General features: G+C 36.3%; 18 protein-coding genes across 32 annotated transcripts; 6 read left to right on the forward strand and 12 right to left on the reverse strand.

Moving 5' to 3' along the window:
• The first annotated feature begins 16,928 nt into the window (after nucleotides 1-16,928).
• On the forward strand, nucleotides 16,929-23,444 carry LOC128231785 (putative amine oxidase [copper-containing]). The gene is made up of 4 exons (XM_052944980.1): nucleotides 16,929-17,044; nucleotides 17,306-19,486; nucleotides 22,704-22,911; nucleotides 23,024-23,444. The coding sequence occupies exons 2-4, from the start codon at nucleotides 17,625-17,627 to the stop codon at nucleotides 23,321-23,323; spliced, it is 2,370 nt and encodes a 789-aa protein (XP_052800940.1). The 5' UTR covers nucleotides 16,929-17,044; nucleotides 17,306-17,624; the 3' UTR covers nucleotides 23,324-23,444.
• Nucleotides 23,445-23,597: 153 nt separating this feature from the next.
• LOC128231786 (cytochrome P450 2J4-like) lies at nucleotides 23,598-28,106 on the reverse strand. Its single transcript, XM_052944981.1, has 9 exons — nucleotides 27,897-28,106; nucleotides 27,277-27,413; nucleotides 26,251-26,476; nucleotides 25,678-25,804; nucleotides 25,296-25,455; nucleotides 24,875-25,011; nucleotides 24,575-24,671; nucleotides 24,092-24,298; nucleotides 23,598-23,900 (listed from the first exon to the last, which is right to left on the reverse strand). Exons 1-9 carry the CDS (start codon nucleotides 28,088-28,090, stop codon nucleotides 23,725-23,727), a joined length of 1,461 nt encoding a protein of 486 aa, XP_052800941.1. The 5' UTR covers nucleotides 28,091-28,106; the 3' UTR covers nucleotides 23,598-23,724.
• On the reverse strand, nucleotides 28,078-48,301 carry LOC128231784 (protocadherin Fat 4-like). Of its 2 annotated transcripts, none has more exons than XM_052944979.1 (23): nucleotides 48,164-48,301; nucleotides 47,855-47,926; nucleotides 42,934-43,089; nucleotides 42,659-42,728; nucleotides 42,357-42,502; nucleotides 41,967-42,146; nucleotides 41,522-41,643; nucleotides 37,118-37,316; nucleotides 36,631-36,792; nucleotides 35,925-36,071; nucleotides 34,920-35,045; nucleotides 34,590-34,766; nucleotides 34,184-34,383; nucleotides 33,441-33,666; nucleotides 33,145-33,263; nucleotides 32,297-32,438; nucleotides 31,854-31,985; nucleotides 31,446-31,584; nucleotides 31,092-31,159; nucleotides 30,187-30,299; nucleotides 29,845-29,920; nucleotides 29,337-29,544; nucleotides 28,078-28,761 (listed from the first exon to the last, which is right to left on the reverse strand). In XM_052944979.1, the coding sequence occupies exons 1-23, from the start codon at nucleotides 48,210-48,212 to the stop codon at nucleotides 28,620-28,622; spliced, it is 3,171 nt and encodes a 1,056-aa protein (XP_052800939.1). In that variant the 5' UTR covers nucleotides 48,213-48,301; the 3' UTR covers nucleotides 28,078-28,619. The 2 variants fall into 2 exon arrangements, with proteins under 2 accessions (XP_052800939.1, XP_052800937.1); XM_052944977.1 differs by having other exon boundaries at nucleotides 28,078-28,764.
• A 1,552-nt stretch (nucleotides 48,302-49,853) lies between these two features.
• On the forward strand, nucleotides 49,854-73,135 carry LOC128232442 (tectonic-like complex member MKS1). The gene is made up of 19 exons (XM_052945989.1): nucleotides 49,854-49,942; nucleotides 55,167-55,362; nucleotides 55,853-55,935; nucleotides 57,559-57,628; nucleotides 57,885-57,997; nucleotides 61,278-61,412; nucleotides 61,821-61,954; nucleotides 62,104-62,149; nucleotides 62,468-62,561; nucleotides 62,971-63,013; nucleotides 67,462-67,524; nucleotides 67,866-67,936; nucleotides 70,022-70,100; nucleotides 70,574-70,684; nucleotides 70,992-71,125; nucleotides 71,361-71,443; nucleotides 71,986-72,045; nucleotides 72,320-72,357; nucleotides 72,756-73,135. The coding sequence occupies exons 1-19, from the start codon at nucleotides 49,866-49,868 to the stop codon at nucleotides 72,848-72,850; spliced, it is 1,725 nt and encodes a 574-aa protein (XP_052801949.1). The 5' UTR covers nucleotides 49,854-49,865; the 3' UTR covers nucleotides 72,851-73,135.
• Nucleotides 73,136-73,832: 697 nt separating this feature from the next.
• Nucleotides 73,833-81,555, reverse strand: LOC128232443 (2-(3-amino-3-carboxypropyl)histidine synthase subunit 1-like). Its single transcript, XM_052945991.1, has 12 exons — nucleotides 81,457-81,555; nucleotides 79,404-79,477; nucleotides 79,106-79,175; nucleotides 78,583-78,646; nucleotides 78,086-78,207; nucleotides 77,621-77,775; nucleotides 77,217-77,335; nucleotides 76,812-76,880; nucleotides 76,412-76,568; nucleotides 75,887-75,987; nucleotides 74,793-74,871; nucleotides 73,833-74,346 (listed from the first exon to the last, which is right to left on the reverse strand). The coding sequence occupies exons 1-12, from the start codon at nucleotides 81,515-81,517 to the stop codon at nucleotides 74,035-74,037; spliced, it is 1,383 nt and encodes a 460-aa protein (XP_052801951.1). The 5' UTR covers nucleotides 81,518-81,555; the 3' UTR covers nucleotides 73,833-74,034.
• Nucleotides 81,556-94,412: 12,857 nt separating this feature from the next.
• LOC128231781 (uncharacterized) lies at nucleotides 94,413-97,986 on the reverse strand. Of its 4 annotated transcripts, none has more exons than XM_052944971.1 (2): nucleotides 97,863-97,986; nucleotides 94,413-97,415 (listed from the first exon to the last, which is right to left on the reverse strand). In XM_052944971.1, the coding sequence occupies exon 2, from the start codon at nucleotides 96,624-96,626 to the stop codon at nucleotides 94,710-94,712; it is 1,917 nt and encodes a 638-aa protein (XP_052800931.1). In that variant the 5' UTR covers nucleotides 96,627-97,415; nucleotides 97,863-97,986; the 3' UTR covers nucleotides 94,413-94,709. The 4 variants fall into 4 exon arrangements, with proteins under 4 accessions (XP_052800931.1, XP_052800934.1, XP_052800932.1 ...); XM_052944974.1 differs by lacking the exon at nucleotides 97,863-97,986 and adding an exon at nucleotides 97,772-97,790; XM_052944972.1 differs by lacking the exon at nucleotides 97,863-97,986 and adding an exon at nucleotides 97,588-97,724.
• Nucleotides 97,987-101,425: 3,439 nt separating this feature from the next.
• Nucleotides 101,426-106,796, reverse strand: LOC128232071 (mitochondrial import inner membrane translocase subunit Tim22-like). Its single transcript, XM_052945414.1, has 4 exons — nucleotides 106,555-106,796; nucleotides 102,656-102,852; nucleotides 102,396-102,468; nucleotides 101,426-102,208 (listed from the first exon to the last, which is right to left on the reverse strand). The coding sequence occupies exons 1-4, from the start codon at nucleotides 106,790-106,792 to the stop codon at nucleotides 102,126-102,128; spliced, it is 591 nt and encodes a 196-aa protein (XP_052801374.1). The 5' UTR covers nucleotides 106,793-106,796; the 3' UTR covers nucleotides 101,426-102,125.
• A 61-nt stretch (nucleotides 106,797-106,857) lies between these two features.
• LOC128231969 (ankyrin-1-like) lies at nucleotides 106,858-129,769 on the forward strand. 5 transcript variants are annotated; one of them, XM_052945272.1, is made up of 24 exons: nucleotides 106,858-106,985; nucleotides 110,470-111,680; nucleotides 114,573-114,695; nucleotides 115,046-115,239; nucleotides 116,607-116,679; nucleotides 117,186-117,313; nucleotides 118,966-119,069; nucleotides 119,251-119,401; nucleotides 119,829-119,923; nucleotides 120,191-120,254; nucleotides 120,692-120,759; nucleotides 121,189-121,309; nucleotides 122,192-122,262; nucleotides 125,183-125,288; nucleotides 125,960-126,037; nucleotides 126,280-126,511; nucleotides 126,668-126,873; nucleotides 127,104-127,240; nucleotides 127,433-127,509; nucleotides 127,746-127,818; nucleotides 128,083-128,195; nucleotides 128,436-128,644; nucleotides 128,799-128,914; nucleotides 129,106-129,769. In XM_052945272.1, exons 2-24 carry the CDS (start codon nucleotides 110,837-110,839, stop codon nucleotides 129,278-129,280), a joined length of 3,558 nt encoding a protein of 1,185 aa, XP_052801232.1. In that variant the 5' UTR covers nucleotides 106,858-106,985; nucleotides 110,470-110,836; the 3' UTR covers nucleotides 129,281-129,769. The 5 variants fall into 5 exon arrangements, with proteins under 5 accessions (XP_052801232.1, XP_052801231.1, XP_052801234.1 ...); XM_052945271.1 differs by lacking the exon at nucleotides 106,858-106,985 and adding an exon at nucleotides 107,050-107,165; XM_052945274.1 differs by lacking the exon at nucleotides 106,858-106,985 and adding an exon at nucleotides 107,051-107,165 and having other exon boundaries at nucleotides 127,433-127,503.
• Nucleotides 129,770-131,612: 1,843 nt separating this feature from the next.
• Nucleotides 131,613-145,000, reverse strand: LOC128232201 (39S ribosomal protein L44, mitochondrial-like). The gene is made up of 10 exons (XM_052945614.1): nucleotides 144,852-145,000; nucleotides 142,941-143,079; nucleotides 142,483-142,569; nucleotides 142,122-142,213; nucleotides 141,309-141,384; nucleotides 138,663-138,747; nucleotides 137,814-137,895; nucleotides 135,249-135,298; nucleotides 133,716-133,947; nucleotides 131,613-132,924 (listed from the first exon to the last, which is right to left on the reverse strand). The coding sequence occupies exons 1-10, from the start codon at nucleotides 144,940-144,942 to the stop codon at nucleotides 132,749-132,751; spliced, it is 1,110 nt and encodes a 369-aa protein (XP_052801574.1). The 5' UTR covers nucleotides 144,943-145,000; the 3' UTR covers nucleotides 131,613-132,748.
• Nucleotides 145,001-145,092: 92 nt separating this feature from the next.
• Nucleotides 145,093-160,613, forward strand: LOC128232202 (uncharacterized). The gene is made up of 3 exons (XM_052945615.1): nucleotides 145,093-145,234; nucleotides 156,646-156,757; nucleotides 159,910-160,613. The coding sequence occupies exons 1-3, from the start codon at nucleotides 145,161-145,163 to the stop codon at nucleotides 160,057-160,059; spliced, it is 336 nt and encodes a 111-aa protein (XP_052801575.1). The 5' UTR covers nucleotides 145,093-145,160; the 3' UTR covers nucleotides 160,060-160,613.
• Nucleotides 160,614-162,552: 1,939 nt separating this feature from the next.
• Nucleotides 162,553-167,170, reverse strand: LOC128231917 (peptidyl-tRNA hydrolase 2, mitochondrial-like). The gene is made up of 5 exons (XM_052945167.1): nucleotides 167,030-167,170; nucleotides 165,567-165,674; nucleotides 164,337-164,458; nucleotides 164,104-164,216; nucleotides 162,553-163,481 (listed from the first exon to the last, which is right to left on the reverse strand). Exons 1-5 carry the CDS (start codon nucleotides 167,153-167,155, stop codon nucleotides 163,432-163,434), a joined length of 519 nt encoding a protein of 172 aa, XP_052801127.1. The 5' UTR covers nucleotides 167,156-167,170; the 3' UTR covers nucleotides 162,553-163,431.
• A 1,446-nt stretch (nucleotides 167,171-168,616) lies between these two features.
• Nucleotides 168,617-174,262, reverse strand: LOC128232822 (phytanoyl-CoA dioxygenase domain-containing protein 1 homolog). The gene is made up of 10 exons (XM_052946573.1): nucleotides 174,063-174,262; nucleotides 172,873-172,973; nucleotides 172,528-172,645; nucleotides 172,244-172,344; nucleotides 171,463-171,604; nucleotides 171,213-171,307; nucleotides 170,646-170,745; nucleotides 170,323-170,407; nucleotides 169,418-169,616; nucleotides 168,617-168,973 (listed from the first exon to the last, which is right to left on the reverse strand). Exons 1-10 carry the CDS (start codon nucleotides 174,109-174,111, stop codon nucleotides 168,824-168,826), a joined length of 1,140 nt encoding a protein of 379 aa, XP_052802533.1. The 5' UTR covers nucleotides 174,112-174,262; the 3' UTR covers nucleotides 168,617-168,823.
• Nucleotides 174,263-178,625: 4,363 nt separating this feature from the next.
• On the reverse strand, nucleotides 178,626-183,626 carry LOC128230187 (cytochrome P450 4F2-like). Its single transcript, XM_052942248.1, has 11 exons — nucleotides 183,330-183,626; nucleotides 182,552-182,699; nucleotides 182,035-182,207; nucleotides 181,597-181,721; nucleotides 181,332-181,394; nucleotides 181,081-181,204; nucleotides 180,646-180,781; nucleotides 180,182-180,311; nucleotides 179,862-180,057; nucleotides 179,317-179,465; nucleotides 178,626-179,062 (listed from the first exon to the last, which is right to left on the reverse strand). The coding sequence occupies exons 1-11, from the start codon at nucleotides 183,492-183,494 to the stop codon at nucleotides 178,954-178,956; spliced, it is 1,518 nt and encodes a 505-aa protein (XP_052798208.1). The 5' UTR covers nucleotides 183,495-183,626; the 3' UTR covers nucleotides 178,626-178,953.
• Nucleotides 183,627-183,769: 143 nt separating this feature from the next.
• On the reverse strand, nucleotides 183,770-215,498 carry LOC128230185 (membrane-associated protein Hem-like). Of its 5 annotated transcripts, none has more exons than XM_052942242.1 (34): nucleotides 215,316-215,498; nucleotides 211,106-211,216; nucleotides 210,533-210,619; nucleotides 210,103-210,159; nucleotides 209,785-209,927; nucleotides 209,060-209,150; nucleotides 208,630-208,767; nucleotides 208,395-208,443; nucleotides 207,934-208,093; nucleotides 207,538-207,600; nucleotides 206,104-206,325; nucleotides 205,266-205,306; nucleotides 204,952-205,043; nucleotides 204,514-204,595; nucleotides 203,870-203,928; nucleotides 203,403-203,548; nucleotides 203,019-203,151; nucleotides 202,248-202,367; nucleotides 201,868-202,001; nucleotides 200,836-200,967; nucleotides 200,096-200,128; nucleotides 197,920-198,035; nucleotides 197,533-197,638; nucleotides 197,174-197,313; nucleotides 196,782-196,879; nucleotides 196,370-196,463; nucleotides 194,709-194,732; nucleotides 192,377-192,459; nucleotides 192,084-192,164; nucleotides 188,910-188,994; nucleotides 186,296-186,406; nucleotides 185,741-185,853; nucleotides 185,400-185,489; nucleotides 183,770-184,795 (listed from the first exon to the last, which is right to left on the reverse strand). In XM_052942242.1, exons 1-34 carry the CDS (start codon nucleotides 215,418-215,420, stop codon nucleotides 184,682-184,684), a joined length of 3,453 nt encoding a protein of 1,150 aa, XP_052798202.1. In that variant the 5' UTR covers nucleotides 215,421-215,498; the 3' UTR covers nucleotides 183,770-184,681. The 5 variants fall into 5 exon arrangements, with proteins under 5 accessions (XP_052798202.1, XP_052798203.1, XP_052798205.1 ...); XM_052942243.1 differs by lacking the exon at nucleotides 194,709-194,732 and adding an exon at nucleotides 195,816-195,839; XM_052942245.1 differs by lacking the exon at nucleotides 200,096-200,128.
• Nucleotides 215,499-224,770: 9,272 nt separating this feature from the next.
• Nucleotides 224,771-230,721, forward strand: LOC128231920 (nuclear receptor ROR-gamma-like). 3 transcript variants are annotated; one of them, XM_052945173.1, is made up of 8 exons: nucleotides 224,771-224,847; nucleotides 226,404-226,657; nucleotides 227,177-227,324; nucleotides 227,574-227,885; nucleotides 228,061-228,272; nucleotides 228,654-228,894; nucleotides 229,451-229,678; nucleotides 230,328-230,721. In XM_052945173.1, the coding sequence occupies exons 1-8, from the start codon at nucleotides 224,835-224,837 to the stop codon at nucleotides 230,579-230,581; spliced, it is 1,662 nt and encodes a 553-aa protein (XP_052801133.1). In that variant the 5' UTR covers nucleotides 224,771-224,834; the 3' UTR covers nucleotides 230,582-230,721. The 3 variants fall into 3 exon arrangements, with proteins under 3 accessions (XP_052801133.1, XP_052801134.1, XP_052801132.1); XM_052945174.1 differs by having other exon boundaries at nucleotides 226,404-226,652; XM_052945172.1 differs by lacking the exon at nucleotides 224,771-224,847 and adding an exon at nucleotides 224,915-225,094 and having other exon boundaries at nucleotides 226,404-226,652.
• A 5,323-nt stretch (nucleotides 230,722-236,044) lies between these two features.
• Nucleotides 236,045-246,566, reverse strand: LOC128230978 (putative ammonium transporter 1). The gene is made up of 11 exons (XM_052943403.1): nucleotides 246,515-246,566; nucleotides 242,813-242,902; nucleotides 242,224-242,451; nucleotides 241,779-241,885; nucleotides 241,222-241,359; nucleotides 239,938-240,171; nucleotides 237,962-238,100; nucleotides 237,472-237,566; nucleotides 236,971-237,097; nucleotides 236,482-236,619; nucleotides 236,045-236,187 (listed from the first exon to the last, which is right to left on the reverse strand). The coding sequence occupies exons 1-11, from the start codon at nucleotides 246,555-246,557 to the stop codon at nucleotides 236,045-236,047; spliced, it is 1,482 nt and encodes a 493-aa protein (XP_052799363.1). The 5' UTR covers nucleotides 246,558-246,566.
• A 1,712-nt stretch (nucleotides 246,567-248,278) lies between these two features.
• On the reverse strand, nucleotides 248,279-254,528 carry LOC128230979 (putative ammonium transporter 1). Its single transcript, XM_052943404.1, has 10 exons — nucleotides 254,423-254,528; nucleotides 253,514-253,603; nucleotides 253,146-253,373; nucleotides 252,719-252,825; nucleotides 252,204-252,341; nucleotides 251,400-251,633; nucleotides 250,067-250,205; nucleotides 249,565-249,659; nucleotides 248,733-248,859; nucleotides 248,279-248,379 (listed from the first exon to the last, which is right to left on the reverse strand). The coding sequence occupies exons 1-10, from the start codon at nucleotides 254,526-254,528 to the stop codon at nucleotides 248,279-248,281; spliced, it is 1,365 nt and encodes a 454-aa protein (XP_052799364.1).
• Nucleotides 254,529-280,028: 25,500 nt separating this feature from the next.
• LOC128232145 (lysozyme-like) lies at nucleotides 280,029-283,952 on the forward strand. Its single transcript, XM_052945539.1, has 5 exons — nucleotides 280,029-280,210; nucleotides 280,326-280,447; nucleotides 280,698-280,826; nucleotides 281,231-281,342; nucleotides 283,646-283,952. Exons 1-5 carry the CDS (start codon nucleotides 280,102-280,104, stop codon nucleotides 283,852-283,854), a joined length of 681 nt encoding a protein of 226 aa, XP_052801499.1. The 5' UTR covers nucleotides 280,029-280,101; the 3' UTR covers nucleotides 283,855-283,952.
• Nucleotides 283,953-288,358: the final 4,406 nt, after the last annotated feature.

The following is a 288,358-nucleotide window of genomic DNA, read 5'->3' on the forward strand; positions in this document are numbered from 1 at the left end:
AACTAAGGTGACAACATAGCATCTCGACAACCCCTTCATTCATAGATCATGGCTACCACAAAAAGAGCCAAATACAAACTAAGGTTACAACATAGTTGCTCAAAAGATACTTAATACATAGATCATGACTGCCACAAAAAGAGTCAAATGTTAAATATGGTAACAACAAAGCAGCTCAACAATACTTTTATACATAGATCATGGCTGTCCCAAAAGGAGACAAATGCTAACTTAGGTAACAACATAACAGCTCAACAACACCTTAATATATAGATCATGGCTGCCACAAAAAGAACCAAATACAAACCAAGGTTACAACATAGTTGCTCAAAAATACTAATATATAGATCATGGCTGCCACAAAAGGAGCCAAATACAAACTAAGGTAACACCATAACATCTCAACAACACCTTTATACATAGATCATGGCTGCCACAAAAAGATACAAAAACAAACTAAGGTTACAATATAATTGCTCAAAAACAACTTAATACATAAATAATGGCTGCCACAAAAAGAGCCAAATACAAACTAAGGTTACAACATAGTAGCTCAACAAATACTTAATACATAGATCATGGCTGCCACAAAAGGAGCCAAATACAAACTAAGGTAACAACATAGCATTTCGACAACCCCTTCATACATAGATCATGGCTGCCACAAAAAGAGCCAAATACAAACTAAGGTTTCAACATAGTTGTTCAAAAGATTATTAATACATAGATCATGACTGCCACAAAAAGAGTCAAATGCTAACTAAGGTACCAACATAGCAGCTCAACAATAACATAATACATACATCATGGCTGCCTAAAAAGGAGCCAAATACAACCTGAGGTTACAGCATCGTTGTTCAAAATTAACATAATATATGCATGGCTGCCACAAAAAGAGTCAAATAAAAACTAAGATAACAACAAAGCAGCTCAACAACACCTTCATACATAGATCATAGCTGCCACAAAAAGAGCCAAATATAAACTAAGGTTACAACATAGTTACTCAAAAATAACTTAATTCATAGAACATGGCTGACACGAAAAGAGCCAAATACAATCCAAGGTTATAACATAGTGGCTCAAAAATAACTTAATACATAGATCTTGGCTACCACAAAAACTGCCAAATACAAAATAAGCTTACTACATAGTTGCTCAAAAAGTACTTAATACATAGATCATGGCTGCCACAAAAAGAGACAAATACAAGCTAAGGTAACAACATAGGGGTTCAATAATAACTCAATACATATATCATGGATGCTGCAAAAACAGCCAAACACAAGCTAAGGTTCAATAATAACTTAATACATAGATCATGGATGCTGCAAAATAAGCCAAATTCAAACTGATATAAAAACAAAGTGGTTGAATAATTACTCAAAACATAGATCATGGGTGTAACAAAAAGAGCCATATACAATCTAAGTTAGCAGCAATGTGGTTTAATACAATGTAATAACCAAATACTTAGATCATGGCTGCTGCCAAAATCAGAGCCAAATACAAAATAAGATAACAACACAGTGACTCAACAATAACTTAATACATATATCATGGTAGCCAAAAAAATAGCAATTTACATTCTAAGGTTACAACAAAGTTCTTCTATAATAACTTAAAGGGGATGTTTCACGTATGATAAAATAGCGAAAAAAAATGTCAAAAACTGACATCAACTTGGCATCGATGAGTACAATGCATTGAAACTTACTAACTGAAGTACCACATAGTTTACAATTGATATAAGTTTAGCAGTTATTTCGTATTTTTCCATTAAAAAAGATTACTGGGTATGTCTACAAGGTAGAATTCATTCCTTATGCGTGATTGGCTAGTCGGTGTTATCACGTGATATCACCAAGGTAGGTGTATAGCTGAATTATGACACCCGATTAGAGTAAGCCTTTGTAGCTCAGTGAGTACGATGCTGAACTGCAATTTTGGCGACACGGGTTCGAACCAGGTCTCCGACACAATTTTTTTTTACATTTTGGTACTTTTTTTACAATTATGATATCAAAGCGTAACACAGAAAAAAACTTTTTTGGTGCCAATACGTGAAACAGCCCCTTTAATACATATATCACGAGTGCAACAAATAGCCATATCCAAACTAAGTTAACAACAATTTGGTCACATTATAACTAAATACTTACATCATGATGGCTGCCACAAAAAAAGAGCCAAATACAAACGCAGATAATGACATTCAGTTAAAAAATAAAACTTGATACATAAATCATGGCTATCCCAAAAAGAGCCAAATACATACAAAGGATACAATGCAGCAGTTTATTAAAATCGTAATACATAGATCAGGAATGCCGCAAAAGAGATCAAATAAAAACTAAGTTAAAGACATTGCAGTTCAAAATACCTTACATGCTCATTACTGCCTCAAAAATACAAAAGCTGCCTAAAAAGAGCCAAATACAAACTAAGTTAACAACATAAAAGTACACCAATAACTTAACAAATTGATAATGACTGCTGCAAATGAGCCATATACAAACCCAAGTAACAACAAAGTGATTAAATAATATCTTAATACATGTATCGTTGCTGCCACAAAAAGAGTCAAAAACAACATAGTGATTCAATAATGACTTAGTACATAAATTATGGCTGCTATATAAGGAGCTAAATACAAACTAAGGTAACGAGATAGTAGTTCACTAACAAGAGCCGTCGTAAGACAGCGTGCTCGACTACGCCGCTTTGACTTAGAATACAATAACGATGTAATAATAGGCTTTGGTCTCTTTATGTCAAACCTAACTAAAATTATTTGATACATAAGGTGACTTTGATGCTGCCCTCCCACCAGCCCGCCCAAACAATGACGCAAGTCATTCAAATAACTTGATTTCCCATTATGAAAATGCGGTTAAGAATATACAAATATGCCTTTCAAAGGGATTTTTTTTTTAAATTCAAGGGCCATAACTTGTATCTAGGCTTAAAAGGGAGTTATGTTTCTTGTTGTAAGATGGTCTTAAATAATTTTGAATTTTATTAAGTGCATTTAATGAACGGTATAGTTTTTTTTATTAAAATCCCAACTTGCCCTTAACTTTTACTTGCCTAAAACTTTAACCTAAGTCAATCAGTGGCCATAACTTGTATTAAGGATATGGAGTTATGGAACCTCATTGGGTGATGGTCCTGAACAATTGTGTGAAGTATTAAGTCAATTGAATGAAGGGTATAGAAGTTATTAAACAATATCCCAACCTGCCCTAAGGTTAAAGTTCCATAGTCAATCAGGGGCCATAATTTGTATAAAAGATAATATGGAGTTATCTAACCTCATTATGTGATGGCTCTGAACATCTGTGTGAAGTATTAAGTCAATTGAATGAATGGTATTGGAGTTTTAAGTGAAAATCCCAACTTGCCCTAAAACTTTAACCTGCCCTAAAACTTTAACCTAAGTCAATCAGCCATAACTTGTATTTAGGATAATATGGAGTTATGTAACCTCATTGTGGGATGGTCCTGAACAGCTGTGTGAAGTATTAAGTCAATTGAACAAAGGATATAGAAGTTATTAATAAATATTCCAACTTGCCCTAAAACTTTAACCCAAGTTCCATAGTCAATCAGGGGCCATAATCTGTGTAAAGAATAATATGGTTATCTAACCTCATCATGTGATGGCCCTGAACAACTGTGTGAAGTATTATTAATTAAGTCAATTGAATGTAAGGTATTGGAATTATAAGTGAAAATCCCGACTTGCCCTAAAACTTTAACCGGACGCCGACGCTGGGGCGAGTAGTATAGCCCACCTATTCTTCGAATAGTTGAGCTAAAAACTCAAACCATTGATCATGGCTCCCTCAAAACTCAAATACAAACTAACATTAAACATTGCAGTTTAATAAAAACTTGGCTGCCGCAGAAATGGCCAAATACAAACTAAGGTAACATTACATTGGTAAAAAATCATTCAATACATAGATAATGACTGCCACAAAATAAATGAAAAACAATCTAAGGTAACAACATACTTAGGGACATTTCAATAATAAGTTATTAAAAAGATCATGGCTGCAGCAGAAAGGGCCAAATATAAACTAAAACATAGCGCTTAAATATTAACTTGATACATAGATTATTGCAACCACAAAAATAGCCAAATACAAAGGTAACATGACACTGGTTAAAAGCCACTTATAACATAATTATGGCGGCCAGCAATTAGCTAAAAACAAATTCACTTAACATAATACTGGTTAGAAGTCACTTCATACATAGCTCATGCCAGCTAGCAATTTTTTTTTAAATCAGTCAACATTTTACTGGTTAGAAGTCGCCTTATACATGTATAGCAAACAGCTTAAACAAACTCAGGTCACAGCAACATGTTAAAAAATAATTTTATGTAACTATATAACAGCTGCTTGGAAGTACAATTAGTTCAGAAAAAGAAAGAAAGAAACAAACAATAATCATCACAATAAAATGTTGTTTTACAATAAATAAATAAATATAACAAGAGTGACACTCACAAAATACGCCCATCAATAATTTCTTGGATTCTAAGACAACTTACTGTCACATTGGCCCTTTGAGAAGCAAGCTTTTCAAGAAGCAAATGATTTGGCACAATATGGCATTAACAGTAGAAAAAAATTATTTTAATTCGAGGGTTTCGAGTCAAAAGGTGCTAAAATGTCTATAATTTTCATAGGCACTTAGAACCTTTGGGGACCAAGCCCTTGATATTTACTGAGGGTTTCATGCAAAATTGTATTTACCAAGTACTTCTGTATTTAATCTGTCAAAGTCAGAAAAGGCTCCTGAAAATCGTGTCTATAGATATAGACGATTAATCCCAAATCATGCCCAAAGACGATCAACGTGTTCGGGATTTGAAAAACAACATTCATGTAAAAATCGTCTCAAAGAGATGATTCATCCTTAATCGTACCCAAGAGACAATCAGTGTGTACTTGGCAAAGCATTTATACCGGCAAACATTCTTGGTAAAGATTTTATAGCTTCAAACATTTTCAGCAAGTTTGGTGAAGGTCAGATGAGAATTGTTCAAGTTAGAGAGTAGACAAAGCTTAAATGGCAAGGGCAGTAATCCTGAAGTGCTTCGGGGCATTTGGCTGATTATCATACTTGACCGATTTATTTAACCAACAAATATTTTCAGCAAGTTTGGTGAAGATCAGATGATAACTGTTCAAATTAGACAGTGGACAAAGCAAAAATGGCAAATTTTGACCAATTCAAGGGCCATAATCATGAAGAGCCTGGCTGGTTATAGAACTTTGCCAAGAATATATACCAACAAACATTTATAGTAGCAAGTTTGGTGAAATTCGGATAAAAACTGTTCAAGTTTGAGAGTAGACAAAGCTAAAATGGCCAATTTTGATAAATTCAGGGGGCCATAACTCTGGAGTGCCTAAAGCGATTAGGCTGGTTATCGAACTTGACCTAGATATTTCAACAACAAACACTTTCATGAAGTTTGGTGGAAATTGGATGAGAAATGTTCAAGTAAGAGAGCGGACAAAGCTAAAATGGCCAATTTTGACAAATTCAGGGGGCCATAACTCTGGAGTGCCTAAAGCGATTTGGCTGGTTATTGAACTTGACCGAGATATTTTACCAACAAACACTTTCATGACGTTTGGTGGAAATTGGATGAGAAATGATCAAGTTAGAGAGCGGACAAAGCTAAAATGGCCAATTTTGACAAATTCAGGGGGCCATAACTCTGGAGTGCCTAAAGCGATTTGGCTGGTTATCGAACTTGACCTAGATATTTCACCAACAAACACTTTCATGAAGTTTGGTGGAAATTGGATGAGAAATGTTCAAGTTAGAGAGCGGACAACATTGTGGAGCCGCCCCGCCGCCCGCCGCCCGCCCGCCGTGGGTGTTCGCATAATACGGCCATCGTAAGATGGGCGTATAAAAAGAACAAATAACAAATATTTTAAATATACACACAACAATAAGTAACCAAAGACATATCGAAGCACTAAGAGGTCTCTACGGCGTTAAACACTGTCATCCCCCAGTGGCATGTGCGTCCTCACAAGTTGACATGGCTTCATTTAACCCACGTCCTGAGCCTTTTCCTCCATTAAGGACTTTTCCTCCATTATGTGTCGTTGTATCATGCTCTTTCAAATATGCAAACAATATTCTGTGATGCTTTCTGTAAATATTTGGCCCTCGTAAAACATTCTTGATTCTGTAGCTCAAATCCATGCAGACCTATCATTGGCTGGGTTGACCTTGCTTAGTCCGCTGTTACGTTGTCATGATGTAAACTAACACTGTCTGTATCCATTAACAGGCCTCTTCTTCCTATAGCGCCATTGTCAGTCCTAAACAAATTCTATGCTATTAGCTTTCAGATAAATAATATCCAAGTTTTCCAACTATGAAAAATTAGCTAACATTTCAGACCAGATAACTTTATGCTGTTTAAATTTTTAGGAAATGATATTATAAAGTTGAACTAATGTCAGAGTAAGAGCTGCTATTGGTCATTAAAAATCATGCAATGATATGTCCTTCTATTTTTGGAGTGTCCCAGATATGTAACATATGATTTCTATGGATAATGATATTTGCTAGCAAAAGAAAAAATGTTCTTTCATTGGTAAAGTAGGGAAAAAATGCACAAAATTCACTATCACCCCTAGTGTGTCGCAGCTGCAAACAAATTTAGCTGAAAAAACTAAGGTTTGAAGAAAAAGGTGCAAAAACACTTAAATACATAGACCATAGCCTTCATCAAATCAATACAGAAACAAACTAATTACAAAATGGTTTAAAATTGCTAAACAGAGGACAATGCTATCAGAAAAAGAGCTGTATAAAGGGCCACAATTAAACTTATGTTACAAATAAATGGTTAATAAATATCTTTAAACATAACCCAATAATTCTAACAAAGAGAGCAACAAATACCATAGTTCAAAAACCAAAATAGAAAATTGTATAGTAAGACAGTGTCTGGCAGCAAAAAGAATTAAAAAAAACAAAAGCCTTAAAATGGAAACAAAAATCTTAATAATATTATACCAAAAGCACTGTGGAGATAATGTCAAGGCTTATCCTGTTTTAATCAATAAGGGGAATAATTCAACATTTCTTACATGTAATATCAATACAATGTTTCATGTATATACCTAAAATGGTTAAAAGGTTATACCTAAAACAAAAAAAAATCACTTTTTGCATGATTTTTTTCAAACTATTAAGGAGCATTACTTGACAATTGTTAAAGACAGAGATATGGGCCTTGCTACACATACGCATTTTGTAACTGGTAACATGGGGTCAAATGACAATGTTTCCTATGTATATCATTAATGAATTTTAGGTCATGATATTGTACAGGTTTTTGCATCACTATTTCAAACTATCAAGGGGGATAACTCAACAATTATTAAATCCAGAGTAATGGGCCTTGCTACACATGTGTGTTTTGTATCAATTAAAAAGTGCACATAGATTCACTTTAATATAATGAATGGTTATAAAGTTGTGGCTGAAATAAAGTTTGTGCATGACTTTGTACAGAATATGAAGAGACACAACTAAACAATTTTTTAAAGCTCTAGTTATGGAGTTTTCTGTACATATGTGTATTTTATCTTACAACATGTGTACAAATTTTCATTTGAATATCTTACGCATTTTTTGAGAGTTGCTAAGGTAAAAGACTTTGCACAACCATATGATGACCACACCAAAGTTGTGACAATAATTGTATTTTTTTTTGTTTAATAAAACAGGCAGGGAAAATGTGGATACAACAGAATAAAAAAAAAACAATAGACAAGCTTTAATGTGGATGCAACAGAATGGTTTTTATGATCTTGAAGGAGTGAGTAATTGTTATTTTGGGGATCAGGTTCCTATGGTTATATCTTGAAGGACTGTGTGAATGGTTGTTGGGGGATCAGGTTTCTATGGACTTTTCTTTAATCTTAAATGTAATATTTGGGGGGTCGGGGACTGAAGGATTGAGAAATTTGTTTGTTAGTGGGCAGCAGATTCATAGGGTTATATCTCAAAGGACTGAGTAAACTGTTGTTGGAGTGGTCAGGTTCCTATGCTTTTTATGATCTTAAAGGACTGAGTAAAATGTTGTTGGGGGGAATCAGGTTTTTATGGTTATGATGATTTTTAAGAACTGAGTAAATTGTTGTTTCGGGGAAGTAGCTTCCTATGGTTTTAATGATCTTAAAAGACTCAGGGTAAATTGTTGTTTTGGGGATCAGGATCCTGTGGGGTTTTTTTATCTTGAAGGACTGAGTAAATTGTTGTTAGCAGGCATCATGTTCCTATGGTTATATCTTGAAGGACCCAGTTAATTGTACTTAGGCTTGAACCAGTTCCAATGGTTATTAGGGTATTGAGGGACTGAGTAAATTGTTGTTAGCAGGCATCATGTTCCTATGGTTATATCTTGAAGGACCCAGTTAATTGTACTTAGGTTTGAACCAGTTCCAATGGTTATTAGGGTATTGAGGGACTGAGTAAATTGTTGTTAGCAGGCATCAGAATTCTATGGTTATTTGGATCTTGAAGGACTGAGTAAATTGTTGTTGGCAGTTATCAGGCTCATTTGGTTATATCTGTGAAGGACTAAGTAAATTGTTGTTGGAGAGCATCAGGCTCTGGCTATAATCTTGAAGGTCTGAGTAAATTGCTGTGTAGGGAATCAGGTTTCCATGGTTATATCTTGAAGGACTGCATGAGTAAATTGCTGTTAGGGTGCATCATGTTCATGTGTTTATTATTTTGAAGGACAGACTAATACAGAGTAAATTGCATTTAATGAGCATCATGATCCGATGGCTTTCATAATCTTGAAGGACTGAGTAATAGTTGTTAGGGGGCATAAGGCTCATATGATTATGTCTTGAAGGCCCCAGTAAATTGTAGTTTGGGTGAACGGTTTCCTATGGTTATAATGGTATTGAAGGATTGAGTATATTATTGCTTGCAGGCATCAGGTTTCCATGGTCATTTGGATCTTGAAGGACTGAGTAAATGGTTGTTGGTTCATTTGGTTATATCTTTGAAGGACTAATTTAAGTGTTCTTTGGAGGGCATCAGGCTCTGGTTGTATCTTAAAGGACTGAGAAAATTGCTGTTTAGGGGATCAGGTTGATATGTTTATATCTTGAAGGAATGTGTAAATTGCATTTGGGAGGATCAAGTTCATAATTGGCAACTATAATATTGAAGGACTGAGTAAATTGTTATTGATGGGTTCAGGTTCCTATGATTATTATGATCTTGAAGGCCTGGGTAAATTGTTATTGATGGGTTCAGGTTCCTATGATTATTATGATCTTGAATGCCTGGGTAAATTGTTATTGATGGGTTCAGGTTCCTATGCTTATTATGATCTTGAAGGCCTGGGTAAATTGTTATTGATGGATTCAGGTTCCTATGATTATTATGATCTTGAAGGCCTGGGTAAATTGTTGTTTACAGGCATCAGGCTCCCACGGTTAAATATTGAAGGAATGAGTCCATTTTTGTTGGGACAATCAGGTTCCTGTATTTCATGATCTTGAACTGAGTAAATTGTTGTTCAAGGGGGATCAGGTTCCTATGGATTTTTATGACCTTGAAGGACCAAGTCTCGTATCATCATATCTTAAAGGACTGAGTAAATTGATATTAGGGGGCATCAAACTCCTATATCTTGACGAAATGAGTAAACTGCAGTTGGGGAGGATGGTTGCTATGGATATTATTGTCTTGAAAGTCTAATAAAATTGTTGCTTGTGGGTGTCGGGTTTCTATGGTTAATTATGAGGATCCTGAAGGACAGAGTAAATTGCTGTTTGGATGTGATCAGGCTCTGATTATATCTTGAAGGACTGAGTAAATTGCTGTTTGAGGGCATTGGTTCTTGTTATATATTGAAAGACTGAGTGAATTGATGTTATGGGGATCAGGTTCATATGGTTACATCTTGAAGGAATTAGTAAATTGGGGAATAAGGTTCCTATGGTTACTATGATCTTAAATGACTGAGTGATTTGTTGTTTGGGATCTGGTTTGTATGGTAATTAAATGATCTTGGAGGACTGAATTAATTGTTGCTGGGGGTTCAGGTTTCTATGGTTTTTATGATTTTCAAGGACTGTGTAAATTGTTTTTGGAGGGATCAGTTCTTATGGTTATATATTAAAGGATTGAGTAAATTCTTGTTGGGAGGATCAGGTTTCTATGGGTTCTTAAGGACCTTGAAGGACAGAGTAAAGAGTAAATTGTGTGTGTGGGGGGGGGGGGGGGCAAGTTCCTATGGTTATTATGATCTTGGGAGGATTGAGTTGTTTGGGGGATCAGGTTCCTATGTTTTTCATATTCTTGAAGTTTGGTGATCAGTGCTTTTATGTCAAGCCAAATTTAGAAAGGGAACACTTTAAAGACTTTTTGCCAATTCAAGGGTCATAACTCTAGAGTGACTGAGGCAACATGGCTGGTTATCCAACCTGCCCAAGATATTCTTCCCATGCAAATTCTGGCAATTGATTTGACAAGACCAATTTTAGGTAATTTATAAAATTAAAGGTTTACTCTTGAATGAGTCGGGCAAAATGGCTGGTATTGGCTGGTATTCAAACTTGTCTTGTCTGACCAAATTTGGTGGTGAATGGACAAAGGCTCCTAAATTGGTTCAAACATATTTGATTTAACATGTATAATTTAAGGTACATTTAGGAGGTGGAGTCTCCAAGAAGGGTGGTGGTGGTGGTGATGGTGGGTTGGAGGAGGGGGAGGAGGAGGAGGAGGGTGGTGGTGGCTTTAAGGAGGAGGAGGGTGGTGGTTGTCATGGTGGTGGGAGGAGGAGATTGGTGGTGGTGGTGATGGTGGTGGGAGGAGGAGGAGAAGGCGGATGATGGTAGTGGTGGTGGTGGTAAGATAGGGGGAGGAGGGTGGTGGTGGTGGTTGCGGAAGGAGGAGGAGGGTGTTGGTGGTGGTGGTGATGGTGGGTTGGAAGAGGAGGAGGAGGGTGGTGGTCAGTGGCTTTTAGAAGGTGGAGGGTGGTGGTTGTGGTCTTGGTGATGGTGGTAGTGGTTGGAGGAGGAGGAGATGGTGGAGGAGGAGGAGGAGGAGAGTGGCACAGTGAAAATAACATTTATTTGTTGTTGTTTTTTCACTCACATGACAGAGACACTTGTGGTTGCACTGTGATTATTTGATTATAATATTAAACATTATTTTTTAAGTACTATTTACTTACTTCTGTTTCACAAGTCAGAGCAAATGTTCATGTTGACCAGGGCTCTGTGCTCAGGAGTGATCCACATTGTTCCCATATTCATGTTGAGCAGATCATGTTAAGGATTCATGTTGACCAGATCATGTTGTGATTATGTGTCACCCTTGGTAACAACAGTTCTTCCAGACCCCTGAAATTGAATTATAAATGAATTTATAAACTGGTAAGTCCAATTCACATCTTCTCTCTTATTGTCTTTGATAAGATGGGGGCCTGTAACTTTACAATGAAGTCAAAAGTGTTTCATTTAAATTAATTATGATAATCAATATAACAAACAGTTCGCCTAGTTTGAATTTGTATCTGCTGGTTCATGATGACCTTCTCATGAGCAGAGTTCATGTTGATATCATTGTGTTGTTTTCTTCAGTTTATGTTGACAAGTTCATGTTAAGCAGTTAAGGTAGTGTCCTCACAGATCGAGAATTTGGGTACCCCCAAACCCCACTCCAGACACTTTAAACCTAGTCAAAAGGGTACAACCCCTCCGTAATGTTGAATCCTGACCACGCCCCTAACAACCTAAAAAATTGGATTTTCCAAAGCGTTTTGTTGAGTTAAGGTCATTCAATGTTCAGTGGTTCAAATTACATTCTTATATGCACTTTGATGAGGTATAAATATATTTACCTGTAAAAAATGTATCAAACCATTGATTGAGTCCTGAAAATGTGTTTTAAGCAACATGATTTAAAAAAGAAATCTGCACAAACCTCCAAGACCCTTCCCTATCTCCAAAATAAAAATTACCTTCCGGCGCCGGTGGTCAATTATCATGTCGATGTTCTTATTTTGTTTACTTATATATATTCTTTAGAATGCACGAGTATTTGGTTTTGAACTTAAAAATCTAACTAAGGTAAATAAAAATGTATCTTTATTGCAGCATTCATTCATTCATTCATTCGTTTCCAATTAGGAGTTTTACCTTTTGAGCAAAGACTTTCTTTAATTATTTAATTAAAACGTTATTTTATTTTTTATTTCTGCCACCATTCGGTTTGTTTACTTACGAAACAGCATAGTTCTGAATTTTATTTACCGAATCGATTGTTCGTCATATTGGTCGTCTCGTTCCGTTCGTCCTGAAGAAAACGTTTCGTCCTGTTGGGTCATCATCATCATCATCATTATCATCATCATCGTGCTTCATCATTAACCGAGTATCTTCTTTACCGAATATAAAACGGCCGAAAATTGCACACGCTCGAGCTCTAGTCTAAACTTCGGAGACGTACGTGTGGCCGAAGCAGAAACTTTTAAAGGTGATCCACAATGATCTGGTGTACTGTGCTAGCTTTACAGTTTTTTATAGAAAAAACATGCGCAAATTCGAACCGTTTTCCTTTTGTTACATTCTTTAGCCAAGAGAAAAGTTCGTTTAATGCCCCTACCAACAGTTGTAGAAATAATTTTAATTCAGTATAAGCGTCTGCTCGTACGATGAAACTAAAACAAAAGTTTATTTATCGCGTCTGTTTTGAAATTGCCACCATAAACTTTTATTTCAACTCAAAGGCGTTACTTATATCAACATGTTTATAATACCTAATTGGACCGAAATGCTAACTGGGTCGAAGTGGTCACTGGGCTGAATTGACAACAAGTGTGTCCATACAAGGGGTGGAAAACAATTGCTACGGAGGAAGCAGGTAGGATGCCTGGTCACTGGACCTTTTAAGTTACCATATATATAGAAGCATTTGTTTTATTTAAAACCGGGTATAAAGAAAAAAAATACAGTAAAGTTGGGAGGAAGCTGGTAGTTGGGAAAATACACAACTCCTAAAAGTGGAAATGTCATTCTTTTAATGAAATAACGAATTGATTTGTTCAAAAAAGTAAACAAACGAGAAAATGAATTACACACATAGGTGGTGAACAAAATAACACAAAGAAAAACATGCAAGATAAAATGATTACAAACATTGACGGGGAACAGCAAAACGCCATCAGTATAACAACAGTGTTACTGACAGAAGACACAACAAGCTAGTGAATGATTATGAATCAAGCCAGGGGGGCACACGTATTCCGAATCTGCAAGGGTTTAAGTGCGGTTTTGGAGCTTGATATGAAAGATGGCGGCGAAACCATGACGAAATGGGATTTTTAGAGCCTGTTTTTGCCTGGTAAGTAGTATAAAGTATATATTTCAAAAATATCATGACGCGCATTCGGCTCTACAATTACCATGCCTCACTCGGCTTCTTATTTCATGCGTCTAGGTTACGGAATTAAAAAGTTATTGAAGGAAAACCTTCGGCCAGTCTGTTGCTTACAAATGTGGGAAGCGAGAATTTGATACTTTTTAGGACGTTTAAGTTCCAAAAACACATATTTTTGCAATGGTTTCTGCTTTAACATTATTTAAATGTGGTATTTTAATTTCCTGACAATTCCTTTGCTGTACAAGAGCCTTCATGGTAATTTTTTTTGGTTAAACCACCTTAATGTGTGCTGAAAATAGTTCAACCACCTTTTGGCATCTGCACTGAAAGACACTTTAATAAATGAAAGCAAACTGTGTGACAAACGTTCCATAATATTATGACAAACTTTCCATTATATTATGCAGATTCGGAATACGTGTTCCCCCCTGCAAGCTATACAACAATATCAAGACAGGAAGAGGTGGTAATAAATAGTTGTTTCTCTTCGCTCCGATTCCTTAGCTAAACAAATCACTGCTGCGCGATGAAGTGATGTCAACGCGTCACGCTCAGATTACAATCAAGTGGATTTACAATATACTAATATAAGAGGCGACCAAACTATTTCATAAAATATTTTTAATCGTACCCGTCCTCAACCATCACCTATTCCGTAAATGGTAAGTGCTCGCCATATTCAAGTATGAATTCTGGTTTGAGGTTTATATGTGTGAAATTAGGATAATCCAACCTCTACCGTGTCCATTTTGTATTTGTCATTCGTTCTGTTTATGTAATCTTCATGTATGTATAATGTATGTATGGGGTGATATCTCATACTGGTTTTATTTCATATTTAAATTTAAATTCCATTCATCGATGGTTTTTACCTCCATCGTTCTGGACTTACTTTCTATATTTCCTAACGCCTTGCTTTCCTAAACGGCGCACTGCAATGTTTGACTGCTCTATATTAATTTATAATTTGTTCTTCGACGAACACATTGTTAATGAATTCGTATTTATATAGTCGTAATTCTGTAGCTCAGCCTTGTTTCATATATATACTGGACACATACAATATGCTGGAACCCTTATATGAGCGTCGTCTCTTACTTGTACTTCCTGAAGAAATGAAATGTTCAATATAATATAAAAAGATGTACGTGAAGTTAACGGCCTAGCGCCCTAGCGGCGTGAAGTTAGCGGCCTGGCTGCCTAGCGGCCAAGCGGCGTGAAGTTAGCGGTCTAGCGGCCTAGCGGCCTAGGGGCGTGAAGTTGGCGGCCTAGCGCATTTTTATGCGTTTTCTTTTAAAACAATGATAAATTAACTGTTTGAATGCACAAATTATCAATCTCAAGCAATTATCAACATTATTTCCAAAAAAATCGTTCAAGCAGTTCAGCGGCCTAGCGGCCTAGCGGCGTGAAGTTAGCGGCCTGGCGGCCTAGCGGCCTAGCGGCCTAAAATGGTATCCTATTTCAAAGCATGTATACATGTATACATGCATTTTCTTCTCTGAATAGAAAACAATTTATGGCCCCTGTGTTAATATATGAATAAATAACATTGATTTATCATTGTTTTCCAAACGAATAAATGCATGAACAATTGCTTTGAAATAGGGAAAAGTTAGGCCTCTAGGCTAGGCCGCTAGGCCGCTATAACTTCACGTACATTATAAACAGATTGTATTGAATAATAAAGAATGTAAACATATAAGAACACAAGTGGATAATATGATTATTTTGTGCAAATAAGTAACAATAACATCTTTTTTTATAATTCTCAACTCAAGAGATCAACCTAGGGACCGAATTGCTCGAATCGAATAGCACGACTGGCCAAAACTGCAGTCCAAAATCAGGTGACACACAGTGAGTAATGAAATTCTTGTGCTTCATTAAAAGAACATACAGTTAGCTTGAATTGCTAGGAGAACAATCTTTATTAGATGTTTTTATTGTAATCAGTTCTGGTACTACTTTGATTATTCAAATTCGCTAACGGCAATCCAATCAAAATACAGCATATGAATACATTACGTCAGTGAAACCCAGATGCGGCTTGAGAATGCAGATAGCGCGTTTATGACTATGAACTAGGCCCTAGTCCAAAAATGGCATGCAGCTTTTGATGCAAAAAAAAATAAACAGAAATATTTTGCACGTTATATTTATTCTACGGTTACTTTAGTGGATTATTTATGGTCTAGATTATGTTATTTGCAACATATATTGTATCAATACGTACACTACAAAAGTACTAACTAACGACCAAATATTATAAAATTTGCAATAAAACCTAAAACTAATTCGACAGTTCCGTTTCTTTTGTGGCTAGTTTGGATCGTAGGAATTTCATTCGAATTCCACTGGAATTGATAGGTTTATATTTGGAAATCATTAAAGTATAGTTTTGACCGAAAATCAAGGCATATTTAAATAACGTGGTAAAATATTGGCCACTATCTTGAAGGTATTTTTTCATCAAAGTTGTCGCGAGGCAATAAATCGGATTCCCGTATCAGAAGATCTAGGCTACCAAAATATGCAATTAAAATATACACCTCATTGCAACATTAGCTAAAACATTCGGAACTCATCGGCCATTTTTATCGAAAACAACCTCGGCTGTATATTCCTCAGTTGAAGTAGTTCGTAAATTTTTGAATTATATCAATAATTAAAAGTAGTGTTTTAGATTTATATTCATTGCTCTAAGTTTAAATTGATTGCCAGTGAAGTTTTTTATTGCAAACATAATTAAGATATTAACAGGAGTAAAGTCATAATGTTTAGCTGCTGAACAAAATTACTACGCGATCTACTTGCAGCGGACTTAAACGTACCACTTTTTTAGTATGTAAACCGTCCAAATACATCCGAGGTTGTTTTCGATAAAAATGGCTGAGGAGCTCCGAATGTAGCTAAAAAAACCTATTCGGATGCCGGACTTGAAGGCTATATCGCATTTCAAAATACAACTGTTTATTTAGGTTACAGCCTACTTATTAATTTCATTATGTTTTAATGTTTATAAGCAGACTCCAGACAACAAAAAGTTTCACGTATATGGCAATCATACTTTTCCTTAAAATTCAGTTCAAATTCAATTGATTTAAGCAATACAAAGGGTATGCATTGTCAATAGATGGACCTTATTCGACTCCATCACATCGTTAATTCTTTCGTAACGGCGTCGGCGGGAATCGTTGGTCTTTTGGGTGATCCTGCCGACTCGGGAAAGCCATCACTGTGTTTAACTTTTCAAAAGTGTCGTTATGCTTCTGTGATATATTCAAAACGTAGCGCATGTTTAGTGTAGTCGATTGGGCGTGGTCTTACGGGCATCAGGTATGCTATCGTGGCCTTCCATAGCAAATCGTTGATGATCGCAGTCGATCGTGACTTGAATTTTATGACGATTCGAATGTACAGGACTGTTCTACAATCCAAAACGATTTGTCTGGTGGCATATTACTATATGCATGTTATAGGTAGATAACCTGATAACGTTCGCGAATTGTTGTGAAAGATTATCACAACTCAGGTATTTACTTTCAAAAATAAACCGAATGGAAAATAGCATCAAGTAAGATGACCAATATATATTAGTGAAATTTGCATTTTGCATTTTGGTAGTCTAGAATATTACTAAAGAATCTAGTTTGATAGAATGTTCTGTATATACTAACAAGAATGAAGAATAACGTCTCAACATAGTATCACAATATTAAACCTATAATATAAACCAGATTTATTTGCACATCCTGTTCCAGGACACACCGAGAAAAACATTTTATTGGATGCATGTATTGAGCATACTACGCACATTTCCATTTTCCATTTTTAGGCTTATCTCGATAAATGTCACAAGGTCATGTCAAGGACAATCGCGATAACATGATAAGAAGTATTGGAGACTCAAACATTTACGACGTATATATTAGCTTATAAGTTATACAGCTTTGTAAATCAGCGATTATATGTGTAGCAACCGTAGTCGAGCAAAGTCGGGTATCAGCTAAATAACCCATGCATAACCCGATAAGCGCACATTTCAAAGTGTTTACAAGCGTTTACAAGTTTATGATTTGTGCTTTATTGCCGTACCAGAAGATGCAATACAGGAGTATACCGTGCAACTATTAGTGTCAAATAACGTATGCAAGATGGCTAATATTAACCGCGGTCTGTTAGTATCAACGTGCGGTTTACTTGTATTAAGTATAGGACTGCTTATAGCTTTAATAGTGGTGGCTACGTCTGACAACAAGGAGGTTGGAACCCCTGAAACACTGCCTGACCAGTGTGAGGTTGTTGATCATTCATTCACAGACACTGAGCCTAAAGTGCCAGGCGTATTCCATGATCTGACCAAAACTGAGATCGCTGGACTACAAAAGTACCTCTACGAGCAAAGTAACCTTGATCTTGTGCGACCGTCAAAAAGCAAGACTAATGCAAACTACGTGTTCGTTGCAGAATTACATCTTCCAAACAAATCCGAAGTACTCGCGCATCTTGACAACGGAACTCATCAGCCCATACGAGAAGCAAAGGTCATTATCATTCGTGGAAAAGCACCGGACCGCGAGATCAACGAACTCATAGTGGGACCTTTACCATCACCTTTAAACCACAGACCTTTGCCAGGAATCAACGCTTCTATACCATATTTCTACCGCCCAATGACGGAAGAAGATTATGGCTCGGTTATAAACAGTATTACCGATGAAGTAGAAGATGGCTTTGGAAATATTACCGAAAAATGTTTTGGGGCCCGTTTGAAGAATTGCGGAAATGAATGCTTGTCGTTTCTATATGCATCCTCTTTTTCGCCCGGATCGAGTGGCGTGGATCAGCGAAAGACATGGTATTGGCTAACATACGATATAGAATATTACACACTGCATCCAGTTGATTTCGCAATTTTGGCAGGCGTCAATGAAACTGGTGTCCACATAGACAAAGTTTGGTTTTCAGGCACACAGTTTAATTCTTTAGATGCCGCTTCTGTGGCTTACAAGAGCAATACATCAATTTGTCAACCTCAACGGAATTTTCCACCAAACAAGAGAACACTGTTTTCAACGTTAAACAAAAGGGGGGACGCACCGGCAGCCGCAAAAAAACGAGGCCCCAAAATGGTAGAACCAGACGGCAAACGATACACAGTTAACGGACGTCACGTGGAGTACATGAAATGGGCCTTTGATTTCCGGATGTCAACAGCATACGGTCCCCAAGTATATGACGTGCGGTTTGACGGGGAACGAATTGTATATGAGATGGGCCTGCAAGAAGTTTCTGTTTTCTATTCCGGTCACAGCCCTCAACAAAGATTCTCAGACTACATGGACTCTGCTGAACTTATCGGACCCGCTGCACAGGGCCTTATTCCCGGTGTTGACTGCCCGGATCATGCCACATTTTTCGACACTATGCATGTCACCGAGAGTTCGGAAACACCGGACGTCATAAGGAACGTGTTTTGTTTGTTTGAACTTAACACGGGCGAACCACTAAGACGGCATTTCTCCTATTTTGATTCCGAAGGACGATTTTTCGAAGGAATGGAAAATAATATCTTAGTCTTAAGAACTGTCGTTACAGTTGTAAATTACGATTATGTATTTGACTTTCGGTTCTTTCAAAACGGAGTTATTGAAACAAAAGGCATTTCTACAGGATACGTTCTCGGAAACGCTTTCACGGAAATGGAGAAAAAGTACGGTTTCAGGATTCAAGAATTCATAACGGCTAATTATCATACACATCTTTTCAATTTTAAAGTTGATTTAGATGTCAAAGGGACAACAAACCGATATGAAGTAGTGCATATTGACGTAGAAACGGAGCCAAACGAATTTTCCTTCGTTCCGGGTGCAACGTACAGCCAAGGAAAACTCAGACGAGAGGTGAAATTGGACGAAACCTCTGCTGCATATAAGTTTGATTTTGAGAAACCAAAGTATCATATTTTCTACAATGATGCCCATAAGGATAAGTATGGAAACCAGAGAGCATACAGGTAATATATATCTAAATTTAAGTTGCTTCAGTCATTTTTATAATTGAAGTACATATCTAAATACATTAATGTTTTAAGTGTTATGTACATACATTTAATACTTATAATGATGCTTTGAGAATCGGCAGATTAAAAACAAGAGGCCCATGAGGGCCTGTGCTCTACTGGCATGGCTATTGTGTGTCATTTTCAAACCAGATCATGTATGTATGGGTAATAGGCAACAAACATATAGTACACTTGGAACGTTTTGTGTTTGGGTAAGCCGAAAACGGTTGTAAGCTAATTAGTTTCATTACTATTTTAATATGTGATAATGACAGTAGTTCATATTCAAATTATGTACATACTAGTTACAACACACATTCAAAGAGAACCACACGTTTTAAAGAGATGCAAACATTAGTTTTCCAGGTAAAACATATAGAAACACTTATTTTTTATCATTATTTTACTCAATGATACCGAATTTGCAGGAAAAAAATACAATTGAAGTATAAAAAATATTTTGGTTTTAGTGTGTTGCGAACCGACGCCGATTAACTCAAGGAAACATTTGAAAACCGACGCCTACTGGTCCACAAGGACATATACAACAGTCCATGGTATTTCTATGATAACATCATGTGAAATTTTTCAATCAACCAATCATGCTACATCGAAACGCTGATTATCCAAAATAAGAAAGTAGGTCAAAAGGTTACAATCAAGAGAATCGCAGCACAACATTGATATTTGTTATCAAAACTGTACACATGGTCCAAATTTCATGTAGCTTTAAAAATAAGAATGAAGGTCAAAAGTGGTGGGGCCAGCTTTGCCCCCAGGGGCATAATTTCAACTGTCTTGGTAGAGGGTCATCATATGATGCTCCACACAAAATATCAAAGGTATTAGCACCCCAGGGGCATAATTTGAACCATCTTGGACCAGTAAATGGTGCCTTATTCAAAATAGCAAGGGTCTGTGCCTAGCGGTTTCAGACAAAAATATTTTCAAACATTTCCCTATATATATATATAAGTATATCAAAACTTTGAACCCCGGGGCGTGGTCAGTAATGACCCCAGGGGTATAATTTAAACAAACGTTCACAAGCAATTGTGTTCAGATGGATGCACGAACAACAGACACTTCCGGTCTTTGGCCAATAGAGCTAATCAAAGCGTGAAGGCGCTGAAAGACTATCTGCAGGCAAATATGTGAGAGTTGCAAATTTTATTTGAACAATTGGAATTGGTGAAGGGCATATGGATAAAAGTGAAATCTGTGCCGAGGGTCAAGAGAGCTTGTGCCCAGATTGGGCGAGGAAACAAGCATATCTATATCTATTTTATGGCGTCTGGTGTCATTTTGAATATGTAAACGTCACTTGTTCACTTGTTAAACGTCGTAAACCCCCACCCCCATCCCCATGTATTTCATGTTACAATGTGTTCCCTTTTCAGTCGTTTCTAAAGGTTTTTCGTTGCTTTGATTAGATATGATATGAAAGTATAATAAATCATATATACCATTTCCTTTTATGAACATACACGTTTTGTTTAAGGAAATCATTTGTTTAAAACCAACTTCAGCAATAATGCACAGCTTATCACTTCAGTCGACGTATCCCCCATCACCATGTATTTGAAGTTATAATGCATGCCCCTTTCAATCGCTTCTAAAGGGTTTTCGGTGTTTTGATTAGATATCATACGTTAGACAAGTTTTATGAACATACACGTTTTAATTGTTTAAGGAAAAAGATTTTATTTTACGAACAACTTAAGCAATAATTCCTTTCAAAAAGCAGAGCTTATCAGATGGTCGTTTTCCAGCGGTGAGGACAAACATGTGGTCAGTTAATGTATGTAGAAACTATGTTTAGAATATCGGTCATTTAATGTATTTGAAAGTATTTTTATATTTTCGGAACTTGTCTGTTTAAGAATGAGAATATGATTGTGCTTTTTAAAGCTTATTGATAAATTTAATGTTATTTATGTTGTATGTAAGTATCTGTGTAGAAATAGTACTAGTGCTGTTATGAATGCTTCGTACTCTTTGGATGTTTTACAGGTTTAATCTGAACTACTTTTCTTCACCAAACGTGTGCATGACTCACTGTCGTATCAGGGCCTGCGTGCTTATATAAATTGAAAGCCTAATGTCTAAATCTATGCCAAGAATACACCGGAACGAAGCTTTTATGCTAAAAAAATGAAAACATCTCATTAGAAATATAAACGGCTAAAATCAAAGAATGAATAGTATCTTGTTATTATGTAGCAGGTAAATTATAGTATTTGAAGCATTAGCAACGCGAAACCTGAGATACAACTATTTTGACACTCAGACAATCATTTTTGTTTCTTATCTCTTAAAAGTAAAATAAAAAATGCACCATTACAAATAAGCGTGCTTCAGGGTCACGTCATGTTATAATAACAAACCCTGCAGGCGATGGGACACTTGCGGTCGGTAATAATTTCTGGAACATCATGGGCTAAACTCAAAGTGAATATCATTATGTTACCTTCCAACCAGAGCCTCCGTTATTTTGATCCACATTAATCTGATAAATATAGCAATCTAAAAATAATTATATTCTGCTAAAAATAAAACGCCGGGATACAGAATTACAGCGCGGAAATAGCCGAACAAGCAAAAACTCATACTCGGACTGTAATACAACCAATCTATTTTTATGGTTTCGACGTCATTCTGCAACTAAACATAGAGCGCATTGAGACAAAAAAAATGGGTTAAAACGACATGAATAGAAGTAGTTCTTTGGAGTTTGCGGTCTTAAGACTACCTTTGCGCATGCGCAGATAGTCTAAAAATGAATCAACCTCAACTGTAATTTTTATCCCGTTTTAGCAAAAGCAAGGGGGAGTACAACCTAAAACTAACTTCACAATCAAAAAACAAGTTGTCTCCCTTTAATTCTAGGTCTTTGAAAGGAACCGAGCTCTGATGGATAATCTAAATACTGTACAAGTTTCATCGATATATATTCAAAACTGAAGACTGTATCGTGTTTACAAGCAATTGTTTACAGACGCATAGACGCACGCACGGACGCACTTACGACGTACACATTACCATAGCATAAGCTCTTCTGGCCTTTGGCCAGTAGAGCTAAAAACACACAAAGAACAAACAATCTATCACATTTGATTCAATGTTCTATGTATTTTTTTCTTTTACAATCATGTCTCTCCTTTCCCAGGTTATTACATAAGGGCATGGTGAAGCAGATCATCCCGGCGGGGCATAACAAGGAGCCGGCCATCAATTGGGCCCGCTACCAATTCGCGGTGACACGCCAGAAGGATCACGAGGCCCACAGCAGTTCGATGTATTCCATGTTCGATATCAACGATCAAGTGGTCAACTTTGAGTCGTACATCAACGATAACGAGACCATTATAGACCAGGTATGTTGTGTAACCTTTCTAACCGAATCGGGGTGATATACTTCTGCTAGTTTGTAATTATTACTTTTAGCGTTAGTTGATGCTAATCCATATACGTTGCGACTCCTTTTAGGATTTGGTATTATGGATAACATCTGGAGTGCACCACATACCACACAAAGAAGATTTACCGGTCACCACTACGCCAGGGATGGGCCTAAGCTTCTACCTGCAACCCTTCAACTACTTCGACGAAGACCCGTCCATGTATTCACCGAACGCTATTAGAATGGAACCACGAGATGGCGCTGTATTCGTAGAACGTTATGACGAACTAACAGAAACAGAAATGAAATGCGTCCCAGAGAAGACTAACTATCTGGAGAAAATAGAATCTGACACGTCGCTCATCTTTGAAAGCGTAGATGACTGAATGTTATTGCATGTAGTTGCATTTTGGTAGTCTAGAATATTACTAAAGAATCTAGTTTGATAGAATGTTCTGTATATACTAACAAGAATGAAGAATAACGTCTCAACATAGTATCACAATATTAAACATATAATATAAACCAGATTTATTTGCACATCCTGTTCCAGGACACACCGAGAAAAACATTTTATTGGATGCATGTATTGAGCATACTACGCACATTTCCATTTATTAATACAGGCTGCGTGTATCAGTGTAACAAAGTATTTTAAACCTCATTCAGTATGGAAGTTTATTAAAAGTCTGCATATAATCATTGCATAATATACATTTTTGAACATTGGAAATTCACCACATCCAACACTGCTGTGATACATAGTTTTGGTGGTGATCCGCTCCTCTCACCGCGATTTAACAACAATGTCATAGGGCAATGCGGTGAATGTTAAAGCTTGGGTTCCTTCAAGGGTATACTCTGTATCTGGTGAAGGACAAAATCGGAAAGACTGAAGCAGGTTGGTGAATATCAGAAACAGTTCCATTCTTGCAAGCGGTTCACCAATACACAGTCGAGGCCCTATAATAAAAATAGAATTAAAGACATGACTAAGTATGATAAGACAGGATCGCTGATAAGCGTACTGCCAAAAAACAGTACATCCGTTATGACTTCTGTATTTATCAAACATCACATTCATATTTCTTTGGTTAACCAGGACATTGCATATCTTAACCATGATTTCACTTCTATATCGATTTAAAACACACCATTTCCAAAGGGGACCATTCCGTCTTTTCGTGCGACTTTTCCATCACTATTCAGAAACCTCTCCGGTCTAAATGAATCCGGATCAGGCCAATATTTTGGGTCTTGATGTGCAGAGTACAAATTGGCAATTACTATGGAACCCTTTGGAATCGTGTAACCAAACAAGGTGGAGTCTGAGTTCGCAACGTGTGGAAGAGAAAAGGTTACTGAAATGTGGAGGAAAATAAAATTACGTCCTGGTAAAGACATTCTTCAAAAGTTTATAAGTATAATTAAATAGCAATTGCAGTTTACACAAGTTTATATGTTATAGAACCCATATCTTTTTTATGTATTTAGAAACTGAATCTTATAAACGTGCAAGAAATTCTAATAATTTGAAAATAATCCACATGCTACAGTTTGCTGAAAAATATTCATCTTCGAATATATTTTACAAGTAAAGCGTATGACAATAAATAAATAAACTGTTGATATCTTACAAGTGTTTGCAATTCTTTGGATCTCCAACAAAGTGGCCTGTGTATACGGGAGAGCATTCTTGTCTGCGACACAAACCGGTCTGCCAGTACCAACAACCTGCACTCAAATAAACATTGTATTTATATTTAAAGAGACAATGGTACATACGTAGTGCTGCACATACGCTTGTGTTTGTTGCATATTCATTAAAACACCAAGATTGCATACACCATGAAACTATGTCTATCCACGGTATACAAGCAGTTCCAACTGAACATTTTAGCCATTAAAGTCCAATAATTATTATGCTCTACGCTTACCATGCTGATCTCCTCGAAGCAGCGTTCCTGGACGCGTGGATGTACTACCATGTAGAGCAGGGCCCAGTCCAAACTGGTTCCCGTCGTCTCACCACCCGCCAAGAAGAGGTCCACTATGATCTTGTACACGTTCGCCTCTGTAACGTATATATGTGTTAAGATAAGCATTTCCAAAATGGTTCATGTGACTGAAATTAAGGTAAAATAATTCGATAAGATCGACAGAATTAAGGAGAACGAATGTTCTTTAAATGCTTAGACGTAATATCAGATGCCGACACATACTTGTGTAAAGTAAGTGTCTGTGTGTGTCCATGTTTAATTGTAAATTATTATTCAATCCTACCAGTCTAAAAACAACAACAACAAGACAAGCAATATGAGTATACTTTCAGATGAACACCACAAATTCAAGCCGTACCTGTAAACAGTTGTTGCTCAGAATCTTCACGCGATGCCTTAAGGTAAAGGTCTATGAAGTCTCTAATGTTGTCTTTGTCAAACGATGCCTTGTGGTCTCCAATCGTCTCCGAGAGGTACCTCTTCACACGTTCTATCGCCGCTGTCCTCTTTGATATCAGCTGCAAGTTTATGTTTTGATACTTAGATGTTTCACATTTCAGAAGAAAAACAACCATTTGTTATATGTAAATATTGTGTATGCAATTTTGCTTTGCGATCTTTAGCCTTGCAGTAAGTAGGCGAAGAGTCAATCCAATTGTAATGAAACTAGAGCTTGCGTGAAACAACCTTACTCACTAAAAGCCAGTATAACCATATATAGATCAGATGAAAATCAGTACTTCTCTCCCCGACTTCCATGTTCTGGTGAACGGGAAGAAGTTTTCCTTGGCAAAAGGTGCATTCAGTTTAAAGATGCCATCTAGAACTTCTGTCAGCTCAATGAACCTTTGATCGTTGTAGTCAAACCTGTTATGTTTCGAAAAGAAATGACTGCAACAAATGTTTGAACGGAATCTAGATTTTTATTCTCTTTCAAAAGAATAGTATTTGCCTACCTTTGTATTCATTTTTGAAACACAGTTATTGCCACCCCATTCAAGAGTCGAATTTGTTTTGGCGCCATGCTGTATAGTTCAAGAGAAAGCGCAGACGATGCAGTATTATTGTTTACGAACATACTCTGTTTATGAACATTATATTTGACATCAACATATTAAAAAGCTGCACTCCAACAAATTAAACGTTTTGAGAAAAAAATTCTGCGATCTGATCCTTTGGCAGCAGTCTTTTATCACTGGCTTTGGGAGATATTTACGCACAAATTCGCACATTTCAAGACAAAAAAAGTTTTAAAAAAAGTTGTAAAAACAATAAACTGTGAGAGTGCAACTTTGATCTTAATTCGCACAAACCTCGCTCCAAACATGACGCTGCATATGATATTAGTCGCCGCTGATAGAAGGTACGGTTTCACACGGATGGGATTACCATTCGCCTCTTTCATTATGTTCGATAGAACCTCGATCTCCTCCCGAATTCGTTCTTCCAGGGTCATCCTTCCCACACCAAAATCTCTGAGAGCTTGTAACGTGAATCTGCGCAGTGTCTTCCATGCGTCCCCGCTGTTGTACGTCAACCCTTTAATTACAATGTGGAATATTGCATGTGTCTTCAAGCATGCCAAATGCAACGCAATAATTAGGAAAGCAGAAGTAACAGGGTGTGCAGTAATTAGTTAAATCGTTTAAACATATGTCAGGGTGTATCAAATGGGAACTATGGTGGCATATTACTGTCATAAGATAACCTGATAACGTTCGCGAATTGTTTCGTGTTTACCACTTAATGTTCGTGATTATTATCTAGCTATCTAGTAAAAAAAAAATCGCGTTAACGCGAATCTTGTGTAGTTGACCAGTTATTATGTTACTTATTATGTTAAGTGAAATTCGCAAACCATAAATAGATAACCTGTTAGTGTTGAACAGCATAAAAAAGGTAATAGCTAGGTGGCAGTTATGGGCACTTTCAAGCCTGTTTATTGTTTTGCGTTATTGCGTGTTACATGTATGAAGACATAATTCCATTCTTTACATTTAGGAAAATGACAGTTGGGAAGGATGATATCTCTGCTGTGAAAAAATTAACGTCATAGCGAACGCTATCAGGTTATCTTACGGCAGTAATATACCACCATAGGAAATAACACGCGTTTAATGAGGCTGAGATATTATCCCCACTAGATTTGCTGTAGTGCATGAGTTTTGACATATATATATATCAACACAAGTAGGGACGTTGGGTGCTAAGAACATAGATTTAAACAGTAACATGATTTCCGTAACAAGCACATTTCAGGTCGGCGTTTATTATTCATCTCCAACGTGATCATGGCTTATTGGATAATCAAGTCTGCATTTAAATAAGTAGCATTGTACCGGTTCCCTTGGAAACGCCAATAAGGGGCGCAAATAATTGTGGTCTGTCCGTGAACACGTCTGCCTGGCGCGTGAACGCCTCGTGGATAGCGTCGTATCCGTTTAGCATAACTATCATCGTCGAACCGCAGTACAACCTGGTCAGTAAATGAATTAAGACATTATCAATATATATTTTGCACACTTAATGCAACATATGCGGAAAACGGTCAATCTGTGAGAGTGCAGCTTTAATAACCATTCGCCATATTTGTTAGTAAATGTATTCATCAGCAGTATTATCGAAATCATCATCGTCGTATTCGTCGTAGTCGCATTTATTGTCTTATTCGTATTAAAGCGTATGTATAATATAACAAATCATTTTTTTTATTTACAATTCTGTAATCTTTAGTTTTGATTATAATAAGTAAAATTACAGTTAAAAGCTGTCACTGCATAACATTTAGTTTCACAACTGTTTTGTTTACATCCATCCGAGCTGTGCCATTATAACCATTTTTCGGTCAATAGATCATATCAGCTGAGTTTTGATACACGTAGTTTTGGAATTAACGAAAAAAACAGCGTAACATAGCTATCCATAAACATACATATTGGCCTTTATACACGTTACACACCTGTACACGTTCCCATAAGTGTGGGCGAGAGCAGTAAACTTCTTGTATCCCTGCGGATCCTTCTGAAACATCCGTACATTTCCCACCACCGGCAAGGCGAACGGACCCGGGGGATAGTTCCGGTGTTTTCCTAAGTATTTAACTATCAACATGACCAGTAATGTCAAAAGAAACAGCCATGCGTATTCCAACATTTTATTTCATTTAATCGTAACAGTCTGGTCGTTGTAACACAGCTTAACAAGTAAAATCATTTGACGAACGCATGCAGAAGAACCAGGTCAAAGATACATGCACTACAACAAAGGCCGACAATTCCTATGACTCAATCCAGTTTATTCTAGATAAGAACAATGATAGAATTTAACAACATGATAAAAGTCATATACATGTTTGAGCTCTGAGCTCTGAGAACATTGCCGAGGCTAAATTAATAAACAATTTAGTGAGCGTTGTAAAGTTAGATCCGATACATGTATATCATATTTGTTAATATCATATCACCATTTCAGATTTTCCTAATTTAAGTATTTTGAGATCTATAATGGAAAAACTGAAGCGTTTTAAGATAAGCATACGCAATTTTCAATCAGCAGCATAATAATAAAAATGTATGTATTGGCGTACTCTCTGAAAAAGAACGCCACGCAATTTTGTCAGATGTAATTTTTTAAAACCCAAATTAGTCTCTGATTGAAATGTTGTTGTTTTCAATTTTAAATATCAGTGGCGTTTTTGGACTTCGTCGGCACTTGGGGACGTCATGGAAAGGCGCTTTGACCGGAAGTCGTTGTCGTCGTTAAGGTCCATTGTGTGGTCAAGGGGCCCCGGGGACGGAGATACACGCACCCGTGACTTCATCAGGCTGCTTAAACGACAAAATACATTAAAATAACATTTTGCGTTAAGTATTAAGTTATGCAATTAAGGAAACTCAATTAATCTCTAGAAGAAGAACAGAGCAAAGAAGGATAGGTAGTTATCGTTTATGCACAAGTCGATTGTAACCACGCCCCCCTCCCTCTCCAGGACCGGGGGTATACCGGGGATGGCGGGGGAAATGGGCCGTGCTTTTCCTTCCAAATGCCCCGCAGTGCCGAGTGATAGCGGTGGTATTGTTTTTGCGCCGAAAAAAGCGGGGAATGGGCCTTACCTAGGTATCCAGGGGTGCGGAGGCATTTGGCGGGGAATTTACCAGCAGTTTGTCCCCGCAGGACAGGGATTTTACCCGGGATTGGCTGGACCGAAAGTCCAAGTCCCCGCTATTCTCCGAACCTTGAGGGACGTGGTTACAATTGACTGGTGCATGACGAATAGGTTAAAAAGAAATTGCATAAGTGGGCACTTACCATTTAGACGAATGCAATTTCAAACAAAGATGAAAAATGTCAAAATCAGCATTCATTAACTGGTGGATAACCCCTTCCATATGCAACATACCTTTTCTTTCCATTGCTGTTCCCCTCCCCTGTGGTCGGCTTGGTACCTCCATTACCTGCATTTTTGGAGGAGGCGATGTACTCGGAGGGCGTGTATGGGACGCTCGTATTGCCCGGCTTTGTCGACCGATGGGGGTTGAGATACTCCCAGTCTTCCAAACGCGCATGCGCAATCGATTTCACCGGCGCCTTGGCGGCCGAAGGTGTAGCTAAACGTACCAGTAATTTATTAAGTATTGTTTAAACAAATACATTTAATTTATGTAGTTTGTCACGGTGCCGTTGAATGTTCGTTAAACACCAAATCAATTTGAAGTGCTTTTAAAACATTTTAACATCAATATTTAGAATACACAATTGAAAGTTAAAAAAATTAGTGTTATCATCAAATAGTCCTACCGTCAAACGAGTATTTACGTATGGGCTTGTGTAATATATACACATGTCTATAAAACAATCAGCGTTTATAGAGGAATTGAAGATTGCTTTAAAAGTTTATAATCACTTACATGTCCCATCCATCCATGATGGTTCAGTCTTTACTTTCTTTTTTGTCTTATCTTCTTTGACTTTAACATCAGATACCTGCAATATAATGAATAAAACAAACACAATAACAATGTTAACAAGATAGGAAGCCACCCCCTCCCCTCCCCACCGTTTGTGGCACCATCCATGAAAGGTTGACAGTAATGACATACATGTACTTTCTTGGTGTGTTTATAAGTGGACTTATTTAGATATTCAATATTAGATGCAAAACTGTGACTACAAGTTCTCGCATTTATCATATTTTAAGGAATCACCATGTTAATAATATATAGCTATGCAACAAAAATGTCTGCACTAACGGAAATCCGCCCGCTCTGAGCGCTGTTGACCCGCATTGACAGGTTGTCGGTTGTTTCGACGGGGGTCGGGGACGCAACCAGTATCTCGTTGCTGTGTATGTGGCGGTATGTGGCTACAAAGATATATGGTTGTGCTATTTATATATTGCTCATTTATAATGTTATAAAGGCGGCCGCAAGCCGGTTGAACTAGTAACGTATGTAGGAAAAATACAAGAAACGCACTGCGTTCATTGATAATGGGCATTTATTCAAAAATGCCATAAAATAAAATTAAAGTCAACAAGAATAGGTTGACAAGTGTTACGTTATGTTTCCCGTAATACAATATCTGGGTGGGTAAACCGCCAAAAGGCAAAGCCGCCGCCACCCGATATTTCGTTACTCTGTCAGCTTTTTATAGCATGCTAACTTTTGCTTTGTCGGGGTGCAGAACTGAGCCAGTTGCAGATCAGGTTCGAGGCCCAAAGTGCGCTATTCCATTTGTTTTAATGTTATCGACTCTGCTCTACGCACATGCGTGTCTACACTGGTAACATAGGTAGAGTTTCGCAAAGTCTTTTGCTTATGTTTAGACATCCAAATACCACTTGATCCCACCTTCCTCATGTTCAAGTTGCCATATTAATACTCAAATATATAGTGGAAAAACTGTTGTTTTTTGTTATTTCCTGTATAACAATGCAATTCTGTTTTCTCGGTTTAAGCCTCAAAACTCGTTAAGTGTGTATTAGTGAGCTTATATAGTTCCAGTTACCAACTAACCATCCGCTGTAATGCGACTATAGCAGTGTTTGCACCGCCGGCACCGCCAACGACGACACTCGCGTATTCTTTGAGCGAAAACAGCTGTAGAAAGAACGGTTACTGAGAAATACAAACACAATTTTGAGTGCAAGTCTTACGCTGTTTTTGTCCTCCGTATTTCTTCTTCTTGAATGTTTCGGGTTCTGGCTTCCGCTCGCGTTTAAATCTGTAAAAATACCTTTTCGTGGTAACTCGTAGTAAATTAAGTGCTTTAAAAACAACGGTAATAAAACCAGAACAAGAAATCTCGAGCAAATTTAACAAAGATTACAACTGTAAGGACCGTCACGCATTTCATACATAGTGAAAATGAGAACTAATAAGGTGCCCTCAAAACAGCAAAAACATGCTTTAATACCACACACGTTACCAATATAAACAACGGCTCGGTATTGTAACGATAAATGCAACAAATGAAACGATATAACACTAATGTTTTGTTTAATGCTTACTTGATGAAGAACTTGTTGATGTCTATGAGCGGCTGTGTGCGCCTGAGGTACCGGCGGGCGGCCATACACAGGAGGAGGAAGACGCATCCAGTAAGAGTCACGACACACAGGGACACCCACCACACGTTTCGGTAATCCTCTGTAGACAGGGTACATACATAGAGAAGTTGTAGCACACACCTTGTAAGTCAGTTCATAAACAATCGATACGATTCATATTTCCCTACCCTTTCTCCATATTCGTTATATTGTGAATTTTTTCTGCTAAACGGAAGAAGATTATGTATAGAACCTGTGCATTTCAATTAAACGAATATTTAAACATATTATTTTCACACGTTGTTCATTAACTTGGTCGAAAATGAGTGTAACAGAAGTATAGTTGTGTTATGCTATTGAATAGCGTACCTATAAACGTCCTGTCTCTGTCGTCGACGACCACGGGGGTAACAGAGGCGTCCACGAACGTCATTATGATGTCAGCCGTTGCAGTGTTCCCACCCGGGTCCTCCGCCTGTACTTCTATCGTCTTTGTGCCCACTTTGAATATAAATCCAAATAATAAATGGAAGAGATTTGAGAATAGGATAATATAAGGTGACAAATGCTACGTTACCATGAATTGTTTTCTACATTCAAGGGATCAAACCATGGACATGAATAAACGTATACTAGTAATTATGAAGGTTACAATTTATTGCAAAACAGAACATAATACATGCTGTCGAATATATGTCATGCCTTTATTGGCATGTATCTTTGAGAGGTTTGCTAACAAGCGAAAACGATTGTATCAAACATAGTGTGCACTGCATAATTGTATAGCAGTTTTATTTGGTTAATACTCTTACATTCCTTCGTATCCGTAAGATTTTGGTTGGCGTGTATGGACCCATCCGTGTCAATGACGAAATACGTGCCGCCCAGATGAGACTGGTCCAACGTCATCTTCAATGGGATATCATCACCGCGGTCAGCATCTGTCGCCGTTACCTGAATCGCACATATTATCCTGGGATTAAACAAACTTTAATTTTAATATGTATATTTAATACACGCATGGCGCACTAAACGAACAATAACATGAGCTGTGATAGCCACGGGAGGGATAACCGTTATTAAAGCACAATCTATCTTTTGTAATTTAACTAGGCCCTCTTAAGGCACAGTCATTTCGCATTAAATATAACGTCATCTGCAGATCATTACCAACCTCCCTACTGAGTTTGAGGATCGTAGGAACATGCATTCTGTAGCTATCTACAAGATTTTTGTGTCCATTGTCATCGCGACCATGACCTTTGACCTACTAACCTATAAACAAATAGGGATCATCTGTTGGTCATGACAAACCTCATGACTCTGACATGACATTTGATCTACTGACCTTTAGGTAAATAGGGGTCATCAAATGGACAAGGTTTGGTCTACCAACCGACAAAACTGACGGACCGACATGTGCAAAGCAATTTACTCCAGCTTCTTTGAAGAAGGAGATAACAAAATGATGACATGAATGGGTGAAGTTGTTTAGCGCTACAAGTGGCAGCATTTCTTGTTTAGAGTCCCCAGTCACTCTGTCATGGCATCCAACATAGGCTCATAGTATTTATGGACTCGAGTAAAATTCATTTAAGCTTGTGTTTTTTTATATGTAGCTGAAACATCCGTGTTGCAGCAGCTCAATAAATGAATTTACCATAAGGACCATGAATCCTAGCGGTGTGTCGGAGCGCACTGTGATCTGGTAGGAGGCAGGGTCAAACACTGGCGAGTTGTCGTTGTCATATTCGATGGTGATGTAGATACTAGCCGTGTCTGTAAGACAGACAATTAAACATCAGTGAAAATATTTACTATTATCGACAGCATACGTAGTTTGTTCAACGTGTTTGAGCTGAAAACGCCCTACCAGGTGTCTTGTTGGTCTTGGGCATATACGCTTCTTACACAAAATATCATAATTATATCAGTCAAGACGACATTACGCTGTACCGTTGTAATCTGAAGCGTCTTTAACCACGAGGGAGCACACGAGGAGCGTGGGCAGGTTGGCGGCGGCGTCGTCTAGGTCGTACTCCGACAGGAAACTAACCGTCGTCGCATCAGCGGCGATAGTGAGGTAGCTGCTGTATGATCCACAGTCCATGCTGTAGGTCAATGTGTCGCTGTCGTCGGGATCAACTGCTGATACAACCGGAGCCTCAGAAAACGTACCAGCCTTTAGGGGCAACAAAATAAAGGAAATTGCATTTAATTTAAAGCTTATCATTTGCAATTTTATTCATGATATTATAAGGTGACCTGATACGGGATATACGGGGCAAAGGAAACCATATCATGCACCCCGTATATCCCATATTGGGTCACGTACTAACCCCGTAACGTATATATCACGTCGACGACCTGTTAACATGTTTAAATGTTTCATTTATTCATCGGAATCGGAAAATAGACGCCATTTTGGTACGATATAAAGTTGGTGACCCTATATTGAAAAATATGGGGTCACCACGTGACCAATCCTGGACCAATGGAGTTGCGTCATTTATGTTGGAAACGTGATATGATTGCATACCAAGTAAACGGAAGTATAGCTTAATAAGGAACATATATAATTGCCACTAAATTACCATACGCTAAACATGTGTTCCATCATAGAATTGACGTGATTTGAGTGTGAAATGAGTTCGACTATAGTTCGAAATCACGCAATATACCGAACATTTTGTACTTACGGCGCCTTCTTTTCCCGTCAGCATGTAGTATTTCTGGATAAACGTTGGTGCCTCGTTGACGTTCACGATGTTGATAGTTAAAGTGTCCGTTGCTTGTTCCTTTGTGTCATACACAATTATCTCAACGTTCAATAGCAATGTGGTTGAAGTGAGAACATCGAAGTCGATATTGTTAGAGGAGTGTGTGGTAATTTCTCCGCCTGAAAAATAAAGCTGCAATTGAAAGTGTTCAAGCAATAGTAAAGGCCATTCAATCAAACTATTTAAAAAGGCAAACATTTCGTTTAATGATTGACGGTCCTAGTGATTGATGACCACACAGATGCGGACTACGGATGCGGACTACGTGCACGTGCAATACCAGCCAATCCATCGCCCATAAGCCAATCAATAATATGTGACTTACTTGAAGAGATTTCAAACAACTGGTATCCGACTGACTGTTGTATGGACCAGTAATAAGATAACGTGTCGCCGTCGTCGTCGGTTGCCGACAGCTGGTAGACGGACTTGCCCAACGCGCTGTTTTCATTCACGTCAATCATAACTCCGGCATTGGAGAATTTGGGCTTCGTATTATTGTCTAAAAACAAATACAAGAAACTGGTCACTGCTTCTGTAGCTGCATTTTTTATTTACAAAAGCTTAATATTGTTTTAATTTATGGTAAAGCTGTTGTTATACTGCTACATATCTATTGAAAGGCCGATTAATCACAGATGTTTTGATTTTTTACTCTTGATGTATATCTTAAGTTTGCGCTCGGTGATCGTGGCACGGCGGTCGGTGGCGGCGATGGTTAGTGTGTACGGAGAATCGACCAAAAAGGTTAGCAGCCGATCCGTCACCCGCACCTCACCCGCTGTGAAATATAACAAAACTCTAATAAATAATTATGATTGTCATAACAACTTAGTATGCAGATGTAAATTAATTTCGCGTGTTTTACCCTTCTTCAGTTATTATTGGAATAACCATTGAAATGATTTGTGTTATACCGACGTCAGTCTATGAAAAATACATGAATGCAAAGAACAGAAAAAATGACCAGCCACTTAATTCCAGTATCTATATATTTAAATCAAAAACCTTTACAACAAGTATTTCCTTTAAAGCTATATAAAATATAGTATAAAGTACGGAAGTTCAAACTCTAACTCAATCCTTTGGCTTTGGCCATTTCACCGCAACTAGTTCCAGTGTGTGTATGCCACGTGATAAATTGCGTGATAAATGCTACGTCGGAAGGCAATAGTTTGATTTGGAAAAAAAATGAACAAAGATAACTTCACTATTTCTTTACCATTTTAAATGAAACATAGCGCAGTCTACGCCGCTTACGGGCCCCACCTTCGGTCTTTTACCAGAATTTGATTAGGAGTTTAGTTTCCTAAAACTCTTCGACAAACCCTTTCACAATACGGCCGTCTGACGGAGCACTGTCAAAACATTATTTTGGAAACAGGTTGTCGAAGTGTTTGATGAAACTAATGACCTCAACAAATTTCGGAAATAATACAAATGCGGGGCGCTTTAAGCGGCATAGACTGATCCTTGTTTCATTTAAAATGGTGTTGTAAATTAAAAGTTATCTTTGATAAGTCTTCATTTTAAGCAAATGCCTTCCGTCGTAGCAAATATGACGTAATTTATCACGTGGAATACACACACTGAGTTCTTACAAAGAATTAATAAAGTACATATGTATGTAAATATCCATGTAAATCATCATGAGGATTACAGTCAAATATGGCGAAGGGACAAGACGATTTGTCGCATGATGGAGAAACGCTGCCAAACGTTCTTTGGTCGTTTTCGTCGTCCGTGGTGGAGATGGTGAATATGGTGTCTCCGATGATCGACAGTGTAGCGTCTATTTCAACCATGTCTTAAAACGAAAGACAATTAGATATGATAAAAGGCTCGGGGATCGCAATCATCGCCATTGAATGCCATCGAATTTAGGTACGAATACCATGCATCTATAACAAACATCAATTTTGTCTGATAAACGTTTAACTACTAACTAAAGCATGCATTTATGGAAAATATTGATTACTGATAACAAGATTGTAACCGTGTATTTAAAAGCAGAAAGCGCAAAAATATTAAATGATTGGTGAATGCTAAAAGATTAACTGTGATCTCCTTTAGTCTCATAAGGTAGAAATAACGTGTTTTGTGCTCATATCTTACAAATTTAACTCGGCATCCTTCATAAGAACCATTGTTTCCGTCATTTATTTATCCTGATTGGAGTATTAAAACAATATTATTAATTGTGGTAAACCTGATCTGGGAGTAAGAGTGCATCTTTTACGCCGAAATATGGAATTATCGTATTCCTACACATGTATTTTTATGATGTTTACCTACAAATAGTCATTATTTATATTTTATTTGTACTTTTTATATTTGCAGGTGGGATTAGACATATTAATACATACTATCTAGGTTGGTGAATATCGGTTCCCTGTTTTCCAGCACGTTAACGTAAAATGTCCCGGTCGCCTCGTTTTTATTCGTGTCGTAACACTTAATGGTGAGTGTGTAGGTGGATTTCTCGGTAAAGTCCAGTTTCGGGTCTTCAATAAGGTAAATCCCAGCCCCTGATGATAAATAATTCAAGGTTGAAGACGAAGGGTGATAAAAAAGATCATGAGGACTGTTTTTATTTCGTTTAAATGCGTGTTTGGCACGTTGTTTGTGAACGTTGTTGGACCATTACGGTCAGGTTGGAAAATGTGACGCTGTGGGTCACAGGGTGCCAACTTTGTTAGTCCATATTATTAATAATTATACATGTATCACCATGTGATAAGCACTTGTTCAGTGATAAGTAAAATTATACTATTGTTATACAATGTGTTTCATAATTTCCTAACAGCTCTTCTTTGCGAAGTAACGAGTAACAAAAATAGTTATATACTGTACTTGAGTAGCCAGCTGCGGTTGATATCATCTTGACGATAAAGGGCGTGTCGGAGGGGGGCTGACCAATATTGCTCCAGTCTCCCTTGCACCACATGGGCTGGTCGGTGGGGTCGGACATTGTTACTGTGTACAGAAGCGTCTCGTCCTCGGCGTCCTCATGCAACGTCGTCCATGACGGCAGGTTCGTAATATACGGCACCTGTCAACACATGTGTCACCTCTGAATGTTAAAATAATAGTTTAAAATGGGGTGTAAAGGTGTGTGTTTTTTCATAAACATGTGATATCATGGTTTTAATTAGGAATTAAGTTAAGGTTCATGATCACATTCCATGGCAAAGGTAGACCCGCCCAAAGTCGTGGTGAGAACGCATGAGGCTATACATGGTGGAGTTACGTACATTGTCAGAGACGGTAAGAGTGCATGAGGCGGGTACAGGTGGAATTATGCACGCTGTCAATCACGGTGAAGGTAAGAAGTGCACGAGGCGGGTACAGGTGGAATTATGCAAGCTGTTAATCACGGTGAAGGTAAGAAGTGCACGAGGCGGGTACAGGTGGCAGTATGCACGCTGTCAATCACGGTGGAGGTAAGAAGTGCACGAGGCGGGCACAGTTGGAATTATGCACGCTGTCAATCACGGTGAAGGTAAGAAGTGCACGAGGCGGGTACAGGTGGAATTATGCACGCTGTCAATCACGTTGAAGGTAAGAAGTACATGAGGCGGGTACAGGTGGAATTATGCACGCTGTCAAACACGGTGAAGGTAATAGTGCATAAGGCAGGTACAGGTGGAATTATGCACGCTGTCAAACACGGTGTAGGTAAGAGTGCATGAGGCAGGTTCAGGTGGAATTATGCACGCTGTCAATCACGGTGAAGGTAAGAGTGCATGAGGCGGGTACAGGTGGAATTATGCACGCTGTCAAACACGGTGAAGGTAAGAGTGCATAAGGCGGGTACAGGTGGGATTATGCACGCTGTCAAGTTCACGGTGAAGGTAAGAGTGCATAAGGCGGGTCAAGGTGGAATTATGCACGCTGTCAAGCTCACGGTAGAGGTAAGAGTGCATAAGGCGGGTAAAGGTGGAATTATGCACGCTGTCAAGCTCACGGTGTAGGTAAGAGTACATAAGGCGAGTAAAGGTGGAATTATGCACGCTGTCAAGCTCACGGTGTAGGTTAGAGTGCATAAGGCGGGTAAAGGTGGGATTATGCACGCTGTCAAACTCACGGTGTAGGTAAGAGTGCATGAGGCGGGTAAAGGTGGAATTATGTACGCTGTCAAGCTCACGGTGTAGGTAAGAGTGCATAAGGCGGGTAAAGGTGGAATTATGCACGCTGTCAAGCTCACGGTGTAGGTAAGAGTGCATAAGGCGGGTAAAGGTGGAATTATGCACGCTGTCAAACACACGGTGTAGGTAAGAGTGCATGAGACGGGAAAAGGTGGAATTATGCACGCTGTCAAGCTCACGGTGTAGGTTAGAGTGCATAAGGCGGGTAAAGGTGGAATAATGCACGCTGTCAAGCTCACGGTGTAGGTAAGAGTGCATAAGGCGGGTAAAGGTGGAATTATGCACGCTGTCAAGCTCACGGTGTAGGTAAGAGTGCATAAGGCGGGTAAAGGTGGAATTATGCACGCTGTCAATCACGGTGTAGGTAAGAGTGCATAAGGCGGGTCAAGGTGAAATTATGCACGCTGTCAATCACGGGTGTAGGTAAGAGTGCAAAAGGCAGGTACAGGTAGAATTATGCACGCTTCCAACCACGGTGTAGGTTAGAGTGCATGAGGCGGGTACAGATGGAATTATGCACGCTGTCAAGCTCACGGTGTAGGTAAGAGTGCATAAGGCGAGTAAAGGTGGAATTATGCACGCTGTCAAGCTCACGGTGTAGGTAAGAGTGCATAAGGCGGGTAAAGGTGGAATTATGCACGCTGTCAAGCTCACGGTGTAGGTTAGAGTGCATAAGGCGGGTAAAGGTGGAATTATGCACGCTGTCAAGCTCACGGTGTAGGTTAGAGTGCATAAGGCGAGTAAAGGTGGAATTATGCACGCTGTCAAGCTCACGGTGTAGGTAAGAGTGCATAGGGCGAGTAAATGTGGAATCATGCACGCTGTCAATCGCGGTGAAGGTTAGAGTGCATAAGACGGGTCAATGTGAAATTATGCACGCTTCCTATCACGGTGTAGGTTAGAGTGCATAAGGCGGGTAATGATGAAATTATGCACGCTGTCGAGATCAAGGTGTAGGTAAGAGTGCATGAGGCGGGTAAAGATGAAATTATTCACGCTGTCGAGATCACGGTGTAGGTAAGAGTGCATAAGGCGGGTAAAGGTGGAATTATGCACGCTGTCAATCACGGTGGATGTAAGAGTGCACGCTCAACACAAACGTCAGGACGTTATAAAACACCATTCAATAAAAGAAAGACTTTCGCCGATAGGAGTTTCAGTACCGTTGGTCCGAAACTCTGGAACGAGCTTCCAAGTAACATCAGAAACTCGGTATCTTCAGACTGCTTTAAGAAAAACTTGAAAACGCATTACTTCAGGGACTACTATGCATTATTCTAAATGAACACAGTGTTGGTGGGCGGACTGTTTTGACCCAAATCATTTTCTGTTTTGTTCAGCATTTATTTATTTTTATATTATTTAATTCCTTCATGTATATTTTAAAAATATATTCTACTATAATCTTAAATATGGGCCACACAGTACTCACGTAGTGGTATATGACGCTTTTGAGTATGACGATTTCATGTTTTATAGTAGACACAATATTTGTTTACATTACTGTGTACAACGCCTTTGAGTATATTTATAAAATTAGGCGTTTAAACAAATAAACAAGTTTCAAGTTTCAAGGGAGGTACATGTGGAATTATGCACGCTGTCAATCACGGTGAAGGTTAGAGTGCATAAGGCAGGTACAGGTGGAATTATGCAAGCTGTCAATCACAGTGAAGGTTAGAGTGCATAAGGCAGGTACAGGTGGAATTATGCAAGCTGTCAATCACAGTGAAGGTTAGAGTGCATAAGGCAGGTACAGGTGGAATTATGCACGCTGTCAATCACGGTGAAGGTTAGAGTGCATAAGGCAGGTACAGGTGGAATTATGCAAGCTGTCAATCACAGTGAAGGTTAGAGTGCATAAGGCAGGTACAGGTGGAATTATGCAAGCTGTCAATCACGGTGTATGTAAGAAGTGCATAAGGTGGGTACAGGTGGAATTATGCACGCTGTCAAGTTCACGGTGAAGGTAAGAGTGTATAAGGCGGGTCAAGGTGAAATTATGCACGCTGTCAATCACGGTGTAGATAAGTGTGCATAAGGCAGGTACAGGTGGAATTATGCACGCTGTCAATCACGGTGTAGGTAAGAGTGCATAAGGCGGGTAAATGTGAAATTATGCACGCTGTCAAGATCACGGTGTAGGTAAGAGTGTATAAGGCGGGAAAAGGTGGAATTATGCACGCTGTCAACCACGGTGAAGATAAGAGTGCATAAGGCGAGTAAAGGTGGAATTATGCACGCTGTGAAGATAACGGTGTAGGTAAGAGTGCATAAGGCGGGTACAGGTGGAATTATGGACGCTGTGAAGATCACGGTCTAGGTAAGAGTGCATAAGGCGGGTAAAGGTGGAATTATGCACGCTGTCAATCACGGTGTAGGTAAGAGTGCATAAGGCGGGTAAATGTGGAATTATGCACGCTGTGAAGATCACGGTGTAGGTAAGAGTGCATAAGGCGGGTACAGGTGGAATTATGCACGCTGTCAATCACGGTGAAGGTTAGAGTGCATAAGGCGGGTACAGGTGGAATTATGCAAGCTGTCAATCACGGTGTATGTGCATAGGGCGGGTACAGGTGGAATTATGCACGCTGTCAATCACGGTGTAGGTTAGAGTGCATGAGGCGGGTAAAGGTGGAATTATGCACGCTGTCAAGATCACGGTGTAGGTAAGTGTGCATAAGGCGGGTACAGGTGGAATTATGCACGCTGTCAATCACGGTGAAGGTCATAGTGCATGAGGCTGGACATGGTGACGGTACGTATGAGGTCAGTTACGGTTACAATGAGAATACATGGAACGGTGCATGGTTGTGTTACGTACGTTGTCAGTGATTGTGACTGTAAAGTTACATATTTGGTCCCGTTATGTATGTTGTCATTGACGGTACCGGTTAGAGAACTCGAATCCTTGCTTGACATTGTGACGTTACTTTAATTGTCAGCGACGATGGTATTTGGTGACGTTACATACGCTCCCCGTGACGCTGTCGAGCAGGGTTCTGGAGAATGGTTACGATGTATGTGGCCGGTAGATGTTATTGCAGGCGGTGCATGACATGGTGACATCCTGTATGTTGCAATGAACTATTGTGGTCATATTACGTACGCTGTCTGTAACGATGACGGTCAGTGTACTGGAAGCGGTCAGACCGCAATGCGCCTCCTCCACCCGAAACACGACCAGATACTCTGTGTCTACCGCCAGGCTAGCTTTTGTCTGAACTACGTCTGCGATGGATAAATATAATATGAAACGCGATTTTTTAATGATATGTTTGGAAATGCTTAAGAAGTGCATGGGCCAAAAAAAACCCGCTTTCATATAAAAATTTAATTAACTGACATAAATGTTAATTCGGTGATCACATGAATATTTGTTTATCACTTTTATGTATTGCTCAACGTCAAGGTACTAAGTCACAGGCCGGGTCGAACTCGTATGGATGAAGGGAAAACGTAACACAAGCTTTGAATGAAAATAGGGCATTGTTTATCACTTAAGTAGCACTGTATTTCGGCTTGTTAATCCCGCTGGTGCTCGTACGACTTACCGGAAGCGGTCAATTCAAACAGGTCACTCCATTCAGGCGCCATTGTAACGGTTATTCCATCGTTATCATCCGGGTCAAGGTCATTGAAAGACAGGGTCATCAGGGTCACCCCTCCTGTTTGAACCTCGGTGTCTCTCAGTTGAAGTTTCGTTGGTAGATTTCTAAAGTATGGTATCGTCGCTGAAAACCATTGGTTGTATAAGCATATTGCATGAATGACTATTGATTTTCATAAACAGACATTGTAACCAAGCAAACCCAATGTGTTTTAATAACAGTAGTGCAGCAGTTAGTTTAGTCAAGCATTGCTTATATTACGAATTCGTAAAATTATATTTGCGGTACAAGCATCTATCCCTAAACAAAACCGCTTGCATCAAACATCCTTACATTGCTCAGCAGTGACCTTGACCTGAAATAGTCGGTTGGGCTCAACATCCTCGCCATACCAGGCGTGAGTAGTGCTGACGGCGCTTCCGGAGTACCAGTTTAAGTATACAGTCGTGTCGGTGACGTACTCGACACCAGATCCCGACCTGTGGAGGGGTTGACTCGGGATAATGTTTTCGTTTTTTTTATTGCGAAAGAATAAGTATTGCACACACAAGCAAGAATATCAATTAATGGTGATATTAGATTCAGTTCAGACATATATAAATATATGATATTGGCTGCCCCTCTTTGCAACTTACCATCCGATCAGGTCCCCTTCGCGAAATGACACTTTTTTATCATCATCGGGAGTCACTGGACTGGGAGTCGCTGTAATTTTATCATTTAACGTTTAGAAAATGTTATATTGTAACCGTTTTACTGAGATTTTTTTCCCACTATGATCGAAGAAAGATCGAAGATAGTAAAAAGCGCTGTATCAACATTTACATGCACAAAATAGGGTTAACGGAGCAGCAATAGTTCATGTTCTTTCGAATTATGTTGTCCAAACGATTTATAAACATAAAAGTACTGTATATGTTTGAGCTAATGAGCTGGAATTCTGCAGAGCCGTTCTGCCGCCATATCTGGAGATTGAGCCCAGCAGTGGGATTTCCCATAAACACAACCTCCTTGAGGACCCCGCAGCACGTGAACTGGAACAACGCGTCCTGCATCAGGTAACTCTCTGCATGGGAAAGGGTATACACTAATATATATATATATATCAAAATAACACAGTTATTTCAGGATTGACTAACATCCATGCAACTATATCAGTTTACAACTACAAATTAAAAAAATCGACTTTCAATCAAATCTTTCGGAGTGCCTACTACATTTCATTTCATTTTACTGTTGGAAAATTACTATAAGCAGTGAACAGTATTCCCTTTGTATGGTCATACAATTTCCGCTCCCAAAGTTAAGAGGCCAATATTGGCGTGCTCTACAACACTTTACTGCCAGTTCAGAGGCCAATATTTGCGTGCACTACAACACGTTACTACCAGTCCAGAAGCCAATATTTGCGTGCCCTACCACACTTTACTACCAGTCCAGAAGCCAATATTTGCGTGCCCTACAACACTTTACTACCACTTCAGACGCCAATATTTGCGTGCCCTACCACACTTTACTACCAGTTCAGAGGCCAATATTTGCGTGCCCTACCACACTTTACTACCAGTTCAGAGGCCAATATTTGCGTGCCCTACCACACTTTACTACCAGTTCAGAGGCCAATATTTGCGTGCCCTACCGCACTTTACTACCAGTTCAGAGGCCAATATTGAGGGCCAATATTGGCGTGTCCTACCACTCTTTACTACCAGTTCAGAAGGCAATATTGGCATGCCCTACCACTCTTTACTACCAGTTCAGAAGGCAATATTGGCGTGTCCTACCACTCTTTACTACCAGTTCAGAAGGCAATATTGGCATGCCCTACCACTCTTTACTACCAGTTCAGAAGGCAATATTGGCATGCCCTACCACTCTTTACTACCAGTTCAGAAGGCAATATTGGCGTGCCCTACCACTCTTTACTACCAGTTCAGAGGCAATATTGGCATGCCCTACCACACTTTACTACCAGTTCAGATGGCAATATTGGCATGCCCTACCACTCTTTAATACCAGTTCAGAGGCAATATTGGCGTGTCCTACCACTCTTTACTACCAGTTCAGAAGGCAATATTGGCATGCCCTACCACACTTTACTACCAGTTCAGATGGCAATATTGGCGTGTCCTACCACTCTTCACTACCAGTTCAGAAGGCAATATTGGCATGCCCTACCACACTTTACTACCAGTTCAGATGGCAATATTGGCGTGTCCTACCACTCTTCACTACCAGTTCAGAAGGCAATATTGGCATGCCCTACCACACTTTACTACCAGTTCAGAGGCAATATTGGCATGCCCTACCACTCTTTAATACCAGTTCAGAGGCAATATTGGCGTGTCCTACCACACTTTACTACCAGTTCAGAGGCAATATTGGCATGCCCTACCACATTTTACTACCAGTTCAGAAGGCAATATTGGCATGCCCTATCACTCTTTACTACCAGTTCAGAAGGCAATATTCGCATGCCCTACCACACTTAACTACCAGTTCAGATGGCAATATTGGCATGCCCTACCACTCTTTACTACCAATTCAGATGGCAATATTGGCTTGTCCTACCACTCTTCACTACCAGTTCAGAAGGCAATATTGGCATGCCCTACCACACTTTACTACCAGTTCAGAGGCAATATTGGCATGCCCTACCACTCTTTACTACCAGTTCAGAGGCAATATTGGCATGCCCTACCACTCTTTACTACCAGTTCAGATGGCAATATTGGCATGCCCTACCACACTTTACTACCAGTTCAGAGGCAATATTGGCATGCCCTACCACTCTTTAATACCAGTTCAGAGGCAATATTGGCATGCCCTATCACATTTTACTACCAGTTCAGAAGGCAATATTCGCATGCCCTACCACTCTTTACTACCAGTTCAGAAGGCAATATTCGCATGCCCTACCACACTTTACTACCAGTTCAGATGGCAATATTCGCATGCCCTACCACACTTTACTACCAATTCAGATGGCAATATTGGCATGCCCTACCACTCTTTACTACCAATTCAGATGGCAATATTGGCTTGTCCTACCACTGTTCACTACCAGTTCAGAAGGCAATATTGGCATGCCCTACCACACTTTACTGCCAGTTCAGAGGCAATATTGGCATGCCCTACCACTCTTAGCTACCAATTCAGAGGCAATATTGGCATGCCCTACCACACTTTACTACCAGTTCAGAAGGCAATATTGGCGTGCCCTACCACTCTTTACTACCAGTTCAGAAGGCAATATTGACATGCCCTACCACTCTTTACTTCCAGTTCAGAGGCAATATTGGCATGCCCTACCACTCTTTACTACCAGTTCAGAAGGCAATATTGGCATGCCCTACCACACTTTACTACCAGTTCAGAAGGCAATATTGGCATGCCCTACCACCCTTTACTACCAGTTCAGAAGGCAATATTGGCATGCCCTACCACTCTTTAATACCAGTTCAGAGGCAATATTGGCATGCCCTAACACTCTTTACTTCCAGTTCAGAGGCAATATTGACATGCCCTACCACTCTTTACTTCCAGTTCAGAGGCAATATTGGCATGCCCTACCACACTTTACTACCAGTTCAGAAGGCAATATTGGCGTGTCCTACCACTCTTTACTACCAGTTCAGATGGCAATATTCGCATGCCCTACCACACTTTACTACCAGTTCAGATGGCAATATTGGCATGCCCTACCACACTTTACTACCAGTTCAGAAGGCAATATTGGCTTGTCCTACCTCTCTTCACTACCAGTTCAGAAGGCAATATTGGCATGCCCTACCACACTTTACTACCAATTCAGAAGGCAATATTGGCGTGCCCTACCACTCTTTACTACCAGTTCAGAAGGCAATATTGGCATGCCCTACCACACTTTACTACCAGTTCAGAAGGCAATATTGGCATGCCCTACCACCCTTTACTACCAGTTCAGAAGGCAATATTGGCGTGCCCTACCACTCTTTACTACCAGTTCAGAAGGCAATATTGGCATGCCCTACCACACTTTACTACCAGTTCAGAAGGCAATATTGGCATGCCCTACCACCCTTTACTACCAGTTCAGAAGGCAATATTGGCATGCCCTACCACCCTTTACTACCAGTTCAGAAGGCAATATTGGCATGCCCTACCACACTTTACTACCAGTTCAGAAGGCAATATTGGCGTGCCCTACCACACTTTACTACCAGTTCAGAAGGCAATATTGGCGTGCCCTACCACTCTTTACTACCAGTTCAGAAGGCAATATTGGCATGCCCTACCACACTTTACTACCAGTTCAGAAGGCAATATTGGCATGCCCTACCACCCTTTACTACCAGTTCAGAAGGCAATATTGGCATGCCCTACCACCCTTTACTACCAGTTCAGAAGGCAATATTGGCATGCCCTACCACACTTTACTACCAGTTCAGAAGGCAATATTGGCGTGCCCTACCACACTTTACTACCAGTTCAGAAGGCAATATTGGCATGCCCTACCACACTTTACTACCAGTTCAGAAGGCAATATTGGCATGCCCTACCGCACTTTACTACCAGTTCAGAGGCCAATATTGAGGGCCAATATTGGCGTGTCCTACCACTCTTTACTACCAGTTCAGAAGGCAATATTGGCATGCCCTACAACACTTTACTACCAGTTCAGAAGGCAATATTGGCGTGCCCTACCACTCTTAACTACCAATTCAGAGGCAATATTGGCGTGCCCTACAACACTTTACTACCAGTTCAGAAGGCAATATTGGCGTGCCCTACAACACTTTACTACCAGTTCAGAAGGCAATATTGGCGTGCCCTACAACACTTTACTACCAGTTCAGAAGGTAATATTGGCATGCCCTACCACTCTTAACTACCAATTCAGAGGCAATATTGGCGTGCCCTACCACTCTTTACTACCAGTTCAGAGGCAATATTGGCATGCCCTACCACCCTTTCCTATCAGTGCTGGGGGCAATATTGGCGTGTCCTACCACTCTTTACTACCAGTTCAGAAGGCAATATTGGCATGCCCTACCATTCTTTACTACCAGTTCAGAGGCAATATTGGCGTGTCCTACCACTCTTTAATACCAGTTCAGAGGCAATATTGGCGTGTCCTACCACTCTTTACTACCACTTCAGAAGGCAATATTCGCATGCCCTACCACACTTTACTACCAGTTCAGATGGCAATATTGGCATGCCCTACCACTCTTTACTACCAATTCAGAAGGCAATATTGGCGTGTCCTACCACTCTTTACTACCACTTCAGAAGGCAATATTCGCATGCCCTACCACACTTTACTACCAGTTCAGAAGGCAATATTGGCGTGTCCTACCACTCTTCACTACCAGTTCAGAAGGCAATATTGGCATGCCCTACCACACTTTACTACCAGTTCAGAGGCAATATTGGCATGCCCTACAACACTTTACTACCAGTTTAGAAGGCAATATTGGCGTGCCCTACCACTCTTTACTACCAGTTCAGAAGGCAATATTGGCATGCCCTACCACACTTTACTACCAGTTCAGAAGGCAATATTGGCGTGCCCTACCACACTTTACTACCAGTTCAGAAGGCAATATTGGCATGCCCTACCACACTTTACTACCAGTTCAGATGGCAATATTGGCATGCCTTACCACTCTTCACTACCAGTTCAGACGGCAATATTGGCATGCCCTACCACACTTTACTACCAGTGCAGAAGGCAATATTTGCGTTGTTTAAAGAACAAGTTTTATGCTGGAAAAGTTTACTCACTTTAAGTCCTTCGCAATGCCAGAAAATAGCAAAGGACTTCCGAAATATGTTTTCGCACTCACCATTTGTTGAAGCCGTGCCTCCAGATGATGGTCCGCTGGGTCCGAAAACTTCAGATGAACATTGCTGAATTCCTGGGAAAAAGCCAACATGATATATTATGACAGCTATCACCAGGCTTAAAAAGCATACTCTATGAAAATGCTAACCTAAATTTAATTATTTTTTCTGATATTGAGCGAATATCAAAAGAATATCCAAAACGTGAAGATAAAACATTGAACTATTTGGCAAACGAATGGTATCCTAGTCCTTCCCTGCACGTCATCGAGGCTTTGGTATAAAAAATCCGATGTTGGGTGTCAAAGTACCTGCTCTTTCTGCACGAGTAAAGGATAGAAGTAACAAAGTCCACAACATTCTGGAAATCAAGCATTATTTATTATAAATAAGCGATTGCATGATTCTGACTTTGACTGTAAATGTATTTTGAAATAAAAAAACTACTATCAATCAAAGTCCATTGTTATGTTACAATAGAGTTAAACGCTTTATGATTCTGTTAGAAAAATCTACTTACTATTGGGCGAAAGAGTGAAAATTGAAACAAAGCTATATGAAACACTACACCATAATCACAATCTACAAAACAAATACTAGCACAGCTCAAAAGGGACCAGACACCAGATGATTCAATTGAAAGTAAAAAAAGAAAATTGTCCAAAACTTATATAAAATTGATATCGTTGTGTACGACGCATTGAATCTTACTCACAGATGTATCACATCGCTTGTAACGACACATGTATCTTTCGCAGTTTTTGCATATTTTCCTTTTCGAAATTTTCAGGGTTTGTCTACCACGCAATCCCAGTTAAACGCGCTATTTTTAAACGGGTTATCTCAGCTAAGACAGCGACAAAGTAATATCTTGATCATGGAAAATTATATATATACGCCTCATACTAGCTCTTATTGACAATTCTAGACTTGTTTTTGTGGGAATAATGTATTTGCCGATTTTTGGACCACCTGGTGTCTAGCCCCTTTAAATAAAACTATAAGTGAAAATAATGTTACAGGCCTATAAGTCCTTTACTCGGAACAGTGCAAAAGCTGTTAAAGGTCTACTTGATGGAGAAGGTTTGGGTAATATTTAGTTAATTTACAACAATGAAACAAATTATTTATGTTCAAATAAAGCTTGTCATTGTGGAATATCAAAGTTTAGACTTTTACGTTAAATTCTGAAATGCAATTTAAATTTGAAAAATACATTGAAATCGTTAAAAAATAATATCATCGAATTGATTGTCAAGTTTAAGAACGAGTGGAGAATCAATAGAAATAAAAACTGGAATTTAACATATAAGATGCCAATACGGTAGAATTTAAAGTATTAATTTTTGTACATTTGTCATGAGAGCTGAATATAACCTACATGTAAATCGAGTAAATGCTATGACAAAACTAACTGATACCTTTGCGCTCAATGCTCAATGTAACTTGCTGCATTTATACAATATATGGATATAGCTAATAGCGTTATGTCCATCACCCTCACGGTAGGGACGTGAGGTAAGCACCCACTGTATTTGCTTTGTCCAATGGACTCCATGCCCAACCTTAGCATTTGGCCAACCAATGACAGGAGCGCTCCGTTCTATTTTAAAGGGTGAATGCTTTTTTGCTCATCTCTGCATGTATAAGACCCTTCCGCCGTGGAATCTGAGGTTTAAGGAATAAACACAGCACAGCTATAAAGTTTATTTCCTCGGTCTAATATCTGCATCTAAAAAAATCACCAACGACCCGTAACCTACATGTAAACGTCCCCGACTATAGCGTATGGGAAGTCAATGCTGTGCGAAGGTTTTCTTTTTTCCTCCCTTGAGAAAGTCCATCAACCTTCATTTAGATTGGTACCCTACGTTACTTTTTTAGTAAAAAATCTAATTTTTAAAGAAAAGAGAATGAGGGAACCAGACTACCTTCGTTAGTTGCATGGTACAATGTAACCCAATATTGTACAATACGGCTAGGCCTTTACAGTTTGTTTTGGTTAGAGGCAAAATGGCCGACCTGTTCGAACCTGATGTCGGAACTGCATATTACAGGTCTTCTGACCCTGTAAAGAATCTCAAAATATGGTAAGGATAAAATAGTTTGTCAATATTCGGTTTTAGTATTTCGAAAGCGGCGTTTTGGTATTAAATACATGCATTTACATTGAATTTGCACCTGTATAGTGCTTAACTTCGACGTATTTTTCGGACATTTTTATTGCGAAGTGTTAAATGTTGTCTTCACAGTTTAGTGTTGTCACCTGTATGACATCAGATATGATGGACCTAGAAAACAGAATGAAGAATTCTGCTTTGATACTGTCAGTTGTCACCAGTAAATACTAAACAGAGACGGGTACAGGAGATTTACTGTAACTGTTTTGGACACTTGAAAGTGTGTATTTTATTCTTAAGAGAGATGGATAACAAGTATTATAACTATTTAGTAAAGAAATTGCTACAACCCCAGCTGTGTAAAGCTATCAATATGTTAAGCTAGGAGCCACATGAAATGCTTACAGAAATACTGAATGTACATTACTTTTTATATCTGATAAAACATAAAGCATACTATTAAAGGAATTACGGACATTACTGATCATGGACATAGCAGACCGGACATAGCATACCAGACATTACTGACCATAATTGGGTACATTACGGACCATATTCAGGGTTTCCGCCAGCCCTTTATGTATGGCTTGTCGGGCCCGACGTGCCTTCCGCTGGCAAACAATCATCAGTTTTGACAATACACAGTTTTGTTGCGATTGCAACGGTTGACTGACAGCCAGAAGGCGTGTCGGGACTATTACGGCATTTGTATCAGCCATTCAGGATCGACAACAGCATGAAGGCGTGTCGGTGAGGTTCAACAGTGCAATTAACCTAACTCCTCCTATTCTTTATCAAAATGGGAATGTGTGAAAAACACCACTGTTGTAATTGCGACCTTCATCCCTTTAATCATCTATGAACGCAAAGTAAACAATAAGTGTTAATTGTTTTCGGTAACATAAATCATGTGTCGTTTTATTTTGTATCTTAATCCTGAGTCCGTTTGTTAACCAATTATTAAATTATAATTGAGAACCGTGTTAAGATATCTGTGTTATTATAAACAAGGGTTATGCTATGTTGTCGTATGTAATTGAGTCGCGTTCCCATCTTTAGTTTAAAAGTGTAAAGTTATATTTTGTGTTGCTTATTATTAAACTTTGATTATTTTATCGTTCTTTTAATTTATTTAGAAAAAAGATAAATAAATCTGAAAATACACATTACATTCCCTTTAAGTTATTATTTAGCCGACCCGGCTTTGAAAATATTAGCTGTTACAGCTTTAAATACGAATACACCCACGAGCAGTCGCTTTGCTCCGGGCTCTTTTGTGTTCCAGCATGCAGCGTGATTTACACGTTTTGCTGTGACATCAACGGTGTCAATATAAATAATACCCGCACTAAACGAAACATGAGTCGATCGATATCGCCGATATTGTATTGTCGGAAAACTTCAGAAATACGAATAATTAATGAAGAGAAACCATTAAACCTTTTCACAAATATTTTTAATGTTAATTGGACTTGAGTTGGTAATTCTAAATCATAGGAACATAACTGTAAACTTGTTTAAAATGCAGGAAATTGCACCATTTTGGATACGAAAATAAAAAAAAATCAACGTCAGGAGGGGACACCCCTCCCAAACCCTCTCCTTCCAACATGCCCTATGAAATTCCTGGCGGAAACCCTGATATTTTCTGAACAAAACTGAGCATCTAGAGAAATATAATGGACCATGATTTATAATGCTTTTTACATTTTTATGCCCCGTTCGAAGTAGTCTAAAATTATAGACGTGTTGTACGGGATTCTACCAATCCCTAACGTCTAAACGAGTTTGTGCAAAAAATGGGGGTGTTTTGAAAAATATTGAATTTGTATAAAGTGAAGTATTTTATGGTCTAAATTGATCATAAAGGTTAATATTCATATTTTACCAAGTAAGTGAAAAGTTATTTTGCACAAAACAAGCATTTAATGCATTAAAACACATTATTTACCTTTCCAATAAATTGAAAGTTGACTGACACAGACAACAATTATGCCAAGCAGAACAACTCGACCCTATCGTAATAACTCGGCCACCTCCGACAAGCTTCGAGATAGACCTCGTAAATACAATCTTAATAACTCGGCAATGGCCAAAATGTTCCGATTGTTTAAAAATTGTGCCCTGAAGCCTTGCAGGTGCTCTTCATGTATATATCGCTATGACAGCAAGAAAAGAAAAAACATGTCAAACTCATAAATTTTCGTAGGATATGACATTTTTATGTATGGAACTGATATTAAATAACATAATCTGGTAATATTTCTTGTTTTTATGATATTTTTTAGATGTTAAATGCTTTAACCCGGAATCCCGATCGGAATAACTACCCACTTTTGATACTAAACAATTTGTACGTGAAGGATTTGCCATATAAAAAAATGTAAAAAAATCCGTAAACGTACTATTATTTGGACTACCTTCGAAGAAGAGGGGTATATTGCTTTGCACATGTCGGTCGGTCGGTCCGTCGGTAGACCAAAGCTTGTCCGAGTGATAACTCAACAATTCCTTGACGTATGGTCATCAAACTTGACATGAAGGTTGGGCCTGACCAGTAGATGACCCCTATTGATTTTAGGGCTCATCGGGTCAAAGGTCAAGGTCCCAGTGACCTTTAATGGTAAAATATTTTTAAAGCTTGTCCGAGTGATAACTCAACAATCCTAGACCTATGGTCATCGTACTTCACTTGGAGGTTTGGCCTGACCAGTAGATGACCCCTATTGTTTTGGGGGGTCATTGGGTCAAAGGTCAAGGTCACAGTGAACATGAATGGTAAAAGGTTGTCCGAGTGATAACTCAACAATGCCTACACCCATGGCCCTCAAACTTAACTTGGAGGATTGGCCTGACCAGGAGATGACAAGGACACAGTGACCTGGAATGGTAAAATGTTGTCCGAGTGATAACTCAATACTGCCTGCACCCATGACCCTCATACTTCACTTGGAGGTTGTGCCTGACCAGTAGATGACCCCTATCATTTTGGGGTGTCATCGGGCCAAAGGTCAAGGTCACAGTGACCTTGAATGGTAAAATGTTGTCTGAGTGAAAACTCGACAATGCCTGCACCCATGGCCCTCATACTTCACATGGAGGTTGGGCCTGACTAGTAGATGACGTCTATTATTTTGGGACGTCATCGGGCCAAAGGTCAAGGTTACAGTGACCTTGAATGGTAAAAGGTTGTCCGAGTGATAACTCGACAATGCCTGCATCCATGGCCCTCAACCTTGACTTGGAGGATTGGCCTGGCCAGTAGATGGTCCCTATTGATTTTAGGGTCATTGGGCCAAAGGTCAAGGTCACAGTGACCTTGAATGATAAAAGGTTGTCCGAGTGATAACTCAACAATGCCTGCACCCATAGCCCTCAAACTTGACTTGGAGGTTGGGCCTGACCAGTAGATGACCCCTATTGGTTTTAGGGGTCAAAGGTCAAGGTCACAGTGACCTTGAAAGCAAACTCAACAATTCCTGGACCTATGGTCATCAAACTTAACATGAAGGTTGGGCCTATCTACTTTGGGGGTCATCAGGCCAAGGTCAAAGTCACAGTAACCTTAAACACATAAAAGGCCACAAAACTTCTCCCAGTGATATCTCAACAATGCCTGAACCTATGATCATTAAACTTGACATGGATGTTAAGCCTGACCAGAAGATCACCCTTATTGATTTTAGGATTCATAGGGACAAAGGTCAAGGTCACAGTGACCTTGAATGGTAAAAGGTCCGAGTGAGATAACTCGACAATGCCTGCACCCATGGCCCTCAAACTTGACTTGGAGTTGCATCTGACTTGTAGATGACCCCTTATGATTTAAGGGGTCATTAGGTCAAAGGTCAAGGTCACAGTGACCTTGAACGAGAAAAGCTTGTTTGTGTGATAACATGACAATGCCTGCACCCATGGCCCTCAAACTTGACATTTAGGTTTCTGGTGACCAGCTGATGACTCCTATGGATTTTGAGGTCATAGAGTCAAAGGTTATGGTCATAACACACTCCATCCACACACTTGAATGATCATAATCTTAAAACTGCCTTAACGGCATCCAATGTCAGTGACAAATCAGCTGTCATTTCGGTCCATGCATATTTCATTCAATTGTCCATATAATCCTGACAACATGGCGCTCGGGGGGGGGGGGGCATAATGTTTGACAAACATCTCTTGTTGAAACTTAAATCTCCCCAAGTCTTCTTACTTTAATAAATTATTTGATATGCCACCTGCAAAATGTCTTCCAACTAACTGTGAAAAATTCCTGTGAAATTCTAATTGATTTATGTTTTTGATGTGACCATTGTAAATTCCAGTAAAATTCCATTAGGTTTTAGAGACCTACAGTAAAAAAAAGCCTATAGAAAATTTATTTTTGATAAAATAATATGTAAAATAATTATGTGGTATAAACTTTTTCAGTAAATATTTGTTTGTTTTCTAACATCTGTTTTAAGTCAGGTAAAGCAGATATAAAAAAACGAACAAATATTTACTGAAAAAGTTTATGTCACAAAGCAATTGAGCACATATAATAATATATTATGTACGAGATGCACAAATATACAACAGCTTCAACAACAATATATAGCACATCAAAAAATGTAAACATTTAATCATACTTGGCAGTAAAGTCTAGCACATGCCTTCAGGAGACTGCTAGTTGATATTTCGTCCTTGTGTTAATGTAGCAGCTCATTGCTGGTGGAGGCGATTCTTAAAACAGGTAGTTTTGGTTGCATTGAATAAGTAATAATTAGTTGTGGCCCGTTATTAGTGGCAATATATCATCAAAGAAATAAACATAATTCTAACAACCTTTATTTGGCAATCATAAAAGTGTGAAAACCCATCTTGATGGCGCACTTTCACTGAACCATTCATCGATTTTAAACAGATGTAAGAAAACAAAGAAATATGATCAAATATATCATAGTCCGCCACTCAAATTAAATTGAATTGAATGCTGCCAAATATGGAAAGTTATTTAAGTTAAAACAAACTGTAAGTAAAAATGTTAATCATGGTCCATAATATGGTCCGTGATGTCCCAAAATATGGTCCATTATGTCTGGTCCATAATGTCCATGGTCCGTAATGTCCGTGACCAATAATGTCGAAACCTATGATTCAGCATTGCATACATGTAGGCATATTTTTCTAAAGCACAAAGTAATATATTCAGTGTGAAGTTGGACAGAATCACATCCACAAGCCTGGTCCCAACTGCAGCAACAGGTGTGGGTACAGCTCCAGCTGGTGGGGGCGATGTGGCCAGCCACACCTCTGGGGATGAGATGGAGATGCAGGACCGGAACAAACCTGGCCTAAAGGACAAGGAGGAGACAGTCATCAGCTGGCAGCAGAAAATATTTAGTCAAGTAATTAAGGATCGGTTTTTGTTTTAAGGAGTCGCATGTTATATTAGGAAGTGAGGTTAATTGCTTATTCCTTGCTCAATAAATTTTGATCTACAACTTTTTTTACTACCAGTATATCAAAATTCTTTGTTTAAATTGAATTGCTATACACTTGGGACAATTAATATAGTACCTATGATTATTTCCTTCAAGTGTTTTTTCACCATTTTGGAAATGAATCATGGTCTTTCTGATTGTGTCATTTTTACTAATATTACAAATCCCAATTTTACCTAGAAATAAAAAGATAAAAATAATGCTCTAAAAATGAATGTGATAAATATTTACCATTTAAAATGGCACAGCGGGGGAAAATATTTCCAGACCAGCCAAACCTGTGACTGTATTAATCTGCTTCTATTTATTTTACCATGTTGATTGTGAACACTTGTATAAATTGTAACATTTTTTCATTGAATTAAGCTTATTTATCATATATCCTGTATTGCAGAGAGAAATCGACTATTATAAACAAGACATTGATTGGATGAATCCTGTTGATAAGAATTATCACATAGAAGTTACAAAACTGTTGTAAGTAATTATATGGGTCTTACTGACTCTTTTGATTTCTACTGTAGGATTCCTGGGACCTCATAAAACTGAGTTCTCCGATGAAGAAACCATGATTCAAGCTTCAAATTCTTGTCCTGGGGGAAAACCCTGGACATGACATTTTTTTATTGATTTAGAATTAATATTTTTGTATGTGAATCCTTTGACTATATTTTACATGTGACCTATTGTAATTACATACTAAAAATGTATATGATCCAAATTTTGATAGCATTTATTATGCCCCCTTCAAAGAAGACGTGTATATTGCTTTGCACATGTCAGTCGGTAGGTCGGTCGGTCGGTCCGTTGGTAGACCAAAGCTTGTCTGAGTGATAACTCAACAATCCCTGGGCGTATGGCCACCAAACTTGACATGAAGGTTGGGTCTGACCTGTAGATGACCCCTATTGATTTTAGCGCTAATCGGGTCAAAGGTCAAGATCACAGTGACCTTGAATGGTAAAAGAATTTTAAAGCATGTCCCAGTGATAACTCAACAATGCCTAGATCTATGATCATCAAACTTGATATGGAAGTTGTGCCTGACCGGTAAATGACCCCTATTGTTATTGGGGGTCGTCAGGCTTAAGGTCAAGGTCACAGTGACCTTGAACGGTAAAAGGTTGTCCATGTGATAACTTTACAATGCCTGCATCCATGGCCCTCAAACTTTACTTGGATGTTGGGCCTGACCAGTTGATGACCCCTATTGTTTTTGGGGGTCATTGGGCCAAAGGTCAAGGTCACAGTGACCTTGAATGGTAAAAGGTTGTCCTTGTGATAACTCAACAATGCCTGCACCCATGGCGCTCAAACTGGACATGAAGGTCGGGCCTGACCAGTAGATGACTCCTATTGATTTGAGGGGTCAAAGGTCAAGGTCACAGTGACCTTGAAAGCAAACTCAACAATTCCTGGACCTATGGTCATCAAACATGACATGAAGGTCGGGCCAAGGTCAAGGTCACAGTAACCTTTAACGCAAAAAAGGCAACAAATCTTCTTCCAGTGATATCTCAACAATGCCTGAACCTATGATCATCAAACTTGACATGGAAGTTGGGCCTGACCAGTAGGTGACCCGTATTGACTTAAGGAGTCATCGGGTCAAAAGTCAAGTTTACAGTGACCTTGAATGCAAAAATGTTTTGATTGATAACTCAACAATGCGTGTACCCATGGCCCTCAAACTTGAATTGGAGGTGCATCTGACCTGTAGATGACCTCTTATAATTTTAGGGGTCATTGGGTCAAAGGCCATGGTCACAGTGACCTTGAACGAAAAAAGCTTGTCTGTGTGATAACTTGTCAATGCCTGCACCCATGACCCTCAAACATGACATTTAGGTTTTTGGTGACCAGCTGATGACTCCTATGGATTTTGAGGTCATAGAGTCAAAGGTCATGGTCATAACACACTCTATCCTCACACTTTAAATGGTCCTAATCTTAAAACTGCCTCAACGGCATCCAATGTCAGTGACAAATCAGCTGTCATTTCGGTCCATGCATATTTCATTCAATTGTCCATATAATCCTGACAACATGGCGCTCAGGGGGGGCATAATGTTTGACAAACATCTCTTGTTTATATTTCAGGAGCAAAGGTAGACCAAGAAACAGATTGTTCACATATGTTGACCATGATTCATTTTCACAGGAAGATAAGGTAGGCATTTCTTTATGGTTCATGAAAACTGTTTTGTAGGATCAGATTAATCTTCCAACATAAGTGAAATATGCAGTACTTTACTTAAACTTACATGTCGTTATTGGTGGAATATATAAACAAATATTCTGTCATTGTTTGAGTTCTTGTAATTATTTGTTCTTTATCTGAACTTCAATTGTAGAAAATATCTTGTTTAAAATAAGTTCTTTACAAGCTCAAGGTAATCATTGTTTTTATCTTAATTTTCTGTTAGGCCACAGAATATCTCACAACCTCACCAAATGAACATCCGACATTTCTCTCAGAAAAGATGGCTCATGTGCGGAAGAGAAGGGTTGGCACAGGAAACAAGCAGAAAAGAGAGAGGTATGCTCATGGGTCAGATATGTTCACAATTATCACTTGTTTTGCTACAAATATGGTACTTTGTACTTGTATGAGGTACAACCAAACATATCAGGGTAAAAGCAAGTAGAGTGTTATAAATAGGGATGGTAGTGTATCAGTAATAGACAGACGCAATAATAGGAGACATTTTGGTCATTCATCAGAGACAGCAGCAGTAGAGGTACATGTAGTGGTAGCTAAATGCCGGCTTCTGTAAGCTTTAATTGGGATTTTTTTTTATTTGTGTCCTCATTGCTTTAAGCTTGTTTAGGTTTATGTATTTCTTCATTTAGATCTGTTTTTAATTCAATTCAGAAAGTTTGACCACCCTTAGCTTCCAACTTATTCCTATTTTTATGACAACATGTCATTACAGCTTTATTGTAAAAGAATTGAAGAAATTTGAACATTAGAATCCATTGTTTGATGCAAATTCTCATTCACAATGTGTTTGTTTTCAGGCAGTATAGGTAACACAATTGTTCACTTATCATTGATTGTTGTTGATTTCTTAATTTGTTCACCATTTCCTGATGTTCCTCATTTTAGCACAAAAGTTAACATAAGTCTTCTGACCCTACATCCTTCAAAGATCAGTCCCCATTGTTTTAAAACATGTTTGATGTGGAAGCTGTGAAAGTTTTCCCATTTTCAATGAACTGATAGGAAAATAAATAAATGGCAGAGACTTTTGTTACAGATAATTGTAAGAATATCAATAGCTTGGTTTATGATATGTATATTCTGTTCAATCTATTTAAGAAATACAAATAAACTGTAGAAGTACATTATGGCAATCTCTGTATGATACAGAAGAGTTGTTATTATGCCCCCAAAGGTGGGCATATTAAAATCGCACCGTCTGTCTGTCCGTCCTTCCTTCCGTCCGTCCATCCGTTCGTGTGCAAAACCCGTGTCCCTACCTCTAAGATCAAGGTCACACTTAGTGTTATTCACATTGGTATGCTGTATATAAGGACATAGAGGATAGGTTGTTGTCTCCGGGCGGTAACTTTCTCTTATACAGACATATTTTAAAATGGCTTGCCACATTGTTTGACATACCAAGATGACGTGTCGTGTGCAAGACCCTTGTCCCTACCTCTAAGGTCAAGGTCACACTTATGTGTCTATTTACAATGGAAGGTGTCTATTCACAATGGAATGCTGCATATAAGGACATAGAGTATAGGTTGTCGTGTGCAGGCTGTAACTTTCTCTTATATGGACATATTTTAAAATAACTTGCCACATGTGTTCGACATATGAAGACGACGTGTTGCGTGCAAGACCCATGTCCCAACCTCTAAGATCAAGTTCACAATTAGTGTTATTCACAATGGAATGCTGCATATAAGGACATAGAGTATAGGTTGTCGTGTCTGGGCTGTTACTTTCTCTTATACGGACATTTTTTTAAATGACTTGCCACATGTGTTCGACATACCAAGACGATGTGTCGCATGCAAGACCTGGGTCCCTACCTCTTAGGTCAAGGTCACACTTATGTGTCTTTTCACAATGAAAGGTGTCTTTTCACAATGGAATGCTGCACATAGAGTATAGGTTGTAAAAAATAACTTGCCTCATGTGTTTGACATACCAAGACAACACGTCACATGCAAGTCCCATGTCTCTACCTCTAAGTTGAGTAAGGCGTTTATTCACAATGGAATGCTGAATATCACAATGGAATGCTGAATATGAGGACATTAGAGTGTAGGTTGTCAAGTATGGATGGTATTTTTTAGCTCACCTGAGCACAAAGTGCTCAAGGTGAGCTATTGTGATCGCCCTCTGTCCTTCGTCCGTCGTAGTCGTCCGTCGTCGTCTGTCATCAACAATTTGACTGTTAACACTCTAGAGGTCACAATTTAGGCACAATCTTAATGAAACTTGGTCAGAATGTTACCCTCAATAAAATCTTGGACGAGTTCGATATTGGGTCATCTGGGGTTAAAAACTAGGTCACCCAGTCAAATTAAAGGAAAAGCTTGTTAACACTATAGAGGTCACATTTATGATGTATCTTCAGGAAACTTGGTCAGAATGTAATATAAATAATCTTTAAGGTCAAGTTTAAATCTGGGTCATGTGCGGTCAAAAATTAGGTCACCAGGTCAACTCATAGGAAAAGCTTGTTAACACTTTAAAGGTCACATTTATCACTGTATGTTCATGAAACTAAGTCAGAATGTTGATCTTGATGATCTTTAGGTAGAGTTTTAAACTGGGTAATCAGAGGTCAAAAACCAGGCCACTAGGTCAAATCATAGAAAAACTTTGTAAACACTTTAGAGGTTACATTCTCTCTTTGATCACCATGAAACTATGTCAGAATGTTTGTGTTTATGAAGTCTATGTCAAGTTTGAAACTGGGTAACCTGAGTTCAAAAACTAGGTCACGAAGTCAAATCATAGAAAACATTGTTTTAACACTGTTGAGGCCATATTTTCTGCTGTATCTTCCCCTGTCACAATTGCCCTCGCCCTGAAAACACTTATTTCACACTTGAATTGGATCAGGTGAGCGATACAGGGCTTTCAGGGCCCTCTTGTTTATGTTCAGAGTTAATTTAAAATAACTTGACATATGTATTTGACACGTAAAGGCAAGATTAACTTTTCATGTACTGACTTTGTTCATAGGTCAATGTCACATTCCGGGGCATTCGTCACATACTGTGACAGCTCTTGTCTTACAATTGTCGAAGGAAATATTATTGAGTTTGCATGTAAGGTGAGATGACCCATTGCTTATTTCTAAAGTGTGAAGTACAAACTCGTACACTCATCCTCCTGTGGTGCATTTTAAGTAATATTACTCTAATTTACATAGCCTCCAATGCAAAAAATAGAATTTGTTCAGGTATTTGCTTGGTCATTGACAAAACCGATAATAGTTCTCCAAGTTCATTTATAGCCTTTAAATACAGCCTGTAGAAAAATGTCTTTGTCTTTAAAAAAATGGGTTTTTTTTAGCTAAAAATCTACACCCTAAAAAAACAAAAATAAGTGGTTAAACTCATGCGCATGCAAACTACCTGAAAGAGCATCCCCCTTTCTGAATATAGATGTGAAAAGGCAACAAAAATAGTCCTCAATATTTCAGCGCTGTATTTAACATTTGACATTGGCATGATATTTGTCTATACTGTTTCCGACTATTCAGCAGAAAGACATAGTGCAGTTTGGAATCAATTGCTCAGTATACAGAAAATTGTCATTTGTAGAAAAAATGTTGTTTGTAATTTTTCAGGGACCATACATTTGTGCCAAAACTTAACATAATAGAGGATGACCCAAATGAGGAATTGATCTTGCGGAACCATTTAGGGTCGACTCCAATACAGGTCATGCACATTATGGCTGACCTCAGTCCTGGAAAAGGAGCGTAAGTAAAAACACAAATATTACCATATGTTTATTATGATTGTGAAATATGGCCATTTCTGTGTCATCTGAAATTGATACATAATTAACATGGCTATTTGAGTTTGTGTTTGAGGTAGTGTCAGTTGAATCTTGTCCAGACAAAATAACTAAAATACGGTAGTTATTATACAGTCATCATGAAGCTTTGTGACAGTGTTTGTGGGCATAATATTAATCATCAGACAAATCACCCAAGTAACACAAGGCTATGCCCCTTATACATTAAAATAGTTTTTCGTTAATATCTTGATCATTAGCTGAAGAAATTTTAAGAAATGAACACAAATACTGACTTCAATTATTAGTGGTTATGATTGTTGCAATGCGGAACTATACATGAAATTGAACAACTATTTTCCTGTGTCAGACCTGCCCTGGATGAGGAGGAGGTGGTGTTGTGTACTATACAGATCAAGGGTGACGGGGTGCTCTCCATACACCCGGACTTCAACAGGGGACGCAAGGCTTACGTCAAGGAATCTCAGAAACAGTTTGGCAAGGGTGAGAGAAGATTACTTTTGTTTCCCTAGCAACACTTGCATGATTCAATATTCATGTTATAGCAATACATTTTACATGCACTTCTTTGATACCATGGACAAAATATTGCTTTATACCAATAAATTGTGTTGTTTTTATCCCTGTTTCAGAGGTGTTTGAATACATACTAGATCATGCTTCCAAAGAGATGAACAGGTACAAAATGCTCCACATTCGGATTTAGTATTCAAACTGCACAATACATGGTCTCACTTGTAGACACATATCTGATGCATTATAACTGATATAATCATGAAATATTCAGTATTACTTCCTGAAATGATATTTAATTCAAATACCCAATAAAATAATAAAAGCAAATGTATGTTAGAAGGCCTAAAATCGCATGATGCGGCTCATATAGCAACATGCACTTTGTATAGTAGGAATGGTGAATAAAACTGCTACTTAGGTTCCTTGACAAGTCAGTTGACAATATCGGGTAGATTCTTCGAGTTGTGTTGTGTGTTGCAGACAGGAGGCGGACCGCGAGTTGAAGATGTTCCGGGAGGTGTATTCTCGACACAAAGATTTCCTCCAGGCCTGTGTTGGTGGAGACTTTGACATGGTAAATCATCAAGCTTGCACACAATCTCTTTATTATTGTCTACATCTGCAGTCCTCCCCAAGTAAATTATGTGTCCACTGTTCAAATGCTTTAATAGTATGTTAAAAAAAAACTGTTGGCAATTTTTGCTAAGTACAGAAAGTCTTATAGATCATAGATGTAATTTAAAGCTGATATTCACTTCAACTTAGAAGTAAAAGCATGTATTCAAAAGTTGTTTCTGTATCCTTGCTAAATTGTATACTCCTGACATGCTCTTGCATTCACAAAGAAACATGTACATGTACAAATTGTATATTATTCAGAATGTACACTTGTAACTGGATAACAGCCTAATACATTTTTCTCTCGAAATGTATGTCAAGATCTGTTATTGAAATGTTTGTTATTGAAACGTTTGTTATTTCAGCCAGGACCAGATGTCTTGCGCATGCTGGTGTATGGGGAAATAGGTAACTGTTTTTGTAGATCTATATATTATTGTATGTTATATATATATGTACATTACAATTGCTTCATTAAAGGGGCTGTACTCAGTATGATGAAACAGCGAAAAAAATAAAAAAATGGCGAAAACTGACATAAACTTGGTTTCAATGTGTCCAATGCATTGAAACTTAATAACTGAAGTACCACATAATCTATTATGATTAATTAATTTTTCTCAGTTTTTTTAGCTCACCTGTCACGTAGTGACAAGGTGAGCTTTTGTGATCACTCTTCGTCCGTCGTCCGTCCGTCCGTCCGTCCGTCCGTCCGTTCACAATTGCTTGTGAACACAATAGAGGTCACAATTTTGACCGAATCTTTATGAAACTTGGTCAGACTGATCATCTCTATAAAATCTAGGTCAAGTTCGATATTGGGTCATCTGGGGTCAAAAACTAGGTCACTAGGTCAATTAGTAGAAAAACCTTGTGAACACAATAGAGGTCACAATTTTAGCCTAATCTCAATGCAACTTGGTCAGAATGGTCATCTCTATAAAATCTAGGTCAAGTTCGATATTGGGTCATCCGCGGTCAATAATTAGGTCACTAGGTCAATTAGTAGAAAAACCTTGTGAACACAATAGAGGTCACAATTTTAGCCTAATCTCAATGCAACTTGGTCAGAATGATCATCTCTATAAAATGTAGGTCAAGTTCGATATTGGGTCATCCGCGGTCAACAACTAGGTCACTAGGTCAATTAGTACAATAACCTTGTGAACACAATAGAGGTCACAATTTTAGCCTAATCTCAATGCAACTTGGTCAGAATAATCATCTCTATAAAATATAGGTTAAGTTCGATATTGGGTCATCCGCAGTCAATAACTAGGTCACTAGGTCAATTATTAGAAAAACCTTGTGAACACAACAGAGGTCACAATTTTGACCTAATCTTTATGAAACTTGGTCAGACTGATCATCTCTATGAAATCTAGGTCAAGTTCGATATTGGGTCATCTGGGGTCAAAAACTAGGTCAGTAGGTCAATTAGTAGAAATACCTTGTGAACACATTAGAGGTCACAATTTTAGCCTAATCTCAATGCAACTTGGTCAGAATGATCATCTCTATAAAATCTAGGTCAAGTTCGATATTGGGTCATCCGCGGTCAATAACTAGGTCACTAGGTCAATTAGTAGAAAAACCTTGTGAACACAATAGAGGTCACAATTTTAGCCTAATCTCAATGCAAATTGGTCAGAATGATCATCGCTGTAAAATGTAGGTCAAGTTTGATATTGGGTCATTCACGGTCAATAACTAGGTCACTAGGTCAATTAGTACAAAAACCTTGTGAACACAATAGAGGTCACAATTTTAGCCTAATCTCAATGCAACTTGGTCAGAATGATCATCTCTATAAAATCTAGGTCAAGTTCAATATTGGGTCATCCGCGGTCAATAACTAGGTCACTAGGTCAATTAGTACAAAAACCTTGTGAACACAATAGAGGTCACAATTTTAGGCTAATCTTAATGCAACTTGGTCAGAATGATCATCTCTATAAAATCTGGGTCAAGTTCGATATTGGGTCATACGCAGTCAATAACTAGGTCACTAGGTCAATTATTAGAAAAACCTTGTGAACAAAATAGAGGTCACAATTTTAGCCTTATCTTAATGAAACTTGGTCAGAATGATCATCTTAACATAAGCTAGGTCAAGTTCCATATTGGGTCAACCCAGGTCAAAAACTAGGTCACTAGGTCAATTAGTAGAAAAACCTTGTGAACACAATAGAGGTCACAATTTTAGCCTAATCTCAATGCAACTTGGTCAGAATGATCATCTCTATAAAATGTAGGTCAAGTTCGATATTGGGTCATCCGCGGTCAACAACTAGGTCACTAGGTCAATTAGTACAAAAACCTTGTGAACACAATAGAGGTCACAATTTTAGCCTAATCTCAATGCAAGTTGGTCAGAATAATCATCTCTATAAAATCTAGGTCAAGTTCGATATTGGGTCATCCGCAGTCTATTAATAACTAGGTCACTAGGTCAATTATTAGAAAAACCTTGTGAACACAACAGAGGTCACAATTTTGACCTAATCTTTATGAAACTTGGTCAGACTGATCATCTCTATGAAATCTAAGTCAAGTTCGATATTGGGTCATCTGGGGTCAAAAACTAGGTCAGTAGGTCAATTAGTAGAAATACCTTGTGAACACATTAGAGGTCACAATTTTAGCCTAATCTCAATGCAACTTGGTCAGAATGATCATCTCTATAAAATTTAGGTCAAGTTCGATATTGGGTCATCCGCGGTCAATAACTAGGTCACTAGGTCAATTAGTAGAAAAACCTTGTGAACACAATAGAGGTCACAATTTTAGCCTAATCTCAATGCAACTTGGTCAGAATGATCATCGCTATAACATGTAGGTCAAGTTTGATATTGGGTCATTCACGGTCAATAACTAGGTCACTAGGTCAATTAGTACAAAAACCTTGTGAACACAATAGAGGTCACAATTTTAGCCTAATCTCAATGCAACTTGGTCAGAATGATCATCTCTATAAAATCTAGGTCAAGTTCGATATTGGGTCATCTGCAGTCAATAACTAGGTCACTAGGTCAATTAGTACAAATACCTTGTGAACACAATAGAGGTCACAATTTTAGGCTAATCTTAATGCAACTTGGTCAGAATGATCATCTCTATAAAATCTGGGTCAGGTTCGATATTGGGTCATACGCAGTCAATAACTAGGTCACTAGGTCAATTATTAAAAAAACCTTGTGAACAAAATAGAGGTCACAATTTTAGCCTTATCTTAATGAAACTTGGTCAGAATGATCATCTTAACATAAGCTAGGTCAAGTTCCATATTGGGTCAACCCAGGTCAAAAACTAGGTCATTAGGTCAATTAGTAGAAAAACCTTGTGAACACAATAGAGGTCACAATTTTAGGCTTAACTCAATTCAACTTGGTCAGAATGATCATCTCTAGAAAAATATAGGTCAAGTTCGATATTGGGTCATTCGCGGTCAATAACTAGGTCACTAGGTCAATTAGTATAAAAACCTTGTGAACACAATAGAGGTCACAACTTAAGCCTAATCTAAATGTAACTTGGTCAGAATGATCATCTCTATAAAATCTAGGTCAAGTTCGATATTGGGTCATTTACCGTCAATAACTAGGTCAATAGGTCAATTAGTAGAAAAACCTTGTGAACACAATTGAGGTCACAATTTTAGCCTAATGTTAATGCAACTTGGTCAGAATGATCATCTCTATAAAATCTGGGTCATGTTCGATATTGGGTCATCCGCAGTCAATAACTAGGTCACTAGGTCAGATATTAGAAAAACCTTATGAACACAATAGAGGTCACAATTTTAGCCTAATCTTTATGAAACTTGGTCAGACTGATCATCTTTATAAAATCTAGGTCAAGTTCCACATTGGGTCATCCGCGGTCAATAACTAGGTCACTAGGTCAGATAGTAAAAAAACCTTGTGAACACAATAGAGGTCACAATTTTAGCCTAATCTTAATGAAACTTGGTCAGAATGATCATCTTAACATAAGCTAGGTCAAGTTCCATATTGGGTCAACCCAGGTCAAAAACTAGGTCACTAGGTAAATTAGTAGAAAAACCCTGTGAACACAATAGAGGTCACAATTTTAGGCTTATCTCAATTCAACTTGGTCAGAATGATCATCTCTAGAACAATATAGGTCAAGTTTGATATTGGGTCATTCGCGGTCAATAACTAGGTCACTAGGTCAATTAGTAGAAAAACCTTGTGAACACAACAGAGGTCACAACTTAAGCCTAATCTTAATGTTACTTGGTCAGAATGATCATCTCTATAAAATCTAGGTCAAGTTCGATATTGGGTCAATTACCGTCAATAACTAGGTCACTAGGTCAATTAGTAGAAAAACCTTGTGAACACAATAGAGAGCTACAGGTGAGCGATATAGGGCCATCATGGCCCTCTTGTTGTATTTTTCCATTAAAAAAGATTGCTAGGTATGTCTAGCTAGTAGAATTCATTCCTTATGCATGATTGGCTAGTCGATGTTATCACGTGATATGACCATGTTTGGTATATAGCTAAAATATTCCAACTGCTTAGGGTAAGCCTTCATAGCACAGTGGATTCAACACTTGACTTTAATTTTTGCGACACCGGTTCTAACCAGGTCTCCGACTTGATTTTTTTTTACATTTTGGTATGGGTTTTTTCACTTATGATATCAAAGAGTAAAACATTTTAGTAAATAATTGTCCTGAGATTCGTTTCAGAAAAAAAACATTTTTTTGGTGCCAATCTGGTGTTCAGTTCTTTTAATCTGACTTTGGCAATCAGAATGTGGTTGTTTCATTTGTATGTGACGTATTTTGTATTGCTTTGTACTTAACTAAATATTCATGATTTCAGAGTCGGCAAAGAACTTTGAGTATGATGACCTTTATCTTCACTTCTTTGTCGATCTCCCAAAGTGTAAGTAATATACATATACAAGAACTAGCAGCAGTTAAAACGAAATGTGTAAATCTAAAACACTTCTAAAGATATTTCTGTCTTCTCATAAATTCATTATTAAACCTTCAGGCATATTTGATAGTGAGTTGTTCAGCTAACCCCACTGGTGTCCTTTGTATCAAACCAGAGTCTCTTAGCTGAGAATTGTAGCATATCAAAAGAGGGAGCATATAAGATTGTTGAAACATTCATCTGCTTAATTTTGATTTTAATTGTTTGCCTGATAATTTCCTGTTTGATAAGAAAGCCTATGAATATCGCTGTGTGAGACATGCATGGATAGTGTTATCGTGTTACAGACTGGACGGTGGAGAGACAACAGCCCATGTCCTGGATCACACAGACCTGCTCCACCAAGGTCCTCGGACGGGTAAGCTTAGTCTGAGATCTCATCTGCCATCTAACTGTTAAGCATTGTTACAACATGTGTTCGGCAGTAAGTAAATGAGCATGAATTAAGAAGTTAGTAGATTATGATAAGGTTCATTGAAAGTCAGGTGATGGAGTGGTATAGTTGTATGACTAGAGGCACTCTTTCAAGACCTTATAAAATGGGCACTGGTGCTTGACTGTTGCTGTGTACATGTATTCATTTTTGTATAACAACTCAACTGAAAACATTTTTATTTTATCTTTCATATCACTTATGTACATGTAACGTCTGTTATGAAGCAGAAAAGTACCTGAAACAATGTCTTATTAAAACATGCTATTTTCATGCCCCCGAAAGGTCACATTGAGGGTCAATGTTGTACTATATTAATTTCATATCAAAAGTTCATGTCTTATCCATAACTTTTTATTTATTAATGTGAATTCAATCTTTTTTTCCTGATAAATTGTAGTGCACTATGGGAAGATGTGTCCAACATAAAATGCAAGCTGTGAACTCAAAAGAGTCGCATTCTTTACCTTTTAAGTTATGTCTCATGTCACAGCCATTTCTTTGTTTTTATTAATTGGAAATCAATCGAACTCCAACGAAAGGTGTGCCATGAATATGATTTATGATCTCATCTCAAAGGTCAAGGTCATGTTGCATACTATAGATTTCATGGAAAAGAATTGTGTCACAGCTATAACTTTTAAAACATTAATGAAAATCCACAGAATTGTTGAGCACCTTTGAAAGGTGTGTCACATGGAGGAAAGGACAAGGTTAAACTTGGAGGTGGTGGGGGGATATAGATCTGTTCTTGGCCATCCTTTCATCTGTTACGTGTACTGAGTATCTCAGAAAGTTTCTTAGCCAGAGTGTTGAGGAATGTTAAGCAGCATGTGAAGTTGTGCACCTGGGGTTTATAATGTGTGACTGCACCCAATATGTGCAGAGTTATGGAAACTAAGACCTGTTTCAATTTTAATCTGCAATCATGGTTATAATATGATTGTGTTATTCAGTTATACCATTATTTATCATTCTGGTTGATGTAAGTAAAATACAGAGGCAACAGCAGTGTCATAGTGAGTGTGATTTAAGAAAACAACAGCAATAAAACCCAAACAAGCTGATATTTTGTTATTCAATTCTTATACTTAAATATTTTACTTGTGGCTGGGTGAAATGTAGCCTTTGGTTCTCATTCAGTGAAATATATTACGATCTTACACTGAAACAAACAATTATCCATTATTTAATATAAATTTATCTGTTTTGCACACTTAATTTGGTCCAACAATGTTAGTGGTGTAACACATGTTGCATGTTACCTGAATGTAAGAAAAATGATGCAAAAGCACTACAAAGACGAGGGATAAGAAAAATACATCAAATTTATCAAATAAATAAATAAATATTTCAGATCAAGTTTCATCTTCAGTTTGTTAAACTACTTTCATCAAGGATCAATGAGAATTTTTCCACAAACCAGGGACAAGTTTCCATCAAGTCATGATTTATTCTGTTTTAGCTATATACAAACTTTTTAGCTATAAATAGTCTTAGCAAGAATCCTTCCTTTCCCCAAGTCTACCTCCAGCTTAATCCCATTTCTGTTCTTTCTCCCAATAAGGGGCATACAGGTTTGCGCTTTTCCATGTGGCCCATGACTTTGTTAATATTACTAGTATAGAGTATGCAATCTCGTGTGGTATCTCCAAAAGTCAGCCTATAAAGGCATGCATCTGGGTTGTTTTTGTGGGTGTGGAGAGCAGAGTTACGACCCTTGACATAATTCAAATAAAGCATAAAGAGAAGGTTATTAGTTGTAACAATTACCAGAAAGAGTATTTGAGTTAGAGTCATAAACTTTTTCCAAGATGTTTGTCTGCATGTGATGTTAGTTGTGCACCTTGCGGCAAGGTCAAAGTCATTGTTACCAAAAGAAGGTTTTCAATTAATATCTTTACTTAATTAAATTAAAGTGATAAAATGTGGAATGTCGGTATATGTTGCATCTGGTAATTTTGATGCACTTACATCCACGTTCTATTACAGCTCTTGTTGCATTTTCAGGACGATGTTGCCTACTTCAGTTTTCCATTCCATTTTGAGGCATTCTACCATAATGATAATCTGGATGAGGAGGAAAAGGGTACACTTATTTAAGTTATTTATGTTATTAACATTTCAATAAAAACTGCAAAATAACATGTAATTTTGAAGTTGTTCGGAAACTTCAAGCATTTTTTTATCACTATCAAGACCTTCCAGAATTTATTTAATAATAGGGTTTCATTGGGTACAATTGGGTATTTGGTGCAAGCACACTGCAAAGCTTTCCTAAAATTCTAAACATTGCATATTCACTTTATGTTGTTTAAATTGAAAATAAAATCTGATAAGGTCTGTGCCCATGGTAAAAGAGTTTGTTAAACAAAAAGACACATTACATCCAGGTCCACATATAATTGTTTATCAGGAATTTTGAATGTACTAAATTTCTTTGGTTTAACAGTAATGGATATTAAGCAAATCAGGGTGGTGGGTTGCCATGTCAACTGGGTATGATATCAAGCCATAATGTGAAAGATGCTCTTTATAGATGTGTTTTTATCCCCTGTATAGAGTTGGAAATACCTCGTTTCCCCACCATCATGGTTGAAGTATTGTCACTGGACTCATGGCAGCGGTACAGGACAGAGGGATACAGCTACCTCACAGTGCCTGGACAGCCAGGTAAGGGCTAAAATCAATATACTTATTCCTATACTCTGATTGATGTCCTCGGATTCAAATTGAACTACCTGTAATAACATATATGACATAGCTTGTGAATTTATGTGCTAGGAAAATGTTATTGTCTAATCTCTCTTACAACCATTGTATTAACAATTCATATATGTTCTAACCTTTACCAATAATCAATAATTTTGTTTGTGTACAAACAATTTCTGATGTTAATTTAATTGGAAAGCAATATGTCAACAATGTCTAATTTTATTCTGACATGCCTCAATAAACGGCCATTGTTCCTCACCACTAGGTCGTCACCAGGAGACGATTCAGTGCTGGCGGCCCATGGGCTCCAGTGTCACCTCCCAGCTACGCAGGTTCTTCATTGGTGGCTCCCCAGAGCTGGAGGATCCCACATACCAGGCCATACCATCCACATTCCAGGTACAATACACAATTATATGCAAGCTTGAAAATAGCACAATACACTATTCAGATATGTTTCATGGAAGTTTTAAGTAAGTACTGGTATTTGAATAGTTTCTGTTTATTAGTTATTTTTGTGTCCGGCAATAGTGCAGCCAATCCGCAGTCAGACCTTTGTAAAAACAACATGTCTAAAATTTTAAACTTAGATTGCATCATCAATAATCAATTTGTGTCTTATTCTTACTTCTAGGGGAAGTATTTAAGCAAGTATGGATTCAAGACAGAGTCTACAGGCAGTGTTGATATCAGCCTCAATGTCATTATGCAGTCCAGGTAAGCCTTAATGTCATTATGCAGTCCAGGTAAGCTTCAATGTCATAATGCAGTCGAGGTAGGCCTCAATGTCATTATGCAGTCCAGGTAAGCTTCAATGTCATAATGCAGTCGAAGTAGGCCTCAATGTCATTATGCAGTCAAGGTAGGCCTCAATGTCATTATGCAGTCCAGGTAAGCTTCAATGTCATTATGCAGTCCAGGTAAGCTTCAATGTCATTATGCAGTCCAGGTTAGCCTCAATGACATTATGCAGTTGAGGTAGGCCTCAATATCATTATGCAGTCCAGGTAAGCTTCAATGTCATTATGCAGTAGGTAAGCTTCAATGTCATTATGCAGTCGAGGTAAGCTTCAATGTCATTATGCAGTCCAGGTAGACTAATTTTCATAAGTTACTTTACAATGTAAACTGTTCTGTTTTTTTAAATCTGCAATAAAGATCTAAAAGTAAAGACTTGAAAATGAATTGGCAGGATGAAAGAGGTAGAAGATGCACTTCTATTGACTGATTTACATGTGTCGTACTGTGCTATATTTTAGGGCATTCCGAGACAAGAAAGCCAACAGACAGTCCCTGAGTTCACTGCTGGAGGCTCTTGGGTAAGCATGAGTGATAATTTGATTGGTATATCCAAATCTCTCGCCAATGAGTGGCATTAGTATAAAAGGTCGTAAAGGAAACAATAGAAATCATATGATGGAAAAATGTATGTTAATGTCAAGAGTAATTTTCTCTTATACAAACTAATCCTTGATTATATATTTACAGAAACGTTCATTTTAACTGTATAAGTATTACATGCATATATATCCAATATATAACACTTTTATAACTTTTTCTTAGTGTGATTCACAGGTTTATTTTTTATTTCAGCATAAATGCAGTACAGCAGAACATCTCCAATGTCCTAGGTAAGATAGCTGATATAGATAGTGTAACATAACATGTTGCTTTCCTTAATACAGATAATCTCACATAGATTATTCCAAAATGAGTATCTTTTGCTTTTCGGTGTTAATTTTTTAGGGAAGGCAATGAGTAGTAAAGTTAGTACTTGAGTACTCGGTTTCTCTTCCAATCAAGTACTCGGAAATACTTGACTTGGTTATCAGAAGAGACATGTTCATGTACCCGGTATGTGGGTCAACATAAATTTATTCAAACTCCTTTTTAACTAAATATTTTTTTTTTAAATAGCCTTGTTGCTAACATACGGTACGTTCATTCCCTTTCTATTATCTCTGCTAAATGTAGTAAAATGTTTTTCCACACTACATGCTACATGAGCCGATTTTGTTTATTTTTTCAGATGCCTTCAAGAAAGCTCGCCAGAGAATGTTACAGACGAGAGAAAATGTTTCGCAAGGCATGTTAAAGACTGGTTCAAAAACTACAACTGCCTAGTGTAGATGTTTGGTGACATATTATTTCCGTCCATATTACCAACCTTGTTAGAAATCATGTGTGAGGATTATCATTCAAATAACAGTGGTTACTGAATGACTGTGATACAGAAATGCTAGTAGTGATATTGGAGAGACATTGATGAACTTGTAGTCAAGAAGATAAGGAGTGTTGTATTAACATATTAGTCACATCTTTGAAAATAGTGTATATTTGAATTATTGTTTGTATATATTTTTTTTATTTATTAGAGGCTAAAATCATGAATAAATTTTCAAAGCTGTATTACATTGAATTTTTTAAGTATCTTTATAATGAATACAGACATCAGCGTATCTTTGTTTCAAAGTTGTTGAGATATATGTCTACAGAAACAAGTATAAATCAATTGCAGTCTGATTAGAATAATCTCAGGTATGTATTATATTTTCAAGAAGATGAATAAACACAGACTATAATTGCACCTAAGGTATTAGTTTTTGTGTCTCTAAGAGGAAGCATGTGCTGAAAAACACAGTTCGTCCGGCAAGTAACTCATCAATAAACATCAGGTCTTGGCTAGAATTACATGTACGTCATATAAGCTTTGGGTTTTCAGCCAAAATTTATAGAAGTCAGGAGCACCAAGGGCAGACAAAACAATCATGCACTTGGTTCTTTGTCGGTTGTAGATGCAACATAAAAGCAACTATGTGACCTTTTGTTTTTGTCTTGGCCAGAACTGGAATCTCCACAGATTAGTCGAGTTGTGTAGCATACAAATTTGCACTCTCAGCTCAAAGGTCAAGGTCATACCAGTTTTCACAAAATCATAAAAGGCTTGTTATGCCAGGGAGGTAAATCATAAATGTATTGATCCCAGGTTATGCATAACATTCTTGTATGGCAGCAAAGATGCAGCCAGTGATTTATGTATTTTCGGACAATACCTTCCATCTCAAGCTCTGAAGTTCAATGAATAATAAATGTGATTTTATCACATAATTATGCAACTAAATACAATTTAATAGCCACCAAAAGCAAATTGCCTTTAAATACTATGATAGGTATGATATTACTACACATGTATATGTATGAAATGAAGGTATTTATCTTCTTTCAACGTCCAATGACGAGCATTTGTCATGTTTTTGTGATATCATAACAAAGATATTATGTTCATGCTAAGTATTTATTAGCAAACATCAAGATTTATCACAGTGAATATTTACTTTACAACATGAAACATTTGCACTATTACAACAATTATTTACACCCGACATCTTCACATTCTCATCAGCAATTATCTCTGAGTTAGTTGTAACTTCATTGCCAGGAACAACATGGTCAGTTGCTGATTTATCTACAGTAGAGGATATCTTCATGGGTCTGGCCTTCCTCACCCTAACTGGTCTGTGAGCCTCATTGTTGTTAGTCCACGCTCCGAGACTGTCATTAGCATAAAAGTCCATCGGATAAACACTCTGCCATTCAACGTTCTTCAGTGCCACAGACATCTACAAATACAAAATAGGAGAGTAGTACTTTGGTCAAATTAGGCTACCAGGGTATATAGTCAAATGAGTTAGAATTCTAGGGCTGTATTCATCTTAAGCCACTTTCCTAATTTTACTATCTCTTAAGTCATAAGAAATAAAAAAAATAAAAAATACATTAAATTGACCTTATTGAAAAAGCATACTTTCATGTTAAAAGCACTTATACATTTCTTTTACTTTCACTATATTATTTTTTAAGCAATCAACTTAAGTTATGAAATGACTTAAAATGCTTTATAAATACGACGCCTCTTCATATTGCACATTTGGATTATTCTGAAAATATTTCTCAGACTGAAATTGATTCAATCTACTACACATGTATTTGTGAAATACTAGTGGCTAAATTGTAAAATTTCCCTGCAACATTCTTGCTGTATTTAAAGAGCAAAAATGATACAAACCTCATACGGTGAAAGGAGAGGTTTGGAGAAAGCCATTCCCCAGTCAATGGAGAGCCTTGGACATGCTATCTGGACCCACCTGAAAACACCACATAAATTAATAATCAATATTATATAACAGTCATTGAAATTAGACTTTTGGATAAACAAGCCCGAATTCCTATACTATTACTAGGCATCAATTTTTTTTTCTTCAGAATTTGAACAAGCCCGGAAGACATTTTACCAGTGCAGGGCTTGCGGGCTTGTGTTTATTTCGACCACTGATATAAAAACTGCTGCTAACGCAGTCTTATTCACAATTCATGTACATGTGGCAGCACAAAACCAACGATGCCTTAAACATAGCTAAAACAACAAAATGGCTTCTTTTTTTAACAATGCTCCAAAAATATTATGGTACCTTTAAAACACAAATTATTCACTGGTATTTATCGAGTTAAGCATTCCAAGTGCAGATCAAATTACATTTTTAGTATTTCATAACGTGGTATTTATTTTATAACAATGCCTCTGGTCCAAAATACAATTATTACAGAATAACACAATAGTGGTAACAAGTAGTTCATGTACAATTCATATAAAATATATATACACATGTTTAATATGTAGCAGCCGATTTGTCATCTATCAGTCACACATGTACCGGGTACTCATTTTGAATAACAATAGCCTTACAGATAAAGTTTACAATAGATATGACATTTCGTCTAGTGTTATCTGACAATCATGTTATAACTTTCTATTCTTTGTTGCCCATGTAAGTATGTCATACAACTGACAAAGTAATAAAAATGATATTCAACTTCTATAACATAGACATCAGGCGTAAAACAATAGGATGTGAACCTTAAGTCTCTATCAATCTTTTAATGTCTGCAAAACATGGCTAGAACAACAAAAATTAGACAGTGACTTTTTCAGCATGAATGGCCTATTGATAAATATTTCTCTGGGTTTAAAAGACTTTAAAACAAAAACAGTGCCAGGCTTTTGATGAAGATTTACATATAACTTTCACAGTATAACAACAGAAGCCTTGAAAATTAGCATACATTATTTTAGGTCATCTTCAGTGTGGACAAGAAACTTACGCATCCACATCGTTGAAGAGAGCAAGTTTATCTGGGAAAATTTCTGACAGCAGGACTGTGATACAGCTGCGACCTGACTTCTCTATTTCCTCTTTCAGGTGCTGAAAAAAATCAAAAAAAGAAAGATATAATGTATGATATAAAACAATCAAAACATAAATCTTTATTGTTTGCCTTACTTGCACACTGAATTAAAGAGATTTGCAATCAAACCTTCATAATATTAGCATATATGTATCCTTAATGTATGATCAAAATATACACCTACAGCATCCATGTACATTTATATATATTTATGTAAATATGAGATAAATACTGTAAATCAAAGAATTATTTTTATTTTTTAATAACTTATGATTGATTTTTTTTCAATGCATCTTTTAAAACATGCTTTTTCAACTGATCACTATTCTGCATGTGACAAATACATGTGCATTCATTACTGTGTATGAACTACAACAGCAAAGCATGAGAAACAGCCTTATGATGACTACAAAGTGAGCAAGATTGATTTTTAAAATTTACCTGGAGTATTTTGGGATTGCCTTGCCTGCCAAGTGTACCCAGGATGATGCCTATCTTCTGGGCAGTGGAGGCACGGGCGATGGCTGTACGACGGATCTCATGCATTTTCTCTGTTTCGTAGTACTCTCGGGAAAACACTTTACTGTAGGGGTCATACCTGGGGCATGAAGAATTCGAATTTAAAATCTCTGCTTTACTTCACTAATCAAAAGCTTCTGTTTATTTACGCTAAAAATGTGAACTAAAATGTGAACAATCCTACAGTATTCTACAGTATTAGTATGAGTATATGTACATGTATATGCTTCCAACATTTATAACAAATTATATATTTGTTAATTATACCAGTTACAAAGTCACACCATAGTGTAACAAGTCAATATTACAGTAAGTGTTTTACCTATATGCAGCAATGTCTGGGTTGTGTATCATAATAGACTCCAGGTGAAATCTTCCATCTCCAAGATATCTGAAAATAATTGTGTTCGTAATGAAAGCAAATGAAAATGAAATAAACATTAAAAAACAATTTTGCAGGCTGTTGGCTGAAGGTAATTTCTACCTGGAATGTTGAATGATTTATAGTATGACTTAAATACAGAGGTATTTCCTTGAACTTTGCAGTCAATAAACTTTAATACAAGATTTTAGTATTGTTCATAAATTAAAAAAAATGAATATGTAATGGGCTGTTGGTCTCTATGTACAATAAAATGATTCACAACAAATATCTTTTAAAGTCATCTAAATACTGCATGGGGTAGTATAATGAAATTTGGAATTAAATTCTTATGACTGTACTTACATGATGGCGTCAGCCTTATCTAGCCTGGGTGAGGTACAGCCTAGTATTTCCCCTGGTGAGAGGGGTTTGCTCTGGGGCAGGATGATCCGGTACTCATCTTTAAGGTGCTCACTCACAGACTGCAATATTTAAAAAAATAAATTATTTTCCATCAGAAACAACTTATATTTCATTCAATTTAAAATTGGTGTTATGCCTACAAATAGTGCACTTCTTTTATGCTCAGCTCTTTTGTAATCATGAGATAGCTGATATGCACTGCCAGTGGCACAGGCAGTTATTTTGCAATGTTTAATATCATCATGGTATCTTTTATGATCATAGTTAGTTGATGAATGATTGTCAAATCAACCTTTAGAAGTTTACATTCAAGAATTTTGCATAGTAATAAGTTCATTTAGTACCTGCAGAGCCGTAACAAACTGAATGGTGCTGACAAGAGCGAGGGACATTCCTGGTGTGAAGTTGTGCCGTAATGTCTCCAGGAAGTGTACTGTGTCAATCTTGATGTCTACAAATACATACAGCATCTGTATACCCTCTGTACGGTCTATAGGAACTGCAACAGCAAAAGGAGTCTGGTACATGTATATACATATGCAGTGGTGCATAGGATGTATTATTTTGTAAAATCAAGGTAACAAATGCACATATTATTCACTTTAAAACCGCACAGTGGAATTTCCTTGAAAATTAAATTGCCACTTTGACAAAGAAAAAGTATATTAAACAATCAAAATTGACAGAATTTTATTCTTAACATGCTAAAAATTTCTCCCAAACAGCTGAAATATTTCTTCCAAACAGCTGAAATTTTATAGAGACAGTGTGAGTGACCTCTTTTTTATAAACTAGTTACATTAACTCACCCAGGCAGCTGTGACCGTAATGGATCATGATGTCAGACCCAAGCGCTCGTGCTGAGAAATCGTCCACACAGCATGCGCCATATGTAACATCACCCATTATCAGTGTGTCCGCTGTTGTGAACCTATTTTAAGAAATTGTAAGTCCAAATACAATTGTAATCAGTAAAAACCTATTATATTTGGTAAAAAAAAACCACTCTGGTGCTTTATCTATTAAAAATGAGAACACCAACACCCTGGTCTTGCACCATCTACATATAATATGTCATTTTGTTAGGTGATGTTATATATAGCTATGTGACATCATTTTCTGACTGTTGTGGGAACATTTGAGAGATGGCCATGATTGTTAGTTAAATTGGCCATGTTGGAAGGATTGGCTACATCTCATTCAGACGAAACAATTTTCAATGTAGATCTAGGGTAACTTAATTGCATTTAAACTTTTCATATTTCTTTTTAAATTACATATTTGCTTTGTATTTTATCAAACTTACTGCTCTATGATGTCTGCTATGGTGCATGCATATAACAACAACCCCTCAGGAAACTGTAAGGCAACTGAAAACATTCATTTGCATTTTAAACCATATTGAATCATATCAAATCTTATCTTATGGTACAACTCATTAAAAATAAAGCAAATAAAATCTCTTAGCAGTTATGAAAACACAATGAAAATATATTTTTACAATAAAACAGTTTTTAAACCAAATATTCGTCCTTAATTGGTTGTCTGGTTAGCACAGTGACAAACACATCCGCATCACACAAAGGAGTTTCAGGTTTGATTCTTGGCCTGGGCATTTGTGAGTTTGGTCTGTCTTCAGCATCACAAAAGTGGTTTGCCTCTGGATACTCTTGTTATAACCATATTATATGACATGAGAAGCGATTGATTAGTAATTATATTGTTGTAATACTTGTTTCACAATCATTATAAAATAAATAAGTTTAAACTGAAACTGTAAGCGAAAACACACACACACACACACACACACACATAAAAGGCAAAATAACCTCTTTTTGCAGCAGCATGTTTTATCCTCCAAATTGTTTTTGGAATCTCAAAGTTGTAGTTAGATGGCAGCTGTAGGAAGGACAAAACATTATTTTATTTTCCATATAACAAACAGCTCAAAGAAGGAACCAACGTTACAAAGGGGAAGAAACAATTGAGTAATGTTCAAAAACATTACTCTAGGTATAATAATGTAGTCAAATATGTAAACAAGTTAAAAAAAGTTATACAATAGCCAGGTCCTTCCCTTTAAATTATTTTACTGATACTGATAAGTATTTAAAGTAAATCTACTACCTGCTCAATAGCTGCTTTCAACCTGGTATCATTGAGGATGTCATCTGGAATTTGGTGTGCTGTTCGCTTTGTTGCTGTAAAATTGTATTTAGGTACTGTCTAATCTTGCTTGTAACATTTCATAAATGGTTATGACATATATTCTGCAAAAGAGATTATCCTTTTATCTTTGGTAATGTTTAACTAGTATTTTTTTCACTGCCTTCCAAATTGGGTTTATTTTCAACTTTCGGAAATAAAATATTATGCCAAAATAGCTAATTCATTAGGAAATATACATGTTTTAGAGCTGGCCTTGTAAATTCCTGTTCTTTTTCAAAAATACATTGCATGTTTACATTGCGTAAGCAAAAATCACATGTTTAAAAATTTAAGCATATACCTCATATTAATAATTTGACAATGGATCACCATTCAGAGTTGTGGTGTTACAGGAAACATAGAAAGTATGTCCAAATGATTCTTGTGGTAAAATGAGACCTTCTTATCCTTCAAAAGCTTGATCATAATAACCATATTCTTATTTATGGCATATATTAAAATGGAATGATCACCCATAACCAACTTTTTTCACAGATTGTACATGTAAAGGAGACTAGACACCTGATGATACAATTGCAAGAAGAAAGGAAACTTGTCTAAAACTTACATAAAATTGATATTATCTTTGTGTCAATGCATTGTATCTTACTAACTGATGTATCACATTGACTGGTGCATTAATGATGTATAGAAATTGGAAGAGATTAATGCTCTGAAAATGATGGCGAGTTGCCTAGTTCTGGCTTCCTTAACTTGATTGCAGATAAAAAAAATTGATGTTTACTTCTACTGTAATTGATGTTTACTTCTACTGTAATTCTTTTTTATAACATGTTTGCTGATTCGAAGTTCTTGAGCTTAAACACTTATTGGTAGGGAGTTGCATGAAACACTTTTAATTCTAGCTTCCTTAACTTTAATGTAGATGAACCAAAATTTATGTTTACAACTAATGTAGTACTTATTTATTATGTATATATGCTAAAGTTTTTGAGCTAAAACACTTATTAACAGGGGTGTATAAGATCAAGTGACTTTCAAGGTGTTGGGAATAAACATTCCACTCTATTTTCAATTGGAAAACCAACTGTGCCTCCTTAATACTTGGAAACTCAGCTGATACAGCGCTGAATAACATGATGATAATTGTTAATGGGTTTATTCTTTAAACCATGTATTATCAGCCACTACTCCATATAAACAGCTGCTTTTAAGTCTGACAAGTTTTTATTTGGCGACTCTTAGCATCCATATCCCACTTGTTCTCCTAGCCAAGAATGACAGATCCCAGCACTAAGTATATTGAGCCAAAAGATAACCGGCACTCACTCGATAGTGCTAAAATGGCAATGCTTTATTGACAGAGAAGTCGATCTGAATTAGTGTTTCATGAAACACTTAAGTGTAATAAGAGAAAGGTATTGGCTAAAATAATTAATGTGTAAATTTTGTGTTTTTATTTATCAATGAAGTGTGAAGTTTTGTGGAGTTACAGTTGAAGAATATATTTTATATTCCTATGAATCAGTCGACTTTGGGCGTTTTGGGAACAAAATTAATAGCCAAAAGTTAAAAAATAGTTCCCTAAACTTGCATTATTATTGTGGCAACATCAGCCACATACTAGTCCAAATAATTGTACGTTGACAGATTTTTTTTTAGATTTTTGATATGGCAAATTCTTCACGTACGACGTTAGGGATTGGAAGAATCCCGTATAACACATCTATTATTTTAGACTAAGCCACATACTAGCTTCTATTGACAATTCTTGGGTTGTTTTGAAGGAGTACTGTTTGTGCCAATTTGGGACCATGTGGTGTCTAGTTTCTTTAAAAAAAAATGAACCTGACTATGGGTACCGCCTAAAGATCTGCACTGCAATATCCGAATACACATTATCCGAAAATATAATAACAATCGAACACAAGCTATACGGAAAAAGGAGAGAAATGTTTATAAACCCATGCCATATAAAAGTAAAGCAATAATAACTTTTTCATATACAAACCTTTAGAGTTGCTAAAGACTTTTCTTTCTTTACTGGCAGAAACAACAACTGCATCTGTCATTTTTAACGGTGATAACAGGTATGACTAAAATACGAAAATAACCTATTTTCGCGAAAATAGGTTATTTTCCTGAAAATAGCTTTTTTGACTAAAATACGAAAATAAGTTTATTTTTGATGAAAATAAAGTTATTTTCGCGAAAATAAGATTTTAAAAGAAATATGAAATTAGAGTTAGTTTTGGCGAAAATAACATTTTTGACCAAAATATAGTATGTTTTGGTCAAAAGTAAAATTATTTTGGCGAAAATAAGATTTTGAAAGAATTATGAAAATAGTTAGTTTTTGCGAAAAAAACATTTTTGACCAAAATATAGTAGGTTTTGGTCAAAAGTAAAGTTATTTTCGCGAAAATAAGATTTTGAAAGAAATATGAAAATAGAGTTAGTTTTTGGCGAAAATAACATTTTTTACCAAAATATAGTATTTTTTTGGCAAAAATAAAGTTATTTTCGCGAAAATAAGATTCTGATATAAATATGAAAATAGGGGTAGTTTTGGCGAAAATAACCTTTTGACAATAATGTATTTAGTTATTACTAAAATAAAGTTTTTTTTCGCGAAAATAAGATTCTGATATAATATAAAAATAGGGTTAGTTTTGGCGAAAATAACACTTTTTGACAATAATGTATTTAGTTTTGACTAAAATAAAGTTATTTTTGCGAAAATCAGATTTTGAAAAAATCTGAAGTGGGGTTAGTTTGGTGAAAATAACATTTTTGACAAATATGTGGTTAGTTTTTGGATAAAATAAAGTTATTTTCGCGAAAATAAGATTTTTAAAAACATGGGAAAAATACCTTCTTCTGTTGCCGTAAATGACAATTTTTAATCCAAAATATTAAATAAAAATTGGTCTACATAACACATGACAGGTGCATTAGTGTTTCGAAACAATTGTGTTTTTAAGAAAATAAAACAATGATTATTGAAAGTATTTTGACATGTTTCTGTTGATCACACCTCCATCCGCAATGTGCAACATCAAAGCGGTTATACACACTTGTTTGTCATTAAGATGACAATGACCCATAATTATAGACCGTTATTGCTACTGCAGCAGGTACACGATAAAACTAAAGTGAACACTCAAAGATATGTCCTACAACTTAAAGGAGATGCCGACATGTATGCCCACGGCGGGGAATCCACGTGACCAAATGGTAGGTTTCAGTGCAAGATGGCGTCACCAAAACGCTCGACTCGAGCCGAAAATCAAGGCAATACATATAATTATAAAACTTTCTTTATTTTTTAACATAGCTTATCATATGCCCACCTATCTAGTGTGTATTAGCATATCCATGTTTTCCTTGAAACTTTAACCGTTCTCGAGAACACTTCTGCAATGATTCCAAAATGTACGAAATCCGACTGGTAGGTTACAGTTCCATTTATCATTTTGGCTCGGATTTAGCAGAAAATGAGGTTATAATTTGGGAAAATCGCATAAAACACTTAAGTTTTGTTTAAACATAACAGGCACATGCATTTGGGAACGAATATTTTAATGATTTTAAAAGATATGAGAACGAAAAGAAAATGATAGGTTGCAGCTCCGATTTTTGAAGAGATAGGTTGCAGTTCCATATTTAGGTTGCCGTCTGGACTGCAGATTCTTTGACTTAGTTTTAGTGTTCAAGCCAAACATATAGGTTCCCATAAAACTCAACTAATATTTTTCTATACCATGTTCTTTTTACATAGTTATAACATCATCTAAAATTATAAAATCATTGAAGATCACATCGAGACTGCTGTTTTTATACTTTTGATTTTTCTGCTTACAAATTTATAAGGTTACCATCATTAATGATTTGTTTTCTGTGACAAATTGATATATTACACGTTTATCAAGTGCCTATCAAGTGTGTGGTCCGTCGCGAGAGCTCGTCCCGAGAACCTCTCCCTCATGAAGCTGCAAGCATGTCTTTGCTGCCAGCGTCCCCCAGACCAGCCGATTGCCGTTTATGCCATCGACAATGCAGCCATGAGCTCGAGCACTTGATGTTCGAGTGTTGCTCAAATAACACTAGCTATTCGCGACTTTTATTCCTGGTGGCGATTAAAAGTTTGAGTGGACCGATGTATGACTTACTTAGTACGATATCGAGACAGTCCTTCATTATATACACACTTGGCAAAATCGACGAACATTTGATAAAGGTACTCGATGTACAATTATACCCGGACTTCCTTATGAACTGTGCTAAATTATACAATGATGTGTTAAACTAAGACGCATTTAGATGAGAGCACTTCACCAATGACAATGCCACTCGACAAAATGAGCTAATCCTTAAACAGCTATTTCTATTTCGCTTTCGAAGAAATATTGCTTAAATTAATAGGAAACAGTCTATTGATTTTAGCCGATGCATTATCATTGTTCTTAATCGTTTGTAAGATCAGACTTGTATGCAGATTATAAATTATAAACGAGACCAACTTAATGCGTATAAAACAAACTTGTCGCAATTTATGTTACTGTGACTTTCTTTCATTACTATGTACTATCAAATTTGTATTGTGTTTGTAAATATTCATGCTTATGTATGCATTACCATATACCATGTACATCTCCAGAAAATGGGGGAAATAAAGCTATATATATTTATTACCCATTTACGTTTGAACTTTTAAATCGCTCCTTACATATTACATGTAATACATATTTGGTCACCAGTTCATGTAAGCAGAACTCATGAAAGGCAATGTTTGTCATTTTAGTTAAGTATAACGTTTAACTTTGTTGCTTGCGTTTGAACAAGATCAACGAATTAAACTCGACTGGTTTTCAATGGCAACATGCATTTTATATGTAAAAATATTGTTTAATCGCAGGATGATGTGGTTCAAACCTAGCTTATTCCTTCATTGTTTAATTATAAAACTACATTCGTCGCTGTTATAATCCTTCAGTGTCATGAACATGCATTACCTGACTTAATATCAGTACTAGAAAAAATATGATGTAAGATATTGAAGAGTTAGCTTTCGAGTAATGCGCCGTGTTGAACAACTTCGGACCAATTGAGACCACCTTTGTTTAAATGAACAAATACCAACCAAGTGATTGGTATTTTTTATTTATTAAACCTTGTGTTAACCTAAAGGTAACTTCAACTAAAGAAATCTTTAACACTTGATCAGGATAAAGATTATAAGTTTCTTCCATGGCCGAGAGTGTAAGATAGGTTCATAAGTCATTCCGACCCGAGCGTAGGGTGTTTTGTGGAAATGAGGACTACCCTTTCATCCGCGAGTGGCTATGGTAGATGCTTTTTCTCCCACCTCAGTTAAAAATAATTAAGTAAAAATGAGTTTTTTGCTGGAACTCTTTTGTGCATAGTGAAAATAATTGCGTATGAATATGAGATAATTCGTGGTTGCCATGGATATGCGCGCAGTGATTCAGATTAAATCAATAGTAAAATCGGTCTTTAAATAGTTCTAAGGAGAGTGAACCATTACTTCTTGAATGGTGCGTGAAAACTGTTTTATGGTGACATTCGAAGCGAGAAATAATTAACTAGCATTCTAAATATTGCCACAAGACAAGGTTTCCATGATGCTACAGACGACAGTCTTCAACAAGGGAGGTAATTACAATGTGGTGACCATTAAAAAGGAGTTCCATACGGGCATTTTATCTTTGCCCGTGGGCAAGATAAGAATATCTAGCATGGTTAAATTATTGGATGTACTTATCTGAGGTGGTAGAAAAGTTGTATCCATAATACTTCACATAATAATATATCGGCAGTAAATAAATAAAAATGTTAAACATCCTGATTTTATATACACGACGTGTATATAATATCAGGATGTTTAACATTTATTTATATATTAAACGTGATATTATTCAATAATCCTATATATATATATATCTTTAATTCTTAAAAATTAAAACAGTTTGTCACATTTCAATTCCTCCATGCTTGTATACAATATCAGTGATTCAATCACATTACATAATTTGCAGTCCAGACGACAACCTTTATATGGAACCGCAACCTACCTCTTCAAAAATCGGAGCTGCAGCCTATCATTTTCTTTTCGTTCTCATATCTTTTAAAATCATTAAAATATTCGTTGCCAAATGCATGTGCCTGTTATGTTTAAACAAAACTTAAGTGTTTTATGCGATTTTCCCAAATTACAACCTCATTTTCTGCTAAATCCGAGCCAAAATGATAAATGGAACTGTAACCTACCAGTCGGATTTCGTACATTTTGGAATCATTGCAGAAGTGTTCTCGAGAACGGTTAAAGTTTCAAGGAAAACATGGATATGCTAATACACACTAGATAGGTGGGCATATGATAAGCTATGTTAAAAAATAAAGAAAGTTTTATAATTATATGTATTGCCTTGATTTTCGGCTCGAGTCGAGCGTTTTGGTGACGCCATCTTGCACTGAAACCTACCATTTGGTCACGTGGATTCCCCGCCGTGATGCCTATGACAGGCTGAGCCTAAAATGTAAATCGTGGTGTGCTCGCCGAATGAGTATAACTTGTAACTAGTAAAACCCGATGGCGAGGGTTTAAAAGCTCACCCAACCACCCATGCCAATGGGTCGAATAGAAGAAAGTTCTGTGTGTTTGGATAGTTTTTCCCCCAAAATAATCAATTTTTAATCAAAATCTTATTTTCGCGAAAATAATTTTATTTTAGCCAAAAATTAACTACATTTTTGTAAAAAAAAGATATTTTCGCCAAAACTAACCCTATTTTCAGATTTTTATCAAAATGTTATTTTCGCAAAAACAACTTTATTTTATTCAAAACTAACTACATTTTTGTCAAAAATGTTATTTTCGCCAACACTCCAGATTTTTACCAAAATCTTATTTTCGCGAAAATACCTTTATTTTAGTCATAAACTTACTACATGTTTGTCAAAAATGTTATTTTCGCCAAAATTTACCAAAACATATTTCCGCAACTTTATTTTATCCAAAAACTAAGTACATTTTTGTCGAAAATGTTATTTTCGCCAAAACTTACCCTATTTTCAGATTTTTACCAAAACTTATTTCAAAAAAAATATTTCATCCCAAAAATAACTACTTTTTTGTCAAAAATGTTATTTTCGCCAAAATTTACCAGATTTTTATCAAAATCTTATTTTCGCCAAAGTATCTTTATTTTAGCCCAAACTAAGTACATAATTGTCAAAAAAAGTTATTTTCGCACAAACTAACCTTATTTTCAGATTTTTATCAAAAGCTTACTTTCGCCAAAATAACTTTATTTTGATAAAAAATAACCTTATTTTCGCATCTTAGTCAAAAAAGCAATTTTCGCGGAAATAACCTATTTTCGCGAAAATAGCCTATTTTGGGTGCGGGGTGATACAGGAATCCAGTGGATTTCACGTGAAATCCACTCAAAACGTGAAATCCACTCAGAACTCAGTTATTTTAATTAATAATTTAATTTTTTTATATAAATATTAGAAAGTGCCTCATGAAGGGTTTATATTTCAAATTTTATTGAAATTGGTAAAAAAATAAAGAAGTTAGAGCAATTTTTCATTTTTTTCCCCAAAATAGATCGGAAATCGAGGTGAAATCCAGATTCCGATAAGTGAAATCCACTCATAACTCATTAATTTTAATAAATAATTTTCTGTTTTTGTATATTTATTAGAAAATGCCTCATCAAGGGTTTATATTTCAAATTTTATTGAAATTGGTCAAAAAATAAAGAAGTTAGAGCAATTTTTCATTTTTTTTCAAAAATAGATCGGAAATCGAGGTGAAATCCAGTTTTCGAGAAGTGAAATCCACTCTTAACTCAGTTTTATAAATTAGTTATTTTTATTTTTTGTATACATTTTGGAAAGTGCCTAATGAAGGGTTTATATTTCAAATTTTATTGAAATATATCAAGAAATGAAGAAGTTAGAGCAATTTTTCGGAAATCGAAGTGAAATCCACATTTTGACAAGTGAAATCCACTTTTTCAGACGTGAAATCCACTCATAACTCATTTATTTTTAACAAATTAATTTTTCTGTAGAACAGATAATTGAAAGGGCTTCATAATGGGTTTATATTTCAAATTTTATTCAAATTGATCCAAAAATAAGAAAGTTGTAGACCTATTTTGAAAAAAGATCGGAAATCGAAGTGAAATCCACATTTTGACAAGTGAAATCCACTTTTTGAGACGTGAAATCCACTCATAACTCATTTATTGTTAACAAATTATTTTTTTTGTTGAACAAATAATTGAAAAGGCATTATCATCGGTTTATATTTAAAATTTAAATGGAATTGGTCCAAAAATGAAGAAGTTTGATAAATATATTTAAAACTGATCTGAAAGCGTAGTGAAATCCACATTTTGACAAGTGAAATCCACTTTTCCAGACGTGAAATCCACTCATAACTCATTTTTTTTTTTTTTTTTTAACAATTTTTTTTTGTTGAACAAATAATTGAAAAGGCATTATCATCGGTTTATATTTAAAATTTAAATGGAACTACAACAATAAGCATATTTATATCTAACAGCACAATAATTGCTTTTAGCTCGTATTAATCTGTGAAATTACGTAATATGTTTCCTGATGGCGTGAAAGTATTTAATGTGTCCTTTGTTTTTGTAGTGCACCATGTCACTGTGATAGTCCTTATGAAATCTTATGTCCTTCATTTCAATGCATTGTACACTTTTTCGAACAAGATTATTGATGCGTTTTCTCTGTGCGTTGAAACTTTTTTTGCTTAGAAATTTGTCTTTGAAGTTTCCCCTTTCTGTTTACCTGTGTATATTTTTATCATATTTTGCTATTGTTTATTTTGTGTAATTATTTTCCTTAACTGTTGTGAACATACCTTTTCATTATCTCTCATCATTGTAAACCAAGTTAAACATATGATTTCACTTGGTGTAACTTTGTTCTGTTGTATTTGTTTGTTTATTTTTTTATTTTTTTTATGATAACGTACATGTATATCAACCAATGTACATGTATAAATAACCATAAATAAATGTCTGGCATAAACAAATAATACAAAACAATTCTCGGATTATTTATTAAATTTTTAATATTTTCAAAATTCGAAAGTAAAAAAGGGCCATGATTGAGGGCGCCTCCACGTGGTATGGCCTGGATGTGTATGGATATTGTGTTTATCATGAAAAAAATTAAACAATTATGCATACACAACAAAACGCCCTCACAATATAACTTCAACTTTCTTATTTTTGGATCAATTTGAATAAAATTTGAAATATAAACCCATTATGTAGCCTTTTCAATTATTTGTTCAACAAAAAAAATAATTTGTTAACAATAAATGAGTTATGAGTGGATTTCACGTCTCAAAAAGTGGATTTCACTTGTCAAAATGTGGATTTCACTTCGATTTCCGATCTTTTTTCAAAATAGGTCTACAACTTTCTTATTTTTGGATCAATTTGGATAAAATTTGAAATATAAACCCATTATGAAGCCCTTTCAATTATTTGTTCTACAGAAAAATTAATTTGTTAAAAATAAATGAGTTGTGGGTGGATTTCACGTCTGAAAAAGTGGATTTCACTTGTCAAAATGTGGATTTCACTTCGATTTCCGAAAAATTGCTCTAACTTCTTCATTTCTTGATATATTTCAATAAAATTTGAAATATAAACCCTTCATTAGGCACTTTCCAAAATGTATACAAAAAATAAAAATTACTAACTAATAAAACTGAGTTAAGAGTGGATTTCACTTCTCGAAAACTGGATTTCACCTCGATTTCCGATCTATTTTCGAAAAATTGCTCTTACTTCTTCATTTTTTGACCAATTTCAATAAAATTTGAAATATAAACCCTTTATGAGACACTCTCTAATAAATATACAAAAACAGAAAATTATTTATTAAAATTAATGAGTTATGAGTGGATTTCACTTCTCGAAAACTGGATTTCACCTCGATTTCCGATCTATTTTTGAAAAAAAATGAAAAAATGCTCTAACTTCTTTATTTTTTGACCAATTTCAATAAAATTTGAAATATAAACCCTTGATGAGGCATTTTCTAATAAATATACAAAAACAGAAAATTATTTATTAAAATTAATGAGTTATGAGTGGATTTCACTTCTCGAAAACTGGATTTCACCTCGATTTCCGATCTATTTTTGAAAAAAAAATGAAAAATTGCTCTAACTTCTTAATTTTTTGACCAATTTCAATAAAATTTGAAATATAAACCCTTGATGAGGCATTTTCTAATAAATATACAAAAACAGAAAATTATTTATTAAAATTAATGAGTTATGAGTGGATTTCACTTATCGGAATCTGGATTTCACCTCGATTTCCGATCTATTTTTGGAAAAAAATGAAAATTTGCTCTAACTTCTTTATTTTTTGACCAATTTCAATAAAATTTGAAATATAAACCCTTCATGAGGCACTTTCTAATATGTATATAAAAAAAAATAAATTATTAATTAAAATAACTGAGTTCTGAGTGGATTTCACGTTTTGAGTGGATTTCACGTGAAATCCACTGGATTCCTGTATCACCCCGCACCGGCCTATTTTCGTATTTTAGTCATACACGATATAAACTACTATTTCTACTTTCGGTTTTGAGAACTATTTATGTGCATAAAATTCGGTTAGCATTTTACCCTACTAAATTGACAAGAAATAAAGTCTAAAATTATGTTTTGTAACCAATTTTTACGTAAGATATAGAAGAAAGGTATATATACTTTCAGCACCATGCATATTATGCACATTATAGGAAGACATTTAAGCACTATTTTGTGTAAATGAGTTAATGTCGCAAGTCACTTCCGGTTAAAACTCATGTTGACAAAAAAATAACAAAATGAACAGCGTTGGGGAGGAATGTAATTCTTTAAAGAAAGCATACGATGAATGTTTTAACCTTTGGTTCGCAAATGACTTCTTGAAGGGCGAAAGAAACCAACCATGTCCGCAATTATTTGAGAAATATCAAGAATGTGTGAAGGTGAATATAATAAATTTGTATTTCATCACATCAGATTTATCATTGTACATAGTAAAGTAAACATGGTGCGCCCAAAGACTGCCATATCACTAGCTCTGAGCTTACCTACTGCTGGGTCTTACGTACACACACTACACTCCTCCCTCCAATGAACCTTTTAGGCTGACAGAGGCTCTGGTTAACTGTAGTCCAAATAATTGTACGTTGACGGATTTTTTTTAGATTTTTGATATGGCAAATCCTTCACGTACAAATTGTTTAGTATCAAAAGTGGGTAGTTGTTCCGATCAGGATTCCGGGTTAAAGCATATAGCGTCTATAAAATATCATAACAACAAGAAATATTACCAGATAATGTTATTTTATATTAGTTCCGTACGCAAAAAAATAAATATCCAACTTATAATTATGAGTTTGACGGCTTTTTTTCATTTCATTCTGTCAAAACATAACGATATATACATGAAGGGCACCTGCAAGGCTTTTTAGGGCACAGTTTTAAATCGCTCGGAACATTTCGGCCATGGCCGAGTTGTTACGATTGTATAACGAGGTCTATCTCGAAGCTTTGTCGGAGAAGGCCGAGCTTTTACGATTGTATCGAGTTGTTCCCCTTCGCATAATTGTTGTCTGTGTCAGTCAGCTTTCGTTTTATTGGAAAGGTAAACAACTTGTTTTAATGCACTAAATGCTTGTTTAGTGCAAAATAACATTTCACTTACATGGTAAAATATGAATATAACTCTTTATGATCAATTTCAACCATAAAATACTTCACTTAAAACAATTTCAATATTTTTAAAACACCCCCGTTTTTTGCACATTCCCGTTTAGACGTTAGGGATTGGAAGAATCCCGTATAACACGTCTATTATTTTAGACTATGGTTAACTGCTGCCACCAAAAATAGTAAACCGGGGAAGAAAAGTGTGCCCTTTGAGGCGCTCGAACCCACGGCCACCTAAACACTGGCTCTAACTTAGGGAGCGGTTGGTTCTTACACACACACACACACTACACAATGTCATTCCCTATATTTATGTCAATCACTACCATATTGTATCTAATTTGAGATTCTCATCTGTATTTTAATCACAGGGTGTCAGGGAATTTTATATCTTTTCGACCACATTTTCATATTGAAAAAGTGGAATGTTTGAATTGTAAAATGCCCATGCTTGTTTTCCAATTATTGAACCAGCTTTTATAGATGAGATTTTTTTGGAAAAAAATAAATATTTTTTTAATTTATATATTGCAAAAATAATATCCTATTTTCATGCTAAAAATTTATTTACAGCGACCAATATTTCAATCATCTACTATCTGTATATTAATACAGACCTTTGCCTTAGCAACACTTTTCATCTTGTTTTGTTGAGTATATTTACCTTAAAATCCATTCATTGTCTTAAACTTCTAAAAAGTCAAAACGTATAGCATTGGGAATGACATCACAGGGCCCATGCACATCTTTGAGGCATCTCAGTTATATTGACCATTAAAGGCACACAACAAAGGTTGATGCAACACATTAATTATCATATTTTACTCATTTGACCGGATCAAAATAAAACAAAATCATTTGATATTGTATAGATAAAATTTTTGGTGCTTTTGTTTTAAATGTGGAATTCATGGCCACATAGATGTATGAATTCAAAAAAACAAACATTGATAGAGGCTTTTTTTATCTGTACAGAAATCATATCGTTTTTTGTCAAAAAACATCATTAATGCACCAGTCAATTGTAACCACGGCCCCCCCAGGTCTGGGGGATAGCGGGGACTTTGACTTTCGGTCCAGCCAACCCCGGGTAGAATCCCAGCCCTGCAGGGACGAACAGTTGGTAAAATCCCCACCAAATGCCCCCACACCCAGGGACCCTAGGTAAGGCCCATTCGCGGCTATATTTTGCTATCCCCGGTATACCCCCAGACCTGGGGGGGGGGGGGGGGGGGGGCGTGGTTACAATTGACTGGTGCATAAAGTCAAATGAGTTAACATGATAATGCATTAATATTAAAAACTTTTTTTTTATCAACCTATGTTATGCGCCTTTTAAACTAATATTATAACCATCCAGTGAAGATGTTAATCAAGATAGTATTATTATTAATCATAATTTCATGTACATGTATTTTCACGGGGTTGACTTTTGACAGGTTATTACCTATCAAGGTTTGATGTTAGTTTATTTTTAGTATTACAGTTTAAAACTGCACTATCACAGATTTACCGTTTTTCCAACTTTTTAATTTTTTGTCTTGGAATTAGCAAATTTGTGCATAAATATCTGCAAACCAGTGATGCAAGACTGCTGACAGAAGATCAGATCACAAATATTCATATTTCCATTCCAAATTTAATGTTTTATGGCTTAACCATTACTAACTCAAATAATGAGTCAAATGCAATATACACCCATGCTATACTAAATCTCCCATAATTTGAAGTGTATTCAGGGGTAGATGAACGAGTGATAGGAAAGAGCAGTAAGAAGCTACATCCCATAATGTTAATAACGAGGAAATGCTTACTCTTAATTGACACACTTTATCTATTATGGAATGTAAGAATCAAATTTTCAAAGTGACATGTTAAAGTATGAAATTATCCCTTCCAACTGCTAAGTTTGTTTTTATAATATTTTCATTTCCTTTATTTACAGAAAGCCATTAAAGAAAAGAACATCGAGCTTTGGGAACTGGACAGAAATGTGCTAGGAACAGAAGATGAGAAAAAAGCTCCTTCATAATGATTCTGTTGGAAGAGAGGAATTCAGAACATTAAGCCTCTCACTTGAAAACTTTCAACAGTATAATAGCTATCGCAGTAATCCAGTCAGCCTGGGATTTGTTAAGACTGGTCACTGATATTGACAAACTATTGCTGTGACAAGAAGTAAATGTTGCATGATTTTGACCCTGAAATTTGTATATTCACAACCTTGTTCTGTGTGCTCAACACATCAAATACAGTTCAGTGTATCATGAAGGAATAGTGCTGTAAAACTGTTTTAGTGTGCACCAATAATGCGTCAATATCAACATTTTGTTGTGTACATTAAATTTAATAGTAATTATGGTTATGCAGGCTTTCAAGCGGGCCCTTCTTTTCCCTACTTTTTTTAGGCTCTTACTTTTTCTTGAAAAAGTCCTACTTTCCCTACTTTTTTGGTGAAATTGTTAGAGAAATAATATAATTTTTTTAACTGAAATACATTGATTGAAATAATCTAAATCTTGATTTGAGTAAGAACCTTTCTAGTATTTTTGGAGGATTAGTTTGATGCAGTAAATGAGTGGTGCATGTTTATAAGTCAAAGACACAAGATTCATCTCATCCTGTGGCTTAATCCCTCTTGAAGCACTGGTGTCTAAGCATGAAATAACTACATGAACATCACAATTGATGAACAGATTAAGTAGTCATTTATTTGCATCCATTAAAAAGGTATTAAAGTAAAGAGCCCTACTATCCCTTCTTTTTGCCCTATTTTCCCCTCCTACTTTTATCCCTTCTTTCTTGTTATTGATCACTTGAAAGCCTGGTTATGTTTTTCTTATTTAATATTAATTAGATTATACCCTCCTAACATGGAACAAAAAAAAACCCTGACAAATAATTCATTTTACATTTTGTTTTGTATGATTTTAAATTATTAAAACTTATACTAAGAAATGGTGTTCTTTCTCATCAAGATTTCTGTCAATATTCACCCAATAGTATTGTTTCATTATTATATCATGTGAAAAGGTTTGTGGGCAAGGCATGGAAGATAAAGTCAGATCAATAGTATTCATGTACATGTAGTTAAACTTCCTTTTGTGATTGTGTCAGAGCAGGTTTTACAAATATTAGTTCAAAAGTCATTGTCTCTCAAATAATACCAGATACAAAGTTCCTTTTTTATTGTATTACAGTACAGTTGTAAGAAGTGGCAACATAATAATATTGGTATACATGTAGCTATATAAACATAAATACTATTCAAATAAGGAAACATGCATGAAGTTGTGTGCTTAGCATAAATGTGCCTTTTATGAAAAATATTTGAATACGTATTTAAGTCCATTATATATTTGATGGCTTATTGCACATTTAAGAATATATAAAATAATAACTATAATATACGATGTTATTAATATTTATATATAAATATGCAAATAACATCCTTAATGTGTAAACAGCTTTCAGCATAGTTTGTATACAGTCATTTTGTCGGACATCCACGAGGTGATGACCAGCCTGTCGTCCGACGGCCGGTGGCAGATATTCAGTGGCTGTTTTACTCCATCGCGCTCACGTAAGATAATTTGACGTAGAACGCCGTCGGGCGATATCTGATGGACGGTGTTTGAGTCTCGGCCACACACGTAAATGTTCCCTTCCGGGTCGTGGGTGACACCTAGCGGACCGACAAGGTAGCTGTTACGGTAGCTGTTAGTGAGTGCGCCACCGCGCGTCATGGTCTGCACGTTAAACGTACCCCAATCGGATACGTAGAGCATGTCCTGGAAGCGGTCTATGAACCACGGAGTATGAAAGGTCATTCCGTATATTCTACGCTGCAACACACCGTCATGGTTTAGCACTACTACTTCTGATGTTTCCGGGGAGTAATTGGTGACAAATATAGAGTCTGCATCACAAGATACTCCCCAACAGTTCTGATCCAGACTTGTTGCATGTTTCAGTGAAATTTTCCTATGTATCACAGTCAAAAATTGAAGTTGCTTGCGGTCGGGTATGGTCACAACCGCTCGCTCGTCATCTATAACAGCTATATCCCACGGCTGGCTGGGTAAACTCTGCGCAGAAATACACTTTAACTTTTTGTTAAACAGTTTGATTTTTTTGTTGGCATTGTCACACGTAAGAAGTTTTCCATTGTCCATAAACTCACACCCTGTAATACAGCACCGCTCACGGTCAAACGACCATCCAGACAGACGGGCGGACACTTCCTTTTCTTTCTCCGCATATTTATTGGCGTAGGGCTTATCACAAGAACACGGCATGGGAAATTTGCAGATCTCTACTTCTGTCTGGGAAACGCTGAAGAGTGAATTGAAGTCTGCTAATATGTCGGTTAGTTTTTTAAGTGGCTCGAAATGGAATTGCACTTTCCCCACCATTTTGTGGTGATCTCTTATGATATTTTCGTCGCTTTGAACTCGACTAATTGCTTCCTGCACTTCAAATACCACTGAATTTTCCACAGAAGTCTCGCTGCCTTCCAGAAACTTTAAGTAGCTATTTAGATTGGTTATTTCCATTTCCATTTTAGTCATAGTCCCTTCTAATTTCGCAATTTCAGATTTATACAAAACGTCCATTTCTTGTAAGGCTTCTTTTTCCATTTTGTCAATTACAACTATGATGTGTGACTTGTATTTCATAACCGATCTAATAAAGTCTTTCTTAGAGGCTTTTAGTTGCACTTGAAGTTCTTCATTTTCTTGTTTGATTTTCAAATATCGGTCTCGCATAACATTGAGTTGGTTTACAGCGTCCTCGCAGTATTTTTGACGTAATTCTGGTGGGATCTCTGGTATGAACTTGACCTGTTCCTTACAATGGTAATTGTGAACCTTCACGCAAATGCCACAATATATTTCATTGTCCTTCATGCATATAAAACAAGGATCTTCCACGTGCTCCTTACCGCATACGTGCACTGGGATGAGCGAATCGGCACGGTATTTAGAATGACCCTTTATACTTTTATCGTCATTTTCCTCAAAAGACTGGTTCAGGTCTGAAGAATCGCCGGTTTTGTTTAGTACATCATTACTTGAACCGCCTATATCACACAGATTGTCAATGTCCAGAATATCTGGAAGCGAACAAGAGTGACGATTGGATAGTTGCCGGGAGGTCAGAAGTCGGCCAAAGTCCCGAGGAATATGATGGCTTGCATCTATAGATATCCGCCCCTTGGGTCTCGCCTGCAGCATATTTACGGTCATGACGTCGTAGGCCCTCAATTCGTCATTATTTGAACTGACACCACTGTCCGACGTTTCTGTTAACGTTGAAATTTTTCGTTCAGCTGTGGTAATATCCGAGGCGGAGTTATATTCCATCATATATAAACCTAAACTCATAAAGGAAATCTGCTGTGTGACAACGAAAGCACCGAAAACTTGAAGTGTCCGAATATTTATTTAAATCACAGTTTCTCAACATTTATGTGACGTTCTCGACCCTCTTGAAAGTTTTAAGGATTGATACGCACCCATTGTAGTTTAAAGTTTGTTTCATGAATCATAATTGTGTTTTCTTCCTGATCGTTTTTATCCACACTGAGCTATAAGTGTTCAGTTACAAGTATATGTTTTGTAATTCACATTACTGTTAAAGAATGATACTGTTTCACAATCCTATATAAGTTGATGACACACATGTGTAAACATACATTATCATCGAAGTATTTCACAAAATTAACATTCCACAATAACGTAATGAAGAATGGTATTTGGTATCACTTTGTGTGTGCACTCGATTTGTTTCATATTCGTCAAGATACATGTATGTCAGTGTTCACAATCAGTGTTGCTCAGATAACAAGAGCACTGATGACGAATACTAGTATGACATTCTATTCACTGACAATCTAATTTTGAATCATTCCCAAATTCTATAAATGCTCCAGCACGATTCTCCAAGTCACAACATTGTTCAAAGTAGTTCTCCGAAAACATATGAATAGAGACGAGTTTAATCTCTTGGCAACATTTCGTGAGGTCTTTATCTGATCTATAAGCATCATTTAGACGATGTTCGTCACTCATCGTCGGCATATCGAGCACTTTGATCCAGTTTTGCTTGTTTACACGAGAAGTCGCGTGCCAGTGTAACTCTGTGACTGTATCATACTGCTCTGTTGCAGAAATCTGAAATTCAAAACACGTGTTCAGTGCAACTTCATAATAAATTGTGGCATTTGATTTACGTGCAATAAGAATAGTTCTGCTAAACTTATGTATAATCTATCTGTTCGTAATTGCATTTTACATAATTTTAAATGCATCTGATTATGAACGAAGTTATACAAACTGATCATACGCCTCGCATGCCGTAGAAAATGTTTTTCTATTTACGTCGTTATGTTACTTCGTCCGACTAACAGCAATCATTTAAGAGCGTCACTGTGACCTCTGTGCGTGTAAAAAATGTACGAAATGAAAAATGAGGCTGGTCATTTGGACATTATCTGCCCTATGCTATCCCGGTCATGAATTTAATTTACCACTTCACTAACATACGGCTGTAAATTCCCGGTCATAAATAAACCATTCAATTATATATTCCATTTACATGTATTTTTCTCCTTTAATTACCTGAATATGTCCAATTTGATAAAAACATGTCAACACTACAATCTTAAGAGGTTTTTACATCGTCGAGTGGTAAATGAATGGTTGAAAATAGTTTCATCTATCTCAACACGTTAGCTGTGCTATGGAGTGGAGCAGTAGACCATGTAATGCATTTATTTTTTAAATTAACCACAGAGCGTATTAGTAACAAACGTAAGCTTTAAACATCGTCTGTCATTAAACACCAGTTTCTTATTCTGTTATGAATATATACATTAGTTTACAAGTATATACCCTTAAAGTGGCCATGGTCAAAAACCGAATGAGCCATTATGTTTATTTAACGATACAGTTGGTCCATCCAAAGGCTATTACTGCTTAATACCACTGTAACTAAGAAATTATAAGAAAAATGGTTTTGTTCTTGAATGAGTAAAAACTTCGTCAAAGGAATGGATTTTTTTGCGTAAATCATTTGTGTTGTGTTTACAATACTCGACATTCAGTGAAAGGACTATATCTAACACATGAGAAACACTAATTGAATGTAAAGCGTTTCAAGATAAAAATGAAGTAAAACAACAACACAACCTAGTAATGTCTAATCTTCGAAAACGAAAACGTCGGAAGTTAAGAGGCTTTAGAAGCCTCGAGCATGATATGCGGTTGGCTCATTCAAGCTCTTTTAATTGCCGTAATTCTCTTTTTCCTGACTGCAAGTGACCGAATGTAGGCGTATTTAGTCTAACTGTTCCCACGACACTGCGTCCAATTAGGGTTAAGACAAGCTGGTATTCATATGTCACAATACGTTTTTAGCTCGATATTCAAAAACTAAGGAGTGCTAGTGCAGTGACCCTTGAGTCAGCATCGCCGTTACACCTTGGTTCCGTCGAAGTGTTGCATGCAAGCACATATCTCATTAACCACTTGTGTGGTGAACTTGAAAAGCTTAGTTATATGTATCTTATTTAATGTGAAAAATGTAATGGTAATCAAACAAGAACAAAATGTTTTGTAAAGAAATAATCTATTGGATTACCATGTATACTGGGTGCTATAACATGACTCATTTGATGCGAAGACACGCGAATGATATTCAACGTAATAAAATGCGCCTCATTTGTTCATCTAACGCTGCGTGGCGCACTGCCTGGTCTTTGATATTAAATTCGTCAAACACGAGGCCCAAGAGGGCCTATGCTCTACTGGCATGGCGCTTGTGGTCATTTTCAATACAGAGCATGAACGTACAAGTTATAGGCAACAAATATATAGTTTACTTTTTGTGTTTGGGTTAGTTAAACAACGCTGCATGTTCAACATCTGAGGACAGAAAGTGTTGTAAGCAGATTAGTTGCATGAACTATTTTAATATGTGCCAAGTAAAGGTAATCTGAGGGTAAAAAATATTTGCTTTCAAAACTGTTTAAAGGTCAAAATTTCATTTCAATAGCTTTAAAAATAAAAAAAAGTTGGTCAAAAGGTCAAAGTCAATGACATCCGAGGACAACATTGATGCTCGTTTGCAAAACTGTGCACATGGTCAAAATTTCATTGCTGTAGCTTTAAAAATTAAAAGTAAGTCAAAAAAGATGGGGCTAGCTTTTGCCCAAAGGGCATAATTTCAAATGTTTTGCTAGACGGCCATCATATGATGCTCCACAACAAATATCAAAGGTATGGGCCTTGTGGTTTGAAACAAGAAGATTTTGAAAGTATTTCTTAAACAAGTCTCTAGGAAACTTGTGACCACGGGGCAGTGCCAGTTTTGACCCAAGGGGCATAATTTGAACAACCATGGTAGTGGACCACTAAATAAAGGCTTGTTCAAAATAGCAAGGATCTGCATAGCTGTTTCAGCCAAAAAGGTTTTTAACATTTCCCAATTAAAGTATACCAAACCTTTGAACCCTGGGAGTGGCCAGTTATGACCCCAGAGGCATAATTTGAATAAACATTTACAATCAATTGTGACTTTACATGTAAACTTGGCTAAATATAGACTTCGCTCATGTAGACTTGGCTAGACACTGTATCGTGTTCACAAGCAATTGTGCCAGTAGAGCTAAAAATAGGTCATCAAGAAAAGCATCCCGACCAATCACATGAATATAAGAAGAGTGTTTACAATCACCTTTTTCCCGATATAAAAGACCTTGTGAGATTTTTGCCTGACAAAACCTGTATTCGAACTCGACCTAGATTCCATCATGACAAGCATTCGGATTTGGTTTTATGAACATTTGATAACACTCGGGCCTCTGAGAGCATTAACAACAAGGTGTTGACAACGAACGGCAGCCAATGTACGACAATAACAGCGTGTCAGTGTGCTCCGGTGGGCAAAACTAAAGCACAGAAAGTGGAAAACAACGCTCGTCCATTTGTATCATATCTTTTCATTGATCAATGGGAACAGTGTGTGTATACCACGTGATAAATTGCGTCATAAATGCTACGTCGGAAGGCAATATTTTTACTTGAAAAGACTTTAAACAAAGATAACTTCACTATTTCTTCACCATTTTAAATGAAACATAGCGCAGTCTATGCTGCGTACGGAGCCCCACATTCGGTCTTTTACCAGAATTTGATCGAGAGTTTAGTTTCTTAAGACACTTCGACAAACCTTTTCACAATACGGCCGTCTGACGGAGCACTGTCAAAACATTTTGGAAACCGGTTTGTCGAAGTGTTTGATGAAACTAATGACCTCATCAAATTTTGGTAATAAAACAAATGCGGGGCTCTTTAAGCGGCATAGACTGCTCTTTGTTTCATTTAAAATGGTGTTGTAAATGAAAAGTTATCTTTGATTTAAGTCTTCATTTTAAGCAAAGGTTTGCCTTCCGACGTAGCATGTATGACGTCATTTATCACGTGGTATACACACACTGGGGAATAACTTGACCAATGTTTAAGAGGGAGTTATAAGCCTTTTTACGTATACTCGTACCTACCATACCATTGTTATTGTCGCAGACGAGACAAGGGCCATAAAATTATTATATCTGCGGTGTAGGATTATACATATATGCTTGGTTATTCGCGCGTAAATTGGGATTTGTATTAAATTGGTCCCTCGACGCCCTGACATCGATTTCAAAAATTGTCAAATTGTCTTAGGCTCTAATTCTCTATACATGGATATTTTTTATATTGATTGCCATGGCAGTGTAAGTGATGTCAAGTCTGAGAGCAGTAGCAGCAGTTGTTGCGGACATTTTATGACGTTTTAACAGTATATATGTATAAGAGCAGTGGAGCAAGGTGCCTTGATGCTCAGAAAACAAAACAGCATACACATTTAGATGGTCAGTCAGTTGATTTCAAAGCTTGGGATGTAAAGAACTGGTCAAGGTGACTGCAACATTATGCCATTAAGCCTTGCAACATTAAGAAATAGTTTCACATAGCTTATACACATATACATGTATGTATGTACAACACATGTGACTCTTCAGGTTCTAAGTCAAAGTCTCTCTATATATGGGACCTTATGTCACAGTTAAGTTGACATAAATGTTTATAAGAACGGGGAATTTGTTTTCAAACAACTTGTCCAGGGTATAAATCTGTCAAAAAGTTTCCACAGGCTTTATTTCTTTGCACATGATAACTGGAATGGCCATTATAACATGGCAGTTTATAACATGCATTCCACAAAGAATATTATAAAGGAAGAATTATCATGACAAAGACTGTTACTTCATGATGTTGTATGATATATATTTTTAACTATATACCTGCAACAATACATAATATATCCAGGGAGTATCCATTTGTTCTGATAACCTTGTTTTCAAAAGAAACAAAGTATATGTATATTACAAACAGATCCTTAAACTACAAACCACAATAATATGCATACATGTACATGTATGACAGAAATAACTTTAGTGCTAAAACATGAAGCAAACTTCACTATAAAAATTAAATGGTTTGAGTGTTATATGTTTTTCCAATCATAGAATGGAATACATACTTCCAGAGAAAAAAGGTCATTATATAATTCAGTTAGTAAAATATTCCTGGTGAGGACTTCATTGTTTACCACAAGAACTTTATTCTGTGGTTCACATGAGACTGGATTATCATTAACAATCTTCAATTGTATTAACTTTTTCACATATACCTGCTACAACTAGCCGGCTTCCTGTTCTAGTGCAAAGAGATTGTCTAACATGTGGACATATAGCCAGATTTGAAGCACAGTTCCAGTATCAATCAAAGCCAGTGTCCTATATATCACAGTTACTAAGTCCTTATTTGAGTTGTTTGTTATCCATGCCTGAAGTAGTAGTCCACTGCTGTTGAGAACAGAGCAAACCCTGCTGCACCAAATGCGGCTGCCTTAAGTCCCGCTGAAAAATATGTTTAAACTTATTTATATTTCAACAAGCATAATTAGATCTATAAAAAATATTTCAGCAAATGCGTTCTTCCTTAAATAACTTTATTTGATGAGAATCATTGGTTAAGACTTTCCACACGAATCTAATAAAGCCAAAAGGTAAATTTGTTATTGATTAAGCAAAAAAGTATACAAACCTCTCAATCCAAGAAGTCCCCCAACAATTCCCCCTGATATTGTCCCATTGGATAACGTACTCTTGCCTCTGTACTGAAATGCAACAGTACTTGGGAAGTTACAAAGCAATTAAACACATTATCAATACAACTGTCAATACTGTCATTGTTAATAAAGAAATTAAAGAGCAAGACTGACTAAGGATTAATTATACATTCACAAGTAATACATATTTCAATCATTTTATGGCTTTTAATACTTAACAATATAATGAACATACACTTTCTAATAAGCATTCTGTGCCTGCAAACATGAAGCCAATGGTTCCAAAGTTTTTTCCATACGAGGCACATCGGACCTTCATCTCTTTGAGTACTGCTCTAGTTGATGGTGTCTGGTCTGGTGTAGCTGTTGTGTAGGTCGACATTGGGTCGATTCCTACTGTGAATAGACCTAGAGCCATGCCAAGTCCAACACCTGGAAATTAGAAAGGCATTGGGAATGTATGGAAGACATGTCACGAGGCATGTGTACAATCAGATTTGACTCATCCATTGAAACTGAGGCAAATCTCTGTAAGAACAGACTGTTACAAGTACAGCTTCAGTCTTCGTACTATCAAATGATATCCTCTACCAGCATCTTCTACTGAGGCTCCCAACTCATCCACTTCAAATTGGATGTCATACGAATGCAGCTACTCTGCAAAGACAGTTTAATGTACTAAAAATTAAATGACGACAGGGCTGTCGTTGAACTGACAACATTCTACATTTCCTACCTATTTGACTGTTTTCTTATTTTTCAATTCACTTTTTCTTGTCACATTCCAAATGTTTTCTAGAATTCTATGACAGATTCTTATGATGTAGACTTAAGAAGAATGAATGTGCTACTGCCAGAACACTCGCATGGTTGTGTATCAAATGAGTTAGTCAGGCATTCAATTTGGCTATATGTAACAATGCTACAAGGTGGGACAATATTTGTTCCCAAATTTAACTGCAAAATGGTGTTTGTGTTTGTTTTTACATGGACAGAATTATAGAATTTAGGAGTCTAAGAACGTTTCTGACCACTCCTTGACTTTTCTGACCTTTAAAAATTCCACTGAATCTATTAATTGTGTGCATGGTTTCTTTTTGTTTTGCCAAAGAAGTGTAACGTGTTGTATATCATTGTTAAAGTTATGGATAGAGCTTAGGCCAAAAATGATTTGGTTAGGGTAACATTCTATCCAAAATGGGCTGGGTACTGAATAGGTAGGCTTTATGTAAGAACATTGTAGTAATCATTAGATAGGATAATTGCGGTAAAGAAGTATTCTGTATGAAGCTTTAAAGGTTTTAAAGTACATATTGAAACACACACATTTTTTCCCCAACTGACTATAAAAACAGTAGGGTCAGCACCTACGTTTTGTTTATGCTGTATCAAAAATGTTTTCAAAAAAGTTTTTCATGATTTCTACGGCTGTGTTAAAGAAAACTGAGATCAAATTTGACTTATTGGTTTTGGGGCATTTCTGTAGCGACGCTTCTTCCTTCAAGATTAGTATTAGTGACCAAGGTTTAGTCCAAAACTGATATTTTGATATTTTTTGTGGTTTAAAGCTAGTTCTGGCTTCTATAACTTTAATGTAGATATATATTTTTTTTGTTTACTACATATTCAAGTCATGGCTTAACCCCCATACCAAAGTCAACCAGAATCAACTGACTGATGATCAAATTAAATGACTCAACAATCACATGACCATATTGACAACAATTGATTCTTATTTTAGCATCGGCTTCACAATGTTTATTTAGTTGAAACCAATTGCATTTAGATTGAAAATAAATGTTAATAAATAAAAAACAATTAATATATTCCAAAATTGTTAGCTGTTTGATTTCAAAATAGAAAAATAACAGAAAAAACAAACTTAAAATTTGTGAGGTCAATTGTAAGTCATGTGGGTAATTTCTGAAGATCTTGTTATCACATGATTAAATTTGAACACAACAATGTCCTAATTAAGGAGTGATTATAATCAGATTTATCATAAAGGTAAAACACCTATATATTAAGCATTTTTTGGTTTGGAAAACGTGTTTGTGAATTTTACTTCATTAACCTTAAGATATAGTTATTTTGTCTGTACAATGCATACTTGTAAGTGAAATAACATAAAAATGTCACGAATTCTGGTAGGGTTTGGATACGACGTTCTCTTCAGCGAACATGTCCCAAAAGGTAATATATAACGTGTTCGCTGAAGTTCTTTAGCTAGGATAAGGCAACTTAACCCTTTCCCTCATGTCTAATCAGCCATATTAGGCCTGCCACTGCATGGCTTATCAGTACATTGATAACCAGTAGCCAATAGATAATAAGCCCCTATAAGTACCCTTACTTCATAGAAGATTATTGGAGAATATTGAAAAATTGCTCCCTATGCATTTCAAACTTATTTTTCTAGTATTTCTTTTGGTTTAATCAATTATAGTTAAATATAAAGTTTGTAGACAAATGAATTTCCAATCCAGTGGTATAATTTTTATTATGTTGTCTAAATTATTTGGTTGAACATTTATAGAAAAACACAATTCCAGTGAAAAATTGAAGATGTATCAATTGATTTCATATTATACTATATATATTTCAATTGACACCTATGCATAACAACTTTAATATTTTGTAGTATTTCTTTTGATTAAATTAATGTTAGAAATTCAAATAATGAATATAGCATTTGTAGTGTATCAAATTTCGAATCTAGTGATCATAGTTTAATCTAAAAAGGTTTTGACAATAAACAAATATTCTAATCACAGAAATCATGCATTGTTAAAAAATAAACACAATTTTATTGGGCAAACAACAAATGTTATTTCTGATTCATTGTTCTTATAAATAAATTTACATGTTCGTTGTTTTGAAATGAATTGAAAAATATTGTAAATATTGAAATAAAAGGCTGGGTCTGCTACTGGCACAGTTTTAAAAACTTTGGCAACGTACTAGATATTGCCCTCAACAAGCCGAACAACTCAAATTTTTAATAGTCAGAATCGCTATTTAAATTAAATTTAGTGATTCCGTAATAATATAATAATTAAAATCTGTCAACACAAGGCAATAAATCAAGGTCTGAAATGCATGGACAATTACGACAACATTCTTGTGTATTTATCGAGATCGAGAGAACACAGTGTTTTTACAGCTGTCAAACTGGGTCATATCACATATCCAGTAATATTATTATTATCCGTGTATTCACAACTTAATACTAACTTTGATTAAAGACGTACGGGGACATTTTTATTACCGGATTAACATTCCATTTTTGGAAACAGAAGTGACAAATGACATATGTTTATTCAAGCCAGACTCTTGTTTACTACATCGTAAATCAGCCATTTTTACACATTTCTAAACCATGACAGGTGACATCATTAGCGTGTGATCAATAGGATATATTTATATGATATTAATTATTGGTAGTTTTAAATAGCTAGTGACGTGTATGGGGATTTTCCATTAAAAAAAATGAGACAAGCACGCGTCAAGCATGCGCTTTGAACTTTGAAGGCATGTTTGACCTCTGTCTCTTTTAGTCGCGATTTTCCGAAAATCTCGAATAGTAACATCATCTTTTTTCATTATTTATATAATTATCGATGTTTATATTACACAAAAATGCATTTGTTGCGAAAAAATAAGCAACAGATATGTTAATAAATGACCGTAAATAAGCATGGCACATTTTGGAACAATCATGCGGGAATCGATAGAGGGACATTTTGGAACAATTATGCGGTAATCGATAACGGAACAATTTGGAACAATCATGCGGGAATAGATAAAGGGGCAATTTGGCACAATCATGCGGAAAAGGGTTAAAGGGTCTTTGCTTTGTAAAGATTTATCTAAATGTTCAACAGGGTTCAAATTTAGCACTCGCAAACTCGCAAAATGCGAGCCAAAATCGACAAATGTGAGTTGGGTTTAAAGAAAGGCGAGTAAATGTCTGGTTTTGCGAGTTGAAAATGTATGCAGTCGCAATAATTTGCGAGTAAAAAAAAGTTAACCCTGTTCAATGTTTAAGCCACAATTTTAGGCATTCGGTCACTATTTTTACATACACACTGCTCAAATTCGCAAAATGGCACGGGAAACACTGAATGTCCTTACCAACAACACCACTTGCAGTGGCCTTGAAAGAGCAACTCTCGAAAACTTTTGTTATCATTATTTCTTCTCTCTGACGCATTCCTGCGCCAAATGCCGATGGCAAGAACACATTTGTATGCAGCTTCTTTTCACCAATAACATGATCTACTATTAAGCTAAAACTATCTACGTCTTCTAGATTAAGCTGCGATATAGTTTCCTTCGTGACACCTTCGCCACTTCTCATGGGCGCCGCCATTGGAATGACGTCATTAAAAGTTTGTGCCGTATAGTTTGATCATTTGCTATTTCCACAGTGTTTATGTTTTTATTAAGCTGTCAATTGATGTATATATTTTTTCCTGGTTAAACATTTGACAATTAGATATTAAAATGGATATGTCTCTGTGTACACGTAGTGCAGATTGAAAGAGTTTTCGTTTATCTACCAGGTGACATTATCTGATTTCCTTTCCCCTTCTTTTATAATCGTGTAAGATGATATAAAAAAAACACATGTTTAACTTTAAGTTACACAGACAGTATGTGTTTTTCATATTATGTAACTCGGATATGTCGGAAGATAATTATATTTCTACGTTCTAATACAAGAATTATTACAAGCTAACTCTGTATATAAGCAGCATTTTTACTAAGAAATCAAATTATTGTAAAACCCTGTACTGCAAGTATACATTACCATGCAGCTTGATTCTTGGTATTGGCAGTTTTGTGTCTGTTGTGGCACCTACACCCTTTGTGTTTGATGAATGCAGCACATATTGGCAAAGATAAATCATTCTACTTAATGTCCCAATATTTACACGGCAGGATTTTCAGGTTTGAAAAAGCTTAGATTGATACTAAAGTAAACCTTGGAAGAAAGGTGCGCCCAGTGTGGGACTCGAACCCACGACTGCTGGAACACTAGCACGGGGCTCTAACCAACTGAGCTAACAGGCCGCCTGGTTCTAGACCATGAGTTTGTTTACTTTGTGTTTTTATATATGTATTAAAAATCATTTATTTCTATTTATCCACCGAACTAAAAACTAGTTTTTAGCATGGTATTACAGTAATGGTATTTACAGTTAAGAGCTGTGGCAATACAGGTCAGGGGTGATTCATGTACTGTTTGTAGGAAGGTGTGGAAGAGGGTGTCCCTCTTCTTTCTGCTGGATGGGCGAGGTGTTCTTGGGAGGACAATTTGTAAAAATGTACACTAAAGAGGAAAAAGATGAGCAAAACTGATACATCTAACAATGATTTTACATGATAAGTTAATATGCAAGAATATTCTGCCCATAAATTTAATTTGAGGAACAATTCATGTGCAATTAATGTTGGGGTGGGGGTAGCCTCGGGGTAGGGTGGGAGGTATGCTTTCTCGGATGAATTTTTTAGGTTTTGTCAAATTTGAAATTGTGAATGGTGTAATCAAACAATGTTGTAACCTATCAAAATGGGATTTTCGTTTTTCACTAGTATTTCGTGTAAAATTCATGTTAGGTTTATTTGATTTGTTTGTTTTATCTGATTTGAATGTTATGCTTGAGAAGTTATTTTTTAGCTGAACATATCATGTGGTTCATAGAATATACTTGAAAATATATTTTGATCATAAAATAATTACATGTGTTTTTTGTTTCTAGAGTTTTTAGTTACTGATACTTATACTACTTTTTAAAAGAAGATTATTTGAAATATGTATTGGTCATTGAAAAAATTGCATGAACTGAATGAGTTCATGTACAAATTTTGACAGAAGAAGTTCTTTTTCAGACCAGAAACAAACTTTACAATAGTAGCAGTGCAATATGGCATCCAATATTTTGGTTTGTTTCAGATTCTGTCACCCTAGATCTACATGTACCTTAATTATGTAACAAATAATGCACATGCACACTATCTTAAATTGTTTTGTAACTGTGGAAATACCAGAACTTCTTAATTATAAAAATGTACTTCATTATATAAATGATCTAAGATTCAGTTGTTCATGTATTAGCTCGATTTTTTCGAAGAATAGGTGGGCTATACAACTCGCCCCGGCGTCCGGTTAAAGTTTTAGGGCAAGTTGGGATTTTCACTTATAAGTCCAATACCCTTCATTCAATTGACTTAATACTTCACACAGTTGATCAGGGCCATCACATGATGAGGTTAGATAACTCCATATTATTCTTTACACATATTATGGCCCCTGATTGACTATGGAATTTAAAGTTTTAGGGCAGGTTGGGATATTTATTAATAACTTCTATACCCTTTGTTCAATTGACTTAATACTTCATACAGTTATTCAGGACCATCACACTCATTGTGATACTTCACACAGTATTTCAGGACCATCGCACAATGAGGTTACATAACTCCATATTATCCTTTATACAAGTTATGGCCCCTGATTGACTTAGGTTAAAGTTTTAGGGCAGGTTAAAGTTTTAGGGCAACTTGGGATTTCACTTACAACTCCAATATCATTCATTCAATTGACTTAATACTTCACACAGTTGTTCAGTGCCATCACATAATGAGGTTAGATAACTCCATATTATCTTTATGCCCCCACAAAGTGGCGGCATATAGGGTTGCCCTTGTCCTTACGTACGTCTGTCTGTCTGTACGTACGTACGTCCCGAAGATTGTTTCCGATCTAATTCTTGAAAACCGTTTGTCCAATCCTCACCAAACTTCAAACACATGTTTGTGACCATAATATCTTGATCAAGTTCGATAGTCATGGAAATCGCTTTAGTCATTTAGGAGTTACGGCCCTTTTTTGCCAAAAATACTTCAAAAATATATGTTTCCAATCTAATTCTTGTTTATACAAATTATGGCCACTGATTAACTCTGGAACTTAGGTTAAAGTTTTAGGGCAGGTTGGGATATTTATTAATAACTTCTATACCCTTCATTTAATTGACTTAATACTTCACACAATTGTTCAGGACCATCACCCAATGAGGTTATATAATTCCATATCCTTAATACAAGTTATGGCCCCTGATTGACTTAGGTTAAAGTTTTAGGCAAGTAAAAGTTAAGGGCGACTTGGGATTTTAATAAAAAAACTTCTATACTGCTCATTAAATGCACTTAAAATAAAATTCAAAATTATTATTTACCACCATCTTACAACAAGAAACATAATTTCATTTTAACCCTAAATACAAATTATGGCCCTTGATTTTTTTTAAATTTCTTTTGAAAAAATATTTGTTTATATTCTTAAAGCACATTTTCATAATGGGAAGTTATTTGAATGACTTGCGTCATTATTTGGGTGGGCTGGTAGGAGGGCAGCATCAAAGTGTATCCTTATGTATCAAATAATTTTAGTTAGGTTTGACATAAAGAGACCAAACTTGGTAATATTACATCGTTATTGTATTAACTTCAGAACAAAATCTGAATAATTTTTTTTTAAAGTCTTTTTACATGTATTGGTTCATTTTAAACATCCTAATCAATTATGTGATGTAAAGTTTTTTTGATAATTGAATTCGGAAATCATGATTTTCATCACATTCAGATATCTGTATGAAATATTATCTGTCATGATCGATTTATTGCAATAGATATTTACATCCAAGGATTGATATTTCAGCCATTTTGGGTCTTTTAAAGGGAAATAAACTAATATAAAATCATTTCCTAATTCGCTGGAGACTAAACAGCTTTTTCTTTTAACTGTAAAATTTCCCAATTTCGGCATTTTCACGCCGCAAAATTTCCCAAAATGTCTAGGGTCCTTTTCCCAAATTGGGTAGAAAAAGCCCTGACATGCCTGAATGCTTACATGATTATTTGGATTTGGCAATTCTGGCTATGTAAATTATAATGTTCAAACAGAATAATGGTCCTGTTTGTGCCTCTATCTTCCTCTGTAATAAGCAATCACACACATTATGTTGTACTATTTACTTTCAGGGGCTGTAATACCAATATAACCAGATGAGACCCACACTGCCCCCTGACACCAACATGTACTCAAGCCCCACAGTGACCCAGACTCCTATCCTCAATCTCCTCACCTACCTTACCTAAACCATGCTTCAATCTTATAAATGTGCATTGATATTGTACAGACAGATTAAGATGTACAATCCAAAGTGTACATCAAGACTGAAAGTAAAGCTGTTATTCTTGTAAACATATTTGAAATGGAAAATTTGTTGAATGAGCTTTGGCAGATAACATAGCGTAATGGAGAACATTAAAATGTTTGAAGTCCCGTAACATTTGTTATAACACTTTCCAAGCATTGCAAATGTGAATTAAACCATCAGTGGATAAAATGTTGAGTTATTTCCCTTATCCACATCTTAAAGAATTGTATTTTCAACAGAACCGACTGCCAAGTGCAAACCCCACGAGGAGCTTTGTCGCAGGCACTGAAAATACTGAAAGGAAAGCAGTGATTAACCGAACTTCTCAAAGAGATTTCACTAAGTCACTTAATGTGACAAGGCCGTTGACATCCAGGGAAACTCTTTCGGATTCAGATGACAACCAGTCATTTGTTCAGTCTGTCACAGTTTTAAAGAATTCTTCTGAAGACTGCAAATATTCCATCCACACTGGCTTGCCTACCAGCAGCTTACACGAAGACAGCAACGCTGAACAGCTGAGGGAATCATTTCTTGAGTCATTGAAATACAAACACAACATTGGCAACCCTGAACTCAAGCACAGGTCAGCATTTACAGATTTAAATTTAGGTATGAGAGAACCCAGGAAAGCAGTTGAATGTCAGAGGCCCAGCCATAGTGACTCATGTTCTTGTGGGACATATCATTCACATCGCTTCAAAATAGCAAATCAGTTACCTTCCCACACTGATACACAGAGACCTAGAATACCTCAGAAGAAAAGCCATGAAGTGATTCAAGGCAATGAAAATCAGATGGTGATATGTGAGTTTTTCTGGAAAGCATCACTTAGTTTCTGTGATTACCGAGCAGGGATGAAGCCAGTGGGGTTTGAGAATCTGTGGCCAGGTGAAAGGCAATTGGAGGGGCTGATGGTTGACGGCCTCGAGGAACTCGTGCGGAGGGGTGCTGTGTGGGACTTTTGCTACCTCATACTGGCTGATGGCCCCAAATATGCGCTCAAATACCTCCTCGATAAGAACATACTGGGTGGGTATACCTTCAACTTCCAACACTTTTTGTTGAAATATTTAGTTGATGATGTGCATGCGTGTCATTAAAAATAATGGAGCATTTATTTGTTTTATCATTAACAGAATAGTAATTATTGGCAAATAAAATAAAAACATTTCATAAATGGTTCTTTATATGATCACACTTCGAGTTTAACTCATTACAGTAGGACTATATCTGTAGCTAAAATTACAAAGCATGTCTTTCAGTTAACTTGAATATGATATGAAAATTAAACGAAAGTCATTTTTATTTCATAACGCTTTTTGCATTTAAAGTTATGATCTTATTAAAAATTAAAACTTAGTACCATATATATAAAGTTGAACAATATGATTTGTTCTTAACCTTCAATTAAATGAACATTTTAAAAGTGAAATGCAATTGTTTTAGAATTTCACATTGCAAGCGATTGCCTTTTCTGAACCACTGGGTTCTTTTCTACTGTTATCTGTAAACAATCGAAATGTTTTATGACTGGCACGCAATGATGCTAAAAATGATTCATGCTAATTTTAGAGCTATGTTTTGTGTAGAGTTTATGAAAGTCTGCTAGCACCCATTGGCTGCACTTAACCCACCATGAACCCATAAAGACTTAAATTGTGTTTTAATGTCATGAGATACACGTGACTGCAATTCCCAGTCAAATCAGATATAAGATTTAAAAAAACAACCAAACTGAGTGAAATATAAGGAGGCCTGTTAGCGACTCCTTAGCTGTAAAGCACCGTTTCGTGGGATACAAATCTGGGTTTAAACCAGTACACAATTATCCCAGTTATGAACATATTGCTGATCCCCAGGCAAGGGACGGCTATTGGTACAGTATTTTAACACCTTTGGTTATAATGTGGCCGAAGTTTTACCACGAAACCTTACACATAAAAGCAAAAACTCTACCTTGTGGCGATAAAAATACTTTATTTCATTAATGATTATCACTTTAAATACAATTTGAGTCATGACCAAACATCTATGGCAGTTTTGCACCATATTGCCGCCAATGAGTGCGACAGACGTTTATAAAATCTAAAACAACATTGATTTTGAATTCTGACACAAGTTTGTTGTAGATTTATTTGTTGAACATGTGTATGTATTGTGGATTTATGTTGTGTACCAACTGCTCCAAGTAGATAATGTGATATTTGATTATAAAGGTTAAGATTGCATGATTGATAACCTGATTTCTTATTGAAGGGTAAACACATGTTATGCACATATTTCATAATAACACATGAAACATTCTCTTAAAAGAACATGCAATAGCTTTTTACATTATGTTTTAAATTATTTGTTTAATTTTTAGAATTATTAATATTTCACTGGTCTGATCAGGAATTACAAACAGGCCTTTATTTCCTGCTTTGAAGGTACATTTTAATATCATATTTAATAATCGAAGTAATTGTGATATTTACCTTTACACTGCCTAAAAAAGTTCCACTATAAATTTAAATTATATTTAAAACCTTGAAAAAAAATGGTGGAAAATAAAACAATAAGAATTATTCCTATTCATTGTGCGTTTCAATGCCCTATTTCAACACTCTGATACATGTGATATTGTAAATTTCCAAGGAAGCTCCAGCAGGCTTTATGCCCAGAAAGCTTATAGAACAGGTCTTGGAAAATTGGATTCTTAAAATGATGATCACTGGATATATGCAAATATATAGAATACAAGGTTACTCACCTGAATCACTCAAACATTGTAATCTACAGGGTTAAAATGCAAACTAGTCATAATTTAAGTAGTTATAAAACAATGTAAATCCAATCCTTTGATTGAAATGCACAGTCATGTTTGATTTACCCAGTATACTTAGATGACTTAAAGACGAAATTTGAATTCAGTACATATAAAAAATTATGCCATATTTCCGGAGACCATTCCAGGGGATTTGTTCAGAAAGGCTGAACATTCAGGGGGATTTGTTCAGAAAGGCTGAACATTCAGGGGGATTTTTTTAGCAAGTCTTAGTTTGCGAAAAACAAAATAATTTTAGACACAAGTTCGAAAAAATGTATTCACATTTATTTATTGCTATGAAAACCATTACCATTTTGTACATACAGAAATATTTTATAAATCATCATATTCTTATAAGACACCATTATGTCATATACAAAAACTGCTGTCACTAGCAGAACAAAATATGTCGTAGAAAAAGTATGTTTTTGAGACAATTTAATTGGCTTACCTTTCTCCAGGGTCTTTCAGGCAAAAAGAGAATGGAATAGATATTATGAATATTGTTTATTTCCTCCATTTCCAGAATAGTAATATTTGATTGCCTTTGATCATTATTACAAATAAATTAATCACTTCTTGTAAAAGTTGATTGTAAAAGTTTATAATCATGTTTCTTTTAGCATTTATCCAAAAGAAAAAAAAGTTATTCAATGTGATTCATTAATTCATTTTCTTCCATGTGGACTTTACATTCAATTGACACCTACAGGCTGTTTCACTTTGTCATAATTGCGTGTTGTAAAATTTCCCTAAAAAAAAATTAAGGGGGAGGATCGAAATTCTGGGGGATATTTTCCCATGCCGGGGATATGGCATGAAAGTCAGTAATAACCTGCAGAACTTCACTTACTTCTTAGCTGTTGTACCATTGGCCATATAAATGGAAATTAATGTTTTGATTTGTCTTCCTTAAACACTAATTCTGCAGTGTATCATAAAGTTTATACTATAATATACTGGGGTAACAAAATTTCATCCATTTTTGCACATGTTAATGATGTTCTAAATCTACAATTAGTAATTAGCAACATTTGTATTAGTCTAAAAAGGAAGATGCTTACAGAACATGTTATATAAGTGTTTAATCATGTAATGTGTGTCACCTATAGGTGTGGACGGATTAGTGGAAGGTGACACAGGTCTGCTACATCTGGCGTGCGTCCTACACAACATGGAGGCTGTACAGGTGCTCACACAGTATGGCATCAGCAGCAAAATCAAGGACAGGAACGGTACATTTGCAATGCTTACTCAATCACCCTGTTTGTGAATTTTAATGTGTTAAGTTTTAATGTTTTTTGCGTGAGTTATGTTTGAATATTTTAGGGAAGTTTTTTGTTCTATTGTTTTGGTACTTACATGTAGGTAATATAAATAGAGCCTTCATGACCCTCTTGTAATATACAAATGATTTATTAAAATTAGTTTTTGAATAATGCATGTTTAAGAGTTATTTTGCATTGGAAAATGTGAAACTATGCGTAATAATAATAGCATACAGTCTTTTGATTTGAGTAACTACATTTATATGTTTTCAAAAAGGAGACCCTATTTGATGATAATGATTCATCTACTGCTTCAGGCAAAACTGCAGAAATGGTTTGTTGGAACCCAGCTATCCGGAAGCAGCTGCCAGCCCGCTACCTCCAGAACCCATTCTTGCCAGATCGGAGTAAGCAGCTGACCTTTGCCAAGCCCGGTCTTCAAGAAAAGGAAGCTATCTTTAAACTCGCGGCAAACCCCCGGGCATTGTATGAACTGCAGAAAAAACTGCAGGTAAGGTCAATAAATGTCACATCATTGTTGGTTTTGTGTCTTCAGTTACTATCAACTTGGCCCAATGATTTTTTCTACTGTTTGCAAGTTTTCTAGTAAGAGTAGGTCAAAAATATACAAACTGTAAATTGTGTATATATATATTCAGATATCATTTTTTTTTTTAGTACAGCAAATCCTCACATTGCAATATTAAGGAGTGGTTAGATTATGTTGTAAAGGTCATGTGCGTACTTGTGTAACATTTGTTGATATGTGTGACCTTAACAGCATGACTGTTACTATAACTTAACATCACATTTCATTATCACTCATCATTAGTTTGTAAACAGTACCCTTTGAAGTTGCCATAGTACGTAAGTGTGTCAGGTTGTTTTGTATCATGTTTCGAACTGCATGAACCATGCCCTTTTATCATAATTTTAAGATATGACAATAGTGATTACATTATCCTATTCCAGGACTGTTTTCATGATGATTAGGACACTGTTATCAAAATGAAGTTGTTTGTTCGTCAAATAATGAACACATCTTATGAATGTACATATCTACATTGGTATAACAATCAATACAAAAACATTACGATCATAACGTGAAAATAATAAGCAGATATAAAACAAAGACAAAACACCTGTCATGATATTCATACACCAAGATCATCAGTTAAAATAAATCATTTTTAATTATGACATACACAGAATGAAATCCTCATGCATTTCTATTGGTCACAAGTGCCTGATATTATTTGATATTTGGTGTGTGAACTGCTGATTTCCGAGGTGTAAACTATGTGGAAAGACTCTGACATAACAATGTAGTTGCATATAGGTTATTGAAAAATGCATGAAACATTGAAAGTGATGTCCCATCAGTAATTTGTTTATGAAAATTACCTAAAATAGATATAGCATCTGTTTATATGAAATTTCTTCCTTGTCAATTTGTTTTCGTAAATGCAAAAAATTGTTGCAAACATTGATTTAAAGTGTTATTTTCCTGTTTTATGCTCACATAACAAAGGTTATTGAATTGTTTTCTTTAAATATCTGCACTTGCGCATAAAAATACTATGCTTCATCAAAATGTATGTACATGTTCTGGAATGTAGTAATGTTGGAGTCACCCATCATTACCACACTCAAGAACATGTGCATACATTTTGATATAGATTGAATTAACTTGAAGTTATCTTTTATGACCTGTTAATATAGCAATCAAACTAAATGGGCTCTATTGACCTCTTGATAATTTAAAGTTATACAGAGATATCCTCATTATAAATCATATTTTGATTTAAATTGAATGTTATGTAATGCACTATAATCAATATTGAGCTCAAACATTAAAGTTTTGAATATTTATTTCAGATGTTCAACTTTTCTGTAAATGAAGAGCAGAACCCTGAAGGCGACTTCCTTGTACATGTGGCGTGTAGAGCAGGTGGGTGAACATACAGGGACACTACACATGCATGTTGTACAGTATTACAATACATGTTAGTCAAACAGGAGTGAAACATATTTGATTGCAATGATGAAAAATAAATGATATTGAGTCGGCATCAACTTTATACATATCATTGCAATTTTGTTAGCCTTGTAGCAAAAAGAAATTGTAATGAAAGGTAAAGGTTAACAGTTAAAAGGCTCTTGTTAGGGGCCAAATAATGCAGCTTTGTATACATATGATTAAGACTCATTACCCTGCCAGAGTGATAACAGGTTCTAATCATAGATGAAGCTCTGAGCAGGGATCAAACCTGGAAATCCAGAGTGCTGAATGCTGACCATTCTGCATTCTGCTATCACCATCTATAAATGAGTGTCAGCTTTAATACATGTATACATTGTAGACCAACACATGTCTGTGGACATGTAGCATTCTACCTGCTTCAGAATTTTTTAAGTTACTGGTAAAAAGTATTGTATGATGTATATGTGTTGCAGGTTTGTGCCAGTTAGCAGTACTGTTGTCGCTGGTAAAGGTGCAGGGAGCGGACATGAACTTGTGTAATCGGGATGGGATGACCCCACTCATGATTGTGGCAGAAGCTGGGGATAGCCATCTATGTGATGTACGTAAAGATACTAAAAATGAATTTGTTTAGATGATTTTAGATAAAAACTGTTGCTCCTGGCATCTACACTGTATTCCTTTGCTCAGCTGTTTTAAAAGTACCATCACCATTGCTTTATTATGCCTCCTTCAAATAAGAGGGGTATATTGCTTTGCAAATGTCAGTCGGTCCATCGGTAGGCCCGTCAGTAGACCAAAGCATGTCAGAGTGATAACTCAACAATTTCTGGACGTATTGTCATCAAACTTCACATGAAGATAGGGCCTGACCAGTAGATGACCCCTATTGATTTTAGAGGCCATCGGGTCAAAGGTCAAGGTCACAGTGACCTTAAATGGTAAAAGGATTTTAATGCTTGTCCGAGTGATTAATGAACAATGCCTAGACCTTTGGTCATCAAACTTGACATTGAGGCTGGGCCAGACCAGTAGATGACACCTATTGATTAAAGGGGTCATCAGATCAAAGGTCAAGGTCACAGTGACCTTAAATGATAAAAGGTTGTCTGATTGGTAATTGACAATGCCTGCACCTATTTCCCTCAATCTAGTCTTGGATGTTGGGTCTGACCAGTAGATGACCCCCCTATTGATTTTGGGGGTCATTGAACCAAAGACCAAGGTCACATTGACCTTGAATGATAAAATGTTGTCTGATTGATAACTTAAACCCCTGCACCCATGGCCCTCAAACTTGACTTAGAGGTTTGGCCTGACCAGTAGATGACCCCTATTGATTTTAGGGGTCATTGGGTCAAAGGTCTAGGTCACAGTAACCTCAAATGATAAAAGGTTGTCTGATTGGTAAATTGACAATGCCTGCACCTATGTCCCTCATTCTAGTCTTGGAGGTTGGGTCTGACCAGTAGATGACCCCCTATTGATTTTTGGGGTCATTGGCCCTAAGATCAAGGTCACATTGACCTTGAATGATAAAAATTTGTCTGATTGATAACTTGACAACGCCTGCACCCATGGCCCTCAAACTTGACTTAGAGGTTTGGCCTGACCAGTAAATAACCCCTATTGTTTTGAGGGGGTCAACGGGCTAAAGCTCAAGGTCACATAGATCTTGAAAGATAAAAGGTTGTCCGAGTGATAACTCGACAATGCCTACACCCATGGCCGTCAAACTTGACCTGGAAGTTGGGTCAGACCAGTAGACGACCCCTATTTATTTTGGGGTCATCATGTCAAAGGTCAAGGTCAGTAGATGACCCGTGTTGATTTTCATCAGGTCAAAGGTCAAGGTAACAGTGACCTTTAACACGAAAAAGTTAACAAAGCTTCTCCCAGTGATAACTCAACAAAGCCTGGACCTATGATCATCAAACTTGACATGAATGCTGGGCCTGACCAGTAGATGATCCCTATTGATTTTAGGAGTCATCGGGTCTAAGGTCAATGTCACAGTGACCTTAAATGATAAAAGGTTGCCCGATTGGTAATTGACAATGCCTGCACCTATGTCCCTCAATCTAGTCTTGGATGTTGGGTCTGACCAGAAGATGACCCCCTATTGCGGGGATCTTGTTCATGATTGTTGCTAGGTGTTTTAATGATCATAAGACATTTTCTTTAAATTCACATTAAATGTTTGAATTTATATACAGTTCTTCTAAACAAAATAATGAAAATATGTATTTTCAGACATTAATGTGCTTGTTTGGAGCAGACCCAAATAAACAAAACACTAAGACAGGGAAGACTCCATTGCACTACGCTGCAATGTTAAATCATGTTAATGTTGTCAGGTTAGTGATTTTAAAACACTTTTTACATCTTCGATATTTGATTCTTTAAAGTAATTTTAATCTTTTCATCATAAATATTTTTACAGTGTCTATATGAGCCATTTTTTTCTTGGTTTACTTTATTATCCTTTTAAATCTGACATAAATAAAAAAAATGACAATTAGCTTTCCTCCATGTTAGTGTGTTACTGAAGCGTGGAGCAGATGTTAACATATCAGACAGCGATGTATGTCTCCCTGATGACCTGCCCCACCCTGCAGAAGACTGTCAACAGCTCATCCAGCTACAGCGAGCCCAGAGGTGTGCCAACCTGGCAGAGAAAGTGAAAGAGGTTTATAACAATTGATTAAGTTGGATTTGAAACGTTTTCTCCACCTTTACATATTTGATTGTATGTACTTCTATGAGTGTGGCTCTTTTTAGATTCCCTGGTAATAACTTATGCTATGTTTGAGGAATGTTTGTTAAAAATGGAATGCCAGTTGTAGGACTTATGCTAAACATGTTGTTCCAACATTTGCAAGCAAGTATTTAATATTTTTCTGTTAGTATTTGCATTTCAAGACAGTTATCGACTGGAACATACTTAATGAATTGGAACACTAGAAATGGCCTGAACGAAGTTGGACTCATCTCACAAAAAATCATCATGAAAATGTCCTGATGATTTAATTTACAGTATAACACGTCTGAAGATGTAAAAAAGAAAATATTACACATTATTTTTACTATATCACAAAATATACCATGTGTTGCAGGACACATTGTCTGCTGCAGATCTACGAGCCAGTGACCTTGAGGTTGTCAGCGAGGACGGCTTCACTCTGATTATGCTTGCTGCCATGCATGATAGGTATGTACTTTGTATACTTGTGTATTTATCTTGATTGTGAGGACAACTTAAAGCTCTTATCACAGCTGTAGCCATTTCTTATGAAAGGCTTCTCATATAAGCAATTACTGCATGAATCTTATGTCAAATGAAATAGAATCAAAATCAGTTAATTCATTTGGGTTAGTAATTATTGTCTCCTTTTACCTTTTTTGTGCAAAGATGTGAAGAAAATAATATAATGTAAGGTTTAATTGGAAATATTGTACTGTTTCTTATACAATTCAGAGTGCATAACCTGGCAGTAATGCTTGAAAAATCCAGAAAATCAATTGACGCCCAACATGCAGAGGTAACCATAAACGGTGTTGTGCATTGGATTGTCCCATTCATCAATAACAATTTTCATATTTGTTTCAAACAATTTAAGTTATTGTTTTATAACTGAACTTTTGTTATTGTTTTATATACATGTAGTCATCTTAAACCAAATAGTAATTTACCTTTATGATTAATGATCAGGCCACAATTTCTCAAACAATGTTAAGTGTTAAGTGTCTTATAACAAGATCGATCTCAGGACACTGCATTTGTTTTGGTATATTATGTAATGTTATCTTTTCAAAGAGTTTTGAGACTTTTAAGGGAAATTATTTTAAACATTATCATGATAAGAAAAAGTTGTTTTGCGTAATTAAGTTAAGCATGTTTGGCTTGATATATATATATACCAGTCATATACTTAAACGTATAACGCTTAAGATCCAGCAATTTTCATTTATTACACAGACTGGCCTAACAGCACTGGGGTTCGCAGCTAAGGCTGGTTACAGTGCTTGCTGTACTGAGCTCCTCAGGTAATCCATTCGTGATTTGCATGATTTGATTGTTTCTGGGTCAATTTAGTATTGGAACTTTAGTAGTAGAATACCATATTCTTCCATAATAAATTTACAAGCTAGTTTTCAAAAGTTTGTTTTTTCAATATGATGGTCATCATACATACAATTAATTTTTAAGCTCAATTTCAAATGAAAAGATTTCAATTTACATTTGCATTTACGCATCTAGATATAAAAGCATTTGAGACCTTCATACATGGCAGTCTGTAGGAGAATTCCCATCAAGTTACCTTAGCATCAAGTAGCTAACTCATCTTTTCAATGTAGTTTACTTGTTACGTAAAAAAATGTTTTTGCATATGTCCTGAAAAAAACAACCAATTTACAATTGAAAAAAATCTATATACCTCAGTGTTGATAGCATGCCACGACATGTACTTGCAGACATGACGCCAGTGTTGGTATCAGGGACATGAAGGGTTACATGCCCCTGCATCTGGCCGTGTTGTACAGTCATGAGGCAGTGGTGGACACATTCCTCAGCAAGTTCCCTACCTCCTATGTTGTGAGTATTCACTTGTTATACCCCCACAAACGAAGTTAAACATCGTTTTTCATGGTTTCCACTCGATAACTCATGAAAGACTAGACAGATTTGAAATTTTTTGGTACACAGGTGTAACATCAGAAGATACTGGTCAAGTTCAATATTGGGGCTGGTGGGGCCAAGGTCAAGGTCACTGTTACTAAAAATAGAAAAATGGTTTCCGGACGATAACTCATAAAAGGCTTGACAGATTTGAAAAAATTTTGGTACACAGGTGTAACATCAGAAGATACAGGTCAAGTTCGATATTGGGGCTGGTGGGGCCAAGGTCATGGTCACTGTTACTAAAAATAGAAAAACGGTTTCAGGACGATAACTCATGAAAGGCTAAATGGATTTGAACAATTTTTGGTACACAGGTGTAACATCAGAAGATACAGATCAATGTCGATATTGGGGCTGGTGGGGTCAAGGTCACTGTTACTAAAAATAGAAAAATGGTTTCCGGACGATAACTCATGAAAGGCTTGACAGATTTGAACATCTTTTCAAGGGAATGGTTTGCCATTCCTGTGTCCAGGCGGCATTTGGGGGTATTCGTCACTCCTGTGATAGCTCTAGTTTATACCAGCTCAATTGTGAAGATTGTATCACTTTCAAGTCAGTTTCCTAGTAGGAAGCAAAGTGTCCATTATAAGAGACTAATATAACATTTCCTTGTGGGGCTCAAACCTGACACCTCTTTGTTGAAAGGTGTCCACCTATACCATTAAGTCACTCTCTTAATCAGCTCGTATACATGTATGTTTGATACCACTTTTCACATTCTCTTGCTTTTATTTGCCTGTGTTTGTGTAATGTTAAACATCATTTTTTTAACTCATAAGTCATTTTTTTCAGGGTCTATACACTGCACTCAGACTATGTAGGAAGTCATCAATTCATGATAAGCTGACTGCAGCATTTGAAAAGTAAGTTAAAAGGAATAAAATGAGTTTTTTTAAAGATGGAGATTTTAAATTATACAAGAAACCATTCAGACTGTTGTCAGAAACCATTTAGTTATAATGTACATCCCTTCCCCTTAAGTCTGTGTCTGTACCCATCTTTCATGTGTACTACCCCCTGGAACCTGAGTCTTTTCCCATCGATCACATGTACTGCCCCCTTGAGTCTGTGTCTATACCCATCTGTCACGTGTACTACCCCCTTGAGTCTGTGTCTGTACCCATCTGTCACGTGTACTACCCCCTTGAGTCTGTGTCTGTACCCATCTGTCACGTGTACTACCCCCTTGAGTCTGTGTCTGTACCCATCTGTCATGTGTACTACCCCCTTGAGTCTGTGTCTGTACCCATCTGTCACATGTCTTCCCCCTTGAGCCTGTGGCTGTACCCATCGGTCATGTGTACTACCCCCTTGAGTCTGTGTTTGAACCCATCTGTCATGTGTACTACCCCCTTGAGTCTGTGGCTTTACCCATCTGTCATGTGTACTACCCCCTTGAACCTGTGGCTGTACCCATCTGTCATGTGTACTACCCCCTTGAGCCTGTGGCTGTACCCATCTGTCATGTGTACTACCCCTTGAGTCTGTGGCTTTACCCATCTGTCATGTGTACTACCCCCTTGAACCTGTGGCTGTACCCATCTGTCATGTGTACTACCCCCTTGAGCCTGTGGCTGTACCCATCTGTCATGTGTACTACCCCCTTGAGTCTGTGTCTGTACCCATCTGTCATGTGTACTACCCCCTTGAGTCTGTGTCTGTACCCATCTGTCATGTGTACTTCCCCCTTGAGTCTGTGTCTGTACACATCGGTCACGTGTACTTCCCCCTTGAGTCTGTGTCTGTACCCATCTGTCTTGTGTACTTCCCCCTTGAGTCTGTGTCTGTACCCATCTGTCACGTGTACTACCCCCTTGAGTCTGTGTCTGTACACATCGGTCACGTGTACTTCCCCCTTGAGTCTGTGTCTGTACCCATCTGTCATGTGTACTTCCCCCTTGAGTCTGTGTCTGTACCCATCGGTCACGTGTACTACCCCCTTGAGTCTGTGTCTGTACACATCTGTCATGTGTACTACCCCCTTGAGTCTGTGTCTGTACCCATCGGTCATGTGTACTACCCCCTTGAGTCTGTGTCTGTACCCATCGGTCACGTGTACTTCCCCCTTGAGTCTGTGTCTGTACCCATCGGTCACGTGTACTTCCCCCTTGAGTCTGTGTCTGTACACATCGGTCACGTGTACTTCCCCCTTGAGTCTGTGTCTGTACCCATCTGTCATGTGTACTACCCCCTTGAGTCTGTGTCTGTACCCATCTGTCATGTGTACTACCCCCTTGAGTCTGTGTCTGTACACATCGGTCACGTGTACTACCCCCTTGAGTCTGTGTCTGTACCCATCTGTCACGTGTACTACCCCCTTGAGTCTGTGTTTGAACCCATCTGTCATGTGTACTACCCCCTTGAGTCTGTGTCTGTACACATCTGTCACGTGTACTTCCCCCTTGAGTCTGTGTCTGTACCCATCTGTCATGTGTACTACCCCCTTGAGTCTGTGTCTGTACACATCGGTCACGTGTACTTCCCCCTTGAGTCTGTGACTGTACCCATCTGTCATGTGTACTACCCCCTTGAGTCTGTGTCTGTACCCATCGGTCACGTGTACTACCCCCTTGAGTCTGTGTCTGTACCCATCTGTCATGTGTACTACCCCCTTGAGTCTGTGTCTGTACCCATCGGTCACGTGTACTTCCCCCTTGAGTCTGTGTCTGTACACATCTGTCATGTGTACTACCCCCTTGAGTCTGTGTCTGTACACATCGGTCACGTGTACTACCCCCTTGAGTCTGTGTCTGTACACATCGGTCACGTGTACTACCCCCTTGAGTCTGTGTCTGTACCCATCTGTCACGTGTACTACCCCCTTGAGTCTGTGTCTGTACCCATCTGTCATGTGTACTTCCCCCTTGAGTCTGTGTCTGTACCCATCTGTCATGTGTACTTCCCCCTTGAGTCTGTGTCTGTACCCATCGGTCACGTGCACTACCCCCTTGAGTCTGTGTCTGTACCCATCGGTCATGTGTACTACCCCCTTGAGTCTGTGTCTGTACCCATCTGTCAAATGTACTTCCCCCTTGAGTCTGTGTCTGTACCCATCTGTCAAATGTACTACCCCCTTGAGTCTGTGTTTGAACCCATCTGTCATGTGTACTACCCCCTTGAGTCTGTGTCTGTACACATCTGTCATGTGTACTTCCCCCTTGAGTCTGTGTCTGTACCCATCTGTCACATGTACTACCCTCTTGAGTCTGTGTCTGTACCCATCTGCCATGTGTACTACCCCCTTGAGCCTGTGTCTGTACCCATCTGTCAAATGTACTACCCCCTTGAGTCTGTGTCTGTACCCATCGGTCATGTGTACTACCCCCTTGAGTCTGTGTCTGTACCCATCTGTCAAATGTACTACCCCCTTGAGTCTGTGTCTGTACCCATCTGTCAAATGTACTACCCCCTTGAGTCTGTGTTTGAACCCATCTGTCATGTGTACTACCCCCTTGAGTCTGTGTTTGAACCCATCTGCCACGTGTACTTCCCCCTTGAGTCTGTGTTTGAACCCATCTGCCACGTGTACTTCCCCCTTGAGTCTGTGTCTGTACCCATCTGTCATGTGTACTACCCCCTTGAGTCTGTGTCTGTACACATCTGTCATGTGTACTTCCCCCTTGAGTCTGTGTCTGTACCCATCTGTCACATGTACTACCCTCTTGAGTCTGTGTCTGTACCCATCTGCCATGTGTACTTCCCCCTTGAGTCTGTGTCTGTACCCATCTGTCACGTGATCACCCTTTAGTCTGTGTCTGTACCCATCTGTCATGTGTACTCCAGACGGCAGGAGCAGATTGTATCTCCTGTACTGCGCATCAGTGCCATGGAGGGGGATGCGGGGAAACTGTTCTGTGTGCTGGAGGATGGGGACAATGTCAACTCCAAGGTCAGTTGTAGCAATACGACATGTTTTCATATTTTTAGCAGGCAGTTAAAATTAATCAGAAAGGACTTTATGAGACTGGAAAAGAGTGTATTAATTTCCTCCATAGTTGAAAGACATACATGTATACGTACACAAACATTATGTAACAATAGAACATTTGTGTTTTATTTAAGTTATCATTAGACATGAACCTTTGAGAAAGCAGCATCATTTACAACAGAAACCATGAAAACAATATCAATTCAAGGCTTTACTAGAAAAGCTAGTGATTTATTACATTTATATACATTAAAGTGAAACACATATTCCGACAATGAATATTATTATGGTATACAGCTTAAAACAGTGTATATGAACATTGTTAATTGGAGTGTTTTAGATTCACATCAAATGCAAAAGTGTATTTTGTATACAATGCTTTATACTAAGTATGAACCATGTAAATTAGGTTCACAACTATGTTCTTAAACAATATTCTTAAATATGTTATCAAATTGATAAAAGCCTTCTGGCAAAAATCTTAATTTATTTTAATATCAACTGCAAAACGTACCGTACTAAATGTTTTTGTTAAATGGCTAACTTCCAAAGTGATGCAATGTTGAAATCTCATCTTTTATATGACATTAACATTGAGAATTTTTATAAAACACCATATTCCATTATTACAGAGTGTGCTAGACAGTCACCCAGCCATGATGTATGCTGTGGAGAATGGACATCTGGAAGTTATACAGCTACTTGTTGAGGTAATGGCTGACACTCATTCTGTAGAAGTGTCTATAAAATGTTATCAGTTGTAAAGTAATTTCCCAATCTTTTCAGGTTATGTTAAAAGTGTATGTTGTGTGATTTTGAAAGTTTAGATGATAAAATACATAGCTTTCCAATTGACTTTAAGTTGAGAACATACATGTGAGTCAATTAAATAAGTCAGATAATGCCTTCAAGTGTATTGACAATATTTGTAATTATTACTTTACACATGCAGAAAGGTCTAGATCTGAAGAGGCGAGATGTTCGTACAGGCGACACAGTGCTGCATGTGGTGTCACAGACTGGTCACATGGAAATGGCAAGCTACCTTATGGACTTCTGCAGGAAACTTGGCAACCGGTCAACACAGACAACACCCAGGGAGCGACTACTGTGTCGGAACATGCTTGATATCAACGCTTCAAACAACGAGAAGAAAACTCCTCTACAGACTGCTGCTGAAAAAGGTGACTTGTCATTGCTAAATATCCAAAGTTCGCTGTTTATTTGAGGTCTTGTAAGTTAGTGAGTTGTTACTTAGGATGAGGAAAAAAGAAGGCAATGTTGCAAAATACGTTGTATAAATTGTTATCAGTTCTAAAGTAATTTCCCAATCTTTTCAGGTTATGTTAAGCTGGTGAAACTACTGATAGACAATGGTGCCACAACGTCTTTCCTGAACCAGCAAGGAACTCTGTTTATATCTCCAGAGTATGAAGGGGCCACAATACTCATTGAAACTCACCGCAATGAGCACACTTCCACTGTCATGAAACTCGTGGCTGATAAACCAAAAAAATCTCTGCCTAAACTAGCTGAAATATTCCTGGTAAAGATCCAGTGTTGCTATAAGAAGATCATTAATATTGAAATGAAATGAAAAATTTAATTTGAATAACTAATGCTACCTTATTTAGTTTAATATAAGAAATAATGTATATCTTTATTGTCAGTGCGATATTTTTTAAGTGTATATACTTTTAAAATCTTAGAGAATGGTGAAAAAAGTTAAGATGTTTAGAAGAAATATGACACAACATAATACTTGTTCATTTTTAGCCTCGTTATGATCACAACTTACGGAGTAGGCATGGAGACACGCCCCTGATGGTGGCGTGCAGGTTTGGGCGAGAGGAGACGGTCAAGTTCCTCTTGCACTCTGCTGTGTATGCTAATCTCATTGGTGTTGATGAAGGGTGAGTTGGTTAATGCGCTTTACTTGGGCTTAGTTTTGCTAGCATCCAATATTACAGCTTGTTTAAATGGTGCGTTCACTGACTGTTATGGTAAATTTTCATGAGTTTCGTAAGTTGACTATTAAAAGTGAGAACTTATTTAATATATTTTGTTGATTGTCAGACCTTATACGCGTTTTTTTTTTTTTTTAGGTCAGACCATTCAGAGGCAGATTCAGGTGTTTTAGATGCCCATCCTGCCAGAACTCCGGACATTTACAGAGGTACAGGTATATGCATACTTATTCATGGACAAATGCAATTTGTAAAACTCTCATGTTTGTTTTATAAAAGTTCTTAAGAAAACCAAAATGGTATTACATACAAAAGCCAAGTCTTGTACTTGTTTTGTCTTTCAGAGTTATCCTTTTCTGTTAGATTTAATACTTTGATTGACCAATTCAATTCTTATTTCTGATTATTAGAAAAATATCATACTCGTGTAAAATGTCATCATTTGTTACAGAGGACTTAGAGAGGTCGTACGACCAGGCCGACAGTTATGGAGCTGCTGAACTCACTCGTTCTCTAAACCCATAGTAGGTCTACATTTAATGATATTCAGCTTTGCAAAATTTCTCAATTTGGATGATTTTATTGTGTATTCTAGAAAATATATAATACGAGTCAAAAAAAAAAGGAAGTGACATACATTTGCTTGAGCTTGGTAAACAAATGTAGTTGTTTTACCAGCAGGCATTAGGTGGCACTTTTTCGTGGTTTCTCCATTTGTTTAAAAAAGAAGATGTCTTTGGAACCTTTGTAGTGATTATAGTTTAACACTCCTATGTTAATATTGTCAGTGATATGTCAAGCACTGTTGGGCCACCGGACAACAGGAGTGTGGTTGGCTCGAGCAGAATAAGGTCCTACCTACAAGATGTGGAGAGACCCAAAGGGCTTTATATATACCATGGTATTACATTGTATTTGTAAAAAAAATTCTTGTTTATCAGTTCTGTTCATGTTCATACACACTTACATGTACATTGTAGATTAATCATATAAGATTTCGTGTAAACAATTCAGCCAATTATATCTCTTTGTAATTTGAAAGTTCCAGCTCTGGTTCCAACTTCTAACCTCAATTTTTTTATTGATGTCAGTAACTTTCTCTACCTTACTAAATGTATGCTTCGTTTAAACAATTTTGCAGATTCAGTAGTAAGCCATGTGTGTGCTGTGAACCTGTTTGATGGCAACACTCCACTCCACTGCACAATAGAGATTTCCAACAACACGGTGATAGCCAGCGCTCTCATAGATGCGGACAGTTCTGTTGTCAACATGCAGAATGATGCCGGGCTCAGCCCAGTACACATGGCCTGTCGTTACGGACGCAAGAAAATACTGGAAAAACTGCTTGTAAATAGTTGCTTCTTTAAAACCTGTTTGGTGTCACATTTTCATGAATTAGTAATCAAAATGTGCTACCATTTGTGTTTCTTTTCTGATGAGTGGCCGGTGACAAACAAATCATACAACATTTGTAAATTACATTTTTAGTCTGTTATTTCAGAGTGTTGAGGGAGTTGACCTGCTGCTAGTCACTCTAGCTGGTCAGCTGCCGGAGGAACTGACCAGAAACAAGACGCTCATCAGGATGGTCCACAAGGCCAGGATAGAGATGCAGGGGTATGAGATCATTACCAAAAATGTGGCATTCATGGTCATTGCATTTGTTTTCGTCACAAATCTTTACTGTCCTTATAATTTAACTGCAATTTAGCACTGTAGATTTTTCTGTTGTTTTTGTTTAATTCAGAAAGTAGCTATCAAATAAAGTTGCTATCAAATGTAATGTTTTTTATTTCTGATATTTACAGTCCTCGTTACCGCGTAGATACAGCTTCTCTTACTGAGTCTGTCCCGTCCCTGCCGAGCACGACTCGGGCCTCGACCATCAACTTTGACCGCATAGAGGGCTACTTCCAGTCCCTCCGTATGGAACAGTCCATGCAAAGAAGTACAGCTGATCTCACCAAGCGGGCTCCTAGATAGGGGAGGGGAGTGGGAATATGTGCAATAATGTGATGGAGGGATGTTTGCAGAATTTACAACAGAAGATATTCTGGATTTTAAAGGAGATAAAATTGTCTTAGCATTTATTTGTGTGTTTGGGGTATAGAACTTGTAAGACAATTTTTTGAACAATTTTAGAGTGATATCTAATGCAATGTGGTAATATTGTTACAAAATAAGTACTAAGTCTCGTGAGATTGTAAAGTTGTTATGACATTAAATATACTCCAGGGGCATCATTAATCAGCATTTTTGTGTTCATACATATATTTTTGTTAAAAACTATTTATATCAGCTTTTACATGTATATTAATACTGTTATTTTGTTCTTTGCAAAATTACAAGAGGCCATAATAAGTTGTTTTGAATGGATATTTGTCTTTAATTCGTGCAATATACAGCATTATTTATACAGATATTGTTATTGACTTATTTGTTCAGCATTCCAGTAAACATTACTATTTCGTATGCTGCGTTCTGTCTTATATATATACAACTTGATGGCGTAGTACATACATAAAAAGTGCCCTCTGCAATAAAGCATAAGGGGATATACATATACATGAACATGTAACTAAAGTCTCAAAGCCTGATTTTTTTTTGGGGGGGGGGGACAATATATTGTATCTTTCGCTCATATTTTGTTTTTCGATAAAAGTATTGGTATTGTCATAGGATTTCTGCCATTATCATCTTAGGGCAAAATCTCTAACCTAAACCGTAAGTACCTCGAGAAACTAGGGAAGCAAGCTATTGCCAAAGAAGTCATTGGTTTCCAAGGAAGACATTGGTCTATAAGACGAGACTTATGCCAAGGGAGTTAGGTCCATGGTTATTAAGGAATGTGATAGGAAATCAAGTTATTGTCTAGGTGATCATTGGTCACTAGGACTGGTTGTTAAGGAAGTGGAAGAATGTCCATGGTTGTTAAGCAAAAGGATGATGACTAGGAAAATAAACTGCTGCTAAGGACGTCATAAGTCACTTAGAAAAAAAATGTTACCAAGAAAGTTTGTAGTTGCTGTAGGAGTTGAAGGTTGCTCAGGAAAGTGATGGTTGCTATGGATTGGTGATTTGATGAAAGTTGGTAAATAATCACTACTAGATAAATCTGCATTCAAAATATCTCAGCTCTGGGCACAGCAGTTTTAGAAAAAGGGTCTTACATATTTTCCTTAACTAAGTCTACATAAAACTGACCTTTTGAGAACAATCATGTACAATTTAAGGCAGTTGCTTTTACGAATTATACACATACATTTTAAGGCTGTTGCTTTTGTGAATTATACACTTACAATATAAGACTGTTGCTTTTACGAATTAGAAGTTTCTCGAGAGGTTAACGACTAAAGTGGTTCGACGAGGAAAGCAACATCAGAATGACAGAATAAGATTGTTGTTTATTACTTGTGCTACTGTTTCTTTTCTTGCTCATTATGTCTTATTTATTTACGAGGTAAACAAAGAATCAGACATTATTTTGGTATTTAATATTGCATGGTGTATGTTAACCTTTACCATTTTCACAATTCAAAAATAAATCAAAGCAAATATGGTGGCTATTGATTTTTCAGCTTCAATTTTTACATTTTCCACTGCGTCCTATCTTTGGTATTAGGTGTTTTTTCCCCATTATTTTGCCTGCGTCTTATCTATGCTAACGTCCTATACACAGTAGATCAATACATTATAATCTGTGGAAGTAGTTTGCTCCACAAAATCCCTCATAGATGAAGTGGAAATTCAGTTAAAGGGCCATAACTCTCAAACTAATTGACAAAATCTGATGAAAAATGTGTTGGGCACTTATACACTTCATGGTGATCTTCAGTATGTAGTTTAAAAACAATCTGTCAAAATTGTTGAAGTAGTTAGCTCCACAACCTTTTCTTAACTAATCAACCAACTGTATGGTAACTCCAATACATCCTTAAAACTTTGTTTTGCAGGGGTATAATGATGACCTAGACCCGATGTGTACAAACAAGCTAATAGGCAGTGTGAATACTATAATATGTTCATATATATATGCCTCCCTGCTACATCTCAAATAATGTGTAGACAAGATTTCAACTTTTCATTTAAAACAGTTATTTTCATAATCAATGCTAATCTTGGAGCATTTTGAAAATAAATAATGAATTGAAAGTCACTGAATTTATTATGAAAAATTTATTGGCCATTCCTAAAATATAGATGGTCATAATCAGTCTTTTACCTTGTCACATATTATTTGATGATTATATAAGTTAAAGGTATTCTTTTAAAGATATGTAAGAAAATTAGACTAAATGTATTTTAGTTTTTAATATTTTGATGATTGTTTTCACAAAGGCAATTACGGAGCACACAGTATTGTATATAAATGCTTATGTGATTCAACATGTATACATGCATATAATACTCTCAAAGAATGCACTGATGCATTATTGGTAAAATATAAGACTATTAAACTAATCTGAAGAACAAAAGTTTCTGAGCATTAATCTGTTATAAAATAATTGGGAGAAAGAAACTGATGATGTTGAAATGTGTATAGCAAAACAATTTTTACTTTTGTGTGTAACATTCTCATTTCTTTATAGTTTTCCTTTTGAAAATACACTAAGATTACATATAGATTCAGGAATACCACTTGTATATTCATTTAATGTTAAAGTTTGAAGATCTCATAGGAATTTCCTGACTTTTTTTTACATCAACAAAATTAAAAATCACCAAGTACAAATCAAAAGTTATTACGATGTTATCTCAGCATGCTGTGCTTATTATGCAAACTTGATACTTTCTAAAAAAAGAACTGGATGATGAATGTTACTTTACAATGGTTATATTGTTAAGACATCTACTACACTGTTTGATGTTATTTGGTTGCGCCGTCTTGCTCTACCTCTCCTGTTTTATAATAAAACTACATAAAGCACAATCAATGTACCTCAATGAAATTTGGCACAAATTCTGAAGATTTCTATGATATGTATAAATATGATAAATCCACATTCTTTTTGAATGGCCCTCGTACTCGTGAATATGAGCCATATGATTTTAAAATGCATTAATGTTAAAGTTCTACATGTGTAATACTATGAGTAGAGAGTATGTTTTATATGGAGTACAAGTTTCTGTGACAAGTTACTGATTAGTAGTCATTTGCTGTTCCTGTCCAATAAATATTAATAAAAAATATATCCCACATTAAGACATTTTAAACAGTATGCATGCCACTTCAAAGTCAAGGCAACATAATATATCTTAAAATCACATACTGTAATATATGTTGTTTCCATTTACTAAACACATTAAGGACATTAAAATACCTTTTTTAACCGAAAGGATATGATGTGAATGGCATGTAGCTCATTTAATTGTCATCCTTTGGGGCATAAAATACAAACTATACATCTTGACATAATATTTAATTGAAAACATCTACATGAGTATAAAACATTATGAAGAGGACATCACTTGCTGAACACTGGTATTCACACTTTCATAGTCTAGTGTCACTTCTCTGAGCCTATCCCCAAGCAGAAGGGGCTGTCGACTGTCCGCAACGTTCATCAGGTTTTTTAAAGCTTCTCTAGCTGCCATATCTTCTGCTATTATTGCAGATTCACCGGGGGCTGGATGTAAAAAACAGCTATAAATAGTCTTTTTCAATATAAAGCTCTTTTTTCACAATTTCTTTTTCAAACCAAAAGAATCATACTAGTAACTTATTTGCAATACTTGATCAGACTTTAATGAAATATTAATGCTTCAATGTCAGATACCCACGATGGACCCTTTCTGTTATACTCAATTCATTGGAATAAATTTACCACATGATTCCAGGCATATATTACTTCAGTGTTTTGTGACGTAACTTACCAGCCCTAAAATACCTGCCCTAATGTTCCAACACTAATGTTCAAGCCCTAAAATACAACCCTTTAATAACAGCCCTAATGTACCAGCCCTTAAATAACAGCCCTAATGTACCAGCCCTAAAATACCAGCTCTAATGTACAAACCCTTATGTACAAGCCCTAAAATACAAGCCCTAAAATACCAACTCTAATGTACAAACCCTAATGTACCAGCCCTAATGTACCAGCCCTTATGCACCAACCCTAATACACCAACCCTAAAATACTAGCTCTAATGTACAAACCCTAATGTACCAGCCCTAAAACACCAACCCTAATGTACCTGCTTTTATGTCCTAAAATACCAGCCCTCATGAACCAAACCTAATATTACCCTAATGTACTAACCCTTATGTACCAGACATCATGTACCAGCCCTAATGTACAAGTCCCAATGCACCAGCTCTAATGTATCAACCCGAATAAACCAGCCCTAAAATACCAGCCCTAATGTACAAATCTTTACACACCAGTACATGATCAAGTGACCAATAAATAAAACTTACACTTTCCAATGAGCTTTTTGTCCACATAAATGCCCACGTTGTACACGGGCATGAGGGTGTTTTTGCCAGAAGCCCACAGGATCCTAGGCTCTGGCTCCCCGCGGCCTGCCGACTTCAGCATGGCTGACAGGAGACCCATTGGGTTCGGCAAGTCCCACATCTCTGTCACATCCCGGCCAACTAGCTGTGGGATTATGAAGTCTAAGACAAACATCTCTGCCTGCTTCTCACCCTGAAACATACATTTTTATCACTTAAATTAGTAAACATTGTCATAATATATAATATTTATAAAGTCATTAATAAACAAGAGTATCGTTGAAAGTGGTGGATGCTCCCCATACACCCATTTTCTATGAAAAGGCAGGAATTGTAAGACAATGTGCTGTTAGAAAGTGAATAGTTGTAGTGTTATTATACACTAGTTGAAAATATTCAAAACATATGAGCAGAATTAAATTTCAGTTCTTTCCAAGATTGGCTCAAACAAACTCCCATTTTCAATGACTATCAGATTGAGGGAGTTCAGGGGAGATAACAAAATAATGCAGGCAAGAATTAAGTTTCTTATTTACTGCACTTCCTCTTACTGCCATCAATCAACAGTTTTAAGTTTCATTCTACCCCATTACTACTGGCCATTAGTATTTTCAAAACATTGCCAGAAAAAAAAAACATTTTCGAAACATATCATGTAAAAGGTAGATAACTGAAAGAATATGAAGGGTAGGGTTATCATTCTTGAGCACTGCACTTCCTCTCATTGCCATCTGTCTATATATTAGAATTTGTATTTAAATCCCTTTACTGTTTTATGATATGATGATTTGAGAGCACTGCACTTCCTCTCATCTATCTACTTGTATATGCTAAGTTTTATTTCAATACAGTCAGTAGTTTTGAAGTTATTCTCAGGACAAAAGTGTGCAAGCACCAATTATTAAAAAATGGTCACGGGGATAGATATAAACATGAAAAATATGATTATGGTTCATGTGCACTGCACTTCCTCCCATTGCCATCTATCTGTAGACCAAGTTTCATTTCAATTCTTTTATTATCTTCTAGATTTGGCCCGGACAAGCACCAATTACAATAAAATGGTTAAGGGGATATAACTAGATAAAGAATAATAATATGATTATGGTTACTGTACACTACAATTCCTCTAGTTGCCATCTATCTATATACCAAGTTTTAACTCAATCCCATCAGTAGTTTTGAAATTATTCTTCGGACAAAGATGTGAGGGCCAGCTGAATAGTCAGACAAAGCGGGATTATATGCTCTTCCTTCAGGGCGCTTACTGGTCAACATACTGGTAATAAAAAATCAAATTGAAAAAAAAAATTGTTTGCTAAAGAATACTTTTTTCTTTCACTAGTTCATATCAATAATGCTTTGACAGTTAAAAATTACAAGTATTAAAGAATCATTTTTGACAATTATTATTTTCAATATTGTTATAATTTTTCTAACAGTTAACTTGATCATGCTGATTCTAACTAACACAAAGCTTTGACCCATACTTACTTGTTTAGCAGCATGTGTTTTGTCATGTGACATATTTTCTGACTGTGTATCTGCAAAAATGTAAACATATGTAGCAGAATGCATATGGCCTAATACAGAATAGAGGACACAAACATGAACATATGTAGCAGAATGCATATGGCCTAATACAGAATAGAGGACACAAACATGAACATATGTAGCAGAATGCATATGGCCTAATACAGAATAGAGGACACAAACATGAACATATGTAGCAGAATGCATATGGCCTAATACAGAATAGAGGACACAAACATGAACATATGTAGCAGAATGCACATGGCCTAATACAGAATAGAGGACACAAACATGAACATATGTAGCAGAATGCATATGGCCTAATACAGAATAGAGGATACAAACATGAACATATGTAGCAGAATGCACATGGCCTATTACGGAATAGAGGATGCAAACGTAAGCATATTTAGCAGAATGTATATTGCCTTTTACAAAATAGAGGAGGTAAACTGAAACCGATGAAGAACAATGCATACTGTCTATTACAAAATAAAGGAGGCTGCTGTTGATACATACGAGGAAAATGACATCAAAATAATTGGACAATTATTAAAGCCAGTGTTAATATTGTGTGTTTTTTGTCTGGCATCATGTGTACCCAAAAATAGGTTTCATTTGAACATATTGAAATTTCTAAGTCATGGCCAGGGTGTTATAGCATAGTGACAAAGATGATAACAGCAACACCAATGCTATGACAAAACCTTGACGTTTTCTTATTAAAACAGATAAACTTAAGTTTTAAACCTATAAATAACTAGTTGGTTCCCATTTTATCAATACATTCAATAATAACAAGAGCACCGCGAAACGGAGCATTATACGCCCGAAGAAGATTCGGCTTGAGGTCTTTAATAAACATTGCGGTTATGCTAGTATACTGCTTACTAAGTTTAAAAGTAGCATGCCTTGGAAAGTGCTCACAACACATCCTTTTAATGTAGCAATAATTTGTATAAAGTTATCTAAAAATTGCTTTATTTGGTTACAAAGTTGTGGCTAGGACACGTTTTCTAAAAATTCCTTTATTAGTAGTAAAACAAAGTTGTGGCCTGGACACGGAATTGCTAACGCCCCCCAGTGAAATTAGCCTTTGAGGTACGGACCTGGAAAGCATGCTTGACAAATCCTTTTAATGTAGAGATGATTTGTATAAAGTTATTTGAAAATTGCTTTAGTAGTAACCCAGTTATGGCCTGGACATGGAATTGCTAACGTCCTCCCCCCATGGTGATTCTAGTGTTTGAGGTATGGACCTGGAAATTGCGCGGGACACATCCTTTTAATGTAATGATGCTTTGTATAAAGTTATTTGAAAATGACTTTATTAGTGACCAAGTTGTGGCCTGGACACGGATTTGCTAACGCACTCCCATGGTGATTCTAGTCTTTCAGGTATGGACCTGGAAATTGCGCGCGACACATCCTTTTAATGTAGTGATGATTTGTATAAAGTTATTTGAAAATCGCTTTATTAGTTACCAAGTTATGGCCCGGACACGGAATTGCTAATGCCCCCCAGTGAAATTAGCCTTTGAGGTACGGACCTGGAAAGCATGCTTGACAAATCCTTTTAATGTAGAGATGATTTGTATAAAGTTATTTGAAAATTGCTTTAGTAGTAACCCAGTTATGGCCTGGACATGGAATTGCTAACGTCCCCCCCCCCATGGTGATTCTAGTGTTTGAGGTATGGACCTGGAAATTGCGCGCGACACATCCTTTTAATATAATGATGGTTTGTATAAAGTTATTTGAAAATGACTTTATTAGTGACCAAGTTGTGGCCCGGACACGGATTTGCTAACGCACCCCCATGGTGATTCTAGTCTTTCAGGTATGGACCTGGAAATTGCGCGCGACACATCCTTTTAATGTAGTGATGATTTGTATAAAGTTATTTGAAAATCGCTTTATTAGTTACCAAGTTATGGCCCGGACACGGAATTGCTAATGCCCCCCAGTGAAATTAGCCTTTGAGGTACGGACCTGGAAAGCATGCTTGACAAATCCTTTTAATGTAGAGATGATTTGTATAAAGTTATTTGAAAATTGCTTTAGTAGTAACCCAGTTATGGCCTGGACATGGAATTGCTAACATCCCCCCCCCCCATGGTGATTCTAGTGTTTGAGGTATGGACCTGGAAATTGCGCGGGACACATCCTTTTAATGTAATGATGCTTTGTATAAAGTTATTTGAAAATGACTTTATTAGTGACCAAGTTGTGGCCCGGACACGGATTTGCTAACGCACCCCCATGGTGATTCTAGTCTTTCAGGTATGGACCTGGAAATTGCGCGGGACACATCCTTTTAATGTAGTGATGATTTGTATAAAGTTATTTGAAAATCGCTTTATTAGTTACCAAGTTATGGCCCGGACACGGAATTGCTAACGGACGGACAGACGGACAGACGATGGAGGCCATAACATAATACGACCCTTCGGGCGTATAAAAATGGAGGTGATAAAGCGAAGGACCCACTGATAAAAATGTAGATAGTGAAAGTTGAAAACTCACTGTGTTCTGTGTTTGACTCCATGAGAGCACCTATTACAGCCATCAGGGTCGTCACATGCTCCTCCTCTGATGGTGGATATGTCTACAATATGAAAGGGGCAGATTTTACGGAAGTACCGGGTTGGTATGCAAATGAAAAACACATGTATGTTTACTGCAGTCATCAATATAAGACTTTTTGATGAACCAGCCCAAATTTGTACAAAAGGCTTGTCCTAATTTTGACCAAAGAAACTGAAACTTGTTCTACTATCAATTTATTAGTCATTAACATGTTCATGCAGCATTGATATTAATCTAATTCACACAAAAAAGTAAAATTGTAGAGCACTATTAAAGGGGCTAGACTCCAGATGATATGATTGCAAAAAATTTGTCAAAAACTGAAATAAAAATTGACATCCTTTACTGATTGATGTATCACATTGCTTACAAGACCTGCATCTCTTATTCCAATTCGAAATTTACTACGGTCGTTTTGCGCATTATTCCAATTCAAAATTTACAAGGGTTGTTTACCCCAGTAAGTTTCAAAATAGTGTCGGTATATTTATCTGTACTTGTAAACAGATATGCTTTAAACTGGGAAACCATTATGCCCTATTTCAAACAAGGAAACACAGATGAGACAGCAATATGATTGTTGCGTTTATTATTTAAACCATGTAAAGTGATGAATTATAAGTCTCGTATTAGCTCGCATTGAAAAGTCTAGGCTTGTTTTGAGGATATACTGTATTTGCGGATTTTTGGACCATCTGGTGTCTAGCCTCTATAATATTTTGATATAATAAGCCAATTCAGATAAACCTTCATAATGTTTATTCCCACAGTAACAACAGTACATACCACAGACTGTATCAAGTCTCTGACTCCAAGGCTTGTGGCCACTTGCAGCAATGTGGACTGGGACATCAGGAAGTCGTGTATAGCTCTGAAAATGCAATAAATATCAGTGTGTATGCAGATTCATTGAATTTAAAAACATTGCATGCCAAATGTTGAAGTCAAGCAGCATAACGATATATGTTGGATTAAGCCATGGGACTTGCTACACATACTGCCAGTGTTGAAGTTATTGTGCAATATTTAAGATTTAAGCCTTTGATGACACTGCCACAAATGCTATGACAATTTCTCAACTTGTAATTTTTGAAAAGTAGATGAGCTTAAATGTTATTATTCTTTATAAGACTGGGAGACAAAACATGAAATGTTACTCTTAAAAAAAGAAGAATTAAGAAAAAGCTCAATTGCTACCAAATGTCTAAGCTCTGAAATGTTAAGGTGTTTTTTTCAGTGTGACCCTACCACTCAAGAAATTAAAACAAGAAGGCCAAAATGGCCTTATATCACTCATCTAATTCAAATGTTTAGTCAACTAGTCAGTGGTTCTTAAGGATGTTGTTAAGCAACCACTTCATGATGATATCAAGGGGAAGACTTTCAAAGATTTTACAATATAGGTATATATATATACAAAACCTAAGACCTCTGAAAGGGGATTTTTTCACCCCATGGTCATAATTTAAACAATTTCGCAAAAGGTCACATGTTGAGGCTACATAAAAAATATCAAAGGTCTGGGCCATGTGGTTTGAGAGAAGACCATTTTACAAAAGTTTACTTTTAGTATATAGAAAACTACAAAATAATTATCATAATTCTTCCATTCAGTCCTAGGTCTTTTGGTTTGGGTTAACCCTACCTCAAAATAGGTGCCGACCCTACTTTATTGATAGTCTGTTATTTTATTTTATTTTTTAATTGTGTGTGTGTTTTAATTTGTAGTTTTAAAAGCTTTAATGTGATAAATACTGACATGCTGATTATTTTAAGGCAAATAACCAAATGATGACAAAAACATTTCATACATAAAGCCTAATAAAAAATACAAAAAGCCTACCAACCCTAACTGTTTTTTGGCAAGATGTAACCCTAACCATGCATTTTTAAGACCCTTTGCATTCATACCAGAAGACTACTGAGTTCCAGCAAGGGCTTTATCAGCTAGTAAATCACATATAACTGTAAATCTACCATTAGCATGACCCTGAGCTAAGGCTGATCTTATCTGGGGGGTTTAAGGGTCAGATTTATTTTTATAGATGCTGTTTTTCCAATAAAACACACACTTTTCACTCTGCTTAAACAGTTTACAATTAAACCAAAGACAACCAGTGGTAAAGTTGTTCAGAATTTATTGAAGTTCATAAAATGCTTTTTATCCTATCTTATATATAGCTAGAGAAAATGAAAATTTAAATTTTACTATTTAAGTATAAAAAAAAAACTGGTAGCTCAAGGGCGGGGCCATTTTGTTTACCTCAAGGACATTATTTAAACAACTACATGCCAAACCAAATATCCAGGGTCAGGAACTTGCGGTTTCAGAGAAGAAGATTTCAAATATTTCACTATGTAAGTATATAGAGAACTTGTGACCCCTGTGGCGGGGTCACTTTTGACCAAGGGACATTATTTGGATAATCTTGGTAAAGGATGACTACCTGAAGCTGCATACTTACATCATGTCTGACCAATGGGTTTAAGAGAAGAAAACATTAAAAGTTTTAACATGTTGAGGCTGGTCACTGGACACCAGATGACGGACATTGCTCGATCACAATTGCTCACCTTGACTTTAATCCTTTAGGTACCGACCTGTGTTTTACATGATACCATTTTCATATGTTGAACATTTATGCCTTGTTATTAAACATTTTTTTTATGGATGAAAGTACCAGAACTGACACAACCATATGTAATGTGCAAAGTTTAACAGAATAACCTCTATTTTAAGTGTGACCATGAGATAGAAACCTTGGTCGACTGTCTCCGTGGCCTTGTGGTTAAGCGTCCGCCTACGGAGCGGGAGGTCGTGGGTTCGATCCCGGGCCGCGTCATATCGAAAGACGTTAAAAGCTGGTACAAGTAGCTCCCTTGCCTGGCGCTTGGCATTTAAAGGGTAGTGCTTGGAAAAGTGGTGTACTCAGTACTGGTTTAACCCAGGAAAACTGTATCCCGTGTAACGGTGCTTTACACCGAGCACGTTAAAGAACCAAGAGGTCTCTTCGCAAAGAGCTAGGGTATCGCACCCGGATCTCTTGTATCTCACTCTGTTTCTTCAAGTCTTTCAATATCTGGATTTGACTGCGAATTGCCGTCACTTCTATCTCATGTCACTTATGGCATTTAAAAAACACAATTTAAGTCGTGATGGCGTCACAGCGGAGTCAAGCCATAATGCAGCCAATGGGCGTGGGCAAACCTTGATAAACTCAAATGAACAAACTAGAAACCTTGGTCTTGCACAGCACACATTGTCTCTAAGCATGTGTTAAACATTTGTGCCTACTTATGTTAAACTTGTACCAAAAATGAGAAAGTTACAGCCCAGACATGACAGTTGCTGACATACAGATGAACAGTGTGGTTACTACATGTCTGCCTTCAGGGATACCATATAACACTGAAATTTGAAAATGTACTTACATTATGCCCTCTTCAAACATTCGAGGGTAGGAAAATCTTAGGTAAGCTTTGATGCAACGACTGGAAAATGCTTGACCTGCAGAGAGAAAACATTTTACAATTATGGTGCATTATCAAGTAAATCTACAAATACTTGTCTTTTAAAGAGTTGAATTAAAACTTTGAACAGAACAGACTTTAGCGGATATATTTTTTGAAATAATGGATTTGTAGTGACTAGTGGTACAGATGCTCTAACAGGAGAAGTCTGACAAGATCCAATACATGCAGAAATTGAACTGTCACATGTGCCTTATTACATGATCAATGCAAAAGCTATATTTATCCACTGTCCATCCTCAATAACTTACGACGTTTTCTGAGAATTAAACTTCTATCCTAAATCAATATAATGCAAAGTGAAATAATTTATCAACAAGTCTTTGATAGCTTAGTGATTGTATCATTGAGTTTTGATTATGGAGAACAGAAAATCTACTAGAGATAAATATAACTTGTGTTCTGATCATATTATTATGCACTTGTGACAAAGGGTTCAATTTTTTAATGAAATAAATATATTTCATATAAAGTTATACAAATATTATGTACTTTCATTTATTTTTCAAAACAGAAAAGTTGGGAATTTTTACTTTTGTGTTTAAGCATTGGAAATGGGGACAAACTTCAGCCAAAATTGTACAGAAAAACCCACTCGATGTACAGGTACATGTTGCCCTGAAATTTGTATAGGCATAAAAGAGCCCTTACCTTTAAGATTGTGCATTTTGAAGACTGTGTGAATCAGTGTAAACTAGTACTCTGAGTCCTTACCATTTTGTGCAAGTTTTGAGTTGTCCACAATGGTGACATCTACCCCCAGGCCGAGCTCCTCCTGTCTCTGTACCTCCGCCTCCCAATAAGATCTGTAAAACACAGGTAAAGATAGCATTTTGAGGTAATTTCTATCATTGAATGGCCATAACTCTCGAGTGACTACAGCAATAAGGCTGGTTATCTAACTTGTTCGAGATTTTATGCTATTTCACATTCTGACCAAATCTGGCTGTGATTTGACATATGCTTCTTAAGTTATTGAGCGGACAAGAACAATTTAAGGTAATTTATTAAACTGGCATATTAAAAGTCAACTTCAATCACAATTCTACAACATTAATGTTGTCTTGTTCCTAACCTCTGTACAAATGCTGCATGTAGTTTCTTTTCATCAAAGTTTTCTCCTAATCTCTGCCCAAATGCATATACTTCAGAGTCATGATTCCTGTAAAAGAGACAAATGAAAGTTAAATATTTCTGATGTATACAGAAGTTCACAAATAATTAATACTCATTGCCAAAGCCTACATTGTATATAAGCAAGTTATCTGTTTTACCATTCTATTGCCATATTTTTGGTTTTCTTTCTTTCTTAAATCTGAAACATCTCTGCAGATTTAATTTTGACCTACTGACTACAGAAAAACTTATTTTTCAAAAGTTTATTTCATTTATATAAGCTGCTTCCTCACAAATTGAACATTTAAAACTTTGAAGATATGAGAGCTGGTCTGTTCATGATAATCATTATACACTATATACTTTTTGTATAGAATAAATAGCCTTGGCTGACCAAGTTGGCAAATGATGACATACCAGCATCCATAGGCAGCTGGATGTCTCTCCTCCTCCGGTCCCACCTCAATCCTTCTATGGCTTAACTCTGTCTTGTATGCCCATCCACGTCTCGAACTTGTGGCTTGTTGAGCATATGTAGTATTGTGCCGTATCACATCTGACAACAAAATAAAAAAAAAACTTTGACCTCTACAGCATGCCTGGCAATATCATTGACATAAACTGCCATTCAATCTCTATATCAATTATGTCCTTCTGTAGTTTTAACTAGATAAATTCATGGAATTTACTTGCATGTGCTGCAAGGAAATCTTTTATATTATCAAGAATGTAGATCTTTCTAGATAATCTGAACTTCATTGTCAAGCAGTGTCGGTCAGGCAGGCAGCAGACACAGATTTACCGGGTCTATATGTGTTTTCTGTGTTTCAACTTTCTTAATACAGTATCAGAGTTACAGATATGATTTCCAATGTATTTGAATATTACTCCACACTTTTGATAAAGATTGGGTGTCTCACATTACAAAAGAATATTTCAATTATCCCATCGTTTTGATTTGAAGTGAGTAACAACAATGAACAATTGTCTTTTATTAGTGTGATTGGGAAACAATAACTGGTAACAACTTTTGATTAAAAATGAGTGTTTAAAATTGCTGTTTAGTGTAAAGTTCACATTACAAAATAATCTAGAATTTGACAACAAATGCATTTAATATTTAATACAAACTAACAAAATCAAGAGCAGCACTGATTCTGTAATTAAGTTTCCAATATGCCACCAACTATCTTCGCCGATGATGGTGGGTTTAAATAATGTGTTAATATGTTTGACTGAGTTGGTAATACCTTTTTCGACCTCTTTTTCTTGACATATTTGAGGGAAAGCTTGCATATGTACACCTGAGTTTCCGCCTGCATCTGTCTATAATGGTATTTACTCATTAATCAACGGAAAGCGTCTTTAGTCCAACCCGAGGTCTTCGATTACTTCCGGAAAATGATCAGCCAATTACGGAAACCATTATCTATTTTTAACAGAGTGAAATAAATTAACCGAATTGAGTTCACCGAATTATACAAAATGAGTTTCCAATTCTCATTTTTATAACATTACGCATCACTTTTAAATTATTTGCATTTTCTGCCTTTTCTTATACGTTTTGTTACACATTGATTTTGAAAACAATTGCGTTTTCTATGATTTTAATGGAGTATTTACGCAAATATGCAACTTATCTGTAACTCTGAATACTTATGGGGACTTTTAAATTATTAATTTACTGATAGTTTATTGATATTGTTTAAACAGACTGTAAATAGCTGCCATTTTTTTTATTTAAGGTAGATTGAGGGATTTAGACCTCAATGCAAGATTGGGTGCATTGTTAGTCTAATTTTTTTTCTGTTTTTACATAATAAAATCACATTTAATTTCAATCTTTTCGTGAATTATATCTTTCCAATAGACTAATACTCAATCACTTACATAAATATAATTGAGAAGTAATATATTCACAAATGAGATTCATGTTTATGCACCAGTCAATTGTAACCACAGCCCCCTCAGGTCCGGGGGTATACCGGGATAGCCAGGAAAATGTGCTGTGTTTTAACCTTTCAGGTGGCCTCGCAGTGCCGGTTGAATGCGGTGGTTTTGTCTTCGCGCAAAATATAGCGGTGAATGGGCATAACCTAAGGTCCCTTGGGGGATTCTGCAATCATTTCGTCCCCGCAGGACGAGGATTTTAGCTGGGATTGGTTGGACCGAAAGTCAAAGTCCTCCCTATTCCCCGGACCCTGGGGGAGCAGTGGTTACAATTAACTGGTGCATTAGAATTATATGTAATTTTTAATAACTTGATTTGGTTGGTTTAATTCTTACAACATCTAAATGATGGAGATTTAAGGGACAACTAATATTTACCGTGTATACAGACGGATGTCAACCTGTTTTTAACTGTATTTAGAGCTTGCTTTGCAATAAGCAATGACCTTACACACCGTAATGTCGACATGATGCCAGCTTTTACATGTAAACCGCCTTTTCGTAAAACTTTTTAAATTAAATATTTCGGAATTCTATAATTATTTCCGTTAAATAAAACTGTTAATAACAATATTACGTAAATATAAATATACATTTTTTTCTTTTTCAACATACCTTTAGGTCTTATAGATTCGAAACTAAAATACAACCATACGGAGTTGGTCGTCCTTGGACAACTCGATCAACATGCGACTTACAATATCATTGTTAGCTGTCATTTTCAAGCGAAAGAAGAATACGCCTGGAAATGTAACAATAGGGTATGTTATTAAGGATATTTATGTTGAATTAAACTTTTATACAACTGAAACAAATGTAGAATGATGCGATAATTACGGTCGGTGGAATTACCGAAAACCCGAAAATCCCCGTAAATACCGAAAATCCCTTCCATTCTCTGAGGTATATAGCGTTTTCTTTAATGCGCCCGGTTTTACTACTTTATTGTGTTCGAATGTTGTATGCCGTAATTGTTGGAGGTTGGAGAGGGGTGGGGAAGCCTAGGGAGGGTGGGGATGGGTGTCGTGGTGACTAAAACCCGGGACCCCCTTTCATTTTCAAAAGTTCGTACAAAAGAAGAGTATGCGAGGAGGTTCTTACGCCGTTCCTTCAAAATTGCATTGTGTTTTAGTGGGTTGTATGCTGTATATCTTGGTGGTTGGAGAGGGGTGGGGGAGTCGGAGTAGTTGGGGTGGGGCAGGGAGTGATTAAACCCCGGGAACCCCATTCATATTTCTAAGTACATACACAAGAGTATGCAGTATGGTTTAAAACTGTATTGTGTTTAAGTGGGTTGTATGTCGTGGTTGAGGTTGGTTGGAGAGTGGTGGGGGAGTCGGAGGAGGGGGTGGTGGCTACGAAGAAGTCTCAAATACTACTTTCACATATCTCATTTCAAATTGTAGAGGTAAGGGAGGGTAGGGTCGTACCTTACCGTATACAAAAAAGTATGCGAGGGTGTGTACGCCGATATTTAATACTTCATTTTGGTCGTCCTGTATGCCAAAGTTGTTGGTGGGTGGAGGGGGGTGTGGAAGTCGGACGAGGGGGATGGCTAAATCCCGGGAAGTCCTTTTAATTTCATATATGTTAATGTTTTAACGACTAGTTCAATATCACATTTCATTGTGTTTGGTTGCTATTCGTATTTTAAGTATATCGTATATTGAATGTTTTAAAGGTGTATTATTTGTTATTGATATTTCCTGTAATAAGTTATCCGTTTATTTCGTTGTAAAGCGCCTTTGAACGTGTGGTTAAAAATGGTGCTGTATAAGTTAATCGATAAATAATAATTGTGTATTGTGAACAAGTTGTGTGTCGAGAAAGGTGAATAACTGGTATCAAGCGGGAGTTGATTATACAATTGTCCTTATGTGTATCATAACGAATTGTATGTGTCTCAACTGTTATGTGGAATCGCTTGGTATGTTTCATTGCACAATCTCGTGAAGAAAGAAATGCAAATTGTACAATTTCACTTAAATACCATCACTGCACATAAATACGAATCATCAACAGCATATTAACATTGGTCATGATAGGAAAGTGTTATTAATGAATAAAAGCATAATCTAATATTTTATATCGTAAAGCATACCGTTTAAATACTTACATGCAATACTCGTCTCAATATCGATATGGACATGCCATTGTGAGATATTGGTCCATGTCTGTTATCTATCAGTAATGACACCCCGCTGTGACAGATTCTTATCGTGCGGTCAGTACCTGGAACCATGCTGTCACTGATGACTATAATACGATGTGCATTGAACCCCAATCAATGGCGTTCTGGTTCAAAACGGAATGCTCCTGTGAACCAGAAATTAAATCTTGTATTTACACGGAGGTAACAAGTAAGAGTACGCGGTGTATGAAATAAACATCGGAAGTCTGAATATTTATTTCTTAGTGTAATGCAGTTCAAGAGTACGTTGCACGTCAGTGTTTACGATATTAAAGAAATTTAATATAATACACCACTGAGGGCCATATGACATAATAAGGACAGGCCATTTACCCATCGAAGGTGTATATGGACCGAGGCGTAAGCCGAGGTCTGTTCACCTTCGGGGGCTGAGTAGGCGGTTATTATAATGCCATATGTCCCGAAGTGGTATATTATATGAAAGAGGATGATCTTAAGCGAAGTGATATTGCTAATTTTCGACCATATGAGAGCGTTCAGTTATGGCAGGATAAATGTGGACTTGAATTGAACCAAAGATTTGTATTATATATATATATTTTTTTCTAATTTAGATGAAAAACAGATTGTTCATTCACCGTGCTATATTCAGGCCACACCACGAGGAGGCGCTCTCGTCATGGCCCATCCCCCACCCCCACCCAAAACCTACCCTCATTTAGTTGAAGAAGTTTCAACACATTCCTAATTTGTTGCGTACTACAGCTTCAGAGAACATTGAAATGCAACAGCATCTTCAAAAAATCATAAAAAATTGGTCTAATTGCAAATAACCTCCCTCCCTTATGGACTTTCATTTCGTATTATTTTAAGACGGACTGCTTATGCAATGTTAAAAATATTCATCAATTAATCCCGAAAGAAATCGATACTTATTTTGAAATAATCATCCTATTCTGCGAAAACAGTTAGGTTGCCGAAACATTCACGGGAATGACCGTAAAGTGATATGTTCGAATTAAAGGTAATTAACAACCGTCTTGCCACTATGACAGTACTCGTGAACTGTACCTTGTTTGTTATATAGACCTATCTAGCTCACAAACATTTTTCTATAAACCTTAATATCCCGTTTTAGAACTATTCACATAAAGGCATACCAGCATTTAAATGGGTTAGTAATCATACAGAAATGCAATGTTTTAAGTCCACGTAAGAGAGCTATATAATGGCTCTCTTCAGCAGCAATGTAGCACTAGTTAACGCGCAAGGGTTGTGGCAAATGTAAAGCATGTATAATAATAGAAGTTAAATACACATATGATAGCCTGAACAGTCAGTGTTTAAAATAAAATAAATAAAACATATGTACAAGATGTAAAACTGAGTTGACAAAACAGTTGTATAATGACTGTCAATTATCAAGCAAAGCATACAAAGAACCCATGGCTAGAAAGATAGGTATAATGGTGTGACATTGTTGGCAGTACTGTTGAATGTCACGTCAATGCATATGTCTCAGCTTTCCCTAAAGGGGGACATAAACTGAAAACATAAGCACCCTTTTTTCATTTTTTAAGTACAGTTGTTACTTCATGCGTACCTCAAAGACTCGAAAGCGAAACGCGAGGAAAATATGCCTGTAACATGTCATGTTGTCGAGCAAGTTCGAACTCTTCATGAACTTTTCCTGAACTATTTTTATTTATTTGTTGTTGATGCGATATAGAGAAATATTTCATCATAAAGCGATGATTAAGGAATAATCCATCCCAGTAAATGTAGTCGACATCAGCTAACCGTATTTATTGCTGGCCGTTTACAAAAGGAGTAATTGCATTTGCGACGTGAGTTGCGCTGAGAGATATGCCACCTCAGTGAGACTGAAGTTTCCCTACAATGGGATTCACGGCGGGTCTCTGCAGCAACAAACTCACGCGCTTAAATGGGTTTCACCGATTGTCTAGCTCTGACATAAATGGTACACCCCAAAATTGAATTTACCATGTATATCGTTTGACATAAAAGTGCATGTTGACATCAGCTAGCCGCTATTATTGCTTATTATTGGCGCATGGTTTTCGACGACGACAAAAGGTTAACGCAATTTGGAAAAAGGAGTAGTTGCACTTGCGACGCGAGTTGCGCTGAGAGATATGCCACCTCAGTGAGACTGAAGTTTCCCTACAATGGGATTCACGGCGGGTCTCTGCAGCAACAAACTCACGCGCTTAAATGGGTTTCACTGATTGTCTAGCTCTGACATAAATGGTACATCCCAAAATTGAATGTACCATGTATATCGTTTGACCTAAAAGTGCATGTTGACATAAGCTAGCCGCTATTATTGCTTATTATTGGCGCATGGTTTTCGACGACGACAAAAGGTTAACGCAATTTGGAAAAAGGAGTAGTTGCACTTGCGACGCGAGTTGCGCTGAGAGATATGCCACCTCAGTGCGACTGAAGTTTCCCTACAATGGGATTCACGGCGGGTCTCTGTAGCAACAAACTCACGCGCAAGCACTTCAAAAGGTATGACATGTTTTCCAGAGTAGACACAGCATGGCACGAGCAAAAATGATACAAAATGTTACACAATTCAAAAACACATTTTATGAACAAAAAGACATACAATAAAACACATAACATCTAAAATGACAATTTTTTTTGTACCGGACAATGGCGCACAGTAAATCCACAACAAACAATTGAATGCGCTTATGCATGAATTTGATGTTACTCCATATAATGGGAAATTTTCGTTTGGTAATTTTCAACACGCTTTTTTCGGGTAGTTCGGCGTCACATGATCTCCCATATGAGGCGCCCTATCAGATATGGTAAAAAACAGTAAAATTTGGGGTTAGTCCGTAAGTAGCTGGACATGATGAAGGCAACGACATCAGCATTTACGTAGTTTCAATTAATCTAGATGTTCCTGTACATAACGAATGTTCTGGTCTTACCGAGCGCCATATCCGGTGATCTTATATATATATCGAAACAATTAACACACATAATTACAACACAACTGAGAAGCACAATTAAGGCGTTTTCGAAGCACAGCTAGACAAACTGATACATGACATAGGTCTTTAATATATTTAAATGTCCGCTGACTGGATTTAAATGTATGTTTTTTTAATTTCTTTGCCATTTTGCTTTCATCTATATTTGTTTTAATCGGTGGTAGCTGTGTGAATTATTTTGTTGTATTATTTTCATTTTAAAGAAGGATTTTGAAAAGTTATCTGCATTTCATACAGCGCCCTTAACTGACTGTGAACACAAGTGGAGGTTACACAATTTCTACAAACAGTAAAAAACGGGGACCAAGTGACAGTTGAAAAGATGGAAATAAACTGGGCAAAAGAAACGCGAAATTATACACCAATAGATTAAGTTTGGTAAAATGTGGCAAATATCACAACAACACAAGCATGACATGGACATAAATAATGGTTGCATAGAAGTATTCATGTTGAGCTTCATTTTTTCGAGAACAACCTCAGTTAAGAAGGTCCGTAAATTCTACATTATATAATGAAAAAATGTGTAGATTTAAGTTGAAAATAGTTGCCCGTTAATTTTATAAAATTGCAAACATAAGTACAGCTGCTTAATTCAATGTACAACGCGATCTACTTGCGTGCGGCGTAGTTAAAGTGTACCGATTTCTTACTTTGTAAACCGTTCATAGACATTTGAGGTTGTTTTCGTAGGAAATGGCCAAGGTGCTCCGAATGAAAACATCGGCGTACATGCATAAATAGATTGCATAGATTATAAATATAACAAAGTGACCACGAAAAAAATATTGCATAGAATAATCAACATCAACTCATTGCACACAATATCTGATACAATACAAATAAAACATTACAAAATCATGTGCTACTGTCACCGACTTTAATGTGAACTGATTGGTAACTGAATGTGAATTTGCAGTGAGCATTAAAAGTCCTAAATGAGCTAATTCTTGAAAAATAATTTAAATTAAATTATAATACCATATACATCTTTTCGTAAATTTTTACAGTTGTTACAATCTGTGAAATCTTGTCTTACTTAGCAAGTAGCGATGCTTTACTTTATCAAACAGTCGGCTAACCACAATAGAAAATCTGCACAAGTTAGAGAACAAAAGGTGACACACATTACATATAATATTAACATATATACAAAAACAACACTATCTTGAAATACTCCTGTAGTTTAGTATTAAGAATTGTCTTCTGAGAACATTATGCCAAAATATCGAAATGTTAAACCGTCTCATTCTTAACAAATTAAGTTGGTGAATCCCAAACATCTATTTCAGCCGTAATTGCGAGTTAAAAAACGTCACAGATGCTAATATATTAATATGTGTAAACATCTATCTCATTACTTTTAATTAAAATACAATTTGAACTTTTGTATAGAAATGTTAGGTAATGAAACCAAAAAATAAATAAAAAATATTGCAATGTGCTTCTGGCTGGATTCGAACCATTATCATGAAACCCTCAAAATATTCTTAGTCCCTGTGCTTAACACTACAGGCTAAAGCATTGAGTATCGAGTGGAGGTTTTATTAGGGGTGTGCTACCTTAATGGTCGCATACTTCAGGAACTGTACAAATACATTTCTATATTCCCCAATGTTCTTTCATATTATTTGTACACTGGTGACACGTCATCTTGTTTTGAGTAATAGCTGGATTATACACTCAATTCGCCCATTCTTAATCATCATGATTTAATTTCAGCTCATATAACTGTCTTAGAAAACAACACATTGCAGGGAATGTGTATCGGTTTAGTGGCAGTGAACTGCTACTACCATTCTTCTTTGTGATTACGCTTGGCTAGAATAAATCGCGTTATTAATCACAAGCTGAGGGATTTCGCTTTCTGTACGGCAAATTGGATTCGCACGCACGCAAGCACGCATGCACGCACGCACAACTGCTTTGACTGTAGTCAGTGGCTTCAAACTTCATCCTGCAATGTTTATTATGCTGAACACATGAACAGATACAAATTAACATTATTGACGAATGAAACGAGCACAATTACATGTACCGGCACACTGCCGACCTAATTCTATAAAACAACTTTTTCAGTCCCTTCTCATTTAAATGTACTTTGTCTCGCATGAACTCGGCTGGAAAACGTATGTGTGGAAGCCGCAAAACTTCAACGAGCTCTCTCTCTCTTCCCCAGCAACTGGTTAATTTGTGCGCGCTGGCTTGCAAAAGACCTGTACCCCAACCCGTCCCGGAATGCTCCACGCTCCCCAATCTCCAACACCAGGATGGTAGATACACCACTGTCAAGGAAGTCCTGGGCAATGTCAAGTACGGCCGCCACTATGTCCTTCGGTACGGATGTAGTTGTGATATCATTGCCGCCCAAACTCACTATCACCAAGTCCGCCCCGTACATCTTCACCTGTTTCAAAAGTCCTGGTTTGGGTTTGGAAGCTTTCATCCCGCCCGCACCAAAGAAACGCACCTCCATAGGCACCTAAAAGAATACATTTAATATTGTAAATGGCTTCACAGATGTTGCCTTTGTAATATTCTTTTCAATTATCACCTCATTGCAACATTGTTTTAATAATTGTCATCCGTATATATTCAATTGAAGTAAAACATAATATATACAAAACAGAATATATATGCGGCCTTTCAATTATAGAATTACTACACAACTTATGACTGTAACATTTCCCAGTGTGCAAAGTGCTTAAACATCACATATGAATACATAATATATCATTGTACATTCAGACCTAATATTTAGTACGCTTAATTAGGTTGAGTCATTAAATCGTGACAGTAGGTGTTTACAAAAAGTCTACAAGCTGCACTCTCACAGATTGACCATCCTAAAACTTTTTAGTACGAGTATATTGGCATGTCGTTATATGACAACTAGAAACAAACACGTATAAATCGCCGATGTAAGCTAACTAAATAGGAAGTTAGGTTTTACTGTACATAGTGAGTGAACATGAAAAAACAACGCACCTTGAGGTCCTCATTGCAGAATGCGTCTAGTCGCCAGACGTGACTGTCCCCGAAAATTGCAACTTTCTTCATTTTTAATAACAAGGGTGAACATAACATACATGCAATATATTTGAACACACCTTTATATATACTGACAATCTGACGATTGTGCTCAAGCCATGCCAAGGTGTTAATTCTGCTACAAACACTCATTACACGGTTCTAACTTTGATATATCAACAAGCGCTTTCATTAGGTACTGCGAATTCACACCCTTTTACCAAACACGTGAAATTTAACATATCACGTTCTCACGGTGTTCCGACTTTAATTAGCCAATTTTAAAATCCATATTCGCTTTCAACTATTCCCCAAATATTCCTCGCCTTTCTTTTTAAAAGCAAATGCTTACAACGCTTTTCCTAAAATGTATTCACTAAATCTATATTGTACTATTATTATACCAAGAACAATACGAATATAATTGATAAAACATACATATATATAGAAACACTGACGTGCAATGTACTCTTGAACTGCACTGCATTAAGAAATAAATATTCCGACTTCAGATGTTTCTCTCATACACCGCGTACTCTTACTTGTTACCTTCGTGTAAATAAAACAGAACAGATATTTTATTAAGACTTGTACAAAGTACATCATCTTCTTAACCACAAATGAATAATAAATAAACAAACACATGGTATGACATAGGTTATACATAATATGAAATAGAATCATAAATACATCCAAAAAATTATTCACATCAGGTGAGGATGAACAAAACTATTATAATTATAAGTGAATATTTAAAGTTTATCTTCAAATACTCCTTTGTGTAAATACAAGATTTAATTTCTGGTTCAAAGGAGCATCCCGTTTTGAACCTGACCGCCATTGGCGTTCAATACACATCGTATTATAGTCATCAGTGAGAGCATGGTTCCAAGTACTGACCGCACGATAAGAATCTGTCACAGCGGGGTGTCATTACTGATAGGTATCAGACATGGACCAATATCTCACAATGACATGTCCATATCGATATTGAGACGAATATTTCATGTATGAATTTAAATAGTATGCTTTATGATATTAAATCTTATATTAAGCCTTTATTCAGTAAATACACTTTCCTATCATTGTCATGACAAATGTTAAAATATGTTGATGATTCTTATTTAGGTACAGTGATGGTATTTATGTGAAATTGTGCAATTTGCATTTCTTTCTTCGCGAGATTGTGCAATGAAACATACCAAGCGATTCCACATAACAGTTGAGACACATACAAATCGTTATGATACACATAAGAACAATTGTATAAACTAGGCACACAATTGTTAGATATTCTTTTTCTTATGTACAAGTGATTCAAAGGTAATATTTCTACTATTGATACAACCTTATTCATTGTGATTTGACTATAATGTTTTCTGGCTTCATGTAAATGACCGTCCGATACTCGTATTGGGTATCATATGAATTGTAGTTAGAAATTTACATTATATCTGCCGCCATGTATATATGTTTTGTATAGGACCTCATTTGCCATGTTTATGGTATGAGAGAATAAACCGTGTTTGACTTTGACTTTGAATATAATCAACTCCCGCTTGATACCAATTATTCACCTTTCTCGACACACAACTTGTTCACAATACACAATTATTATTTATCGATTAACTTATACAGCACCATTTTTAACCACACGTTCAAAGGCGCTTTACAACGAAATAAACGGATAACTTATTACAGGAAATACCAATAACAAATAATACACCTTTAAAACATTCAATATACGATATACTTAAAATACGAATAGCAACCAAACACAATGAAATGTGATATTGAACTAGTCGTTAAAACATTAACATATATGAAATTAAAAGGACTTCCCGGGATTTAGCCACCCCCCTCGTCCGACTTCCACACCCCCCTCCACCCACCAACAACTTTGGCATACAGGACGACCAAAATGAAGTATTAAATATCGGCGTACACACCCTCGCATACTTTTTTATATACGGTAAGGTACGACCCTACCCTCCCTTACCTCTACAATTTGAAATGAGATATGTGAAAGTAGTATTTGAGACTTCTTCGTAGCCACCACCCCCTCCTCCGACTCCCCCACCACTCTCCAACCAACCTCAACCACGACATACAACCCACTTAAACACAATACAGTTTTAAACCATACTGCATACTCTTGTGTATGTACTTAGAAATATGAATGGGGTTCCCGGGGTTTAATCACTCCCTGCCCCACCCCAACTACTCCGACTCCCCCACCCCTCTCCAACCACCAAGATATACAGCATACAACCCACTAAAACACAATGCAATTTTGAAGGAACGGTGTAAGAACCTCCTCGCATACTCTTCTTTTGTACGAACTTTTGAAAATGAAAGGGGGTCCCGGGTTTTAGTCACCACGACCCCCATCCCCACCCTCCCTAGGCTTCCCCACCCCTCTCCAACCTCCAACAATTACGGCATACAACATTCGAACACAATAAAGTAGTAAATCCGGGCGTATTTAAGAAAACGCTATATACCTCAGAAAATGGAAGGGATTTTCGGTATTTACGGGGATTTTCGGGTTTTCGGTAATTCCACCGACCCCGATAATTACGAGGGTGCGGTGTTGATACAATAATATTGAATACACTTTTAAAGTCAATGTTCTTAAGGCTGAGGGAAAAGTGCGCCTGAAATTAGGCTCAATCAAAGCCATTGCTACACACACTACATTGGGTAAGAACCAGACGCCCAGTTAGCTCAGTAGTGCAGTGCTAGTGTTCAAGCTACCATGGTTTCAAGTCCCACACCAAGCATACTTATCTTATACTGTGTCTTCTAAGGTCTACTCCACTGCCATACATGTGTAAGAAGTAAAAGGTAAAGACTTCCTGGATTAGCCTGAAGTTTAATGGGGGAGGAGGATAGTTGGTATGGGTAAGAATCAACTGCCAAGTTAGCTCTGTCAGCTTTGGAACACACTAAAGCCATTATATTCATCCAATATTCACGAAACTGAATGATTTTTAGGTCAGTGGGTAAAAGGTAAAAGTCATTTCGTACTTTGGCTGAAAACCCGTTTCTGGTCGAAAAATGAAGAGCACTTAGGGATAAATAATTTAAACTTGGTAGGCAGATTGGTCATAACTAGCCTATTGATTTTAAGGTCAGTAGGTCAAGGTAAGCCTTTAGCAGATAATCAGTGTCCTATCAAAAATTGACGAACACTTAGGCTCAGGTATCTCAAACTTAGTAGGTAGGTTTGTCAATGGCAAGCAGTTGAACCAGATTTATTCTGAGGCTAGAGGGTCAAAGGTGAAGGTTGTGGTGACCTTTGGCAGAGAATCCATTTTCGGTCAATAAATGAAGAATGCTTAGGGTCAAGGATCTCAAACTTGGTAGGTAGGTTGGTGATGACCAGCTGATGAACCCTATTGATATTTGATGTCAGTGGGTGAAAGTTCAAGGTCATGGTCACCTGAAGCTGAAAACCATTTTCCGATCAATAGATGAAGAACGCTCAAGCCCTTAAAAAAAACTAGTCAAAATGTCCCCACTTGTGTCAAAACATCCTTAAAATGCTCAAAATCTTATGACAGAAATAGAGACATTTTGATTATCCTTTTGGGGACATTTTCTGAGATCAAAAATACAAAGTAGGGCATGATATAACTTCTATTATAAGTTTTTAAAGTTTTATATTAACATATCAGAAGGGCATATTCAACTTTATTCGGAAATAGTTATAAAAACATATACTGGCCAAATTAAACAGTAGGGCTTGAAATGGAAATTCAATTAGCATTCTACTTCTTCATTTCATTGTTCATATATATATTGCACTGCTGTAAAGACGCATGTTCCCTGTTGTCTAAGGGCATCTCTGTTAGTTTGTTTTATTGAGAGTGCTAAACTAGATGCTACAAGCACAGAAATAAATGAACACAAATATCTTTCATAAATGATATATTTTCACTGGTTTGTTTTTCAGAGCTAATCAGAAGTATAAACCAATTAAGACTTCCCAGAAGATGCTGGCAGTAAATTACCTGATGATGGAAGAGCAGAACAACACATACCTCAATAACCCTTATCTCTCTAATGTAAGCAATTTTGCTTCAATAACTGGCATGTCTGAACCAAGAGCAATGACAGTCATGAACACAGGCATGGTTAAATATTATTTAGTGGAATTAAGCAGTCAAATGTGAATCAATTCAGTTGCAGCCAGCCCTTGCTGACCAATGTTCCTATGAAGATTCATGAGTGTAGGTGCAATTCTTTTCATTGTAAATTTGACACAAGATTTTTCAGACCATTATACCATTCTGCCTCTCACCTGGGTTGGTTATCATTTTACATCTTAGCACCTTGATGTTAGTATCTTAGTAACTACTTTATGTATTGCATTGGAACTTTGGTCATGTGCTCCCATCCATCCAACCTACCAAATTATTTAAGTTAGATAACTCTATCCTTAATTTAATAATTTAATGCAAATTATAATCCTTTATTATTCGACTCAAAAATTCTGGTTATGGTATTGTATGTTATCACTTATGTGTAAGTATCTCATCAACTACTTGATGTGTTGCAATGAAACTTTTAACAATGGTTTACAACCATCCAACCTACTAAATTAATCAAGTTAGATAACTCTATTTTGAAATACATGTTACTCTATTTTGCATAGTATGCCCTTAAATATTTTGCCTTTGAAAACAGATAGGTTAAATGAAGTAGTTATTAGCTTGACTATTCAAAGAATAATGATAGCTATACTACTCACCCTTGCATCAGTGTCACACCTTTTTTAAGGTTTTGCGTGTAAGCATATTTAAGTCAATATCTCAGCATACTTTATGTATGGCAATTAAACTTCACACAAGTGTTCCCAACCATTTAACCTGCTTAATTAATTATTGAGTAAGAAACTCTATTTTTCATATAATGCAAATAATGGCCTTTATAAAGTTTATTATTCAAATTCAACCATCCAGCCTACAGAGGTAATTATCTTGCATGGGTAATGCAAATTATGGCCCTTTTGTACTGGTCTTAGAAATTCAGGTTAAAAGTGGTGAAATAGACAAGGGTGCTGTCACTCTGTCCAAGCTCTTGTTTAGTAATTCAAGGGCAATAACTCTTGTTAGACATTGTTAAATATAAAGAATGGCATGTGCACAAAAACCTAACCAACATTCCTATATGCGAGTTCATGTGTGTAGGTGCAATACTCTGCTAGATGCTACATGGTAGTCCCTGTTGCCCAATTTCCAATGCCTACCAAAATTCCTGTGAAGTTTCATGAGTGTAATAGTTCTGGAGCTACATGCATCATGATATTTTGAATTATTTCAAGGGTCATAACTCTTATTAGACAGAATGAAATGTCAAACAAGTCATTAATGCACATTTTCCCGTTATGACCTACATACCTAAAGTTTTATGAGTGTTCAATACTTTTGGGGCTACATACGACTTTAACATATTGGGGCACAACAGCACACCAGGTGACAAACTAAAGTCCTATATGGATATTTCTATTTGGGGGTACATTAATTTATAAGCCTATTGGACTGATGAAAATTTATTAGATCAGAATAGGTTCCTGAAAAAGTACTTACATGTACAGCACATTTTTGTTCTCAATACAATGAATTGAAAAATCTGACCCAAATTACTTTGTAAACATGTCAGACTCAGTGTTAAAGCTGCACTCTCACAGATTGAATGTTTTGACAACTTTTATATTTTTTGTCTTGGAAACGAACCAATTTTTGCGAAAATTATTGAAAACCAGTTTAACAAGACTCCTGACAAAAAAATAGATCACAGATTTTAATATTTAAGTTAAAAAATTGATGTTTTATCTTTTATGCGGTTTAAGCCATAAAACATTTATTTTTTATCGGAAATATGAAAATCTACCATCTGAGTTTTTGTCAGCAATCTTTTATCATTGGTTTGTAGATATTTACGCAGCAATTTGCCCTTTCCTTGACAAAAAATAAAATTTATTAACCAGGTTTTCACTTAGTGAAACCTGGTTATTAGAATGGCAAACGTCGTTGTTCAGGCGGCCGGGCGGCGTCAAACTGAATAACTTTAGTTAGGGTTGACATATCTTGACCAAACTTGGTCTGTAGAAAGAGTTTATCGAGACCTTTCATGGGATTGTGTTTGGGGTCCCTAGGGTCAAGGTCACTGTTACTAAAAATAGAAAAACAGTTGAAACTGAATAACTTTAGTTAGGGATGACATATCGTGACTAAACTTGGTCTATAGAAAGGGTTTATGTGTACCTGTCATGGGATTGCGATTGGGGTCCCTAGGTTGAAGGTCAAGGTCACTGCTACTAAAAATAGAAAAATGGTTGAAACTAAATAATTTTAGACAGGGTCTACATATCTTGACCAAACCAGGTATAAAGGAAGAGTTTTTGGAGACCTTTCATAGGATTGTGTTTGGGGTCCCTAGGATCAAGGTCACTGTTACTAAAATAGAAAAATGGTTGAAACTGAATAACTTAGTTAGGGTTGACATAACAGACACAGACTGGGCTGAAGTTCTTCTGTTAATCATTAAAAACTTTGTTTCGTCGCATTGAGGCATTTCTTGTGTATATGGTAAATCTGTGAGAGGGCAGCTTTAAGATACTCAGAGAATAATGTTGTTTGCCTCAATTTTTAACACAACAATGAAACTAGGATACACCAGGGTAAATCCATATAGCATCATCCTACTTGTGACATTTTTAGCTTGTCTGCTTTACATAGAAAAAAAGTTGAGATTTGTGTCTAGATGTGGTGGTGATCGTTGTTGTGCAAAAAGTTTAATCTGAGCCACACCTTAAAAATGAAGCTTTGTACAGATCTTGCCAGAGTTATGCTCCTTGTTTGACTGAAGAAAACACATGAGCATTGGTGCTAGCTTCATGTTGATAATTAAATCATCCTAAAACTTGCTAATTTTGGAATTATTTTAGAATTTGTATGATTTGCATGCACAGTTCCTTTATTCCACTGGTAGGTATTAAACACTGATCGAGTATTTTAAAACAAAAATCAGTTGCCCATGAAGTCAGCGATCAGTCATCAGAAACAATTTCTGTCAGCTATTGTATAATATCTATGTAATGCAATTTTTTTTTCATATTGTAAAATCTATGAATACCGTAATCAAAATGGCCCCTCAAAATATTTTCAATTATGGCCTTTACACTAATGTTATTATTCTTTCGCTTATTTTTCAGTATGAAGAAGCACAATATGGGAAGGCACATCCGCAGAAATATCAAAAGGCAAAGGACTTTTTTGCCTCAAGGAAAAGTAAATTTTACTCTGACAGAACTTTAGAAGATCACATTGAAGACAATTTAGGAAAGCATCGAAAGTGGGAATGATTTAACGAGAACATGGATAGTCAAGAGCATTTGTATGGGATCTCTAAGTATATGTGAAGTGGCTACATGAAAAGAAATATATTAAATGGATATAATTTTTTAAGAGTTTACGTATAGTATGTTAAAACATGATCTGAAAAAGACTATTGGTTGTGATTTATAACAAATACAATTTAATCGCAATGCACCACCAGCTTTACATGTTGCGACTTGTTGTGTTTTAATGAATCGTTGAGATAGACAGAATGAATGGTTTAACCATACACATTTTATGGCATCAGAAATATATATTTAATATTTGAGTGCTTTATGTTAAAAGTACTTGTTACAATAATAAATCTTTATTGGAAGCTTAAATAAGAGGTCTTTTGTTCACCAGTAATCACAAGCTCTAAAGAAAAATGCATTTCTGGCTTGCTCAATTTCTGGATCTTATATAACAGGGCTTGTTGACAATTTTTATGCCAACACAAGTGTGTTGGGCCTGTTGGTTTACTCTCAATGACTGTTGGTCATTATTATTTGATAGATGGCAATAAATGCTTTAAAAAGTTCTGGTTTTTGTTGGGAAATATTTCCTATGCATATGCAATTGTTCTCGCCAAAAGATGGAAACATTTACTGGAACATTTGGCATGTACTGGCATATAAACATTATTTTGGAGGAATCAGAGATACCTTATTTATTTCAGCCATACTGTTACACAGACAATTTAAAAACAAATGTAATGCTTCATCAGAATATACATGTACACTAGACACATCTTTTTTTCTGATCACCTATGTGTAACAAATCACTGCGAAACGTAACATGTTTCCCTTTTGCTAAACAAAGACGATAGTGTATATATTTCAATAGAGTTGTAACAGATTTTGAATTGTGTATTCTAATGTTACAGGAGTTGCAAATTTTAAGAAATCATACCATTTAAAACCAAAGCACAACGTCGATTTTCCGGTGGAATGGTATATCATCTATAAATGGAAATCAATTTTAAGAAGGTCACCAACAGGAAAATTACATATTCATGTAGTTACATCTTTACACCTGTCTGCTCTCTTATTTCCTTGACAGTATTAAATGCAGAATTGAACAAATTATATAGCTTTTGACATAACGAGTATTTTTTGACAAGTGTCAATATTGATGTCAGTGGTATACCTCGAAGACTCATAGCTTCAGAAGTGTTATGTATATGTCATGTACTTGAAGTATAAAAACAGTTCCTAATAAGGGCATTCGCTGCATTAGGTGTAAACCAGTTTTTGGAAATAAATTCGAAAACAAATTCATGGTCCTATTCTTCCTCAAGCTGCATAGGCATTAAATGCAGTTGCAAATTGAGTGATATTCACCATGACATTACAGAAACTCTGTTCAAAGCAGTATATTGATGTTGGTGGCATTTTTTATTCAAATAAATTGAATTATTTAATTTGAACATATTTAAGAAAAACTTATGCCAACTTGGTAAGTTAAAAAGATATTGAATTTATATGAAAATATCTGCATTCAATGCATGATCTAACTTAACAACAGTGTTGTGAGGCAATATGTGTCGATCATGGGATAGATCACCTCAGTACATGTAACGTTAAGAGTGATGCCCCATTATACCCGGTAGTTAAATTGTTGGTTCATGTCTTGTGCAGACAAGAACATAAGCATTTCTTATCCAATCATCATGAACCTTGGTGACAGGTTTTTTATGAGCATAATGTCTCCAACAAGTGTGATTCTGATGTCAATCACCTTAGTAACTAGAGTTATGTCCCTTTTACATACAAAAATAGGTTCATGCCTTGTGCAGACAATAACTTAAGTATTTATTATCCTGTCATTATAAAATTGGCTTAATGGTGTTTGCTGGCATAATTTTCAGTAAAGTTCAATAGTGTAGTAAATCGCCCCATTCAGTCATTTACATTTAAAAATACTAGGTTTATATCTCGCGCAGACAATAACAAGTATATATTATCCAATCCTGATGAAACTTGGTGACACTATTTGTTGGAATAATGTAAAAGTCAAGTTTGATCTAGGGATAAATCACTGCAGTAACTCCAGAATTATGCCCCTTTTACATAAAAAGTTGATTTAGATCTTGTGCAGACAATAAAACTAGTACATGTTTTAATTACCCAACCATGATTGAACTTTGTGACAGTGTATAAATAGATCATGTCTAGGAAGACTTTGATCATCAGATAAAGAGCCCTAGTACCACCTGAATAATGCCAAACTAAAATGGCTCACATATAGTATGGGTATAATAATCAGACAAGACTCTAAATGTCTTACAAATTTTGCTCCTTTGTATCATATTTGGGTTTGACTGTGACTGGTACTTTTTTTAACAAATTCTCCGCCTTGTCACTTGTGATTAAATTGTCATCAATCTTAAAAGTTATCCATTGGATTATGCAACATTGTGCTATTATAAATTGACCAAATATTTTCCCTTTCTTGGTCTAATAGAACGACAACCAGCATCATGTTCATTTCTTTATAGAGTTTCCATCTGCAAATCCACACAGCTCCAAATATACATAACACATAATTATCAGGAATAAAGTTATCACGAATGCAAGTAAGAAGAAACAGATAATGATCTTTAATAAATAATAATTATTTTATTTCGATTCTTGTTGACATTTTCCTTAATTTGTATACCTTAACAATGAACATGTAGTAATATGGAAATACTGAATATACATAGAGCTCAATCATTTCCAGTATTTGAAATGAAATGTTACACCATAATAATGTGTAAAACTCCATTTAAAAGCATGTACATATAGCAATGCTGAGCATCAAATGATCATTATTAGCTACCTTAAATCAATGTTCATACAGTGATAAATTTATTTTATAACAAAATACATTTTTAATTTACAAGGCACCTCACTCACTGCCCATTCACTTCATACATTGAAATACAAAATATTCCACAAATGGACTACATCAGGTCAAGTAAGGCAATACAACCACCAACTATTGACAGTCTTTCTGTGCCAGTGTTTCTCCAGGAGCAGCTCCGACACAATGTAATCAGAGCACTTCTTGGGCGTTTTCACACAGCATAATCATCTCAAGTTACATGTATTGCCTGAAGACTCTAAATTTCATTATAGCAATCTCCTTCCAAATTTTATAGTCACCCCAATTTTCTTCACTTAATCTTGTTTTTTTATCAAGTATGAGTTCAAAGTATTGCTTAAAGTGCAAATATTTAAGAAACATTATAAAGCCCACTCTTGGAGTTAATTAAATGCAGCCATGTTTACTGACTCCATCTCGCACATTCAAGTATAGGTAGTATCACAGTCATATGGATCATTTAAGAGGTGGTTAGAATGGTTGAACTATCGTCAGTATAGTTTCAAGTGTCCTGTAACTGTATCTATGAGCCTAGCTGGACCTGAAAATAGAAAGTCACATCTTATCTAATACAGACTCTTACTTTACTATAAGTATGTTTAAATTTCTAAAAAAAGTTATGTGTTATGCAGCTATTTTCCACATTGGAAGCTATTTTATACCCATTCTAATACACTTACGAATAACCCTTCATCCCATTTTTATAACAAAGTAGTAATGACTGTATATGTATCTGAAGTATATAAGACTAAAATGACTAAATGAGAACTACATTTTGTTCAGTTAGAAATAGACTACATCTTTTTAAACAAGAACTGAAACTTTCATGTATTAAGACTTGAGAGGAGCCTTTTCATTAAGGTCAATAATTTGTACAATTTGTTTTAAATTTAAACATGTTGTTGAACACACTTTACTTATTGTTTTGATAGTCTAAAGGTGATAGCTGTATACTTGAGGATAACAGATTGATTAAAATATCAAACTCTATCATTTGAACAACTTCTAAGTGCATTTAAACCAACAGTTCATCTCGGTAAAAATCTTTAAAGTAGTATATACATTGTACATGCATTACTTTTATTGTGCAAAACAAGTGTTGAAGGTTTGAAGAAAACAGTTGTTGTTGTAAAGGAGAAAAGTAGATTCTAGAATAATCTTACCAGGCCCCACTGCAAGCACTGTCCGAGAGCCACTGGCTATCTGTGTACGACCAGCATCTCGGATCAAACTGCATATCAGCCCGCTTCCCTGAGCCGTCTTTTGTAACTCAATTCTAGATAGGAAAACATATTAAGTTATTAAAGAGAAACTGTATCCCTCAGACATCAATTCTATACTTCAATTTGTAAATGAGTAATTCTTTAGTTATAAAGAAATGATAATGAAATCCTACAATGATTGTTCTGTGTCTGTCTTGACCACGACTTTCGGCTGACCACAAGCCTTCCAGGCAAACAATGTGTCCTTATCCTTCATCATGGCTTTCTCTGCAGCTCCAAGGGCTCCATGGGCACACTATTTAAGTTTAAAAGAATTATTTACTTAAACAATAGATAAACTTTCGAGAAAGACATTGTTTTTTATTCAAGTAAGAGTTAATATTAGCTTTATTTTAAGACAGCAAGTTGTAGATAGGAGAACACAAGCTCCAGAGTCAGTGGCATTGAGGTGACATTTTATTTTTTTGTCTCGTTAACACGACCTATGTATCTCGATGGAATTACTTAAAAACTCATTCAAATGACTTACGTATGTAATTAAAACCACTTACCTATCTTGTTGAAACAACTTACCATATCTTGTTAAAATGACTTAGTATCTCATTTAAATGACTTACGTATGTCCTTAAATTGACAAATTTGCCAATCAGAATTGCTTTATGATATCACTCAAATTTCCAACATTGTATACATATTAATGTTCTTTATCCATGAGGTGCATGCGGTTATTAGGAGATTCTTGGTCAATTATGTTGTTTTATTTAGATTTTTATTTAGATAAGTAAGTCATTTAAACGAGATACTAAGTCACTTTAGCAAATCACAGAACGTCATTCAAACTAGTTTATAAGTTGTTATAGCGAGATACTCAACATATTAAGTTGTTTTATTGAGATAAAAATAGCCACCTCTCTCCACCTTACTACAGAGCTCTAGAGCCAACTATATCAAGGACCTATATGGTTTATAAGTCAATGACTATAACATAATGTATAAAAAAACAACTTATAAACAGTTGAAATGGAAAAATGTTTTGTTGTAGCAAAATAAAGGAATTATTATTAATATTAAGTCAATTTCTCTAAAAAAAATGGGATGCAGCTTTTCATTTAACCCTTTGCATGCTGGGTAAATTGTCATCTGCTCAAAAATGTTGTCTGGTTTATTCTAAATTTCTTTCAATTTACTTAAAACTTTGGGGATATATTGACTGAGTGGCAAACAGCTTGGAACCTGACCAGGCGCCGAGTTACTTGGCGTCTGGTCTGGTTCCAAGCTGTTTGCAAAGCCTTTAAAATCGCCATCAGCAGCTTAAGGGTTAAATTCAACTGATCATATTGCTGTTTTGTTATTCAAACATATAAAAATGTTGATTAGTTCCACCTTGCATTCCGTTGACATACCTGAGCAGCTGCTTTTCCTTTGCCCATTTTAAGGTCTGTTCGAACAATAATCACCATTTTATACTCTCCATCATCTGATAAACTAGGTGAATTATCCGTTAAGTCTATCTGAAAAAAATACCACAAAATATTTGATGGCAATATATTCTATTACAATACATTAATGCATGATTTAAACCTTGTACAAAATATTTCAGAGAGTACAATTGTCTACCATTACCTAGTCTAAAATAATAGACGTGTTATACGGGATTCTTCCAATCCCTAACGTCTAAACGGGAATGTGCAAAAAACGGGGGTGTTTTAAAAATATTGAAATTGTTTTAAGTGAAGTATTTTATGGTTGAAATTGATCATAAAGAGTTATATTCATATTTTACCATGTAAGTGAAATGTTATTTTGCACTAAACAAGCATTTAATGCATTAAAACAAGTTGTTTACCTTTCCAATAAAACGAAAGTTGACTGACACAAAAACATTTATGCGAAGGGGAACAACTCAATACAATCGTAATAACTCGGCCTCCTCCGACAAAGCTTCGAGATAGACCTCGTTATACAATCGTAACAACTCGGCCATGGCCGAAATGTTCCGAGCGATTTAAAACTGTGCCCTGAAGCCTTGCAGGTGCCCTTCATGTATATATTGTTATGTTTTGACAGAATGAAATGAAAAAAAGCCGTCAAACTCATAATTATAAGTTGGATATTTATTTTTTTGTGTACGGAACTAATATAAAATAACATTATCTGGTAATATTTCTTGTTTTTATGATATTTTATAGACTCTATATGCTTTAACCCGGAATCCTGATCGGAACAACTACCCACTTTTGATACTAAACAATTTGTACGTGAAGGATTTGCCATATCAAAAATCTAAAAAAAATCCGCCAACGTACAATTATTTGGACTAACCATTACCTAGCTAAAGAACTTCAGCGAACACGTTATATATTACCTTTTTGGATGTGTTTAATGTGTTGTAAACATCAAAAAAATAAATATCAACATTAAAGTTATGGAAGCCAGAACTAACCATTACCATGCAAATAAATAAAAATAAAAATCATCTAATAAAGGTTCTCCCGAAAGATAAACGACAGAAGCTTGAATATCAGAGATTTCCCAACAGCTGGCAATATGACTGTAACATAATACAACTAGTTTTTAATCATATGATTATAATTTTGCGAAATAAACAGATTACTTTTGATTGGGATTGCTCAGATCTGGGACCAATAATACAATCTTACTCTCAGCTCAGATCTAACCATTTTGAATAAACGTAAAATCTACTATTTTATTACGGTGGTTCGTGGAATCACCATCAAGTACCATTTATTTTTCTTCTGATGCAAAATAACACTGCGTATACAATGAATTTGAGCGAAACTACTGGTTACGAAACAAGACAATTGTCTTTTGATCGTTGGTAGTATTTCCTATTAAAATGAAATACCTCTGGACTTCCCGCTGTTCTTCTTGCAATAGTAGATAAAGATCTGAGTCTACCACGTAGAAACCAACCGACAACAAGCCCAACACCAACACCAACAGCAACCGTGGCCATATCTTGTGATGACATTATTTACGTACTCATTCGCACCACTTTTGTGTTCTAGTAGAACTAGTAACATTTTATACTACCGTACAACAAAGGTTACACACTACTAAAAGATAGCTGAACGTTTCAGATTGCACTGATAATTGAAGTTGTTTTCGAGTTATTCAAAATAATCCTATACAGAACCGAATAAATTGAATAGATTATTAATTCAAAATAACACTTCGCTAACAATATGTCAGCGAGTCAATTTTAAGTGATTGTTTTTTTTTTCCTTATTGAGGTCACGGTATTTCAGTCATCCAGTAGTCAATATCAACATCTTGGACGATTTTTGTTTTGGCGACTCTACAAACTGAATGTCCAAATATGAAAGTATTTCCTTTTACGCACATTATTGTGGTTACCGGCCATCCATTATAACGCAAGCCTTTTCAAAGTCCAATTTGCCATAATAAGGTTTGATTCAATGTAACCAAGTATAATATTGGTATCACTTCTAAGAGGGGTGATCACTAAGAAAGAAATTATGGATTTACTAAACTTACCAAAACATACATTGCATATCATGTTTTAAACCATGTACAGTCAAGATGAGTTGCGCCCGAACTTTTCAATCGAAGATGAAATTGCCTGCGTAAAATATAATAAAGCTGAAACAGCTCAATTGCGCATCATGATACTTTGACAATTGCGAAGATACTTATATTATTCTGTACTAATGATAACATAAACTTTTCAAATAAGACAAAGTTATATCATTATGGAGTTATATCAGCATGATAATGATGTATGGACCACCCTACATGCAGTAACACGGCGAATTAAGATATGCACACAGGCGGTGTACAAACTCAGAAGGAAATTGTAAGATATTGCTTTTTATCGATTTCGTTTCGAAACACACACGGGTAATGAATTGCCAGTGGACATAATAAGTCAGTGTTTTGTCCCGAACTGATGTGGTGTGTCAGCTTATTTGGAAATAATTCTCTGAATCTAATACTATTTGAACGTTGACCCACCTTGTATGTGACCTTTACCTTGAAGGTAAGTGTCTATAACTGTGCGCTCTACATCTTGTATGAATGTGGTTAAATAACTGTGTAAAATTATTTCAAAATCCTTCGATAATAGTAAGCGATATTGTACTGTCAAAAAATGTTTTTCTGATCTGTGATCCTAAATTATGAAATTGAACTTGATTAAAGGTGGCTTCTGGGACAAATAACAAAATGTGCGTCAAGTTTTGTTTTACTTCACCAAACGTATATTGCATGCATTTCTTTTATTTGGATAGTAATAATGCATTCACATTGTTTTTTAATATTTCGTTTTATACTTTTATTGTTGTAACGAAGTCTGTGATTCCCCGAGGAGTATACGACGAACCTGCCCTATACTAATGAGTCATTATAGTAAAATAAGAGGCTGATAGCTGTCACAGTGGTTCGAAGAACATGTTGCCTGATAAATACACAATTGAAACTTCTTCAAAACATTTAATGATTGAATATTATTTTCACGAGTATAAATAATATCTTATTAGTTGGTGATTCGACCACCTAAATACACGATACAAAGTGACAATATCACAGTTTACATAACAGTTCATGATGCCATTCCTAACAATCACAATTTACAAGCAGTCTGTTATAGCTTTTGGCAGCACGATCACAACGAATGCAGCTATTGTTGCTGTTGTTCTTGTTGCTGTTGTTTTTCTTTCTCGCGCTGCTCTTTGAAGAACTGCTCAGTGTGGATGCTGGGGACGGCTACTTTCCAAGCGTCCATATGCGGTCCAGTCAGAAATGGGCTGAACTCGTCGAGGTGGTCGCCCTGAGAAAAAAATCACGTAACTGAGTGTCAATAATTTCGCCAACGCCTTAATGGTATCTGTTCTTGCGCCACAGCATAACCAATTTGAATTTCCTTGATCTATGAAACAAAACAAAGGTAACTGAAACACCATCCCTAAATGCATAACAAATACACTTGGCCGCTAGTGCATGTGATTACAGGCGCGTAGTTATGGCCAGTTTGAGATTTCGCAGATCGATGACGGACAGCATATTAACCCCTTCACCCCTACCGGCCACTTCGGTTTTTATTTCAAATTCGGTTCTTTTGACTATATGACAAAAACTTCGACCTGTCAAAATCTCATTACGCAACTGCGTATTTGCGTACAGTCAGCTACGCGCCTTGTATTAAAAATTGTCGTTGTTTAATATAATGTTATACATGTCAAGAATTGAAATGAAAGTTACACTGTCCACTTACCGACTTCTTTTCGACAAGTTTATCGATCTTTGAGTATCTGTCTTGGTTCCCATAAAAGTCCCAGTCAGGAATATTATCGGGCTTGGCGGGGGAGCGGAGCAGTATTCCCTTGCTCATACCGTAGAAACCCCATGGTCGGTTCGGGTCTTGGTACCTCAGGTCCATCGCAAACCGGATGTGGTCCGAACGATTCTGAATACTTTAATACATTATAAGAAGCTTGGAATGCTGTTAGAATATATGTATATCTCTTTGTTCAATAGGTTTAGAACATTAAACGAAATTACGGCACATATTAGATTCAATTTAATGAAGTTGATATCTCCTCTTTACATGCACGGTCTAATAATATTACACTGAGAGACTTTAAAACTGAAACTTGTAAAAAAATCAAAATCAAAATTTGATAAAAGAAAACATGTACAGCCCATTTCTCAGTACACGTGTACCACGGTCATCTGATTAGGCAATGATTAACCACATCCCTGTTGAATAATTAACTAATTGATTGATCGATTCGTTGACGTTTTTCAAGTATAAAACACACTCAATATACTTTTTGCAATAAATGTTTACACCAGAATATACTAACTATTAGTACAAGTTAACTTATCACAATTCGAAAATTCATTTGGACTAAGAACTTAAAAACAGCTATAGTTGGTAACTGGACTTGAGTTTAGGGTAACAATCTAAGATGGTCCAATGAAAGCCCTCTTTTAGAGGTTATATATTTTTCAATAAAACAAATCTAACTGAAATAAATTCTTAAATAAAACAATTACAGAAATACTGTAGATCACAAATGTAAAGACTTGTAAGTAAACCACGATAACGTGAAGGTGGTTAACTTGAACTAAATTCCAGCAATCGGCTCTTCTATCAATCTATATTTGACTGCTGACCTGCGATGCGGGACCATGTTACTGAAGAAGATGACGCCGCCCGCCTTCACGGGACACGTTATGAAGTCCTTCTCCGGGTCCACTCCTGCAAAATTAACATAGATGCATGTTGACCACCAAACATTAATGCTTGCGCTGAGACTGAAACTAAAACCGCCATCGATACAACGATCAGTTCATTCAATAAAAAATATTCACGAGGAATGGTTGGACAATACTAAAAGAAGGCAAAACTCACAATGTTGATCATCATCATGGAAATATACGCATTGTGGTAATATAAATTCTAGCAAACCTCTGCAACCCACCAGCCCTCCGCTCACCTAGCCTGTTGACGAGTTCATCCTCTTTAATCATGAGGTAGAAGTTGTCACAACACTCATGGACGACAACCATACCCTTCCTTTGGCCTCCGCGCACAAACTGTAATGTCACACATGCAGTGAGGGAAGAAAATCTATGCGTCTATGGGTGTCGGTCCCAATTGAGAGTATCATTTTTTGCTTGGTCGTAGGGTAACTTGCACAGAAAGATGTAATCCTGGTTAGACCTACTCTTTCGCTTTAACATGCACCGATGTACAGCACTGTAACATGAGACCCCCGTGGATTTACCGTCCCTCCGGGAAGATTAGTTTCTTTAGTTGTAAGGCGGGGGATCGAACCTGCGACCCGTGGATTGAAAGTCAAGCATCTTACAAATAAACCTCAATCTTTCCGACACACTCTGCTCTTGCATTTGAAGTAATGGTCTTTGTCCTTCCAAAACTTTAAAGCTTATACACACACTATATCTCGTCTATATAAATCATCAAGTGCAAGATATATGCCTGAATTGGAACACAAAAGAACCCATTATAAAATTAATTACTTTGCTTCATTAACATATACCTGCATGCAGCCATTTTCCTCCGTGGCGTCAACAAATGCGATCCATGCTGTGGCAATCAAAGACTTATAGCTCTCCAAGTCGAAGTACGCCGAATCTGGTGTAATGAAAATAGGATTTTTGTGTACGAGGGTTGTCTCAAAATAACATTCAACTGATAAAAGGTATTATGCGAAGATTTATTGCAAAAACTTTGAAATATTTATAAGTGAAATTGTATTGACAATATTAGTTTCATTAATACAGTGTTACCCTGGTGCCAGGGAACGTCCGTCTCTTTATGGCTGGGAGTCTTAGGCCGGGTGTTCCATACGGGGCTAGCCCCTATCTCTGGCCCCACCAGCTGCTCGATGGCGTTAAGGAGCTTCTCGTTCTGGTACATCGCCTCGAACTCCTTAAGATTGATAGAGAGAAATATAAGATTATTTCAATGATTATTAAAAATAAATAAATATAAGTTTTAAGATGTTTCTTAAGATAATGAATTATTTCTTTAATGACGCATTCCCCAAGTTCTAATTGGCGGATACTATAGTTATAACAACTTCCTTGAAATGTTTGCAGCAACACCAGACGTGAGTAGCCAATCGGCCCGGCATTCGGAGCTCCTCGGCCATTTTATTGAAAACAACCTCGGATGTATTTGGACGGTTTACATACTCAAAAAAGTGGTACGTTTAAGTCCGCTGCAAGTAGATCGCGTAGTAATTTTATTTAGCAGTTAAACTTTGTGACTTAACTCTTGGAATTCTTAATTATGTTTGCAATAATTCAATTTAATGGCAATCAACTTAAACTTAGATCAATAAATACAACTCTAAAACACTACATTTAATTAATGATATAATTCAAAATTTTACGAACTACTTCAACTGATGTACCTGCATACATCCGAGGTTGTTTTTGAAAAAAATGGCCGAGGAGTTCCGAATGTCGGCCCGGATCGCCTGTTGCACGTGTTGGCGCGTGTTACCCGTGCAAATTACTGAGGCCCAATGTTGCAATTAGTTTCGGCTTAATATAACACACCTACCGGCGTGAGTTTGCCGAGTTTCAGGAGCATGAGGACGGCTCCCGGCCATTCCTTCTCCAGTCGTATTAGCCGCTCACTCATGTTGCACTCCGAATATAGGTCTGAAAAATATAAAACATTGAAGGGCTCAAGTCATTTACTTATATATCACTGCAATACAAAGGCATGTGTAAATGGTGTTTCAAGTACGTCTATTTGGTAAATAAAATGACTATATGTGAATGGTTGTGTCAGATTGTATTAGTCAGAATCTATATTAATGGGAAATGTGTTTTACAACTTACTTTTTACTTTGCCAGTGTCATATAACTTTTGGGCTATGTTATCAATCAAACGGGCGAACGATTGCCGACATGGCTCTATTTCTTCCTCTGTGAAAAACCCTTCAACTACCGTAAAGCCCTGAAACCATATAGTCTGTATTCTTAGTTCGTATAAGAGACCGTGCAAGTCGGGTCGAGGGTTAGGTCGAAGTTTTTTAGATCCGATTTTTTTATTGATAGGTCAATATTTATTCAATAATGAGTGTTGATAAATTAAATTGCTTCAATGTGCAAACTAACCAACTATCCAGTTTTTACAATTGGCCCCAGTGCTCACTATTTCCAACAAAGCTGGTTTAAGCTTACCTGGTCGAAGTATTCCTGGACCTTCTCCAGGGGCAGCTGTCCGGGCTTTTTCTCTGTGGGCTGAGCAGGCATGGTGGTGAAAGGCCCAGGGTGGCACTCTCCTAGAGCAAAATGGGTAGAAATGGGAGTTCAGGCCATAGTGTAATTTATGGATTTTACGCAATTGGCAAATGAGTTCTACAGCGGTCACATTCCGACTGTTCAAACGAAAACCTAACAAATAGTATGGTGGAAACAGATGTGAGAACAAGTCTTATTTGCATCGCACCATTGCATGCCGATGAATCACTAAGTTACACTCATCAAACAGTTTCATCTTGATATGTCAACTTAACGGATACTGTCACACAGATATTTTGTCAATAACCTTTTATCGACAGTGATTGCGTACGTAATGAACCAGTCAATTGTAACCACGGCCGCCCCCAAGGTGCGGGGGTGTATTGGGGATAGCCGGGGGAAATGGGCCGTGTTTTTACCTTTCAGGTGGCCCCGAAAAGCCTTTTGAATGGGGTGGTTTTGTTTTTTGCGCCAAAAATGGCCGGGAATGAGTCCCTGTGGTACGGGGTCATTTGTCGGGGATTTTACCAGCAGTTTGTCCCCGCAGGACGGGGATCTTACCCGTGCTTGGCTGGACCGAAAGTCAAAGTCCCCGCTATTCCCCGGACGTGGGGGGGGGGCGTGGTTACAATTGACTGGTGCATAATGCTTTCACATGACGTCAAATGCATATAGTGATGGATTCCATGAATGAAGACCGGTGTAGGGAAGGATTTTGACCTCATGACGGTAATGTTGGGAGGTAGTTATATTTGGTAGTTGGGGATTCGAATATCCGACTACCGTCTACCGTTGATTATGACCTCTGACTTCCGCGTGACTTTTCTTACGGTCCAACAAATGTAATAGTTTAAGATAGTATTAAATTTTATAAACGTAGTATCGCATAGCATAAGCGAATATTTTCACTTGTTCACATCAAGAACTTGACCATGGCGTAATGCCAACAAGAGAGCCGAGATGGTCCTAGCAGGCTCAGCAAGAAGTTTCATCGCTCTACATGTCATCGAGGAAACAATCTTGAAAAAGGTGAAGGACCACGAATATTGAAATATACATTAAACACTACTTTATTGTTACATTAACAAATCAACTCTCCGTTTTGGCAATAATGTTAAAATAGAGCTTACCTGTAAAACCAGGATATTTCGTTGCATCTTGTTCAATTGTTTCGGCCATTTCTTTAATTCAAACTTCTGCAAATTATAACCGTATACACCTTTTAGGTAGGCTAATATACTATGTTTAAAATGAATACACAATCTTCTGCATTTCCTCAACGCGTTTTTCTTTCTTTTAAAAACTTCAGTAAACCGTCAATATTAAAAATGAAGACATTCATACCACAACAATTGCACTAAATGCTGATATCAAACTAGACAACCTTGATTTAAGATAAAACAAAAGGTGAACAAGTATTGAGGCCCAGAGTGATACTATATTTGTAGTCAATTATCGTTCGTTCCTCATCTTATCAGCACCGCAATATCTGAAGTAAATGATTTTCCTAACTTCGTAAGGTTCTTGCATAGTCAGATACATGTACCGTGTATAGTCAGATACCGTGTACAGTCATATACCGGGTACAGTCATATACCGTGTATAGTCAGATACCGTGTAAAGTCATATATCGATTACAGTCATATACCGTGTATAGTCAGATACCGTGTATAGTCATATACCGTGTATAGTCATATACCGTGTATAGTCAGATACCGTGTATAGTCATATACCGGGTACAGTCATATACCGTGTATAGTCAGATACCGTGTAAAGTCATATACCGAGTACAGTCATATACCGTGTATAGTCAGATACCGTGTATAGTCATATACCGTGTATAGTCATATACCGTGTATAGTCAGATACCGTGTATAGTCATATACCGTGTATAGTCAGACACCGTGTATAGTCAGATACCGTGTATAGTCAGATACCGTGTATACTCAGATACCGTGTATAGCCAGAAACTGTACGTGGTATAGTCAGATACCGTGTATAGTTAGATACTGTGGTATGTTCAGATACCGTGTATAGTCAGATACCGTGTATGGCTCAAGACCACAGTTATCTGCCCCCCATGATCCGGATGTTAATACAGAAAAAAGAGTGCTTGTGTTCAAGTATCAATATTTTATTAAAATTGAATGAAAAAGAAGCAAAAAATGTTCTTTTTCCAGAGAACTTGACTAAATTTGACACTCTATTGCAGAAATTGATAGTTTTCAGTGTAAATATTGGAAAAATCATAGCTTGTGGAAGTCTGAAAATTAGTTGTTTGTAGCCGATTGACTCCTTGGTGGAAGGTTTCTGTATTTTAACTCAATTTTGACAGTCGGGTCAATGGTCAACATGGTGTTTTCTTGTGATTATATTTTGTGTCTTAAATTGTTCTAGAGATGACATGTCCTTGTTTTTCAATTGGGATGTGTATAAAGTAAAAAGCTAGGTTAGTGTCTATATGAAACATATAGTAAAATAACTGTGGTCTCACGCCGTATAGGCAGATACCAGATCGTCCATCGCGTAAACGAACATTGAGCGAGAGGGGCCACATCCCACGTTGCGTCCCTATTAGCATGCTCTCTAACGATAAACCTGGAACACTGCCCCTGCTTACTTTTACGATGTTAAAGTATCCGATGACTGGTTGAAGTTGAAAAGTACTTGATGCTCGAGCTTAGGTTAGATATTTTTCATATACGCATATAGGTATATGTATATTGTTGTTGTTTTTAATCATGAAATAATTGTTGCCCAGCCGGTCGAATCGCATAACGTCGAGTGTGGGTAAATTAATATGAGTAGCGTAAAAAGAGAATGATACGCGTATCCATATTTGCGTACATATCACGTACCGGATAATGACGACCGAGTATTCATGTAAAAATGACCATATTGAGAAAAGCACTCCCAGAATGAGATAAGTACCATAGTGAGATAAGCACTATAGGTAGATAAGCACCGTAGTGTGTGGAAAGTGAGATAAAAACCATAGTACGATAAGTATTGTAGTGAGATAACACACTGGGAGATATGTACTGTTGTTAGATAAACACCGTAGTGAGATGAATACCGCAGTTCTGTATTTCAGGTTCTGGTCCGCAGAGAAGTTCGTTCGTAAGATAAGTACCCCAGTGAGATATTTAGTACCATAGTGTGATGAGAACCATAAGAACCGTGGTAGGATGATTGTATTTGTGAGATAGGATGGTTAACGGAGTAACATAAGTACCATACTGAGATTAATACCATAGTAAGATAAGTATCGTATTGAGATGAGACACGTGATAGAATGGTTAACGCAGTGAGATAAGTACCACAGTGAGTGAAGTACTATAGTGAGATAAGTACCGTAGTGAGATGAGAACCGTGATAGGATGGTTAACGCAGTGAGATAAGTACCACAGTGAGTAAAGTACTATAGTGAGATAAGTACCGTATTGAGATGAGACACGTGATAGAATGGTTAACGCAGTGAGATAAGTACCACAGTGAGTGAAGTACTATAGTGAGATAAGTACCGTAGTGAGATGAGAACCGTGATAGGATGGTTAAAGCAGTGAGATAAGTACCACAGTGAGTAAAATATGGTAGTGAGATGAGTACCGTAGTGAGATGAGAACCGTGATAGAATGGTTAACGTAGCGAGTTAAGTACCATAATGCGATTAGTACCGTAGTGATATTAGTACCGTAATCAGAAGGGTATCGTACGGATATAATTATCGTTGTTGGAAAGTACCGTTGTGAGGTGAGCACCGAATGAGATAAGTACTTCAGTGAGATGAGTACTGTTATGAGACCAGTACCGTAGTTCAATAAGTACTTGGTTTGAGATGAGTATTGTTGTTCTCGGTTGTAAGATGAGCGTCGGATTAGATGAGTACTTTATTGAGATATGTTCTTATGTTGGCTATGTATTGTTTGGAGCTGAGTACAGTGAGATGAGTATTGTTTTTTAAAGGAGTAAGATGCACGCTTTTGTGCTAGGAGTACTGTCGTATAGTAATAGAAGTGAAATGGGTACTATAGTAAGATGAACATTTAGTTATGTTTGTACCGAACATACTGGTGTGGTTTGGTTTTTCCTTAAGAACATCATGACTGCACCCGGCCATTCCGTCTCCAGGCGTATTGATCAGCCGCTCACTCATGTTGCCCTCCGAAAAAAGGTCTGAAATATGACCGTATCTATTATACGATTTATAATATTTATGGTAAATAGCAAATAATAATATATTCATGCTTTTCTATCGGTACTGATATACCTTAACCGCAACGTCGGATATGTTCAAAACATTCGATCATCGGTATTTGAGTGAACATCAAAATTCCGCCATGCAGGTTGTATTTACTTACTTTTTACTTTACCAGTAGCATATAGCCGTTGCGCTATGCAATCTATCAAACGGGCGAACGATTGTCTACATGATTCAATTTCTTTCTCTGTGAAAAATTATTCAACCAATGTGACACCCTGAAATAGTTTTCTCTTTGACTGGCCATGTGACTGTGATATACGTGTCAAGAGTCGAGCTGATACCATGTTGTTCGGCTTGTATGGACAGTGACAAAATGGTGCGTTGTAAGAAGACTCTGTATGCTTATATTGTTCTAGTGTTTATCGTACATAATTCCATGTAATCAAGTATATATAGGTATTATTCAGTACACCAACTGGTTTAAGCTAACTTGGTCGAAGTATTCCTGGACCTTCTTCTAAGAGAGCTGAACAGGCTTTTTATCTGTGGGCTGTGGCAGCATGGTGGTGAACGGACCCGGTGGCACTCACCTGTTGGACCGGAAGTACAGGATTTGGCGTTACAAATCAGAGTAAAATATCTTAAAGCGTGTCGTGTAAAGGTGTTGTTGGACATTGTTTTAATTGTATTTCCTTGAATGTACAGGTACAATGACATGTTATCAGTTTTAAAGGTATCTTGAAGGCTTTGTAATGAGGGCTATGGCAGAAATGTATGAGAGTTGCAAACTATACACGCTGTGTCTATTTCCTTTTAGGTCTTATTATGAAACTAACAAACAAATGGTTTACCTGTAAAACCTCAACATTTTGTCGGTAACTGTACAGTTTCAGCAATTTCTTTCGAAACACAATCACAATATTTTCGTCGACATTAATAATGCGACTTAATACCGTACTAACAGAAAACGATGTAAACATATTGTTTCAAAAAGCTACAGACTCCATAAAAGGTATCATCAAATCTGTTTTTTACATGACATGATAAAATAATGAAAGCACTGCGGTATCAATATGGGACGTATGGTGTTATACAGTTTGAAATAGTGCGAATTTAAAGACCAATTTATTTAAGTACTTTCATAAGATGGCAACGTAAAAGTGAATTGAAAGCAAGCCGAAGAATCTTAAATAAAGTTTGACGTGGAACCGATGGGAAGAGATAATTAATTAATTATAGATAAGTACGCAGAAAAACGGAATTGAGGTGACTTAAAGACCATGCATGTCTTTACATACTACAAAAGAACAATACACATGTATACGAGATGAAAGCAATGCTCTAATGTCAGAAAGCCAAACGCAATTTAATACCCTTCCATACCTACAGCCTTTCAACGCCTTAAGCTATTTCATTACAGATTCAGAGCGTACACACGCCCGTGATAAGTTCTCAGTTCCGTTTAGAACAATCAGTATACATATTTCAGATTCAAGATTTATTTTAACACACACAAACGTTACAATTTAAAGAGTTTGATCACTTAAAAATTAACTTAAACACAAGTAGAACGGATCACGGAAATAAACAATATACACAGTAATACTGTTTCTGATGTCAATATACTTTTAACATATTTATGAACAAATATGCACACAAAAATACAGATGCTAGAACGGGGACATAAAATATCTATCACTTTCGGACTACTATTATAATCGTCGTCTTCATTTGGAAACCAATATCAGCAGCAAACGTGTCCCAGAGCATTGATCTATTTAAAACATCACAGTCCTAGAGCGGTACTTGTGTTGGTGTCACCGGAGTTTGCGCGGGACAGCTCGCACCCGGATGCCGTTTTTAGAGCGCAGGACCGCCCCCAGTTGTCGCTGAACCACGTGGTCAGGATCCAACTCCAACCAGAACCTGAAATACGACAAAAAACATCCAACCTCTCGGGACTTACATTTGACATCTATGGAATGATGACTCGTTTTACTCTACAATAACTCTTAAAAAGAAACATAAATACCTGTATAGTTTAATAGGTGATTACGGAGTCCATACCAAAAACGTAACAAGTGGTCCATTTTACGACCAATACATGGTATAATGCAATTCGTGTGTTGAAGCGTACTTAACAAACATTGGGTCTTTGAAGTTAACCCCAAGTCCCATACCTTCTCATTATTCTAGCAACGACTGTTTTCATCTCGTTCATGGCGAAGATTTGCCCGATACAGTTTCTGGGCCCGGCCGAGAAGGGGACGAATGCGAACGGGTCTCGGGCGTCCGTGTTTTCAGGCGAGAAGCGCTCAGGGATAAACTCCTGCATGTAACGATGTTAATCAAATTAGGAATAATCTCGAAATATCTAAAAACAATGATAACTGAAAAAACAACACAATCGACTTCAAAACACTTCAAGGTTAATAGATACTTGAAAGGTTGTTAATATTTACTTAAAGATCTCCTTTGAATGTAAATCCAGCCTCCATTTTTGAATAATATTTTTGCAGTGTCATTTACGAGAACCCAAAATACAAATTGTCTCAAAAAATTCATTGAAAAATATTAAATAATATAGGAGAGAAATTTAGATAAAAAGTTGGTTCGTCAGATGTTAAGCACACCATTATGAATAAACTTGTTGCACACAGTTCCCTAGAAATACAGATGTACTCAACTACCAGGAAAAAAATAGAATTTCACGTGCGTATCTCACTTGTGAGTTTTTCCAGACTGTGGGGTTGTTTAAGATATTGTAGACGATAATGTTGATGTTGGTGGCGGCCGGGATCCGGAAGCCGCCGATGTCCACGGGCTCGTCCGTTACGCGCTGGATGAAGGTAACGGGCGGGTTGAGACGCAGGGACTCTTTGATCACCATTGTCATGTACGGCAGGCAAGACAGGTCCTCCCTATTGGGCGGGATTAAACATGACTCAGTTGTGTCAGCGAGTATAAAACGCAATATCATCAAAGATACAGCTGCACCAGTTAATCATACAAATACCAATACATATTTGTATATGAATACCTTACCATGTAATGTCTTCTGATTGCCTGTCTCCGAACACTTGGTCTATTTCTTCGTGTAGTTTCTTCTGAACATCCGAGTATTTCGCTATGGAATACAAAATCCACGAAGTTCCGCTTGTAGTTGTATCATGGCCTACAATTAACATTGCGCCAAAATGATCACAGATAATCATTACACATGCATAAAACAAAGAAGCACGATCAGACGTCTGAATTCATGTAATTAAAACTTGTTTCTATGTCAAAGCATAAATGAAAATAGAATGTTCTTCGCAACTGGTACTGTGGTCCTGGGGTCAGCGTCACCCTCCAAAGTGGAATGCATCCGATCCCCATTAGATGTAACATGCATATCTTGGCATATCATATCAGTTTATGGAAGGACTGAATATCGTTTACATTTACATGTATCTGGAAACTTATATAAACCATATCCATAATAAAATGAACTGCTAACGTACACGTACCTTCAAAAAGGAATGTGTCGACCTCGTTCCTGATCTCCCCCGGAGTGAGGCCCGTCCCATCCTCGTCCTGGGCCGTGAGCAGGATCCCAAGGAAGTCCCGGCACGGGGTCTCCCGACCCGCACACCGCTCCTCATCCTGAAAGGGCAGTAGATAGAGAGCGGTAGAGTGGATATCGTAAAACAAACATACACTATTACAACATCAGGTTTTGCTGCTCTAGCTACAACTAGGAGTGACGTCCTATGCAGAAGCATTCTTGGTATCCATTTTAGTACATGTATAATTAAAAAAACGAATAGAGGTGGGAACATTTGTGTTCCGATGATCATGCAAATGACCAAATGTTGTTAAATGTTGACAACTTATGTTAACGTGTCAGCAAATCACCATTTTGGATACCAGTGTTCAATAAGGTATTCTCCAGTCCAGCTCACCAGTTTTTGTTTGCGGTCTGCAATAATTTTCTCTGCGACGGTGTGCACGAGATTACATGCTCGCTTCCAGCGACGGCCCTTGGATGTCAGGTAATAAAGGAAGTCGGGGTACAGCCAGAACTTACTGAAAATTACACGAAAATAATTGTGTCTGATAAACCCAAATGAATGTTTTAGTTATCATACGTTATATGCAAGAAACATCAACGAGAACAAATGCAAAATTGAGAATTAATATAAAATATACTCACAAGAATCTGTCGGCTAGCAACTCATTGAGCTCTGACACGGCCTGTATGTACGGGTGGTTTGTCCTGAAAAAGCGAAAACAAAATGTTCCTTTTATATTGGATCCATCGAACTATAAATTCAACCGCCAATACTTGTCAATAACCATTTTTTTACAACAGCCTTGCTTGTTTGAGAATTTTTCTCACTGGTAAGTCGATGCCCGCGTACGCTCCCGTCGTATGCACGTGTATACGTCATTTCGACTTATCCAACAATTCGACTTACCCAACGTTTTGACAGTCACTTTCATACGAAAATGCACATTGCAGGATGACGTCCAGTGAAAACAGACACACGTCCGAAAACACCTCAAAATACTCCCCTTCATCGGCGTACTTCTGCATTTTGTTCTGGAATTAAACACGGAAATAAAGTAGACTAAGCCTACCGAAATTTAATTTGAAAAGCATATTAACCATTGATACTAACAGAAGTGCTTGGAACCAAACACTCTGAAATCCTTTCAATAAGGTCAAACATTGTATAGTGTCAGATCAAACCTATGATGTCGTGGACTTTCTATGGTTACTGTTGTTTTTTTTGTTCACTGTTATTTATTTCCTATGGTTGTATCCCTTCAATATTTGAATACTTTTTTTATACATCTGAAATAACTTTGACTGACAGAAAAAGTGTGAAATAAAATATAAATGTGTCGGCTACCACAAGGACACCGGCAGCGTTGTTCTTCACGAGGAGGTACTGTTTGAGGATGTCGAAGTGGAAGGCCGGCGTGAGGAGGCGGCGGCTGCGCGCCCACTTCCGGCCGTTACTCACCAGAAGACCCTGTCCCAGCCACGACTCCACCAGCTGATATACGTTCCGGCTCTTTGGTACTGTGTGAAATGAATTAATGCATCTAAACATGACATTTGCGATCACGATGCTATTCGATGTTTTAATAACAAGTCATCAAGGTAACCAACGCTAATGACGACAAAGGTTTGTGTATAATTCCACATGTTGGTTGTCATAAAAAGCCAGTGGAACAAACATTCACAGAGATGGAACATGGCCAAACTGTTAAATAGGAGTCCAAATAACTGTACGTCGAGTTTTTTTACGACTTTTTGATATGGCATACCTCTCACAGAACTTTACAGTGATTTGTTGATGAAAACGTCTATTTTTTACTATTTTAAATATCTGCTCAATAACTAGTAAAAGGTTCGGATATTACTTGAGCTTTTAAGGACGACCTTTACGGTATCCGGATGGACGACATTCACCATGCCAATAAAGGGCCCCATCCAGCCGATGGAAATTCGGGGCCGCAACCCGCAGTTCTCCCGCATCCACTTCAGGCCCGCCTCGCAAAGGTCAGGCATCTAGGTAGAGTATAAGAATCGTCATCTGCACACTGACATATCATTTTTCTGTATATATTACACTACCTCAAATATATATCGCTGAATGCACATTTGTATCTTGGGGGTAGAGCCAAATACTACGAAATGCGTTTCAAGCAACGGCAAGCCATTTAGAAAAGCATGTATATATACAATGTGTCCTGGTACTCGAACATGTTCGGTGAGCGACGAGCACTTCAAGAGTTAAAACTTCCTCCTGTAACTAGCCAAGCCGCTGTTGGTTAATCATTTCCTCAACACTGAGCCCTTCAATTTCAACCAAGATGACCTAATATTTGAAAACTAAAATGACACTGCGAGGTTCGATTTCACATTTACATGTTAACGTTCCAGTGAGACTTTTTTTTTACAGTGGAATATAATTAACGTTAATTCTTTCTACATGGGTCTTCGGAAGTCAACTAGTCCGTGCCGACTACATTGAGTCAAACGAGTACTAACTAATAGGTCATGACTAAACCATTGTGTTTAAACAGTCTTGGTGATTCCCACAAGTCACCAGCTTCTAACGCAACTAACTTCTCAATAAATAACAGATGAGTATCTAAATATTATGAAAGGCATTTGATTTTCGAAAAGATTTTATACCTGTCGGGAATTCCCGAACAAGAACTCCGTCTCCATGCCAGGAAGTTTGCATAGCAAGTTGACATCCCGGCGGTAACCGAGATACTTCCTTACTATTACAGTCAGTAAATATCCTGCCACAGCGGTCAGCGCAATTGTGGTCCAAGATATTCCCAGGAACGCCATTTTGATGACTCGTTAGTTCTTCTTTACGAGTACCATCACTTGTTCATATATTTAAGATTGACACATTCACGGGATCAGGATCACTTCATACCGAGTTTCTCATGGCCAACAATGTTATTGGACTTTGACAGGTATGGCCAATTTTAAAATAAGGGAAGTAACACTCATGTCAATTCGACATCCAAGGGAGAGGATCACAGTCAGCGTTAAGTTACACTATATTGAACCATGTTTTTCAGAGATAACACCAAACTAGTCTAAAATAATCAACTATCCATGGTTTGTTTTCTTTATTCAAAATTGACGATATAAATTGACATGCATGCAAATTAAGTATTAATGTTGAAGTATGTTATCTGCCACATGCAGGAAGTATATTGGAAAGCTGTAAATAAAATGCTATACAAAATATAATTGTCTAATTTCATAAACAAAATTAAAAGAGATTCTATATTATCAGATGAAAATTGAAAGAATTATAACAAAATCATGAAAATAATAAAAATGTTTTTTCTTTCACACCTTGCAGTTATATATAGACAGTCTTTATCCTAACACTTATAGACTGAAATGCCAAAGTCTTAACAACACGTGTATTGTCTGGTCCGTATACATGTACACTTGCAGCAGTTTGATGACCTTCATGTATAAAAGGCATACATGGCATACAATATACCATTCAGTTATCATGTTATCATGCAAGTCACAAGAGGCAAACCACAACCAACTGGTATAGATGACTCGGTGCATGATGCAGGAAATTAAGTTACTATTTGATGAGGAAGTGTTTCTCATAATTAGCATTTTACAAATATGTACACTATTATCATCTCATAATACATGTGCGTAATTATTGTGCCATCCTTACCATCGGAACTGAACAAAATCATAATGCTTATAAAGCTAATGCCATCTCTTTACACATACCCTTACATGCATGTACATGTAAGTATACCTACTATACCATTTAAAGAACTTCAGAATACACAGTTCAGGATTAATATACTAAATTAATGTAAGCATGAATACATGACAAACAGATCAATGTATTATGAAATAATTGCACATTCCACATATAAAAGGTATATATTTTGTGTCCCATGAACATGTACTAGAACACTTTCTATAGTCCCAGGTGTATTTAGCACATTTCACTATAGTCTTCTATGATTGGCTGGTGTGTCACCTCAGGAGCCTTTCATTGGTTGTTTGTAAACAGAGTTATATGCGTTACGTAGCAGGGCGTACGGGAAGCAGGATTCCAGCAGATCCATTGTCAGGAACGGTGACTCTTGAACTATCTGTAGGGTTTGAAATAAACAACAGGTTAGGGTATATTTCTCAAGCAAAAAAACAACAACAGACAATAAACAGAACAGGCTATTTGTAATGAAACTATATAGGTTTATATAGCCAAATTTATCATCTTAAACTTGGTTAGAAGACACAAGAATCACTATTTAACTCTAAGAATATGATAATAATAAACATTGCTGACATTAAAATCTAATTCATGTACATGTTTTCGAAACTATGCATTAAGAAAGACTAAGCATCATAATGTATAGTAAAGCTGGATGGCTAAGAATTCAACTCACTTGAGTGACTTCATATAAATTCCAACATAAAGAGTCTTCAAAAATCAAACTTACATAAAGAAAGCCTTTAAAAATCTATTTCAGTCCATTCTTACATAAAGAATGTCTACAAAAATCTTTTTAGTCATTTCTTACATAAAGAATGTCTTCAAAAAATATATTTCTGTCAATTCTTACATAAAGAATGTCTTCAAACATCTATTCATACATAAAGAATGTATTCAAAAGTCAGTTCTTACATAAAGAAAGTCTCTTCATAAATCAGTTTTAAATCACCTTACTGTCCCCAACATAAACCAAACCAAACCTTATCAAGGAGGAGATAGACAGACTCCCGATTCTTCACCGCCTCCTTCTCACTCTCCTGGCCCAGGCGTAACAGGCTTGATGATGCAAGCTGAAACACAGAGAGACTACCATTATTGTACATGGTGTTCATACAATCACACAGTACTATTAAACACCTCATATCATAGTGAGAAAAAAAATCTTTCAGTGGATTCAATTTTGAGGCTTATGAGTACAGCCATTTTTTTTCAATTTGCACAATAACTGAACATTGATTCCTTCTTTTCAGAATGCTTAAGTCTAAAATGATTCTTTTATTGAGAAAGAAAATTGAACAACAGCACAAACAGAGACCCATACCGCAAGGAACTCCTGCAGCCTCTGTTCGGTATCTCCAGGTCCATGCAGGTAGAACAGTGCCCCGGCAAGCTGGTTGATGGCCTTCGCAAGGCAGTGACAGTTGTTCAGATGGCCTGCAAGAATAATACACAAGTGCAGAATCCTTAAACAAGAGAATGTTTTCTTAGTTCACAAAATGGATAACTCGACATTTCAAACATGGTGCACATTTTCTTGATCAGCATTTGTACAACTTTCATGGGAATATCTATTGTCAGAAAGTTTAGGCACGATGCAAACAGTCACAATGCTGAAACACCTAGGCTATAACAATACATGACAACCTTGTTTAAAAAACAAATAAACTCAAGGCAAGCTTATAAAAAGGACATAGCATTAATTTAATACATCTTGCTTCAAATACATTGTGAAGATTTGAAAAGACACTTGAACATAGACACAACAAACATTTATCATTTTTCATGTTAAATACAACATTGTATTATCAAAAAATATTTTAAATGTAATTCCTTCATTTCAAAAACAAATGTTTAATGTACATAATTAAAACCATACCTTCCACATTTGCCTTGAAGAACGAGCTGTCACTCCGAGCCAGTTTGGGGATGGACACAGCCACAAACACCATCAGCAGGCATGCTATGTCATACTCTGACTCCGCAAATTCTACAACAATAGAAACAATAATTTATCATGTTGCATCATTCATCCAAAACACCATCAGCAGGCATGCTATGTCATACTCTGACTCCGCAAATTCTGCAACAATAATTTATCATGTTGCATCATTTATCCAAAACACCATCAGCAGGCATGCTATGTAATACTCTGACTCCGCAAATTCTGCAACAATAGCAACAATAATTTATCATGTTGCATCATTCATCCAAAACACCATCAGCAGGCATGCTATGTCATACTCTGACTCCGCAAATTCTACAACAATAGCAACAATAATTTATCATGTTGCATAATTCATCCAAAACACCAGCAGCAGGCATGCTATGTAATACTCTGACTCCGCAAATTCTGCAACAATAGCAACAATAATTTATCATGTTGCATCATTCATCCAAAACACCATCAGCAGGCATGCTATGTAATACTCTGACTCCGCAAATTCTGCAACAATAGCAACAATAATTTATCATGTTGCATCATTCATCCAAAACACCATCAGCAGACATGCTATGTCATACTCTGACTCCGCAAATTCTGCAACAATAATTTATCATGTTGCATCATTCATCCAAAACACCATCAGCAGGCATGCTATGTCATACTCTGACTCCGCAAATTCTGCAACAATAGCAACAATAATTTATCATGTTGCATCATTCATCCAAAACACCATCAGCAGGCATGCTATGTAATACTCTGACTCCGCAAATTCTGCAACAATAGCAACAATAATTTATCATGTTGCATCATTCATCCAAAACACCATCAGCAGGCATGCTATGTCATACTCTGACTCCGCAAATTCTGCAACAATAGCAACAATATTTTATCATGTTGCATCATTCATCCAAAACACCAGCAGCAGGCATGCTATGTCATACTCTGACTCCGCAAATTCTGCAACAATAGCAACAATAATTTATCATGTTGCATAATTCATCCAAAACACCAGCAGCAGGCATGCTATGTCATACTCTGACTCCGCAAATTCTACAACAATAGAAACAATAATTTATCATGTTGCATCATTCATCCAAAACACCAGCAGCAGGCATGCTATGTCATACTCTGACTCCGCAAATTCTGCAACAATAGCAACAATAATTTATCATGTTGCATCATTCATCCAAAACACCAGCAGCAGGCATGCTATGTCATACTCTGACTCCGCAAATTCTGCAACAATAGCAACAATAATTTATCATGTTGCATCATTCATCCAAAACACCATCAGCAGGCATGCTATGTAATACTCTGACTACGCAAATTCTGCAACAATAGCAACAATAATTTATCATGTTGCATCATTCATCCAAAACACCAGCAGCAGGCATGCTATGTCATACTCTGACTCCGCAAATTCTGCAACAATAATTTATCATGTTGCATCATTCATCCATAACACCAGCAGCAGGCATGCTATGTCATACTCTGACTCCGCAAATTCTACAACAATAGTAACAATAATTTATCATGTTGCATCATTCATCCAAAACACCAGCAGCAGACATGCTATGTCATACTCTGACTCCGCAAATTCTACAACAATAGCAACAATAATTTATCATGTTGCATCATTCATCCAAAACACCAGCAGCAGGCATGCTATGTCATACTCTGACTCCGCAAATTCTACAACAATAGCAACAATAATTTATCATGTTGCATCATTCATCCAAAACACCATCAGCAGGCATGCTATGTCATACTCTGACTCCGCAAATTCTACAACAATAGTAACAATAATTTATCATGTTGCATCATTCATCCAAAACACCAGCAGCAGACATGCTATGTCATACTCTGACTCCGCAAATTCTACAACAATAGCAACAATAATTTATCATGTTGCATCATTCATCCAAAAAACCAGCAGCAGACATGCTATGTCATACTCTGACTCCGCAAATTCTACAACAATAGCAACAATAATTTATCATGTTGCATCATTCATCCAAAACACCAGCAGCAGGCATGCTATGTCATACTCTGACTCTGCAAATTCTACAACAATAGTAACAATAATTTATCATGTTGCATCATTCATCCATAACACCAGCAGCAGGCATGCTATGGTATGCTTTGTCATGTCATGCTATGTCATAATCCAACTATGCAAACTCTTTCTAATTTCAGGAAATTGTATTCCTGATTTGTTAAAGAGTTTGTTACAATTGACACAAACTGATGAATATTCATAACAATTAGACCCATTTACTAGTCACCCTGGACAAACAAATTCATTTGGACTTAGATTCTATATATTCTTCTGTTAAACAAATTATCAAGGGCAGTCGTAATCTGATTTAAGTATCAAATAAAACAGGAATTTGTTCCATCTATAATAATGTACAGCAGCCATACTAAAATATTTCACTCTCCTGAAACTTGATAAGACTTTCAGCACATTATATTATATACAAAAAGAGAAAAGCTTATCCAAAAGCATTAACAAAAAGAGAAAAGCTAAGTTAGAGGCTGCACATACCACTCTTTTGTAGTCGGAGCACCTGGACGAGAACCGGGTCAATACTGCAGGGAAGGCCGGCAGCTGAAGCCAGCTCATTCACCATCTGAAACACATACATCTTGTACAGTTTACTTGATTCAAACATATCGGCCTAGTTGCCTGTTTTGGTCATCCATCATCTTGACATTTCCAGGGCAATGACTCAAGAGTAACATCGGCGATCTGACTGATAAACAATCTCAGTTGAGATAATGCCAATTAGCATTGCAGCCAAGTTTTGTGAAGATTGGCTCTGAGCGTAAATCTAAATGAAGTGTGACACCGTGGTCGCGGACGATGACACCGTACGACATGATCACCATAGGTCTGCCATGCTGCGCAGGAAACACAATTAATTGAATAGTCATGTACCATTATCTACCACATTTAAAGTGACCCTCTTACTCAATGTCAATGCGTATAACAAACATAATTTTTGACTGATAAACCTTTAACTACTTACTTAATAATGCATTTATGGAAAATATTATTTACTGATAACAAGATTGTAACTGTGTATTTAAAATAGGTGAAAATGCAAAAATATTAAATGATTGGTGAATGCTAAAAGATTTACTGTGATCTACTATGATCTCAAATGGTTGAAATACTGTGTTTGATGTACATTTCTTTCAAATTAAAATAGGAATAATAAAACAATAGTATTAATTGTGGTTAATCTTATGCGGGAGTAAGAGTGCATCTTTAAATGAGGTTGAATGCTTATTTTTCATCAACCACATAAAATGTACACATTAAGGATTTATATATTATAATATTGTGTTTAAAAAAGCTTTAATTTTTCTTTAAAATGTTTATGTAAAATATACCATAAAAACCAGAAACATATTTAAAAAAAGATGCTCGGCTGTGGTAAACCAGCGTGATGATTAATGTCCAAATGATTTGAATGTTCGACATGTTATAGAGATTGTTTTTGTTTTAATTGTTGTTTGTCAATTCCTGAGTATGTGCAGCTTTTTGAAAGGAATATCATAACCATGCTCAGTATTACAGAGTATTGCAATGTTTGACTAAACACACGTTTTTTCAATACTGACATGTTTTTACTCCTAAAAATGTAATGCATCAATAATTAGTTATTGAGAACATGAGTCTTTTAAAATGACTTAAATAAAATATCATTTTAAAATAAATATTTGACAAACAAATAGTACATAATAAAACATAAAACAACTCTTCATACATTTTTCACGTTTACTAGTAAGAATTTCTTTTTTTTATATTAAGAAAATATTTAGACAGGCTTGATTCTTATTTCAAAGTCAATTTATTCTCTTTAATTATTCAATTTATATCTCAAGGCATTTCTGTCCCTTTGAACTCCTTCATGCTCTGGAGCCAAAGGCCGCGGACTGCTGACCAGACCCATCAGGGACCCCGTAGTCCCCTGGCCCCAAGCATTTTTCCACTAATTGGTCAGCGCTTTAGCACGACCCAAAATGATGTTTGTTAAGCAGGTCTCAATGCAAGGATGGAAAACAAAGCAGGACACCAAAAAGCAATCAAGTCTGAAAACAATGTGTATACTATTTTTAGCGTTTTACTCCTTGTGTTACCCTTTAAAAGATGATCCGTCTAAACTTTTCTGGAAAAATCGATTTTTAAATAAAAGACTAACAGCATGATAAAATAACGACATGAAAAATGCATTTTGATTCTGTGCATATCATTTCAGTCTTACTTCATGAATGTTGTCATTCATGAAGATCGAAGAACCAATAAGTTAAGACAACGGCAACATACACAACATAGATTGACAGAGCTTCATGCAATATTTCAGAGACTAGTTCTAAATGGAATTACCATTATATACAATTTTATATCATAAAATCCACAACAAAAGCAAAACATGCAGATGCCAATGCCAAGCTGATCATGGTTGATAAAGGGGAATAATTCACCAAACATTTAAGACAGAGTTATTGGATTCGCCACACATATTCATGTTGTTGTTGTCAAAACAAGAACTGAATGTTATGGATACTGGTTACTAATTTTTACCTACATGTATTCACAAAATATGGTTGCAAATTTTCTAGACATTTAACTAGCTGGCACTGTCTTCTTTTGGTCTTGTAACCAGATTGAAAAGAACATGCATGGTGTGTCTTACATACAGATACCCCAGTAGTAAATCTGACTGTAATCTCTGGGCCTGTGTTTACAAAACATGGTCAGGTTTTAGACTTAAACTTTGAATCTGACTTTTACCCCCATAAATTCTGTTCTTGCAAGAAGTTGGTGGAGGAAATGTATATTAAATATTTTCTGCACTAATCAAAATCTGATTTTGAGTTGACTCAGGCTTGAGCATTTGTGTAAACACAGGCCCAGGTTTGATCATAAACTGTATTTTCTGAAAATTTTAACCATCACCGGGATGTTCGATAGTAGATTAAAAGTAAGGTTCAACGATAGCAAAACACAACACTGAATCTAACCTTGCTTCTAATTGTTGAATGCTAGAGGCAAAATGGCAAATAAGAAATAGAAATAATAAGGAGAGTAATGTGATGCCTTTGAAGTATAAAAATAAATTGCTTCGGTATGACAATATAAAAGATAAGTTTGTCACATTGCTACAGAAATAATTGTATCAAACTGTATCTTACAATGCAATGCCAATGGGTTAAATGAAAGTAATGAATCTTTAAAGATAGCTCATACAATAATATGATAACCAAAGATTACCGGTACCGTGGAACAGGACACAATTTCTCGAAATATCTTGTGTTCTTCATAACAGAATTAAGATAAGCTTACATTTGAAGAGTTTTTTTTGACTATCTTAATGGTAATCATGATCAAATATTTTTTATTTAGTAAAATCAAGATTAAGTTATACATTTGGATTAATGCAATAAGCTACTTAAACTTGTTACGCTTAAGAAATTCGAGAAATGGCAACCAGGTATACATGTATAGATTATTAGAAAACATAACTTTAGAAAGCTTTTGCGAACAAGAAGCAGAAATTATATGTAATAAAATAACTTCAGGTGCTAATTGTAATATTAAGCACTTAAATTTATGCCAAGATGAGGAAGCCATTTTACGATAAATTGTACGAAAATCAGACTTCCTATAAACTTTTTCTAGGACACATACATGATTGAGAGTAGTACATACCATGGCATCCTTAGACTTGGGTACATAGTGGTGGATGTCCTTGACAGAGGCTATCATGAAGGGCACACGGTCCTCCAGCACCTGGAAGTTGTACATGTTCATTTAAAAAACTGGAAAGAATTCACATGTTTTGGAAGGCAATGAAACATTGACAAGATTTGGTAAGATAATATCCGGAGTATTTCATTGCAAACAAAACCTTACATACCTTGAAATAATCAGTTTTCAAAGAAACACTGATGTCAAAATGAAATATTGTCATTTAAGAATTTTTGAAATTTTACTGATCGTACATCATTAAGGGCCTCTTGAGAGAGACTCCTGAAGGACAACAGAACCCCCACAATGGTCATCCGCAGCAACACACTGTCCACATCTGCAAAATGAAGTACCACAGTGGATTAAACTCTGCAAATATAATGATTCGAGTATTTGGTGCAATGGCCAAAAAATGGTACTTAAAGAGCCTGCCTACCCCTACTCATTGCTAAACTTGAGAAAACAGAACAGAGACAATAACAGGCAGTCACTGGTCACCACATCTGCAGTTAAGAATTACAATAACAAAATCTGAACCTACCAATGGTCTATTATCTAAGTACAACCTGCATAAATTCATAAATAAGTGGCCATATTGTTGATGCATAATTAGAGCAAGTTGATTAAGAATCAACCAAATTCACATTTAAAACTAAGCCAAATGCAGGTCTAAAGTGCTAAGGCACCTTTACTGGTCCAAAGATTCATGTCCCTACTTCATATTTAAGGTGTCCACCAAAAGCAATCATTGATTCCAAGCCTAAAACTGTAGGAAGTTACAACTACATAGTACAACAAACAGTGGTACCAGTTAATAATGGCAATAAAAGCAATAAGTGGGTTCAAGTTCACAGGTAAAACAAGTGGTAAAAGTTAATAACTACAGCAATCAATGGCTTCAAGTTTACAGCTTAAACAAACACATGTCTTAAAGCTGCACTCTCACAGATATATTGTTCTTACAACTTTTTTTTAGCAGTCTTATATATCTGGTTTTCATGCATTTTCGCAAAAAAAATTTTTTTGTCAAAACGTTCAATCTGTGAGAGTGCAGCTTTAAGTACATGTATATAGATGAAACAACCAGTGGTCTCCAACTGTGCATCTGCTTTTAACAGTTAACCAAGGGGCATAACCTGACAAGTATATTAGCCAAAAATGAGGGACTTCCTACACATGAGGCAGATCCATGATGTACTGGTATGACACTTCAACAATAGCTCAGGGGTTGCATATTTGATCCTATGCCTCAAAACTAAAATACTTAACTGGCTTCCGAGAGGGACTTCTCGGAGTGCTATGAATCACTGCTATACACTGGAGCACATTAAAGAACCAGTGGTAGCTCTATCTGCTTGTGCACTATGACCCATACATAACCTATCAAGACTGAAACTTTTCCAAGGGCCGCTGCATATGAACAGTCTAGTTGCACCATCAGATAAATATCCACACATTGTTGCATATACATCTTACGTGCATTGTACCAAGTTTCAAATTTACAAAAAACAACAGACAAGCAAAAATGCCAGGTTTCACTGAATCAAACAGACAATGATTATTAACTTTTAAAAGCCAAAAACTGCTTATTTATTTAAAAGAATTACAGTATCAACATACGAATCAAAGGGTCCAGTTGCAAAGTAAGGGAGAGATATCAAGAAAGAAAAAGGGCAGATAATCTTGTACACATCATAACTATATTGATCCTATATAAAACTGTTTACGAATGAATATACGGTACACATATATAAGACAGAAACCTTCTGTACACTGCAGATAAATTTCCTTTATAAATACAAAAGCAAATCAATTTAACACAAAGAATAATAATTAAACCATTTTTTGAGATGGTGCATTTTGTCAATTATCTAATTGTATTTAAGCGAATGTTTGCAACATCAATCCCTGCACATAATTCTCATAATGGCAGATGTTTGCAACATTACAACCAGCACCTCATCCTCATACTGGCAGATGTTTGAAACATTACAGCCATCACCTCATCCTCATACTGGCAGATGTTTTTAACATTACAAACAGCACCTAATTCTCATACTGGCAGATTTGCGACATGAAAAACCAGCACCTAATTCCTCTTAATGGCAGATATTTGCAACATGAAAACCAGCACCTAATTCTTCTTAATGGCAGATGTTTGCAACATGAAAACCAGCACCTCATCCACATACTGGCAGATATTTTCAACATTGCAACCAGCACCTCATCCTTATACTGGCTAGGGATAATGCCCTAAAAGCTTACATGAAAGAAAGAAATTGTATTGTTGACTGTACGTCATCGATATCATCACAACCGGCTAGATATCAATGACGCAAGGTAGATTGCCAGCCAAGTGACTGGCTACATTATCAATTGTGTTATACATGTGTAGATACAAGTTCAAATCTAAATCATGTACTAGTGTGTTGGCAGAAAGAGTGAATTCATGCCATGTATTCATACTTAGATGTCTTAAATACTTGAGCAATATGTTATCGAACAAAAAAGAAGGGATCAACAATGAATTCATGCATATAAAATAAAAACAGATGCTACAGGCAGGGTAATATTGCTTTCAAATACCTCTTTCTGAATGCTTTTCTTTTGCTAAAATAATGAACAAAACAAAATGAACATAAACAAATAAAACATCCTCTACTGCTCGACATATCAGAAGCAGGTCTAGCCTAGTTTTTACTGGCATCAACAGACATTTACAGCGTGTTAGCTGGTTGTCAAATATGCTGCAATAATCATAACCAACTGGTGACATTAACAATATTTGTCTCATAAATTCAGACTTCAACATACATGCATGTAATACAATTTTGTAAATACAAGTGTGTTTCCTCCGGGTACTCCGTTTCATCTCACAGCATGAGACCACACTCATAAAACACATGCTAATGAGAGTGATATATAAGCTGCATCGCATAATTTTAGGCCTTCAGAGATATATTTGCTTTTATAATTTTGGGGTATTTGAATAAATGACATTTCAGGAAGTTATTCTGAACATTTCATGATGATATCACTTATATTGCGTAAGAAACATGTTTACAAGTGAACCATGCATTGCACATTTTAAATACTAAATTTGACATTATTCACATGACGTCATATTGACATAACAAAAATACAATTTATTCAAATGACATGCAAAATTAATGTATCAATATTTCAACTAGCTTATAATTTAATTTTTATCTTAGCATGAATCTTTATGGAACATAAATCAAGAATAAAATAAGATTCAATTTTGTATTTTTAACACATTGGGCCGTTTAATCACAGATTATAAATGCAGTCAAAATAAGTCAGGACAAAATCCGAGGTTACTATGGAAACATGAGTAAACCAATGGTCATAAACCTTCAAAAGAAAGAAGTTTGAAAGCAATTGATATAGATAGAAAAAATAATTATTTTGGGCATTTTTATTAATGATCATGTCCGAAGGCCCAAAATCGTGCGATGCCACTCATATATCAACTGTTGCAAAATAAATGCATTTAATCTAAGTATATTTTCAGAGTTGTTAAACGTCACTTAAAAAAGAAGGATGATTATTTATTATTATTTTTTTGCAGAATTTATGAGACATCTCTGCTAAAAAAAAATGTGGGGCAGAATTTATGAGACATCCCTCCTAAACAAAGTTTGCAGTCCAGGTTTTGTTGTGTGGACTCACCAGGCGAAGTGTTGGCCCTCAAGTCTAGAAACAACAGGTATGGGTTAGGTGAGTTCAGATTGAAGAGAGAAAAGATGAAGGATGGAACATGAAGGGACTCTGTATAAAAGGTAAACACATTTACTGACCTTAAGAACTATACATCTTTTATTTCCTTTTCTTACGATTACACTGTGGCTATTGTATTTAGAATGTGAAGTAAGAGAAACATAAAGTAGATGAATACCCATGAAATGGTAGAGTTGTTTCTACTCCTGAACAACAAATTGCATAAAGAAACAGAAATTAGGATATACATTGAACAAATTTCCTATAACTAAATGTACAATTTATGTTGTTTCAATAAAATAGTACTTACAAATTCATATCATAAATAAAATGTAGCAAGTCACCATATTAAGATAATAATGTTTGATCGTGTGAATATGTTTTTCCCGTTTATTTTCAAAGCAAAGCCTCAGCTTCCCTTCCCTTTATTGACATGTGTAAAACCTACACTAGAAAAACAAAATCTGTTTTTCATTAGATTACCGGTAAACATAATTTCTACTTACTGACAAGTTTCTTGAATAGTTCTCTCATAACCTCTGGCCGGTCGAAACTAGTTCTCAGCTGGGCCAACACATCCTTGTTTGCGACCACAAGTTTCTGTGCATAAAATTTTTGAAGCTGTTAGAAAACACTGACTGGGTAAAAAATTGATACAAGATATACAGTAACAGAAATCTGCTGAAGGATTACTAGAGCTGGAAAATACAATTCTGAAAATCAAACTACATATGTCTGAAAGGGAAAACAACAACTTTACAAGTAATAATAAGTGTTATTCCAGTTTCTAATAAAACACAATCAAAATGTAAAGAAGTTTTCTAGTTATTATAACATAAAAACTGATTATTCCTGTAAAACTCTACTACTGCAGTGATGACTCTAGATTTATGTGTTCCACCTGTGCCCCCACCCTACCTTGAGTTCCTCGACCTGATTGGCAACATGAAACATGAGCTTCTCCCCCATATACTTCATCCCGTACGGACCTATCAGCTCCGCTAGCGCTTTCAACTCTGAAACATTAACCAAAGGTATATATCAGAGACATGTTCGAACATTTGTTTCAATTTTGCTAATCAAAATTGAAATGGGTATATTTATAAATTCAAACCTGCATAAATTCATTTTTTTACTGTTTCTTTAAATTATGAATGCTTTCTAAACAATAAAGACACAAAACCCAGTTATCACAATCCCCATTCCAGTATTACTTTCTTAAATGAAAACAACATTTTTCCAATGAGTTTTGCACAAATCAACAAACATACCATGCAAAGTTATGAGTTGCCAAGGTTTTTCCGACATACCTGTAAGGTCAGCATACTCCTCTGCAGCGAAGGGCACCTGTTGTCCCTCGTGTGGAAGACTGACAAAGGCCTTCTGGCTTGGGGAGAAGATGATCTGGCCAACATTACACGTCACCTTTCGTAGAAACACCTCTAGGTACCTGAGACAGCAAACCAACCATGTAAAATTGTAAATATCTAGTTGGGTTTCATGTTTCAATTAAAGTATAAGGGTGAATGTATGAAGCATATTCAATATCTGGTCAAAAGAATATTTTATTTTTTACAAATTTAAAAGTCTAAGGAAGTTGATCATCACAGAAATTAAACTACTTTATGATAGAGCTTTGATGCATAAATGAAATTTTCACATGTGTTACCAGTTGGAGTAGTTGTGTGTGATGGTTTTCTCGCCACTGAAGCTGTCCAGGGCCTGTGTCTGCTGGGGAAGCACGTTGTTGAACACCCGGGCAATGTCAATGTGCACTGCAGGTAAGTTAAATAATAAATAATATCTCTTCATCATATCCCCTTCATCTTAATCCAGACAATTCATTGCAGTAAGGTTGAGCTAATTTGAATTAATTTCACTGTGACGCCAATGCCTTAGTTGAACTACATGTACAAAGAGCTATACACATATTTTAATTTCTTATATTTATTGCTTTAATTAACAATTATTTTTCCTCTCTCAAAATTAAGTCTAAATATAAGATATAACAAATAGTTTAAAGGTAACAAGATTCACCCAAACAAGTGAAACCTACCATAGTTTTCAATGGACTGGAGGACACTCATGATGGCCTTGACACTGCACAGCAGCTCCGAGGGTTTGGCAATCTCGTTTGTCTCTGGGTTGTACATCATCATACCCACCAGTGCCCTGCAATAACGCACATGGTGATCAGTAACATTACACTAGGGTTTAGAATGTAGAACATTGCATCCACTTCATTACTGCTATGTCAATGTACATGTATATTTGGCACACGGATGATACATCAATAGACTACAAGATTTGTTTGACTTTTTCACTTTTTAAATAAGTAATTTTATGAATATTATATGTGATCTATAAGATTTACAGACATCTTAAGCAAAAACAATATGCATATATAATTAGGCAACCATAGAAAGTCTCATGTACATTTTTATCCATAAATATTCATCCAGAGAATGCAGAAATGTGAAGGAAAAGACAATGGGAAACTTGAAGCAATTTTCTTGACTATGATACCAAAGACATATATGATATAAGGAGAAAACGTCTGTACAATTTCATATTGTACTCAGCAGTAGTAACAACAGAAGGAAAGGCTGGACATATGAAGGGAAAGACATGAGAAAACTGAAAGCACAGTATCATCAACAAAACTGACAAACACTTTCTATTAAGGCTCTTATAAAAATAGGAGGCTAGTACATCTATCATGAATTCATTACATTTATTTACAACATTGATTTTTTTTCTACAGCGGCAATTCAATACTTTTAATTCCTTTTCCATCTAAATTGAAAACAACTTACAGAAGAAATACATGTATACCATAAAATATACAAACTCATTTATTACTGTATAACAAAACATGACTCCTAAATCATCACTGCATTCATGATATGATCATTGCAGTAAAAGTTTGTGATTCATGCTGCTGTATGTGCTCAATAAAAAAGAAACAGTGAAAGAACAAAGGGAGTTATCATAATATTGTACACCATTTCACCATCTTCAAAAAATAAAATGAGCAATAACAAATTATTATATTTATTATGCAACAAAATGTTTGATGCAAAAAACTATGAAAATATGGTCTATATCTTGCTGAAATTCAGCTTCAACGTTAGTAGGTTACATTTGAATTCAGGTTCCCTTATTATTTTGGTATAATTGCAATTGGTTTGGTGTCTTAAGATTTTTTTTTATTATGGCCTTGAAATAGTTCTATACACCAAATACAAGTTTGTGATAAAAACACTGGAAATGGCCTTGCTATATATCTTACCGGTATTTTAGATGTGTATATTCAATGACAAATGATATTCCCCTTCAACTCACACTTCACAGTACATGTTATCATCAATCAATGTGTTCCATATATATTGAATTGTGTAGGTCATTTTAATACTTATGAAAGTCACTATAAATGCTATCTTAAAAAAAATATTAAGGAATAACATAGGATTTATAAGCAAGGTAAGATTTGTATGGAACCGTTTCTGTACATGTACAAAACTGACAATGACTAACAAAGCTTCACAAAGAGTTTACTGCCTTAAATTTGGAAATATCATTAGATATGCCACTTTAACATAGATGAAAAAGTTATCTTTATCTCTGAAAGCAAGGGTATTTTGATTGTAGTTTTGATTTAATACAAAGCAGATATGTGACTTCCTAACATACACTGTAGTATTAATTCATTAGCAAGAAAATGTCTTTATTTTCTTCACAAAGCTTCCATCTTTTTTTTCTAGTTGGATAAACAGACGCAAACACTTGTTTGTAGAAAATCAAGTTCTTATCTTGCTTAGAATCAAATATATGCAAGTTTGAAACTTAGTGTAACTGAAAACAATGTGTCTTTTTTCCAGAGAGGGTTGGGGCTGTTTCATCAAGGATCAAGGCTCAATTCCGTTCCCAGGAACGACCGTCATCTATGCAATGCTGCTGTTTAAAATCTGTGTTAGGTACAAAATTGCTCCAAGCATTCTTGATGAAACAGTCCCACGTCCACCATTTATATTAAGAATTCATAAATAAAGTTTTTTTGAACTACATGTAGAACTCATGCTATCTGATCGATTTCTGATTTTGATCATGCTTTAAAAAGTATATGTTATCGTATAGAGTCTGCTCTTAAGGTCATGCATGTTTAGGGTACATTTTCACATCTCGCTACTGACAGTCTACTTGTATTCAGGCAAAGACTTCAAGGTACATACTTATCCTTAAACACATCTTTGAATGTAAACATTCTTAAATAGAAATAATCAACAGTGATAAATAAGACAAGCTTCTTCTTCTTCTTCTTCTATATATACATAACAATCTTTCACGTCCGTATATTATATTATTATATATTATTAGCAAAAGTTATGAAATGCTATACAATATATAAACTATTGGCATGAGTGTAATGTATCTCGATCCTGATTACAAGAAATTAGTAATTAATGACAGGAAAATAATTATTATTTGGTAAAAAGGGTCATTAAAAATTATAACAGGTATTATAAACAAGAGAGCCACACAACTATGCAAATGCTTGCCCATTATTCTCAGTTGATGAAGGCACAGAACTTGACAATTAGTTCACTATGAGTTATGAAACTTGCTACACATCTGCATATTGTGAAAGTGAAGAAGTGTACCAAGTTTGATCTCAATATTATCAATGTTTTTCAATTATGGCAGACATTAATGCTCTTGCAACAACAACATACAAGATTCCTGATGAAAAAACCAAGGCTATGCAGACACTATTACCTTTTTCAAAAACAGAGAATCTAATGTCATGAATAGATGAGAATAACATAAGTTTTTCTCATAAGACGTCAATCTTAAAATTAAATGATCTTGGTAGTGAAAACTTCCTTCTCAAATACAAATACAAAAGTTATCTGTGAGAACATGTAGATAAACTTTCACCAAAAAGATTTATTCTAAGAAAGCCAGAACCTACTTGTTGAAGCGAGTTTCCAGCTGTTGGTGAAAGAATTCGCGCGGCACAAATCCGTGTTCCCAGACGTTGATCACACTACTGTAGTTGATGGCAAAGCACAGCTCTGTCAGGGCCATGTGCAGCTTGTCCATCCTAAAATACAAACATCTCATGTTAGGTTTTGCTTAAGAGTTTAAGAAGGGTGCTGAATCCCTGCCCTTTTTGATAGTACCCTTCTGCCCTCATGGAGACCAACATGTTCACCCATTCTGCCTTCATAGAATTGAATGTTTATTATACTTTTCTAAATTTGTTTTTTTAAAAACTAATCATATGATTATAAATGCATACAATATTGATACATTTAGCAGCTAAAAACTAAAACCAGCTGAATGAAACACTGTTTACATTTGTGGTCATAATATTTTAAATTTTAGCAGCCCACTACAATATGCCCTTTCACCCTGCCCCTTTTCTGCAGTACAGTGCATTTGTTAAATCTTGGCTGAAACCCTAAGGTAGCAACTGAAAAATGCACAAAATTAAGATAAAATTAATTTATGACATTAACTGGAACTACAAATTCTACATTTTTATGACACAACCCGGAGTTAATTTAATTTTCATTTAAGTTGAAGCTATCATGGAATCTGTTCAAGAGAATTTGGTAATACAGCATCTCACAGCAAACATAATGTGGCACAATGAATATATAATATGAATCTTTTATTCCTTGAGAGAAGTTCTTGAACATAAAGAGGTGAATTCTTCAGGTATTAAAACGCACATTATGAACATTATGAACCAGACAATGACCACATTAAGACATCTAAAGCACTTCCCTATCTACACATGTACATGAACTATTAGTTACACTGTTAGTAGCTATAGGTGTACGGTATATACACCCTCAATGGTTTCATACCATAGTACCTTAAATTAGTAGCGGTATATGGATTACAAGGGGGGTATGGATTATACCCCCTCCACGTGATGGCTCTAGACCAATCGAATAGCATCATTTATGTAGGTGGTGAGATATATGTTAGTTACCTGGTGAAATTTTCCCTGTTTTTGCGAGCACTCTCCTGGCCTGGTTTGACCACCTCCTTTGTGTCTCCACCCTTCTTCTTGTCCTTGCTGGGCTTCTTCTTCTGCGATGTCTGAACTGTGTGCTTTGGTAACAACTGTAAACACAATCTCAAAAGTTTACTTGACTGAAACTCAAGATTTCGACACAGTTTTTGATTGATTTATTAGAATTATCAACAATTTGAAGGCATGAAGAGGAATTCATGCCAAATACGATAAAGGAAAGTATGAGCTATAAGCATAGAATAAACACATTAAATAACTCTTCAGATATAACCAATTGCTCTAGACAATAATATATCCATGTATGTGTGCTAAATTCCCCCAACCCTGCAGCCTACCTGGTAGTTGAGGAGGCAGTGCTCCTCGCAGATAGCTGTGATCACCTGGTTCACCTCCTCTGCCATGTCCTTAAGGAACCAGTGGGCATACTGTACACTTGTTGTGCCGATAGAGTGGCGCTGGAATTGAAAATAGTGAATGTCATGATCTCAAAAACTACAGAATAGTTAGGGCAAAATAGAAATGTTAAACATAGTCAACACTATGATGAATAATAATCATTATATTAAAACCATTATCCAATCAAAATGGATGTCCTTGAGTTTTAGCTAATGTAGACATGCCTTGGTCAATTTACATATGCCCTAAATTCAACACAGATGAATTATTGGGTAAGACAAAAGTCGTCCAATTAAAATGCCATTGCTTATCATATAGAGGATACTTGTTTGTTACAGTGTAAGATAGCAAAATATTTTACCGAAAATGCACAAAAAGTTATTTTTACTTTTGGTGTTCATAAGTGGACTTAAATTGAAATAAGCAATTTTTCTTTTTTACTTAATGCTTTCATTTCATTAAAAATGATATTTATTTGACACTGAATTGGAAAACCGTGCAAAATTTTAGCTCAATGGCTTCGAATCTGACTTAATTGATTTTTCTTCCCAGCATATATCTTTATATTTGTTTCTTAAAGACAAGTGGGCCAATACTTCAGAAACAGTCAAATTTTATTTGGATTTTTTTTCAATTAACCACTGAAAGGCATGAAATAAAAGAATACAGACCATGGGATATGATTGTGAAGGTCAAAGTTATTCTGTTACCTCCTCCGGACACAGAGTGTGTGTGGCGTTCATGAAGTGACTGCAGATCATTGGGAAGACAACGCAGTATCGGTGCTGGGCAGGAAACTCCATACACTGCTTGAATTGGTTCTCAAACAATGTTGTATAGAAACTAAAAAACAACAATTAATAGGTACATTACATTTTGGGGAACGTCATTTCTGATAAAGCCATTTCCGGATGGGCATAGGAACAAAGCAAAATCTTTGCCTATAAGAACTTGCACTAAATCAGTGCATTCTGACTTTTTCAGGCATCAGGAACTACAACATACATTCCTTGTAAGCATTCTTTCTAAGTTATGGTTATTTAAAAGTAATAATATTCAACAACAGCTCAATAAAATACAACACATAAGCGTACCAGTATATGGAAAGGTCGGAGACTTCGTTAATGACTTCATCAAGGTCATCGACCATGCGGGTGTGGAAGATGATTGTATTAATGTGTTTTGGGAGGTCCGTGTGGTCCTTCAACACCAGCCCTGCCTTGCTCACACTTGTGTATGCCTGCAAATGTAGTTCAAGGGTTATTCATGAATCAAGAGTATTCCAGATGAGGTTACCACTGAGTATAAATGAGAGAGTATCCGTATTATCAAGCCTTTAATATTAATCAAACGAAATTCAGTATTCTTTACATAAAATGTTCCTATATAACAGTAGTTGTAATGTGATGTATGTGTGTTACTTTTAAATAACTAAGTATGATCTACATATACACAAACTCATTTACTTGTTATCACTGGTTGTCATTACAATAATCTATTTCAAACAACATAAACATGGCAAGCTGCAAGAAGTCCTATGTTCTGTCTAGAAAGAACCCACCTGTAGTCTGAACCAGTCCAGCCGCAGACCTCGGAAGTCAAACATCTCATTCTCCTCCACTGAAAACAGAGAGAACAGGAAATAAACATGTAAGTGACGTGCTTACCCGCAAAGAAGAAATTCTCAAAGTTTTATAAATATCAAAGGGGCACAATAAAAGTAAATAATCAAAACAAAATAAGCATATGATTTGTGGACAGATATAAAAAAGTATAAGCCTTTATAAATGGAGTTTTCAGTTAAAAGCTTAGAGGCCACAAATTCCGCATTTAAAAAAGGTGCCAAAATATCGCTAATAAATTTTTGACCTGCAAACATATCAAATGCTTTTTCTTTTTTTTTGAACTGATCTTTTAAGTCCAATGAGTTAAACATAATAATGTATTAAAATTAACATTTCTTTTGTGCATCGATCAAGTGTAAAGCCATAGTGTGCCCTCCAAAACAATTATTTTGATTACAATTCTAGATAGCTAAACATTTCACTTTACACTACATTTGCAAAATAAAACTTTCCGAGCAAAACTGTTTGCATCACATCCATACAAACAGCACTAACCAGCATAGCAGAACAGTATAAAAGTTCTACTAATGAATGTAAGTGCTGTATCAGTACTTGGATATACAGTTGAAGTTAAACCTACCTTGTCTGACTGTGAGGGAGGATATAGATGTGGAGAAGGAGGACAGGATGATGGACTCGTCCTCTGGGCACATGTTCAGGTTCTGTAATGGTGTGAAGGGCAGTGAAAACAGAGCAGTTATATCTGTCAATGCTATTCACTAACAGTGTAACTAAAATTCTTGTAATTACATCTACATCATGTATGAAACTACAGGGTAAGGATATGACTATGATTGTGTGACAAGGTTTCTAAATTCTGATTTATTAATCGAGGACGAGCAAAAACAAAACTATTAACTTGAATACTGGATAAGAGTTATAATGCTTGCCACTGTGTACATTTTACAGACATACGAATCAATGCTACACAGTACTTAGCCAATCATAGATACCACTGGATTTATTGCTTCCTACCATTTGTTACAATGGAAATGCACAATGTTTATAGGTGTCTTACTTGTATAAGTTGGTTGAGAAGGACAGCATCATAGCCGGCAAGGTACTGGACATAGTATCGCTGCATCACTTGGTGGTACTTCTTCACCAGACCTGATCACCCACACACATACAGAGACATTCACTTTGTATTCACGTCATTGGAAATGTCAATAATGTTTTTCATATGGTATACAATCAACGAGCACCAGTTAAACTGTGGTAAACAAAATATACAAAACATTGGTATTAAAACCGCACCATGTTTCTACTCAATTATTGAATATAAAAAGTTTGACATACAGAAAATACACTTGTCATTAGCCTTGTACTCACCTTTTAGTTCTTCTATGTAGAAAAGTAGCTCAGGTATTTGCCTGAAAAAGAGAAAAAAATATTCTTTAATTAATAAGAAATGAAAAAAGATTAAAAGAAATGGAAAAATACAGTTGTTAAAGGGAAAGGTTTTCTTCTATGCCCAACAACAACAGTGTATACATATAGTTTCCAATGTAATATGAGCAAAGGTCCATGATCATCATTGGGGGGGGGGGGGCATTTTGTGAAGCTCTGATTAAATATATTTGTAGAATAACTTGTTTGAAGTCATTGGCAATAAACTGTGACCATTGCTTTAAGAATTTATCTGGATAAGTCAACTATGACCACACAACACAAGACCACACTCTCGCGTAACATCGTGCCAATGAGAGTGACTTAGTATAAGTTATCATAACTTTCTTCGAAAAAAATCGTTGTAATATATACTGTTTAAACTAACTATGAGGGCCTCAGATATTTGAATCATTTATGGGTGAGATACAGCTAGTCCCTGAGACTGATCTCATTCCTTGTAACAACACTGGGGTGAAATGTTCTATTCAAAGATTACTTTAAACATATTTATTTTACAACAATTGTGAAACAAGTTATTACAACATTATATTAATCACTCTCGTTGGCCTGATTTTGCGTGAGAGTGTGGTCTTTCAAAGATTATGAAATTTGGTTTGATTTTTCATTTCTAATTATTTTTTTCTTAAAGGTTTAAGTTTGCAATTCACAAATTCATATATGCATATTTAAATAATCTGGCATTACAACAAAGATAACCATTTACAACCTAAATTGTACCTACTTTTTCCCCATGTGAAGATGTAAACTATGAAACTACCTGTCCATAAAGTCCTCCTGGCTGATCTTCACATTGTGCCTGCGACTGGGCGGGTTCTGGTAGTGTCGGAGCAGCCAGTGCACCTCTGTCTGGGCCATGGAGAGGGCCTGCAGCACATACAGGGCTTTAGGGCCTAGCAGGCCCGGCTGGTCTGTGTAGATTAAGGACAATTCCCGCAGGGCCACACGCAGAAACTTACGCCGCTCCTTGTGAATTCCTGTCCTGAAAACCAGTTGGACAAATGGATATAACATGAAATGTGGATAAATAAATACATTGTTACTGTAAGTGTTCATGCATGTAGATAGCTTGTCATATCTGACCTACCAGGTTCACTCTAAAAGGTGAAAAATTATTCATATTGAATTGTTCATACTTTTACCACTTAAATAAATTAAATTTTATTTATTCAAATGTTTTATGACTATTAAATTGGTTTTCCTTAGCAACATAAAATGTTAATCAATAATGAATAAATATTTTTTTATTCATACTTTCAACACTTAAATAAATTAATTTATTAAAACATTTTATGACTAGTACCCGGTAGACTGGTTTTCATGGGCAATATAAAATGTTACAAATGAATAAATTAAACTGCTCCTGATTCAATATGAGATAAGGGAAGGTCAGATATGTGCATAATATGGTAAAACCCATAACACACAATAACTTTTATGATACATAAAAGATATCAAGTTATAAATATAAATATAATTCTGGAAAGCAACTAGTACTAATTCAAACTGGCAAAATAAATAAAAACTGCATATTACTTTAAAATTATAAATATATGAAATATATTTAAAACATTGCTTGTTAATAACTCAGCAATACTGCTTCATGAGTGCACATTAATCTTACTAAATCACTACAAATTATTCAACTTCTACACCGATCACCAGTATACAAGTCAAACCACTGCATGCATACATATACACTACTTTTTTCAATGTTAAGAAACTTGAAATTAAACTTCAGAGTATGACAATGATATTATCTTCAAAATATATGTTTGCAAAATTTTCACAAAAAGATTACTAGCAACGATTGGCTTAAACACTAAGCTTCACACAGAAACAACAGCGCCAAATCACCATGAAATACTTACAAATTTCTGTAAAAGTTCAGAACAAAGTAAATAAAAACAAAAAAGAAATACAAACTACGTGCCCATAAATGATTGAATCATGCAACAGATATGTAAGCAAACCATTACAAAATCTACTGGCAAGATGCAGGATTTGTGTTCAAAATAAACTCTGAAGAACACATTAAGCTTGCAGAAAGAAAAACAATCACAAAAAACATAAGGTCTCTGAAGCTAGAAACTAATATTTATCAAAACCAAAGAATTGCCCAGTTTTATGCAATTTACTGATATATTAAATGAGCGACCATCTATAATGTTATGTAAAACATCTATATATTTACGCTGTTTGAAGAGCCTGGTGCTGCAACTCCTTCACCTCATTTACTCTCTTGTTTAAATTGGCTCTGCAATGGAAACAAGAAAGTTATCTAACTGTCTAACAAGGACGTAGACTAACACACAATTTTGTTCCTGAAACGTAAGTGTATACCCAGTACCCATTTCTTTTGCTTGAATGTGAAGACAGCTGAAAGCTGATATGAATCACTCTGAACTCTGTTTCCTGGGAAGAATGCAGTACTGGTGTTCTGATTGAGAAGACACCAAAACATGGCTCTGGTGAGGATTAAATACATGATCTCTTGTGAGATAAGGGGACACCAATACTATGAGACCAATATTTTGAATAAAAAACATGACCCTTTCAAGTATATGATGAAATATTAATGCCATCGTACCCTTTCACATTCAGGCTCTCAAAGAAGTGTATAATGTAGCTGTGTATATGCAGGACCTCGTCACGGCACAGCTGGACAATGTAGCCGGACTGTAGAGCCATCTTCCACAGCTCATATGTCTGGGCTTCCTGCAGGTACTGGTGACACAACATCAGACCAACTGGCAAGGAATATGACACATTATATCAATATGACTTTTCTTTAGGACGACAGTGAATCTTGTAAAAACCAAGAGTATATTGTTGACAGAGGCTTAAAGATTGGACCATTTATATCTACAGAATGTTAAAAGCTACACATAATCTATACAAATGGTGTCATGAGTACTTATCAGATCCCATTTTTCAGGCAGTCAAACACTCTCATACCTTTTAGATAGATTATAAATAACCTTTAACTTTTATGTAATTAATACTTTCATATCAGTATTTGAAACTATAAAAAGACGTAATATAACTCACAAATTATCCATCTTTCGATGATATCTTGTGACAGGTATTCACACTGAATCTGAAAATAAAGATTAAATGCCATTTTTATCGAATTTGTTTTTAAGAATCAATAAAAAGGCCAATCTAAGGTGTCCATATGAAATTCAGCTATAAAAGCAAGTTTAAAGGCAAAAAGTTATCATAAGTACAAATTCAAAACTGAACACACTAATCCAGTAAGGACTACACCATCGAGCCTGCGTACCGTGGTTGTTGCGGGGACCTGGCTGATTTTCGAGGGCTCAGCTAGCAGACTCAGCACCTGCATGGCTCTCAGTTGGTCGGCCGGCAGTGTCTTCTTGCTGTAGACACCGTGCAGCGACAGGATACCAGGTATCAACACCTGAAATAGGCACCAGTAATAGGTCATACTTTAAAACATATTCAATGATGTACTCTTATTGCATCTTTAGCAATCTAAATTAGACTTTTGGTCGAAGAGTCCAGAATCCTTAGCTTATTATTACTTTATTTCAGAAAGTGTGGCTATTCCACAATTTGAACAAGTCTTATTAAGTCAGGGTTGCAGACACATGTACATTTAGATAAAGAATCATTGTTTTATATTGCAGGTTTATATACTTAGGTAATATTCTTAATGTTTTTTAATAATAAATTGTGATGGTTTCACTAACCCTGGAGTGGGGCACAAACTCCTCGGCCATTTTCTTCATTGGGACGTCATACTCCAGGATCATCTGCCCAAGTCTCGGAAATGAAGGGTCTCTAAAGAAAACAGTCTCACCTTTAGTCATAGTGGCCAAACAACCATTGAAAGACAGCATTGTAAAAGAAACTGTACTTGATGACAACAATACTTGTTTTACAGATATTTTATTGAATCCTTCATTTATGGAACAAAGAATTGTGGTTTGCTCCACATTATATTATTTGCGAACCAGAGCGCCAAATATTGCAAAGTATGCCTGTCCTATTTTTAGGACACCAAGTTTGAAGAAAATACCAAATTTGGTAATGATTGGACAAAGGCTTCTAAAATACTTAATCAGACAAGAATGATTTGAGGTAACTTGTATAATTAAGGGGAAATAACTCTCCAGTAACTTGAGCGTTATGCCTGGTTATCCGTCTTGACCCAGAAATTATGCCCCTACACATTAACTGATTTAGACCAAATTTGATGATAATTGAAAAAATGCTTCTAAAGTTATTGATGGGAAAACATACTGAATGCTGCCCGCCGCAGGGAAAATTATAATATGTCCCATTCTATAAATGGGCTAAATACTGTATAATCTTTTTGACTTTATGAGATTTTTACTTAAAGCATGCGCCTATGTTTTCATTTCAGAGTGAAAAAAAGAAGATAAACAAAACCATATAAAGTATATATGCATACCCCTGTCCATGCATAAACTCATGTGCAACGTTGTACAGGGCAAGGATATTCTTCCGGTCATCCACTTTAGACACAAGGATCATGATGGACACATATGTGGTCACTAGGTCCAGGTAACTCTTGCATAGGTCAAAGTTTAAAGTCTGTGCAGATAAAAAATAATATTTTTATTATTTCCAGTAAGCTTACATACACACATGTACACAATTTGATTTAAAATGTAACCAAAACATTATTGTTTAAGAGAGAAGCATGTTCAATTTATTTTGTAAGGTATATGGTACGAATTGTATATGTAACTGTACTAGCATTACTCACAATATCCAGGAAAACCTGACAAGCATCAATGGTGGTCAGCAAGTCAGCAACATGGTCCTATAATGGATGTGTGATTATTATACATACATGTGTAAGACTTAGTACCAACATTTTTTATTTTTTTTTATTTACTTGACTAATGCACATCTACAAAAAAAGAGCAACAACCAGTCAAAACTAGAGATATCATTAAATGCGATAAATACCCCTCCAAACCCATCCTTATAGGAAATGGCCGTGAGATGTTAACCTTTTTGCCACATATAAAACCCCTTCAAATGGTACTAAAATAATATGGGGTCACCAGGCATTCAAAGTCACATCGTACATTTTAAAAATTATGAAAGTAAGCTTCGTTCTGAAAGCTGTAAAATGCTCACATCGAGTTATTACAATATTTTCTATATCATTGTAAAGGAATGGTTATCACCTTGAAATCCATAATGTCAACAAATGTGTAGTAATAGAGAGACAGTGACTTGACAATTTCTGTCTTGATGTTATTGACTGGAACAAGCTGAAAAAGAAAAAAGTACATGAATGAGACCAATATCATCCTATTCCTTATACATATTCTCACATAGGGTTTTAGCCAGGTTTAAAAAAGGAAAGTATCCTGTAGAAGAGGGACAGTGTGCTAAGGGTGAAAAAAGCACATTTTATCTTGCAGAATAGAATTTTAAAACATATAAATTTGACATATTAATAGAAATTGTGCTTAATACAACTATTGTAGTAATGTAAGGTTTCAACTGCCAAATATGTGAAGTTTGTATGAATTTATTCTCAAAATCAAATTGGTTTTAATTCAAACTAAAGTAAGCATTGATTTTATGAAGATGGGTACACATGGGTACAAAGTGCTACCAAAATAGGAAATGGTAGAGCACCATTCCATAACATTTTAGCTGAAACCCTAACTTACATACATGTATACAATAGCTTAAATAGACTCGTGATAACTCTTACATGAAATCTACTTCAATACAAGTACAACACTCACTGCATTGGCTTTTGAGTCTATCTGGGGAAACTTGCGTTGAAGAAACCGCACGGCAGGATCAAGCTGTTTGTCAGATAGGAATGCCGGCTTGTTTTCTGGCGTCCCAAGCATCTGACACAGATACAGAATACATAGATGTAAAAATAAAAAATATCTTGTTCCTATTGAGTAAAAGTACATCAAATTTGAGGGGTGCCTGCATAACTGTAGTAACTAACTGAATTTATAGTAGGACTTACTACAGTCTTGCAGGTACTCCTCATATTATGTAAAAGCAAAGTCGACTATGTAGATCTATACATTATAATTATATCAGAGAACAAGAAGGAAGTGTTTTGCTATAAATGAACATGTATCATTAAAGATTGTAGAACAGTTTTAAAGTGCCTTTACTTGTCATTATTTAAACTTTTTTAAGTTTCATAAATTTAGAAAACTCAATGTAAAATAAATAAAAGATGAGAAAGCCAAACACAATCAAACAATGTGATGTAACAAAACTGACATAACATTACAGACATTGAAACCAACTTTATACCAAAAGCAAAATAAACCCAGATATCTTTATATACATTAATACACAATATACAACTGAACTAAGAACTCCTGATAAGGTGCCCAGTTGGTCAATACTAATAAAATGATGAAAAACGCAATTTCAATTCCAAGTGGAGGTCATTTTTTAAAACCAGTTCAGCACCTACCTCAGAAATGATATCTAAACAAGATTTTATTTCATTGGGCACTTGTTGTTGAAATGTTTTACAGCAAAACATATTCCTTTGGAAATATATCTGGGGGTATAATACCTTCTGACCAACCTAAACCTCATCTGGTGCTCTGTGTTCATGTACCAGTAGTATTAACAAACAAACGTAAGCACAAACAACACAGAAACATCGAAGCTAAATAAAATAACGACCTAAATTATTTTTTTCAACATATTTAAGGAATAAAAAAAACATGTGCCTTAAATTCATTCAGTATAACATATTTTTAAAATCTTTTGTAATTTACTTCACAATCTGAAAGGAAACACAAATATTATTATAGGTTTCCAAAGAAATCATGTTTGGAACACCAATATATTTCTTGACCAGAGGAATACTGTTTGAAGGGTAGCTATGGTTCTATAGTTTTTGTGACATACGTGTATATAACAGTCTAATGGAAACTGTGGATTATTTTGTCTCTCAGTATTTAGACAAAAACAACAAAATCATCTGTCCAAAAAATAGTAATTAAAGGCGGTTATGATATATAACAAATATCTACAAAATTACTAACTCATGCAGCTTGCAGAAGTTAAAGTCTTGTCATTTCATGAAAAATTAAACATAAACTGCTTGTAATTGCAATTTTGAATAATATCTGTGTGTAAACAACAAGTTCACAACTACAACGGACACAGGAGAAGTTATAACAACTGATACTCACTCCGGTACCAAGTCATGTCAGCTTTGAAGAAGTTGCCCCACCAGTCATATTGTTAAACAAAGATACGCTGAACAATTTAAAGCTGCACTCTCACAGATATATCATTTTTACAACTTTTTTGTTTTGGTTATGGAAAGAGCAAATTTTTGCGTTAATACTTGTAAACCAATGATATAAGATTGCTGACAAAAAATCAGATCGTAGATTTTCATATTTCCGTTCGAAAATTAATGTTTTATGGCTTAAACCGTTACTAACGGTTTAAAAAAATGCATAAAACATCAATTTTTGAACTTAAATATAAAAATCTGCGATCTAATTTTTTGTCAGCAATCATATATAACTGGTTTCCATGGATTTTCGCAAAAATTTGCTCGTTCCAAGACAAAAAATAAAAAGGTTGCCAAAACGTTCAATCTGTGAGAGTGCAGCTTTAAATTATGAAGAGTGCCATCAAGTGAATGCCAACTCTGGGCTGTTTTTTTTCAGTTTGACAAGGGTCATTACCGGTACATGACAAATATTTAAGACAGAGTCATGGACCTTGCTATACATGAGCATATTGTCTCTGGCAACAGGTTTACCAAGCTTAATTTCAAAACCTTGAACGGTTTCTGAGTTATGGTCATGGTTTAAGGTTTTACATAACAACCCTCTGACACTAAGGCTATAAAAATAATGCTTAAACCTAGATAATTTTATTTGTAAAACAGACAAGATAAAACTGTTGTCATATAGATATTTGTTGGCATGGTTACAAAATCAAAGGCACATTAAAATGATTTCTTCTTGTTTGTCTTTTTTTAAGTCAAATAATATTTACCGGTGCCTTGAAAACGAAGTAAAATATCCTTAGAATGACCATGCACAATCTTCAATTGAATAATTTTGGGACAACTTCTACAAAGCTGGTACTGCTTTGTACTGGTTTGAGTGTGTGCTGGAACTACTTCTTTTGTAGTCACTACAACATGGTCGTACTTACACACATCTATAATCAGTTATTTGTAAAACACAAATTTCAAATGTTATTTTTTTCTGTGAAGTGTACATAGTCTATTTTGATAACAGGACAAAGTCATTAAAGTGATTAGTTGAAAGAGTTAATTTAAGCCAAATCACATTATATTCTGACTTTAAATAAAGTTAATAGCAGCAAAGATTAACAGCAGAAAAAACAACACAACAAAATAGAGTACATGTATGCAGTAGTATTTTATATCGGAAAATAACTGCCACTTCTGTTTCTACTACCATTGTTTCTAAAGGAATTTGTTGACATTATGGTGCTTGTAATTTTATTATAATTATCAATATCATGGCAATAAAATACGGAGGATCAAGTGTGTTACATAAATCCTAGCAAGTTAAATAAAAAATCTACTATCAGTTCTAGTAAAAAAACAAGTAAAAAAACAGTCAGTTTTGATCTTCAGGCATTGCCAGATGATTCCAGCACTGATGACAAAATGTTATTATCTCCTCAAAAAATCAATTATCGAACAAATTCTTGCAAAGATTTAGCATTAGGATTTTAAGCAAAATTTCAATAGTAAATTTAGTCCATGATATGAAAAGACACCAGGATTAATTCTACAACTTTGGAATTTGAAGACTTTGTCATCCATGGTCATTGTCATTTATTCAAAGGTGAATGCACCGCAGAGATTCTCATAAACATTTTGAGGCCCTATTTTAACAAATCTGTAGCTTTTCAAAGTCAAAATGGATATCAGATACTCTATGGACCCTTTGTCTAAAAGTTTCTCCAGGAAAAACCATGGAAATAAAAATATTTTTATATTAGGCATGAAAAAATGAATAGGTGCTAGCCAGTGTATTCCTGTAACGAGGTTTACTTACATGGATTAAACAATAAGGACACTTTTCAAAAATGTCTTCTTTTTTTACATTTCCCTCAACCCCAACACATTCATATTATTAACCATATTAACCATGGATTGGAAACTTCCTTCAATTATCAATGTCTAAAAAGATTATATTGAACCCTCTCGAGTAGTTAGAAGTCAGCCAAGAACATATCTGCAATAATATTAATCGTTTAATTAGTGGATTTCCCAGTACTTGCCAGGAGCATGCTAATGATTATGAGCAAATTGTGTGTTTATATATTTATAATCATAGAGTAATTTTATCAACTACCTTACTCATTCAAAAAAATAAATAATTCTTAATTAATATCAAACTTAATTAGTCCATAACATTGACAAAAGACAAACAGATTAATCACTAATTTCACAGACATACATGTGGACATGGAGTGGTTTACATCTCAGTGATTCTTATCAGAAGTGCTGATGGAAATTAACTGAGATTATCTCTTATGGAAAAATTGTCGGAATTTTCGAGATATTTGCTGTGCTTAGAAATGGGGGTCAACTATTTCTACTTCTCGTCAATGATATGGGGCAGTTCCCAGTCCATGGTTAATATGTTTGTGACCCTGATTAATGTGGCTTATTTTCAATCATGCAATTCTTGAAAGTTTGGTCAGTAGTGCAACTGACCAAAAGTACCTTACTTACTAGTAAAGAAACTCTTGCCCATGGCACTTGTGTAAAGGAATACATGTGTAGCCTAGTTTTTAATGCAGGAAAAATGTTTGCAAGGCTCGTTCAAAATAACAACTACACATAGCAACAGATAGCAGTATGTGTTTGCAATTTAAAAGCACAGTAATTGTGTGTGCATTTTGATCCGAAATCAACCATCAACGATGACCTGGGTCTTGAACTAGTTAGAGGTTGCCCACCTTTTTGATGTTGTAGATTCTCGTAAGCATTCCTTGACCACGGTCATTTAAAATTTTGAGTTTTTCTGCCAACTTCTGTTGGCTAGGTATCATAGATCTAGACATGACTGCTGGGTAAAATGAAGAAAATCAAATGGAAAATTGTTTTATTTTGTTACTTCCGTGTATGGTAGACATTTTCTAACGAACTGCTGAATCGTTGTCATATGACATATCAATTTCGAATTATTTCATCATCATCATCATCATCATCATCATCATCATCATCATCATCATCATCATCATCATCATCATCATCATCATCATCATCATCATCATCATCATCATCATCAACATCATCATCACCACCACCACCACCACCACCACCACCATCATCATCATCATCATCATCATCATCATCACCACCACCACCACCACCACCACCACCACCATCATCATCATCATCATCATCATCTTCTGACAAAATGGTAAAATAAACTTCTTTTTTTAAAAGAAAACCTTTACACCATAAGGCCACTAATTAGATTTAATTTATTTCATTTTTTTTCAGAGTGGTGAAAACAAATATAATATTATGTCGAGCCAAGTTTGGTTTTGAGTAATGTGGAGTCAAAACAAGGACTGCGTGAATAAGCTCAAATAAAACAGTTGCACACACTGATATGAGGGACCGCCCAATCACGGTTTGCCCAAAATCTATGAAACTTGGTCAGAATGTTTGCCTAAATTATTTGCAGGGTCAAGTTTGATACTGGACTAAAGTGAGGTGAATAATACAGGTCAACGTTAGCAAACCTCAGATGAATGAGATCTCAACAGGCTACACATTCGATTTGCGGATTTCTAGTTTGTTTTCATAGGCAACAATTATGGTCCAAAAGTCAATGATATTTGGACAGTATTTCTTTATCAAACAAATCTAGACCAAATTTTATTATGAGATATTAAGAGTCCGAAAACTAGGTCACTAGGTTAAATTAAAGAAAAGCCTTGCCGTATCTTGAGGCCACACGTTTGGTCTTAGATCATAAAACCTGTGCAGAATATCTGCCTAAAATCTAAGTCAAGCTCGTAACTGGGTAAAAAATATGCGGGGTATTGTAAGGGCACTTTAGAGGGAACCAATTAGGGTCGTAACCCCTAAAGAAACTGGCCAGTATGTATATATGTCTGCATAGAATCAAATTCAAATTGGGTACTGAGTTACGAAGGGTCTAATTAACCAAGTTCACAAGGTAAAATCGTAAAAAAGCCATGTAAACACAATACATGCCACAATATTGTCTGATATATTGAATGCAACTAGGCCAGTCAGACTATTTTCTCCATAAAATCAAGTTCAGCTCTTACTGGGTCATTTGCAAACAATAACTATGTAACAATTTCAAATGAAAAAAAACAACAACGTGTTAACAGTAAATGCAATAACTTTGACCCAAGGCCAATGAAACTTGTTCGAAAGTAGGTCACTAGGTCAAATATTACATAAACATTGTATACCCAAAGCATATTCTTGAACTTTGGTCAGCTGGTGTTTATCTTCATGAAATTTAGGCCGTATATAACTAACTTAATTGTCATTTGTTGGATTAAAAACTAGGTTGTTAATTCAAAACATTGATTTTGCACGTTTTACGATTCAAATTCAAGTGACATTGATATTGAATTGTTTACCTACTATAAGGTCTTACCGTACACAAGTACCCGAAACATTCTTTGGCAAATGTTCGACAGTCATCTCCATATAGGTCACAATGTTTGTGGGCAATATATCTGAAAAAGAAATCGATTTCTAATTGCCCCATAACGATGACCCTTGAATAAACGATTATGTATGATGGTGTTTGTTCGATCGTCAAATATTCACCAATCCTGACCAAACTTTGTCGCAATGTTTATGGGCAAAACTCGATAACTATTAAAATCCAAAATATATGTTCCTTGAAATAAAAAAAAATGCAGATAAGACAATCACCACATTCAGTTCTGTAAGAGTTTACCAATTAACCAGCTTGGTCACAATGTTTAAAGGCCCATAGTTTATGCAATGTTTGGCATGACAATCCCCTGCTGTGCATCACCTCCTTATTGCACTGATGTCACAGTAGGTGCCAATTTTCTGTTTATTTGTTTATTGGCCCAGGGCCATTAAATTTAGGTTCTAGTTCTATAATAAAACCTCCAAAACTGCACTGAAGGATTCTCAGATCGGAGATCTGATAAGACAATTATGCATCAATACACAGAGGTTGTGTACAATACACGTTATTTTTTTATATTTTTAATTATTATCTTTTCTTTTTTTTGGAGGGGGGAAGGGGGGTCACTTATAGAAGGATTAAACTAGGCCTATAACGAAGGAATATTATGAAACAATTTCAAGTCGCCCCAGACTTATTAATGACTTTTGAATTAACAAATAATTAAGGAATCACCACCAACGGCGTATCATTGTATGGGCAAAAGTTATCCAACAAGTTACATAACTAGCAAAAAAGGACAGTCACTCTCGGGGTCATTGTCCTTGAATTAACGAAATAAACGTAACATATTAGACGATGTCTGCTCTCTGAATTGGCAAATAAACACTAATAATCACCAAAATTGCACGCATTAAGGTTTCACAGCATTTTCTCTCGGACAAGATCGATAACTCGCCAGAAAGTTCCAGTCAACCTAGAGATACATGTCTGTCCGTTCTGGAGGCCATACACTGCTTTTTCTGGATACAGTATTTTCTGTAGTCTTGTTGAGAATAATAAAAAATATCGAGTCTTTGAATGGACGAAATAAGTAATGTATGGACTGTGTCCGCTCTCTAACTTTGGTAATTACATATCCATCACCACTAAACTTAGTCATAAGTTTTATGGGAAAACTATATGATTGACAAGTTCATAACCAGCCTGAGAGTCCACGTCACCCCAAAATTAAAGACCTTGAATTGACACTGAGTCCTCTAACTTTTAGGAAATACACAATTAATTTAAAAGTTAGTCACTATGTTTATAAGCAAAGTATCATGATCAACTTAATAACTGAACTTGCAATTGTACATGTATCCTCAACAAACGTGTCACAATGCTTAAGGGCAAATTATCACGAACACGGTTTTATACCTAGTGGGAAAGTCGAAATAGCTCCCAGAGTTATGACCCTGCAATTGTCGAAAGTATTGACTGTCTTCTCCCTAGCTCGCAACTATTCATGCATCATCAAACTTTTGACAGAATAGCTTTGACAAGCTGTATATGTACTCTGAGAGTCCCAGTCATTCAGAGTTATGGCCCTTAAATTGTAAACACAGATTTAACTAACTCCGCCCTCTTTGGCAAATGTACTAACAAAACCTGGTCACACTGGATGCTGGCAAACATAATGTTCAAATTCATTTATTACCGGGATGGTACCGATCATTCCATAATTGACAATATATTACACATATAAATTAAACACGGTCTGCTCTCTGACAAATGTACCCAAGCATCACCAATATTCTTATAATAATGAATTATATATATTGACTTATAAATATACAAAAGGTTTGTTAAACACCATATTTCTAATCATAATATTGTGTATCGCGTTTGTGATTCCTAACACGTTTCCAAATAATTAAAAGAAATTTAAAGATTTCATTCGGAATTGAACATGAACTCTTAAAACATAGTACGTCGAAAAAAAGGTGCAAGCATGCAATACAACATACGATATTTTGAATGTCCATTGGCCAATGTTGTTGCTGTGCAACATTCATTTTTGAATGTCAGTTTTGTAGGGTCAATGTCGCTCTATCACAACATTCATTTTTGAATGTCAGTTTTAAAGGGTCAATGTCGCTCTATCACAACATTCATTTTTTAAATGTCCAATGTCGTGCTAGCACGACATTCACTTTTTAACGTTCAATGTTGCACAAGCGATGACATTCGTTTTATGATTATTTTTGAATTCCCAATGTCTTCCAAGCACGACTTTCGTTTACGAAAGTCTAACGTCTAATGTTCCAGCATGACATCCGTTTATGAATGTCAAATGTCCAATGTCGTATGTTTTGCTTACTTCACATAACCCAAAAAAGCAATCTCTGCTAGGGTCCTCTCAAATCACGAAAATGTATGTGATGACATTAGCAGATGATAACGTTCGATTTTTGGGTCAAACAGTGCATCTTAGGAATGAAATGGTTTTCGAGCCTAGTGTTCACAAATTTCAAGGTGAAAAAAATAAATACCGTGCTGGCATTGAACATTCAATAATTGAATGTGAAACGTACACGACACTAGAAATTCAAATATGAATGTCTAGTGGGGCGGCTAAGTATAAAATCATGCACTTTGGGTTAAAAGCATAACACTTGGCACACATACAAAACATCCCCTACTGATTATTTTTAGATATGGACCCAAGTCAGCAGCGCCCACTGGTGACCATGGCCGCCAAAATGGCCGACCATTTCTTCAAATGATTTTATCTTTGTATCTTTATGTGATAGACTCATGTTCTTGGTGTCTAAATATTCATATTTTAGGCCAAGGAAGCCATTGGGCACACAAAAATGATATATAAAGTGTTTTCGTTCCAGAAATAACTTTCATGTCAATTAAAATGGCCATCTTTGGCAACACCACCGACGAATATTAAACACTCATAATCCTGGTATCTAGGAAATCTATAAAAGTTACTGGACTCAAAACTGTATAATATATTGTATTTTCCCAGTAATCTTTATTACTTAACGATTGTCTTCCAGCGTGGGACAAAAGGCTGCAACGGCATTCCCTCATGGTAATGTTTGAACCATTCCATGTTTCTGTTCTAAAAAATCAACCATGTCGTACAGTTACGCCACCACTGTTTTTCGTCTTCTTGTTTAATCCTTACCTTCTTTGGCCATCCAAATAGTGTCTGTCTCATGAACAGATCCTGTTGTTACTTAATTAAAAGGACCTGTCAAGCCAGATTCTCTTAGTGCAGCAGTTGCACCATTAAAGGCCAATGTCTGGTTGGAGAAACTAGGGGGACTGCTCAGTTAACAGGAGCTTACGAAGGAAGATTTTGTCTCATGGACTGCATACCATGCTTCCATACAACAGGACAAAACAGCCCCTTGTACAGTTTAGGCTCATATGCCCTTGTTCCTTGAATTTGCACATTCGGATACCATAGTAAAACATTCGATGAATGTAGTTAAGGCTGCAACAGAATACCTCAACACTGGACAAAATACAGTGCTAGTAATGGATCAACCACTGTTTGCAATAGCACAATCAATTCAGTACAACACATGGTTGGTGGACTACACATTGAGATGACGGCGTTCAATGTCATTGGCGACTGACTTGATGTAAGTGGTTAGGTAACTGCCATCTTTAATGCCAGGATTGCAGCAGGTGGAGTCGGTGACTCCCCGTTAAAAGACATGCATTTCACCAGAACAAGGCATGCCTAACAGATAATAGCTGCTGACATCTTAATCCTGCAGCATGATGCTTACGACAAATACGAAGAAACTATCCTAGCGGGAGAGAACTTATTGAATTTCACAGACTTGTGTGGCAAGATGACAGCAGAGGAATATCAGATCATCGAATTAATCATGACAGGAAATTTTCTGAACTACCACGTGCAATGGTCATCGCATGGGTATTCAGCTTTGACCATATCAATGATGCTAAATGGCACTCGATGCATATCAGAGAATATATTCTCTGTCAGAAATGCACCCTGCCATCTACGAAGAGCTTGTCGCAGGAAAGTTACTTGCACACAATATAAACTGACCATTATCTGCCATGACACTTAATCAAGCACAGGCAAATGCCAATCTGAAAAGGTGATGGCTGAACTGTCGGCTTGACTGACAACCCATATGCACTACAACGCTGGATGTTTGTAGGCCCCGAACTATTAAAAATGGTGGCAGAGTTTGAAGATGGCACCATTCATGGTTCAACTACATTTGAACAAACCTCATTTGCCCTCAGGAAGTGAAGGCACTTGTTGGGGTCTTTAAATAAATTGGAAATTCTTTTTAAGAGAACAGTGGCGGCTTGCTTACACTGGACACATAGCTCATTATGGACTCTGAGGTACATACACTTGTAGAAAATGCGTACAAAGTGGGCCAGGAACAATGACCCTTTTGTCAAAGCAAGGTTTGTTGATCAAACAAAGTCAATCAATGACCCAATAATGAAAAAACCTTCAAATTTCCAACGATGAAGAAAGACTGTTCCCTGTTTGCCAGATTGTACATTGCCTGCTAATCCAGGGAAGGAAGTTCTGAATAGTTTTGCAAACACAAAAACCAGCCATAGTCTCCAGTACTCTTGAAAGGTGGGGCACTATCAGATTTTCTTGTAGAACTTGCAGCTTTGGCGTGACCAGTAGATGCAAACCCACAAGTTACCGCACGAATACTGGCTGGTGCAGTAATAGTTAAAATCATGCCTGCAAGAAACTCACAAACACTTGGAAACTATTCTAAAACAGTATTCATGGCATACATTGAACAACAGCTGGAACATGCCGATAGGATTGATATCGTGCCGGATGTTTATACTCAATGGGGTAAGAAGGAGAGCAGAGCTTTCATCAAATATGCCAAGTAACTGTAAGTTTTCTTTGTGTTAATGAGAGCAAAACATTATTTTTTCACCTGTTGTTGACAGAAGAGGCTTCAGGCAAAGACCTTCCACATAAATAAACAAGTATTCAGCACAAACGGGGACAACCTGCTTTCAGCACCAAGGAATTGAGATATATTGCAGATTTGCAGATTAAAACAATGCACGCGAGTGGTAAATAACTGGTCACGATTAGGACATGCGACTCTGATGTTGTCGTGAACAATCTGTCTAAACAAGCAACCATTCCAATGGCACGTGAAGTCTTTATATCGTTTGGTGTAGGGAGAAACCATAGGTAAATTGCAGCACATACTATTACAACTACTTCAGGCCCACCTCGAGAACCAGAAATGACCTTATACATGCGTTCACTGGAAGTTACACAATGTCCGTCATTGTAGGCATCGGCAAGAAGAAAGCATGGAAACGTGGGATGTATGACTGCATTCTCGTTAGTCCCTTCTGCCTCCCTCCCCCCAATATACTTGTCACCACAATTGTTCAAGAGAAATATGTTATTCTCTTGTACGATAAAACATGTCAAAAGACAGGTAATTGAAGCAAGGCAGCATCTCTTTACACATCAATCTAGAGCATTGGAAAATATTCCTCCAACACAGGCAGCCCTGAAACAGCGTAAACTACGAACAGCTTTACAAGCAGGGCATGTCTGGGTCAATCACTACAAACATTACCCATATAACAATTGCTGTAAACTGGGGATGTCACCAAAGTGATGGTTCGCGGACACATAAATGGACCACCATTGGTCAGGCACAAGGCATGTGTAATGTACTGATACACTGAAATTGTCGCAAGGCATGCAGGAGTGTGTGCAAATGCAGCAATGCTAGCCATCTGTTTAAAGCCCTTGGCCATTGTAAAGGCAACTGTTACCAAGAGTGACTAAACATGTGTAGATTTAATAGTGATATAAACCTTTATTCATGATTCTCATGTAAGCCGTGATCTCATTGGATTATTTCGAACCGTGAACTTCTCGGCCATTTCCGCACCGCATGAGGTGTATCTCATGCAACAAATCAAGCGGCTGGATTTCACCTTATTAATTATTTACGAGTACGAGGTTTTTACAGCTGATTTGCCTAGGGTATCATATAGTATGTATGAAAACCCTTAGTATTAATGTTGTTATACAATAACTTGTAATGTCGCTCATATTGGACATGTATATAGTATTAATTCCGCACTGTTATTTGCTGTGGTAATACAAGTCCTTTAATTGTTATAAGTTTTTATAACATATTATACATATGTGGGTTGATTGGTTGGCACAATTCAAACAGTCGTTTCTATTTTTACTTACACTGATTCACTGGTTGTGTAAAATTACCATTTTAAATCAAATAAACGTTTTTAAAAGGTAAATACTTTATATATCAAATTATTTGTGTGCCAAACGGCTTCCTTGGCCTAAAATCTGTTTATTTAGACACCAAGAACATGAGTCTATGACATATAGTTACAAAGATATAAGCATTTAAAGAAATGGTCGGCCATTTCGGCGGCCATTTTGAAAAATGGCCGTTACGGTCACCAGAGGGCGCTGCTGACTTGGGTCCATATCTAAAAATAATCAGTAGAGGATGTTTTGTATGTGTGCCAAGTTTCATGTTTTTAACCCAAAGTGCACGATTCTACCAAAATCTGCCCTTAACAGCCCCACTAGTCGTGCTGACACGACATTGGACATTCAAGAAATAAATAGGTCATTGGACATTCAATACATGAATGACGTTCTGGCACGACATTGGACATTCAAGAAATAAATAGGTCATTGGACATTCAATACATGAATGACGTTCTGGCACGACATTGGACATTCAAGAAATAAATAGGTCATTGGACATTCAATACATGAATGACGTTCTGGCACGACATTGGACATTCAAGAAATAAATAGGTCATTGGACATTCAATACATGAATGACGTTCTGGGACGACATTGGACATTGACATTCAAAGGTGAATGTCATCATCGCGACGGGCACGACATTGGACATTTCACATTCATTTTCGAATGTCCAACGTCGTGCCATCAATCCACTCATCTTTTGAATGTCTAATGTTGTACGTTAAGCTAACATCACTCGGGTTACATAGCGTTTAATCGTTTCTTTTAAATCCGACTTTAGGTGTTGATCTAGCGTAATGCACCAGTCTATTGTAACCACGACCGCCAGGTCCAGTGGTATACCGGGAATAGCCGAGGAAATTGGCCGTGTTTTTACCTTCCAGGTGGCGCCGCAGTGCCGGGTGAATGCGGTGGTTTTGTCTTCGCGCCAAAAATAGCGGGAGATGGGCCTTACCTAGGGTCCCTGGGGTTCGGGGGCATTTGGCGGGGATTTTACGAGCAGTTCGTCCCCGCAGGGTGGGGATTTTACCCGGGATTGGCTGGACCGAAAGTCAATAAACCCGCTATTCCCCGACCAGATGGGCCGTGGTTACAACTGACTGGTGCATCACTTTTAAGATTAAAAGGGGTGTTCTCTCCACCAGGTGCCAAAAATATGTTTCACAATCATTATATTTTTTTCTTCTGTAGCCTTCATTTGGCCCATAAAGGAGACCACGAACATAAGGCCATCCTCATGGACCCGTACAGCATTCATAAACAGTAATATACAGTGTACATGCAATTATCAAATTACCGTAATTAAGTGCTTACGAAATCACATTTTAAACAACAGTAAACAGAAAATTGACCATTTAAGAATTTGCGTAGATAACGCAACTTTAAAATTAATCATTAACTAGTAATTTCATGCATTACAAGAGGAAGTTAGATGCACTACGCGGTTTAAAAGACTCAATAAAGGTAAACGTTCTGTGATGTGATTGAAATAAGCAAGGGTAATTAACTTGGATGGGTAATAGAGGTAAGTGTTTGATACGTAGGAAAATAACATAAACAAATCGGTCAATACAGTTATTTTTATATCAAGTTCAATTCTTTTCATAAATATATTTGACCTGAGAAGGATTGCGCGGCTTGGTCATAATTCAGAACATTGCTATCTTCGTCTCGTTTAGCTACTTCAAGCCGACCATGCATTACATTCAATGAAATCTGTTTTGATATTCGCTGTGCACTACTTGTTCTTAAATAAGGAATATTACAAAAAGGTGAGTTGTCCTATGTTTCTTGATATTATTCTGACAATTTTCCAGCAGGCCAATTGTAACCATGGAAAAACAATATTTTAATTCTCATCCGGATTCAGAGATAGAGGTGGGATAGTATATATGTATTTTTTTCATTGTGTTTACTAGTAATCAAAGTTCTGAAAGTACTGCTGGAAGGTGATTTCATTAACATTACAGTTTTTCTTTATTAATGCTTTTTAAATAATATGGTCGACATTGACATTGATATATGTAAGGAAAACAATTAAGTAAGCCCTTGGACATAAGGTTGGATCAAAAGACTACATGATGGACCAATGTATGGCTTAATTTATCCATACATTTTAAGAGAGAGATCACTCAAAATATATAAAACATATATTTTGAGACGGCCATATGCGAGAAACGGTTTCAAATATATTCTTCGGTAGTAAATTCGTATTATCAGGTAATATCCTGTATTACGCTTAACCCGCATTTTGCCATGTTGTAACTCCATCCTATATATTTCAGTGTTTATTTAGAATGTTTACAAGATAATCCAAATATTTATTAATGTTCAATGAAACTCATTCAGCCTTTTATCATTTGCAATTGAGTAATCTATTTTAAGACTTTCAATCCAGGTTACTACTGGTAAGCAACTATTCTCTGCAGCATTCATTCACGATTTCAAACGTCGTGCCCTGATTCAGATATAAACCCTAGTAAAAAATATACCTGTAAAATAACAAGAATAGCGTTGATACATAGCACCACTCACCAGACTGTTAATGGGCCCTTTAAAATGCTGGAAAAGTAGTTACATACATTTTTAAAATATGCGATATCTTCATTAAAATAGCCATTTCATTGTATACTAAGATTTAATTTAACACGAATACTTTTTTGATACACAACTCGATTACTTATGACAGTAATGAAGAGAATATGCACTTTAAAATGTGAAACTAATTAGCTGAAATCGTATGACTTTGATCCAGAAAGGAATCTAAGTGATTGCTATGGGGCTGATTATTGAATATTTGATCATTATTCCAAAACCGTATGTAACGTTTAAATTTCGGTGTCGTTTCCCCGAATAACGACCCTTTCTCACACCGAAACAGATCGTGCTTTTGTAAATATTTTGATGTAGGCGGTTTCGAACAGGACCGCTCATGGGTACCGAATGCGGCATCAACATCAATATATTTTCAACAATCCTAGAGCACCGTTAGCGTGGTTAGTTCTTATGACTATGTGGCTATAACTAATGTATGATAATGCTTTTGTTTTATATTACATATTGATCTTTTTCTGGCCTTAGGAATGCTTGGTACCGAGACAATGGACGAAGGTACATTGGTCGATTCAAAGACTCCGACACCAACTGGAATCTGCAGTCACGAACCGGTTGAAAAGACGGTTACGCCTCGTGAAGATGGAACCCGCGGGCGGAAGAGGAAGCAGTCCAAAGCGCGTCTGTTGGCGGGTGACAACATGCTGTTTCCGCCATGTAAGGTGTGCGGAAGGAGCGCCACAGGCTTCCATTTCGGCGTCATCACGTGCGAGGCGTGTAAGGTTGGGATTCGAGATGTGCATATTTTTTTCAAACCTGTTAAAGGGCAAAACCTGCGGATACAGTCTGCTTTACTGAAGAAAAACGTATTCCGAGAAAGGGATTAAATCATAATTGCAACGCTTTGTTTTTATGGAAAGATTTGTTTTAATAACAAATCGAACAAACCTCCTACCAAAGGTTATTGGTAGTCCGATACCAAAGTTCGACGTAATGTACACGCCAACAAAATTACAACTAACAACAACAACACCACAGCCAACCACAATCACCACCACAGTCAACACTTCTTCATAAAAATCTATAACATCAACGTCACCCTAAGAAGTTGCAGCGATAGCATCACAATCATGTTTTATATCGTTTTGCATTTTAAGACCATGACATGTTTTATTCAACAACTGTATCAAATAGGCACGATTAAAAATTCTAAATATATTGTAAAATATTGAATAACATCAATGACAGGATTGTTCAGTTTTTGCATGCAAACGTAATATAACATCGTTCATCCACGTCAGGCGTTTTTCCGGCGCGCGTTGATCCACAAGCAGGCGTACATGTGCCTAGGAGACGGGAGCTGTGACGTCACAACTGCGGAACGGAAGTCGGTCATCTGCTCAGCCTGTAGACTCCAGAAGTGCATGACGCTCGGCATGAGCACGAACAGTAGGTATCTATTGGGTATATCCGCTACTTTAGCGATAGAGAATGGTTTTACTATTTACAAATATGAGTATACTTAAGGCTCAAAATTCTTACAATTTGTTACCGTATGAAATTAAAACGATAAATAATGTATCCTATGTATTCATATGACATAAAGTTTGAAATATAAATATCTTTAATAGAAAACAGTCGTACCAGGTCGAGTAATTCAAATTGTAACTTAAATGAACCATTCCCCCACTCCACCAGGTGTTCGAAAAGGTCGTTATTCGGTCGCGCTGAGGACACAGGCGATAGTGGAGGCAAAGACGCTGCGAGGGGAGGACCCAGGGGTAATGATAGCCACCCGATCTCCAATCCCGTCCTCGCGGGCTGCCGACACTACCCAGTCGTTAGAAGAGACAAAGAGGCATCGGGAAGAGGACACATGCCTTATGGTAGCTACCCGGTGTTCCCCGTCCCCGTCCTCACAAGTTGACGCCGTTAGCGAGGACGCACAGTCAATCGCTTGTTCAGAGGATAGACAAACACGACCTGGGAAAGGCGTTCAATCACCATCGAGTAAATCGTTAACTTAATATTATTTTATTGCACGAGAACAAATAAGAATACGAATGCAAAATTTAACACAATATTTAAACCGACATTATAAAATCGTAAATTGTAAATTTAGTACGCTGAAGTCTCTGAAATACTTGAACATATAGTGTTTACATCTGAAACTTATAATTCATAGGTATACAAGCGGTATTCGAGACGGATGCCTCTCCCGGAAGTATCAGCCAGATCCCGGATGCCCTGGAGCTGTCCGTAGAACGGTTCGTGCCGCTTGGGGAACTGGATCTGCTCATAGACACGCTGGTTTCGTGCCAGGATCTTGTGTACCCGAATATTCGCAGGCAGCTCGCGTTCTCCAGGGATATTCAACAATGCCAGATAAAAACATATGTGTGTACGCTTTTTCGAAACAGTCTGTTGTTTCCCCAAGGTTTTACCTATGGCTCCATTCCGAGTAATAATAGTTGTAAATGCATGCTCCGTAGAGCATCATACTTATGAATTGAATGGAAAGACGTGAATATTCATCAATCTTCATTCGTTGATCAGTTGACCCACGCAGGGAAATCCGACGAATGACTTGTCTTTGCTGCTTTGGGTTAAAATCACACTCTGAAACTCTTCATATAAAGATTTGATCTATTATCATCCAGATTGTTTATACCATTAAGGGATATCTTTACGCATGTCGAACATATATACATGTAGAACAAAAATAAATAAACACGTTACGCAAAATTAATTGTCCCCATTTTGTCCGGTTTTCTACAGGAGGAATTAAAGGCAAAGAAGGAGATGTTCGCCCGTCTGTTCGGGGAGTCTAACGCGCCGACTACGGAGGAGTTTCAGACGATCTTCGCTGAGACGGGCATCGACGTTGACGACCGACTGGCCCACTTCAACATGAAGGGAAGACACATGGAGGCGACCATCGCGCAGAACATCAACTTCGTCAAGATCATCCCCGGCTTCCGGCACCTCTGCCCCCAAGACGTGTCCAAGCTCATAAAGGGTACGTTCGGGCACCGGTTAACCTGCCCCAATTTCACTGTTTTAACTTTTAACTGTAAAAATATCAAATCGATATTTTTCACTGTTTTGAAATGTTTGCCCTTTCTCACGTCTAAATCAAACTTCAGCGCTAACAAGCCTTGGGCATAATTTCAACGACGTCATTTCCGAAATGACGTTACATTCGCATACAATTTGACGCACTTTCTCGTTTCTGGAAAACTACCATTAGGCATTAATGTCATTTTATAACCTGTGTATGCATATAATAAAAAAGAATTCAGCGTTAGGTCACAGTGTATATTACCTCACACCATAAGTGAAAGTTTAACTCATGGCTATGCCAACCATATAACTTTTGGTGCTCACTCGGTGAAATGTATTACGATCTTCCACTTAAACAAACTATTATCCTCTATATCACACTAAAGGTGCATTATGAAATACAATAAAAATAAAATGACTATTTGCGGTATCGTTGTTTACTCGTTGTTTATCACATTGGCAGGTATCCTATTCCAAAGATTTAGAATTTAACTTGACCATGTATCCTGCAGCGTCTCATATGGAGTTCTGGCTGTTTGTTAACTACCTCCTGGTCAATAACAAACTTGGGCTTGCGGTCAGCTGTGACGGCTCCCGCTCATCCACCAAGGAGCAGATCTGCAAGTTCTGGTGCTCCGAATGGGTGGACCGCTACTTCCGGTTCACGGATTCCCTGCACGCGCTCAGCCTCTCGGCCGAAGAGATCGCCCTGCTCAGGGTTATCATCCTGACGTTCACCGGTAATGAGGGAGACAAGGGTGTATATCAATTATGGGCTTATCGTATGGATACCTTAAGTTTTAATTTAATTGTGATGAAAAATGTACTCGTTAGTATCAGAAGAGGAAATTTGCTTGACCACATGTGAACACACCAACATTTTTATTCGCTTGAATCTTTCGAAAGAGGCTTGCGGGCTAAATTGATTTGAAAATATACTACTGATAATGGTTATTTAACTTATCTTATCAACCAATACTCGTTTGAAAACGTTCGATGTAGAGGATTTTGAAAACATGGCAGAAGAGAAGATTCAATGCTTTATGGCCTTTATGATTCTAAGCATGGTATAAAGCTGATTTAAAGTTTCCTGTCATCTTGTTTTTGGGGAAACAGAAATTGAAAACGCACACATATGTTTACTGAGTTAACATGCGATCGAACCTGTAATTGAGAACATTATGGTAGTATTTTATCTTTTATATCCATTACCAACGAGCTCAACACTGTATTTATACGTAGTAATTACCATGATTTGTTTCCATTTAATTAATGGTCTGTGACGTTTTTGATGTCTGTGACGACTTATTATATCCCGATGTAATGCCGTAAAAGAAATGAAGTATGTAAACGTTAGTAAACCTTGCTGGCTCATCTTCGTCTTTACAGATAGATGTTCATTACTTAAGCCAGCTCCAATATCGGCACTGCAGGAGAAGTTTGTCGAATGTCTCCGCTACCAGATATCGAAGACGCAGCAAAATCCGGATACGCGTTTGCGCATGTTCATGGACCGCCTCCTGGCAGTGCGTGAACTCACGGAAATTAACATGCGAAGTAACCGGAAGTTCCTGCAGGAGTGGAACTTTGTCATCCAGGATTTCCCGCTCTGGTGGGAGATGCTGTCTTTCGATGAAATTTAGTAGTGTAGTTCTCCTTTCTCACTATGTATGTGGTCTACGTGTTGTTCTTGTCAGTACATGTATTTTTTGTTAAAATTCAAAATGGTAAATGCCAAAAATATGTTTTTGAATTAATTGATATAAATAAAGTTCAAATGGGTCATTTTTATCTTATACTGAGCTGAAAATACCGGGGAATATTTTGAACATGCCTTCTAAAATTCTCCTGAGGATGGAGTACTTCGTCACCTACAACATGACAACAGAACAAGCTCCACGTGACTTTATATGGAAACACAAACCGACATAAACAATTAAATCATTTATTTTATTTTTTTTTTAATCTATAACAACACTATCAAATTATAAAATCAAACGCATCTATATATCTGTATCATAAAATAAAAAAAATAAGTGTTGTTTTAAATTTATGATTTTCATAATGAATTTAATTTTAAACAAATAATAAAGTCCATGTAGAACTGTTACGCCGAATTTCGGTAGCGATGAGTAACCAACGTAATGCCGTATTTTGAAAGCGACGAGTCATCAATGTTATGCCGTATTTTGAAAGCGACGAGTCACCAATGTTATGCCTTATTTTGGGAGCGACGAGTCACCAATGTTATGCCGTATTTTGGAAGCGACGAGTCACCAATGTTATGCCGTATTTTGGAAGCGACGAGTCACCAATGTTATGCCATATTTTGAAAACGACGAGTCACCAATGTTACGCCGTATTTTCGTAGCGACGAGTCACCAATGGTAGCGCCGAGTCACTGATGGTTACGACGAATCACAAATGTAATGCCATATTTTGATAGCGACGATACACCAATGTTACGCCGTATTTTGGTAGCGACGAGTCACCAATGGTAGCGACGAGTCACCAATGGTAGAGACGAGTCACCAATGGTAGAGACGAGTCACCAATGGTAGAGACGAGTCACTGATGGTTACGCCGTATTTTGGTAGCGACGGGTTACTACTGCCGAATGTTTGTGGTCGTATAACATTTAACAAATCTTGGTGTTTCATTACCAAAAATTGGTTGTTATAGACGTTTAAGTATAAAGAAAAAGTTCATCGAATCCTTGTGTTATCTAGCTCATTTAGAAATTGGTGGAAGAGGGTCTGACGGACGGACTAGTTTGGGCTCAGCTTCGGTGAACCCTTTGTTTTCTCTCCCCCGCATCGCGTCAACTTCCGGGTTTGTGCTTGGCCGAACTGTATTCGTAATGGTCACCTTGGTGTCTGTGGAAATAATTAAAAACTCGACTTGGTCAGGTCAGTTTGCATGTAGTTTATTCTTCGACTTACTTTGTATAGTAAGGCTATATTGACTGTTAAGTAGGCGAGAGGCATTAAAGACGAGAATATAATAAATTAAATAACCTATAGTTTTCAGTGAAACAACTCTTTAAAAAATATATACAACATAATAAAGACCTGAGAAAGGCATTGAATCACCATCGAGTAAATCTTCAATTTATAATTTAATTGCATTTAAACAAATATGACAATGAGAATATCAATGCAATGTTTAACACAACATATGATTCGACATTATAAAATCAAGCATGCAAAGGGATTGGGCCATGAGTTTTGCCAACATCAGATACGGTCCTCTCCCGTATCTCGGAGTAAATCTTATTTTGAGATGTACTATAAAATCGTAAATAGCAAATATTAGTACGCTTTGTATGCACAAAACATAGGATTGTTCAATTTCTACTGACGCATTTCAGGTAAAGTTTCATTGTTCATATTGAAACAAGTAACTTCACCAGTGTTTTAAATGATTTCAGAATAAACTTATTTTAATAAATAATAAAGTCCATTAAGAACCGTTACGCCGTATTTCGGTAGCGACGAGTAACCAATGAACCGCAGAATTTTCGTAACGCCGTACTTTGGTAACGACGATTCACCAATGATACGCAGTATTCCGGTAACGAGTGACCCATGTTAAGCCGTATTTCGGCAGCGACGAGTCACCAATGTAACGCCGTATTCCGGTAGCGACGAGTCACCAATGAAACGCCGTATTCCGGTAGCAACGAGTCACCAATGAAACGCCGTATTCCGGTAGCGACAAGTCACCAATGTTTCGCCTTATTCCGGTAGCGAAGAGTCAAAAATTGATACACCATATAATTCCGGTAGCGACGGGTCACTGATGGTAGCGACGGGTCACTGATGGTAGCGACGAGTCACTGATGGTAGCGACGGGTCACTGATGGTAGCGACGAGTCACCAATGTAACGCCGTGTTTTGGAAGCCACGATTCACCAATGTTATCGACGATGCTTGTGGTCGCTACCGAAAGTCGTAACAATGAACTGTTACAGATCTTGGTATTTTTTTACAAAACATCGGGTGATATTGACGCTTAAATAGAAAAGAAAAGTTCATCGAATCCTGGTTTATCTAGCACACCTAGAAATTGGTTGAAGAGGGTCTGGCGGACGGACTAGCTTGGGCTCAGCTTCGAAGGATACTTTTTTACGATCCCGCTTGGCCGAACTGTTCTCGTAATACAATGTAGTCAACTTGGTGTCTGTGAAAATAATTCCAAACTCAATTAGGTCAGGTCATTTTGCATGTTAAACTTTGATTCGTAAGGCTATCATGACAATTAATTAAGTAGGCGAGAGGCATTAACGACGAAAATATAATAAATTAAACAAACTATAGTTTTGAGTTAAAAACACCTTTAACAAAATATACACAACATTACAAAGACCTCGTCGCTGTGGCGATTTTGGAGTAGTTACCCTTGGAGAGGACCGGTTTCATGCTAGCGTTCGCGGCCTCCTTCATGAGGCCCATGAGGGAGTCACCCTTCTACCCCCACCCGTGAGTAATTTAGATATAACCTACGATTTCAACAAAAAAAATCCCGATAATAAATGCACAATTTACCAATTTGTTTTGGGACACATCCATGGAAAATGACCACATTACTGACCTGGTCTGTGAGAATGACCACATTACTGACCTGGTCTGTAATAATGACCACATTACTGACCTGGTCTGTGAGAATGACCACATTACTATCCTGGTCTGTGAGAATGACCACATTACTGACCTGGTCTGTGAGAATGACCACATTACTGACCCGGTCTGTGAGAATGACCACATTACTGACCTGGTCTGTTTCAACACTAAGGTCATCTAAAATACTTACAATAAACAATTTCTTTGAATAAAGTATTATTGCACTGGAATGACCAAAGGTTTGGTACGATGTGGTGTTATTAATTTATTATAAAATACCAAATTATGCTCATCAAGTTATGTATTTGAAACAAGTTTCACTCCAGTAAGCCCTGACTCAAAATTCTAATCTGAAGTACTGACCGAAATGTATTTACTTAACCTTAGTAAGGCTGTTCCCATCATTTATAAAGTAAAGGGTCAGCCTAATTTTTTTGTTGTAAATAAATACCATATAATTAAAGATGCACTCTTACTCCCAGATAAGATTTACCACAATTAATAATATTGCTTTTATATTCCAAAAAGGATGAATAAATGTCGAAAACAATGGTTCTTATGAAGGATACCGAGTTTAATTTGAATGAAATGAGCTTAAAACACGGTATTTCTACCTTATGAGACTATAGTAAAATTTTAGCATTCACCAATCATTTAATATTTTTGTGCTTTCTGCTATATAAAATACACGGTTACAATCTTGTTATCAGTAATTATTACTTTTCATAAATGCATTATTTAGTATGTAGTTAAAGGTTTATCAGTCAGATTGATGTTTGTTACACATATGTATGTATTGATTTTGAATAAGAGTGTCACTTTAAATAAAAAATACCACAATCAAGCTAATCGATATCGGAGAGATATCTTCCATGTTATATCGTTTTAATACGTAAACAGTTTGGATTTCACGTAGAAATCTGTTATTGTATGACAAGACTTTAATACTACCTGAGCAATCATTTGGATTTCCTCATCTTGATGTAGCTAATTTATCATCGCCCTTTAAATGTTTAGAATGTCTGCATATTGCGCATGAATAGCATTAGTATGGAAACTATACATCTGACACAGTAATATAATATAAACTTATATAATTAATTGAACAACTCTCATGCTAATTATCATATAGGTGTAGGAGCGGAACACAGCGAAGCGACTTTGTTTTTTTATTCACGAAGAAATTACTTAATAATTAACTCAATAAATTCCCACCGACATAATGTTAGCCCCTTCTAAATTGCATCAGCTTTGATAAAAAGCCGTGCGCTACTTTAAAACGAACTCTTACTCACTGCATGATATTTGAACGTCATCTAAATCAGCATTGGCACTAAAATGGCGCCTTTGCAAATGCATTGAAAATGTGTCAAATAACCAATTTGTAAATGCAATGTAAACGTATATGTCAGCTCGTCTTTGTGCTTTTTGGATTAAATTTTGTTGAAATAATTGATCAAGGGCCATTTTGACCTATTTCAAACACATCGTTTGTGTATACAATTTCGATGAGCAGGCGTGGTTGTATGCGCATGCGCAGTTATAGCAATTTATTTTAATCATGAAGAGTCGTTTTCAGCAATAAGTAACGAATCCTCACTTAATATTAGAAACAAAACATTTTAAAACTAGCGCCCCTGATTGGCTGAAAATGTAAGGCGAGCACTACATAAGTATAGTTATGGTGCTTTGTTAAAGCTGCACTCTCACAGTTTTACAACTTTTTTTATTTTTTGTCTTGGAAAGAACAAAATCTTTCGTAAATATCTTCAAACCAATGATATAAGATTGCTGACAAAAATCAGATCGTAGATTTTCAGATTTCCTTTCGAAAATTAATGTTTTATGGCTTAAACCGTTTAGAAAAATGCATAAAACATCAATTTTGGAACTTTAATATAAAAATCTGGGAATTAATTTTTTTGTCAGCAGTTTTATATAACTAGTTTCCATGGATTTTCGCAAAAATGTGCTCGTTTGAGGACAAAAATAAAAAAAGTTGTCAAAACGTTCAATCTGTGAGAGGGCAGCTTTAAGAGTGGGAGTATGATCTTGTTATTGGCCCCAGGCTGAGACACCGTTCCTATTGTTTGTGCTTTGTTCATGATAACGAATATCCAGCTGATCATCACGACTTTGTATGGAAACACAAAATAACTTAAGAGAAATAATTAAGATTACATAATTTATTGTGCTTATTCAAAACATATCTCGCATTATTAAAGTGATAATATGAATAAGTTATCTGAATAAAATCTGTGTCATAAAAAGTACAACAATGAAATAAAACAATAGTAGATATAAAAATAAGATTTTTGGCTCTAATGCACATTTAATCGCCTTCTTTTCTAAATACAAATATAAGAAAAATATAAGAAAAATATCACGATCAAAATATTTATAAAAGCTGCAGTTTACGTGAACAGAAGAAACGTCTATTGGTAAAATTAAAACCCATGTAAATTCTGTTGTTGTTTGGCGACCTCAGAGCTGGGTAGAGGAGGGGTTGGCAGATGGCCCTCGGGTGGGATTACTTCCGGTGTACCCTTTGTTCTCATAGCCTCGCATCGCGTCTACCTCCGGGCTTTCGCTAGGCCGAACGGTTTCCTTGATAGTCACATTGGTGTCTGTGAAAACATATTGAAATCTCATTTCAAATTGGTACACGGGATCATTAATGCATGTATAGTTGATTTTCTCATTCTGGATGACATTGACTAACTTGGAATCTAAGTTCAAACACGTAAAACGGCTATCACGACAGTAAAGTAGAAGAGATACATAAAAATTAAATAGTAAAATATAGATAAATAGCATGTTTAAACGAACTGTTGTGTTGATGAAAACGTAGCTTTCAAACAAGCTCTTCACCATTGCACACACATGCAACCTGAACAGGGGCTGTAACTTAGGATAGTTACGTTTAGAGACGACAGTTTTGATGCTGGCGTTCGCGGCCTCCTTCATGAGGCCCATGAGCGCGTCTCCCTTCTCCCCCCACCCGTGTCCGTACGCCTCCGCCGGGTACGCCGTCTCCCCGTGCTTCGGGATGTCAAGACCTGCCATGGGAGAACACATAGGATATAATACAAACACTAGTCTGTATACGTGTACATTAATATAATATATTAATCAGTTAACGAGGTTTTCGCGTCACGTTGGCTTGTAAAACGGCTTATATGTAACAGTGATGAAGATTTTATAGAAAGGCATTATGTGGTGATCGTATATATTATTAACCACGTAAGCCAACTGTTTGCAAGGTCGTTATAGCTGAAACCATCGTCGAACACCGAAGTCTGACCAATTCCTTAAGTACTTCGAAATGGCGAATTTCAGAATAGATCGACCATAAGTTTCCTACGATGACCTGATACCAAAAGCCGCGAATCTACACATAAAGCACTGACCTTTGACCTCGTATTCGAAGGGGACTCTAAAAATGTTGAGTTTTTTGAGCGAGAAGAACATGATAAGAGAGAGGACGGCCGCCCAGCTGAAGATAGCCGCCAACCCCGCGACCTGCCATGCCAGGTACTGTACAAAAAGATATAAACTGATATAATGATATAAAATGGAATCGGGACTGTTATTACTATTCCAAAAAAAAAATGGGTATGGCTATGAACAATTGCTTTCATTTTGTGCCAAGTGTTGCCGGTCTTGCACTGATTCTGATATTACATTTCAAAAAAAGTATAACACAAATAAAGTTGTTATTTGACATGGTGGTCAAGAAAATGTATCTTCAGATATTATCATAGGAGACGATACCGCCTGGACAGTTTAACAATTTTTAAAGCAATATTCTCTTGATTGTTTATCATAAGAATATTTAAGACGCTAATCTGAAGAGCCTAACAATTCTTAAAGCAATACTATATTTCTAAAGAAGCTGATATGGTACTCACGTATCCGGATTTCATATCCCAGTGGTAGATGACGCCGTAGTCGTAGGAGAAGAGCGGCACACTTAGAACACCGACCACGCCCCCGCCGAAATGTACTGCAGGGAAGATATTTACACACAATGTTTTACGTTTTGACTGCACTGACTGTAACTATTAATATGTTGCCTACTGTAACAGACAAAAAACTATTTTTAAAGAAAATATTGTTACGAACTGATTTATCCAAGTACAATGAAACCAAGTATCACATCGTGAGAGGCATTTATTGTGACGTAATCGTCTCGAAGCCGCAATTCCGATGCACACTTCTCATGTTCAAAGCAATCAAATAAATTCATGTGCTATTATAAGCCATCTTAGACGCTTTTATCAATGTTATTTTACATTGATGGACCAACAGGCGGTACAATCCTCCTTAATCGATTAGCATATGTTCAACAATCTGACGGAATACCAGAAATAACGCCCAAACCGCGCAATGTAAGCGTACCTGCAGTGGCGTCCAGTGGGTCGTCGACCTTGAGCTTGAGGACGAGCCATGTGGTGACCATGTAAGCGATCCCGCCGAGCACCCCCGTGATGAAGCCGAAATATGACTTGAACTGATTACACCCCGCGCAGACCGCTACCTGAAAATAAACATAAAATGTAAGGTTATATGAAGTATCAACCTCTCAGCCAATATAGACGGATTTCACTAAGACCATGGCTGACTGAACAGCTCATGAATTACTTGGTGGGAGCAAGAACGGTATGCTGCTGATAAGCCTCCAGTAGTAAATTCAATGCATTTATGTTTGTATGGTCTGTTCAAGTCCCAACAGATATATATTATTTTGACCTCGAGAAAAGGGCAAATCTCACCACAAAATGAATTTGATCGTCAATTATACCAGCTAAAACTGTTAAGAAAGTCATTTCGGACTCTTTCATTGAACCATCGATAATTTATATTGCGTGTAGCAATGATATTTAGTATTAGACTAATGGCTTTACTCCGTGACTTCATGTTCTTGTCGTAACTTTTTACGGCTATCACTCAGGGCTATTTCCATTAACCTCCAATCAATATTTAATTAAGAAAAATAGTTTGTGTTTATGAACTTTCTGAAAGATTTGCAGGATTTATTATCTCTACCTTAATGTATTATTCAATTCTTCGCTTTGAGCTGAATATGGCTTTATTCACATGTAAGGCACAGAGGTTCCACATCAGGAACTCCTGGGAATTCAGATTTCCAGGAGTGTAATACTGTAAGAGAAATCATCACGACTGTCTATTGTATACTGTATCTAATTCGAAACGTTATCGTGCGGGTAAAACGTTTAAGCCTTAAAAGCTCATTTATCACGCAAGTTTCGCATCAGAAAAAACACACTATATAATACCGATATGACAGTTCCAGAAGAAGCAGAGCACGCTCTACAACATTGGCGATATAGAACAGCTGACAATATATAACACAGGTTAGCCTAGTGAACATCATCAGAACTTTCATTGAGGAATTAGATATACAAAGAGAGAACAAAAAACAGAAAGTGCACGAAAGGTACATTCAAACTCAAAATGTCATGCATTGTTCTACGATTTTAGGTCAACCAAATACCATGTTGTTTAAAATGGCCGAGCTACGATCTATGACCCAGGTCAACCAAATATCATGTTTATCTGACCCAGATCGACCAAATGTTCATGTTGTTTTATTTGATGGAGCTACGATCTATGACCCAGGTCAACCAAATATCATGTTTATCTGACCCAGGTCGACCAAATGTTCATGTTGTTTTATTTGATGGAGCTACGATCTATGATCAAGGTCAACCAAACATGATGCCGATCTACGAATCAGGTCGACCAGATGTTTATGTTGTTTTATTTGATGGAGGTACGATCTATGACCCAGGTTAATTAAACATGATGTCGATCTACGATAGTGGTCGACCAAATGTTCATGTTGTTTTAACTGGTCTAGCTACGATCTATGACCCAGGTTAACCAATTATCATGTTGATGATGGTATATATACGAATCAGGGCGACCAAATGTTCATGTTGTTTTATTTGATGGAGCTACGGTCTAAGACCCAGGTCAACCAATTTTTTTATGTGATTGTCTATTAACGATCTACGATCGAGGTCAACCAATTCGTTTATTTTTTGGTTGATGTACGATCCGCGCGCTACGCGCGCTAACACAATTGTACCATTATATGTTTATACGCTAGGATTTTCTAATATCTTCACAAAATTGAACATTGATATAAATCCTCAATAAACCCTTGAATTTTTGCATTTTTGGCTAACGTTAGGCTCAACGTAACCCCCTAAGAAAGCAACGTTGTCAAAATAATTTGTATTTTAGCAGTTATTTCAATATTCGCATCAGCAATTTCGGATTTCACTCTTTAACAACATAAACAATTTGGAGCCCGAAAGACTGAAATTAGACGACGTCATTTGACCCACCATTCCCGTAAGACATCCGTTCAGTGTGGTGAGGAAACTCCATTTCGAGTCGCCGAAGTATTTGATCTTGTTGAGCACCAGCGTGGTGAAAGCGCCGCCGGAAGCCGCCAGCACGGTGTTTGTCACAGCCATGGCAACTGCCGCTCCGTCCCCATCCCCGGATATTGAGCCCTGAGAGGACCCGTTGAACGCAAAGAATCCAAACACCAGGATAAACCCGCCCAGAGATGCAAACTGCGGATGAAGAACAAAAATTGTTTTGTTTACCATGTGTTTTTTTTGTTACGTTAGATTAAGTGTATGTTTTAACCGATATTTCAGCCTGATTTCAAATGACTTATACCATACAAAAGTAGTAAATCTAGGTAATCAATCTAAAAGACGATTATCTTGTCGCATTTTATTCATGTACTATTTGCTTATTAGAACTTCTTAGGCTAAAAATACAGCTCTCCCGCTCAGACTAAATGAAAATGCATTTCCAGCAATACGATGAGTTTAAATCTGCTTAAGTCCACGGAATCCCGATACAGTAATGAGCATGGATTATTGTGAAACTATAGCATCTTTGTTCATTTAATGAATGAATTGCGGGATTGATGTCGTTATGCCGGGTAAGTGTGTGGATTCCAAAGGACTCCACGCGTACTTTAACCAGCCCCGCTGCGTTTATATCACCGATATTGACATCAATTCCGCATTCATTCCTTATATTAACACCAATAGTTCATTATTTCATTCAAGAATTGTTAAAAAATACTTCACCTCACGGTAGTAATTCTTTCTTACCCATTCTGTAGATAGAACGACTCGACCGTAACCGGAAACAGTTCACATTAACGCGGGAAAAGATCAACCACTTAAGTCACTTTTAGACGTCAAATTAAACCAATACTGACAATAATACATTTGATTTACCATACATTTACACTTTCTAAACTGTTGATTGCAGTTTTTCGGTGACTGCTGACACAATACAAACATTTATAAGATAAACAATTTTCAATTTACATGTATATTGTTATGCGATGATTCGCGATCCGAACATATCCGAAGATGTTGCGTTTAACGGAATATACTTGCAATTGCCGAAAGGCATTTAAGGGATGGAAGCTGAGGTGTAAACAAACGAATGTAACTGCAACAACTTCACAGAAATAAATAAATAAAAAATCGAATTCACCATGATTTTAAATAAATATATTGGTTATTATGCAATACACCGTTATGACTGATTTTTATACTTCCAACGACATCCAACAAAATATATAAAACCTAAATTACCGGAATTGAGTGTCCTCTTATTTCAATAGGACTTCCGTCGTTCCTGTCAAAGCGTCCTATGCGCGGACCCAAAGCCAAGGCACCGACGAAGGCCGCGATACCGCCGACCATATGCACCACACCACTTCCTGCAAAGTCCTGAAACATATAAATACTGTTTTTATATACAAGAAAACTCCTAACATAATGTTACAATGCATCTTCTGTAACCGACCATCGACGCATGCCGTTACTTATAAACGGAGAGTAACAGAGTGGGTCAGTCTTGATTATACGACGATGGAGTGGTTATAATGCAGTCGTGTATGTTGTAACGATAACCATGAAACAAACTACACATGTAATAATAATCAACGATGGAAAATTATGCTGTTGAAAATTTCCTTAAGCATGTTTGAAATAATTTGTTTTTACAAGCACACTTAAACTTGTGGTTAAGCTGAGCATAGGAAGAGCATTATTTTCAGCGGGAAGTTAAAATTTGTATGGCAAGTAAAAGGAACAAAGCAATTGATTCTCTACACGTTCTATATTAATTTAAGTGAACCCCGACGTACGTTGTATCCAATGTTGACGAGCTCCCCGTCAAACTCGTACGTCCGTCCGTTCACCAGCCAGCCCTCCTCCGACCACGCCCAGTGAGTCACCACCGGGTAGATAAAGCCTGTCGGTACATACATAAACGAATCGTGTTTTCACCGGTAAATACATCATGTTCAACATGCCGTGTATAAAATAACATATCCTCTTAAATTTTGATAATGAGTTCAGCAGGATGAATGCAGGAAAAACTTAACAATGTCAATGTTGATGGATGATGGATGCATTTAACGACGAAATAAGAGATTAAACAAAGGAAGCAAATGATTCATTTTACACCAGAAGCAGTTCAGATAGGGATCGGAAAATCCTAGATCTATTAATTCTCTTTGCCAAGATCCACCGAGAGCTTTCGTTAAATACAGCTGGACTTACGTCTGAATGCGCACCACTGTAACTTACCAGTAACGACTGAGCTGTAGATGATGTACGCAGTGAAGTCACAGCGCTCCGCCACGGCACCGGATACAATAGTTGCGGCGGTGGCGGCAAACACGAACTGGAAAAACCAATGCGCGTACATCGTAGCCGGAAGACCGCTGTGGGCGAAATAAGAGGCGCCAATGAACGGGTTCCCTTTTCCGAACGCTAGAGCGTAGCCAACAAGCCAGTAAGACACGCCACCAAAAACTGAAAGTGTAGATTAACATTAATAAAAAGTATTCACTTAAACGCTGATTGTTGGGAAGTAGCTGTAGTTGTCATCCGTTGTAAAAACAAGACAAACGAACTTTATAAACAACATCAGTGCTGTAGGCAAAATGTGTTTTATTCTCTTTTAGTCTTTATTAAACTTTTTTCGAATATTCGAATACCGATTTTGACATTCGAATACCAACGTTTGATCGAATATTCGATTATTCGTTTGCATCCCTATTATGTACAATAGTGATTGCAGGAATTTACATTCTCTGTAAATAACCAGGAAGCATTTATTTACAGAGAATGTAAATTTCTGCAATCACTATTGTACATATATTACAGCACTTACATGAATCGAGGGCGTTTTTGATGAGGATGTTGACGGTGTTGCGACTTCTGACGGCGCCGGCCTCCAGGAATGCGAACCCCGCCTGCATTACTGTCAAACATATTATAACGTGTAACATTGCCAACTCAGATCAGTGATATATGCTGAGCAAATTATGATTTTTTCCGTTGTAAGATATTCGAGCCATATTGATGATATTTCTTAATAACTTGCGTGGTATTGTTCTAAAATGTTGAAGTTGTTATTTACGTCTGAAGACCGGTTAGGGATAAACAGATTAAATGTTAAACTGATTTTATATAGATTATGCACTTGCGTATTGAATGTACCTGTTGTCATAATGCCATTGAATAAATAAAGGAGGCGTTTTCCATTAATTTGATGCATTTCATGTCATCATGGATTATTTGCTGTATTTGTCCATTTTTATGACAACCAAAACGGCTATGTTCTGGCTTTTAATCCTTGATTATACAAAAGGTTATATCTCATTTTAAGCGAAGACACGCGCGAAAATGTAGTTTGTCTATGATCACGAGTGAAATAAAATACGATCTTACACTGAAATCAACAACTTTTCTGTTTCTTTTATGCTCATTTTCGGAGAGTTATTTGAATTGGAATTTATTATTCCAAATACCCCCTTTTTTGAATACCCCTTTGCTAACCGGCCATCTGTGGGGGCCCTAACGCACAGTTTGGATCACCAACTTTCATTACTACGCCATCTTGTGAAGAAATAGTTCTCAATAAAAGAATTATAGGTTTATTTTTTCTCGTGTTTCAGTGCAAACATTTGATAAAAAATTGATAAACATTCATCAATATACTTTTATTTATGTTCTTAACAATAACACTTAATGCACGAATTAATTTTAAATTGAACAGTGCATGGATACATTGAAAACATAAAACTTGTCGCCATTTTCTGAATGAATTTTTGAAAGGTCGAAAATGTAAACAAAAACAAATGTGGTTTAACATTGAATTAAACATTTTTTTAAGTTGTACAGGTTGTTTCATGATACATGGTGTTATGATACATGTTTATTTAATCAACATAACTGTCAGATATCAGTCTTAATACGCTTGTATACGGGAAGTGTTTTTTTGAGTGAATATTCTGGGTAGTTCTTTTTACAAAGTCAGACAGTTTGCATGATATTAAATAGATGATATAAAATCGAATTTATGTTCGATCATTGGTTGCGTCTTTTGTTTTGTACGAAAACAAATGTTCGAGCATTCAGCTGTAAAGAAACGTTTGAAAAATAGGATCGCAATTTCCCCTATAGACGGTATGTTGTGTTTATTTCCAAAAAAGGTGTAGTGAAAATATCAAATTTTCACTGTTTTTATTTCACTGTTCACCAAGAGCATGAAAGAATAACACAATTAATATACCATTTCAAATGAAGGTTTTTTATTTGATTTTTTTTCATGATCGGGTATAAAAGTAAGTACATGTTTCCATTTGCAGTTTTAATGCTAAAAACTCCAACTTGGAATCGGAAAAAATATCTCAAAATGTGTTTTTTCGCCATTGGCTATTGGAGATTATCTCATAGATGCCCACCTATCATGCCAGCATGGAAAATGATCAATATTTTGTACATGTGCATGGTGTGGACACATTCAATTTCGCCACAGACCAGAGTTATAGTAAACTTGTATAATTATACTGGTTCTATAAACGGCGACATAAAAACAGGACATAATTGACGGACAGATTTTCTTCAAGATAAAACTATTTTTGTGTATTTCATTTTATCCATCATAATTTAACCATCAATCAGGGGCATAAAAATGCAAATGATATTCTTACGAGATGCGATAAAGTTTTCTTTCATATTTTTTAATTTGTAAGCGTTTTCTTGCTGTATATGTATTGCTTATTGTCCTCATTTTCAGTCCTGAATATTTAACACAGTAACTAGGCAATGGCTATAGAAGTGTATGCTAACTAAAGGACAATTTCAGCATTTTTATGAGAGTTGTAAAACATATCAATACATAATACATTTAGGTCATCTAAAAATGACATGTTTTTACTGAACGGCCGTTTAGTCCCTCTATAAAGGAATTTGCTTGGAGATGACAAAACAATGCATGTTTTTGAAATTACTCGGTAATCCGGTTACTGTTCGAAGTATTTTTTGGCACTATCGGATCCTGAAAGGAATATTCGATAATTTACGTAATGTTTGTGTGATAGATTTGAAACATTGACACATATTTGGACAGAAGAGCATACAAATAAAAACCTTGTCTTTCATCTAAAACCAATCTGGCTAAACTAGAGAATGGGGTGGGCTTAGGGTGACACAAAAAAACATTATGTTTTCGTTTTAACGAAAGAGTCAGTGCATCTAAGCAGATCGTAACTCATTAACATTGTCGAAGTATAGGATTTCTATATTTTCAGGATAACTCAATATAGTTTATGTGGGAATCTGTACACATCAATACAACAATTGGCAATGTAGTGCACTTACGGTAAATGATAATGCCCATGGTTATTAGAAACATGCTATCCAGACTGACGTCCGAATTATGCTGCCGTCGCTGTAATTCCATTAGACGGCTTTGTAGCTCGGATACGTTGACGTAAGTCATCTTTCCACTCTCCAAACTGTGATACAATCCTACGATGACTTTTTCGGACGTTTACAATCGCAGCTTCATATCAACTGAATGCCTTACGCCACTACTCAGTCCCGAATTATATAAGCTAAATAATTTATAAAAAATCCGTTGGATTTCACATAGATCTCTTTCGAGTGAGTCTCTCCCAACGGAATAATTAATTAATAAGGTACTTTCTGAAGTTTCTCGAACATTTGTGTCCTCCAATGACATATCATTCAAGATTTATCTATAGTCCATATCGTTATGTAGGAGCATTGAAGAACATCGTTAACAACCGCCTCAGTGAAATGAAGCCATTGGGCTCACAGGGCATGGCTACTAATAATTATTATCAATACAACGTGCCCACGATTCTAATAACTTTTGTCACAACTGACTACGGCAACAAAGCATTCATGTAGTTGTACTAATTGCAATGCCAATGATGACTGGTCTTAGTGTTAAGATAATGTGTTAGATTCCATTGGTTTCAACGATGTGTGGTATGTATGGATACTGCTGATTAACTTGATGTGACGCTATACTAGGCAACACCATTCTCTAGATCGTTAACGTATAAAGCTATGCATATACATGTACTTATACGACATAATCAATCTTAATACCTATTTCATATCCGGTCATGTGGTCCATATTCTACGATAAATATATTATACCCAGATGGTGATTTTTTTTAAAAAAATGTATGTTTATAATATTATCAACTATAGAAAAACTAGAGAAGATGTTTGTCTAAATATTCTCAGTGCTATGTTAAGACTGTCAAAATTAATGCATTTGCTTCGTACATCTGTAGCTATATATGGGAAGAGTATTGTTTAAGTGTCGCCTTTCCAATGTATACTCCTCTCAAACTATTATATCTGTTCCTTGGTCATAAGATACATGATAATATATTGCCAGTTAGACTTGTAATGCGGTTCAAAGTTCAACATGCTTTATTTAGATTTCCAAGTAGGTTACCGAGTTGCTTTTCGAGTGAAAGTTTTAAAAGGAGACCGTAATAAATATTAAAATGTAGCAAGCAAGACGGACAGACGATAATGTACATACGGTAGATGATGAAGCCCATGACGAGAAGGAAGAACTGGTCCATGCTTTCGCCTGCGACCGCCGCAGCCCCCTCAAGCGCTGCCACTATTTCGGCCATTTCCGTCATATTTGCCGATGTCTCCATCTTTTTAAACAGCGTCAACAACGTCCCGGCACCAACACTAGTAGTAGGTCAAACGCCACTTAAATCTGAATGTATAAGGTCAACAATGTTTTTCACATAATAAGTGTTTTGGTTAATATAGAAAACAGTCCAAAACCTTCTTATTTCCGATGATGCATATACAACTGATCAAGACGTTATTGCGATCTAAGGACAAACAATCACCTCGTCTGTATCGAAGATTCGGTCACGGTATCCTCCGTATTTAATTGTTTACAACGGAATGACCAAAGGCAAAATTGACAAAGAATACAATCAATTATATTTTAACAGTGATCCTTAAGTGGCTCTGGTCACGTTTGAACAACATATTACCCTCCAAGCGCGTCCGAATACTATAGCTTGTGTTTTCACATTACTTTGTGGTATTATAAATGTAATTCAGTGATAACATTAACTAATATTGCCCGACAAAGCAGATATTTCTCACCAGACCCGAATCAAAATTGTTATGTCGAGTACTGAATAAATGTTCACTTACTTAACCTTATTTGAGAATTTTCCATAATATTTAAATATAAATGTTTTTGATACATATCTTAATGAAGTAGATAACGTCATCCATTTTGTTTGTAAATAAACACCATGTGTCTTTAAATCATAAACCTTTACAATCCAGCAACGAGCAACAAAACCAAACATAACCGACAACGGACGGATATCCTCAATTTTACATAGAGTAGCTATTGTTTATTGCTGCCTTCGGACACAAGCTACAGCCGTTTTAGCATATCCTATGAGAACATTACCAATACACTAGATGGAATTTATGAGGATATAAATTGAGTAAAATATAAAGAGTTGAATATAAATCTGAAATCATTTATCGTAAGATAAAAATTAAGAACTCGAATTATACGTGGTATGTATTTAAATTTATTCAACGAAGCTTTAGCATATATTAATATATGTATTCCATACATTACACTATTCATGTAGTTTGTTTAGTAATTGTTGAATTTCATCTTCTATGGATGAAAATAGCATCATTTGCCAGGAATACACAAATGATCGATTTTTTTTAAATTATGACAACATCACTATTATGTTATATAATAATATTTATATTTTAAAATATTATATCATATCATTAAAAAACGGATGACAAAACAACACATAATCTACAGTTCTTCTTTTGCTCAAGGACTGTTTTGACACAATGTCATTGAGAAGACGAACGCCATCTGCCCATATCTGCAATTGAGTAAGGGTCCAGCAATATTGCAGAATAGAATAGAAACTTTATTTTGACTTAAGCAAAAACAGCTCATCGGCACATTACCAAATGCAATTAAATGTTGCTGGTTTTAAGTACAAAGCATTTTTTAGAAAATAGACAAAAACTTATTACCCTCATATTACTCCTCAGCGTGTGCGATGGTTGATGTGTAAGTGAGAATGTTAAAATAAATAATTCAACACGCAAACGGTGTAAATTACGATAATTTATAGAATGACACTATGAAACAGAAAGCAATGTTGCAGTAAAAGAGGGGCATAATACATGTAAAACACAGACTAATCAATTTTGAATAAAAACAATAAACAACAAAAACAATTTTAAACTAAGATACGGACAGCAGGAAGCCTTCCACACATGTTCATACTATGAGGCCCATAAGCGAAGCTCCCTTCTCCGCCCACCCGTGTCCGTACGCCTCGGCCGGGTACGCCGTCTCCCCGTGCTTCGGGATGTCCAGACCTGCCGCGGGAGAACACATAGGATATAATACATACACTAGTCTGTAAACGTGTACAAGGCCTCCTCAACAGTTATGATATAATAGTATTCCTTTAACGAGGTTTTCACGTTACGTTTGCTGATATGGCATATTGATTATTTAATTTTTTTTATAGTAAAGCACAATACATGGATCATATCTACTTTCTCAGAGATTATTAACCGATGTTGAAGTGCCGGAATGTTGATGGTAAAGTACTACTGTAACACCCAATTCAGCATTCTTTGAATGGAGAATTTCAGAATGGAGAGTTTCTGGATGGATCGTACGTAGGTTTCCTATGATGAACTAACTATACGCACAAAACACTGACCTTTGACCTCGTACTCGTAGGGGACTCTGAAAATGTTGAGTTTTTTGAGCGAGAAGAAGAGGACGAGAGAGAGGACGGCCGCCCAGCTGAAGATGGCCGCCAACCCCGCGACCTGCCATGCCAGGTACTGTTAAAAAAGGGAAGCAATAAACCATGAATATATGAATACATAATATAAAACGGAATCGGGGCTGTTATTACTATTAAAGAAAATAATGAAAATGGTAATGAACTATTGCATTCATTTTGTGTCAAATTTTGCCTGTCTTGTACTGATTCTGATATCACAGAACAGAACTGAACATAATTTATTACACGTGAACTATACAGTTTTTGGTGTTTCATATACATATTAAATATATTACAATTACAATTATACAGTTTAGTGTGAAATATTAAATAAATATTATAATCAACTTTTTTAAGGATGAACTGGAATTGTAAATCACAAATCTATCAAACTAAAAAAGTATACAAAACAGAACATATTTTATTACACCTAAATTTTACAGTATTTGTGTTATGTTTTCATATAAACATATAAACATTACAACTAAAATAAGCTGATAGCGACTAGTATTATTGACATATAAAGGATGAACTGAAAAAAGTGCTATTGCAATCATCAAAGTTAGTACAAGGTTTTTATTTGACATTCGTATATGTATACATGTTGGAACAATTATTTTCTATATTCTAAATGATAATGTAAAAAACTCACATATATTTCAAAACAGTAGAACACGAATAAAGATGTTATTTGACATGGTGTTCCAGAAGTGTGTCAGAAGGACACGATTCTCTCGCTTTAAAAAGCTTATCTTGTACTCACGTATCCGGATTTTACGTCCCAGTTGTAGAAGACGCCGTAGTCGTAGGAGAAGAGTGGCACAGTTAGAACCCCGACCACGCCTCCGCCGAAATGTACTGCAAGGAAGATATTTACATACAATGTTATACGTTTTGGGCTGCACTGAATGAAACTTTTAAAATGTCGTCTACTATAACAGATATAAACGATATTTTTTATATTTTTTAAAGAAAATATTGTTTCGAATTGATTAAGGTACAATGTCGCCTAGTATCAAGTCGTCAGCGGCATGTATTGTGAAACGATCGTTTCCATTGCATATTTCTCGTGTTCAAAACGATGAAATAAATTTAATTCAAGTCGTGCTAAACGCCTTTACCAATTCTACTTTACATTGGCGGATCAACAAGGCGGTAAGTCCTCCTTAACCGAATAGCATATGTTGAAACAATCTGGTGGAATGCCTTTACGTCCCTCTCGTCTGTTCCAGAAATAACACCCAAACCACGTAATGTGTGCGTACCTGCAGTGGCGTCTAGTGGGTCGTCGACCTTGAGCTTGAGGACGAGCCATGTGGTGACCATGTAAGCGATCCCGCCGAGCACCCCCGTGATGAAGCCGAAATATGACTTGAACTGATTACACCCCGCGCAGACCGCTACCTGAAAATAAACATAAGGTAAGGTTGAAGATGATGATGAAGTATCAACTTCTCAGCAAATATGTTGTCGGTTCGAGTTCCAGCAGTTATACATTCTTTTGAACCCGAGAAACTGGCATACCTGTCACCAAAGAAATTTGATCGTCAATTATTCCAGCTAACAATTGTAAAGAAAGTCATTTCAGACTTTCATTTAACCATCGATATATTTTAGTGAGTGTAGATATGAAGCATTAGACTTGATGGATCTACTCCTTGATTCCATGTTCTGGGCGTCACCTTTTACTGAGTTATTACCATCAAATTAATATTTAATTTAAAGGATGAAATTAGGCGGAGTTTGTGTTAATGTTTCTTTCTGAAAGATTTGCAACAATTATTACATCTACTTTAATGTTTTATTGAATGGTTCGCTTTGAGCTGTATGTGGTTTTGTAAAGGCATAAATGTCCTTTACATGTATAGCTTATAATCAGAATTATTAGTTATCATTTTCAATAAGTCGTAGAATTAGCTATATAAAGAGATAACAAATAACAGAAAGTGCACATCCAAACTCAATAATTCATGCATCACTCTATGAAATTAACTGCAAACTTCATACAAAGAATGTTCTCCGGTCAAATTTTCTCCGAGCGTGTACGTAGTGTACACAAAACCGTAAGAAATTTAGTTTGTTTACATTCAGATCAATGATATACATGGCGTCGGCATGTACATAAGTGGTCATCTAGAGTGTGTTTTAACGTTTTGCGAGTTATCATTGAGCTTAACAACACCCGGATAACAGTCTTTCAGTGCTTTCTAAATAGATGTGTATCCAGCATCCAGAGATATTACATAACTTATGAGTTTGAATCTACATTCGTAAAATTACAAGTTCTTTTCATAGTATGAACATAGTATATGGGCCATCCGTCTGTTGAGAAAATATGATAAACATTGATTTCTTGGTTTCGACCAATCTTGCTACATCTCAAGACTTGACGTACAGAGAATTCTTACTACAAGGTAAGCTGAGAACGACACAGTGACAATGATCACCTAATAGGTTACATCATGCTTCAGTCATATTAACAGAGTCATGTTTCAGATTTTTAGAACATTTTGCAAATAATTTTTACACATAGATTATGCAACCATTGGACGACCACTGAAACAACATGCATAACCCAGACGACGTCATTTGACCCACCATCCCCGTAAGACATCCGTTCAGTGTGGTGAGGAAACTCCACTTGGAGTCACCGAAGTACTTGGTCTTGTTGAGCACCAGCGTGGTGAACGCACCGCCGGAAGCCGCCAGCACGGTGTTTGTCACCGCCAAGGCCACCGTCGCTCCGTCCCCTTCCCCGGATATTGAGCCCTGAGAGGACCCGTTAAACGCAAAGAATCCAAACACCAGGATAAACCCGCCCAGAGATGCAAACTGCGGATGAAGAACAGAAAACAAGTACGTTTACTAAATGATTGAGTACAAACAAACTTTCTTTCCCTTGGGATTTTGTTACATTGATTATAGTTTATGGTGTGAACGTCCCGTTTTAGTGAGTTTTTGCACGTGTGCATGTGTGTTCATGTTGTTATGTGTTGTTGTTTTTTTAAATTCCCTTTAACCGAAATTTCAACTGTATGTAGATTGATTTATACCATATAATAGGAGTAGAATTAAGACACACATAATTATATGTCGCATTTAATCAATGCACTGCTTATTACATTTTGCTAGCACTACCAATGAAACTGCATGATCTGGGTTTCCCAGTAACAGTAGGATTTATAAATCCTCTTAAGTTTACATAATCACGTAACAGTAATGAGCATGGTTCATTGTGAAGCCATAACACCGTTTGTCATACAAATATAACTGCAAAAATCTCCCAGAAAGTAAAGTAAAAATCAAGGTCAAAATCAACATGAACTATAAATCGGTACAATTGTTCATTATGCAATGCACCATTATGACTGATAAACAATCGCCTATCCATCAGAGCCTCACCGGAATTGAGTGTCCCCTGATTTCAACGGGACTTCCGTCGCCCTTGTCAAAGCGTCCTATGCGCGGACCCAAGGCCAAGGCGCCGACGAAGGTTGCGATACCACCGACCATGTGCACCACGCCACTTCCTGCAAAGTCCTGAAACATACAAATTCAATGAAGGAAACATAGTGTTACAATGCATATTCGGTTAACCAAGCGCGACGTTTCCCGCTGCTTTCCATTCATCTGATAAATGGACAGTAACGAAATGGTCATCTGGCGATGAAGTTGTTATAATGCTAAGCGTAGAGAGCTTTTATGAAATTACCTCAATCATGAAACAAACTGCACCCAAATATTGAACAAAGATATAGCGTCTGATCTTGAATACATGTTTCTAAATTATTATTATGTTTCTGCAAGCATGCTTTTGGTAATTATGTGTGTGTTTTGCAAGCACTGAAGCATGCGTGTTAAGTTGAAAATCGGGTGAACAATATTTTGTAGAAATGTTAATTAAAGTGAAGCCTTACGTTGTATCCAATATCGACGAGCTCCCCGTCAAACTGGTACGTCCGTCCGTTCACCAGCCAGCCCTCCTCCGACCACGCCCAGTGAGTCACCACCGGGTAGATAAACCCTGTCGGTACATACACATACGTATTGTGTTTTTACCGGTAAAATACATTTCATGCTCAACATGCCGTGTATAAAAAGACATATATTTTTAAATTTTGAGCTCAGCAGGATAGATGGAGAAAGAACTTAACTTCAATGCTGATGGATGCATTTAACGACGAAATCAGGAATAAAACAAAGGAAGCAAATAATTCACTTTACATCAGTATAGGAGCTGAGATAGAAACCGTAAAATCCTAGATCTATTCCTTGCCAAGATTAACCGGCAGATTTCGTTAAAACAGCTTGACACAAACCTGCATGCGCACCACTGTAACCTACCAGTAACTACCGAGCTGTAGATGATGTACGCGGTGAAGTCACAGCGCTCCGCCACGGCACCGGAGACAATAGTTGCGGCGGTGGCGGCAAACACGAACTGGAAAAACCAATGCGCGTACATCGTGGCCGGAAGACCGCTGTGGGCGAAATAGGAGGCACCAATGAACGGGTTCCCTTTTCCGAACGCTAGAGCGTAGCCAACAAGCCAGTAAGACACGCCACCAAAAACTAAAAAGTTAAAAAGGTATTAATTTAAAAGCTGATCATTGTGAAATAGATGTAGCGCTTAAAAATGTTAAAATGTTTCCAGATTTTTAACAGATAATGTAAATTCCTGCAATCACTCGTACATATACTACAGCACTTACATGAATCGAGGGCGTTTTTGATGAGGATGTTGACGGTATTGCGACTTCTGACGGCGCCGGCCTCCAGGAATGCGAATCCCGCCTGCATCACTGTCAGCAACGTGACAAAACATACATAGTATAATGAGCAAGGACGATTAGTGAGAGTAATACATATATACTGAGAAATTGGTAACTTGGTTTTCGTTTTGGTAAAATTTTCACACATAAGCCATACTGATTATGTTACTAATGACTTGCGTTAATATTTCTTAAACATACTAAGTTGATGTGTACATGTATGTGTTGTTATTTAAGTCTGAAAACCGGGAAGGCATAAAACAGTTTAATGTTATAACGATTTGGATATAAAATACTGAACATACACACTCGGAAATCAGTTTTGCTGATATGTTTAAGGCACTGAGATCACCGAAAGCATCGGCTAAGAAGAATTAAATTGTGACTATCATATTTCACTTAACGATTGACTAGATATGTACATTTTGAAGATTACAATGGTGCCTTTGAAACAGAGCAAGGAACAGTTTTTGAGGCCATTTTATAAACATTTTACGATGCATTGAACAAAAAAAATTGTAAGCAGCCTAAAGTTATTCATTAATGCATTATATAAAAGTTTCATCGCGAATATTTCACTTTGCATTACTCTGGTGTTGTTTTTCCCTAACGTTTCTACAGTTTCTTGCAGACAAAAAGTTTCCCTTGCGAAGAGACATAGGTCGCCTCTTTGTGTAGGATATCTACCAAATACATAAAATTACATAAAAGTATTTAAACATTAAATATTTATTAGCCGTGTTTTTACATTAAGTAATACTGTAACAAAATGTAGGCTTACAGGTGTGTATGTGTATTGTCCCTTTCTGCTCCTGAACAGAACGGACGGCTGGACAATAATGTACGTACGGTAAATAGTGAAGCCCATGACGAGTAGGAAGAACTGGTCCATGTTGTCGGCCATGACCACCGCAGTCGCCTCAAGAGCCATCACACTGGCAGCCATTTCCGTCATATTCGATGATGTTTCCATCTTCTTGAATAACGTCCACGTACCAAAACTAGTAGTAGGTGGTCAAACGCCACTAAACTCCCAGTGTTTTCTTATGACGAGAATAATTTAGTTGATATAGATAAACGATTCCAGCAACTACATGTACTTCTTTCCGATTACACATGTACATGTACAACTAATGAAGTCGATATTGAGAGCCCTCAGTTAATGTGAAGGACTAACATATTGACCTTGTTTGTATCAAAAGCAAGGTCACGGTTACTTAAATATAATTAAAAATAATCCTTCGTTTCCGATTGCTTGCATCGTAATGACGCAAGTCAACATTGAATAATAAATACAAACGATTTTTTTACATTACAGCGTTTTGTAGTATAGCTGGAAAGTATTGTCTTTACTGTACGGTCAGTTTGACCACAGTTGACCAATAGGTGATTGAGTTCTGTTATGAGGGGTCGAGTTATCCAATAGAAAGGATTAACGGTATAGACCGTGATTTTGGAGACGAAAATTGTTTCAGTTCTAGCATGCACAGTAGTCTGGACATTTCGGTTTTCTTTAATTTTCAAAATTGATTTTATTGAAAAATGTATGTTATATTGATAGCTTTACAAATTTTGGGTGTTTTCTGTTTTTGATAAATACATGTAGCATAATTGTTTAAGAAATGATGACTTAGATATATTAGAATAATATTGATTAGAAGTGTTAAAAAGAATAAACGGGTGCAGTTTTCCAGAGCAGTTTTACACCATACTATTTGTGTGAATTTTTATCTCTGGTTTTTACTCTGGCCTATTGTACAAGAAAAGCTTTCATTTGAATATATACGCTTTCAAGATATCAGTGATTTGTGTACAAGAAAATTTGGACTAAACCTACTTTGTCATATTGTCAAGGAGCATGTTTCATGATTTGTATGCAACTGTGAAACTCTCATAAATATATAGATTTATTATCTATACATATTCTGATATTGACAAACATGCTTGCTGAATAAAATGTCCTTAACATTTGTGCACGTTATCGGCCAAACAGATATATTTGTTGAGTTGTTGATTTAAGTATAGATATTAGGGTGAAGTAAAGTATAAACTGAGTAATGGAAAGACTACATTTTGACAGTGATGCTTGAGCAGCTCTCGCCACCTTTCACCAATAGATTAACATTCCAACCGCGTTCCAATACTATTGTTTTTCTTGCTTTTGTTTTCACAGTTATTTTATGGTGTTATGAATTTAATTTTGTAATAAATGACCTAATATTGCTCAACAATATTGTCAAGCAAACAGTAGCATTGGAGACGAATATCACTCTTTACTTGAATGTATAGCTTAAAACAATAGCAGAAAGCGATTTATTGATAAAAATACTAAGATTATCCGAATGTCATCAAATTTAAATTTCTAATGTGTATGTGAAACACTAAAATGTCGAAATATAAAAGGTTGAGTCAATTTGTGAAGGAAATAGTAAAACTGTTCTAAAATGTTAAGACAATATGTATAGATACAAAGCTTGGCATGTGGCAATTATAACATAAGTAATATTAAAATGGAATAGAAACATTTCTTTACATCAATTATGGGAGAATGTGTATAAAAATATTAAGAATCAGAATGTATTTTATTTGGATTCAGTTTATCATCCATAAACATGTAACAATAATATGTACAAGTCTATAGTAAATAAATACAAACACAATACATCGAACAATGTTATGTTAACCCATAACGGTTTAATATATACAGCAGTATACTGCATAAAGTTACTTTTAAGTATTGTTATTCACTTCAAACTCAATGAACAAAATTATTATTAATGATAATAAAGATAATCGCGAGAATGAAGATATTAATGAAGTAACTCATCATAATCCGTTAAAACCAAAAAAAATAAATAAATAAGACATAGATGGAGGGTAAATTAATAACTTTCAAAACAAATATCATATTTACTAAAAAGGTTCCTTACACAAGTATGTGTATTTATATTTAGACCAAAAGAAGGCATGTATTTCGAATAGAGCTAAAAAAAAAACGACTGGAGAGCATTTAAATAAATATGACTTCGGTAAGGAAACATTTACAATACATAGAATGTTAAAACAATGACAATCTTAAGCTTGTAATTACTATCTCTAATTTTAATAGCACAACGTATATAAGTAATCATTTTATATAATACATCAGAGTTCTTGCATACAACAAGTTCAAGAAATTTGACCATATTTGGTCTTTGAATAACATGCGCCGGTAAATAGCGTTTACGGATAGTTTTATATTTTTGACAAACACACATAAAATGGAATTCATCTTCGATGTCCCCAGAATTACACACTTCACAACGTCTCTCATGTCTCTCTATACGATTGCGACCGTATCGTCCAGTTTCCACCCGTAGTTTATGGCAAGATATCCTCAATTGTGTGAACAGTTTAAGCAAATGAGTAGGAATACTCGCACTTAGATATATTTCATATTCGAAGTCTCTTTTTATTTCCTTATAAACTGTTAACACAGAGTTTGATTGTACATTACTTGTCCAGTCCTGGATAAAACAGTCTTTAATTCTTTGCTGGAACTCGTTTATAAATAGTTGTGTATTTATATGTGAGGCATTCTCCCAAACGTCACCAAAGCCGTTTTTAAATAATAAGTTCTTAACATCAAATAACCAATTTTTCTGATTTGATTCTAAGTCCCGCAAAGACATTTCATATATACTTTTTACAATACAATTTTTGGTATATAATAGTTTTGCCCAATACTCGATGATACGTGTGTAACGGTTAATGAATAGTGGGTATCTTCCTAACTCCCCATATATTGCCCCATTGCTTGCTGTTGGTTTAACATCCAGAATTCGTTTGCAAAATTTTAAGCGTAAATGTGCAATGTCCTTTAATTTAGTAAAACCCCAAACTTCAGATGAGTAATTTAGGATTGCCGTTACAAAAGCATCAAACAATTGACATTTTGTTTTAGGACTAAACGTAAGCTCTTTCAATTTATTAAGAAGCACATTCATTGCTTTTAATGCCTTTCCACATAGCAATTGTATATTTGAAGAAAAAGATCCATGACAATTAAACACAGTTCCCAGATAATTGAAATTATCAACGACCTCTAATAAACAATCGCCATATTTCCAACTCTCGTTAGCACGAACATGACCACGACGTCTGAATACCATAACCTTACTCTTTTCAACGTTCACTTTTAGCCCCCACCTATCACAGTAGGTTTTAAGATTATTGAGGGTTGACTGCATCTCTTCAGGAGTTTCTGCAAATGTTGCCATGTCATCAGCATACAATAATAAAATTAATGTTATGTCATTTAGAGATATTTCACTTGTTATATTATTTTCCAGATATAACTCTAAATCATCTATAAACATTGACCAAAATAATGGCGAACAAATATCTCCTTGCTTCAGGCTAACTGATATCTCTATGAACTCCGAGTATTTGCTGCAATGTCTAACTCTTGCTTTTACAAAAGTATACATGGATCGTACGGTTCTAAGCATCTTTCCATTTATACCCACTGTATGTAATTTCAGCCACAGAGCATTCCTATTAACACTATCAAAACATTTTTGGAAATGTCAATATACGTACAATATAGTCTATTACCATTATTCAACATGTGGTCAATAACAGATTTCAAGCAGAATATAGCATCTGTTTAAGAAAACCCCTTTCTGAACCCAAACTGTGCATCTGAAATTGTTTCATACTTTTCTGCCCACAACATTAAACGCTTGTTAATAATAGATGCGTATATTTTAGCTAAACAGCTAATGAGAGTTATCCCTCTATAATTGTTAACATTTGTGTCATCTCCCTTTTTATACACCGGAACTACAATTCCTTCCATCCACGCATTGGGGAAAACCCCAGATAATAATATAATATTAAACAAATCTGCTAGGTGGGTCACTAGGTTGTTAAGAATGTTGTCAATGTGTATGTATAACATATGGAGGTAGTGATAATTTTGATTGATATAGTTACGAATTTCTATATATGCTGAGTCACTGTAATATTAGGTACAACCTCAATCTACATTGTGGAGACAAAACATTTTATTTCTTTTCCTCTTTCATTTTCACCTGAAAGGATGAGGTATTACAGAGTATGATGTTACATAACGATTTGTCTATGTAATACATTATTTAAAGCAAATCACCATAACAAATTAACGTCAAATGAAACCAAATTATTTTGCGCCCGGAATAGTCAAGAAAGATGCCAATATCGGTAAAAGCTGTCAAAATAATAAAGACGCAAAGATTTAACAAATCAACTATATTTGAACCTGTAAACACCATAGTACTACTGGAATACAATAATGATACATGCTACATGCCATGCAAGGTGGCGGTGTTGTTTTAATTACGCTTCTGGTCCAGACTCGTTGTTAGGAAAAACAGTTATTGATCCTCGCTTTAATTTATTAACTCAAAGATAATTAAATTGAGAAAATATATAAAAAGCGACCATTGGGGCTACATGTCGGTGTCTAGAAAGTATATTATGTATTATTATTATCCTGTACATGCATATTAAAATTGAAAAGAAATTCGGGCGGTAGTCGGTTTGGATAAAATGGAGCAACAAACTCTCTCTCTATATATATATATCTGTACAGGCACACTTAGAACAATAAAATAAATTATGAATAAACGCACTCTTTGGTCTTGAAGAAGTTATAGATTTTATATAGTGAGGTAACCCGGGCATCGACAACAAATAGGTCAGTTCATATACGTATACAGACTGGACGAAACGTCCTGTTATTAGAACACTTTCTTGTCAATGAACTGACCGCGAGTCTTGCCCACCCATTAAAATATGCCATTCTTACATAAGTTGATGATGTTTAAGACACATTTTCTATCCAATTTCTAAATAACAGCCAGATTACAGCTGTAAGAAAAGTTGTAAACTGTGTATTTACTAATAGTGCCATTTCACCAAGGATTGTTTTGGTCCCGAGAGTACCGGTCCTCTTTTTTAGTCGATCGGCCCTATCTTTGCAAAATAAGTCGGGAACCTGCGTGCATTAACGTGCACTAACCTATACCTTCGGGGTAAGATCTGGCGCGATCGCATTAGTCCCCCGAGGGTCGGGTACCTAAAAAGTGATCGGCTACTGTTTTTAAACAAATTGAAAACCAGTAGCCGATCAAAAACAGTCGGCCCGTGGTCGCCTTGGTCGCCCGAGGGTCCTCTGAACGTCCACTTGTCTCGCCCGCCCTCTGGAGTCCTCTGGGGGCCTTCTGGAGCTTTCGTTTAGCCTCTGCCGCTCTCTTCCGATGGTCGTGCGTAGTGTCGTCGGAGTGTAAGCACCCGACCATCACCAGAACATATAGAAATCCTTTTAAAGGTCACAAATAATTAATTGTTACTTAATAGAACAGCAACGCATATATTTACTCAAAGTTATTATAAATAATAATAAATGTACAGATTAATAACAATGCCAGAGAACTATAAAAAAAATATTATAAAAAAAACTGCAAACTTTTCTCAGAACAGGTACTGAAACAAAACACAGGTGAAAAACCTTTAACAATTCATAACAACTTTTTAGCATATCTTCTCTTGACCCTGTTCCTCCTCCTCAGCATACTTTCTAGTCTTGTAACATTTTGCTGTGCTATACTAGTACGAAGTTGTAAAGCTACAACAAGCCTCAGCACTGCTTGTTGGTCCATGACCTTCACTGGCTTGTCAGAAAATGGTGAAAAGCTTCGATCTGGCTCGATTTATATAGTCGGGCCACAAAAACACCGATCTCTTGCCGATCTCGGCAAATTAGTCGGCCAAAGATCGTTTAAATCGTCTGAAGAACGTTTCCTTTTGGGTTTCTGCGGCTACCTGCGTCAATATTAGCCTTCATTCGGCCACTCTCGCGCGAAGAATGGCGTAACAACAGCGGACATCGGCCGCAGAGCGGCCGAAAGTGTCCTCTCTCGACCCGGGATCGCTAATTTCCGGTCCCTTTCGGCCGAACAACGCGCGAACATCGCTCACTTGCGCACGAGATGCGGGTCTCTTCCGGGCCTTTGTCTTGTACCTGCGGGTACTTGCGCGTACTTTCGCATACTTGCGCCCCTGAAACGTGTCGATGGCTCGAGGAACGTCCGTGAATTGTCCCTCGCCGTGGTTCATTGGTCGGTATTCAATCGGCTTAAAAAATAGGAACGATTGGAGGCGGTTCAGGACGACAATCTGGCCGATCAAAAAATAAATCATCGGGGATAATCTAGTACAGATCGTGTCGATTGGGAAAAAAAATCCTTGGTGAAATGGGGGCATAAGATAATAACCATTAGGTATCTTCACAAAGAGCTAGGGTATCTTGTGTCTGACTCTTTTAATTAAAGTCTGCTTATATCTGGATCTGATATCTGGTCATTGCAGTCACTTCAATCTCATTTCACGTATGACATTTCAATTTAATAATATCATCTTTAATGTATTTTTAGTTTGCAATTCATTTTATTACGAACTGCTTTGTATCAATTTTCTTTCTTGACGGATTTTAAATCCCCTCAATCATTTAAACAATGCGGAAACATTACGCATATAACCACCATCTAACGAAGCTTTAGTATATACAGACAGGTATATCATATAATACAACAGCCATGTAGTTAATTGGCGAAAAATGAGTGAAATGGGTAAAAATAAAACAGTATCATCTGCAAAGAAAATCGTATTATCAAAAGTAACAACATCAATCAATCTAAATGTATATGAATTTCAACAATCGCGAGTACATCACATATAATATGATATCGTAGGATCAAATAAACTCAACCTAAACATATACAGAATGATTCAACCCAACCTAAATATGTACAGAATGATTCAACCCAACCTAAATATGTACAGAATGATTCAACCCAACCTAAATATGTACAGAAGGAATCAACCCAACCTAAATATGTACAGATGGAATCAGCACAACCTAAATATGTACAGAATGATTCAACCCAATCTAAATATGCACAAAATGATTCAACCCAATCTAAATATGAACAGAAGGATTTAACCCAAGTTAAACATGTACAGAAGGAATCAACCCAACCTAAATATGTACGGAAGGATTTAACCAAACCTTAATATGTACAGAAGGAATCAACTCAACCTAAATATGTACGGAAGGATTTAACCAAACCTTAATATGTACAGAAGGAATCAACTCAACCTAAATATGTACGGAAGGATTTAACCAAACCTTAATATGTACAGAAGGAATCAACTCAACCTAAACATATACAGATGGATTCAACCAAACCTTAATATGTACGGAAGGAATCAACCCAACATTAATATGTACGGAAGAAATCAACCCAACCTAAACATGTACAAAAGGATTTAACCAAACCTTAATATGAACAGAAGGAATCAACTCAACCTAAATATGTACGGAAGGATTTAACCAAACCTTAATATGTACAGAAGGAATCAACTCAACCTAAACATATACAGATGGATTCAACCAAACCTTAATATGTACAGAAGGAATCAACTCAACCTAAATATGTACGGAAGGATTTAACCAAACCTTAATATGTACAGAAGGAATCAACTCAACCTAAACATATACAGATGGATTCAACCTAACCTAAATATGTACAGATGGATTAAACCCAACCTAAATATGTACAGAAAGATTAAACCCAACCTAAATATGTACAGAAGGAATCATCCCAACCTTAATATGTACGGAAGGATTTAACCAAACCCTAATATGTACAGAAGGAATCAACCCAACCTAAATATGTACGGAAGGATTTAACCAAACCTTAATATGTACAGAAGGAATCAACCCAACCTAAATATGTACGGAAGGATTTAACCAAACCTTAATATGTACAGAAGGAATCAACTCAACCTAAACATATACAGATGGATTCAACCAAACCTTAATATGTACAGAAGAAATCAACCCAACCTAAATATGTACGGAAGGATTTAACCAAACCTAAATATGTACAGAAGGAATCAACCCAACCAAAATATGTACGGAAGGATTTAACCAAACCTTAATATGTACAGAAGGAATCAACCCAACCTAAATATGTACGGAAGGATTTAACCAAACCCTAATATGTACAGAAGGAATCAACCCAACCTAAATATGTACGGAAGGATTTAACCAAACCCTAATATGTACAGAAGGAATCAACCCAACCTAAATATGTACGGAAGGATTTAACCAAACCTAAATATGTACAGAAGGAATCAACTCAACCTAAATATGTACGGAAGGATTTAACCAAACCCTAATATGTACAGAAGGAATCAACCCAACCTAAATATGTACGGAAGGATTTAACCAAACCTTAATATGTACAGAAGGAATCAACTCAACCTAAACATATACAGATGGATTCAACCTAACCTAAATATGTACAGATGGATTAAACCCAACCTAAATATGTACAGAAAGATTAAACCCAACCTAAATATGTACAGAAGGAATCATCCCAACCTTAATATGTACGGAAGGATTTAACCAAACCCTAATATGTACAGAAGGAATCAACCCAACCTAAATATGTACGGAAGGATTTAACCAAACCTTAATATGTACAGAAGGAATCAACCCAACCTAAATATGTACGGAAGGATTTAACCAAACCTTAATATGTACAGAAGGAATCAACTCAACCTAAACATATACAGATGGATTCAACCAAACCTTAATATGTACGGAAGGAATCAACCCAACCTAAATATGTACGGAAGGATTTAACCAAACCTAAACATATACAGATGGATTCAACCAAACCTTAATATGTACAGAAGGAATCAACCCAACCTAAATATGTACGGAAGGATTTAACCAAACCTTAAAATGTACAGAAGGAATCAACTCAACCTAAACATATACAGATGGATTCAACCAAACCTTAATATGTACAGAAGAAATCAACCCAACCTAAATATGTACGGAAGGATTTAACCAAACCTTAATATGTACAGAAGGAATCAACTCAACCTAAATATGTACGGAAGGATTTAACCAAACCTTAATATGTACAGAAGGAATCAACTCAACCTAAATATGTACGGAAGGATTTAACCAAACCTTAATATGTACAGAAGGAATCAACCCAACCAAAATATGTACGGAAGGATTTAACCAAACCTTAATATGTACAGAAGGAATCAACTCAACCTAAATATGTACGGAAGGATTTAACCAAACCTTAATATGTACAGAAGGAATCAACCCAACCAAAATATGTACGGAAGGATTTAACCAAACCTTAATATGTACAGAAGGAATCAACCCAACCAAAATATGTACGGAAGGATTTAACCAAACCTTAATATGTACAGAAGAAATCAACTCAACCTAAATATGTACGGAAGGATTTAACCAAACCTTAATATGTACAGAAGGAATCAACCCAACCAAAATATGTACGGAAGGATTTAACCAAACCTTAATATGTACAGAAGGAATCAACCCAACCAAAATATGTACGGAAGGATTTAACCAAACCTTAATATGTACAGAAGGAATCAACTCAACCTAAACATATACAGATGGATTCAACCTAACCTAAATATGTACAGATGGATTCAACATAACCTAAACGTGTACAGATGGATTCAACCTAACCTAAACATATACAGATGGATTCAACCTAACCTAAATATGTACAGATGGATTAAACCCAACCTATATATGTACAGAAGGATTCAACCCAACCTAAATATGTACAGAAGGAATCATCCCAACCTTAAAATGTACGGAAGAAATCAACCCAACCTGAATAATAAATATGTACAGAAGGATTCAACCCAACCTTAATATGTACGGAAGGATTCAACCCAACCTGAATATGTACGGAACGAATTAACCCAATCTAAGTGTGTACAGAAGGATTCAACATAACCTAAACATGTACGGAATAATTAAACCCAACCTAAATATGTACAGAAGGATTCAACCCAACCTAAATATGTACGGAAGGATTCAACCCAACCTTAAAATGTACGGAAGGATTCAACCCAACCTGAATATGTACGGAACGAATCAACCCAATCTAAGTATGTACAGAAGGATTCAACCCAACCTAAACATGTACGGAAGAATTCAACCCAACCTAAATATGTACAGAAGGATTCAACCCAACCTAAATATGTACAGAAGGATTCAACCCAACCTAAATATGTACAGAAGGATTCAACCCAATCTAAATATGTACAGAAGGATTCAACCCACCCTAAACATGTATAGAAGGAATAAACACAACCTAAATATGTACAGAATGATTCAACCAAACCTTAATATTTACAGATGATTTCAATCTAACCTAATATGTACAGATGGATTAAACCTAACCTAAACATGTACAGATGGATTCAACCCAACCTAAATATTTACAGAAGGATTCAACCCAACCTAAACATGTACAGATGGATTCAATCTAACCTAAACATGTACAGATGGATTCAACCTAACCTAAATATGTACAGATGGATTTAACCTTACCTAAACATGTACAGATTGATTCAACCCTACCTAAATATGTACAGATGGATTCAACCTAACCTAAACATGTACAGATGGATTCAACCCAACCTAAATATGTACAGAAGGATTCAACCCAACCTAAATATGTACAGAAGGATTCAACCCAATCTAAATATGTACAGAAGGAATCATCCCAACCTAAATATGTACAGAAGGAATCATCCCAACCTAAATATGTACAGAAGGATTAAACCCAACCTAAATATGTACAGAAGGAATCAACCCAACCTAAACATGTACAGAAGGATTCAACCTAAACTAAATATGTACAGAAGGATTCAACCCAACCTAAATATGTACAGAAGGAATCAACCCAACCTAGATATGTACAGAAGGATTAAACCCAACCTAAATATGTACAGAAGGATTCAACCCAACCTAAACATGTACAGAAGGATTCAACCCAACCGAAATATGTACAGAAGGAATCATCCCAACATTAATATGTACGGAAGAAATCAACCCAACCTAAACATGTACAGAAGGATTCAACCCAACCTAAATATGTACAGAAGGAATCATCCCAACATTAATATGTACGGAAGAAATCAACCCAACCTAAATATGTACAGAAGGAATCAACCCAACCTAAACATGTACAGAAGGATTCAACCCAACCTAAATATGTACAGAAGGAATCATCCCAACATTAATATGTACGGAAGAAATCAACCCAACCTAAACATGTACAGAAGGATTCAACCCAACCTAAATATGTACAGAAGGAATCATCCCAACATTAATATGTACGGAAGAAATCAACCCAACCTAAATATGTACAGAAGGATTCAACCCAATCTAAATAGGTACAGAAGGATTCAACCCAACCTAAACATGTACAGATGGTATCAACCCAACCTAAATATGTACAGAAGGAATCAACCCAACCTAAACATGTATAGAAGGAATCAACACAACCTAAATATGTTCAGAATGATTCAACCAAACCTTAATATGTACGGAAGGATTCAACCCAACCTGAATATGAATGGAAAGAATCAACCCAACCTAAATATGTACAGAAGGATTCAACCCAACCTAAATATGTACAGAAGGAATCAACCCAATCTAAACATGAACAGAAGGATTCAACCCAACCTAAACATGTACAGAAGGATTCAACCCAACCTAAACATGTACAGATGGTATCAACCCAACCTAAATATGTACAGAAGGAATCAACCCAACCTAAACATGTATAGAAGGAATCAACACAACCTAAATATGTTCAGAATGATTCAACCAAACCTTAATATGTACGGAAGGATTCAACCCAACCTGAATATGAATGGAAAGAATCAACCCAATCTAAATATGTACAGAAGGATTCAACCCAACCTAAATATGTACAGAAGGAATCAACCCAATCTAAATATGTACAGAAGGATTCAATCCAACCTAAACATGTACAGAAGGAATCAACCCAACCTAAATATGTACAGAAGGATTCAACCCAACCTAAATATGTACAGAAGGAATCAACCCAATCTAAATATGTACAGAAGGATTCAACCCAACCTAAACATGTACAGAAGGAATCAACCCAACCTAAACATGTACAGAAGGAATCAACCCAACCGAAACATGTACAGAAGGATTCAACCCAACATTAACATGTACAGAAGGAATCAACCCAACCTAAATATGTACAGAAGGAATCAACCCAACCTAAACATGCACAGAATAATTCAACCCAACCTAATTATGTACAGAAGGATTCAACCAAACCTAAATATGTACAGAAGGATTCAACCCAACCTTAACATGAACAGATGGATTCAACCCAATCTAAACATGTATAGATGGTATCAACCCAACCTAAATATGTACAGAAGGAATCAACCTAACCTAAATTTGTACAGAAGGATTCAACCCAACCTAAATATGTACAGAAGGAATCAACCCAACCTAAATATGTACAGATGGTATCAACCCAACCTAAATATGTACAGAAGGAACCAACCCAACCTAAACATGTATAGAAGGAATCAGCACAACCTAAATATGTACAGAATGATTCAACCCAACCATAATATGTACGGAAGGATTCAACCAACCCTGAATATGTACTGAACGAATCAACCCAATCTAAATATGTACAGAAGGATTTAACCCAACTTAAACATGTACGGAATAATTCAACCCAACCTAAATATGTACAGATGGATTCAACCCAACCTAAACATGTACAGAAAGAATTAACCCTGTCTAAATATGTACAGAAAGATTCAACCCAACCTAAATATGTACGGAAGGATTCAACCAAACCTAAATATGTACAGAAGGAATCAAATCAACCTAAACATGTACAGATGGATTCAACCTAACCTAAATATGTACAGATGGATTCAGCATAACCTAATCGTTTACAGATGGATTCAACCTAACCTAAATATGTACAGATGGATTCAACCTAACCTAAACATGTACAGATGGATTCAACCCAACCTAAATATTTACAGAAGGATTCAACCCAACCTAAACATGTACAGATGGATTCAACCTAACCAAAACATGTACAGATGGATTCAACCTAACCCAAATATGTACAGATGGATTAAACCCAACCTAAATATGTACAGAAAGATTAAACCCAACCTAAATATGTACAGAAGGAATCAACCCAACCTAAACATGTACAGAAGGATTCAACCCAACCTAAATATGTACAAAAGGAATCATCCCAACCTTAATATGTACGGAAGAAATCAACCCAACCTAAATATGTACAGAAGGATTCAACCCAACCTTAATATGTACGGAAGGATGCAACCCAACCTGAATATGTACGGAACGAATTAACCCAATCTAAGTATGTACAGAAGGATTCAACCCAACCAAAACATGTACAGAAGGATTCAACCCAACCTAAATATGTACGGAAGGATTCAACCCAACCTTAATATGTACGGAAGGATTCAACCCAACCTGAATATGTACGGAACGAATCAACCCAATCTAAGTATGTACAGAAGGATTCAACCCAACTTAAACATGTACGGAATAATTCAACCCAACCTAAATATGTACAGAAGGATTCAACCCAACCTAAATATGTACAGAAGGATTCAACCCAACCTAAATATGTACGGAAGGATTCAACCCAACATAAATATGTACAGAAGGATTCAACCCAACCTAAATATGTACAGAATGATTCAACCAAACCTTAATATTTACAGATGATTTCTACCTAACCTAAATATGTACAGATGGATTCAACCTAACCTAAACATGTACAGATGGATTCAACCCAACCTAAATATTTACAGAAGGATTCAACCCAACCTAAACATGTACAGATGGATTCAACCTAACCTAAACATGTACAGATGGATTCAACCTAACCTAAACATGTACAGATTGATTCAACCCAACCTAAATATGTACAGATGGATTCAACCTAACCTAAACATGTACAGATGGATTCAACCCAACCTAAATATGTACAGAAGGATTCAACCCAACCTAAATATGTACAGAAGGATTCAACCCAACCTAAATATGTACAGAAGGAATCATCCCAACCTAAATATGTACAGAAGGATTAAACCCAACCTAAATATGTACAGAAGGAATCAACCCAACCTAAACATGTACAGAAGGTTCAACCCAACCTAAATATGTACAGAAGGATTCAACCCAACCTAAATATGTACAGAAGGATTCAACCAAACCTTAATATTTACAGATGATTTCTACCTAACCTAAATATGTACAGATGGATTCAACCTAACCTAAACATGTACAGATGGATTCAACCCAACCTAAATATTTACAGAAGGATTCAACCCAACCTAAACATGTACAGATGGATTCAACCTAACCTAAACATGTACAGATGGATTCAACCTAACCTAAACATGTACAGATTGATTCAACCCAACCTAAATATGTACAGATGGATTCAACCTAACCTAAACATGTACAGATGGATTCAACCCAACCTTAATATGTACAGAAGGATTCAACCCAACCTAAATATGTACAGAAGGATTCAACCCAACCTAAATATGTACAGAAGGAATCATCCCAACCTAAATATGTACAGAAGGATTAAACCCAACCTAAATATGTACAGAAGGAATCAACCCAACCTAAACATGTACAGAAGGTTCAACCCAACTTAAATATGTACAGAAGGAATCATCCCAACATTAATATGTACGGAAGAAATCAAACCAACCTAAATATGTACAGAAGGATTCAACCCAACCTAAATATGTACAGAAGGAATCATCCCAACCTAAAAAGGTACAGAAGGATTCAACCCAACCTAAATATGTACAGAAGGAATCAACCCAACCTAAACATGTATAGAAGGAATCAACACAACCTAAATATGTTCAGAATGATTCAACCAAACCTTAATATGTACGGAAGGATTCAACCCAACCTGAATATGAATGGAAAGAATCAACCCAATCTAAATATGTACAGAAGGATTCAACCCAACCTAAACATGTACGGAAGAATTCAACCCAACCTAAATATGTACAGAAGGATTCAACCCAACCTAAATATGTACTGAAGAAATCAACCCAATCTAAATATGTACAGAAGGAATCAACCCAACCTAAATATGTACAGAAGGATTCAACCCAACCTAAATATGTACTGAAGAAATCAACCCAATCTAAATATGTACAGAAGGATTCAACCCAACCAAAATATGTACTGAAGGATTCAACCCAACCTAAATATGTACAGAAGGAATCAACCCAACCTAAACATGTACAGAAGGAATCAACCCAATCTAAATATGTACAGACGGATTCAACTCAACCAAAATATGTACTGAAGGATTAAACCCAACCAAAATATGTACTGAAGGATTCAACCCAACCTAAATATGTACAGAAGGAATCAACCCAACCTAAATATGTACAGAAGGAATCAACCCAACCTAAACATGTACGGAAGGATTAAACCCAACCAAAATATGTACTGAAGGATTCAACCCAACCTAATCATGTACAGAAGGAATCAACCCAACCTAAACATGTACAGAAGGATTCAACCCAATCTAAATATGTACAGAAGGATTCAACCCAACCTAAACATGTACAGAAGGATTCAACCCAACCTAAACATGTACAGAAGGAATCAACCCAACCTAAATATGTACTGAAGGATTCAACCCAACCTAAATATGTACAGAAGGAATCAACCCAACCTAAACATGTACAGAAGGAATCAACCCAATCTAAATATGTACAGACGGATTCAACTCAACCAAAATATGTACTGAAGGATTAAACCCAACCAAAATATGTACTGAAGGATTCAACCCAACCTAAATATGTACAGAAGGAATCAACCCAACCTAAATATGTACAGAAGGAATCAACCCAACCTAAACATGTACGGAAGGATTAAACCCAACCAAAATATGTACTGAAGGATTCAACCCAACCTAATCATGTACAGAAGGAATCAACCCAACCTAAACATGTACAGAAGGATTCAACCCAATCTAAATATGTACAGAAGGATTCAACCCAACCTAAACATGTACAGAAGGAATCAACCCAACCTAAACATGTACAGAAGGAATCAACCCAACCTAAACATGTACAGAAGGATTCAACCCAACCTAAACATTTACAGAAGGAATCAACCCAGCCTAAATATATACAGAAGGATTCAACCCAACCTAAATATGTACGGAAGGATTCAACCCAACCTAAACATGTACAGAAGGATTCAACGCAACCTAAATATGTACGGAAGGAATCAACCCAATCTAAATATGTACAGATGGTATCAACCCAACCTTAATATGTACGGAATGATTCAACCCAACCTAAATATGTACGGAAGGATTCAACCCAACCTAAACATGTACAGAAGGATTCAACGCAACCTAAATATGTACAGAATGATTCAACGCAACCCTAATATGTACGGAAGGAATCAACCCAATCTAAATATGTACAGATGGTATCAACCCAACCTTAAAATGTACGGAAGGATTCAACCCAACCTAAATATGTACGGAAGGATTCAACCCAACCTAAACATGTACAGAAGGATTCAACGCAACCTAAATATGTACAGAATGATTCAACGCAACCTTAATATGTACGGAAGGAATCAACCCAATCTAAATATGTACAGATGGTATCAACCCAACCTTAATATGTACGGAAGGATTCAACCCAACCTAAATATGTACGGAAGGATTCAACCCAACCTAAACATGTACAGAAGGATTCAACACAACCTAAACATGTACAGAAGGATTCAACGCAACCTAAATATGTACGGAAGGAATCAACCCAATCTAAATATGTACAGAATGAATCAACCCAACCTAAATATGTACGGAAGGATTCAACCTAACCTAAGTATGTACAGAAGGAATCAACCCAACCTAAACATACACAAAAGAAATCAACCCAACCTAAATATGTACAGAAGAATTCAACCTAACCTTAAATGTACGAAATAATTCAATTTAACCTAAATATGTACAGAATAATTCAACCCAACCTAAATATGTACTGAAGATTTCAACCCAACCTTAATATGTACGGAAGAATTCAACACGACCTAAACATGTACGGAAGAATTCAACCTAACCTAAATATGTACAGAATGATTCAACCCAACCTAAATATGTACAGAAGGAATCAACCCAGCCTAAATATGCACAGAAGGAATCAACCCAACCTGAATATGTACAGATGAAATCAACCCAACCTAAATATGTACAGATGTAATCAACCCAACCTAATTATGTACAGATCTTATCAAACCAACCTAAATATGTACAGATGTTATCAACCCAACCTAAACATACACAGAAGGAATCAACCCAACCTAATCATACACAGAAGGAATCAACCCAACCTAAATATGTACAGAAGGAATCAACCCAACCTAAATATGCACAGAAGGAATCAACCCAACCTGAATATGTACGGATGGAATCAACCCTACCTAATCATACACAGAAGGAATCAACCCAACCTAAATATGTACAAAAGGAATCCACCCAACCTAAATATGTACAGATGGAATCAACCCAACTTTAATATGTACAGATGGTATCAACCCAACCTAAATATGGACAGAAGGAATCAATCTAACCTAAATATGTACAGATGGTATCAACCCAACCTGAATATGTACAGATGAAATCAACCCAACCTAAATATGTACAGAAGGAATCAACCTAACCTAAATATGTACAGATGTTATCAACCCAACCTAAACATACACAGAAGGAATCAACCCAACCTAATCATACACAGAAGGAATCAACCCAACCTAAATATGTACAGAAGGAATCAACCCAACCTAAATATGCACAGAAGGAATCAACCCAACCTGAATATGTACGGATGGAATCAACCCTACCTAATCATACACAGAAGGAATCAACCCAACCTAAATATGTACAAAAGGAATCCACCCAACCTAAATATGTACAGATGGAATCAACCCAACTTTAATATGTACAGATGGTATCAACCCAACCTAAATATGTACAGAAGGAATCAATCTAACCTAAATATGTAAAGATGGTATCAACCCAACATGAATATGTACAGATGAAATCAACCCAACCTAAATATGTACAGAAGGAATCAACCTAACCTAAATATGCACAGAAGGAATCAACCCAACCTCAATATGTACAGAAGTAATCAACCCAACCTAAATATGTACAGAAGGAATCAACCTAACCTAAATATGCACAGAAGGAATCAACCCAACCTCAATATGTACAGAAGTAATCAACCCAGCCTAAATATGTACAGAAGGAATCAACCCAACCTAAATATGTACGGATGGTATCAACCCAACCTGAATATGTACAGAAGGAATCAACCCAACCTAAATATGTACGGATGGTATCAACCCAACCTGAATATGTACAGAAGGAATCAACCCAACCCAAATATGTAAAGATGGAATCAACCAAACCTAAATATGTAAAGATGGTATCAACCCAACTTAATATGTACAGATGGTATCAACCCAACCTAAATATGTACAGATGGTATCAACCCAACCTAAATATGTACGGATGGTATCAACCCAACCTGAATATGTACAGAAGGAATCAACCCAACCCAAATATGTACAGATGGAATCAACCAAACCTAAATATGTAAAGATGGTATCAACCCAACTTAATATGTACAGATGGTATCAACCCAACCTAAATATGTACAGATGGTATCAACCCAACCGAAATATGTACAGAAGGAATCAACCCAACCTAAATATGTACAGATGGTATCAACCCAACCTATATATGTACAGATGGTATCAACCCAACCGAAATATGTACAGAAGGAATCAACCCAACCTAAATATGTATAGAAGGAATCAACCCAACCTAAATATGTACAGATGGTATCAACCCAACCTATATATGTACAGATGGTATCAACCCAACCTAAATATGTACAGATGGAATCAACCCAACCTAAATATGTTCAGATGGTATCAACCCAACCGAAATATGTACAGAAGGAATCAACCCAACATAAACATGTAGGAATCATATAACACTATCAATTATATCATGTATTGGAACTGTACGTAAACCAACAATTAAAAGGCTCACATGATAACCCATCAGCCAATAATAATAATAACAATAATAATAATAATAATAATAATAATAATAATAATAATAATAATAATAATAATAATAATAATAATAATAATAATAAAAATAATTATGATAATTACAATAATAATAATAACTTTATTTAAAGAAGGTAACACATTAAGACATAGGCATCATATTATAAATAAACATAACACATGTCATATTTACAATGCGGCCTTCTGAAATAACACACATGCATACACGCACGCACGCACGCACATACGCAAATGAGAAAACACATTTCAGTACCGCAAAAATACATATTGTTTAAAAGCATTATTACATCATGGCCTATTACTGGAAAAAATAATCGTTTTGACATGTAAAATGCTTAGAATGGAATTGAAAGCAAATAATTATGTCATTTCAGGTATTATTAAATGTAATACGAAAACATAAATAAACAAGAATATAATTATTACATTCATCAAAATTTAAAGGGACTGTATTTCGTATTATAAAACAGCGAAAAAAAAAACGAGATTATTGTCGAAAACTAACATAACCAGTAATTCCTAGTAATATTTTTTAATGGAAAAATACGAAAAATATTACTTGTAAACTATGTGGTACTTCAGTAAGTAAGTTCCAATGCATTTTACACAACGATACCATGTTTATGTCAGTTTACGACAATTTTCTTTTTTTCGCTGTTTTATCGTACGGAGTACAGTCCCTTTAAGCTATATTATGTTAAACATGTTAACCAACTACACATCAATGCACTATCGCCATTTTCACTATAAATGTCACACAGGCGACAACCCTTCGTTTATATGTCATTTCCCTGCTTGGTCGTATCTATATCTTTAACATATTGTGTTTTCCATGTGTCTAAATGATGTCTCCAGCTGAAAAACGGTATTTGACATGCCCATGAGTGATATGCATTCCACACAATTCAAAATTGTTGTTATAAAATGGTGCAATTTCATTGTTATGCTGTTGCACTAAAAAAATTTTTTTTTTCCAAATTGAATTAAGAGGAAAACTAGGACACATCAAAAAGGTTGACTTTGTCATTTAGTGAAATTTTCATAGTTTCAAATAGTTTTTATTTTATCAAATTATGAGCAACACTCACCTAAAGGCATTAGTTTATGTATATACATGTCTTTGTTATACATTTGTCATTTTACCCATGTTCTAATAATGCACTGGCATATTTAAAAAAAAACTGCTTAAAAACTTTAATATAATAATTTAAAATAAGTCACCATTGTTGCAGAAATGAAATAAAATGGGTTCACTAGATTATAATTAAACAAACATTGTTTTTGTACTTCTAGGTGTTTGAAGATGGTAAAATCTGTAGTGTCCGCAACGGGTCTGATTTTACTACATGGCATTATTGTTACAGACACATGCTATTGTAATGTTAAAATGGCTTGACAACATGTTTTGATCTATCAACTTATTTTGGTTTTCAGTTGATAACTATTTCCATAATATCTGAATAAATGTGTCCGCAACGCTGTACTGTCCGCAACGCGAATTTGAATTGTATATTTCACAGTCAAAAAACAGTCATTGCTTTGTTTATTATGTCATAAATAAATAACCTATAGCAGGAATATAACACTAAACCATCAGATGAATGCTATTTTCAGATTTGAAAAATGAACACATATGTAACAAGAAATTATCTGAATTTACATATGAATCTCAATAATCACAATATATGTTGCTACTGGAATAAAAGATATATTTGTAAAGAAACAATGTCATTCTCTTTTTGTTATAAAGATTGTATAATTCTTATATCAGTTATGTCTCCATACAATCAATTTTGTTGCGGACACTACAAAACTCATCAATGGTGTGGTGCTTTAGAATAAAACTATTTTAGCGGCAGAAATGGACAAGAAACCATTAACAAGTACAGAGCACTCTAGAAAATGCAAAAAGGACTATGAAAGTGAAAAAGAAAAGGACAGATTAAGTTGGCACGTTCCAAATTTAAAAAAAATGCATTAAACATAATGTAAAGCTTCAGAAAGAGGACAGAGCTTAAAAAAGAGAGGAAGTCAGAAAATATAGGACCAAAAAGAGACAGAAACATAAGAGTGACCAAAAAATGAGAATGGTCAAAACTTATGCTGCTTCTATGAAAGCAACAAGGAATCAAAAGAAAAAAGGTGCAGTGCTCAGAACACAGAAATGGCGCTTAAGAATGGAACTGAATGATACACTATCAGAATCAAACATTCCAGTAAATGAAAATCAGGTTGAAGATGTGGAGCTTAACAGAGAAAATAATGAGGATAACTGTCACACACAAGTAATAAACAGAACAGGTAGTAAAGATAAAAGAACCAAAGCAGAAAGTAGTCAGTGCAAGACTCCTTACTTTCTAAGATGGTCTGAATTCCGTTCCATTAAACGCGTGAAGGACATCATGCCTGCTACACCCGCAAAAGCGGCAAAGAGAGTTAGGCTTATTGAAAGACTGATGTCTTCACCATCCACATCCAAACAGCTAAAACAACGAGGTGTTATAGCAACACCAAAAATAAAGGATATGGCAACAGTTGGAGAACACTTTATCCAGTCTGTAACAGCTATGAAAGAGATGAGCAATGAACAAACTACAAATGACGTAACTAACGAGTCTGAAAGAGCTGAGAAAAAAGAAAAGATACACGCAAAGAAAACTCTAAAACATTTCCGTAATGAAAGTACAAAGAAGACAATGCTGAAAAGGAAATTTGAAAATGGCACAGGCCTCTGGACCAGTGTGTGTATACAATATGATAAATTACGTCATAAATGCTACGTCCGAAGGCAATATTTTGCTTCAAATGAAGACTTTAAACAAATATAACTTTACTATCTATTCACCATCTTAAATTAAACAAAATGCAGTTAACGCCGCTTCAGAACATTAGTTTGGATACAGGTTTGTTGAAGTCAAACTCCGATAATGAAACGAAGGCGGGCTCTTTGAACAGCATAGACTGCCCTTTGTTTCATTTATAATGGTAAAGAAAAAGAAAAGTTATCTTTGTTTTTAGTCTTCATTTGAAGCAAAATGTTGCCTTCTAACGAAGCATTTATGACATAATTTATCACGTGGTATACACACACTGTGGAAAAAGCGAAAAATCTAACTGCTGGTGGAAGAATAGAGCACGATCAATTTGAATTGGGCATGTGTCGGCGGACACAGAATCAATGTTTAAAGACTTCTATCTGTTTGGTGCGGTTAGAAAGACAATCAGATTAAGTTTTTGATGACCATGACGATAAATGGTACCAACCAACTGTTCAAAACAAAGTTTCCAAATAGGAAGGTTGGCCTTACAACTTTCTACAAGCGTAAACCTAAAAATGTATGTAAAGTCAGTGATACAAAACAGAAAATGTTGCCTAATTGTCAAGTTTGTTGCAATGAAGCTTTAGTTGCAGAAGGTTATTAACAACTTTGTAAGTGGAAAAGACGGGGCAGGGTTCAATAAAATAAGCTAATCTGAAATTGCCAACATGATGATGTGTGGTAATAGCGATTCCCATACTTACTGTTATTATAGACAGATCATATGTATTGAATTGTTAATTTAGTTTAGTTAATACAATTGTTCTTGTTCATATTTATATTTCATAGGAAAAGTTTCAATAGTTGATAAATTTATTTAAGTGTTTGCTGCTACATCCTATATCCTTCTTGGTAAATACAGTTTATATTGCCTATATTAAGAGATAGTCTAGTGATTTACTGCAATATGCAAAATGTATTAATGATATATTCGGTAAAATAACCATAAATTGATTTATGGTTATATTTTTATCGTTATTATTCACACTTAAATGTTTTTAAAACATTATATCGTCAGTAAGAATATGATTTTTAAGTTTAACAGTGAACAATGGTATTTTTATATAGAAGAAAATGTATACTTGACTTAACATACATAATGAAAACAATTGTAGTGTCCGCAACGAAATTGTGTACTGTTGAAAAATGTGTGACAATTGATAAATACATGGTTATGTGCCAACATTTTCTTTATATATTGTTCTTTATATAGTTGACAATTGATACCATTAAGATTTTTTTTATTTTCTTGTAGAGTATTTTTTCCTAGATCTTTCTGAATAAGTGGTTATAGTTTTCCTTATCTTGAGCAACATGTTACTCACAGTGAAATTCAGTGATAATCTATAAACAGTAATGTAATTTTGGGTTGAACTTCTGTATGATGTTGAGTTTCAATAAATATAACCAAAACAAGCAATGTTTAAGGTATTTTTGAAGAAATATGCAAGTGTAGCAACATATATATGTAGTGTCCGCAACGATCATACCTGCTGTTATATGATGGGCCATAACTTTTGAATGACTTGAGTCACAGACATAGAACTTCAGAAAATTATGCTCAGATAGTAATTCAATCTGATCATAATAAATAATAAATAGTAGAAAACATTTCATTTTTCATAACGAAGTGCAACATCCCCGTGACATTTATAGTGAAAATGGCGTATGCTGTGGTTCCCATGTATATAATGTAACTAACAATTTTATTATCTAAATGTATATGATAATTTCTTTTAAGTTATACTCTTGAAAGAACTAACCATTTTACACTGGTGTGTCAACTTGGAGAACCGTGCGTGTGCGGGTTGCCCTTACATCCGGGAAAACTAGTTGGTGTTATCACTGTTTTCAGTGCTCAAATCCATCTTACTTTTATGTAATTGTATGCATGATTATAATAAGGAGCAGCAATTTCAAATACTTGTTCCAATAGTTGTACCTAATATATTTATTGTTATCATATATCTGACTTAAATAAAAACATATTGTATATTGTATATTTGTTAAAAGAAATGAAGGTACATCTGATTTATTTGAATTAATATTTACTCAAAAAGAGATGTATAGATATACAAGCACAGTTATAACACGCACAAGAATGTCCTATTTGCCGTGAAAATACGTAAAATTGTTGACAAAATCAACTTGTGCATTTGTAATAATTGCATTGTAACCCACAATCTGTTCAACGACTATTTTATCTGTAAAGGTATGATATCAAGCTAAGCTGTCCATCAAATAATTTGCTTTTCACAACACACAGCATATTTGTTTTTAAATATACGTATCAGGCCTACTTTTGAACCTGAATCGGTACTTGTTTTCTTATAATCCGCCGTTTTGTTTGCAACCGTACATTTTCTCACTTAATGTTTGTATAAAACCAAATTATGTCCTTTCGCACGAGACTGTAAACGTACAGGCCAGAGTTGTTTAAGTAAACTTGATAAAACAAGGCAACTACTACGTTTATTTGTTCATAAGATAGATTAAGGTCAATCATAAGCATGGACTTAGATAATGGATCAGGGGTACATTTTAAAAGAAACTTTTCAAGGAAAACATTCTGTGCAGTATGCAGTTTATGTATATATTACCAATGTATGACACAATGCATCAAATGATGAGTTCATGTGTCCTTTTGTAGACGTACACTTACTGTATATTTTCTTATCTTTGTATAGCTAAATTCACGATGTAAGTACACGCGCTGAAAATTATGCTTCAACTGTGAATAGGTCTTCTATATTATCAGCGCTTTGTTTTTCATTCACAATGTTGTTGAGCGTGATATGCTTCTTCTGGAAGTGTCATATATGTACTCTCTATATATTTTCTAATGCCATCGTCAAAATATCGTGTTTTGTAACCCCCTTAACGTAATGTTTCAAAAAAGTGAACCTGTCGTTTCTGTGTTCAGTGTTCAACATTGTAACAGGGTTTGATTAAAACAATGCACGTCATTTGATACATGGTTGTTTAAAGACTCCTAAAGCTGCACTCTCAGAGATTTACCATTTTTACACCTTTTTTTATTTTTTTTTGTCTTAAAAGGAGCAAATTGTTGCGTAAATATCTGCAAACCAATCATATAAGAATGCTGACAAAAATCAGATCGTAGATTTTCAAATTTCCGTTCGAAAATTACTGTTTTATGGCATAAACCTAACGGTTTAAGAAAAATTCATAACAGATCAATTTTTGAACTGAAATATAAAAATCTGCGATCTTATTTTTTGTCAGCAGTCTTATTTAACTGGTTGCCATGGAAAGATTAGCTAGTTCCAAGACAAAAAAAAAATAAAAAAAAGTTGTCAAAACGTTCAATCTATGAGAGTGCAACTTTAATAAAAAAATCCGGTCATTTTGAACCGTAAAAACTTCGTGCCTAAATACATGTATATTTAGCTAATTTAGCTATCGATATGACTGTTATGGAAACTGTGTCAGAAACATTGATAAGGCGATAACTCTCCACCAGAGGTTCCAAACTCAATTGACGGCACTGTTTGCTAGTGTACAGTTAACATATTGAAAACAACAGCACCATGTTGAAGATTGTGCTCCTTGCGCAGTTGGTTGCCCTGGCGACGGCGGCGCCCGCTTCGGGCACGTGTATGTGCGTCAATACGGCCGCTTTGCACGTGCGGGACCAGGGTGAGTTATTGCAATATGGGTTCTTGAAGTTTTGAAATTACAAACATATGTAATTTCTTTTTCGAACGATAAAACACACCATATAAAAATTAAAATCGATATGTTATTTTAACAGCCGGTCTCAGTTCGAATGTTGTCGCTACGGCCTCGAGCGGCGAGTGTTACAAGTTTAACGGCGGCGTTATCACAAAGGACGGCTACACATGGTACGAGCTGCAGAACGTTCACGGGCACTCTGTGAGTGGTGGGAGCAGAAACCGCTGAAAAGTGGTTATTAAAATGTTACATTAAGCTATACACTTCATATTTTGTATTTGTATTTATATTTAACTGCAGATGAGTGTGAAGAAGACATTGTATATGGATTCGACTATAAATGAAATGCACAGATATATATATATATATATATTATATCAACTTTTTTCTGACCTTTTTTAATAGTCCCCCATGGGAAGTAGCATTCTCATAGTATTGTTATTCTTGACAGCGAGTGTGGGCCGCCTCTAACTACCTGACAGTTTCTCCAGCTTCCCACTGCGGAAGCAGCGGCTCCACCGGATCTCACAGTTTCGCCACAGGGGTGGTCTCCCAACATTGCCTCGAGTGCATCTGTCAGGTAAAATGCTGTGCTATAGGTAACAGGGTGTAATGTGGGGTATTTCTTAATAGCATTTCACCATATGAGAGCCAAGTGGCAAAACATAGTTATATTGTTATTTATATTATAATTGTAATTCACTTTAAATTTGAAAACCCCACATGTGTCTAAAATGTGAACATTTAGTTGGGATGATTGATTATTATAAAACAATCATCGTCAATTCAGTCGATTGTGTAGGAGGAATATCATGTGGTTCCTTATCTCCTTAGCGGTATCTCGTTCTTGATATACAAATGTGTTTAATGCTACTAACATCCAAGGCAAACGTTTAGAAAATAAACCGAGTACTGTTAAGCCTTTTGTGACTTATATACGTTCCAAGCAAGGGATACTTAGAAACATCATCGTGTCGGTTTTAGCAAGAGTCCGGCTGCACGAACAAGCCGTGTGCTGATGACGTCGGCTCGCTGTCCTGTGGGTACTTCCAGATCAAACATGACTACTGGCTTGATTGTGGGAGCATTGGTGGAAGTAAGCTGAACGTTTACATAGCAGAATACACGGCCCATACTCACATATGCACCAAGAGTCAAATTGGAAAATCTTTAAAATAATGTTGCAAACTTGACAACAAAAAGTGTTCAAACTGCTGTGTATAATACAAAGAATTTATTTAACAATTATTTGCTTTACTTAAGTGAATACAGGCATTGGTTTCATAATCTTAATTTTTATCGCTATTTAAGATACCGATCGTTCTTTTCATTTTAATTATGCCCCGAATCGAAGGTTTCGGGAGGGAGATATTGTTCTGCGCTGTCCGTCCGTCCGTCCTCCCGTCCGTCCGTCCGTCCGTCCGTCCGTCCGTCCAGTACCATATATTGGTAGGCATTGATCAGAAAATGTTCAAACTTGGTCAGAATGTTCCCCTTGATCAAATCTCGACCACTGGTAAGAGTGGGTCACATGGGGTCACATAGGGTCAAAAACTAGGTCATTAGATCAAATCTTAGAAAAATCTTTGGAACATACTGGAGGCATAATACATGGTCAAATATTCATTTAAATTAATCAGAATGTTTTCCTTTATGCTCTCTTGTTCGTAAATAAAACTGGGCCATATATGAGCGAAAATTAGGTATCTAGGTCAATCTTAAAACAATCTTGTCCGGAACCATATCATGGTAATGATTGGTCAAGTTATGTTCAAAATTGGTCATGCTTGGACTTGTTTTTAAAACTGGGTCACATATGATCGAAAATTATGTCACTAGGTCAAATATCAGAATTTGTTTCTCCGGAATGGAAATGATGTGTCGGATTATGTTCAAACTTGGTCAAAATGTACCCCTTGATGAAATATGGACCGCTTGTCAAGGCGGGGCACATGGGGTCAAAACTAGGTCACTAGGTCAAATCTTTATGGTCTAATATTCATGAAACTTGTGCTTTCCTCAATGAACCCTCGGGGGTGTTTATAACAGGGTCACATGTGATAAATATTTGGTCATTAGGTCAAATCTATAAAAATCATGTCCGAAACTATTTTATGGTGGTGATTGGTCGGATTATGTTCAAACATTGTCAGAATGTTCTCTTGGGTTAAATTTCGACTGCTTTTTAAAAGTGCGTCATATGGGTCAAAACAAGGTCAAATCTTAGAAAAAATATTAGGAACACACTAGAGGCAATCTTATATTCATGAAACCTAATCAGACTGTTTTTCTTTTTTGTTGTTGAATAGTTCGAAACTGGGTCACATGGGGTCAGAAACCAGGTCAGTAGGTAAACTCTTTGAAAAATTGTGTCGCGAAACAAACAATGGTATTAAATACTCAGTTATGTTAAAATTTGGTCAGAATGTTTACCTATATGAAATCTTACAATAGTTTTAAAATTGGTCATATGGGGTCAAAAACTAGGTCACTAGATCATATCTTACAAAAATCTTGGGAACACTCTAGAGGCAATACATCTACTCTAATTTCCATGAAACTTAATCAGAATCTTTGCCTCGATGAAATCTTGGAATAGTTTGAAACAAGTAGGTCATGTGGGGTCAAAAATGAGGTCACTGGGTCAAATCTTAAAAAAAATATATAAAAAAGTAATATCCCATCCAATAGCGGAAATTCATCTTACAGCGATATTCCATCTAACAGTAATATCCCATCTAACAGCGTTAACATATCTTAGAGCGATATCCCATCTAACAGCAATATCCCATCTAACAGCGATATGCTATCTAACAGCGATATCCCATTTAACAGCGAGTACCAATCTTACAGCGATAATCCATCTTACAGCGATATACCATTTAACAGCGATATCCCATCTAACAGCGATATTCCATCTTACAGAAATATTCCATCTAAGAGCGATAAACCATCTTACAGCGATAACCCATCTTACAGCGATATCCCATCTAACAGCGATATGCTATCTAACAGTGATATCCCATCTAACAGCTATATGCTATCTAACAGCGATATCTAATCTTACAGCGATAACCCATCTTACAGCGATATCCCATCTTACAGCGATATGCTATCTAACAGTGATATCTAATCTTACAGCGATAACCCATCTTACAGCGATATCCCATCTTACAGCGATATGCTATCTAACAGTGATATCTAATCTTACAGCGATAACCCATCTTACAGCGATAACGCACCTTATAGCGATATCCCAATCTAACAGCGATATCCCATCTAACAATAATATCCCATTTAACAGATTTTTTTTATATAACAGCGATAACCTTTCCCATCTAACACCGCTATCCCATCTAACATAACTTCCATCCATTTGTTACGTTCCCTTTACCGTAGGCTGGAAAGCGTGTGCCGCGGACCTGCACTGTGCTTCCCAGTGTGTCCAGAACTACATGAAACGGTGGGCCTCCCATTATAACTGCCCGTTGACGTGTGAGGGATACTCCCGGGAGCATAATGGCGGACCTAACGGCTGCCACCACTCCTCCACACTGGGCTACTGGACACAAGTGAAGACTCACTCGGGATGCGCACATGTCCAATAAATGTGGAAGGTCGGTCTTGCGAAATATCGGGATAATGCTTCTTGGATTGTTATGTTAAATCAATGAAAATAAATACACGTAGCGTGAAAATGTTTAAACGTCTTGAGATAATTCATCGCTCATTAAAGCTGCACTCTCACAGATTGAAGGTTTTTACAACTTTTTTTGTCTTGGAACGAGCCAATTTTTGCAAAAATCCATGGAAACCAGTTATATAAGACTGCTGACAAAAAAAAGATCGCAGATTTTTATATTTAAGTTCAAAAATTGATGTTTTATGCATTTTTCTTAAATCGTTTGTAACGGTTTAAGCCATAAAACATTAATTTTCGAATGATCTGATTTTTTGTCAGCAATCTTATATGATTGGTTTGCAGAAAATTACCCAAATATTTGCTCTTTCCAAGACAAAATTGTAAAAAGGTGTAAAAATGGTAAATCTGTGAGATTGCAGCTTTGTAAGACCTTATTTTTCCCAGATCATATTCTTCCCACCTGGGAAAAATAGGATCCTACTATTCACAGCTGGGAAAAATAAGATCTCATTTGTCACACATTTCGAGCATATATGTCACAGCTCCTGGGAAATTTGTGATCGAAGCCGATTTTTTTTATGTACCATGAAATCACATTCCTCACAGGTCAAAAATTGCACCAATTTTTTAAAAAAAAGAGTAAATTTTACAACTGAATCACATTTGTCACATATTGCTTTTTCCAGTATTGCAGATATATTTTGTTGATATACATGTATGTGTATATATTCTAGTCATAAAGACTCGTTGATTATGTTGTTGTCGTTTCTGTTGTTGCTGTTGCTGTTTGTTGGCTGCAGTTGTAGGCGCAGTGGCGGTTGTTGTAAAGATATTTTTTTTATTTTTTTTTATGTTGTTGCTGTACGGGTATAAGTGGTATAAGTAGGAATAGTATTGGTTCTTGTTGCCACCGTACTAGTTGGTGTATGCCTAGTAAAGGTAGATGGCAATGTGTTTGTTGTCGTTAGTTGTGTTGGCATTGACAGATGTACTGGAAAAAGTATTTTCAACGTTTTCAACGACTAAATTTGGGACAAGCAGTTGATACCGCAGTGCTAGAAGAGCTTTGGTTTAAAGATAGTTCTGTTCCGAGCTTGCCTGATATGGTCGAGCATTTACGATAGTGTAACAATTCACCTTCGGGGACACAATCCGACCAAGATAAATATAGAGAAAATTTTAGTTTTAAGAATTGGTGGTGGTGTTGTTGTTATTGTTGTTGTAAGAATATGTTTTATTGTTATTGTATGAGGCGTTGTTTAAAGAAAATGTGTTGTTGTTGTTGTTGTTGTTATTATTATTATTATTATTATTATTATTATTATTATTATTATTATTATTATTATTACTTTTATCATGCTATTATTATTATTATTATTATTATTATTATTATTATTTTATTTTCATTATTTTTTTCATTTCTTGTTATTATTACATTTTTAATATCAACTATATCAAACAGCAATGCTATCGACAAAATCTGTGAAGAATATGATTCTCTTGCTTACCACCATTTTGGTCAATCATATATTGTCACAGTTTGAAACTGTGAAGAATAGGATCCTATTTTTCCCAGACCTGTGAAGAATATGATCTGGGAATAGTAAGGTCCTACACAGCTTTAAGCGATTGCCCCATTGTTTATAATATTAATGTTAGTTCATAGTTAAGAGTAATTTATGAGCTCATGAGTATGACAACAACTTTATATTATTAAGCTGATATGTTTCTCTCTCGAGTCAATTTCTATCGTTTTGGAAAAGAGATATTCACTCTATAATGATAATGTTGAGGCTGCATCATCAACTAGTACAATACTGGTGTCAATAGAAAGGATATGATTATACAGACAATGCGATGGTAACAAGGCTATATTCCCAACCACATAAACAGAAAGAACCTGTCCTTCACCTAAATTGGTGATTTAAAATGTATGGGTGTGTATAGGGGCAAGATTTACATCCGTGACCTGGTTTTGAAACGTCGACCTATAGTGAGAATGTGCTGATCCGAAAGGGATTACTGATGGTACCTCGATAAATGAAAGAAAGTGTCAAAAATTAATTGATCATAAATTACCCTTAAAAGATTAGAAAATATACAGTTGACACAAAAATCAAAGTAAAAACCATGTACATTGTATTGTTACCTTGACCTTTTTCTTCTTTAATAATTACAATTTCATTTGAAACTAAAACAGTGTGTGTGTCGGAAGGCAATATTTTGCTTTGAATGAAGACTTTAAACAAAGATAACTTGACTATTTCTTCACCATTTTAAATGAAACAAAGCGTAGTCTACGCCGCTTGCAGATCCCCGCCTTCGTTTCTTTACCGGAATTTAATCAAGAGTTTAGTCACGGTGGAGAACCCACGTGACTTATTTGGTAAAGTGCACGGCAACAAATGTCAACAAGTCTCGATTCAGGTAAGGTTTTTAAAGATAACTTTCTTAATATTTGGAGAATTTTTGTGAAATAAAGACAATAATCCCCGCATTTAAGAGCTTTATCCACGGTAATAAAGAACTTTCTCTAATATCCTAAAGTTTTCCTGAAAATCTTGACCAACTGATTTCAAGGCAAAGTACACGGCTTTTGACAAATCTATCGCTTTACTTCATGTTAGCCGTAAATAATTCATACACAAATCTTATTTTAAGCAAATTTTATGTATTTTATAGTTTTCAGCGTGTATTGTTTAACTTCTAGTTATTTCAAAGGTAAAAATGAACTAAAACCAAATTGATAAAGTGCATGGACATTTTAGGATGATAAAGTACACGGTCATTATAATTTATGTTTGAAAGTAGAGTGCGGTTTACAAACTAATAGTTATATAAGCATTTTCTATTCGTGAAGTCAGAATGTATAGTGTTTAGTTTTTATTTAAGTTGTATCAATAAATTTTGCATTATAACGCACACCTAAATAACTAAATATTTAGCAATCATATTTAATGAGGAGTTGAAAGATAGTCTATGGGATAATTTAAGAGAAAGTCTGCCATTATAAGTTCGATTACTTTTGAATATGCAGATCAATACAGAATCATACATACACTTCTTCAAAAATCAGATAGTTTTACTTATACATTATAATCTGGACTGACGGCGAATAAAACATCTCTGTAGTTAGCGGCCCGTTTGTGGTGATTATAAATTTCACGAATATTCCTATTTTGATGTGATATAAAACAGGCTCGGAGTTAGATGGGAAACAGCAAGGAGGAATGAGAGCACACTATATTACCAACTTACAGGCTAGGACTAAGACTTACCCTAACCCTAACCCGAACATCTAGATAAGAGCTGAGCATGGAACATTAGAATGTTCTAGACTAAAGGCTGAAATGTGATTACAAAATAATTGTGTTTCAAAGCTTTCTGAATTATATAAGATACATGCAGTTAAGTGTTTATAGGACATCAATGGGAAAATGACACCAATGCATCTCTAAACCTTGTGAAAATGTTTTATGCTCAATCCGTTTCCATACTAATTTTACACAGCATTTTTTTCAGTACTGTAAGACAAACGAACATTTAGAAAGAGCACCATTTGGTAACAGTACGTTTTGCTATTTATCTTAATAAAATGTTAAACTCATCGAAACGTTATTTTAACTCGGCAACATACTGGAATGCACTTGTAACTAGACCAGTGTGATCTTTCAATGTGTCCTGATTAGGTGTGTTTCGCCTTAACGTGCCTGCTGAGTTCAGATTTGAACTTGAATGCTGAGCGACACTGCTAAAAACTAACCTGTGTCTGTGAAAACACTTTCCCGCAAAAACGATGGCAATTGACCAGAACGCCTTCTATCGTGGTCTACTAGATGTTATTTTTCTTTATTTTGGTTGAAGGTTCATGATTCTCCTGGTCATTGGTCATACAGAAAGAAGATGTTGAATGTAGAATCAAGAAGCTTTCATTTAAGGCACTCCGAATTGAATAGAACTTTAACATTTGGAGTGCCTAGAATTTGTTGGATTCCTAGGCAACATGTATCAGGTGTTGCAGTACATTTACTTTACTACAAATACTTAAATAAAATACTCTAAGGCCTTTTTTTTTTGATCTTTCGTTTTACGGACCCGCCGACAGAAAAAATGCCATTTTGAAAAAAAAAAAAAATTGCAAATTTCCGATTTTTTTATTTCCTCCGCTCCCGATTTTTTTCGAAAAAAATTAATAAACTGTCGTATCCAATGCGTCAAAAAAAAATCACGAATCGAAAATGAATTGGTTCCCGTTCCCGAAGTTAAATTTTCAATGGTTATTTAAATGACGCGGGAAACCAAGCGTGCCGTATTTTAAACCAATCAAAATTAAGCACATTATTCAGCCCGGTACGTTTGTCAAAATGTCTGCGCCCGTGTGGGTGCAACTTGAGATCGAAGTGAAGGGGAAAACTTCCAGAACACTTTTGAAACTTGAAGAAGAAGTATGTCTACAGCTTCAAAACCAT

This window comes from Mya arenaria, chromosome 4 (genome assembly GCF_026914265.1).
Source record: "Mya arenaria isolate MELC-2E11 chromosome 4, ASM2691426v1".
Lineage (NCBI taxonomy): Eukaryota > Metazoa > Mollusca > Bivalvia > Myida > Myidae > Mya > Mya arenaria.

What these genes read in the sequence shown, in the direction of transcription:
- LOC128230187 (XM_052942248.1), bottom strand. Translation starts at nt 183,494, where the DNA reads ATGGCGTTCCTGGGAATATCTTGGACCACAATTGCGCTGACCGCTGTG. An exon ending in TGTTCGGGAATTCCCGACAG is followed by an intron (nt 182,700 to 183,329) that starts GTATAAAATCTT and finishes TACTCTACCTAG; the next exon opens with ATGCCTGACCTTTGCGAGGC. An exon ending in CGACACATTCCTTTTTGAAG is followed by an intron (nt 180,312 to 180,645) that starts GTACGTGTACGT and finishes TGTTAATTGTAG; the next exon opens with GCCATGATACAACTACAAGC.
- LOC128232201 (XM_052945614.1), bottom strand. Translation starts at nt 144,942, where the DNA reads ATGTCGACATTACGGTGTGTAAGGTCATTGCTTATTGCAAAGCAAGCT. An exon ending in GACATCCGTCTGTATACACG is followed by an intron (nt 143,080 to 144,851) that starts GTAAATATTAGT and finishes TTTTGTTGTCAG; the next exon opens with ATGTGATACGGCACAATACT. An exon ending in CAAAAAGCTCATTGGAAAGT is followed by an intron (nt 132,925 to 133,715) that starts GTAAGTTTTATT and finishes TTTTACATCCAG; the next exon opens with CCCCCGGTGAATCTGCAATA.
- LOC128230978 (XM_052943403.1), bottom strand. Translation starts at nt 246,557, where the DNA reads ATGGACCAGTTCTTCCTTCTCGTCATGGGCTTCATCATCTACC. An exon ending in TCGTCAACATTGGATACAAC is followed by an intron (nt 241,360 to 241,778) that starts GTACGTCGGGGT and finishes TATATGTTTCAG; the next exon opens with GACTTTGCAGGAAGTGGTGT. An exon ending in CAAAACTGTCGTCTCTAAAC is followed by an intron (nt 236,188 to 236,481) that starts GTAACTATCCTA and finishes ATGTTTTCACAG; the next exon opens with ACACCAATGTGACTATCAAG.
- LOC128231781 (XM_052944971.1), bottom strand. Translation starts at nt 96,626, where the DNA reads ATGAGTTTAGGTTTATATATGATGGAATATAACTCCGCCTCGGATATT.
- LOC128232442 (XM_052945989.1), top strand. Translation starts at nt 49,866, where the DNA reads ATGGCCGACCTGTTCGAACCTGATGTCGGAACTGCATATTACAGGTCT. An exon ending in TCTGGATGAGGAGGAAAAGG is followed by an intron (nt 70,101 to 70,573) that starts GTACACTTATTT and finishes TCCCCTGTATAG; the next exon opens with AGTTGGAAATACCTCGTTTC. An exon ending in CCATACCATCCACATTCCAG is followed by an intron (nt 71,126 to 71,360) that starts GTACAATACACA and finishes TCTTACTTCTAG; the next exon opens with GGGAAGTATTTAAGCAAGTA.
- LOC128232071 (XM_052945414.1), bottom strand. Translation starts at nt 106,792, where the DNA reads ATGGCGGCGCCCATGAGAAGTGGCGAAGGTGTCACGAAGGAAACTATA. An exon ending in CAGAATGCTTATTAGAAAGT is followed by an intron (nt 102,469 to 102,655) that starts GTATGTTCATTA and finishes GTTGCATTTCAG; the next exon opens with TACAGAGGCAAGAGTACGTT. An exon ending in GGGACTTCTTGGATTGAGAG is followed by an intron (nt 102,209 to 102,395) that starts GTTTGTATACTT and finishes CATATTTTTCAG; the next exon opens with CGGGACTTAAGGCAGCCGCA.
- LOC128231920 (XM_052945172.1), top strand. Translation starts at nt 225,032, where the DNA reads ATGAAATCTGTTTTGATATTCGCTGTGCACTACTTGTTCTTAAATAAG. An exon ending in CGTCATCACGTGCGAGGCGT is followed by an intron (nt 226,653 to 227,176) that starts GTAAGGTTGGGA and finishes CATCCACGTCAG; the next exon opens with GCGTTTTTCCGGCGCGCGTT. An exon ending in CGTGTCCAAGCTCATAAAGG is followed by an intron (nt 228,895 to 229,450) that starts GTACGTTCGGGC and finishes TGTATCCTGCAG; the next exon opens with CGTCTCATATGGAGTTCTGG.
- LOC128232145 (XM_052945539.1), top strand. Translation starts at nt 280,102, where the DNA reads ATGTTGAAGATTGTGCTCCTTGCGCAGTTGGTTGCCCTGGCGACGGCG. An exon ending in TTTGCACGTGCGGGACCAGG is followed by an intron (nt 280,211 to 280,325) that starts GTGAGTTATTGC and finishes TTATTTTAACAG; the next exon opens with CCGGTCTCAGTTCGAATGTT. An exon ending in TTGTGGGAGCATTGGTGGAA is followed by an intron (nt 281,343 to 283,645) that starts GTAAGCTGAACG and finishes CCTTTACCGTAG; the next exon opens with GCTGGAAAGCGTGTGCCGCG.
- LOC128231786 (XM_052944981.1), bottom strand. Translation starts at nt 28,090, where the DNA reads ATGTTGGAATACGCATGGCTGTTTCTTTTGACATTACTGGTCATGTTG. An exon ending in GCTTCGAGGAGATCAGCATG is followed by an intron (nt 24,672 to 24,874) that starts GTAAGCGTAGAG and finishes ATTTGAGTGCAG; the next exon opens with GTTGTTGGTACTGGCAGACC. An exon ending in AATGGTCCCCTTTGGAAATG is followed by an intron (nt 23,901 to 24,091) that starts GTGTGTTTTAAA and finishes TTTTTATTATAG; the next exon opens with GGCCTCGACTGTGTATTGGT.
- LOC128230979 (XM_052943404.1), bottom strand. Translation starts at nt 254,528, where the DNA reads ATGACGGAAATGGCTGCCAGTGTGATGGCTCTTGAGGCGACTGCGGTG. An exon ending in CATGGGCTTCACTATTTACC is followed by an intron (nt 253,604 to 254,422) that starts GTACGTACATTA and finishes CGTTGCTGACAG; the next exon opens with TGATGCAGGCGGGATTCGCA. An exon ending in CAAAAACGCCCTCGATTCAT is followed by an intron (nt 253,374 to 253,513) that starts GTAAGTGCTGTA and finishes TTAACTTTTTAG; the next exon opens with TTTTTGGTGGCGTGTCTTAC.
- LOC128231917 (XM_052945167.1), bottom strand. Translation starts at nt 167,155, where the DNA reads ATGTCATCACAAGATATGGCCACGGTTGCTGTTGGTGTTGGTGTTGGG. An exon ending in GAACAGCGGGAAGTCCAGAG is followed by an intron (nt 165,675 to 167,029) that starts GTATTTCATTTT and finishes TATTTTTTTCAG; the next exon opens with ATAGACTTAACGGATAATTC. An exon ending in AGTGCTTGCAGTGGGGCCTG is followed by an intron (nt 163,482 to 164,103) that starts GTAAGATTATTC and finishes TTCTATTTTCAG; the next exon opens with GTCCAGCTAGGCTCATAGAT.
- LOC128231785 (XM_052944980.1), top strand. Translation starts at nt 17,625, where the DNA reads ATGGCTAATATTAACCGCGGTCTGTTAGTATCAACGTGCGGTTTACTT. An exon ending in GGAAACCAGAGAGCATACAG is followed by an intron (nt 19,487 to 22,703) that starts GTAATATATATC and finishes CTCCTTTCCCAG; the next exon opens with GTTATTACATAAGGGCATGG. An exon ending in ACGAGACCATTATAGACCAG is followed by an intron (nt 22,912 to 23,023) that starts GTATGTTGTGTA and finishes GACTCCTTTTAG; the next exon opens with GATTTGGTATTATGGATAAC.
- LOC128231969 (XM_052945272.1), top strand. Translation starts at nt 110,837, where the DNA reads ATGTTGAGTTATTTCCCTTATCCACATCTTAAAGAATTGTATTTTCAA. An exon ending in CAAAATCAAGGACAGGAACG is followed by an intron (nt 114,696 to 115,045) that starts GTACATTTGCAA and finishes CTACTGCTTCAG; the next exon opens with GCAAAACTGCAGAAATGGTT. An exon ending in AACTGCAGAAAAAACTGCAG is followed by an intron (nt 115,240 to 116,606) that starts GTAAGGTCAATA and finishes TATTTATTTCAG; the next exon opens with ATGTTCAACTTTTCTGTAAA.
- LOC128232822 (XM_052946573.1), bottom strand. Translation starts at nt 174,111, where the DNA reads ATGGCCGAAACAATTGAACAAGATGCAACGAAATATCCTGGTTTTACA. An exon ending in TGACACTGGCAAAGTAAAAA is followed by an intron (nt 172,345 to 172,527) that starts GTAAGTTGTAAA and finishes TATATTTTTCAG; the next exon opens with ACCTATATTCGGAGTGCAAC. An exon ending in AACATGGTCCCGCATCGCAG is followed by an intron (nt 169,617 to 170,322) that starts GTCAGCAGTCAA and finishes AATGTATTAAAG; the next exon opens with TATTCAGAATCGTTCGGACC.
- LOC128232443 (XM_052945991.1), bottom strand. Translation starts at nt 81,517, where the DNA reads ATGACAGATGCAGTTGTTGTTTCTGCCAGTAAAGAAAGAAAAGTCTTT. An exon ending in ACATGCTGCTGCAAAAAGAG is followed by an intron (nt 78,647 to 79,105) that starts GTTATTTTGCCT and finishes GAATGTTTTCAG; the next exon opens with TTGCCTTACAGTTTCCTGAG. An exon ending in ATAGCAGACATCATAGAGCA is followed by an intron (nt 78,208 to 78,582) that starts GTAAGTTTGATA and finishes TTCTTAAAATAG; the next exon opens with GTTCACAACAGCGGACACAC.
- LOC128231784 (XM_052944977.1), bottom strand. Translation starts at nt 48,212, where the DNA reads ATGTTGTGGACTTTGTTACTTCTATCCTTTACTCGTGCAGAAAGAGCA. An exon ending in CAAGGTCACTGCTGAGCAAT is followed by an intron (nt 42,147 to 42,356) that starts GTAAGGATGTTT and finishes AATGGTTTTCAG; the next exon opens with CGACGATACCATACTTTAGA. An exon ending in TGACGGGAAAAGAAGGCGCC is followed by an intron (nt 33,667 to 34,183) that starts GTAAGTACAAAA and finishes TTGCCCCTAAAG; the next exon opens with GCTGGTACGTTTTCTGAGGC.
- LOC128232202 (XM_052945615.1), top strand. Translation starts at nt 145,161, where the DNA reads ATGCGACTTACAATATCATTGTTAGCTGTCATTTTCAAGCGAAAGAAG. An exon ending in CCTGGAAATGTAACAATAGG is followed by an intron (nt 145,235 to 156,645) that starts GTATGTTATTAA and finishes TTTGTTTTTCAG; the next exon opens with AGCTAATCAGAAGTATAAAC. An exon ending in ATAACCCTTATCTCTCTAAT is followed by an intron (nt 156,758 to 159,909) that starts GTAAGCAATTTT and finishes CTTATTTTTCAG; the next exon opens with TATGAAGAAGCACAATATGG.
- LOC128230185 (XM_052942242.1), bottom strand. Translation starts at nt 215,420, where the DNA reads ATGTCTAGATCTATGATACCTAGCCAACAGAAGTTGGCAGAAAAACTC. An exon ending in CATCGAAAGATGGATAATTT is followed by an intron (nt 208,094 to 208,394) that starts GTGAGTTATATT and finishes ATTCCTTGCCAG; the next exon opens with TTGGTCTGATGTTGTGTCAC. An exon ending in AACAGGGAAAATTTCACCAG is followed by an intron (nt 200,968 to 201,867) that starts GTAACTAACATA and finishes TTTGTATTTTAG; the next exon opens with GATGGACAAGCTGCACATGG.